Here is a 288358-nt window from a genome sequence, read left to right on the forward strand (position 1 = left end):
GGCATGTACTTATTTTCTGCAGTTTTACTGTGTCAAGGACAGAACAGTAAGTGGCTGTGTGGTTCCACACTTCTCAAGTCTCAACTAAAATGAGTTAAGGTAAATGAAGGTCAAATGTGCTTCCCTGACCCCCCAGGCACTGTGTAGCTTTAGAACCTGTCCTGGAACTCAGAGATAGAGATCCTCCAGCCTCTGCCTCCTGAGTGCTGGGATTAAAGGAGTGTGCCACCACTGCCTTGGCTCAAGGTTGCTTTTTCAGGTACTCTCAGGAGCTGGCAAAGTCTTGGGGCATTTTTTGTGGAACAACTTCCCAATTTTTTGGAAGCTCAGAGATCAGAATTTCCTGAGGCAACATGCCCATCATCACTGCAGAAGGATAGCTCCTGTGAGTTCTAGGATGCAAAGCTGACATCCTGGGAAACAGCAGATACAGGTGGACTATCAGATGGTGCAGATCTGAGCTGGAGTCTACTCCAACACCCAGATGATGGTGTCATCCCTACAAGCTGTTGTGAGGGCCCCAGTTAGATGACACTAAATGTCATAAATGGTGCTGGAGCAGAACCCCTAACATGCAGATATATTTCTAGCTGTCACCCTTGTTTGTTGCCTAGGAGATACTGGCACTAAACACACTGTATAGTTATTAATGTGGGATGCCAGGTGCTGACCAATGGAGTCACAGGCGGAGGTCCATATAGTGGATTCATGGTCATCAGGGAGACACAGTTTGTCCTTTTCCTGGTAGAACTTTACTGTGTTATCAAAGCTGGAAGAGGTTGAACCTCCTCACGTGGATGCCTTACTATCATGTGGATGGGGCTGAGGACACTGACACATTTTATACACATCCTCTTCATTAATTTCCAGATCCAAATGCTCTTAGCTGCGGCTGGCCAAGAGCTGCCAGTACAGCCCAAGCCACTTGACCTCATTCACACGACCATCAGCTGTTTAGAACACTTGTTGCTCTTGCGGAGGACCCAGGTTTGGTGCTCAGAACCTGCATAATGTACAACCATACATAAATCCAGTTCTGGGGTACCCAACACTCCCTTATGACTTCTTTGGATACTAGGTAAGCATATATACACAGATATATGCAGGCAAAATATTCAGACATATAAATAAATCTTTTAAAAAAATGGTTACACAATGTCATCCTGCTCTGCCAAATGCAAGCTGTAGAATGAGAGCCAGCAGGCCCAGTTCACCACAGGGGCCAGACTCCTTCCACATAAGCCTGCAAGAAGGGACAGACTTGCAGACCTTGTCACCCTTGGTGATTCAGGTACGATTCCATAGTGCTATTGTGTGGCCCTAGCTGCCCAGTTACAGATGTGCTGGGCTGTAGCTCAGATGCTCCAAGGAACTCCTTGTCACTTGGCAAATGCAGGGTGAGGAGGTGGCTGTGCAGTTTTCTGTCAGAGCTGGAGGTGAAGGGACTAAACAACTAACCAAGGGCCCCTGTAAACTAGAGCCTCAGCTTAGGGTTGCCAGCCCTTCCTGGTACCATGGATACAGGCTGCCAATTCATAAAAATGGCGAATTCCTGAAAGTTCTTACCCTTTCACTCACTGCCAAGGTTTGGAGAAGGTAACGTCCTTTATTGTTGTCCTGGTTATTGGGGAGGGAGAAACATGTGTTTATTTTTGGTTCATATCCACTTTATGATTTCTTTTTTTTTTTGAAAGAAGGTGTCATTATACAGTCCTAGAGAACTCACTATGTAGACCAGGTTGGCCTTTAATTCAGAGATCTGAGCACTGCTGAGATTAAAGGCAAGTGCATTTATGTACATTTATTTTATGTTGAATTTATTTCTGCAACTTAGTTTTTATTTCATGTTTTCTGTGCAACCACTTCTGCTGGCTCAGCAATAACTAGCTTTCTCCATGTAAGCTTTGTGGCATAGGGACCTCCATAAGTCTAGTGGTACATCCATCTCCAGTGTTCTGCTCCACAGATATGTTCAATGATCAAAGAATTAACATTGAAATGCTTAACTTTGGCATTGTTCTCAAGTATATGCAGTAAAAATGTGGATTCCTTTTGTACCCTGAGTCCAGTACCAATTATCTGGTCTGAGTAATCTACCAATTCTACCACTGTTATTTGAGAATGGCACACATTACTTCCTTTCTTTTTCTTCCTTCCTTCCTTTTTTTTTTTTTTTTTTTTTTTTTTTTTAAGTTTTCAAAACAGGGTTTCTCTGTGTAGCTTTGGAGGCTGTCCTGGAACTCACTCTGTAGACCAGGCTGGCCTCGAACTCACAGAGATCTGCCTGCCTCTGCCTCCTGAGTGTTGGGATTAAAGGCATGTGCCACTAATGCCTGGCCATTACTTCCTTTCTTATTTGAGCTGGGCTCACACTGTTGTCCAAGGTGGCCTTCAACTCCTGAAATGAAACAACCCACCTGTCTTAGCTTCCAGAGAAGGACGAACTATAAGCATGTGCCACAATACTTGGCTGACACTTGGTTTCTCTAAAGCAGTAACTTGAAAATGTATTAATTTTTTAATTTGTATATGCATTTCTGTTCAAATGTATATGTACAAAACACATGTAGGAGCCTGAGGAGGTCAGAAGGGGCATCAAACCCCTGAAATTAGAGTTACAGATGGTTGTGAGCCACTGTATTGGCGGGTGCTGGGAACAGAACTTGGGTCCTCTGCAAGAGCACTGCTGAGCCATGTCACCAGCCCCAATAAACAGAGACACACATTATATGTAATCATTCAACCACATTTGTGTTTTCAATCTTGCTATATAAATTTACCTAATAAGTCACTAGAATGAGAATTATTGCATCATAAAGCATTTCCCTTTTGTTTCTTTTTTTTTTTTTTTTCCGAGACAGGGTTTCTTTGTGTAGTTTTAGAGCCTCTCCTGGCACTCACTCTGTAGGCCAGGCTGGCCTCAAACTCACAGAGATACACCTGCTTCTGCCTCCCAAGTGGTGGGATTAAAGGCTTGTGCCACCACAGCCCAGCCTTATTTATTTTTATTTAATGTGTAAGAGTGTTTTGCCTGAATATATGTATGGGTACAATGTGTGTGAGCAAGTGCTTACAAAGGCCACAAAAAGCACTAGAGCTCCTGGAACTGGAGTCATATAGATGGTTGTGAGCTACAATGTTGGTGCTGGGAACCAAACCTGGGTCCTCTGCAAGTGCTTTTCACCAATGCCACCTCTCCAGCCTCAGTTTTGCATCTACCTCCTAAGTGCCAGGGTTACAGATGTGTACTACCAGGTTTGGCTCTAGAACTTCTTTATTTTTATGCAGTATATTTTTCAGCTGTGGTGATATATTATGATTTATTAAAGCTTGCCCGAGGATTCAGAAAGCAAAGTCAGTCACAATCCAAAGAAGCCAGGCACACACCTTTAATCCTAGGACTCGGGATTAAGAAATAGATGGATTTCTCTGAGATCAAGGCCACCCAGGGATACAAGAGATTGAATCAGTCTAAAAGAGTAACAGATCACATGTCTTTAATCCCAGCACTAGAGGGGTATAAAAGATAGAAGCAGGGCCTTCAGTATTCAGTAGGAGGCATTCATTTTCCAGTCACACTGAAGATGAGGCATTGATTCTCCAGCCATACTGAAGATAGGAAGGCTCAGTATCAACTAGGATAGTAAGACATTCAGTCTCAGGATTCTCCAGTCACACTGAGGAGAGACAGCAGGATCAGCGCATTCAGCTTGAAGTAGTATTAAGAGCTGGTGGTCCACTATATTGCTTTTCTGACCTTAGCTTGAAGTTTGAACCCCAGTATCAGTCTCTAGGCTTTTATTTATCATGTTTTGTTTTATGACTTACAAATTTCTATTATAGTTAACCCATTCTAACCTGAAATTTCCCAAGGTTTCTTCAGATGTTTTTAGGTTATTTTGTTTACACTGAAATCTGATTAGTAGGGAATATGTTTAAGATAAAGACATACAGATACAACTTTATTATTCTTAAAATGGCTACCATCCCAAGAGCAATTAAGAGCACAGCTTTCCATCACCGCTCTGAGAAGATATCTTAAATCTCCCTATGTATTGGTATTCGTTTTCAGATGTTCTATTGTTTCAGCAATTTACGATCTATGTTCTAGCTAAATTTCTAAGACTTAACATTTTAAATCTCTGAGGCTAGTATTCTTATTTCATTCCTTTTAAATTTTCCTCTTAGCTGGATGTGGTGGTGAGTATCTTTGATAGGAGGCAGAGGCAGGTGAATCTCTGTGAGTTCGAGGCCAGCCTGGTCTACATAGTGAGTTCCAGGACAGTCAGGGCTACACAGAGACCCTTTCTCAAAACACAAAACAAACTTCTTTCTTGGTTATTACTATTTTGTCTTTTATACAAGCATTGTATCAGAACATTTTCATTTATTCAAATCTTTTTGATAATTTTGTTTTAAAGATTATTTACTTTATGAGTATTTTGCCTGCATTAATGTATGTGCACCACATGGTGCCTAGTGCCTAGGGAAGTCAAGAAAGTGTCAGGTCCCTTGGAAGAGGAGTTAAAATTTTAGGACCTGAACTTGATCCTATGGAAGAACAGCCTGTGCTCTTCACTTTTGGGTCATTTCTCCAGTCTTCTTCAAATCTCATATATATATATGTCTTTTCAAATCTCATTATATATATAAAATTACTTTTAAAAAGGTTTTTTGTTTTGTTTTGTTTTTTTTTCGAGACACGGTTATTGCTTTGGAGCCTGTCCTGGAACTAGCTCTTGTAGACCAGGCTGGCCTTGAACTCACAGAGATCGGCCTGCCTCTGCCTCCCCAGTGCTGGGATTAAAGGTGTTGTGCCACCAATGCCCAGCTCAAAAGATTTATTTTTTATTTGTGTGTGTGTGTGTGTGTGTGTGTGTGTGTGTGTACCTGTTTATGAGTGTAGGTATCCACAAAAGCCAGAAAAGGGTGTCAGGTTACCTGGAGCTGGAGCCACAAGTGGTTGTGACTCACCTCACATGGGCGCTGAGAACTAAACTTGGGATCTTGGCAAGATCAGTAATATAACTAACCTCTGAGACATAGCAAACCCATTGAAAACATATCTTTTCGGTAAGAAAATGTGTCAATGCTTTGCTATTGCCTGAAATGTGCTCCTTGTCAAAATATTTTTTTAAAGATTTTATTTATTTATTATGTATACAACATTCTGCTTCCATGTATATCTGTACACCAGATCTCATAACAGATGGTTGTGAGCCACCATGTGGTTGCTGGGAACTGAACTCAGGACCTCTGGAAGAGCAGCCACTGCTCTTAACCTCTGGGCTGTCTCTCCAGCCCCAAGATTTATTTATTTATTATGTGTACAGTGTTCGGCACCAGATGTCATTACAGATGATTGTGAGCCACCATGTGGTTGCTGGGAATTGAACTCAGGACCTTTTGAAGAGCAGGCAGTTCTCTTAACCTCTGAGCCATTTCTCCAGCCCCTGTCAAAATATTTTGAATTAGTTCAAAATGTGAGTGTGAGGATCTGCTTTATGGTACTGGACTCCTGGGCTGCTTAAGCATTTCTTCTATACACCAATACAAAGCTCAGATTAGTTATAAGGTGCTAGAAGAACAGTTCAGGATGAGAGTGCTGCTCCTCTGTGTTCTGCCATGAACCCATTAGTGACACATATACACAGGAGTGTTTGGAAATCATCTAAAAGGCCTATACCTATGCTATGTGGCCAGAGCAAAAAGTCCTTTGGTAACATAATAGCCCTGGCCTGCAGAGAAGGTCCTCTAGGTCTCAGAGGCACCCTGTCCATGGTTTTGTGTGTTCCTTTTGTAATAAACATCACAGACTGCAGATCTTGTATTGCAGCTACAGCCTAACTCCTTCTGTGGGTTGCCTGTCAGCACTTATTTTATGTGCTCCAAAATGTGGTTCTTTCCTACTTGACTGCTATGGCCTCTGTGATTCAGCCACCCAATGGGCTGCAGCCACAGCTTCTTCAACAGTCTCAACATCAACTGTGGGGATTGGTGACCCTCCCCAGTATGTCCTTCTTCTGTTCCTCTTCCTCAGTCTGAGCACGCCCTTCAGAATCCACGTTACATTTACTATCCTGCTACAGTTTGAAATTCCACATTAAATTAAAATACGGGGTGGTTTCTATAGTCTTATCGTACCCAAACCAATACTTGATACTAAGGCAAAAACCCAAGAGCTAAATCAAGCTTCGGCCTAACACTTACAGTGTGAGCTTTACACCCTCATCCAGGGACTTTCCACATGTATAGAAGGCGATAGCTTTGAGGCAATCAATGTCTCAATCTTTAATTTATACAATTGACATATATGAGAAATTTCCACAAGGTCATTTAAAACACACCATTGATTTGTCTTTCTACCTTTTACCCAGAGGACCAAGAAAATAATGATGATCTTACAAAACAATCATGAGGAAAAAAGAACAAAACTGGAGGGGCTGGTGAGACCCTTAATCATGAGGAGCAGAGTACGGGCCCTACCAGCCAGGTAAGGGACTAAGCTCTGACCCTGAAGGCAGGTGGGGGTGGGGCTGACTTCACCAGTGTAGGTTCAAGAAGAAACCCTGTCCCAAATGAAAAAAGCAAAGAATGACAGGACATACCGTGGCCTCATCTGGTCTCCATCCTCACCTCTCAGGTGTTCATACACTTACAAAGACACATGCACGCACGCACACGAACACACACAGAGACAGAAAGACAGACAAGACACACACACAAATAGATAAAATGAACGTAAAAAACAAAGCTGGAGGTTTTGCTTTGTGGTATAATACTTGCCTAGCATATGTAAGTCCCTGGCCTCCATCCCCAGCATGGCAAAAGAAAGAAACAAAACAAAAACACAGCTGAAGGCATTACAATATCTAACTTTTAAATTTTATTTAATTTCTGTTTTTTTCTTTATTTCTCTTGTTTTGGTTTGGTTTTTGGTTTTTCAAGACAAGGTGTCATTTTGTAATTATGGCTGGTCTAGAAGTCTAGAATTCAACTATGCAGGCCTTGCTAGCCTCAAACCCACAGACATCCACCTGCCTCTGCCAGGATTAAATGGATGTACCCCAACATGCCCGGTTACAACACTCAACTTTACAACACACTGCACCAAGTCCAAGCATGACGGTGATTGTCTCAATCACCTCTGCAACAGGCTTGCCCCAAGATTGAGGCTTGGCTGGGATAGGAGTTTCAGACCAACTAGTACTACATGGCAAGACACTGCCTCAAAAAACAAACAACCCTAGGAAATACCACACATCTGTAATAACCAAAACAGCATGGTATTGGTATAAAAATCAATAAAACAGAGTGGAGAATATAGAAATAAATTCACACACCTATTATAGTCAAATGATTTTCAACACAGCTGACAAGGGCACACAGTATAGAAGGGAAAGTATCTGTAAGTACTACTGGGAAAACTGGCTCCATGCATAAAAAAATAAAACTAGTCTTTCATCATATGTAAGAGTCAACTCAAAATGAATTGAGACTCTAAATAGGGACAAAGGTCAGTACTAGAACACTTTTCCTGGAATATGAAAGGCTCTGGGTTTGTTTCCTGGAACCACAACAGGAAAGGCAAAACAACACCAGAAAAAAAAAACAAAAACCAAACAAAAAACAAAAGACAAGTGGAACAAGGAAACTATCAGAAGAAAGCCTTAGAGAAATGTTGTCTCATGACACTGAACCAGCCAACTCTTTTTTTGTTTGTTTTTTGAGACCGGGTTTCTCTGTGGCTTTGAAGCCTGTCTTGGAACTTGCTCTGTAGACCAGGCTGGTCTCAAACTCACAGAGATCCGCCTGCCTCTGCCTCCCAAGGGCTGAGATTAAAGGCGTGCACCACCAACGCCTGCCTCCAAGTCTTTTTTTAAATATATGATTCTAGACATGCAGGTAACGAAAGTACAACCGAACAATATGATCACACAAAACTCAACAGCTCTGTGCAACAAAGCACCAACAGAACAAAGAGACAATCTGAACAGAAGAGTATCTGTAAATAACACACCTGCTAAAAGGGATAATTTCCAGAAGATACAGAGATCCCAACGAGTAGCAAAAAACAAACAAACAAAACTGAAAAATAAACCTAAAACTCCACAAACTTGGCACAGGAATGTTTGCAGTCTCAATTTCCTAGAAAGCTGAGTAGAAAGTCAATAATGTGAAAAAAACATTAATACCAATCCAGAAAATGGAAATCCAGCAACTCCAATACCACCTCATTTGAGTCTGAGGACAGGTGATTGCTGTGGTGCAGACACAGAGGAGACCTTGGAGGAGGGACAGTTGGGCATATGGATTGCTATAGGCATTATACACTTTCTTTGCTAAGCTCTTAAGACATTTTTACTTGTGTATGTGTGTCTGTGTGTGTGCATCTCTGTGCGTGTGTGCAATAAGGCACCTGATCCTCTGGGGAGGGAGCTGGAGGCCACTTGACATGGGTGCTGGAACAAAATTAGGGTCTCTTAGAAGAACATCAAGGGCTCTTAATTGTTCTCTCCAGCCTCCTCAAAAATAACTTGGAGATTCCTCAAAAAATTAAAAATGGGGGCTGAAGAGACAGCTCAACAGTTAAAAGCACTGACTGCTCTTGCAGAGAACTTGGTTTCCATTCCCAGCACCACTGGCAATTCACAATTGTCTGTAACTCCAGATTCAGGGGATCTGATGCCCTCTTCTGGCCTCCCCAGGCACCAGGCACAAAGGGCTGTGAGCTGCCATGTGGATGCTGGGAACTGGACCCTACTGTGGTCCTCTCTAAGTGCTCTTAACTACTGAGCCATCTCTCCAGTACCCTCATGGTCTCTCACAACCATCCTTAATTTCAATTCTAAGGACTGATGCCCTCTTCTGATCTCCATGAATCCAGGCATGCATGTGGTACAGACATGTAGATAAAGTATTCATATACATTTAAAAAAAATCTAGAAAAATTGTTTAAAAAAATTTAAAACCAGCTGGGAAGTTTGCACGCCTTCCTTTAATCCCAGCCCTCGGGAGCTAGAGGCAGGCCGATCTCTGTGAGTTCGAGGCTAGCCTGGTCTCCAGAGCGAGTTCCAGGACAGCCTCCAAAGCAATACAGAGAAACCTTGTCTCGAAAAACCAAAATAAATAAATAAAAATAAAATAAAACCAGCCAGGTGGTGGTGGCGCATACATCTAATGTCAACACTAGGAAGGCAGAGGTAGACGAATGTCTAAGTTTGAGGCCAGCCTGGTCTACATAGTGAGATTATCCCCCAAAAAACCCAAATAAAGTAATGTAAGATACTGTATGGCTTGATATACATGTGAGCCCATGTATACTACTTAGGTCATGACCAAACTACCTCCAAATAGAAGTCTATCTAGTTTCTAGTTCAGGAAGGACACTATGGTGACATGGGCCAGTGTTGAATGTATATAGCTACTTTGAGGGCAAGGGGTTCCACAAGACATCCCATCTCAGGGATGGAAAAATGGCTCAGTGGTTAAGAGCACTGGCTGCTCTTCTTGAGTTCAATTTCCAGCAACCACATGGTGGCTCACAACTGCCTCTAAATGAGATCTGATGCCCTCTTCTGTCATAAAGTTGAATATGCAGACCAAGCACTCATATACATAAAATTAAAAAATAAATCTTAAAAAAAAGAGATTCCCATCTCAAAACCCAAAAGAATCTTTTTTCCCCTCAAACATTTTATTTGATTTTTTCATATTACTGTTTGTGTATTTTGCCCGAATATGTATATTTGCACATATGTGCCTGCTTGTGGTCACAGAGGTTAGACAAGGGCACCAGAACCTCTGGAACTGGAGAATGAACCACCATGGGAAATAAGCCTGATCCATCTGCAAGAGCAGCAAGTGCTCTCACCTATACCATCTCTCCAGCCCCAGCCACAAGAATCTTAAGATAAAAATTTACTAACAACTCTATCTTTCAGCAGGAAGGTGGTGGTGTTTGACTTTAATCCCAGAACTCAGGAGGCAGGTGGAGCTCTGTGATTTCGAGACCAGCCTGGTTTATAGAGCAACTTACAGGACAGGCTCCAAAGCTACACAGAGAAACCCTGTCTTGAAAAACCAACCAACCAAAACAAAACAAAAACAAACACAAACAAACAAACTCTGTACCTTTCAGCTAGGCTACAGAATGAGTTTAAGGCACTAAGTGAGATCCTGCCTTAAGGGGAAAAAAAAAAAAAGACCAGAAATGGGTGATAAGAAACCTTACGAGCAGTTGAGCCGGAGAGTTCAAGAAACTCCCAAAACAATATAGGTATTGCCCTGCCCTTGTCTGCTTCCCAGTGTTTGAACTTAGGTGTCTATTACTGAAGATACCATGCACTTTAGACATAGAACTCAGAGGACCTAAGCTGGATCTGACCTAAAAGGGCCCCAAGGACTAGCTTTCCTAGTACCACAAGGTGCTGCTATGCAAGCTTCCAAGGGAGAAATGTAACCAACAGTCCTAGTCAACTGCCTATTGTCTACAACAACTTCCAGCCTGGCAAGATAGACCTAAGGGTGCAATAGTGGCACCCACATCTTGGTGGTAACCAACAGCTTAAAACCGGCTCAAGAAGAGAAAAATCATGCTTGGTATTTGAAACCTTCCTAACTTCCCAGTCTAGTAAGGCACAGGTCTTAAGAGGAGAATCTTCTGCCACTTTATTAAACCAGTATGATTCTTAACAGCATTCTAAATACTTACCCTTATACCCACAGTTAAATATAGCTCTTACGCCTCATCAAAGAAACTTCTGTTTGCAACAGACAGACCATTACAGAAAATCGTATCTGGTTAAAATGCATAAAACTTGATAGTGGAGTGCCAGAACCCATCTACAACACAACTCCTGCACTTACCAGGGAACATTGTGAAAGAGGGGGCAGAAATATTTTGAGAGCGAATTCGTGAGTTTGCTGTTAACACAGGTATACAGAGGCTCATTAAAGAAAACAGCATGATTTTTCCAAGTTTAGAGAGACATTCAAATGCAAGAGGTACTTAGAACCCCAAATAAACACAACCAGAGAAGAGCCTCTCTGCAATGTATTATCATATTAAGAAATTGTAGTCAAGGTGTCAAAAATATAAAGCCAAGGCGCTGGAGAGATTGCTTAGTGGTTCAGAGCACTGGTTGCTTGTGGAGAAGACCCAAGTTTGATTCCCAGCATCAACATGATATCTTGAAATCATCTGTAACTCCCAAGAGATCTTACATCCTCTTCTGGTATCCATGAGCAACAGGTATACACACAGTCCAGAAACACAGATGAAGACAAAACATCCATACAAATAAAACAAAATTAAGTGTTTTTTTGTTTTTTTTTAAAGGGCAGAAATATGCCTGGCTATAGTGGCACATTCCTTTAATCCCAGAGCATGGGAGGTGGAGGCATGCATCTATTGGTGTTCAAGGCCAGCCTGGTCTATAGAGTGAGCTTGAAGACAGCCAAGGCTACACAGAGAAACCCTGTCTTGAAAAACTTAAAAAACAAAACAAAACAAAACAAAACAAAACAAAACCAAGTTGGTATAATTATTTTAATATCTGACAAAGTGGACCTCTAACCAAAATGAATAAGAAGAGATAAAGAATACTACAAATAAAAAGAGCAATTCCTCAGAAAGATATAAGGAATCCCAGTCCACCTGCTGTTCATGCAGTTACTCACCAATCCCAAGCTCCAGAAAGCAATGAGAGCCACTCCACAGATCAGTCTACTGGACATGAAGAGATGAGGAAAGCAAAGAACTCAAAGCCATTCTTGCCCCCAACAAAGAAACTCCTGCCTAACATTCAAGAGCTACTGGGATTCTACCTGGCTCACAGCAGCCAAATATCTTTTCATTCTAGACTGCCAAGGAGAGATTTGTAGAAAATGGAGCACCACCATATGGAGACCAATAACTGTCTTGAATGTCCAGGACATGTCTAATAGACTTGGGTGCCTTGCTGACTGCCTATACCTCTCCTGAGTGGCATTAGTGGTTGCCCAGTGTCCTTGTTCGACTTGGCTAGGGGACACAGAGTCAGCCAGCTGAAACCGCAAAATTCAAACTATAAAAGAACTCAGAATCAGATGTACCTGGATTCCACCATCTTCCAAGGAAAGGTATGAGAAGAAAGGCTTTCTCAAAGACACAGATAAGAAGTGTGATAATGGTAGATAGAGGGCAAGAGAGTAGCATTATTGTTGTAAAAGTGTGAGTGCAGACAAGCAAGGAGAGAACACTAAGATCACATCTCCTGGGGCATCCACATGAGAAAATACTCTATGCTAATACAAAATATGCTACCATGAATGCAGGCTACAGAGCCTGGTTTCATTGCCCACTACAGAAAAAACAAACGGAAAAAAAAAAAAAATCACCCACAGGAGACAGAGACATGGGGAGGTAGGTGGATAGGGCAGAAAGTGAGGAATGAAGATAAACATAATAGGGGCTAGAGAGATTATAGCAGACTAAACTTCAGTTCCTAGTACCCATGCCTGTAACTATAGCTCCAGTGGGATCAGAACCCTCTGGTTTTTGTAGGCACTTGCAATCATGTGCACACACACACACATACAAACACATTTAAAAATAATAAATCTTTAAAAATCTTTATGCACTGCTGGTCAAAGTGCCAACTTCTGTAGCCAACATGGAAATCAGTGTGAAGCTTTTCCAAAACACTGAAATAGAAATTCCATATGTCAAGGCTGGAAAGATGGCTCAGCAGTTAAGAGCACTGGCTGCGCCAGGCAGTGGTGGCGCACGCCTTTAATCCCAGCACTTAGGAGGCAGAGGCAGGCGGATCTCTGTGAGTTCGAGACCAGCCTGTTCTACAAGAGCTAGTTCCAGGACAGCCTCCAAAGCCACAGAGAAACCCTGTCTCGAAAAAACAAAAAACAAAAAACAAAAACAAAACAAAAAAAAAAAGCACTGGCTGCTCTTCCAGAGGAACCAGGTTTAATTTCCAGTTCCCATATGGAAGCTCAAAACTGTAACTCCAGTTCTAGGGGATCTGGCACCCACACACATTTATACACATAGGCAAAACACCAATGCACATAAAAAATAAATCTTAAGAAAAAAAGATGCCAGGCGTTGGTGGCACACGCCTTTAATCCCAGCACTCGGGAAGCAGAGGCAGGCATATCTCTGTGAGTTTGAGGCCAGCCTGGTCTCCAGAGTGAGTGCCAGGATAGGCTCCAAAGCTATACAGAGAAACCCTGTCTCGAAAAACAAAAAGAAAAAAGAAAATAAATAAGAAATACAACCATGCTATATATCCATTAATGTAATAAAGAAAACATGCTGTATATATACATACATGAAATGGAATTTTATTTGTATGTAAAGAAAAATGAAATTATACATTTATAGGAAATACGTTGCAGAATATACCTTTACACAGTGTGAAGATTTGTCACTGTGATTGGTTTGATAAAGACCTAAATGGTTATTAGCTAGGCAGGAAGAGGTTAGGTGGGACTTCTGGGGACAGAGAAGACTTGGGAGAGGAAGAGATATGGAGTCACCAGCCAGATGCAGAGGAAGCAAGATGGGCAGTACATAGTAAAGATAACCGAGCCATGTAAAAGAACATACATTAAAAAATATGAGTTAATTTAAGTTACAAGAACTAGTTAAGAACAAGCCTAAAATATAGGCCAAGGTTTTATAATTAATATTAACTCTCCATGTTATTTTTTGTGAGTTGGCAACCCAAAGAAAAATCTGGCTACAGAAAAAAAATTATATTTAACTGGGATTCATTATGCAAAAATTCTAAAATGTCCAAGACAAATACCAGGCTTTCCCTCATAAGCAGAACACACACTTAAAATTATGTGCGCACAAGAGGGTAGTTAATAAAGGATGTAATAGCTCAGTACAACTCAAAGGTAGTCACAGACTTCCATTCACAATACCTTCTGATACATCTGCAGTACAGTAAGAGCATGTAGGGAGAAAGAATTGTAAAATATGACATATATTTGTAATCTTAGCACTTGGAGGCTAAGACAGGAAGACTGTGGGTTCAAGACTATAAAAGGAGACCAGTTGGCAGATCCATGGCCCAAAGATAAGTCTCTTAGAAGTTAGGAGGTTACTTAATTTAAGTTACTTAAGGGAACCAATGAAACATATACTGGAACTCAGTACACGAGAACAGTGGTTGGAGAACTTTGAGGATGACCTTGAACTCTTTTTCCTCCTTTTCCACCTCCCAATTGTTGGGATCACAGGAGGGCACACATCTTTAATCCCAGCACTCAGGAGGCAAAGGCAGAGGGCTCTCTGAGTTTGAACCAGCCTGGTCTACAAAGTGAGTTCCGGGACAGCCAAGGCTACACAGAGAAACCCTGTTTCAAAAGACAAAACAAAACAAAAAAGTATATTGGGGAACTGGAGCTATGGCTCTAGTTAAAAACACTTGTTACTCTTACACAGGGCCTGGGGTGGTTCCCAGCAGCCATATGGGAACTATTTCTAGCTCATAAACTATATCTACTTCCAGTCCCAGGAGATCAATACCATCTTTTGGCCTTAGAGTGCTCCAGGCACACATGTGGTTCATATACATACATGCAGGGAAATACACATACAAATAAAATCAATAAACCTAAAATTTTTTTCTTTTTAAGTAAATTGTTTTTTCTGGTTTATGTGTGGGTTTGTTTTTGTTGTTCTATTTTGAGACAGGGTGTCATCATGGAACTCCGGCACCTTTCTTTTTCTTGAGTGGGGACCTCACACTGTAGTACAGGCTGGCTTTGTACTCACTAAGTATCCAAAGGTCTTAACTTGAGCAACTCTTCCTGCCTTGGCCTCTCAAGGGCTAGATTCCTACTTGAGTTTAAACTATGATTTATGTACACATAATACCTAGCACAGGAAGAACAATAAAAATGGTTAATGTAGTAAAATATCTTGCATATAAACATTTAACCTTACAATCAATGAATTCGTATTATATGACCACTTCAAGGACAATTATGCTTTGCCTAGCAATTTTCCAAGAAAGTGAACCCACTTTGCATTAGAGAAGCTCACCTTTTGGGCCGAGGCAGGCCCATTGGGGTAAGGTTGGGATCTGGTTTAGGAATGGTTTTCCGGATTCGGATCTGTGAGACTTTCTTTGGTCTCTTCTCTGGCTCAGCCTGTTTTTAAGGGTTAAAAATAAAGAGAGGCAAAATGTAATTCCTTTTAAATAAAGCCCTTATACTCAAAACATTGTTCCCTTGGTTTATAGAAAAACCTGGAAAGTAGCTAATGACAGCTACTCTAGCTGTGTTTTCAGTTACTGCTCCTTCATATATTAAAACAGAGCCGAACAGTTCCATAATCAACTCCAAGTCTTTGATCAGTGGAGACAGGTGATGCTATAAACAGAAGGACACGATCATTTATTCATCTTTCAATGCAAAGGGACTCTTAGGGCCTCTAATTGGGCTGCTGAGAAAAATGGATCTGGAAAACAATATGACTTAAGATACCTAAGCCACAATATGTAAAAAATAAAAAAAAAATACCTGAAAATACCTGAAACTGAATAATAATAATAATAAAAAGATACCTAAGCCCCGCCTGATGGAACAGGAGGACAATTGAATCCAGGAGTTGGAAGCGAGGAAGGCGAAACAGTAAGACCCTACCTCTGAAAACAGACCGAAATGAAGGGAACAACCCCATAAAACCCCCACCATATCCTTTCCTGGCCAAGGCCCTGGCCAAGCAGGAAAATTGCTACCTTAGTAGTCCCAGCTACTGAGTCAAGCTGGAGTTAAGTCTGCACCTACCATGTGATGAGTCAACAATGGAAACCCCAATGCCACCTCCACCTGACACCTTGGTACTTTGCACTTACCTCTTTCTGTTCTGCAGAGTTGCTCTGTGGTCGGGGGCATGCCACTGACACATCACCCAGCTCATCAAACCCAGGGACCTGGAACTCGGAGGCTGAAAGCAGGAGCTTGCTGACAGCAGGTTCTGTTACCAAGCAAGACTTTGGCACCAAGGCAGGGAACACAGGCTCTAGCCTAGCATCATGGAGAGAGAATGAAGATAAACCTGTAGGAGGTTTGCTTTCTACTTCCAGTAAGCATACATTTTTATTTAGTTTTTCTGTACACATGTGCATTCTTGTGTGTGTATGGAGGCCAGAAGACAACCTTAAGACAGTGTCCTTCCTCAGCTCTCCCATCCCATTTTGTGTTTGAGATGGAGTCTCTCACTGGCCTAAAGCTCACCAAGTAGCCTACAGTGGCTGGCCAGTGAGCCTCAGGACCTGTTTGTCTCTGCCTGCTTGCATACTAGAATTACAAATGTGTGCTACCCTACAGGCTTTTGATGTGGGTTCTGGGGGATGGAACTCAGGTCCTCATGCTTGCAAGGCAGTCAATTTACCGACTGAGCTGTCTATCATCCCAGCCTATATTATTTCTGAGCATATAGATTAGAATCAATGATGTTTCTTCATTCCAGGAATGACATCTACATCAATCTGTTTTCTAGTTTCTTCTAGACACAACCTGGGTCTACGCATGTGAAAAGTTACAAGAATGTGGTTAATTCTTTCCAGTAGTTAGAGCAGTTTTATAAAGAAATGTGTAAATGAGTGGAGACTGGTGAGAAGAAATTTAGTTAATGGGCAAATGAATACTGCTCAAATGAGACCAATACCATTTAGGGACTAGGACTTAGGCTGATGAAGCAGCAGGACCCGAAACAGCCCGGGGAGATACTAATAAGCTGGCTAATGACTTTTTTGTTAAGCAAATGGTGCTAATTATACAACTCCACATATAAAGCACAACCAAATCTCAGAGATGTTTATCTGAGACCTGTAAATAGTAAGATTAATGAGACAAGAAGTTAGAGTTGTGCCATGCCTGACCCATGCTAAGAACACTATATATATATACTCCCCTGCCCTTGCTCACACACCCATCCACATTTCAAGGCCATGTGCCAAGGCTCACCTCATGTGACTGCTGTTGGTGTTATGGATAGCTTCCATGCCTGGAAGAGGCACATTTGGTATGGTGGTGTGGCTGAAGTAAAGACAAGCACAAAACAGCAGGTTATGAGGGTGGGGCAACAGCAAAGGTGTTACTGGAGGTACTGACTGGCACATGATGGAGGCCAAGAAACAAGAACCTCCCAACCGTGAAACTATGCTCATGTGCTCATCCCTGGGAGGAAGTAGGCTAACAGGAAGAGTGCTTCCTGTTTTGTTTTTTTTTTTAATTTATTTAAGTTTATTTTCTGTGCATTGGTGTCAGATCCCCAGAAACTGGAATTACAGGCAGTTGTGAGATGCCTTGTGGGTGCTGGGAATTGAACCTGGGTCCTCTGGAAGAACAGCCAAGCGCTCTTGATCACTGAGCCATTTCTCCAGCCCCCGTGTGCTTCCTAATTTAACTGGGAAAACTGTCAAGAAAGTAGAGGACAGCAAAAGAAATGAGGGGAACAAGAATGATTTGGGGACTTATACCTTTTAAGTTGGTATTTACACATGTTAAGATTCCTTTAAAATTTAAACATAAGGAATAGTAAGCTGGCTCCAAATGCAGAGGAGCTTACTGCCAAGCCTGATCACCTGAGTTGTGGAAGAAAAGAATGAACTCCCCAAAACACTGCTGACCTCTACATGCACATCATGACACATGTGCACTCAACATAATGCACACATACAACAAACAAATGTTTGTAAAAATTAGATATAAAAGTATCTTTTACATATAAAAGAACCAAATACAACAACAAAGTATCTATACAAGCAACCCCAGCACTAGGGAGTATACAGATGATAATGAGTTCAAGGTCATGCTAAGATACTGAGTCTGAACCGGTTCTAAACATGAGACCCTGTCTCAACAAAATAGAAAAATGGGACAGGCAGGATGGCTGAGCAGTAAAAGCACTTACTGCCTGACAATGAAAGGTGACAGCCTGAGCTTGATTCCTGAAACACACACAAAGATGGAAAGAGAGACCAACTCCAAAACTGTTCTCTCCTCTCTCCCTCCCCCCCTACACACACACACACACACACACACACACACACACACACACACACACACACACACACACACACACACACAGTGGTGGGAGAAACACCTTATGGAAACTAAGTTGATTTAGGTATTGTTTTCAAAGCTACTCAATTATTTTGCTGGCAGTAAGTGAAGTGTTTTGTTGTTTTGCTTTTTCAGGAAGGGAAAGGGGTCCACCTATCACCTTCTCTTTTTTGTTGTTGTTTTGATTTTTTTTTTTTTTCCTTTTTGAGACAAGGTGTCTCTGTGTAGCCCTGACTGTCCTCAAACTCAAAGATCTGACTGCCTCTGCCTCCCAAGCGCTGGGATTAAAGGCTTCTACCACCACACCCAGCTCATCAGTAAATTTTAATAAAGGAATAAAAAATTAAGTGAGCTTAGGCATATGATTTTAAGTCACTTTTAGAGTCAATGAGTAAAGCACAGAGCAACACTACCCATTTGCCTTCCATTTGAAATAAAACAAAATCCTGAATTCTAGGCTACATATGTATAAGATCCTACCTCCAAGAATGGAAAAGAAGAAATTATATAAAATAGAAAGCTTTATATAGAATGTAGGAAGTAAAAATATTTTAGAAGTAGAAAAAACAGATGACAAAGGGTTCTGAAAGAGAAAAGGAGCCAAGGCTGACACCCTGAATACCAGTGCAGTGTATAAGGCATTAACAGTGAAATGATCATGCCTATAAGCCTAGCACTTGGGAGGTGGAGGATCAGGAATCAGGGGCCACTATAGTGAGTGGGGATGGAGGGGATACAACACAGTTTAAAGCTGTGTTTCACAGACTTGTAGCACAGAACAATTATGACAATTTACATACTAGAGGCAGACCAAAATATTAAACAATACAAGCAGTATGCTATCGTTTGAAATAATCTGATTCTTTTTATTTATTTATTTTGGTTTTTCAGGACAAAGTCCCTCTGTGTAGCCTTGGCTGTCCTGGAACTCATTTGTAGACCAGGCTGGCTTGGAACTCACAGAGATCCACCTGCCTCTGCCTCCCAGGTGCTGGGATTAAAGGTGTGAGCCACCATTAACCAGCATCATTTAAAAATTTTTGAAGTATATTTTCTTATTTTCTACATATTTGTGAGCTCACTATGTGTATATCATGGTATGTGTATGAATGCCAAAGGACAATTTGTCATTTTTCTCCTTCCACTGTGTGGGTTTCAGGAATCCAACTCAGGTTGTCAGGTTTGGTGGCTTACTCACTGAACCATTTGCCAGCAGACACGCCATTTATTTATTTATGAATTCAATAATTTTACATAGCTGGTGTGATGGCACACACCTTTAGTCTCAGCACTTGCCTTTGTGGTTGTTTTCCTATATGGATGTATGTTCCCACAGAAGCCAGAAAAGGGCACTGTATCCTTGGGAACTGGAGTTACAGGACTAGAGTTGAGAGAAACTAAACCGGAGTCCTTGTAACTGCTGAGCAATTTTCCAAGCCCCTTTAATGTGCTTTTCAGACAACAGCTGACTACTTAGCCCAAACAGGTCTTGTAATCCTGCCTTAGTAGCTTACTTTGAAATATTAGGTTTTGGGTAGGTTTGATTTGATTTGAAGTATTACTACTAAAATTTCAACAGTAGCTGGGCAGTGGTGGCACACACCTTCAATCCCAGCACTCGGGAGGCAGAGGCAATCTGATCTCTGTGAGTTTGAGGCCAGTCTGGTCTACAAATGAGTTCCAGGACAGCCAAGGCTACACAAAGAAACCCCCGTCTAGAAAAACCGAAAGTAAGTAAATAAATAAAATTCATCTGTAGCAGTTATATTAAAAGCAAATTAAAAATAAGAGTTATCGGCTGGGCATTGGTGGCACACGCCTTTAATCCCAGCACTCGGGAAGCAGAGGCAGGCAGATCTCTGTGAGTTCAAGACCAACCTGGTCTACAAGAGCTAGTTCCAGGACAGCCTCCAAAGCCACAGAGAAACGCTGTTTTGAAAAACAGGAAAAAAAAAAAAAGTTATCTAACACAATTCTTTGATGACTGTTTTCGTGTGTGTGTGTGGGGGGAGGGGTTGATCCCAAATAAGCACACACTCTACACAAGCTATATTCTCACAGGAAACTTTAAATCTTAAGTTCCTCCCTCCTTCTGTCTCTGAGCTGGACTGAACTTAGGGTCTTATACTAACCAAGCAAACATTCTACCACTAACCTATACCCCAGTCCAGTCCTCTTCTATTTTCCTTTAGAAGATACAATAATAGTGATCAAATAATTCTCCCCTACCCCCAATAGTGAAACCATAAGAACTTCTGTCCAGTTCACTACAAATTTTACAAAGTCCCCAAACCAAGGTATTCTAATGGAGCATATAACCTCTGAAGCATATACTACAAAAGAAATGTAGAGACAGGCGAAGCATAATGCTCATACTTGCAATCCCGTTACTCACCAGCAAGATGTTCTTGAGTTCCAGGCTAGCCTGAGATACAGTGTCACAAACAAACAACAATGAAAGATGGTGGCATACACTGGGCACTGTGGTACATAAATTTAACTCCAGCACTTAGGGGCAGGGTAGGCCAGACTGGTCTATATAGTGAGTTCTACAACAGCAGAGCTATGTAGAAACACTGTGTGTGTGTGGTATGTGTGTGTGTGTGTGTGTGGGGGGTGATTATGACATGAAGAGTAAAATGGAAAGGATGGTGCAAGGTATAAGAGAAGATGCTGTGGGCATATTAAGGGCCTCTAAAGCCAAGAATTACCACTGCACTCTCTCAACAGAGGCTTTACAAGGTACACAATGCAGACACAGGAAACCTCCAGCAGACAGTCCTGCATTCCCAGCACCGCACCGGCTCTTTTTCCCCATACACTGAAAAAAAGAGAAGACAAGCTCTTACCTGCTCAGGGTGCTCAGGCTCCCCTGTGGCTTGCTGTGAGTAGAATGAAGAGCTGGCAATTGGAAGGTACAGGAAGGCCCATGCTGGCTCCAAATGGACAACACTCGGCCCACTGAGTAGGGCAGAGAGCAGAAGACCTTGTCTGCTAGAGAGGCTGGAGATCTTAACCCTTTTAAGCCCTGTGTAAACTGGGTCAAGAAGAGCCTCTGCATGGTAGGCATGTGATTGGAGAAGCTCCGCTTTTTTGTCCAGATTCGGTAACATCCTGGTGAACAAAGTGCTAGAAGTGTGTGAAGGCCAAGGACAGAGCAGTCTGCTCTGGTCTGGACTATGGCAGTGCCTCCATAGTCTCGGAGAGGAGCTGTAGTCTGTGGAGGAGCCTGAGTGCGTGTCTGACTACAGAAGCCAGTGTCTTCCCTGAATGTGGCCATCCCAGGGCATCCATGGGACATGAAAAAAGAAAAGGTCCACTTGGGAGGTGGAGATGAGCACTGGGAGGTCTCTGCTAAGGCAAGCCTTGATGGAGCACAGTGCTCAGGAAAAGTCCTGGAGGACTCAACCATGCAACTGGGTGATTTCACATGAAAGGAAAATGGGAAGATTTCAGTACCAAACAGCAGTGATGGCATCTTGTTGCTCAAATCTATGAAGCTCATTTTGACAGATTCAAGAGAATAAAGTGCCAAGGGCTTACTGTTAGACCTCCTATCCCATCCAGTAGCTGCCAAATATGGGTCCAGCTGCATTGCATTATATGAAAATCCATCTAGGAGCTTTTTATATCTGAAGCGCTTATAGCTTTTAGCCAATGGAACAAGGGAAGAGGAATACCGCCGATATCTTAGTTTTTGGGGCTTTGTGGCCAGAACCAGTTTGGAGGCAAGGATAGACAGCTTGTTTAGTAAGGCTGATTCTTTGGTAGGCTTCCTACAACTCAGGCTCCTCAAGGGATGGCACAGAGTAGCCTTCAGCTTTGGTATGTGGCTACACAAGCTCTTGCTAGGTACTGCTTCAGGTTCCAGTGGTGCAGCAGGCACAGCACATGGGCTGAGAAGTCTGTGTGCTTTTGTAGGGATGGGGTTAGAGGAACTCTTTCCACAATTAGAATTTCTCACTTTACTTATTTTTCTCCGCACAGTAACTGGCTCCAGGCAGGAAATTCTCTTACACGTTCGATGAGGCTGCTTCTTTACAGGAAGCAATCTTTGCTGATATGACAGCGTCACAAAGGCACCGTGTATTTGATCACCCCCAGCAGAGCTGGGATCATGTTCTTTCCAGGAGGTACCAAGAAGCCGAGGACCTGTGCATAATTCAATATCTTTCATTAACAGATGACATAAGCTTTCTTCTTTTGGGTCTTCTAACCTCTGAAGCTGTCTAGCCATTTTTTTCTTGGTTGGCTTTCTTAGGGTGACTTCTTCCATTATGATGGACTCATCATGGTCAGCCACAGGTTGCTTCTTATTCTGCATCTCATCTGACAACATGTTCAATGACATGTGTTGTTCTAGCAGTGCATGCATACCCTTTTCTCTATCCATTTTAATTGCTGTTTCCATTATCAAAGGCAAATACTTATCTGTGGAATTCTCACGAGAATGACAAGCTTTGCAAACATTTTTGTCCACACTGACATATGTGGTATCTCCTTCACTAGGATTGCTTATATGGGCTGGTATTCCTTCCTTCATGTCAGACTGGACTGTGCAATCCTTGACATTTTCATGAAGCATTTTACCATCTTTGGGTTTAAAGAGATGTTCCAATTTAGGTGCTTTGCCACTAATACCAGCTGGTAAATGTTCTTCAGAAGACATACGGGAATGCCTGTCAACAGAGCCTCGGCATCTAGAAGACAAGTCTTTTGAGGATAATTCAAAGATTTTCTTCTCATCAAACTCAGAATTTGCTCCTAGTCCTTCTGTCACAGATCCTCCTTTATCTTGATGCTTACAATGAATATGATTTAAAGACACACCTCCTCTATCTAGTGCTCTTATATGTGGCTCATGATCGGCAACAGATTCTACTTCATGATCAATGGCAGAGTCTGGACACTCTTCCATTTCACAGTCTTTTAGAGATCTGCATACTTTTATTTCACGTGATTTTAGTATTTCAGGAGAGTCTACTGTAGAAGCAGCAGCATTTGAGATTTCTGAGTTCTGGTCAGTTGTACCTATAAATACAACATTCAGCTCTCGAAGAGATGAAGTACTCCTTAAGGTCTCATGGTATGCTAATTTATCTCGCCTTGTAGAATGACCAGCTGGACTAGATGCTTCCATGTCTAGCACACCCTCTGTAGGCTCACCTATGCAGTCTGGACACACCACATCTAGCACACTGTGTGTCAACTCTTTAGAGCCAGGACTATTTTCAAAGGCTCCTTTGGAATCTTTTTTCTCTAAACTACCACAAAACACAGGGTTTTTACTGCCTGAACCAACTATCAAATCCTTTTCCTTGAGGCTTCCCTCAGGGCTAGTCTCTCGGTGGTCACTGTTTATTCCTTCCAGAGCTGGCTTACCTTCACTTCTGCATTTGTCTGGACTATTTTGGTTACCCTGACAGTCAGAAACTTCATCTGCTTTCTGGTCAAGACTTCCAGCTGCTTGGAACACGGTTTTAAAATGAGATGAAATAACAGTCAGAGACTGGTCCACTAGTGTGTCAGGACTTGGAATGTTTGTAGATTGGTTCAGTTCTTGTGTGTCACAAGCAGAGGTGCTGAGTGTATAAACTGCAGTGTCTTTGTGTTTACCCCGTTTCTTTCCACCCAGTCCTTCCTCACTGGTTTCCATATGACTGCTAGCGTGAGTGGTTGTGGTTAAAGCTCCACTATCCGACACTCCTGCTGTCAGTTCATTTCTAAGCTTGCCTCCTAGAATGCTGCTTTGAGTCTCCCTCCCAGCAGGTTCACTCTCCAAAAAGGTGCTATTTTCCACAAAGTCTTCAGGTCTTTGGAAGCAGTGACTGCTAGACTGACATGCATTCCCACAGTTTATTTTACAGTTGCTGACTTTCAGGATATCTTTTTTGGGTCCAAGGGCAGCACAAACAGAACACATATTCTTTTCTGATGCATTTCTCATTACACATCGACAGCTGGAGATATCCTGAGACTGAACATTTTGGCATTCTGTGTCAAAGGAATAGCCAGCTGCTTTTTTCTCACTTGTGAGAAACGTGGAATGTAAATCTTTGATACCTGAATCAACCATTTCTTTTTGCCCTTCTGGGCTTCTTATTTTGATATTTAAGGTATGTATGTATGAAGAGGCACCACAGGTTTTGTCACCTTGTGGAGACATGGCTTCCAATTTTGTCTCAGCAGGAATGGTTTGAGTATTGGTGGTAACATTTGTTTCATTCTTTAGAGAATGATGGCTCTGTTGAGCATCTCTGCATGTTGCTGAAGGCATCTCTCTGTTTAGATTTAGTAGAGAGTCAGTTGATAATGTCACATGCTCTTTAGAATTAAGGGACACTTGTTGATTTAAAACACATTCATGTTCTATTTTGTGCGAAACCAGTTCACTGTTATAAGAAAGTTCACTCATCTCACAGGCAATGATCGGCTCATCTAAATGTGAAATGTTGTCATGTGAGGTCTGTACATGCTTTTCTGAAGCAGGTCCACAATCAAACTCTGGACATGGTGCTAATTTTGCAGTATCCTTCTTGGGTTTTGACATTTCATTATATTCAGAACTTACTGGATCTGCAGGTATCAAATTCTGAAGGGATTTTCTTCCAGACAGAAAATCACTGCATGATGCTTTATTTGGCAGAGAATCATCCAGATTTCTCTGGATGCTGACTATAGACTTAGAGTCTGTACTGTAAATCTTTTCATTTAATGCACTGGACTTTATTCTTGTTTGTTCTGGCTCTTCAGTATTCATCAACAAGGGAAAACTACTTTCCTCAAAGTGTACCTCAGGATGGTTCACATCAGTGACGGTTTTTCTATGGTCCTTGGAATATACCAAATTACCTTGAATGTTTAAAGTAATTTTCAGATCATTTTTTTTAAACATTGTTTCTGTTGCTTCAGAAAAAGAATTAGGCACAGAATTATAGTTCTCTGTACAGGAACTAGCCTGAATGGTACAGATACTGTGGTTACTGGACTCCACAACCTGTTTTTCATTAGAACCATCCTGCTCTTGTTGTCTGACATTGGAAGGAAAGAGACCTCTTCTTTCACTCCTGGGCCTCCAATACTGTTCTTTACTTTCTTTTCCACAAGTGAAGTTCTTGCTTTGCTCAACTCTGTGTATTTTTTCAGCATATTCCTTTATTAAATCATTGTCTTCAAAATGACATTTTTCTAAGGATTTTGGGCCAGATAAATATGATGTGAGATATAAAATTTTAGAATTTTCTTCTGAGGGTTTTATAGAGTCTTTGCTCGCTGCAGTGGTGGAATGATCATGTGCAGAACTGGGTTTTTCCTTATCATAGTTGAGAATCTGTTGGTGACCATCTTCTACTTCACAGACAAGGTTTAAGTCACACAATTCTTCCTTCACTTTGTTCATTTTGGAAATGGCACAGTTCCCTGGTAATGACAACCAAAAAGGACAATTAGTAATTCTCCACATGGCTTTCTTTAAGAGCTGCTTTTTAAATTCAGGGTCCACAAGACTGAAGGTTTTAGGGTAACAAAAGCTCAATGAGGGTCATGAGTTTGTCTACTCCTGGTGGTCCCTGCCTCCAACTGACAGATGTTGACTGACAGTGCCACCCTGTGTCCTTCATTATTACCCCTTAGTCCCACTGGCATTCATACCTTCTATGTCTTCAATGGGTTCTGGCAGAGTTCCAGTTGTATTGTGTACATTTCCTTTTACAGAAGAGAAAGAAACTCAAATCAGTATGTAATCTAAAAACTAAAATTAAAAAAGCTGCTCTCCCTAAATGAATTTCATCATGAATCTAACAACAGAAGACTCAGTTCAAAAAGACAATCAAAAAGCTTAGTAAGCCATACCAGCATTTTGTTTCTTTGCAAACTATGATAAAGAGACAAAAAAAGCAGCCAATTTTGAAAAAAATAAAATAAAACAAAGCACCTTCTCAATATGTTACTTGGCATTCCCAAATGATACTAGATAACTGAGCAGCACAGAAAATGTGAGCTTGACTCAGTCTTAAGAAATTACCATTTTCAGGCAGATCTTTGGTCTGCAGAATTAGTTTTGAGACAGACAGAGAAATCCTGTCTTGAAAACAATAAAAAAAAAAAAAAAAAAAAAAGAAAATTGCCATTTTAAAATACCACTAGGAGGCCCTAGTGGTTCCAGTTTGTAACACCAGCTACTCAGGGGCTGAGGCACGACAGCAAGATCACAGAATGTCAGAGCTACAAAGTGTGTCCCAGGTCAGAACAGGCACCTCAAAATAAAAGTTGAAAAGAGGGCTAGAGAGATGGCTTAGCCATTAAGAACACTGCATGCTCTTACAGAGGACCCAGGTTCAATTTCCAGCACCCACATGGCAGCTCCTAACTGTCTGTAACTCCAGTGCCAGGTGATCCAACACCCTCACATAGACATACATGCAGGCAAAATACCTATGCACATAAATAAGTTTACAGCCAGGTGGTGGTAGTGAATGCCTTTAATTCCAGCACTTGGGAGGCAGAAGATCTCTGTAAGTTCAAGGCCAGCCTGGTTTAGAGCAAGTTCCAGGACAGTCTAGGATATGCATAGAAATCCTGTCTCAAAAAACTGGAGAAAAAAAAAAAAAAACTGAAAAGAGGGCTAGTACTAAAGCTCAATGGTAGAGCACTTACCTAGCATATACAAGGTCCTGGGATCAATGCTAGGTAGTGTAAAACTAATCCATCCATCCATCCAATCTAACACTAGTAAACTGTCATTACAACATTCTTATTCAATGATCATTTTATTACCTGAAATTAGATATATTATAGATAAAATAGCTCTTTGAAAAGTAACAGTCAGAGCTGGGACTGCAGCTCAATAGTAGAACCCATTCCTAGCATTAGTGAAATCACAGGTTCAATCCCCAGCACTGCCAAAAACAAGTAAGAAAAAAGAAAAAGAACAATTATGTGTAGAACTTTATGTAAGATTAATTTGCAAGCTGAATGGTCCTAAATCCAATGACTTGTAATAATTGCCTTTCTGAGCCAGGTGGTAGTGACGCATGCCTCAAATATCAGCACTGAAGCAGAGGCAGGTGGATCTCGTGCATTCCAGGACAGCCAGGGCTACATAGAGAAACCCTGTCTCAAAAAATCAAACCAAACCAACCAACCAAACCCAGCTGCCTTTCTGTAAGACTAGACTGATCATTACTAAAGCTGAATAACAGGAACATGGAAGTTTAGTTAATTCCTTTCAGTTCTGAGTTAGTATTAATACCACTGTCATAAAACTAATAAAGCCCAAAGCTACACAGGGAAACCATCTCGAAAAAACCAAAAAAAAAAAAAAAAAAGAAAGAAAGAAAGAAAGAAAGAGGAAAAAAAAGAAACTAATAAAGCAAGCAAATAAACAACAACAACAAAAACCTACCTTTTGTGTGAATGTAAACACAACTACAGACACACCTGTAAAGCCCGAAGGAGGGAGACAGGTGGCCCACCACAAATTCAAGGCCAGCCAGAACTCTGAAGCTCCTCAATTTTATGGTACTTGCTTCTCTGAGTCTCAGTTTCTTTTTTTGTAGAAAGCATGTAAGTACACTTACCTCAGTTCTGTATAGAGGATTAACTATCATGTGTAAACACTACCTGCAAAAGTGCTTGCAATATTAGGAGAGCTGCCTGTCTTTTCTCTTTGATTCTTAATTGGACATGAAAATAGTTAAAACAGTATCTAGGTTAGAACACCATTTGAAAATATTTGGTGCACAGGCTGCAGGTAAAACTTAGTGATACAAGGCTTGCCTGGCAGGCACAAAGCTAGCATCACCTCACAGAGAAGTTGGGGAAGTAATAAGTTTGTTACTTTAATACTAACAATTGAACCCAGAACCGAACACACAATTAGCTCTGCCACTGAACTACACTCCCAGACATCTACAATAGGTAGAGGCAGCAAGCACTGGATGGATAAACGTGTGCTGGATGTCAACAGTTAGTATAAATATCAATTACTAACTAAAGGCCACCTCCAATTCCCCACACAGTACTGAGCACTGTGAAATAATCTAATTTTCTATCATCCCAAACAGCAATCTACCCATGAACTTCTTAGCCTGAGCATGCCTCATAATTTTATCTAATCTTTCTATGGGATGCTATACAATTCATTGTCATATGTTTAGTATCAAGGTAGCTGAACCCTCATTACATCTGTCCAGGAACAATGAGAAATTCTTCATCTACCCTAATTGATGACGGTGGCTTTCTTCTGTGCAAGGCTGTGAAGTTCAGATTTGCTGCAGCACATCCATACTCCACTTAATCTAGAATCTTAGGGAGGTGGCAGGGGAGCAGATACTTTCAAGTAGTTATGACAGAAGGTAGGTGGGAAAAGGTTTGTACATAGCTGAAAAGCAAAATGATACTCTGACCCCTAAAGGTTTTTATGTGCATACATTCTGAAAGTTCACAAGACTTCAAAGCACCTTTTTTTTTTTTAAGTATTTAGTTATTTGCTTATTTTGTATATATGAGTGTTTTGCCTGAATGTATGTATGCACACCTTGATGACTGAGAAGGCCAGAAGCAAGCATGGAATCCTCTATAGAACTAAACTTGCAGATGGTTATATGCCACTGTGTAGGTGCCGGGAACTAAACCTGGGTCCTCTGCAAGAGTAGTCAATGCTCCTAATCACTCAGCCATCTTTATTTATTTATTTTTTTAAATAAAGCCCCCAACTTTATTTTTTGAAGAGTTTAAAGTATGAAAAGGGAGGAGAGTAACTTTGCAGTGAGGTAAAATCAACCAACACTAATGTATGTTGATTGCATGAGTCTTTCCTTGATATAATGTATTAAAAATTACACTTCTTTAAAGATATGTTCTCACCCAGGCTAAAATTGAGCTCAGAATCCTCCTGCCTCAATCTCCAAGGGCTGAGACTATAAGTAAATAACACAGTGGCCTTCTGAAAACTTATTGATGAGATCTTTCACTACTAAACCCACAGTCTGTATCAGCTGTGCCTGTAGCCCCACTGAGTCCCAGTTCATACTATGAAAAGACTGGATGGAAAGTTACAGGTCCAGAAGCTTAGCTTGGGCTAGCTTCTGCCCTCAGAGATCAACCACATTCTCTGATTGTCATTCTCTGATGATCTCTCAGAACCAAGGGATTAAAGTGAAGAAAGATCACAGCCGCGCAATGCATGATTCAAGCTTCCACCACAGCCTCAGCAGGCCTGGGTAAGCAGAGAGCTGCACTCTATCCCCACCACTCCTGTGCCCTCACATCTGCTCAGATAAGCTTCCAGACCAGTTTCTATCCTTATTCTTCTATTTCTTTCTCTATTCACCCCTCCCCATCTGGACTACAACAAACAACAAAACAAAACCCAACCTGGTAAAAATGATAACTAAAAAAACAGTACCACCCAGAAGACAACTAAACCCTTTCTTTTTGTTGTTATTGTTTTGTTTTGTCTTTGTTTTTGTTTTTGAGACAGTTTCCCTACGTAGCTTTGGAGCCTATCCTGGAACTAGTTCTTGTAGACCAGGCTGGTCTGGAACTCACAGAGATCTGCCTACCTCTGCCTTTCGAGTGTTGGCTTTGAACTCACAGAGATTCACCTGTCTCTGTCTCCCGAGTGCTGGGATTAAAGGCTCACGCCACCGACTGGCTAGCCCTTTTTTTCATTTTTTCTTTTTTTAAAGATTTTATTTATTATGTATACAGTCTTCTGCCAACATGCCAGCAGAGGGCACCAGATCTTGTTCAAGGTGGTTGTGAGCCACCATGTGGTTGCCGGGAATTGAACTTAGGATCTCTGGAAGAACAGTCAGTGCTCTTAACCACTGAGCCATCTCTCCAGCCCCCCCCCCCTTTTTTTTAAGATTTATTTATTTTATGTATATGGTGCCCTATCGACATGTATACACCTGCAGGCCAGAAGAGGGCATCAGATTCCATTATAGATGGTTGTGAGCTACCATGTGGTTGCTGGGAATTGAACTCAGGACCTCTGGAAGAAAAGTCAGTGCTCTTAATCTCTGAGCCATCTCTCCAGTCCCTAACCCTTTCTTAATAAACCCCAATTTGGCAAGGTGGTCGTGGCACACACCTTTAATCCCAGCACTCGGGAGGCAGACAGGTGAATCTCTGTGAGTTCAAAGCCAGCCTGGTCTACAGAGCCAGTTCCAGGACTGGCTCCAAATCTACAGAGAAACGCTGTCTCAAAAAAACCAACAAATAAATAAATAAACCCCAATTTGGGGGCTGGAAACATGGCTCAGAGATTAAGAGTAGTTACTGTTCTTCCAATAGTCCCTGATTGGGTATCCAGCACCCACATGGTGGCTCACAACTGCCTTTAACTCAAGTTCCAGTGGATCTGACACCCTCTTCTGGCCTTCAATGGCTTCTGCACATGTGGTGTATACTTACTTAAGCAAGCTGAAACATACACATAAATAAGTGAATCTTAAAAAAATATTCCCAGGTGTAATGGCATCTGCTTTTAATCCAAGCACTCAGGAGGCAGAGGCAGGTGGATACATATGAGTTCCAGGCCAGCTAGGACTGACTACATAGGGAGACCTTACCTAAGAAAACAAAACAAAACACAACAAAAAGAAGTATCATACCTTTGTTCTTTAGCAGATCTCCAGAGAGGTCTGCGAATACAGGCTTTTTGCTGGATTGTATCAGGAGGACATCCTGTAACAAGAAAACCCAACAGTCAATAGATGATGCAGAAGTACCTGAGCTCACAAACATCAGTTATTACTTCAGACCTCAGTGCAACTTCAGGAAATCTGCTACTAGCCACAAAAATTGAGATATGAAGGAAAGCTCAAGTTTAAGTTAGCAAATAAAAAATATTACTTCTCTGGAATATGAGTTTGAAGCAAATGCAAACACAGCTCTAATTTTTTTTTTTTTTTTTTTTTAATTTTGGAGGTAGGGGTCACCATGTAAATCAGGTGGGACTCAGACTGCTACAATCCTCCTGCCTCGGCTTCTTGAATGGTGGGACTGCCCAGCTCCTCAGTGCCTTCTGAAAACAAGAAATAAGCTGGGGGTACAGGCGCACTTAGAGCTGTGCCAATTTAAGCAGGTACAGGACAAGCCATGGGTGGCAGAGGTGAAGCCAGTGAGTGCCCCTTTCTTCCTTCCAAGGTTTCCCTGTGCTCCCTTGCTCAGGCATGCAGCTCATACAACAGCTATGCAAAGTTTAATGAGGGGTTGGAGAGAACAAGGTCAGGAAGAGGAGGAGCCAGCTAGATCTCAGGAACTGTAGCTGCTGGAAAACTCTTACAACACTTGCAAACTAATCTGAAAACTGGGAGTTAATTGCTGAATTGTGACTTTTAATGCCAGCTCTGCAGAGACAGATAAACCTCTATAAGTTCAAAGCCAGTCCAGTCTATATAGCAAGTTCCAGCCCAATAAGATGAAATAATCAAACATTGCCAAAGAAACCAAAAAAAAAAAAGTTCTAATAAAAAGTTCTAATAAATTGAGGCTTGATTTTAGTTTCAAACTTTTGTTCTACCTTTTTATTTTTATGTAAATCACAAATTACTTAAAAAAAAACTTTTTGAAGTTTTTTTTTTTTTAATTTAAAAAAACATACTGTTTCTTACACATGGGTGCTTTGCCTGTTTGCCCTCATGCAGTGAGTGCCCTTGGGTGCCAGAAGCAGTCATCATCTCCAAAGATTGAAGTTATAACCAGTTACAAGCTGCCATGTGGGTGCTGAAAATTGAACTAGGGACCTCTGGAAGAACAGTCAGTATTCTTAATCACTGAGCCATTTCTTCAGCCCCCAGTTTCCGTTTGTGTGTTTAATTTATTTTATGTGTATGAATGTTTTGCCTGTACAAAGTTACAACACAAGTGTTCCTGGTACCTGCAGAGGTCAGAAGAAGGTGTCAGGTTCCCTGGAATGCAGGTATAGATGGTTGTGACCACATGCGTGCTAAGAATCAAACCCAGATCCAAGGTTAAGAAAGCATACTTGTTGTGACACACACCTTTAAACCTAGCACTCAGGATGCAGAGGCAGGTGAATCTCTGTGAATTAGAGGCCAGCCTGGTCTACAAGGAGAAACCCTGCCCTGAAAAAACAAGGAAGGATAGGAGAAGGAGGGGAGGGGAGAGGAGGAGAGGAGAGGAGGGGAGACAGGTGGGCAGACAGGCAGACTGACTCCTGGAAGTGGCTCTGGTGGCCCACATTTTTAATCCCAGCACTTAGAGGCTGAGATGGAAGACAAATAGATGTAAGAGGCCAGCCTCTGGGCTACTGAGTTGAGACTTCTGAAAAAGACAAACAGTGCTGAAATTCAGCTTGGTTGGTACAGTGCCTAACCAGCAGGCACAAAGCCCAGGATTCAACTGCCACCACTCTAATGAATGAAAAGCTTTATCACCAGATCAATCTTCCAGTTTCTTACACCTTTATATGTAGAGAGGAACTTTTACAGAATGTTCCTCTGAATCTCAATCAGAAAAACTGCAGCTTTAAGTAAAGCACTGATTGTGAAGTCACAGAAAACTTTTACACCTCAGCAACATGCTTTAGATGCTTATCTGTTGCATGAGATCAGAACCACATCAAACTAGGGGACAACAGTGCCCTGTAGACCCAAGAACAGCCTATCAACATCAATTCTGCCTTGAGACCTTTATAAAAAACATTTTTTTCCATTGTGTTTAAGCACACCTGTGGATATGCATGCGTATAGGTGAAGGCCAGATGTTGACCTTTGGTGGTGTTCCTCATGGGCCATCCACCCCCATTTTTTTTCTTTCCTCTATTATTATTATTATGTGTGTAATGGTGGGGAGAACATGTGTCTCTGTGCACATGTGGAAGTCAGAGAACAATTTTGTGGAATTGGTTCTCTCCTATCTTTCCATGGGTTCTGGATATCAAACTCAGGTCTTCTGGCTTATACTTTTAAATACCTTTACCTTCAGAGTCTTCTCAACCAACTCTCAGCTTGTTTTTGAGAAAGGGTCTCTCAGTGTGAAGGATAGGTTAGACTGGTCAGTGCCAGTCCCAGAGACTCTCCAGATTACAAGTGTGCCATCACTCTGACATGGGTGCTATGGATCAAACTCGGGTCCTCGTGCTTGCATAGCAAGCAAGCATTTACTGATGGAGATGTCTCTTCAGCTGCCAAGAGTTCTCACTTCTAAGTCACTGAAATTCTATTTATTTTCAATACGAAATCCTTTTCTATGCTGGGCGGTAGTGGCACATGTCTTTAATCCCAGCACTCTGAAGGTAGAGGCAGGCAGATCTCTGAGTTTGAGGTCAGGTTGGTCTACACACAGGACAGCCAGGGCTACACAGGGAAACAATGTCTCCAAAAACCCCAAATAAATAAGTAAATAAAGCAACAATTAAAAGAAAAGAAAAAGAAAAATCATGGTACTGGACAGATAGTTCAGCAGAGAACCTGGGTTTGGCTCCCAGCACTCAAACGATGGCTCACAACTATCAGTAACTCCATTTCCAAGATCTGAAGCCCTCTTCTGCCCTCCACAGGTACCAGGCACACACATAGTGTACATACATACATGTAGGCAAAATATTCAGACACATAAATTTAAAAATAAATATTAAGAATTTTTTGTGTATGGGGTTTAGGCCTTATAGACTTTTCCTTATCTACTACACAAAAACGAGGTAACTGAGGGAAGCTGGGAACAGGAAAGATGATAGTCATCAGGGAAGAGGACACCAACTGGTTGTCCATCGTCAAATAGTCAGCCCTGAAAACACACATACAAAGAACATCATATAGACTTAGCAGGTATATTTAGGAACATAAATGTACATATACATATATGCATGCAATAACAATCCCAAGTACTGGGATTAAAGTTGTGTGCCGCCACCACTAACCAGTGCAACCTTCCTTTTTGAACAGGGTCTCCCACTGAGCCTGGAGCTCATAGATTTGGCTCAGCTGGCTAGCCAACAAACTCCAAGGATCTGCCCTATCTGCTACTGAGGTGCTGCTATGCCTGGCTTTTTTATGTGGGTGTTGGGGATCTGAACTTTTCATGGCAGATGCTTCACCAATTAAGCCATGTCCCCAGCCCTTACACATAATTATCTAACATCATATGTAGAAATACATTATTTTGAGGGGCTAGAGAGACGGCTCAGCAGTTAAGAGCACTGACTGCTCTTCCAGAGGAACTGTGTTCAATTTCCAGCACCCACATGGCAGCTAACAACTGTAACTCCAAGAGCTGACATCCTCACACAGACACACATGCAGGCAAAACACCAATGCACATAAAATAAAAATAAATTTAAAAAACATTATCTTTAGAGACTCAATAATTCATACAATAGTAAAAGCACAGCAGTGACTTACATAAAAAAATATCAAAATCAATATTTTTTAAAAATGTTTCAAGATTAAACCACAGGCCATCTGTCAGCATCTATAGTTTCTCATGAGAAGCGTTGCTCTGCAGCATCATCACTCACATTCAACTTACCTCCATCAAGCCTCATTTCTTACCTGACTGGGGTAGATCTTTTCTTTAGAAGCTGTGGAATGTTCACATGGGTCCTCCTTTGCTGCCTCACAGGGGCCAATGACAACTTCGGCCTGGTCTCCTTGATCTCTGAAGACCTTTGGCTCCATGCTCTTGGTTCTTTCTTCCCTATCCAATATCTCAAAAGCCACAGGTCCTCTTGCTGTAGGGTTCACTAGTCCGCACCACCCAGGCTTGCTTCCATAATCCAAGGTTTCAAAGGTTTCTTCACAACAGCCTTCTGCATGAGTCCTCTGCAGCTCCAGGGGTGATGCCCTACTCTGACTTCTAGGAGAGCTTGAGGCTCCAGGTTTTACATCTGGAATCATACTTGGCTCCTTCTCAGCATGAAGCTCTTTGGAGACACTTACTGAGAGTTCAGAGTATAATTCATGTACCACAGCAGGCATGAGGGAGTCAAGTGGAGCTGGCTGAGTCTCTACTCCAGATGACAGCATTAGGGCAGATGGAGATTATGGAGTCAAGTCTTTTACATCAAAGGTTTACCCTGACACAAATCAAAGCAAGGGATACAAGTTTAAAACCTGGCGGGATAAAAGAAATGTTTCAGTTCACATGAGTTAAAATATGGAAAACAGTCAGGCAATGGTAGTTCACGCCTTTAATCCCAGCACTTGGGAGGCAGAAGCAGGCAAATGGAACCAGTTTACAGAGTAAGTTTCAGAACAGCCAGAGCTGTTACAGAGAAACCCTTTCTCAAAACAAAACAAAACAAAACAAAACAAAAAAAAAAAAAAAAAAAAAAAAAAAAAGGAAATCAGATTCAACTTCAAATGCCAGCATTCTTGGATACCAAAATGTCTACTGAATTGGTGGAAAAATACATATCTTATCTATATCTTATCTTCAATAGGCATGTCATTGACCTTAATTAAAATACTGCCTTGTGAATATTCTGTTTAAATGTGAAGCACGAAATGTATCTTAGTGGTAGAGCACTTACTAAGGGTATACAAAGCCTGAGTTTAAGCCCCAACACCACCAAAATTAAGTGTTGGGACTCATACTTGAATAATAGGAGACTAAGACAGGAGGATTGACACAAATGCAAAAACAACCTCAACTACAGAGTGAGTTCAATCCTGGGCTAAGATTGAGCTCCTATCTCAAGAATATGGGGAAAAGGGAGGTTAGCAAAATGGCTAAGTGGTTAAAAGTGTATATATACTGTTCTTGTAGATGACATGAGTTTGCTTCCCACATGAGTCTGCACCCATGCTGAACAGTTCAAAACTATCAGTACCTCAAGCTCCAGGGGGATCTGGGGCCTCCAGCATCTTTAGGAAGCTACACTCATCTGCATAGAAAAATATAAATACACATACTACTAAACAGCCAGGTCTGGTGGCACATGCCTTTAATTACACTGTTCATGAGGCTGAGGCAGGCAGATTTCTGTGAGTTTGAGACCAGCCTGATCTCAAGTGAGTTACATGCCAGACAAGGCTCCACATAGAGACTGTATCTCAAAATAAATAAACAAAACTTTTAAAGCAATTTTTTAGCTCTGAAAAAAAAATTGAGCAAACCCAGGTGAGGATAAAACCAGTTGTATCCAAAACCAGATCTGACATCAACTAGAAAATAAATAGATCAGCTTCTCCATCTGATTTCAAGGCATGAGTCTTAGATACCTTGTTCACTGATATATCCCAGAGTAGGCACTTGACATGTAGCAGTTCCTCCGGAAGGTTTTGTTTTTGTTTTACATATTTGTGTGTGCACAGGTGCACATGGAGGGCACAGGACAATATTCGGTGTCATTCTCAGGAATACTATCCACCTCCTTTGAGACAGCCTCTCATTGGCCTAGAGTTCAACAATTAAGCTAGACTGGATAGCCAGTAAACCCAAGAATCCTCACCTTTGCCTGCCCTATGCAGGGATGACACCTAGCTGTTTTTCTTTTTTTGGGGGGGAGGGGGGACACACATGTTTCAAAACAGGGTTTCTCTGTGGCTTTGGAGGCTGTCCTGGAACTAGCTCTTGTAAACCAGGCTGGTCTCAAACTCACAGAGATCCTCTTGCCTCTGCCTCCCGAGTGCTGGGATTAAAGGAAGGTGTGCGCCACCAACGCCCAGTTATTTTTTTTCTTTTTTGACAATGTTTCTCTGTGTAGTACTAGCTATCCTGGAACTCATTCTGTAAACCAGGCTGGCTTCAAACTTAGAAAACCACCACTACCTGGCTACACGCTAATCCTTTTTAAAATTTTTGTTTGTTTGTTCGAGACAGAGTTTCTCTGTGTAGCTTTGGAACCTATCCTGGCACTTGCTCTGTAGACCAGGCTGGCCTCAACTCACAGAGATCCGCCTGCCTCTGCCTCCTGAGTGTTGGGATTAAAGGAAGGCATGCTCCACCAACGCCTGGCTTAAAATTATTTATGTCTATTTTATATGCATTGGTGTTTTGCCTGCATGTATGTCTGTATAAAGGGCATTGGATCCCCTGGAACTGGAGTTACAGACAGTTGTGAGTTGCCATGTGGGTGCTGGAAATGGAACCTGGGTCCTTTGGAAGAGCAGCTAGTGCTCTTAACTACTGAGCCATTTTTCCAGCCCCCTGCATGATAATGCTTGATACTTCTCCTACCCTAAATAACAGAAGAGAAATATAAGAAATTGTCTCCAATTTAAAGACTAGAAACTATGGAAAGCAGCTTACCTACCTAAAAGTCTATGCTGACCTAAAAGTAGAGACCCTATGTAAGCCTCTTTTTTTTTTTTTTTTCTGTCTTGCAACAAATTTATTTTAATAAGCTTCCAGCACAAGTTTGTGATGAATTCAGCTGTGTGGATGGGCAGACTTCACTGGGTGATGTGTCTTAGTGCCCCCCACCCCCGACCCGTTGTGGTGGTAAACTACTCCAACGAGAAGCAATTTAAGAGAGAAAAAGCTTATTTCAGCTCATAGCTCAAGGTTGTAGTCTATCACAGTGGGGAAGTCGAGGGCACCGGGAACAGAAGGAGGAATCTGGGGTACTGCATCTTAGTCAAAAGCAAAGAAGGACACCGTAGGCTCCACTTCTCTGTCCTTTTCATCTAGTCCAGGGCACAGCCCATGGACTGCTGTCACCCATATTTAGGGTTGGTCTTCTCCCATGTAAGTCTATTGAATGTTGGGTTTACAGGCATGAACTCATACCTGGTTTAAGATAAAAAATTTTAAATGAAAAATTAAAAAGGTTTTCCAGAAGCAGAGGCAGGAGGATCTCTGTGAGCTCAAGGCCACCCTGGTCTACAAAGAGAGTTCTAGGACAGCCAGAACTGAAACACAGAGAAACCCTGACTTGGGGATGGGGGAAGAGTGGGGGAGTGGGGGAGTGGGGTGTGTTCTGAAATTCTTGGGCCAGGGACTGGAGCTATGGCTCAATGCTTAAGAGCACTAGCTACCTCTTCAGAGGCCCTGGATTCAGTTCCTACCACTCCTCACAAGGTGGCTTACTATCATCCAGAACACCAGTTCCAGGAGACAAAACCCCCTCTTCTGGATTCCCATGGACACTGCACATATGTGGTACAAGACAAACACCTATACACATAAAAATTAAACACTTAAGCAAATGTAGAAATAAAGTTTAGGGAATATTTGCTTTGGATGGGTGTGCTAGCACACACCTTTAGTACCAACACTTAGGAGGCAGAAATGCAGAATTCTGAGATCAGCCAGCTCTACCTAACAGGTTCCAGGCCAGTCAGAGCTGTATAGTGAAACCCTGTCTCAAAAACTTGCCTAAATTGAGGGTTGGATAAATGGCTCTGGTTATGAGAACTTGATGTTTTTGCAGAGAACCTGGATTCCAGCACCTACATCAGGTGGCTCACAGCCATCACTAACTCTAGCTCCAGAGTATCTGAAACCCTCTGGTCTCTGAGGGCACCTGAATGCTTGTGGTGACATAAAAGAATGCTGGGACACACACATATACATTAACTTTTAAAAAAATGAATACAAATTGCCTAAATCATTGAGCTCATAGTAGTAATCCTAGCAATGGCCCAGCATTGACAGTGCTTGCTGCTCTTGCAGAGGGCCTGGGTTCAGGTCCCAGCACCCATGTGCTTCATCATAACCACATATAACTCAGTTCCAAGGGATATGACACTATGTCTTCTGGCCTCTGTGGTCACCTGCACACAGATGGTACATGTAAATACACTCAGCACACACATATATAAAATAAAAATATAAGCAACTAAAAATAAAAATATTTTTTAAAAAGTGTTGAGATTAGCCGGGCGTTGGTGGCGCACACCTTTAATCCCAGCACTCGGGAGGCAGAGGCAGGCATATCTCTGTGAGTTCGAGGCCAGCCTGGTCTCCAAAGTAAGTGCCAGGATAGGCTCCAAAGCTACACAGGGAAACCCTGTCTCGAAGAAAAAAAAAAAAAAAGTGTTGAGATTAATTTATCCCTTTTAGAGTTAGAATCTTCCTTTTTGCCTCTAGCTACTGGCTGTTTCTGAAAGCATTTGCCTATGTATGTGGGAGTTAGCAGAAATAAATTGCAATTGCTATTTGATGCCAAAAAAAAGTAGGAAATATTCAATTTTAACTATGTTTGGATTCTTCTTCCTAGTTATCACAATGTACACAAAGTGGAGTAAGTACAGGAAAAAGTACTGTAAGGATGGGTCATTAAGATGGCTCAGCAGATAAACTGTTTGCTTTTCAAGCCTGTGACCTGAACACAATCCCTGAAACTTATAAGGTGAAGGAGAGACCTGCCAAAGTTGTCCTCTGGCCTCTACATACCCACTGTGGCGAACACGGGCCCACATTCATTTACATCATATACACACACAAATATAAATAAAAGACATTATAAAAAGCAAGTGTTGCTGGGCGGTGGTGGTGCACGCCTTTAATCCCAGCACTCGGGAGGCAGAGGCAGGAGGATCTCTGTGAGTTCGAGACCAGCCTAGTCTACAAGAGCTGGTTCTAGGACAGCCGCCAAAGCCACAGAGAAACCCTGTCTCGAAAAACAAAAAACAAACAAACAAACAAAAAGCAAGTGTTATTTCTCTGTGGGAAGGAGCACACCTGCAGCTGCAACACCTGAGCAAGCAGGACTGTGAGTTCATGGCCAACCTGGTATACAGTCACTCTCCATCTAAAGAAAACCAAGTTTACAAATACACACAGACTTCAGACTTCTTGGGTCTCCACCACCTTGTGTGAAGATCTCTTTCTCCCCTGCCTGCAGGGGAGATATGGGTGTTCTCAAAAGCTAATCCATAACTTTCTTCTAAGTTTCAATTCCTAGATGACTTCACCTTTCCTTGAAGCTTCTCTGCTGAGGGAAACCCAATTCTGTCTCCTTGGGCTGGTGATGTAGCTCAGTGAAAGTGTTTGCCTAACATGTAAAATCCTGGGTCATGGACGAAAACATGTCTCTACAGTTCAGAGTGAGCAGTGCTCCTCCACAGGGCCAGTTAGGTTCCCAGCAACCATATGGAGCACATTATAACCTCCTGGAACTCCAGCTCCAGGGAATCCAATTCCTCTTCTGGCCTCTAAGGGCACCACATGCATGTACGCAGACACACACATACATAAATAAATAATTTTAAAAAATAAGGGGGAAAAATGACGGGTCCAATCCCTAGCACTGAGGAAAAAACAAAAAGACCAACAATCGGTTCTTTTGATCATAGTCACCATTATGATTCAAAAAGTCCACTGTTAGGTACACACATAGGAAACATGTTCACAAAAACCTAGACACAAACATTCTTAGCAGAACTATTCACAGTGGACAAAAATAGAAACAAATACAAATGACCACTGGTAAGTAGACAAACAAAATACCGTCAGGTTATACAAAGGAATATTAAGCCATAAAAGGAACAAAGTACCAAAAGATTACAAAATGGACAGACTTTGAAAACACTATGCTAAGTGTAAGAGCCTTGTCAGAGAAACCACAAATTTTAAGACCCTATTTATACAAAATTTTAAGCATAGGCTTAAATCTACAACGTGGATAGTTACTTAGGGATAAGAGTTCTGCCATCACAAAATGACAGGGACTGCACAATTTCTTTCTGGAATAATAAAATCTGGAAAGATGATCAGTGGTTAAGAGCACTTGCTATTCTTACAAAGAACCTGAGTTCAGTTCCCAGCACCCATATGGTAGATTACAACCACCTCTAACATCAGCTCCAGAGGACCCAACAATCTTCCAAGGGAACCAACACACATATAGAGAGACAGAGACAAATGGATGAGTTTGAGGCCAGTGTGATCTACGCAGAGAGTTCCAAGATATCCAATGATACACAATGAGACTTGGTCTCCATTATAAATAAATAAGCAAGCAAGTAAAAGAAAAAGTTCTAAAATTAGGGCTGGAGAGATGGCTCAGTGGTTCAAAGTACTGGCTGCTGTTGCAAAGGACCTGGGTTTGGTTCTCAGCACCTATATAGTTCCAGGGTATCCAATGCTCTCTTCTGATGCCTATGGACACTGTAAGCAAAACACTCAAGCACACAAAATCGGTTTTAAAAGTTCTGAGCCAGGGCTGGAGAGATGACTCAGCGGTTAAAAGCACTGGCTGCTCTTCCAGGTCATGGGTTCAATTCCCAGCAACCACAGGGTGGCTCACAACCTGTAATGAGATCTGCTGCCCTCTTCTGGCAATGCAGGCATGCAAGCAGACAGAGCACCCATACCCAAAAGTTCTGAGCCAGATGTGGTGGAGTCCCAGCACTTGGGAGGTAGAGGCAAGCAGATCTCCATGAGTTCCAGGATAGTCTGGTCTACATAGTGAGTTCCTGTACAGTCAGGAGTATATAGAGAGACCTAGTCTCAAAGACAAAGAAAACAAAACACCAGGTCATTATCTAGTTTAAGGTTTAAGTGAAAATTAACCCACTGACTTAAGAATGACTCTTACCAGGCAGGAGAGATTGCTCAGTGGTTAAGAGTACTTGCTGCTCTTCCAGGGGATCTGGGTTTGATTCCCAGCACCCACACGGCAAGTCACAACTGTCTATAATTCTGGCTCTGGTATTGTGATGCCTTCTTCAGGTCTTTGCAGGTATCAGGCACACACATGTCATACATACATACATACATACATACATACATACATCATATATATAAAATAAAATTTAAAGCTAGGTAGTGGTATAGCACACACCTTTAATCCCAGCATTTGGGAAGTAGGATCTCTGAGTTCAAGGCCAACCTGGTCTACAGAGGGTCTTCCAGGACAGCCAAAGCTACACAGAGAAGCCGGGCGTTGGTGGCGCACGCCTTTAATCCCAGCAGGCGGATCTCTGAGTTCGAGCCTCCAAAGCCACAGAGAAACCTTGTCTCAAAAAAAAAAAAAAAAAAAAAAAGCTACATAGAGAAACCCGTCTTGAAAAATAACCAACTAACTAGATAGAATAGAATTTAAAAAGAAATCTTAAAAAAAAAAAATTACTCTTGTCATCTGTACAAATAAGCACTAAATTGTTAAGGGAACAGATTTATTGCAGACTTTGTAAAATGCCTAATATTTGTACTAAGTCTAAAGTAAAATTACTTTAATAAAAGATGAAGTTCATAACACAAGACTACCACCCCAAGACCAGGGAAAATACAAAGCTCCAGGTCAGCTAGGGCTACATAGCAGACTACACAGGGAAGCCCTGTCTCAAACAAAACAAGTTTGTTAAAGAAAAAAAGGAAGGAAGGATGGGAGTGAGGAAAAGGCCGGGCACACACTTAATTCTAGCATTCGGGAGGCAGAGGCAGGTGAATCTATGAGTTCAAGGCCAGCCTGGTCTACAAAGTGAGTTCCAAGACAGCTAGAGTTACACAGAGACACCCTGTCTCAAAAAATAAAACAGAAAATAAAAAAGAAGAGGAGGAAGGGGGAAGAGATAAAAGACCTCTGTTTAAAATGCAAAGCTCTGTAGGGAATAGTTCAAAATCACTGGGCAAGAGTCAGTCCCTCTTCAGACTCCACTCACTAGATTCACAGCCTGGAATGTCTTCAGTTTAAAGGAACTTTCCTGGGTTTGTTTTTTCCCATAAGAAATGACCAAGTCAAAATAATCACAAGACAAACCCACTATAAAAATGATAACTTTCTTTTTTGTTTCAGCACACACCCTACAGACAGATATCAATGCCTTCAATAGGTACTCATAGGCATTTGAGGCAACTTAAGAACAATTTACATACCAAAAAAAAAAAAAAAAGCTTTTCTTCAGTGTGCCTTCAGGTAACACACTTTGGAAGTGGGTACCCTACCAAAAATAAAAAGTATTACAAAACAGAAACCTACTACTAAAGAATTAATTAACATCAAAACTCTGTCATTAGAATATTTTACAATGCCAAAAATCCTACAGTGGCAAAATTTTTAATCATTCAACTTTCCCCAAAATAATAGTTTTGAAAGTAAAACTTTACAGCAATAAAGCAAAAAAATCAGGAAAAAAATTAAACAAAGAAAGTAGAACTGAAAACTATGTGCCCCAATAATCCCTTCTCTTTAGTTCAAATGTAAAAGAAGCTGTTAAGAACATTGGGCACATAGCTGGGCATGGTGGTGAATACCTATAATCCCAGCACTCTGGAGGCCAGCCTGGTCTACAGCAGGAGTTCCAGGACTTTACAGAGAAAACGATCTTGAACCCCACTCTCCCCCTGCCCCCCCCAAAAAAAAAGAAAGAAAAGAACACTGGGCACAGCCATCCTTGTGGCACGGAACAATATTCACAAAAATGAACAGGCCCTCAGAAGTTCGCAAAAACCCCTTTCATCTTGAGAAAGGGGCTTTCTTTTCCAAAGATTCTGATTCTTCAGCCATCCCTCCAAAAGGAACACTCAAACATAGTCAATTCTTCCCTGAGGGAATTTGAAGAGAGGTCTCTTCTTGAGGGACAGAAAAAGAATCTTTTAATATGATCTCCCTAAACAAGGAGTAGTGACTGACACCTGTGATCCCAACACTTAGAAAGAGGCTGATGCAAGAGAACTGCTGAGAGTTCGAGGTCAGACTTGGAAAAAAACAGTGAGTATCAGGTCAGCTAGAGCTACCTAGCAAGATCCTGTGTCTAAAGAAAAAAAAAGCCTGGAGGTGGTGGTGCATGCCTTTGATTCCAACACTCAGGAGGCAGAGGCAGGTGGATCTCTGTGAATTTGAGGCCAGCCTGGTCTACAGAGTGAGTTCCAGGACAGCCAGGGCTACACAGTGAAACCCTGCCTCGAAAAACCAAAAAGAAAAAAAGAAACGACTAAAGAAGATCTCCGCACAAACTGAAAGCAAGACCAGGAGAACACACACTACATGAGACCCAGTTCTTAAACCTCAACTGTGCATGGGAGTCTCCAAGGCATCAGGCACTTTCCCCTTCCCTTTTTATTAACATTAGAAAGAAAGATCAATTTTTCAACAGAGGGGATGAAACTGAAAATGCTCTTGATGTCTACTGACAAGCGATCATGTGTGGAAGATTTTCATATATTTATCAATGGGAAAGGGGAAAAGAAACCATCTGCACCACTTTACATACTAGGAAAGGACAGTTTTATTTTTCTTAGGATAGCTGGAGGCTGAAGAGGATATGTAGATAAGAAGCTATTTTTTAATCGTCACAAAAGCAGACCTAGATAAACTTGGTAGACAAAAAAAGTCTGGCTTCTGGCATTGTTTCCTCTTAAGAATCTTATAGGGAGATAGATGCAGGAGGATCAGGGGCTTGGCTATACAGCAAATTGGGGCCAGTCTGGGCTACATGAGGTACATGTCTGAAATAGCAGCATTCTGTAGGATGAAAAAGGATTACCAGGGGTCAGGGGTTGGAGGACAGCCTAGGCTACATACTGCATTTGAGGAAAGCCTGGGTGGGCTGTATTGAGACCTTATCTCAAAAACAAACAAACAAACAAAAACCACAAGAAAACAAAAAACTTGTTTCCAAAATTTTTATTTTTTTTTCCACACAGGATTTCTGTGTGTAGCCTTAGCTGTTCTTAGCTGTCCTGGAACTTACTCTGTAGACCAGGCTGGCCTCGAACACACAGAGATCAGACTGCCTCTGCCTCCCAGGTGCTGGGACTAAAGGTATGCACCACCACCACCCGGCTGTTTCCAAATATTAATCACACATTTAATCCCAGCATTCGGGAGGCAGAGGCAGGTAGGTCTCTGTGAGTTTAAGGGCAGCTTGGGCTCTTACACAGAGAAACCCGGTCTTGAAAAACAGCAACAAAAATTAATCTTTTTTTTTTTTGTCTGATTTTTACTAAGGCTCTCTTTCTTAACTTAGGGAGTAGAGTACAGTAAGATTCCAAAGGAGAGGAGGTGTCCTTTATTATAAGACTGTGGGAAAAGCCTTTCTGGTAGAAAGAATGGGTTGAACATTTGTGATGGAAGATACATTCATGCAAATACCTGATTCTTTGAGCAGGACAAGGCTTTTCTTTAACAAATCAATAGTAATAACTGACCAAAAGTCCACTGTGCACTCAGCATTTTCACAAAACTTCACTTTAGCCCTCATGACAATTCATAGAAGAAGAAAAGCACCAGGTTACAGATGGGCTGCACTGACATGGGAAGGATGAGTCAAGGTCACAAAGATGTTAAGTGGGAGATACAAACTTGCAAATATCAAACTCCAAAAGAGGAAGAGAAGATCACTAAACACTAAAAGACCTAATAAAAACACAAAAAGCAAAGCTCCCTTGGTGGACATGACTGGGTAAGGGAAGAAGGCTTACTTGCAATAACATAAATTCTGGGCCTTCCTCTCTTTATCTTGAGGTGAATGTAAAAAAATGAAGGGAAGACAAATGTTTGAGGTGGAGGGTTGTTTGTTTGTAGAAAAGAAAGATACTTCTGTCGCGTTTTTGGGAAGTTGAGAATCTCCTTCACTCGGAAGACGCTGACCAAAGTGGGGTCGTTTGGGGATTACCCCTTAAATCCTTAGGATAAAGAATTCCCTTTGGCACCATAAACGGGCCTTCCTTCGCTGACAAATGGACTAGAGCCGAGGAAAGGCGAATGCCGACAAGGGGCGTCGTCCTCTCCAAGGAGAGAAGTTAGGGGTCCCCTGCAGGTGGAGGTTGAAAAGGGAACCTCTTTTCCCTGGAGCCAGGACTCTGAAGCTGTTTTCTCCCAGTGACGTGGCGCCTGATCTCCTTGATGTCTGTGGGTGTTTCTGTCACTAACAACGCAGCTTTGGTGCCCTTCAGCGCCCCGAAAGGCTGGGGGCCCGGACCCCCTTTAGTCAGCACCGTCCAGCGGAGGACCCCCAGGGCGTTGTGGGGCCGCCCGGGCCTCTTACCCTGTGGCCTGCTCCGCGGCCCGTGCTCATCCCGCCACCTTGGCCTCGGCTGCCTCGGTCCCCGCTGTCCCCGCGGCCGCCAACTCTACCAGATCTTCTGGAGCCGAGGCCCGAGGGCGCTCCGGCCTCCACCGCTTCTACAGTCTGTTCCCCCCTCCCACCGCACTTCCTCATCCGGGGCCAAAGCCAGCCATGCGGACTGGCCTTGATCCCGCCCCCGCACGGCGCGCGCGCACTCCGGAGGGCGGCTCTTCCCAGCCGGTACCTCCGCCCTCTGCTAGCCCCGCACACACTCAGCCCCGCCCCCGTCGCACTGGCTCTTAAAGAGAAACACACCCTTTGGCTCAGTTCCTGCCTCCAACTGTTACCAGTGCTATGGTCCAATCCATTTCTGTGACATGGACAGCTGCCACCATCCTGGCAGATCGTGAGACCTTTAATAACTACAATCAATAACTTAGGTCACACCATTCTCCTGATGCTTCCAATCACACTGGCTACTAAATCTAAACGATACACCAGGAAGGTAGTTGGTTACACTTTGTTTTTATTTCTTCGCTGCTTCAGCGTTGAAAGCACTGCATTTCATCTTATTTGTTGCCCGTCCCTTCCCATCCTCACCTGTTTTCTTCAGCACTATATCACAGCACCTAAAGAAGTGTCTGGCAGAGATTAGACTGCAAAAAGGGTTGGGGAGGGAGAGTATTAAATACGTCCATAGAATAATCAACTTGCCCCGAATCACAGTCATGATTTAGAAATAGACACCTATAGTTTCCTGAACCTCACCAGCATAGCAGGCGACGAAGGCTTTGGAGAAAATTGTAATTTCCTTTTCTCTGATTAGGATGTATGGAGGGAGCTAGGCTTGGCGATGCACTCCTTTAACCCCAGCAGAGGCTAGTGTATATCTGTGAGTTCCAGGGAGTTTGTTGACTGAACAAACAAATAAACAAAAATATCGTTAGAGGCCGGATAGAAAGTTCTGTGTTAAACAGGACACTCCTGCTTTCTCAGTAGGTTTGAGGACAGTTTCTAGCAACCTTACTGGGCGGCTCACAACAGCGTGTAACTTCAGCTCCGCCAGGAGCCCGGGCATCTGGCCTACATACCCACACTCAAATTTCCCATACACAAACACATAATTAGAAAATATTTTTTTAAAAGATAGCTTTGAGCCAGTGAGTATGCATTTTGCCTGAGATAGTGGTTTTTCTCAGCGTTAGGATTGAAAATACACAAACTTACATGCCAACTCTACTATCTCTGGGCTGAATGATATCATAAACAGTTCATATATGTGTTTAGTTTGCATACAAATTACTGATTTTCTAATCTATACTTAGGTAAAGATTAATTAACTAGCCAGGTGGCGCTGGTAAGTGTCTTTAATCCCAGAACTCCAGGAGTCAGAGCAGTAGTAGCAGGCAGATCTCTGAGTTACAGGCCAGCCTGGTCTACAAATAAGAGTTCCAGGATAGCCCGGTCTGTTACACACACACAAAAACTCTGTCTCGAAAACCAAACCAAAGTGAAAGCAAACCCCTCCATCCAAAGCAAACAAAAAGATTAACTAAAAATTCACTTGGAAACATTTCAAGTGACTGGAGAGATAGATGACTCAGCAGTTAAGACCCGAACTCTAGCAGAGGACAGAGTTTGCTTTGCAGAATGCAGTTTGCAACCGCTTATAGCTCCAAATGTAGAGGATCTGATGCCCTTTTCTAGACTTTGTGGGCATGCCCACCCCCAGATACACAGAGATAAAAACACATACATATAAATAAAAAAATAACAAAAATTTTCTTAAAGTAAATTAAATTTTGGGTCTGGGGGGCATGTTTTGAGACAGGGTTTCTCTGTGTCGCCTTGGTTGTCCTGGAACTCTCTCTGTAGACCAGGCTGGCCTCAGACTCACAGAGATCCACCTGCCTCTGTCTCCTAAGTGCTGGAATTAAAGGTGTGTGCCACCACCAACCTTTGGAAAATTTTTAAAATTTCACAGTATCCTATTAAATATATTCACAGGCAATTGCACAACTTTATAATGGAGTCTGAGAAAGTCAAAACTACTGGCTTTTCCTTTTGTCTCAAGATGCAGTATGGATCCATTTTTCATCTTGCTTTCATTTTTAAATGTGGTATTTTCTCTTCATGAAATCTTTGTATTAATTATGGTTTGTTTATTTAGTTTTTGAAGAAGACTCTATGTAGCAGAGGATGACAGTGGTGGTTTGAATGAGAATGACCCCATAGGCTCATATAATTGAATGCTTGCTCTGAAGTTAGTAGAACTGTTACCTACCTGCTGCCATTCTCCTTGCCAGGGCATTCATGGACTCACATTCTGAAACTGTAAACAAGCCCTCAATAAAGTCATGTGTCAACATGCTCAGCTCTGCTTTTTTTTTACTTATTGGTTAGTTTTACTTTTAATTGTTTTGAGACAGGATCTCACTTTCTAGTTCAGGCAAGTCTGAAACTTTCTCTGTAGACCAGGCTGGCTTCAAATTCTCCCAGCCTCAGCCGTTTTGAACAGTAGGATAATGGACATGTACAACCGTGCCTGGCTTACTCACTCTCTTAAATCACGTGAAAATATTATTCATCTTACTAAATTTTTATTTTTAATTCTCTCTCTTCCTCTTTCTCTCTTAGGGGTGGGGAATAGGGAGTATTATAATACAATTCTCCCTATGTAGCCCGGGCTGGCCTGAAACTCACTATATTGAGATAACTAGCTATCTTTTTTTCTTTTCTTTCTTTTTTGTAAAGCAGTCTCTTAAATTCCATTAATTGTTGTTGGTGTTGTTTTTGTCTTTTTATTTGTTTGTTTATCGAGACACGGTTTCTCTGTGGCTTTAGAGGCTGTCCTGTCATTTTTGTCTTTTGAGACAGGGTTTCTCTGTGTAGCCCTGGCTGTCTTGGAACTCTCTCTCTCTCTCTCTGTAGACCAGACTGGCCTCTAACTCAGAGATCTGACTCCCAAGTGCTAGGATTAAAGATGTGTGCTACCTGGCTTTTTTCCTCCTAACATCTTTCTTTTTTCCTTTTACACAATCTCTCACTATATAGGTTAGACTGCTCTCAAACTCTTCCAGTGATGGCATTATAGGTATATACCACCATGAGAACCTTTCCCAACTGTGCTATGGGAGGCCCTTTGGCCAAGTCCCAAGTCCTCTACTGTGTTACAGTGCTTTTGCTCTATCTATCTATCTATCTATCTATCTATCTATCTATCTATCTATCTATCTAAACATTGGAATCTTGGAATCCTGTAGCTTATGTTAAAGCTGAAAAAAAAAGTTTAAAAAGTGCTGCAATTAACTAGAGGCAAAGATGCCATTTAGATTGGTAATCATGATCAGAAGACACATGGCAGTGTTATGCCCTAAGATACTAGTTCAGATATACATGGAAGCAGAATGCTGTATACGTAATAAATAAATAAAATCTTTTAAAAAAGAAAATGGTTACCAGAACAAAGTAGGAGGCTGGTAGAGTGGCACAGGTCAGAGACCAGGCTGAGGTTGCATGCAGATAGATAGCTTTGCCTAGTGGGTATGAGGTCCCAGCCCTAGCAGTAAGAGAAAGAAAGAAAAAAGAAAGTGAGGAAGCAAGAGGCTAGTGCTCTGGGGAGGGTGGCTCATTCCTCAGACAGAATTAGGAAGGAGGCTGAGGCAGGAGGATTGTCATGAGTTCAACGCCAGTCTGTCTAGTCACCTAACTCTCCTTAAAGAGAGAGATGTCCCAGTAAATAGGGGCTTAGGCCAGTCCTGGGTTTAATATACTAAGTTGGCTTGAAAGAGGTTGGCATCCATCCCTTCTGAGTTTTCCTCAGCATTTCACTGACCACCTGTGAAGTACCCTAGTGTCTACTGTCTAGCCATGTTACAATAGAAAGTTTAGAAAGATGTCTTGGAAGTCACAGCAGCTATTTATTTATTTAGGTATATATGTTTAGTATGTGAATAGCTTCATTAGTCATGCAATACTGAGCATACATCCCCCAGTGCACTTCATTTTTGAGGCATGGTTTCCCTTCTGGTTTCTGCAGCATAGAGATCTCCAGGCTCGTCTAGCTAGCCCCTAAGCTTTTTTTTTTTTCCGGGTGGGGGGGGTGGTCTCAACTAGTAGTAGGGCTTGGATTACAACAGATGCATGCCCCTAGTCTCTTGGTTCCCAGTGATGGAAGTCAGGCTGTCAGGCAACACCCGGTTAAATTAAAATTCTTAACATTAAAAACTATAGCTATTGTCTCTGGGCATTGGTGGCACACACATTTAATCACAACACTGGGGAGGCAGAGACAGGCAGATCTCTGTGAGTTCGAGACCAGCCTGGTCAACAGAGTGAGTTCCAAGACAGGCTCTAAAACAATACAGAGAAACCCTGTCTCAAAAAACCAAACCAACCAACCAAACAAACAAACATCAACAACAAAACCTATAGCTATTGTGGAGTTGGGATTGTTTCAATGGCATTTGAGTAACATTGATTTAGCTTTTCAATCCCCAGTTCTGTGGGATGGGTGCTGGTTTTGCATACCCCAGGTCCTGGGTTCAGTCCTCAGAACAACCAACAACCAAAGGATCATAGAAGCCTAGGAATATCTTAGGGTTTGGATTTGTGGAGACCTGCACAGTGGACACTTCCAAGAAGCAGGAGCTATTCCATTGTTTTAAGTATATAACACTGCCCCCATACACACACCATACACACACTGGTAGATTTCTGAGAGTGGCTTAAAGGAGACGAAAAGGAGAAAGAAAGAGGAAAGTCTGACTCTAGGTAGGATCATGTTTATTGGTGGACATACTGTGAGGGGACAAAATGTCACTTACGTGGAGGGATGAGCCTATGTCCCATGTCATGTGTGTGTGTGGGCGGGAGGCATGAGAGAACACCTCATAAGAGAATAAGATAAGAAAATGGCCCACTACATGCAGACAGATGAGAGAATACCCCGGGAAGAAGGCTACAACCTTTATAGGGGCATAAATGGCTACATTACCTATTATACATTCCCTCCTGCAGTTTCTCAGTTCCAGAGTTCATATGCCTGGCTGCAAGGGAACCTGGGAGGTGTAGTCTTTTTTTTTTTTTTGAGACAGGGTTTCTCTAACAGTCCTAGCTATCCTGGAACCAGCTCTATAGACCAGGCTGGCCTTGAATTTACAGAAATCTGCCTGCCTCTGCTTCCCGAGTGCTGGAATTAAAGACATGCACCAACACTGCTTGGTAGAAGAAAATTTCTTTTTTCTTTTTTTTTTTTTTTTTGGTTTTTCGAGACAGGGTTTCTCTGTGTAGCTTTGGAGCCTATCCTGGCACTCACTCTGGAGACAGGCTGGCCTTGAACTCACAGAGATCCGCCTGCCTCTGCCTCCCGAGTGCTGGGATTAAAGGCATGCGCCACCAACGCCCGGCCCAGAAGAAAATTTTTTAACATCATTTTATTTAAAAATCGATTGGTTTAGAGGCATAATTTGTAAAGGGAGATAACTAAATTTAAATGAGCTTTGGCTTTTGGAATTTACTGGAAAGCATCCAACAAGTACCACTTCCATAGCCTGTATACTCCTTATAGGCACTGGCCCTGGAGCTCTCTATTTCTATACAGATTAGGTTATAGTATCAAAGATCAATGGGTGATCCCAGGTTGGAGAGAATCTCCTTCATCTAAGTCATCTTTTCCTGGAGAATCTAAAGGCTTGGGATATCATTGAATAGAAACTTTGACTCTACAGATATAAAACTAACTGTCAAAGACATGGCTTGGATGTTCTGAATAGTTTTCTAAAGCTATGAGTTTGATGACAGAGTATGTGGCATCTTCCTTTAATGAGAGAACATGGGTGGTTAGGGTGAGGACCCTGGAATTAGCTTTTGCCAGGAAGAATTAAATGCCAGGGTAGAGGGCATGGCCAATTAAACTATTATGCAGGTCTCATACAAGCCACAAGGTTCCCCTGTTCACTGAATCTTCATTTGTCTATTTGGGAGACACTGAGGGCAGAGTGTAATTGTTCTTTGCCTCTGTTGTTTTAGACATCTAGGATGTAGGTGCAGACTCTGAAGTCCTCCAATGGGCAAGAGAATTCATCCCCCTGTCACATGAGACATAAGGAGGAATTCACCTTTAGATAAGGAGGAAGGTCTTTTCTTTTCTTTTCTCTTTTTTTTTTCTGGTTTGGCCTACAAAGGCCAAAGCTAGTCAATCCTATACACCCAGAGACAGAAGCAGCAGACTTCTAGCAGGTCTCATTTCCCATGCATTCTTGTTCCATAATGGAGCATGCAACTTACTGTAATTGGATGATCTGTGTCCCATGTGCCCCATCCAAGGGAACTTCTTGGGCCTGGGAACTCCTGCCATTCAAGCTGATTAACCCATTTTACTCAAGTGTTCAATATTTCATAACCAGTTTTTTTATACACCTGATTCTGAATATTCTTTTATATTAAACAAACTTTAAGTTTACTTTAATCTTGTTCTGAGTTGTCATGTTAGGCTTAATTTTGACAACAGAAGACTATATAATGAGAAATGCATATTGGTCTTTCCCTCCAGGCTTGTCTCTGTAAATGTGACATTTGTACTTCGCATGACTGACCATTGACTTGTATTTCTTTTTTTAAAAAAATAATTTATTTAACTTTATTTTATGTGTATTGGTGTGAAAGGTGTCAGATCCCCTGAAACTGGAGTAACAGACAGTTTTGAGCTGCCATGTGGGTGCCGGGAATTGAACCCGGGTCCTCTAAAAGAGCAGCCAGTGCTCTTAACCGCTGAGCCATCTCTCCAGCCCCTGACTTGTATTTCTTAATTATACTTAACAGTTTACAATAAATCAGTTAACTCTCTCATAAGTTATACACAGAGTCCCGTTTTCTTCCTACATAGCCCATTCTGGCCTTGAAGTACAGGGAATTGTCAGTTCTCTGTTTCCAGAATACCTGAATTACTAGGGTGCATCATCATATTTAGTTTCTCTCTGAGACTTTGGTGCTTTTCTACAGCCCTCTGGACCCAGATTGAGTTACTAACATTGTGAAAAATAAAACACCGCTCAGCGAGATAGGAGTCGACTCTAACAAGTTTCTCCTATTCTGAGATCACTGTCTGAAACGAAGGTCCGGCTGCGGCTTTATTTTCAAATTTCCTTTCAAAACGGCAGCACTCTAGCTGGAGGCGGGAAACGCCAGCAGGAACTCAAGAGCATGAAGTCAGACTCGACGCCACGCCCCCGCCCCCCCAGCCCCGGAGGAGGAAGTGGCGAGGCCACCGAGACGTGGCGGAGTCTGGGCTAGAGCGGTCAGGGCCGGCTGAGCGGAGACCGGCAAGGGGCGGGGACTCGGGGCGGGGCCTCCGGAGCGGCGCGGGCTCAGGTGAGCGCTCCTCGGCGGTCCTGGCTGGCTGGCTACTAGAGCTATGGTGCGGAAGCTGCGCGAGCTGTGGGGGCTCAGGTGGGATAGCCTGAGGAGGTCCGGGATGTATGGCCAGGAATCTGGCCTCGGGCCCGGCCTGAGGAGGGGAGGGGCTCTGGAGCTGGGGGCGAGTCGAGCGCCCGCCTCGGGCTGAGACTTGAGGGGTTTGAAGGAGGGGGCTATGAGCCGGGTTCGAGGCCCGACTCTTCTCTCAGCTCCGGTGTGACCTTGGATAAGTCTTTCTCCTCCCGAGCTTCTGCTGCCACAAAGATGAAATGGAGGCAGGACGGTCCGCTGAGAGTTGGTACACACAGAGGTTCGGCAAAGAAACCCCAGCCTTCCTCTCTCTTCTCTTCCCCAGGAAGAGAAATGTGAAATGTGAATCATGGGAATGCCTAAGAGTTTGAGTGACCTTGGGCGAGTCCCTTGTTTTGACGTTTCTCTACAGATGTGATGGACTAGCCTAATATCTGGGTACTATTTTGGTGTTACTAATGCAGACAGAAACAAGGCACTGTCCCTCACAAGTCTCTCTCTTAGGTGTGCGGTAGAGAGATCTTTGCAGAGGACTGACTAGATACCAGCCCCAATTCCCATTAATTCCTAAAGCACACTTCTGTTTGTTTTCCTCCCTTGGTAATTGGAGGAGTGATTTAATGCAAGGGTTGGCACGCCTCTCAGCTGAACAACCAGTATCTTCAAGGCCTAAAATTTAGAGAGCAATTTTAGGAAGCCTGACATTCTGGCTGTTTTGTTTGTGTTTCAATGGCAGGAAGGCAAGATGACTTCCCTACTTCAAGACTGGAACAGCTGAAGAAACCAAAAGACAAAATGAAAACTACAAAGGTCTACAAACTTGTCATCCACAAGAAGGGCTTTGGGGGCAGTGGTCAGTATTGATTGGTCTTTGGGGATTGTGTAAATTGGCCTAAGTTATGATGTGCCCAATACAAAGCCTTAAAAATTACGAGTATCACAGTTGAGGCTAGGCAGGTAAATGAGTGAAGCAATAGCAGCTATCAGGAGAATGGTTGAATCCAAGTGCACAGATCTTTTTGAAAAGCATTCACGTTCAGATTTTGTTTGGTTGTATTTTGAATCTAGGTCACCCCAGGCTCATTTGGAACTCCCCTTGGAGCTCAAACTTTATCACCCATTATCATCTTGTCTGTATCTGGAAATGCTCTACCATACCTGACTTAATTTCTCCTTTTTTTTTTTTTCTGCCTCTTGCCTGTGCAGTGCCAGGAAATTAACCCAAGCCCACATAGGTTAAGCTCTCTGCCACAGGACTGCATCCAAGCTCTCCCTAATGCTTAAAAAATAAATGCTGTTTACTTCAGCAATCAGAATTACTGATACAGCGAGAAAGTTTTGTTTTCGAGACAGTCTTGTAGCCCATACTGGCTTTGAAATCAATATGTACTAGAAGATGATCTCAAATTTCTGACCTTCCTTCCTCTATAACCAAGTGCTGGGATCTCACATGTGCTCCTACCTGGTTTTATGTGATTCTGGGCAAAGAACCCATATATTGTGCATTCTAGCAAGCACTCTACCAAGGAGCAACAGCCCCAGCCCTCAGTGAGTCTTTTTTTTTACTTTAATGTAGTATTTGTTTATTTATGCACATGTGTACACCTGTGTGTATGTGGACACTTTTGCACATGTATTGTTCCTCAGGAGCCATTAGCCTTTTTTTGGGGAGGCGGGTGATATAGCTTCTCACTATGTAGCTTTCATTGGTTTACAATGCTGATCCTTCTGGCCTTGAAGTTACAGAGATTCTCTGTGTTACAGAGATATCTTTGCCTACTTACTATTGGGATTAAAGGCATGTGCCATTATGCCTGGCCACCTTGTATTTTTGTTCATTTATTATTTTTCTTTACCTTGTTTTTTGAGATGGCTTCTCTTTGGGACCTGGGGCTTGCCAATTAGGCTAGACTGGCTGGCCAGTGAAATTGAGTGATTGACATGTGAAAGCTCTGCCTGATACCTTGGATTCATTAGGTGTTGATTTGGAATTAATTCAGTACTTGCATGTTTAGAAACCTTTAGTTGTCAAATTACTGCAGTCCTCATATTTAGTTGTATCAGTCCCATATGGATTGCAACACACTGTTTATGAAACTGAACTAAGCATTTATGAAGAATAGCTATTGAGTAAGCAACAGAGATACCTTTAGCAGAGGAAATAACAAGAATACAGTATATATGATATATATACATATATACATATATACATAATGTGTATAGGTCTGTGGGGTCTTTTGTTTTTGGGGTGTGTGTGTGTGTATGTGTGTACAAGACAGATGTAGCTTGGTGATATACCTAGGAATACAAATAAAATTCTTCCAGGTGGTGGTGATGCACCTTTAATCCCAGTATTTGTGAGGCAAAGGCAGTCAGATCTTTTTGTGAGTTCAAGGCTGCCGTGGTCTACATGGTGAGCTCTAGGCTAGCTAAAGTTACCCAATAAGACTGTCTCAAAACAAACAAACAAACAAACACAGAAAAGAAAAAGAAGAAGAGATGGCAACATGGAAGAAAAAGAGAAAAGAAACGAAACAAACAAACAAAAATGTTCTCAGGGAATTTAGACAATGGATGCTCATAATAGGGACTTCACAGAGCTTAGCCTTAAAATTGTCAATGGAACATTCCAAATAAAAGCTGAGATCAACCCAGTAAGTCCTTTACTAGGCTGAACTTTATAAAGTATAATTAATTATACTTGAAGTCTACCTTTATTTTGGGATGGATTTTCCTGTCTATCTTCTATTGGTTCTGATAATTGGGATTGCAGCCAGGGTCTTATGCTAAGTGTGTACTCTATTGAGCTATGCCCTTACCTCAACCCCTGTAATTTAAAGGTTGTTTTGAACCCTAGTGTGAAATAACATTGAAGTCTAGACTATTTGGCTCTAGTTTTATAACGAATAAGAGGGGACAAGCCTAATTTAGACAGAAGGAAATCAGTACTAGTAATGAGGTCTGGCTGTAGTCTACCTTGAGACAAGTCAGTTTTTCCTGCAGGGTTATCCTTGCTCTTGTTCTAAAGTTTTATTGTGAGGGTTTAATTAAGACAATGCTTTTAAGGAAATTCTTTGAATATTACATAAATATAAGAGTGCTATATTTGGTACTTAGGCTGTTTCCATCATGTGTATGCCAGATTCACAAGTATTTTAGAGAGTAAAGTGATATACCAGAGGTGTAATTTCCCGAACCATGGGCTGCTTTTTCCATAGGAGCAGTAAGACAGTAGAAAGAGCATGTGTTTGGAGACAGATCCCTGAGTCCTGTGTGACTCAGCCATTTACTATTGTGGCCCTAGATACCTTTGCAAATTTTTTTTAACTTTTTTTTTCTTTTGAGCTGAGGATGGAAACCAGGCTCTCAAGCATGCTAAGTACTTTACTTCTGAGTTACATCCCCAGCCCTATGTAAATCCTTTAGTTGTTCTAAAATTGGATTCAAAGTGGACACTCAGGGAAAAGGCAGAACACTTGCTTATCTATGTGTGAGCCTTAGGTTAAGTTGTATCCTTAGTACCTTATAAAATAGGAAAACAAACAATCCAAACAAATGGGGGCTCAGTGGGTAAGGCTCAAACCCATTGAGCTGAGTTCAATCCTGGGCCTCATATGATGAAGGGAAAGGACTAACATCTGCAAGAGTTGTCCTCTGACCTACATACACACACACTTAAAAAAACAACAACAAAAAAAACCCAGAAAACAAAAACCTGAATGGAACTTCAATATAACAACAAAAAGAAAAAGAAATGTTGAGCATGGTACAGCCTGCCCTATGGTCTCAGCAGTCTGGAACGTGGAAGAGTTCAAAACCACCTTATATGATAAGTTTGATGCCATCCTGAGACTCTTGTGTCAATCAAAAACATAAAAATAGTGCCTGAGTTCATCTGTGAGATCCAGTAGTAATACCAACATGATGGGGGTGCCCTTTGTTTTCTCTCTGATGTGTTTATCTTTTAGAGGGTGTGTGCTAGAGATTCAACCCAATACCTTATACATGCTAAGTCTATGGTCAGATACTAAGGCCTGTTTGCTTTTTAAAAATCACTGAATTGTCTTTCAGATGATGAGCTAGTTGTGAACCCTAAAGTGTTTCCTCACATCAAACTTGGAGATATTGTGGAGATTGCTCACCCCAATGATGAATACAGGTGAGCAATTCAAAGATTAAGGGAACTAGGCACCCAGCTGTTTTCAAATGCTGTTTCTGGCTAGTCAGACTATCTCAAAAACAAAACAAAACAAAACAAATGTTCATGTTGCCTAGTGGTGGTGTCATATACTTTTAATCCTAGTACTTGGAGGCGGAGGCAGGCAGATCTCTGTGAGTTTAAGGACAAAAAGGGCTGTTACACAGGGAAACCCTGTCTTGAAAAAACAAAAAACAAACAAAAAGCTCATGTTTAGGGCTGAAGAAATGTCTTAGGGGTTAAGAGCACTGGCTGCTCTTCTAGAGGACCTGAGTTTGATTTCCAGCATGTGGCACATCACAGCCATGTGTCATTCTAATCCTAGAACATCTTATACCCTCTTCTGGCCTCCTAGGACACCAGGCATGCATGTGGTACACAGACATACATGCACGGTAAAACACTTATATACATAGAAAATTAAAAAAAATTTTTTAAAGAGTTTTTGAAATTATGGTCAGGTGTGATGGTGCATGCCTTTAATTCCAGCATTCTGGAGGTAGAGGCAAGTGGATCTCTCGAGTTCATGGCCAGTCTGGTCTACAAAGTGAGTTCACATCAGAGAAACCTTGTCTCGAAAAGATTAATTAAAAAATTTTAAAAAAATTATGTATATGTCTGTGCGTATGAGTGCAAGTGCCCTCAGATGGAGAGTCCCGGAATCTGGGGTTATAGACAGTTGTAAGTAACTTGAGGTGGGAGTTGGAAACCGAGCTGGGGTCCTCTGGAGGAGCAGTAAGTCCTCTTAACCAATGAGCCCTGACTTCAGCCCCAACAACAGGGGTTTTTCGAGACAGGGTTTCTCTGTGGCATTGGAGGCTGTCCTGGAACTAGCTCTTGTAGACCAGGATGGTCTCGAACTCACAGAGATCCACCTGCCTCTGCCTCCCTCCCCCACAACAACAGGTTTTTTAAGTGGCTCATTTTTGTTTTTAGAGTTGAGGTAACAACTCTGGAAAGTTTTGTTGCTTTTGTTCATGTCCTTTCAGGCCAAGTGCAGTCTCTTTGTTTCTAAGTAAGTTTTCTCTGGTTGTGACCCAAGTTACAATGTGTATTACATTATTTGTTTGTATTTTGACCAGAGGTAGAGGAAGTTTACCTCCTGAAGTCTTGCTCATCTTTGTTGCTTTCTTTTCCAGTCCTCTGCTTTTGCAAGTCAAGTCTCTTAAGGAAGATTTACAGAAAGGTAAATATTACCTCTCTCTTTGAGATTTTTATAGTTATTATCTGAGAAACTTAAGAAACCTCTCTTGGGAATCTTAGGGAATAAGTACCTGATAGGTTGAGTTTCCTCTAGCAAAAAAGATGACAGCTAAAGCTTTTGGAGGGTGGTGACTACATTTGCCGACACTGCCCTGCCCTAGGAACAATAGTTGGTATGTTTGCTGTCTTCATTTACCTTTTTATCTAGCTAAGCTGTAACCTTTCCCAGACACCAAATCAGGTGTGAAAATTGCCACAGAATCTCATTTGTTAGCGTGTTGCAGGCATTGAAGAAATTAAATTTAGACCCAGAGGAAAAGGTAATTTGAACATGGGAAGTTTTATATTTAACTCAAAAAAAAATTGATGGTGAATTTTCTAAGTAAGTTTTTCACAAAATATTTAGGTGTTTTCCTGGATGAATGTGTTGCCAGTGTTCTCTGTTTTGACTAGGTGTTTCTAGATTCTTCCTGTCTTTTTTTCAAAGAATCAAAGAGTTACATGCAAATTAAAAAGTATCAAGGAATATTATTCAAAAAGAAAGGATTGTAGAGAGTAGATAAGTTGCAAAAGCCTGAGCAAGCATGGGTCCCTGAGTACCTGGTTTCTAACCAGGGCTTGCTTTTGTAGGTCTAGGAGAAAGTCTGGGTAGTTTTCTGTATTGAGTGTTAGACTTGGGTTGTGTAAAACTGATCATGTCTTTTTGCATGATGAGTTTGATTTTAATCATATGTATGCCTACTCATTCATAGGCATAGGGTGATAAATAGGGTATTTTCCCTAAATGTTTACTCATAAAACAGTTTGCCCACTATGCCTGCACTTTAGGGTATCAGACCTTACCTCATAAAAGGGGAGGGGCTAGCTGGGTGGTGGTGGCACATGCCTTTAATCCCAGCACTTGGGAGGCAGAGTCAGGGGGATTCTCTGTGAGTTCCAGGACTACACAGAGAAACCTTGTCTTGAAAAACTAAAAAAAAAAAAGGGGGGGGTGCAAGGGATGTGGCTCAGTCTGTCTGCCTGCCCAATATACACTGAGCCCTGGGTTCCTTCCATATCTCAAACTGTATAAAACAGGTGTAGTGGTGCAGGCCTTCAATCGATATCCCCGCCCCCCCCCCAAAAAAAAAAGAAAGGAAGGAAGAAAGAAAGAAAAACCATGTCTGGTGTCAAAAGCCTTTAATCCCAGCACTCTGGAGGCAGAGAGGCAGGTGGATCTCTGTTAGTTCAAGGCCATCATGATCTGCAAAGTGGTTTCCAGGACTTCTAGGGCTGTTACACAGAGAAATCCTGTCTCAAAAACAAACAAAACAAAACAAAATAAAAACCCACTTACAAATAAATAATATCACACAACAAAATGAATGAGATCCAAAATCTGCATAACTCAATGAACTTTTCTATACAGTTAGAATAGGCATTTGGAAGGAAAGTTGGGAAATGTCACATTAAGTTTTACACGTTTATTATCAAATATATTTTATGCACTTAGCCATCACAAAAAAATGAAACAAAAAGATCTGTGGCCAAACTAAACCCAGAAAAACAAATAGCTTTCTATCCTCTTTGTAATTGTGTTTGTCACCTGCATCTAATCCTTCATCTCCTGATATTCAGACTTTCTTACTGTCTCCCTGGTATGTGTGTGTGTGTGTGTGTGTGTGTGTGTGTGTGTATATATATATATATATATATATATTATATTATATATTTCTTCCTAAGTCTTTCTTTTTTTTTTTTAGAAACAGACATTTTACATATCAACCCTTCCTTCCCTCTCCCTCCCATCCTTCCATGCCCCCTACCAAACCCTCAACCTGCCCCCTAACTGCTCCCCAAGGACGGTGAGGCCTTCCATGGGGGATCATCAAAAAAAAAAATCTGTCACATCATTTGTGGGAGGGCCTAGGCCCTTCTCTGTGTATCTGGGCTGAAATAGAATCCCTCCATAGGGAATGGGCTCCCAAAGTCCATTTGTGCACTAGGAATAAATAGTGGTTCCACTGTTAGAGGTCCCATAGACTGCCCAGGCCTCCCTTCCTGAGTCTTTATTGTTATTGTATACATACATACACATTCTGAAATACTTAAAAAATACAACCTGCTCAGTCTGTAAGTTACCTTTGTGTTCTTGATCTCAGGGATGAACACTTGATATTGGATATGCAAATAGGGGCTCTTCCCTATGGCAGACCGTTTCTCCTGCTCTTAGCCTGTACTTTTTGTCTATGGTTGAGGTCTCATAAACTTTCTGCTTTCCATATTAGCATGTTCATTGGTGTGTCATTGTTAAGGTCTTGTTTAGGCATCCATGTTGTTGAAACTTCATAGGAGAACCTTTCTGACATCTCTAGGACACATAATATAACAGCTAACTTCCTGTTCTTAATATCTCTTTCAGTCACTCTTCCACAGTGATCCCAGAGTACAGGAATTGTGATGTAGGTGAATCAGTTGGGACTGGGCACCGCCCGACCTCTTGTTCTCTGCATTTTGATCAATTATGTGTTTCTGGAATGCTGTCTTTATCTGAAGACATAGTGAGACCCTGTCTGAGAAATTTCTTCCTATGCTTATTTATATAAGTATGTGTGTGGCAGAATGCATGGGTGGAAGTCATGATACAACTTCAGAGAATTTATTCTACTGTGTGGCTCCCAAGGATTGAACTCAGATTGTCAGGTATGGTGGCAAGTGACTTTACCATCAAACCACCTTGCCAGCCCAAATAATGGGTCTTATGACCTTTCTATATATGTACATAATGAATTTCTACCAGATATATTCCTTATTACCTTCTCTTGTCTCTCACGTTTGATAATCCTGTCCTCTTCCAGAGTACCTCCCCTGCTTTCAGGGCTTTGTATGTGACCCAGTGAGTTTTATTGGTGTTGTTTACAAGAACATGGGGAGGATTTGTGTACAGGAGCATACGTACCTTACCCGTGGCTACACCACTGGGAAAAATGTGTTTTCTTCCCTCATCAACCACTAGCTGTGTATAAATCTGCAGAGATGGCTGTGTCCTCATGAGCCCCTCCTTTCATGACCGGGTATTGACAGGTCCGGTCTTAGGTAATCATAGCTACCTACACAAGATTTATAGAGTGATTTATTTTCATGTCATATTTCTAGAAGTTAGCATCCCACACTCTTCTTCCTACTTCTTTGGCTCCTATATTCTTTCTGCTCCTTCTTCTGTGTTGATGTTCCCTGAGCCTTGTGGCCGGACATGTAAGAATAATTTATTCTCGGTACTTTGACCAGTTATGAATCTCTGCGGTAATTGCCGATCAATGCAGAAAGAAGCTTCTCTGGTCAAAGCTAATAGCAACACTAATCTGTGGGCGATACATAGTTATTAAGCCAGTTTCAGTGCTGTATGCCTTAATTCCAATGGAGGCAGGCAGATCCTTGTGAGTTAAGACCAACCTGTGCTACAGAGTAAAGTTCTAAGGCAGTTTAGGACTACATTGTGAGACTCTTTCTCCAAAATCAAAATAATAATAAATAAAATAAAATAAAAACATAGTAATTTAGAAAGCAATTTGAGTTTGTGGCCTTTCTACAAATATACTCAGCCTTATCAAATCTTAGAAGCTAAGCAGGATTAGGCCGGGTTAATACTTGGATGGGAGAAGTCAATTTGAAAGGCACATTGTATCCATTTAGTAAAACTACAGTAGTAGTTTCCACACTACTGTCTATGATCACTTTAACCCCAAGCTTTTGCCCAGTTTTTTGGTTTGTTGTCGTGAACCTCCTCCTCCTCCCCAAGACAAGGTTTCTCTGTGTAACAGCCCTGGCTGTCTTGGAACTGGCTCTGTAGACCATGCTGGCCTCAGACTCAGAGATCCACCTGTCACTGCCTCTCAAGTGCTGGGATCAAAGGTGTGCATTTGGCATGCTCAGGTTTACAGTAGTAGAAATGAATTTCCTGTTACTGTATTGTGTCAGATTGAGTTCATAACAGACTTGTATTGCACCATTGGACTCATTCTCTTTTTTTTTAATTTTTATTAAATTTTATTAATTTTTTTATATTCTTTTTTTCATTTTCAATTCTTTTTTCTTTTCTTTTTTTTATTAGAAAGAAAATTATTTCACATGTCAATCCCAGGTCCCTCTCCCTCCCCTCCTCCCCTGCTGCCCTAACTAACGCCCTACCCATCCCATACCCTTTCTGCTCCCCAGGAAGGGTGAAGCCTTCATAGAGGGTCTTCAAAGTCTGTCATATTCTTTGGGAAAGGGCTTTGTGTCTAGACTCAGGGAATATTCCTCTATGTGGGATGGGCTCCTAAAGTCCATTCCTATGGTAGCCATAAGTACTGATCCACTACAAGAGGCCCCATAGATTTCCAAGGTCTCCTCACTGACACCCACATTCAGGGGGTCTGGATCAGTCCCATGCTGATTTCCCAGCCATTGGACTCATTCTGCCTGATTGGTTTGTGTTGTTGCTATAGGATCTATAGCTGAGTAAGACGACTGGTTATATATGCCTTTTACCCCCATGAGGGCTAGTTAGTAAGGAGAAAGCTTTCAGCCCAGTTCTAGCTGGATTTCTCTCTGTTCCTTGACCAAGGCCTGAGGTGCCTTCAAAAATAAAGTCTTATCATCTAGTTTTAGGGAACAACCAACAGCAATGGCAGTTACTTGTGTTTTGAGAATCTGTGGAGTCTTCCATGACTAACAACTTGTAGTGAGATAGCTCACTCCTGCCACTGGGATTTGAAGTTTTCTTATGTTGTTCCTCCTACTCCCATCCAGGGCCCTGTGCATACTAAACAGTTTCTGTGGCACTGAGTTATATTCCCAGCCTCCAGATACTTCCCCACTCCCTCCTCTCCTCTCTTCCCTCCTCTCCCCTCCCTCCCTCCCTCTCCCCCTCCCTCCCTCCCTCTCTCTCTCTCTTTCTTGAATCACTATGTAGGCCAGGCTGAGCTACACCTGGCTCAGATCTTTTTTTCTAATGATTTTCATTTTTAAGGTTTTTTGTTCGTTTGTTTGTTTTTTGTTTATGGTGGTAAGGTCTCTTGGTCCAGGCTGAACTTGCTGTGTAGCTAGGATGACTTTGAATTTCTGATCCTCCATCTTCCATCTCCAGAGTGCTGGAAAAAGACACTTACTATTCCATTTTTTTTTTTTTTAAACTGTACAATGCCCAGCCTGTTCTCAAACTCACTGTGTAGCCCAGCTTGTCCTCAAACTCACTGTGTAATCCAGCCTGGCTTCCAACTCAGGACAATCTTCATGTCTCAGTGTCCTAAGTACTAAAATCTTTCTCTCTCTGTGTGTATGTGTGTTATATGTGTTGGTATGGTGTATGTACATGTACCCATGCCTACATATATGGAGACTAGAGGTTGATGTCAGGTGTCTTCTATCTCCACCCTATTATTTTTTGATGGTCTTTTTTGTTTGGTTTGTTTTTGATACTGGGTCTTACTGTGTGACATTTGCTGTTGTGGAACTCACTATGTATACCAGACTGGCCTTGAACTCACAGAGATCCGCTTGCCTCTGCCTCCCGAGTGCTGGGATTTAAGGTGTGTGCCATCACTGCCCAGCAAGATAGAGTCTTTTGATGAGCCTAAGCTCTGTTTTGGCTAGGCTAACTGGCCACAGTACTAGGAATCCATTTGTTTCTGAACCCCCAGTTGCTAGAGTGCAAGTGTGTGCTGCCATGCTTGGATTTTACATGGATGCTGAAGATCAGGATTCATGTTCTCATGCTCATGAAGCATACACTTTACTGACAGCCACCCCTCTAGTCCCCCAAGTGCAAGATCTTAAATGTTTGCCTCTTTATCTCCTATCTTTCTCATTTCTCCACTCTACCAGCAAACTCAGGTACTCATACGTGCTGAACATATTTGCAATTACTGAGTTACTTTTTTCTCTTTTAGTTTTTAGATTGATTTATTTTACTTTGTGTATGGATGTTCTTCCTGTATACTTGTATATGTACCATGTGCATGCTTGTTGGATCCCTTGAAACTGGGGTTACAGATGGTTGTGAGCCACCATAGCCATTTCTCCAGCTCCTTCTCTCTTTTTTTGAGTTAAGGGCTGGTTAAGTACCCTAGTCAGGCTTTTCAGTCCTCCTGCCTCCGCCTCCAAATGCTGGAATTATGGGGGCAAGGGGTAAGCCATGGCACCAGCTGCTTTTCATTGCTTTATTTAAATCAGGTGTTAGTTCTTGGGATTGTTTCATTGTAGAAAACTTTAAAACTTAATCTCCTGGATGGCAGAAGCCATAGCAAATGATCAAAATGTGTTAACTGAGCCAGAATTTTTTTTTTTTTTTCCTATTTCAGAAACTGTCAGTGTGGACCAGACTGTGACTCAAGTATTCCGGCTAAGACCTTATCAGGATGTCTATGTGAATGTTGTAGACCCCAAGGCAAGTCTTTATTTTTGACTTTAATATCTTTTTATAATGATTAGTACCTATCCTCAAAGGTTAGGCCACTATGGAAATTAGGTTCTTAAGTGTAGTGCTATATTGCTAAGTGGTCATAGCTAGGTGGTCACTGTGTGTAGGCTGCATTTAAATCCTCACTTTTTAAAGCTTGTCTTAGTTCATATAAAAGGATGTATTTATAATTTCCTATTTTGTTCCTAATTTTTTTGTATATTCTATCTATTCTTTTTCCTTTTTAAATTGTTTTATTATTTAGAAAAATTGTTTATTTTTATGTGAGTGTTTGCTTGCATGTATATCTGTATTCCACATATGTGCCTGGCCAGAAGTGGATGTTGGATTCCCCTGAAACTGGAGTTATAGATAGTTGTGAGCTACCATGTAGGTGCTGGGATTTGAACCTGGGTCTTCTAGAAGAGCAGTCAGTGCTCTTATCTCTGAGCCATCTCTTCAGCCTGTCATATTTATTTTCTTTAAATGATTTATTCTTTTTTTTTTTTTTGGCAGAGTCAGTTGTTTAGCTCAGCTGACATGGAATGTACCATATAGCCCAGTCTGGCCTGGAAATGGCAGCAGTCCTCCCTCAGCTTCTTGGGAGTATGTGGCACACTGCTGTACCTGGCTTTGTATTTGTTTTTCTTTTGTTTTGTTTTTTTGAGACAGGGTCTCACTATGTAGTATTGGCTGTCTTGGAATTCACAATGTAGACCAGGCTTATCTCAAGCTTCCAGAGCTCTGCCTGCCTTTGCCTCCACAGTGCTGGGATTAAAGGCATTTACCCCCACATCCAGATTTGCAGTTTCTTTATTAGTTGATGCTTCATAGGCAAAATAATTGTTTGTAGGGTGTTACGTGTATTCTGTAGTGAAACAAATTAGACAGATCAATGGTATCTTTCAAGACTAAAACAAAAGGGCATGATTGCATGTATCTATAGTTACAGCTACCTATGCTAAGGCAGAGAAGATTGTTGGAGCTCAGTACTGGGAGGGCAGCCTGGACAGCAAAGTAAAATACCCTTTGTCAAACAACAAAGGACTGAAGCATAGTAAACAGTTCTCTGGGCTCCTTTTTCCTGGGATAGCTGCCATAGCATATGCTGTAGCATTGTCATGGGCATGGTTGAGTTGCTTTTGCTATGGAGAATTGTCAGGTTCTGTGGTTGAGTGGTCTTCCAAAGGTTTCTTTTTTGCACTTTTTTTCATGGTGTGTAGACATCATATTTTGACAATAAAGTGTGGCAAAACAATGTAAAGTGTGATTATCCTCTTTTAGGATGTGACTCTTGACCTAGTAGAATTGACTTTTAAGGATCAATACATTGGCCGTGGGGATATGTGGCGATTAAAGAAAAGTTTGGTAAGATACGATTTTTTCTTTTTAATTGTTACATTTGTTTTTGAGACAGGGTTTCTCTGTATAGCCTTGGCTGTTCTGGAACTCGCTCTGTAGACCAGGTTGGCCTTGAACTCATAGAATCCCCCTGCCTCTGCCTCCAGAGTACTGGGATTAAATTTGTGTACCACCACCACCACCCAGCTAACATTGCCTTTCCTATGACAGGAATCGTCCTTGTTTATCACATAAATTTAGAGCCATCAAAATAACTTCTGATTCTAGCATCCACAAATAGTTACTGTAAATATTTGGCTTTATCCTTTCCTAATTTCTTTTTTGTTTGTTTATTTTATGTGTGTGGCTGTGGCATGTGTGCATTTATACTGTGTGCATGTTAGTACTTTCACCAGTCAGAAGAAGATATTGGAGTTACAGACTGAGCTGCCATGTGAGTGCTGGGAACCAAACCTGGTTCCTCTCTAAGAGCAACAAGTGCTGAGCCATCTCTCAACCCCATCCCTACTCCTCATCCCATTTTAGAAAAGGGTCTAGGTATGTGGTCTTGGCTGGCCTGGAACTCACAGAAAGACATCTGCCTCTGCCTCCTGAGTGTTGGGATTAAAGGCATCAGACATACTTATTTATTTATTTTAATAAGGCTTTTCCTTTTAAAATGTCTACTTCATCAGAGTTGTGACCCTGTACTGAAAACTCTTTAGTTTTTACATATTATGAAGGAACAAATTCTTTGTAGAATTTTTGGGCGTTGGTGGCACATGCCTTTAATCCCTCCACTCTGGAGGCAGAGGCAGAGGATCTCTGTGAGTTCGAGGCCAGCCTGGTCTACAGAGTAAATGCCAGGCTACACAGAGAAACCCTGTCTTGAAACCCCCCCCCCAAAAAAAATAGGTAAAAAATTATATGTAGATTTTTAATACAAAATATATTTCCAGGGGAAAAAATCAAACCACTAAAACCTTATTGGGCTGTGAACGTATTTCAGTGATAGTCTTTGCCTAGTATATATAAGGCACTAGGTTCAATTTCCAGCACCAAAATAAAAATAAACAAGTAAATGAATAAAAATTAAGCATTTTTAAAATTGGGTGTAAAGAGTTTCTGTTCTTCCAGCTCCCTCAGTTGTAAAGTACTCACTTTGAAGCCCTAGGTTTGACCTCTGGCACTGACAAAAAAAATCCAGGTGGAAAGATAATCTGTAGTACATTTATTATATGAGTGTAGAGACCTGTGTAAATATTTATGAAGATTAGTGTATTTCTCAGGCTGCACTTACTGTCTTCCTGACTTTACTATTTGTACTTGCTGAAGTCTAAAGCATACAGCCCAGGCAGCTTCCCTGTGAATGAGGCTGTTGCTCCCTTGCTGACTGGACTTTGTGTTGGAGGAGATTGACCAGGCTAGCCTCAAACTCACAGAGATCTGCCTTCCTCTGCCTCTCTGGTGCTGGAATTAAAGGTGTATGCCACCATGCCCAGCCTTTTATTGTTGTTGGAGGAGGAGATTTTAAAGTCAGGAGCCTTTTTGTGTGACTTTCCATGGCCTGATGGGTTGAGTCCTTTCTTTTTCTCCTTCCCTTAGGTGAGCACCTGTGCCTATATCACTCAGAAGGTGGAATTTGCTGGCATCAGGTAGGTATTATGGCATTCTGGACTTACTGGATGGTAAACAGAAGTAGAATCTAGTGTAGGAAATGAGCAGAATAAGATGCGTGAGGCATGTGGATCTCCATATAGGAAAGTGCACACATGTTTCAAATGTTAGACTGCTGTGATAAGAGTAAAGACGTACCAAAGTACATGATGGGGTTTTAGGATTGTTTTATGAATTTGCCGATTATAATTTTGGGACCTAGTCTCACATAGCCAGGCTTTTAATCCTTGAGTCTTTTTTTTTTCTCCTCCTCTTCTTCTTCTTCTTCTTCTTCTTCTTCTTCTTCTTCTTCTTCTTCTTATTATTATTATTATTAATTCAAGTTAGGGAACAGGCTTGTTTCACATGTAAGTCCCCTCTCTCTCTCCCTCCCCTCACTCCCATTCCTTTTCCCCCACCTCCAACCTACCCCCCACCCCATCCACCCACCACTCCCCAGGCAGGGTAGGGCCCCCAACAGGGGCTCCACCAAGTCCACCAAATCTTCCTGTGCTGGGCCTAGGCCCCTCCCCATGTGTCCAGAGACAGAGCGCATCCCTTCAAGTGGGATGGGCTCTCAAAGTCCCCCCCACACACCAGGGCAAAACGCCAGTCCACCTCCGGAGGCTCCAAGGAGTACAGGGGCCTCCCCATTGGCATCCATGATCAGGGGGCTGGATCAGTCCCGTACTGGCCTCCCAAAGAGCGTCTGGGGTCGATATGCTTTCCCTTTTTCAGGCCAACTGTTTCTGTGGGTTTCTCCAACCTGGTACAGACCCCTTCGTTCTTCATTCCTCCCTCTCTTCAACTAGGTTCCAGATTTCAGCTCAGTGTATTTCTGTGGATGTCTGTCTCTGCTTCCATCAGCCACTGGATGAGGACTCTCACTCAGGATGGTTTCTTCTAGTTCCATCCATTTGCCTGCGAATTTCAAGATTCCATTGCATTTTTCTGCTGAGTAGTACTCCATTGTATAAATGTACCACATTTTCTCTTTCCATTCTTCAGTTGAGGGGCATCTAGGTTGCTTTCAGGTTCTGGCTATTACAAACAATGCTGCTCTGAACATGGTTGAACATATGTCCTTGTTGTATGAACATGCAGTATTTGGGTATATACCCATGAGTCTTTTGCCCTGACTTCTGCAGTGCCAGGATGACAGGTGCATGCCTCCACACCTGGCTGCTTTCAGAATTATCGTAAGAAGTGGCTGAAGCTACTATAACCAGAGGCACAAATTACACATTTTAGGCTGGAACTATTTTATATCAACATGTTATCATGTCTTCAGTTTTACAGATTAGGACACTTGTTTACAGGTATGAAATAACCAGCGTAGTAGTTCTGATGTGTTGCTGTACTACCTGGACTGCTTCACTATCACTGTATCTAAAATGGTTTCTGTATTTTAGTAGAAGAGACTTTTCAAAATCTCCCCTTTTTTTTTAGTGCTAGAGATGGGACACCCCCTCTCCTGAGCCACAGCTTCAGCCCTGAAACACCCCCACTCCACCCTGCCTACCACCACCATTTTCTTTACGGCCTTATTTGTTTTGTACTGGGAATGGCCTCACACATGCTGGGAAAGTACTCTGCCACAAATGTACATCCCTATTTTTAAAAATTTAATACAGTGTCAAAGTAGCTTTGGTTAGCTTGCAACTCACTACAGCCTATGCTGGCTACATATATTCTTTGTGAATTTATAGCTCACTGTAAGCGTTATCGTAATGATTCTATGACATTCTGCTATATGGATACACCATAGTTTATTTTAATTAGTTGGCTATTTTTTAATTGTTTTTAAATTTATTTTATCTGCATGAGTGTTTTTCCTGCATGTGTGTATGTGTACCACACCAGAAGTCAGAAGAGAGTGTCAGATTTCTAGAACTGGGGTTATGAATGGTTGTGAGCTACTATATGGGTACTGGGACCTGAGCCCAGGTTCTCTGTAAGACCAACAAGTGCTCTTAACTGCTGAGCTGTCTTTCCAACCTCTGTCGTCTCCCCCCTCCCCCCAGTTTTTCAAGATAGGGTTTCTCTGTGTAGCAGCCCTGGCTATTCTGGAACTCACTTTGTAGACCAGGCTGGCCTGGAACTCACAAGATCTGCCTGCCTCTGCCTCCTGAGTGCTGGGATTAAAGGTGTGCTACCATTGCCCTGCTGTCTGAAGGACTCTTAATCCTATTGCAGATATACTTGCACATTCATGTGTATTGTTGCTGTAGTCACAGTAGCTAAGAAATGGGCATCAGCTTGTATGTCCATTAACAGATGAGTGGATAAAAAAAATGGCATACATACCTACTGGGATTTTAATGAAACCACTAAAAATAAATTCGCCAAGTGGTGGTGGCAATGCTATTAATTGAAGCACTTGGGAGGCAGAGGCAGGCAGATCTCTGTGAGTTCCGAAACCAGTCTGGTCTACAAAGCAAGACCCAGAACATGTAGGGCTGTTACACAGAAAACCCTGTCATGACTTTAGTTCAGAAGACAGACAGTGAGTGAGTGAGCCACCTGAAGAGAACAGTAATAATAACTTGTATGTGGGCTCCTTTCAGGGCACAGGCTGGTGAGCTGTGGGTCAAGAATGAGAAGGTCATGTGTGGGTACATCAGTGAAGAGACAAGGGTAAGATTTACAAAGTGACTTTTTGGTTTTGTTTCCTTATACCATGTCTGAATCCCAAATTCAAAGTAAAGGAATAAGCAAATCTCGTGATTGGTACCATCTATCTGGCCAGCTAGAGCTGGTCCTCTACTGTTCTGATATTTTATAGTTGGATCTTGGCAGGTTGGAATTGATCATTTTCTTCTTCTTCCAAATGAGTCTGTTCAATATATTAAATACAGGACTGGTTGTGATAGCTCTTGCTTATAATAGCAGCCCTTAGAAGGCTGAGGCAGGAAGATTACTGTGAGTTAGAAGCCATCATGGGTTATATAATCAGTTCCAGTCTGGAAACCCATGTGAAAGCCATGTGCTGTAGTGCCAGCATCAGTTTCCTTGTATACTCCTACAGGGGAGGTGGGAGCTGGAGAGGAGACTCTTTAGAAGCTCCTGGGCCAGTTCACCTGGCTTATGCAGCACTGAAGAGACCCTAACTCAGTGTGGAAAGGTGAGAACTGTATTCAGAGGTTGGCCTCTGACTGCTACCTGAGCACCATGGCTTCTTCGGTGCTTAGACAAGACTTTTAAGGAGGGCGTTTGCGTTTTAGTGTGGAATTATGACAAGCATGGCACTGAAGGAAGCATCGCATGGGACTTTAGTTTTTTGAGCTATCTTTGTGTCCTCTCAAAGTAGGCAGAGAGGCCGCTTTTCTTCTCCCCTCTTCTTTTTCCTTTCTTTCTGCCGCGGGTATTGAACCTAAGGACTCGCTTTCACTGGGTTACCTGAAGAAGAGATTTCAAATGCTCAAATGCTGGAAAGGAGAAAAGTGTGTCTGCACCCATTTAAACTTGACTACACTCATAATCTCCTCCTCGCCTACCTTTTACACACACACACACACACACACACACACACACACACACACACACACACAGAATTTAAGTTTAAGGCTCTCTTACCTTACATTGATATATATTGCTTTGTTTTATTTTTATTTTTTTAAGTGCTGGAATCAAGCCTATAGTAGCATATTATTCACACCACCAACCTGCCCTCTTACTTTAGGTAACTTTATAACCAGATCATTTGCCTGTTTTTTCCATCTCATAAAATGTTGTAAGTGGTAAATTTGTTTTTCAATTAATTACTTTTTTTTGTTGTTGTTGTTTGTTTTTTTCTTTTTCAAGACAGGGTTTCTCTGTGTAGTCCTGGCTGTCCTGGAATTTGTTACCTAGACTGGATTGATCACACACTGAGATCTTCCTGCCTCTGCCTCCCAAGTTCTGGGATTAAAGGCACGTGCCACCATGCCTGTCATGTAAGTGGTAATTCTTTTTTTTTTTTTTCCCCGAGACAGGGTTTCCTTGTATTGCTTTGGAGGCTGTCCTGGAACTCGCTCTGTAGACCAGGCTGGCCTTAAACTCACAGAGATCCGCCTGCCTCTACCTCCTGAGTGCAGGGATTAAAGACGTGTGCCACCAAAGCCTGGCTTCAACACTCAGTCACACACACACCAAACTTGCTGTGTACAAAATCTTTCATACCAGTACCTAGAAGTCACCAGATGATCAAATCTAACACTTTCAAAAGTATATTTCTTTCTAGACTTTATATTTCTGTGTGTTAGAACAGGAGAATGCATTTATCAGTACTTGTTATGTATGCCTCAGCATCCAGTGTGAATAGTCTTTAAGTAGTAAGTCTAATGAACTAAGAAATATAAAAACTAAAAATGATAAGAGATTTGCATTGTTTTTTACCAAACTTCTTCAGAGCTAGGGAGAATGACTGAATAGCATTAGTGGTAAAGCACATGTAACCAAAACGGCACTTATACTTTTGCTTGGGGCAATCTGGTTAAGGGGATGTGTGATATCAGTTATAATTTATTAAGCTCGCCTGGGCAGTGGTGGTGCATGCCTTAAATCCCAGCACTGGGGAGGAAGAGGCAGGTGAATCTCTGATTTCAAGCCAGCCTGGTCTACAGAGTGGGTTCCAAGACAGTCAGGGCTATACAGAGAAACCCTGTGTAGAAAAACCAAAATTAAAAAAAAAAAAAAAAATATTAGGCTCATTTGGCAAGTCTTGGTTAAAGTTCTGTGAGGCTTTTTTACTTTCATGGGTAGCACTGCTGTTTTTTTACTACTATACTTGTTTTGTGAATCTTCATGAAACATGACAAGATTTAAGGATAGTTGTGAGCCTCAGTGTGTGTGCTGAGAGCTTGACCTGCATATCTGTGTAACATTCCTGGCTGTCCTGGAACTCTCTTTGTAGATCAGGCTGCCCTTGAAATCAGACATCTGCCTGCCTCTGTCCCTGGAGGGGTGGGATTAAAGTTGTGTACCACTGCTACATGGCATGTACACTATTCTTAAGTGTATACTTAAGTATGTTGAGCTGGTGCAGTGACTTAGTGAGTAAAGGTGCTTACCACCAAGCCTGAAAACCTGAGCTTGGGTCCCTGGGACTCATAAAGTGGAAGGAAAAAACCAACTGCAGGGTGTTCTCTGACCTCCATATGTGTTTGCACACATGCACATATACATACATACATATAAATGTAGATAAATATGTTAGGTATATTACTATTGTGACAGACTTTGAGACCCTATTCATTCTGTAGAACTGAAATTCTATACAAATCTTTTGCTTTTTAATGCAATTATGTTTTTATTTGTTACAGGTGGTGTTCCGTTCTACGTCGGCTATGGTTTACATATTTATTCAGATGAGCTGTGAAATGTGGGATTTTGATATTTATGGTACTGTTCCCTAAGTACTGCTTGTAACTGCCTCTGGAGAGAATTTTCTATTGGGTGGGGGCCCACCCCCTGTTTGTATCATTTTATAGTAAGCGCTTGCTACTCTCTAAAGATGTGTCCTGCTTTCTTGCCAAACATCATCAGTTCTCTCTCTTTTACTATTATTCTTATGTGTATTGGTATGAAGGTGTCAGATCCCCTGGAACCAGAGTTCCAGATAGTTGTGAGCTGCCTTGTGGGTGCTGGGAATGAACCTCTTCCTCTGGAAGAGCAGCCAGTGCTCTTAACCACTGAGCCATCTCTCTACCACCGTTTTTTGGGTTTTTTATTTGTTTGTTTTGTTTTTCGAGACAGGGTTTCTCTATAGTTTTGGAGCCTGTCCTGGAACTCTTTGTAGACCAGGCTGGTCTTGAACTCACAATGATCACCTGTCTCTGCCTCTCAAGTGCTGGGATTAAAGGTGAGTGCCACCACCACCTGGCTCATTGTTCTTTTTGTTGCTGTTTGTTTTTTGAGATAAGTTTTCACATAGCTGATGATGGCCTTGGACTTTCCATTCTCCTCCTACTGTCTACCAAGTGCTGCGATTAAAGGCATTCATCTTTATGCTCAGTTTATGCTGTTCTGGAGATCGAACCCTGGGCTCTGTTATGCTAAGCAAGCACTGTACCAAGCAGAGGTACAGGTCAGGAACAGTGTTGATGTACACCTTTAATCCTGAAGCACTCAGAGGCATATTGATTTCTGTGAGTTCAAGGCCAGCCTAGTCTACATAGCAATTCCTGTCAGAGCTAGAGTGAGACCCTATAGCCAAGGATGATCTTGAACTTATTCTCCTGCCTCTACCTTCCAGGTGCTGTGATTTCAAGCATGCATTACCATGCACAATTCTTCTCTATTGTATTTATTTTTAGACTTTTTCATTTATTAATATTTTGCAAGTATGTCCATGCATGCCCACATGCCCATATGAAAGTCAGAGGACAACTTTATAGAGAGTCTGTTCTTTTTTGATGTTATGTGTGGATTCCCGGGATCAAACTGCCATCAGGCCTAAGCAGCAAATGCTTTTACCCACTGAACCATCTTTCCAGTTCCTCTACTTTATTTTTATAAACTGCATAGCTATATGAAAAGACAAATGCAGAAACAAAATATGAGTTCCAGAAACTGCAGTAAAGTATTAATGAAAAGCCTGAATTCTCAGATCTTAAATTCTAATATGATTAGGTACTACCAATTTCTTTCTTTACTTTCTGTCATCTATAACCCAGACTGTCCTCAAATTCACAATCTTCCTGCCCCAGCCTCCTGTGTACAGACATGTGCTATTACCTTCAACTTGATGTCTTTATCATTTAGTTTCCTATCAATCATGGAAAAAACAAGTTTGCTTCAGCGTCATCGCATTTGAATTATGAAATAATGAGCAAGGAAGGCCAAAAACTGCTATGTGGTACAGATACTGTGACTACCCCATCAGTTTCATGATTTGTTCAGATTATTATTGTTGCAAATTCATTCTTGTTGTGTATCAACAAGGAAATTATGGCTAGGAGGAACTACAAACAATAAGTAATGGATACCTAGGGCCTACAAAATCATTTTTTTTTTATCTTCCATTACTTTGAGAGAGAAGGGGGGGGAGAGAGAGAGAGAGAGAGAGAGAGAGAGAGAGAGAGAGAGAGAGAGAGATGTAAGTACAATTTCAAGAGTCAGTTTTCTTTCTCCTATGGGGGGGGTTCTGGGGAATCAAACACCCCCATAGGAGATTAAATTTGTCAGTAAGTGCCCTTACCCACTGAGCCATCTCACTGCACCCCCCCCAAATTCCAAATTTTCTTCTTCTTCTTCTTCTTCTTCTTCTTCTTCTTCTTCTTCTTCTTCTTCTTCTTCTTCTTCTTCTTCTCCTCCTCCTCCTCCTCCTCCTCCTCCTCCTCCTCCTCCTCCTCTCCTCCTCCTCCTCTTCTCTCTCTCTCTCTCTCCCTCTCTCTCTCTCTCTTTGGTTTTTTGAGACAGGGTTTCTCTGTGTAGCTTTGGTGGCTGTCCTGGAACTGGTTCTTGTAGACCAGGCTGGCCTTGAACTCACAGAGATCTGCTTGCCTCTGCTTCCCGAGTGCAGGGATTAAAGGCATGTGCCACCACTGCCCCGCCCCCACTGTTTTCTATTTGGTCCGATTTCTTGATTGTATTTAGAGGAGACATTTCAAGTAAAAAGAGAGGGGGGAGAGAAAGAATGAAAGAAAAGAAAAAATAGTTAGTTCTCATTCTCTTCTCTCTGTTTCTTTCCAGGGGATCTGTATTTCGAGAAAGCTGTGAATGGTTTCCTTGCTGATCTGTTTACTAAGTGGAAGGTATGTTTTTGGGGTTTTTGTTTGTTTGTTTGTTTTTCATCCTTATCTAGATAAATACCACTCACTAGAGCTTTAATTTTTCATGTTTTTTATTTTATTTTTTTAAATTTTTTTTATTTCTCCATACATGGTTTCCCTGTGTACCTCAGGCTGTTCTAGAACTTGCTTTGTGGACCAGTCTGTCTTTGAATTTGTAGACATCCACCTGTCTCTGCCTCCCAAGTGATACAGACTACGGTGTGCATCACTACCACTCAGCTAATTTTTAGTTTTTGAGATAGAGTTCTCATGTAGCCAAGACTGGTTTCTGCCTCCCTGTGTAGCCAGTGATAACCCTGAACTTTCTGATCCTCCTGCCTTTATTTAACAAGTACTGGGATTATAGGCAGCTCTTCTATTTTTGTTTTTTCTTTTTTCACATTTTGTGTCTTTAAACAGGGCAACCTTGGGTATTGTTTCTCAGGTATTACCTACCTGGATTTTGGATCTTCTTAAGAATGCTAGGTTTGCTGTCCAGGGAGCCTCAGGGAGCTCCTGTCTCAGGTGCCCCAGCATTGGGGTTACAAACATGTGCCATTGTACACAGTTTTTTTTTTTTTTTTTCTTTCTTAGAAAGGGTCTCCTTATGTAGCTATCTAGCCTGAAATTCACTACATATAGACCAGGTTGGTCTTGAACTCACAGAGATCTGCCTTCTACCTTCTGAGTGCTGGGATTTAATGTGTATGCCACAACTACAAGACACCACTCTATCTTTTCGTGTAGACTGAAGTCAGGTCCTCGTGCTTATGTGGCAAGCACTTTACAAATGGAGTTTTCTTCTAAGCCCCCGAATGTGGGTTTTCTCAATGCAATTTTCTATTAATTTGCCTCATCTTGAGCTACTTTCGCTGAAATGTGGACTCGAAATTTAAATTATGTTAATCACCTCAACACGATGAACAGCATTCATGAGAAACACAGGGCTAGCCTTACAGCTCACACTCAGTGGTGAAAGACTGAAAACTTTCTCTAAGATTAGGACTAGGAACGTTTCCTTTGCCACTGTAGGTACCCACATATAAATAAAAGTAAAAAAATTAAAAAAAAAAAAAAGAAAATAGGGCAGGAGGCTAGAGACACGGCTAGGTGGTTAAAAGTATTGGCTGCTCTTCGAAGTCCTGAATTTGAGTCTCAGCCACTATAAGGGCTTACAGCTGTCTGTATTTCCAGTTCCAGGGGATCTGACACTGTTTTGGCCTCTGCAGAGATCCAGCACACACATAGTGCATAGGCATACATACAGGCAAAATACCCATACCAGTAAAAATAAAAGTAAAGGCAAAAATTTTACAAAGGAAACAGTGGCTGGAGAGATATCTCAATGCTTAGGAGCACTTGCTGTGTTTACATAGGACCTGGGTTTGGTTCTCGGGACCCACATATATGGTGGCTCACAACCATCTTTAGCTTCAGTTCCAGGGAATCCAGTTTCTTCTAATCTCCATGGCCATCAGATACATGTATGGTGCACATATATGCATGCAGACAAAGCACTCATACACATTAGATAGACAGAGAAATAAAATTCCTGATGCTTTTGGATTGGGATCTTGGTAAAGCTGTACTGGAGCCACCAATCCTCCCGCCCCAGCTTCCCAAATGGTTGGAATTACAGGCATAGACCACCATGCTTGTATTAACAGGGTTAAAATGACAATGCTGACTGGGTGCATTGGCACATGCCTATAATATCAGGATTTGGGAGGCAGAAGTAGAAAGATCCCATCCTGGGCTGTTTAGTCATACCTAGTCTCAAAATGACAAAAACAAAATAAAGATAGAATACAGAGCAGTCTGCAGCACAGTGTGTTTGTGTCAGAATTCCTTTACCCATTTTTTTTTTTGTAGAAATAGAAATCTGATCCTCAAATTTCTATGTAATTGCAAGAATTGGAATAGTTTAAACAGCCTTGTAAAAGAATAAAGAATTTGATTTCTCACTATAGACAGCAAAATAGTGCTAGTATGATAATGGTGTTAGGATAGACATATAGATCAATATAATTGAAATAAAAGTCCATATATTAACCATACCTCTGTGGTCTGGTGCTTTTAGACAAGGATAATGAAGTCCATTTAGAGGGGAAGGAATACTCTATGCAGCAGACATTCTGAGACAACTGAATATTTATATGCAAAAGAATGAATTTGGGCTGGACATCAGTGGCACATGCCTTTAATCCCAGCACTCAGGCAGGCAGATCTCTGAGTTTGAGGCCAGTGTGGTCTACAGAGTGAGTTCCAGGACAGCCAGGGCTACACAGAGAGACCCTGTCTTGAAAGACAACAAAAAGCTAGGATGTGGCGCAGTTGGTAGAATGCTTACCATGCACAAAGTCCTGAGTTCAGTGTCTAACACTTGATAAAACTAGCTGTATTGCACACCTGTAATCCTAGCACTAGGACTGTGGAGGCAAGGAGAGCATGAGTTCAAGGTCATCCTTAGTTACATAGTAAGTTCAAGACCAGCCCAGGATACATGATACTCTGTCTCAAAAACAAAATGAAACAAAAAAGATAAATTGAAGTTTTTAAAATTAAAGTCTTTTGACGCTAGGACTATAGCTCAGTTGACCTTCCTAGCAGTGAAAACAACATCCTGATATACACAGTTTTGTAGATCACAGAGTTCAGAGTAAAACATGATGAGTTTAAAATTGGGGTTCTCCTCCAGTTAGCTTTTTGGTTATGGAGAACCTTGTTTTTCTTTTCTGCAAAATGGAGAAAAGAGTTGAGAGACTCTCCTGCTCTGTGCAGTACAGTATGTGACATTTTTTCTGTCCATTGAAATTAGATAAGGATGGTGGATTTGGAGCATATGAAGTCCAGTAACTAGTTGGTAACTAAGGAGGTTACGTTAGTTACCCAGCAGTGTGCTTTGTGCGCTGCGACTTGTATTCAGGAATTTCTATCCACTTTCGATATATCCATGGAAGAATGTAAGGTGACATATGTACATTAAGTTGTATTCTTTTATGTCAAATGCTGAATTGTGTTAGTATGGTTAGGAGAGATGAGCTTGAGTCTGGCAGGAACAAGCTTGTTGGCTCGGTAAACAAGCTACATGTCATGTCCACCAATAAGCACCCTGCTCCCAGGATTTTGATCTCAAGACTTCATGGAAATGTTTATTCTTACTAGCTCCCATCTGCATCCAAAAGGTAATTCATGATTTTGGCTTATATCCCTTCCTGTCCCAAAAGCTTCTGGGTCTTATTCTGTGACATAGGAATGTCTTTGGTTCTTAAAACCACCACTGTGGGCACTATAGTTCTAATGAATTAATTGTGATATAATCAAGTTCTAACACTCAGTTGGTCAAGTTTATGTCAAATTGAGAATTGGGTGACAGGGACACTTTCTTATTTGTAGCTTTCCAGGCATTTTTGCACATCCTTGGAACTTTAAGTAACCTATCTGAAATCACACAGTGGTAAGCTTAAGAGCCAGAATTGAGAACAAGTCTTTTGACAGCAAGTGTTTTGTCCTCTTCACAGTGCTCCCTACAATCATGTGAAGCTCTCTAATACTGTGCACAGCCATTGAGCCCAAGAGGATTGCATATATTAGTATGCATAGGTTGCTTCATAGTGAAATAAATGAAATAAACTTGTACCTACTTTTTCTGTGTTCATGCCTAGGAGAAGAACTGTAGTCATGAAGTGACTGTGGTCCTGTTTTCCAGAACTTTTTATGATGCAAAATCTATTGGTGAGTAAATTTTTCTCATTTTGTGTGTGTGTGTGTGTATGTATTGAGAATTTAAAAAATTTTGATAGATTTTTAATATGATATATTCTGATTGCACTTTTAAATTTTTATTTGTATTTATTCATTTGGTTTTTGCTCTGTTTTGTTTTGTTTTTTTCCCCAGAGACAGGGTTTCACTATATTTTGGCTTTTCTGGGACTTACTGTGTAACCAGGCTGGCCTCGAACTCACAGAGATCTTCCTGCCTCTGTCTCAAGTGCTGGAAGGTATGCACCATTAACCCAGATAAATTTTTAATAGACAGGGTCTTGTACATTTTTCAGGCTGTCCTTGACCTCCCGCCTGAGGTCGTGAGTGACTGGAGTGCCAGCTCATGCGACTATACTCAGCTTCTTTCAGTTATTTCTATGGGGTCCCTCACCTTCATCTCCAGCAGTTCGTTTTCCTCTTCTTTGCTTTTATATTTTTTGTCTTTCCCATCTTTGCTAGGGGGACTATGTAAAATGGAAACGAGCACATCTTAATGTATGTAAGATGGCTGGGCTGTGACACCACTTAAAACTCAAATAACAGACACACAACTTTGTTTCTTTTGAGACGGGGTCTCATTATATAGCCTGGCTGTTCTGGCACTCACTCTGGAGACCAAGCTGGCCTCTAACTCACAGAGATCCACCTGTCTCTGGCTCCCGAGTGCTGGGATTAAAGGCGTGTGCCGCCACTGCCTGGCTTACTTTTTGATGATACAGATCTTCAACCCAAAAGATAGAGAAACCCAGCAACACTTTAATAATCTTTTTAATATGATCTGTATACTGAATTTTCTGTATTTCAGATGAATTTCCTGAAATAAACCGAGCTTCAATTCAACAGGATCACAAAGGGAGATTCTATGAGGACTTTTACAAGTATGTTTTGGTGCCTTGCTGTGTCTTTAACTTATTATCAGTTGTTTCTTCCTAACTTTAACTTTTAGATTTCATCAATTTTCCATTCTTATATTTTTAAATTCTAGGATCTAAAATAACACATTGTATTTAGAATTTTTTTGTTTTTGCTCTTTTGAACAGAGTTTCACTATTCAGCTGTAGTTAGTTGGGAACTCACTGTAGAGACCAGGCTAGCTTTGAACATTCCTTGTTTCTGCTTACAAGATTCTGGGGTTGTAGGTGTGACCCATCACAGCTTCCAGATTTTTTTTTTATTGTAAAGTATTTTAGCCTTGAAAAGTAATACTAGGCGAGTAGGTAACATAAAAGCCCTGGATGTTCAGTGTTTGAATTGTGGTTAATAACTTGCCATATTTGCTTTCTCTGCTTTTGGCTACATTTTACTTAAAGTATACCTCTTATTATTATTATTCCTATGCAAAATAAGATCATTTATACAAAATCATAATGTCATTTAACAAAATTAACAGTGACTGACATTATTCGGTTATCTGGTGCTTTTCAGAGTTTCTTAATTATGTGCTAAAATAGCTATCTGTGGCCAGAACAGCGGTGGCGAACACCTTTAATCTCAGCACTTGGGAGGCAGAGGCAGGTGGATCTCTCTGAGTTTGAGGCCAGCCTGGTCTACAAAACAAGTTCCAGGACAGCCTCCAAAGCAAAAAAAAAAAAAAAAAAAAAGATGTTGGAGGCAATATCTATAATGAGATCTGGTGCCCTCTTCTGGCCTGCATGCATACATGCAGGCAGAACATTGTGTACATATTAAATAAACAAACAAACAAATAAATGGAAAAGCCAAACAACAGCAAACTCTCTGTGTATATGAGGGTGTATGTGCATCTGTGTGAGTGGGTGTTCATTTGCATTTTGTGGCCAGAGGTCAACACTGGGAATCTTCCTTGATTTTTTTCCACCTTATTCTTTGAGACAGGGTCTTTCATTGAACTTGGAGCTTGCTGAATGGGTTAGACTGGCTGGCCAGTTAGCTCAGGGATCTACCTATCTGTTGTTCCCCCACCACTGGGGTTACAGATAGACGCAGCTATTGTCTGGCTTTTCCATCAGTGCTGGGGATCCAGAGTTAGGTTCTCATGCTTGGTTGTTGGCTCTTTGCCTTTTGTGTTGAATGGTGGGTATACAGAGGCTTTATTGTCCTATTATGTTCTATAGTGTCATTCTGTGTGGGGAGTGTCTGCATTGTGTTCACATTTGTGCATGGCATTTCTGAACATGCTCCTGAAGAGGTTAGAAGTCAAGCGTTTTCCCTCTTATTTATTATATTATTATTATTATTATTATTTTATAATTTATTTAACTTTATTTTATATGCATTGGTGTAAAGGTGTTAGATCCCCTGGAACTGGAGTTGTAGATAGTTTCTGTGAGCTGCCATGTGGGTGCTGGGAATTGAACCCTAGTCCTCTGGAAGAGCACCCAGTGCTTTTAACCGCTGAGCCATCTCTCTAGCCCCTGTTATTATTATTACTACTACTATTGTTTTTTTAAAATTTCAGATAGAGTTTATATTTAATTTTGGTTGCCCTGGAACTCACTCTATAGACCAGGCTGGCTTCAAACAGAGATCTACCTGCCTTTGCCTCCTGAGTGCTAGGATTAAAGGCATATACCAGTCATGCCTGGCCTAATTTTTAATTCTAAGATAATGAATACTTACTTCTTTTATGTGCATTGGTGTTTTGCTTGCATGTTTGTTTGTATGAGGGTGTCAGATCCCCTGGAATTGGAGTTATAGGCAATTGTGCACTGCCATGTGAGTGCTGGGGATTGAACCTCAGTCCTCAGGAAGATTAGTCAGTGTTCTTAACCACCAAGCCGTCTCTCCAGCCCTGATATACTTAATTATTTATAGCATATATGCATGTACTCACGGGAATACGGCTTGTGGAGGACAGAGGACAACTTCTGTCTTTCCACTTTGTGGGTCCCTGAGATGAACTCATGCATCAGGGTCTGTGGCAGGTGCCTTTACCTGATAAGCCATCTTTGTTTATTTGTTTTTTGTTTTGAAACTGGGTCTTTCTCTGTATCCCTGGCTTGCCTGGAATTCTCTATATAGACCAGGCTGGAGTATAATTCAGAGATCCTTCTACCTCTGCCGTACTGGGATCAAAGGCTTGTGACACCACACCTAGCTTGTTAGGTTTTTTTGTTTGTTTGTTTGTTTTGGGTTTTGGTTTTTTGAGGCAGGGTTTCACTGTGTAGCTCTGGCTGTCCTGGAACTCACTTTGTAGACCAGGCTGGCCTCAAACTCACAGACTCCCAAGTGCTGGGATTAAAGGCATGTGCCACCATCGCCAGGTGTTGTTTTGTTTTTGATCAACTAACCCTGGCTTGTCTAAAACTCACTATGAACTTGTAGGTTTACCTTAGTCCTCAGTCCTTGAATCATAGACATGTTCATCCCTTCATCCCCTCCTTATTAACCAAATTTTCCTCCTTCCTTGAAACTTTGTAATGAACATGATAACATGTATGTAATAGGTGCTTGGTTTCTCTTTCATGATAATATTCCTTTCAGAGTGGTGGCTCAGAATGAGAGAAGGGAAGAGTGGACTTCACTCCTTGTGACCATTAAAAAGCTCTTCATCCAATATCCAGTGTTGGTGCGACTGGAACAGGCAGGTACTGCATCCATGTGTCAGAGGTGCAGTGGGGGAATGACGTGTGGAATGGAGCTGGAGACAGAGAAGCAGCTTGTGTGCCACTCCTTTGTGTTGCTGTAGCTAGTTTCTGCTTCTGGTCAGGCCTTTATTTTCTGTTGGATCAAGTTGTTCCTTACATACACTGTCACTTCCCACAATATCCCTAACACAGTGTCAGGGCATAGGATTGAGCCAGATGCCTTCCTGGTTTTTCTTTTCTTTCTTTTTTTTTGGGGGGGAGAACGGGTAGGCTGGGAGGGGGGTTTCTAGACAGGGTTTCTTTCTTTCTTTCTTTTTTTTTAAAGATTTTATTTATTTATTATGTATACAGCATTCTGCTTCCATGTATATCTGCACAACCAGAAGAGGGCACCAGATCTCATTACAGATGGTTGTGAGCCACCATGTGGTTGCTGGGAATTGAACTCAGGACCTCTGGAAGAGCAGTCAGTGCTCTTAACCTTTGAGCCACCTCGCCAGCCACCTAGACAGGGTTTCTCTGTGTAGTCCTGGCTGTCTTTGTAGACTAGGAGGCCTGAAACACAGATATCCCACACTGCCTCCTGAGTCCTGGTATTAAAGGTGTATATTACCAAACCATCTGCTACCTTCCCGTTTTATTTTTTTTTAAGAGTTCATCTTTCATGAAATGTTTTTCCTTGTATTATATCTTTTGCTTCAGGGGGCTTTCCTCAAGGAGACAATTCTACCTCAGCACAAGGAAACTACCTAGAGGCCATCAACTTGTCTTTTAACGGTGAGTAAGAACACACTAAGCTGACCTCTTGCTTCCCATGTGGCCATAGACAGCCCGTTGCTGATGCCCAAAGCCCCAGACCTGGAGGCCTTTTTTCCCTTCTACATTTCAAATTAACTCAAAGTAGTGCGTTCCAATTGGATGGTGGTAGTGACTGCTCTTTGGCTTGTGGGCCTTCTGTTGGGTTATCCACTTAGTGTTCTAGTCTGCCTCTTTCAGTACAGAGCTGGCAGGACTCCAGTCTGGCTGCTTGTTTTACTACAGACTATCTTTATTTTTCACATCATTCTTCAGCTGATTTTAGATATGTTTTTTAGTTTAAATTCTGCTTTTTAAAAGAAAACATTTATACTCTTGAGTGCCTTTGGTAGGAGAATCAAAAGCATGGGGATATAGAGAAAGTGAACTACTTAGAGAGACCCTGTCTATCAAAAACAAAAGCACAGGGGTCAGTCAGGTGACTTAGTGGGTAAAGGTGCCTAATAACCAAGTTGAGGACCTGCGTTTGATCCCTGAGATATTAGAAGGAGAAAAACAATTTCTGCAAGTTGTCCTCTGTCCTCTACATACACACAGTGACACACACACATACACACACACTGTAATAAAAAATTAAACAAAACCACAAAAGATACTGTATTCTTAGAATTCAAGTAGAGAAGGGTATGCTAAGTAAAAACAAGGCACCTATCATCAGTCCTGTTATAAGAAGAGCCAATTACTGACTGTGGTTCTGCTAAGGTTTTTGGAAATTTAACATTAAAGATTCAGGCAGCCCTTTTCAGGGAATGTGGAGACCTTGATGGCTTTGAGAAACACAGTAGTAGGAATTCCTGGAGCCACATTCCATCCTCACTGACCCTGTCTCTGCTGTATTTGGAATTCTACTTTCTAGTGTGAAGACTATGATAAGCCCAGCTCCAGGTGGCCATTAGCAGCACTTGCTGGTGGTGGAAGCGCTGACGTGTTTTCACTAGACTGCATCACCTTCCCATGAGTCTGTATCTAGCTGCTAGGGAATTCTAGAATACAGAATTACTACTCCTTTTGTCATATTTAAATTTCAAGGATTTTTCATAGCAATGATTAATTAGTTCAGGAATAAAAATTAAATTTATATCTTGTAAAGCTCTTGATCTATTTTCTTAAATATTGTCTTACATAGATATTTGAGGGCTGGTAAGAGGACTCAGTGGACAAAGGTGCCTGTCTCTCAACCTGATGCGCTGAGTTCAGTCCCTTGGACTCCACATGGTGGAAGGAGAGAGCAAACTCCCACAAGTCCCCTGACTTTTCTACATGTGCATTTTGGCACTTGAGTGTACACACAATAAATTCATAAGCATGAAGTGCCCCATTTGATTCTTGGAGCTTTCAGTATAGACTCGTTGATGGATAATGTAAGTTTATGACACAGAAATTAAGCACTTAAAGACTGTATGCGCAAGTACTGGGCACCAGTGAGGGTGACTTATAAAGGGTAAAGTGAATGTCTTGTTTTTAAGACATTGCTAAAGTAGAAGGGGAAGGTAAATGTGGGTATGACTTGGTAAAATTCAGGCCAATTGGTATGATTGGAATGTGTGCAACATGTTCTGAAAGCACAGAGATATTTACCTGTGGCTGGTTCCTGAAAACCGGTGACATCATCACTGGAGGGATTTTTGTTTTCTTTAAAGTGTTTGACAAGCACTACATCAACCGAAACTTTGACCGTACTGGGCAGATGTCTGTGGTGATCACACCCGGGGTGGGTGTCTTTGAAGTGGATCGACTACTCATGATCTTGACCAAGCAGCGTATGATTGATAATGGTAACAGTCCTTGGTTTCTACTGTCTCCCTGTGTTAATGTCATCCCTTGTCCTAAAACTGTGGAGTTTTCATTGTCTTCTTAGATTATGAAGGGCTTTGCAAGGTGATCAGGCAGTGTCACTAGAATTGAATAGTGAAGGCCTTGCCTCTCTTTTTATAGGTCTTTTGGGTAATCAATGTCTATCTTAAAGCACAATAGAGGAAACAGGAAATGCATGTATTTCCTTCCTGTGTGGGGAGCAATGATGAGTTTATAAATTGCAGCACAGCAAGTCAGCTTTGCCTCAGATCGTGTTTAGTAATATCATTAACAGACTGGAATACATACCTCTGCTGTTGTCCTCCTCACCCGCCTCTCTTCATCCTTCCCTTTTTAGGAATTGGTGTAGACTTAGTCTGCATGGGAGAGCAGCCTTTACACGCTGTGCCATTATTCAAGGTAATGGAATTTAGATTTCCTTCTGAAAGACCAGTTGAGGAGTAATTAAAAGTAGAAAAATTGGAGAAGTTCATAGCCATCTTGCTTTTTAACTTACCTGTGCCCTCACTTTTTTCCTGGCAGCTGCACAACCGGAGTGTTCCGAGGGATTCTCGGCTAGGCGATGATTATAATATTCCTCACTGGATAAACCACAGGTGGGTGTCATCTCCAGTGGAAGATGAATGTTCTGAATAGTTTCCTTGGTATTGGCTCTTTAAATCTGTTGCTTTGTTTTGTTTTTTTGAGATGGCTTCTCCTTATGGCCCAGCCTCAAACTCATGGCAGACCTGCCTCAGCCTTCTGATTGCTGGGATCATATTGTGAACCACCCAAACCTGCCTTATTTATTTACTTGTTTATTTATCTGTTTATTTATTTTATTCGTTAGTTGTCTATACTAGGAATTGTTAGGTTTTTAAAAATATTTTTTAATATTTACTTTTATTTCTAAATGTGCATATATCATATATGCACACAAATAAGGGTGCACAGAAAGGCCAGACCATCTGGAACTAGAGTTATAGGTGGTTGGGAGCTGCCTGTTATGGGTGATGGGAACCAAACTCAAGTCCTCTTAACCATTGAACTATCTCTCCAGCAGGCACCTAGGGCTTTATGCACAATAGGCAATTGTTCTCTGCACAGCTTTGTCCTAAACCTGAGGATCATTTCTTTAGATCATTATTTTCTTTCTTTTCATTTTATTCCTGGGTAGCAAGATAGTTTTAATATTCTTAATTTGACTCTTAAGAAGTAAAAACAGTATTAGTGTTCTTCTCTATATGTGTTTGATCCAATTCTCCAAGATAGCTTGACTCCTGCGGCCTCCTCTCCTGCCACCATTTCCCTTCCTGGCTAAGGCTGGCAGACACTCTCAGGTCTGGGCTTTCTTTCTTTCTTTCTTTCTTTCTTTCTTTCTTTCTTTCTTTCTTTCTTTCTTTCTTTTTTTTTTTTCATGCTAGGGGGCCTCTGCCTGTCATTTCCTTACAGGTGCTTTCCTTCAAGGCCCAGTGCCCCTCTCCTCTGTGACTCCTTCCCACTGGCCAGTAAACACTTTTTCTTTGGTACTTTCTGTTCTTTGTGTTGTTTGTCATGGGCTGGGCTCTGTGAGGGTCAGACTTGGCTTATGCTTCTAGCTCAACAGAACCTTCTATAGCATATTTAAAAAAAATTATTATCCCATTTATTATTTATGTGTCTGTGTGCATGTGTATATGTCTGCACATGCCATGGCACACTGGTGGAGGTCAGAGGACAATTTAGTGCTTTCCTTCCTTCCACCTTGTATTTCCTGGGGGTCAAACTCAGGTCATCGGGCTTGTTAGCAAGCACCTCTACCTAACACTGAGCAGAGGACAATTTGGTGCTTTCCTTCCTTCTACCTTGTATTTCCTGGGGGGTCAAACTCAGGTCATCAGGCTTGTTAGCAAGCACCTCTACCTAACACTGAGCAAATGCTGGTCCTGGCTTCTACAGTATTTACGTTGCAAATATATTACCAGAGACCAGCTTGGAAACTCATTATAAATACAGATGTTAGCCTTGTGTGTGTGTGTTTTATCTTTGTCACAAGCTGTGTTCCTATTGATACTGTGATTGTTGGTGGTTACCAATAATTATTCATAGGTGAAGAACCAGAAATGAGCAAGGCTTACTTGATTAGCCATCTCTGTAAGGATATGTGTTCCCATTACAATTATCCTATTCAGTGAATACCTCTTCTCTCAGATACCATAAAATAATGTATGGCTGGTTTTTATGAAAAATTGTAAGCTGGGCAGTGGGGCATCCCTTTAATCTTAGCACTTGGGAGGCAGAGACAGGCAGATCTGTGTGAGTTTGAGGCCTGCCTAGTCTGTAGAACCAACTTCCAGGACAGCCAGGGCTACACAGAGACCTGTCTCAAAAAACAAAACAAAACAAAAACCCCAAAAACAAATAAAAGAAAGAAAGAGAAAGAAGAAAAAACAGAAAGAAAAATTGTGCTTTTTTTTTTTTTCTTGAGACAAGGTGTTGCTATGTAGACAAGCTAGTCTCAAACTGTTGATTGTTCTGTCTCAGCAATGCTAGTATTAAAGCTACAAACCATCACATCTAGCACTGATATCATACTTAAAAAAAAGATTTATTTTTGTCTTGGTCTTTTGCCTGCATGTATGTGCATACATGCTTGCCTTGCATTCCTAGAGGTCCCCTGAAACTGGAGTTACAGATTGTGAGCCCTCATGTAGGAGCTAGGAATCAAACCTGGGTTATCTGGAAAAGTAGCTGATTCTCTTAATCCCTGATCCATCTGTCCAGCCCCTGTCTTGGTCTTTAGCTCTGAGGGGGGAAAAGTAGAAAGCAAAAAAGATTGATTCAGTGTAACAACATTGGGAAGAGACAGAGTCCTGAGGTGAGATCAAAATTTAAATATAGGACCAAGGATATACTAGTGCTAATCCAGGTGTGGTCCTGCTCACCACTGACCATCATCATCTGGGTTTTAGTCTCATCCTGGAAGATGGTTTGACAGATTGTTAGAATTGTTTGAGATTTCTTTCCAGGAGACAAGTTCCACACTGGTTGGCAGTCTTTCCTTTTCCATCATCAGGAAATATAAAAAGTAACTATAGAATATATAGAAATACATGAATTCCAATTAAAGTTCTGCAGTTTTTCCTCATATATTACCTTATAGTAATTTAGAAGATTGCCAAATTACCACTTTATTTTTTCAATCCTCCATTGGTTTCCATTATGATGTATGATAGGACCATACGTAAGGACTTTTAAATCTGAGAATTTGGAGGGACTGAGACCTGTTTCTCACAATTCATTGTGAGCCTTGCAAAAAAAAAAAAAAAAAAAACCAGCAAAAAACAAAACAAAACCTGAAACCCCAATGAAAATTATATTAGATTGCTTGTGACCCTGAAAAATAGCAATTTCATGATTCAACTTAATGGAAATCCATTTTTCTGTCTCACATTACTTTATAACTCATTTCTGTGGTGTGTTTGCATGTGTGGGTGTTTATATGAGTGCATGTGTGTTAGTTTGGACACATTAATAAATAGCCTTAGAATACCCCAAATATATCAGTGTTTCATTAAAAAAAAAAGAAATTAGCCAGGCATTGGTGGCGCACACCTTTAATCCCAGTACTCGGGAGGCAGAGGTAGGTGGATCTCTGTGAGTTCGAGGCCAGCCTGGTCTCCAGAGCAAGTGCCAGGATAGGCTCCAAAGCTACACAGAGAAACCCTGTCTCGAAAAACAAACAAAAAAACCAAAAAAACAAAAAACAAAAAAAACAAACAAAAAAAAGAAATTAAAAGCACTTCCACTTGGTGTAATTTAACTGAGATTGAGCCCAGATTCGAATTCTCTACTTCTCTCCCTGTGTTTTTTGTATTTTTCTCTTAGTCTGTTGTATCAGCCTGAATGAATCTCTGCCTGCCTGAATGTCATCTTGTGAATCTCCATGTGTGTGTGTGTGTCTCTTTGTGTCCCTAACAAAGGGCTTGTCTTTCTCTTTTATTGAATAGCACAGAACACATCACATGGGGAAGGAATGAGGGATACTTTACAGAAATCTTTAACAGAATTTTATAAGGGATTGTGTCACTGAGTCCCACTGACACAGATAACAAGCAATCAGAAGCTATCAAGCAATATTGGTATGTTGTCTTCAACATTTATGGTGGATTTTCATTTGTTTTGTATTTGCTATTTCCAGCATTTATTACTATAACACATACATGTGCATTATTTATGGGTCAAGGACAAGGAAGAGTACATAGTTTACAGTGTAGCTTATAAAGGTTGATTACATGGAAAATATAAGGCAAGTAAGTAAGTTTGTTTGACCCATTGTGCTCGTGAGTGCTCTCTCTCGCTCTCTGTCTCTCCCCCTCCCTCCTTCTCTCCCTCCTTTCCTCCCTCCCTCCCTGACTGACCTAAACTTCCTCTGTTCCTAGTGCTGAGGTTAAAGACATACACCACCATGCCCTGTGATACATTGTTCTCTTAAAGTCAGTCTTAAGTGTCTTCAAGGTGAACTGTTAACTATGGCTGGGAGGTCCAGCAGAAGTTCCAGTCATTTAGAATGTAAGAGATATTTTCATTATATTGCTACACATGTGTATGAGGGTGTGTATGCATGTGTATGTACATATTTGTGGAGGGCAGATATCAACCTAGTGTGTCTTTCCTAAGGAGCCATTCACTTTGTTTTTTGAGACAGGTTCTCTGATTGTCCTAGAGCTTTTCCAATTAAACTAGGCTGGGTAGACAGTGAGCCAGAGGGATCTATCTACCTATCTGTCTCACCTGTGCTGGTATTGCAAGTGTGTAGTACTGAGCCTGGCTTTTTTATTTGCATTGTGGAAATTGAACCCAGGTCCTCATGCTTGCATGACAAGCGCTTTACTGACTAAGCCATCTCCTTAGCAATTTCTTTTTCCTGAGACATGGTCTTGCTGTGTGCCCTAGGCTGGCCTAAAACTCAAGCACTCCTTCTGCCTCAGCCTTCCAAGTGCTATAATAATGGATGTCTGCCATCATGCCAGGTTTTCACTCATATCCTTTACTCCTGATGTCCGGGAAGAAAATAGCAACATCTACTTAGTTCTGTCCTTTCTACCACTGGGAGAAGCCAAATCAGGGGTCAGCTGGGCTCCAGGTCTCATGGCGGGTACAGGTGACACTCTTATGTTCTTATGTATTTTTAGTTTACCATAAAATTGTTCCCATAGCCTGTCACTTACTGCAGATGCTGCTGCTTTTATTTTTTTTGTTTTTGTGAGGCAGGCTTTCATTTTGTAGCTGTGGCTGACCTAGAACTCACCAAAACTAGACTGGCCTTGAACTCCACATTCCTCTGCTTCAAAAGTGTTGAAAAAGTGTGTCCCACCACATCTGGCTTTGTTTTTAATTTTTATTTGTTTATAGTCAGAGATTTTCTAGAAGGTAGACTTAGGGCAATGCCCAAACATTATTGTAAGTTTATGACTGAGAAAAGAGAATATACTGCATGGAAAGGCAGTATAACTTCTGTGTGTTCATTCAGCACTCGGGTGTGAGGCTGGTCCCCAGTTAATATAGGTTTATGACATGGACGTATTAAGATTACTTTTAGAGGGATTGGGATTTAATGGTTTCTGATATCTTTTCTGGAGCACTAACTTTTGTCCTTTATTTTTTTAAAAAAAAAAAAAACCTTATTTTGTTTTGTTTAACTAAGTCCAGACCAGTGAGTGAATATTAAGAACTTCCTGTGGCTCTAACATTATACTAAACACATTTGATATAGCCAGGCATTGGTGTTTCACGCCTTTACTCTCAGTACTAGGGGGGCAGAGGCAGGTGGATCTCTATGAGTTCGAGCCCAACCTGGTCTAAAAAGCGAGTTCCAGGATAGAAACCTTGTCTCAGAAAAAAAAAAAAAAGTAAAGAGATTTGTCCCTGAAATAGAACACTCTGATCTAGTTAGCAGTTAGGACTAGTGCAGGCTAAACACTGAACATATGATATATGAGGAGAAAAGGCCAGAGCAGCAGTTGAAATCATTGTTAATATTGAAATTGGAATTTAAATTTTTACTATTATTATATTATTATTATTACCATTATTATTTGAGAAAAAGTCTTACTGTGTAGCCTAGGCTGGCTGAGAACTTTCTATGTAGATCGGCTGGCCTCTTAATTCATAGAGGTCCACTTACCTCTGCCTCCAGAGTACTGTGTTAAAAGCATTTACAACTGTGCTTGGCTTTCTAATAATAAATTACTTTTATGTATGTGTGTAAATGGTGTGTGTGTGTGTGTGTGTGTGTGTGTGTGTGTGTGTGTGTGTAGGTCAGAGAACAGCTTTTGAAAATTCATTCTCTCCTTCCACCAGAGGTTGCTGAAGATTACACTGTCAGGTTTTCACAGTGCTTTACCCACTGAGCCATCTCACTGGCTAGAATTGGGAAGATTTGTAAACCTAAAACAAAGTCAGGCACAGGCAAGCTGATCTTACTTGGGATTGCAGTTTTGTTTTAAGGTTTAGATTAAAGAAGCTGGGCATAGTCTAGCACACCTTTTATTTTAGCACTTAGGAGGCAGAGGTAGGCAGATCTGAGTTTGAAGACAGCCAGGGCTACACTGAGAAGCCCTGTATTGAAAAACAAAAAACAAAAACAAAAAAACCAAAACAACAACAACAAAAAATTGTTCCTGGTGAGATGCCTCAGCAGTTAGGAATATCATTTGCTCTTCCCAGAGAACCTGGGTTCAGTTCTCAGCACCCACGTGGCAACTCACAACTATCTGTAACTCCAGTTTCAGGAGATCGACTCCCTCACACAGACATATATGTAGGCCAAATGCCAAATGCATGCAAAAATAAAAAAATAAGTTACAGATTTATGACTCTTTTTTTTTTAAAACAGTTTCTACACATCCAAAAGCCAGCTCTTTTGTAACAGTTTTACTCCACGGATAAAACTGGCAGGAAAGAAGGTATGTTTTCCCAGTTTGAACAACTTTCGGGGGCTACATACAACTGTGTGTTTATTCTGATCTAAAGTACTGTCATCTCCCTTCTTCCCTGCCTAGGGTCATAAATAGGGCTTAAACATTTTTGTGTTGAAACTTTATGGAGAAGCTGGGGCTGTAGCTTTGCTAAGGATGCACAAGGTCCTGCGGATTGAATCCGCAGGAAGGAAGTGGGGTCTGTGCCCTACCTGGATAAGGTTGTGAGCATAAGATACAAGGTGGGAACTAAAAGACTTCCCAGGGCTTGTCAAGTGTTCACACCCATTTTTCATAAGTTACCTGATAGCTAGAACATGGTCTTTGCTCTGGGGAGTAGTACGTAACATACTGTGTTGTGTTAAGTTTGGTTCTATCAGAGGAGTGATAAAATATTTATTTAATTTTTCAGCCTGCTTCTGAGAAAACCAAAAATGGCCGTGATACATGTGAGTATTTTTGAGATGTTTTTCATCACTTTTAGAAATAATTAGCTAATTTATGGCAACAAAATAATGGGAAGTGTCATAAGAAGGTTCATATAAAAGTCAGTACATCCACATTCCAGTGTCACCTTTGGAAGGGTCTTTAGCCACTTTTTAGTTGTACCTTGTCGGCTGCAGTGAATGGGTCAGGTGAAAAATAGTGAAGCACGGAGGATGCTCAGGTGGTATTTCAGCAGGACTATGTATAGGACTAACGTGCTGAACATTGCCTTTCTTTAACTGCTATACTTTTTTGTTTGTTTGTTTTTTTGAAACAGGTCTTTGTGTGTAACAGCCCTGGCTGTCCTGGAACTCACTTTGTAGACCAGGATGTCCTCGAACTCACAGAGATTCACCTGCCTCTACTTCCTGAACGCTGGGATTAAAGGCGTGTGCCACCATGCCAAGCTACTGCTGTACTATTTTAATGTCACTTTGACATTTATATCATCCAGTCTTTTTTTTTTTTTTTTTTTTTGGTTTTTCGAGACAGGGTTTTTCTGTGTAGCTTCGGAGCCTATCTTGGCACTCGCTCTGGAGACCAGGCTGGCCTCCAACTCACAGAGATCCGCCTTCCTCTGCCTCCTGAGTGCTGGGATTAAAGGCGTGCACCACCAACACCCGGCTATATCATCCAGTCTTAACCTGATAGTTGGGTTATTATTCCATCTTTTCCTTGGTAGATGATCACCTGTGCCTTGCAGATTTTGATGACCCTCTATAGGTCATCTCTGTAGATATCTATTGGATACTTATAGATATTTCTATAGATATCTGTTGAAATTGTGTTTTAATTGTATTATTTGTGTTTTACAGCTCTTGGGACGCCGAAGGAATCTGAAAATACCCTTCCCATCCAAGTAGATTATGATGCCTACGATGCTCAAGTATTCAGGCTGCCCGGTCCATCTCGGGCTCAGCGCCTCGCCACATGCAGGTTTTCTGTCAGATTCCTTTGAGGGTGCATATACAATTATTTAGGGGCCAGACATGTGGCACAGGTCTGTACCCTAACATTCAATAGGCAAAGGTGGAGGGATTCCAAATTCAAAGCCAGCCCCAATTATATAGTGAGGCTGTATTTCAGGGAAAATAGATTGTTTAAGAAAACCTGAGAGGTGCGTGCTTCGGCAGCACATATACTAAATTGGAACAATACAGAGAAGATTAATTAGCATAGCCTCTGTGTAAGGATAACATACAAATTCGTGAAGTATTCCATGATTTTTTAGTATTTATTTATTTATTTTTGTTTTTTTGAGACAGGGTTTCTCTGTGGCTTTAGAGACTGTCCTGGAACTAGCTCTTGTAGACCAGGCTGGTCTCGATCCATGTTTTTTTTTTTTTAAATTCCAACATTTGTTTATATTAAAACAGACTAGTATAAAGCAAAAAAAAAACTGAGGGACCTTTATGAAAGCAGCCTTAAAAATGTTTAAATTGGGTCTGGAGGGATTGCTCAGTGGTTAAGAGCACTTGTTACTCTTTCAGAGGACCCAGGTTCAGTTCCTAGCGTCCTACATAACCATCTGGAACTCCAGGAAAACATGTGCACCTACATATATGCAGGCAGAATATTTACATGCATTAAAAAATGATTTAAAAAATTTTAAAGGAAGCCGGGCAGTGGTGGTGCATGCCTTTAATCTCAGCACTCGGGAGGCAGAGGCAGGTGGATCTCTGTGAGTTCGAGACTAGCCTGGTCTACAAGAGCTAGTTCCAGGACAGCCTCCAAAGCCACAGAGAAACCCTGTCTTGAAAAACAAAAAAACAACAAAAAAAAAAATTTTAAAGGAGTTTTAAATTAAAATTAGCCTCAGGAAAGCTGTGTTGTAGAGATCACTGGGGATTCCATTTTCAGGCTCTTAAGTTTGTTTTGTCTGTAGTGACATTTTGTCTCAAGATACAGGATGATTCTCAGACACATTTTAGCCAGGAAATGAAATTCACAAAGCACAGGCTCTTTCTCAGCCAGCACTAATATTGATCTTTTAAATTTATTTTTCCAAGAACAGAGTTTTTCTTTCTTTAACTCCCACTTTTTAAATTTGCTCTCTGCCATTTTGGCCAATTAGCAGTTTATAATTGTGATAGATTTAACAACCTGTTCATTTTTGGATCTTGTGTAGTTTTCTTAAGATGCACTTGGAGCAGGCCAGGTGGTGGTGGCACACACTTTTAATCCCAGCACTTGGGAGGCAGAGGCAGGTGGATCTCTGTGAGTTAGAGCCAGCCTGGTTCTAGGACAGCCAAGGCTACACAGAGAAACCCTGTCTCAAAAAACAAAAAAAAAAAAAAAAAAAATTTTTAATGCACTTCGAGTTAGAGAGATGCTTCAGAAATTGAGTGCTTATTGTTCTTGTTGAATACCCAGGTTCAGTTTCCAGCACCCATGCCAGGAAACTCACAACTACCCCCTGCAAAGGCACTTGGCAGTCACATACACACAACCACATACAGAAACACACCCGTACTCATAATTAAAAACAAAATAGCCAATGTGGTGGCACACATCTTTAACCCCAGGACTTGGGAGGCAGATCTCTGAGTTCTAGGCCAGTCTACATAGTGAGTTCCAGAATAGCCAGGACTACATAATAGAGTGAGACTGTCGCAAAAAATAAAAAAATAATAAAATAATAATTAAAAAAAGAGCTACTCCAAGTTAAATATTTTTAAAATTTTAAAACATTTAAAAAAATTTGTATGTGTATGAATGTTTTACCTGCATGCATGCTTATATACCAGGTATGTGCCTGTGCTCAGGAACCCAGGAGGCATCACATCCCTTAGGACTGGTGTTATAGACAATTATGAGCCAGCATGTGGATGCTGGAATTGAACCCAGATCCTCTGGAAAAACCACTGAGCTATTTTTCTAGTCCCTATATTTTATTTTCATAGTAGTCTTGTATTTTTTTCTTAGTTTAGATTTTGTTTTACTTTCCTCATATTAGAATTGAATTTAGGGCTTCAAGCTGGCTAAGCTTGCATTAGATCCCTTTTGCTTTTAGATGGCGTCTCAATGAATTAGTTGCCCAGGTTGACTTTGAACTTACTGTAGCTCAGATTAGCCTTGAACTTACAATTTTCAAGATTCAGCCTTTGGAGTAGGTGAGATTATAAGCCTGTACTAACAAGCTTGGCTTTTGTTTTCCTGAGACAGGATCTTGCTCCGTAGCTCACACTGCCCTAGACTGACATCTGGTGCTACTTAGGAGACTCAGTCATAGCTATTCTGGGGCTTTTCTTAGGGCTTTTTATTTGTTTCTGTTTCTTCTTTTAGATTTATTTTAATTTTTTATTTATGTGTATTGTGTTGACATGTGTGTTTGTTTGCCACAGTGTGAGCAGGTACCCACAGTGGCCAGAACTCTGGATTGGATTTCCAGGATCTGAGTTACAACAGGTGGTTGTAAGCAGCCTGATTGATGCTGAGAAGCAAATTCGGGTCCTCTGCAACAGTAGCAAGTGCCATATTACTTAGGATACATTTAAAAAATAATTTATTTAACTTTTATGTATGGGTGTATTGCCTCCATCTATGTCTGTCTGCACATGCAATGCTTGATGAGGCCAGAAGAGGGGGTTAGGTCTCCCGGAACTCAACAGACTGTTGTGAGCCAACTGATATGGGTGATGAGAATGGAACCTTGGTCCTCTGCAAGAGAAGCAAGTGTTCTTAACCATTGGTCCATCTCTTCAGCTCAACTTCTGTATACATTTTTGTATGGCCTGGAGAGATGGTTCATTAGTTGAGAGCACATGCTTCTCTTCCGAGGACCTGAGTTCAAGTCCCAGCCCCAACATTGGCCCTATCACAGTTTCCTGTAACTCCAGATCTAGGAGAATCCAGTCTGGGCATCTACAATCACAAGCACATACCCTTCAACCACACTGACACATACACATAGTTAAAATAATAAAACGCTTTTTTTCAAAAAGATTTTTTCTTGTTTTGATACAGGGTCTCATGCTATAGCCCAAGGATTCACTGTGTAGCCTAGGATGATCCTCCTGCCTCAGCCTCTCAATTTTTAGGATTACATATAAGTCACCATGCCTTTTTTTTCCCTTTTGAGATGAAATCTGACTTTGTTTAAGCTAGCATTATTTCCCACATTAAGCATTTCAATGTTGGTTTTCTGAGTATATATAGCTGATGATCATCGTTGATTTTGTTTGTTTGTTTGGTTTTTTGAGACAGGGTTTCTCTGTGTGGCTTTGGAGCCTGTCCTGGAACTCGCTTTGTAGACCAGGCTGGACTTGAACTCACGGAGACCTGCCTGCCTCTGCATCCTTGAGTGCTGGGATTAAAGGCGTGTGCCACCACCACCTGGCCATCGTTGATATTTTAACTCAGAGTTGAAGTGTCTTTGTCGTCTCTTGGATGTCAGGTCTGTAAGAGAGCAGGAGAATCATAATCGCAAAAGTGCCAGCTCCTGTGATGTCTCATCCAGCCCTTCCCTACCAAGCCGTGCACTTCCCACTGAGGAAGTGAGGAGCCAGGCTTCTGATGACAGCTCCCTGGGCAAGAGCACCAACATCCTGATGATCCCTAACCCCCACCTGCACCAGTATGAAGTCAGCAGCTCGTTGGGCTACACCAGCACCCGAGGTCAGAGTGCTGAAGCACAGACAGAACTGGGGAGGTCTGGGCACAGTTTCTTTTCAGTCTGTGGCATGGGAGTAACAGGGAATATTGGAATGGGGTATAAGTCTCATATTTTAGTTATTTCCATGCCAACAAATGGGTACAGATCATATTAGGTATTGCATATGTTTTATACTATTTTTGTCTCTAATCTTTTGTACATCATCTACAGAGTCTTTTTAGGCCTGGTGTTAAAAGGGTTTGTTATTTTCTCATCTCAGTTTGTGCCATACATAAAATAACTTTGTACTCTGTAATTGGCTTTGCATATTTATGCCTTTTTTTTGCAGTAATGGAGACTAAACTCAAGGCAAGTGCCATACTGCTGAGTTATATCCCAGCTCTTCTTGCATTTTTTAATTTTGAGACAGGATTTCACTAAGTTGCCCAGGTTGGACTTGAACTCTCCCTATAGCCTAGATAGTCCTTGAGCCTGCCATCCTCCTGCCTTAGTCTTCAGAGTTAGTTGCAGTTATAGTCCTTGTCACCAGGCCCAGTTCATATTTAAATCCATGTATTTTTGTGTTTGTACATTAAATTAAAAGTGCTGAGATTACAGATTATAGGTTAAAACATTCTTTGATGCCATTAAAAAATGTTTATTTATCCCATGCACATTGGTGTTTTTCCTGTATGCATATCTATGTGAGGGTGTCAGATCCTCTGGAACTGGAGTTACACTTTGAGAGCTGCCATTTGGGTGCTGGGAATTGAATCCTGGTCCCCTGGCAGAGTAGACAGTGTTCTTAACTGCTAAGCCATCTCTCCAGCCCTCCTTGATGCCATTTTCTAATCAGCATAGTTGTTTCCCAAACATGGGATGCACAAAAAGGGACTTGGTTCCCATGGGTTTTAATTCTTAGATCCTTAGATCAAGTTATATAGCTTGTTGCCTCCATTTCTATTACAGGCCATTGCACAGGGCAGATTGAATCTAAATACAATATTTCCTTGCCTGGCCAAGCATGAACACATTCTTTATTCTTTTTCCTTAAGAACATTTCTTCAATTTCACACAATGACATGTGATTGCTTATAACTCTCTCAGTACACAGGCTCAATGGGGGGAGCCTCTCAATCATTGAGGAACTCATATTCCTTTTATCCTATGATACCATCATCTTCAATGTTGATTTCCAAAGTTGACATGGAAGAGGAAAAGATAATGGAGATGATGCTTGTAGATAGCTGTTGTCTAGTCCTTGAATGGGCTAAATAAGCATGTTCTTTTGGCTAGAACTTGTGCCATTTGGTTAATGGAAAGGGATTCTAGCTTTGTGTGTTCAAAATCAAATGGGTCTAGTGACCTAGTCTGTTCATCAAACATAGCTTTCTTCTATTTATCTGTCTGTCTGTCTGCCTGCCTGCCTGCCTATTTAGGCAAGTCTTGCTATGCAGCCTTGGCTAGACTGTAACTCAATATGTAGATCAGGCTGGCCTTGAGCTCAGATTTGTCTGTCTCTGTCTCCCAAGTACTGTGACTAAAGGAGTTTGCTATAACAGCTGGCTCAAACATTTATTATTATTGTTTTACCCACATAGAGAACATATTCACTCCAAATAACTCAAGACCTATTGTTACTCACTGCATCCAGCTCAGTGTTCACAGTTGTGTATCACCATCCCCCCATTACCCTCCTCAGACCCCCCCAAATATGAAATCCATTAGGTTTATGTATGTCTTCACTGGGTCAGGTCTCCAAAATATTTGAAAAAATAAGCAAATCTAAGCATGCTTTATTTCTTTATAGTTTCAAATTTTAATCATTTCCTGATATTTATGATGTCCTAGATTTTTGCTAGTCTTGACTCATACTTAATTCTGATTTCTTTGTGGGTTTGAGCTTTGTCTTTCTGTTCAACTCCATGATTGCCAGCAGATGTCCTGGAGAACATGATAGAGCCACCACAGCGGGACTCTAGTGCACCAGGAAGGTTCCATGTGGGCAGTGCAGAGTCCATGCTGCATGTCCGACCTGGTGGATACACACCTCAGAGAGCACTGATTAACCCTTTTGCACCCTCAAGAATGCCCATGAAGCTGACATCCAACAGAAGGCGCTGGATGCACACTTTTCCTGTAGGTAAGTTGGCTGCTCAGCAAAGAGCCTTGGACTGTGAGTTCCTGGTTCTGGTCCTTAACACTAATAAACCATGTGCCAAGTGCCTCAATATCCGTGAACCTCTTGACCCCACCAGTGAGGTGGGCATGCCTGCTGGGCTTTTCACAGGGTCCTCAGGAGGATCTTTGAAGACACACTTGAGAACAAGTTTTGTAGCTGACCAGCTTAAGGGCTTTGATTGGTTGTTTGTTTGAAAGGGACTATGTTTTACATCAGCTTTCCTGTCCCTCATTGTCACTCATTGCTCTCCATGCTGCATTTATGCTACTTTGTCATTTCCCAGGGATCTCTGAGGGGTGAAGAAAAAAGAAGTTATTTTTACTTCACTATTTTTTTCTAGCCCATCTTTTTACTCTGTTCTGGCCTCAAGAAGATGGCAGTAAGGGTTTATAATGCTGCACTTAAAATTAAACTTCAGCTTAATGGTTCTTGCTGGGTTAGGAAGGAACAGATTTTGTGTATGTGTGTGTGTTCTTTTGTTTGTTTTATTTTGCTTTTTTAAAATAGGAACAATCTTACTCAATGATTAGAAATGTCTAGTTATTTTCTTTTACATTTGATTTTACTGTTTAAAGTTAAATAAAAAATGTGGAATATATCTGATTTATTTGGCTATAATTGGAGGCCATTCCAAACCTCTTTTGTCCCTTATCTCTGCTAGAATCACACAGGTTGTTTCTTTCTGGTTTTGCTCTCTTTTTTGTTGTTTCTACCAGATTTATTTTGAGGTATCTCCATTTCTCTCTTTTGTACTTGCTCTTGCTTTTTATTTATTTTTGAGACAAGATCTCAGATAGCCCAGACTAGCATTGAGCTTGCCATATAAGGAGGATGACCTTGAATTTATGACCACCACAAGCACAGCCTGTTCACATGATGGTGGGGATCAAACCCAGAGCTTCCTGCTTTGTGCAGACTAGGCAAGAAATGTCTCAATTGAGTTACATCTCCAGCCCCAGGCTGAAATCTTTCTCTTTGTGTGTGTATATGTTTGTGTGTGTTTGTGTGCGCGCATGCATGCATGCTCATGCTCATGCTGTCTCTCTTGCACACTCATGCTCATGCATGTGTGTGTATGTGGAGGCCAGAGTGTCTTCTTCTGCTCCTAGTTTTGAAAACAGGTGCCCTTACTGAACCGGAGCTCACTGATGGGCTAGACTAGCTCCCAGCAAGTCCCAAGAATTCTCCTGCTCTATCTCCCCTGCATTGGAGTTATAAGTACATAATGTTATGCCTACCTCATGGATGCTGGGGATCTGAACCCAGGTTCTCATGCTTGCTCAATTTACTGATTGAGCCATCTCCCCAGCCCCTAGGTTAAAAACTCTGAAGAGATTTTTCTGCCACGACCCTCAGGTCTTTGTCCTTTTCCAACCCTACCTTCATGCCTACATTACTAAAAAACAAAATAGCAACTAGTCACTGTTCACTTTGTTTATCCTCTTGAGCACTTGACCCTCTGATAACGAAGGCCCTTCTTCACCAGTCAGCCCAACCTCCTGGGTCCTCATTCCCATCCTCAGAGGGTCTTTCCCTTCTTACCCAATCTCGTGATCTTTACACACTTTTACTTCTTTCACCTTTGGGGTTCATAGATGTTTCCTTTACCCAGATTAATTTTTATTAACCCTTGGGAACCTTACTTAGCCCTCTAACTTGTATATTTCCAGGAAATGACTTTTTAGTAGGCATGATTCCTATCTTTTCTACTCTGTCATTTTTGTGCTTAAGTACCCTAGATTCCTAAAGTCACACAGTTATTTTCTGATTTTTTTTTTCTAGACAAGGTTTTTCTGTGTAGTTTTTTTTTTTCTCTTTGGGGGCCTACCACCTAGCTCCTAAATAAATACACAGAGACTTACTCTTACCTATGAATGCCCAGCCTTAGCTTGGCTTGTTTCTAGCCAGCCTTTCTAACTTAAATTAGCCTCTCTTTAATTATGTTTTGTCTCTGGGCTTTTTACCTTTCTTTATTCTCTATATCTTTCTTTCCTTCTCACTCTGTGGCTAGCTGTGTGGTTAGCCCCTGGCATCTTGTCCTTTCTTGCTCCTTGCTTTCCTCTCCAGCCTAGATTTCTCCTCCTTATTTATTCTTTCTGCCTGCCAGCCCCACATATTTGTCTCTCCTGCCAAGCTGTTGGCCATTCAGCTCTTTATTAGACCAGCCAAGTGTTTTAGGCAGACAAAGTAACACAGCTTTACAGAGTTAAACAAATGCAACATAAAAGAATGCAACGTATCTTTCCACAGCATAAACAAATGTAACACATCTTTTTTTTTAATAATTTATTTAACTTTATTTTTATGTGCATAGGTGTAAAGGTCAGATCCCCTGAAACTAGAGTTACAGACAGTTGTGAGCTGCCATGTGGGTATTGGGAATTGAACCTGGGTCCTCTGGAAGAGCAACTGGTGCTCTTAACTGCTGAGCCATCTCTTCAGCCCTAAATGTAACACATCTTAAACTAATATTTCGCAACATCTTTGGGTAGCCCTGACCTGGAGCTCACTCTGTAGCCTTTAACTCAGAGATCTGTCTGCCTCTGCCTCCCAAGTGCTGGGACTAAAGGTGTGCACCACCATGCCCATCTTGTTATTTCCTTTTTTTTTCTCCCTTTGTGTAGCCTTAGCTGTTCTGGAACTAGCGCTGTAGACCAGGCTGGCCTCGAACCCACAGAGATCCACCTGCCTCTGCTTCCTGAGTGCTGGGATTAAATACATGCATCACCACCAACAAGCTTGTTATTTCATTTTAATTTTCCTTCTCATCTTCTTATCCTCTTACACTTGTCTGTTTCTGTATGGCATCTCCATAGTATTCATGAAACTGAGAGTCCAGCTTATAGTCCCAGACATAAAATGGGCAGAAGAGTCCTCTGTGGGAGCCTACAGGTCCCTTGTATAATGTTCTTCTTGCTGTGCGCTTTGTCAGATCTCTCCAGTGTCCCAACAGTTGGAGAGAAGGAAGAGTATGTTTTAATGTGCATTGTGAGCAGTCAGGTCAGAATAACAGGTTCTTTGTCTGGGTAGGACCATCTGGAGAAGCCATCCAAATCCATCATCAAACCCGGCAGAACATGGCAGAGCTGCAGGGCAGCAGACAGAGGGACCCCACCCACTCCTCTGCAGAGCTGTTGGAGTTGGCATATCATGAAGCTGCCGGAAGGTGAGGATTTGCACAATGCTCTGGAAGGTAGCCCAGAGCAGTGCTGAACAGACCTGCTGATGAAATGACACATTTGTGACTTAGAACTCATTTGGTCAGGCCCCTCCTTTGTCAGCCAGCATCATTACCATCCTTGGGCAAAGGGTAAACACAAGCAGCCTGATATTTTTCTTGTAATATTAACAAGGCCCTGCTCTATGTTTGTTTTGAACTTACATTTTGTAAACTTCTTTTCTTCCAAATCTTGGTCAAGGATGAAAATAAGATATCTCTTTTATCTTAGGGTTTGCCTCTGGAATGCAGGGACAGGTGACACATACTATTGTCTTAGATAACTTCCTGGTGGATTGAGATACTGGTTTTTGAATGAAAGCTCTGAATGTCTTATGAGGTATCTGAAGAGTCAGTATAGGAAGAAAGTCATTTAAGCCTTGATGAGCATGACCCTGGTTTAAATCTGGACTCACTGGTCCTAAATTGCTTTAGGAAGCACTTTATAAAAAGCAGCCTTGTATGGTGATATTTTGTTTGTGATCTAATAAATAAAGCTTGCCTGAAGATCAGAGTGCAAAGCTAGCCACACCAGTTAGCCATAGAGGCCAGGCAGTGGTGGCAGACACCTTTAATCCTAGCACTCAGGAGGCAGAGTTAGTTCAAAGCCACCCTGAGCTACCCGAAATTGATCCAGTCTAAGAGAAACAGAGCTCATACAAAGGTGATCCCAGCACTTGGAGTGACATACTTTTAATCCCAGCACTAAGGAGGCAGGAATGATATGGCTGGGTGGAGAGGAGTATAAGATGGGAGGAGACGGGGGGCTGGAGAGATGGCTCAGAGGTTAAGAGTACTGACTGCTCTTCCAGAGGTCCTGAGTTCAATTCCCAGCAACCACATGGTGGCTCACAACCATCTGTTATGAGGTCTGGTGCCCTCTTCTGGTGTGCAGATATACATGGAAGCAGAATGTTGTATACATAATAAATAAATAAAATCTTTAAAAAAAAAGATGGGAGGAGACAGAAGCTTATTGTAGTCTGAAGATGCAGTCTGAGGCAGGCAGTCTGAGGTTTCATAGAGATGAATGCAGTCTGAGGAGTAGAGCAGTCTAGGCAGTCAGTCTGAGGATTCATGTAATGGATAGCTCCTTTGGTCTGTGGTAGAGGTAAGAGCTAGTGGCTGGCTGCTTTGCTTGTCTGATCTTTCTGCTTCCCCCCCCTAATATCTGATTCTGGGTTTTTATTAAGACAAAAGAGAATTTGTGCAATAGCCTTGGTTCCTTCTTTGGACAGTGGACATCCTCTTTGCTGGAGGGTTTTCATGTGGAAGTCTGGACAATCTGTGGCCCTCTTTACTAGGCTAACTCTGGTATATCCAGTCAAGCATTCTATATCATTTCTTTGTTATTAAGAGGAAGAAAAGGGAAGTGGTATAGCATGGTGGTAGGTGAGCAGCCAGGGTGTCTGGGGCTGGCACACAAATAAAACACAATGGTTTGAGGTATGGATCCAAGGATTGCCAGCCTATGCTACTGAATATTCAGGCCTGTTTTTCATGGGTCCTCCCTTCTCCAGTTATCCTCTCCCCTACACACTAATGTACAGGGTGAGCAGGAAAAAACCATGATGATCAACATTAATTAAGCCAGGTGGCTGACTTTGTTCTCTGCAGGCACAGCACTTCCCGCCAGCCTGGTGACAGCATGTCCTTGAACTTCAGTGGAATGGAAGAGCTTTCTGTCAGCCTGCTTAGCAACAGTGGTGCAGGTAACTCATCCAAAAAGTCATAGAGTTGGGATGTTCAGAACAGGCTCACATCTAGAAGTGACGCAAAGGCCAGAAAAGCAGACCATATCTATTTTGGGATCATTTCAGCCACAATTTGGGGTGACCTATTTAGAAGCAATACTGTATAATGCATGGAATTATAAATGGGCTGCACAGTACATTTTTAGCTGAGAACATGTTGGTCAAGACATATTTTTCATTGTTTCGTAAGGGAGTCCTGTCTGAGAGCTGTGAGATGTTGAGAGTAGCACCAGAGACCAAGTAGGAATAGTCTATTTTACAGGTGTTGGAACTGCTAGGCCTGGGGAACAAATGCACCCTCATATAGAAACAGTCCATAGGGGAACATTGTGATTTCTGTCACAATATCACAAAAGAGAAAGATGTCTGTGGGTAGTGGTATACACCTTTAATCCCAGCACTCCAGAGGCAGAGGCCTGTGAGTTTGAGGCCAGCCTTGTCTACCTAGTGAGTTTTTAGGCCAGCCAAAGCTATATAATAAGCAACTATCCAAAAAGAGGGAGGATGGAGGGAGGTGATGTAGTTACTTTGAGAAGTATCTCAGGCTTAAAGGGATATAGAAATTGGTTGGATGGAAACTTAGAAGGTACAGATTTCAAGGCAAATGATGGGAGGAGTACAAGCTTGATCTTTACTCTTTCAGGAAACACTTTTATTATCTAATAATCACAGTAAGGCATATATTACTAGGTGCAGATCACATTGTCCAATTGAATGCCTAGAGGTACAGAGATACTAGTCTCACAGCAGTGCAGCCATCTTCATTTGAGCAATCTGTTTGAGTGCTTTTTAAGGGGAACATGCCTTTAGATAGGTATAATATTTTGTTTGTGCTTTAACTAATAAAGCTTGTCTGAATATCAAAGTGCAGAGCGAGGCACTAGTTAGCCATAGAAGCCAGGAAGTGGTGGCATACACCTTTAATCCCAACACTGGGGAGGTGGAAGCAGGCAGATCTGAGTTCAAGACCACCCTGGACTACACAGATTGAATCAGTCTAAATGAGAAACAGAGCCAAGTGGTGGTGCTCATAACTTTAATCCTAGTACTTGGGAGTCACACTAGGACTTAATTAATCTCAGCACTAGGAAGGTGGAGACAGAAGTAATATGGCTGGGCAGAGAGAGGAATATAAGGGGGGAGGAGACAGCATTGCATTCAGTCTGAGGATTCCTAGAGACAGGGTGGCCCATTTGGTCTGAGAATTTGATAGAGGTAAGAACTAGTGCCTGGCTGTTCTGCTTCTCTGATTCAGGGTTAATAAAAGTTTGGGGCTGTGGAGGTATTTTTATGTCATATATTTAGGGTCCTTAAATGTTCCATGGCTGCAAGATTTCCTAAAGTGCTTACAGAATATTACAAAAGCAACATTTCTATTACTTTGCCAAAATAGGAAGCTTAGTTTTAGGAACCAAATTTTGAATTTTCCTGGCTTTGAGGGATAGGTTACTAAGGAGGGCTGCTCTGGTTTCCTTGGACTGTTCCTTGAGCTAGCTTGACTAATGACCAGAAGCAGGAAGACTTAATTGAACCAGATGGTAACAGCCAGCCCCAGGATCTACCCAGAAGAGCCCAGTGACCTGGAGAATCCCAGAGATATCACATGACTCCCTGTATGTAGGTTTTAGGATTTTAATTTGTAGTTGAGAAAGGAGTGAGCTGTCAAAGAGTCTGGATTTGAGGATGTGTGTGGAAGATCTGTAGGTGACCTTGTCATATCCTCTTAGCTGAGAGTTTCCTGGTGCACTTGTGCACACAGATAGGCAGGCGTTGGGAAAGCATTTGCTTGTAGCCTGGCTCTCTGTCCCACCCTTTTCCTTCCTGGGCTCCTACGTTGTCAGTCTGCCTAACTACTCTGCTTGGGTGACTGGCAGAGACCTCATTGTGGATGTGATACCATCTGGACTTGTGGTTTGCAATTCTTCTGCCCAGCTTTCCTTCTCTTCTGCCCTTTTGTTCTGATGCTGTCTCCTCAGCTCCCTACTTCCGGCTTTTGTTCAGGCCTTTGTTGTCTCTGTTCAGGAACATCACAGTAGCTCTTCCTGCTCTGTTACTTTCTCCTTCAGGGAACTACCATGCTGTCACCAATGAGTTATTTCAAAATTCAGATCTAACCAGCCTCTTCCCAAATGCACAGCCTTCAGTCGCTCTTCTTGACTTTTGACACCAGTCATTGCCCGTTTCCTCTGTCCCTTCATGTCTTCACCTGACTCCACTTTAACAAGATGTTGAATTTGGAAAGAGTACAAGCTGTAGAATCTTAGGACACGAGACTCACTCCACCTCTAATGGGTAGTGAGTCCTTTGGGCTAGTTACTAACTTCTCTTACCTCAGGTTCTTCATTGTGAAGGGGATATTTTGAAAATGTAAACAAAAACTAAAAATAAATGTGACAACCCATATGAATCTTACATGGGCAGTCATGGGTCGTCAACAGATTGGGAGTGGTGTTAATAGGACATGGGTTTTTCTTAAATCCCAGCTATGGTCTTCCTATTTCTCTGTGTTGTCTCGTCATCCCTGTGTAGAATATGCTCCTTTCTTGTCTGCAAGCCTATTCTGCCTGAAAACACCCACTTCCTCTGATGGTTCAGCTCCAAGTGTGCCTCCTTGTTTGAAGCTTTCCCTTAAGGTTTCCTTTCCATCTCGTGCTTCTACACAGCTCCTGATCCTATCCCAACTGCACAACTTGGTACATCGTGACCCCACTGCTCCCATATCTATATCTCCACTAGGCTTAAAGTGTTTATTGTTACTTGTCTTTCCATAGTGTTTGTCTTGTTTATTGACAAATGAAGTTTTATTTCAAAGACTATGCTGTTATGTGAGAAGCTTTAGAATGACTTACAAAATTACTGTTTAATTTGTACTTCTGTGTGTGTGTGTGTGTGTGTGTGTGTGTGTGTGTGTGTGTGTGTGTATTCTACAGTGTTTATCTTCTTAGAAACTGTAGAGTCCTTAGGTTGCTTTTCTCGATGGGGTGATATAGTTATATGGGGTTACCCTTTTCTTGTCTATCCCCTTATGACCTATAACATAAGTTTTGAGAAGGGCCAGAGGTCACCAGGAAATAGTCTATAACTACATGGGAATTGAGTTTCATTTTTGGACCTAGGCTACCAGATAAATCATATTAATGAACACAGAGGAAATTAGATTAAATCTTCATAATTTTTATTCCCATATACAATAACCAATTAGTGTTCAGTCTCTCTTAGGGTATATCTAGAATCTTACCCTTGTTGTCTTAGTCTAGTCTAAGGTGTTGTTGCCTTTTACTTGCATGTAGTAGTCTGTTTACTGGTCTTAGCTCTCTCTTTTGCTCTTTCTTATTTATTTATGTCTCTCTCTCTCTCTCTCTCTCTCTCTCTCTCTCTCTGTGTGTGTGTGTGTGTGTGTGTGTGTGTGTGTGTATGTGGGCATATGTTGGGGGAGATGCACACAAGTGTGCACATACAGGGGCAGGAAAGGCCATCAGGTATCCTCTTCTATTACTCTTCATCTATATCTTTGTGGCTAGATCTGTCCTTGAACCTGGACTCATACCTTCTCACCTTGGTTAGAAGCCTGGGGTCCTTCTTCTTCACCCCTCTTGGAGCTGGGGTTACAGGAGTTTGCAGGGAGGAGTGCCTGGCTTGATGTGGGTGCTGGAATCTGAACTCCAGCACTCATGATTAACAGTGTTCTTAAGCACTGAGGCATCTCTGCAGCCCATTGTGTTGTTTATATAACCATAACAGATTGATTCAGAGTAAATATTCTAAAGTAGAAGTCAGAGCATGAAACTTATACAAAGCCCTCTAAGGGCTTCTCAACTAACATTTAATAGCGAAGGCATTGCAGTCACTAACAGACACCGTAGGGTCATATTTCCCTGATTAGCTTCAGATCTCATCTGCTTTCTCTTATGTTTCTCTCTAGTGGTTCCTCTGATAGCTCAGGCACAGTTAGTGTCTCAGCCCTTTCTCTTGCTCTCCCCTCTGCTGTGTTCTTGCCCCAGTGAGCCTTAGGGCTAACATCTATATGTCTAAATTTGCCAGACAGTCTTGTTTGAACTTGTTAACTTGTGTAACTAATACAATGTCCTCTTTCGCTCTCAAAAGTGCCCTGGATTGGATGATCAATTATGTGATTAGCCTCCTACCCTACCTTCTTTCATGATCAGTTTGTCATTACTTTGGTTTCGGGATCAAACTCAGGGCTTTGCACTTCTAGCCAGGTATTCTGTCACTAAGCTGTGCCCAGCTCTCTTTCATGTCTTCACAGAATTACGCTCTGCCCCAGCACTGCGCACACACGTTCCTGATGTTCTCTATAGCACCACCTGACATCTAAGTCTTTTACTTCTTGTGTTTGTTTTAAGCACTGTTAGAACAAACACTTTTATTTTGCTCATTTTGTATTCCCAGAGCGTAAGATAGTTCTAGCCCAGAGTACATACTTGAAAAATATGTGTTAGATGGGTGTACTTTGTTTTCATTTGAAGTGCTGGGGATCAAAGCCATGGTGTCGGGTATGCTACATGCTAAGGCAGTGTTGTCCCAGTGAGCTCCACCCCCAACATAATACTGTAATTGGGAATTTCACACCATGCACCTCGATCACACTCACTTCACAGTCCTTCCATCCCAACAATCCATCAGAGGCAGGCAGATCTCTGAGTTCAAGGCCAGCCTGGTCTACAAATCAAGTTCCAGGACAGCCAGGAGAAGCCCTGTCTCAAAAAAACAAAAACAATATCTCTGTCTTGGTACAACATAGAGTTGAAATAGATAGCCAATAAACATTTCACTTATTAAAGACAACAGAAAAGGCAAGAAAACCACTTCTGTGACCCAACCTCTACCTCCCTTGGTTTGAAGCTTCTGCCACCTGTAGGTACCCAAGTATGACTCAGACTTCCTGCATTTGGGCCTGATTCATACATGAGTCATGCTTCTCAGGAATAATGTCTCTGTGGGTTTCCCTTTGGCTCTGCAGGATTTCATTGTAAGCACAGTTGTAAGACCTTGTAACTATATTGTTTACTTCTTTCTGTGCAGTGTAGCAGTGCCAAGGCTATTAAGGGGTCTTGGCAGATCACTGTTTTATCTTTCTGCCTTTTTACTTTTTGGTACTGGAGACTGAAGCTAGAACTTTGTGTATACTAAGCACATATCTACCTGAATTACATATCGATAACCTATTTAAACAATGAACAGGACTGCAATGTAGCTCAGTTGGTGTAGTGCTGGATCCTGTGTCCCATCCCTAACACTGCATGGAAGACTAGACTTGACAGTAGTAGATGGCCAACAGTTAGATGGAAAACTAACTTAGTGGCATCTTTGGAAATTCCTTATCTTACAATGTCACGTCAGGGCTTTTAAAATTTTTTTCTCTTATTTTTAATATAATTGTATTATATAGGTGTGTATATAAATATTACATACATACGTATATATTTCTCTTTTTACCCTGTAGGTTCTTTGCATTTATATTATTACTTCTAGTTTAGTGTTTTCATGAGATTCCTGATTGTGTGAATGAGTGGGTCTCTGCATCTGTATCTGTTTCTTATGCCTTTTTGGGACTCTTTTCCTCTGTTTGTTTTTTCCTAATCTGATGAGTTAGTTTTTATTTTATTTTATTGTTATTCTTTGGAAGCATGCTTGTTTTCTAATGAGAGGAAAGGGGATATATCTAGATGGGATGAAAGTGAGAAGGAACTGGAGGATTGGAGGGAAGGAAAACCATAATCAAGGTATATTATGTGAGAAAAAATTTTTTTTTTCTTTTGGAGACAGGTTTTCTCTTTCTGTCTCTGTTGATCACCTGCCTCTGATCCCCAAGTGCTAGGTTTGAAGACATGTACTACCATGCCCAGTTTTTATTTTCAATAAAAGGGAAAAAATTCCAAGGAGGAGAAAAAAAAAGAAAGAAAGAAGAAAAACTGGGCTTAGAGGTTAGAGTTGGCTCAGCAGTTAGGAGCACTTGTTGTTTTTACAGAGGACTGGGGTACCTGTAACCAACTGTAACTCAAGTTCCAGGGAGTCTGATGCCCTCTTCTGACTTCTGTGGGTGCCAGGCATGAATGTGCTGCACAGTACAGACATGCACATAGGCAAAACATTTATAAAATTAGTAAGTGAACAAGCAAACAGACAAACTGGGCTTGATGGTACAGGCCTATAATTTTGGCACTGGGATAGAGGAAGAAGGATTTTAAGTTCAAGGTCATCCTCAGCTACATAGCAAGTTACATGAGACTATGTCTTGAAATATCAAACAAAAACCAGTATAGAGTCATTTCACTATTTAATTCTCTGTTTCCTTAAATGAACACTCCTGTGGAATCTATTTTTATGTCCTTACTTGCCTTCTGTACATGGAGTTTAAAGTATCAATTCAAATATTTTGTTCACTTATTTTTTGGGTTGTTAATTTTCTTCCTCTTGAGTTTTGAGAGAACTCTCCATATTCCATGTTACATGATTTTCAAGTGTTTTTTTCCCAGGTCATTGCTCCCCACCCCCCAAGGTGTTTCACAAGGAATTTATAAGTGTTTGTTATCGTTAAAAGAGATCCAAGTGACACAGAAATATATGGAGTAAAATACAAGTTCTGGGGCTGGAGAGATGCCTCAGCAGTCCGGAGCATGTGATTCTCGTGCAGAGGACCTGGGTTCCATTCCCTGGACCCACATGGCAGCTCACAGGTGTTGTGAGGATCTGATGTCCTTTTCTGGCCTCCATGTGCATCAGGTGCACAGAAAATACACATAAATATGAGTAGGCACTTATACACATACATAAAATAAATCTTCTAAAAAGACAGCAAAGTTATGTTTTTCACCTACATTTTCCCTTAGCTTTCTATTTGGAGACAGTTAATGTTGGTTGTTTTTAAGGCTTTTTTCAATCCTTTTTTATGGTATGATTTTCTGAAAATGGATATGTTTTCTAAGTGATGTTTAATTAATTATATGTGTTTTTCAATTAGTTCCATTATTTCATATTCAAGTTTCATTTTAAATCTTCTTTCAGACTCTTTCAGACTAATTTTATCTGGGCAGATTATTTGTTATTCAGTTAAATGTAGTAAATTACCAATTGTCACCTGTATTAAGGGAGTCTAGTTTGGTCTTATGCAGGTTCCCCATTTGTCAGACCTGAGTCAGTGATCTCTCACTATCTCTGGTTAGCTAATTCTGTGGGTTTCCCCATCATGGTCTTGACTCCTTTGTTCATATTGCTGCTCCTCCCTCACTTCGATTGTACTCCAGGAGCTTGGCCCATTGGTTAGTCGTGGATTTCTGCATCTGCTTCCATCTGTTTCTGGAAGAAGGTTCTAGCTTCTCTGGGGTTGTGGATTGTAGGTGGGTATCTTTTGCTTTGTATCTGATATCCACTTATGAATGAGTACATACTGTATTTGTCTTTGTGGTTCTGGGTTACCTCACTCAGGATGGTTTTTTCTAGTTCTGTCCATTTGCCTGCAAATTTTAGGTTGTCATTGTTTCTTACCTCTGAGTAGTACTCCATTGTGTAAATATACCACATTTTCTTTATTCATTCTTCAGTTGAGGGGCATCTAGGTTGTTTCCAAGATCTAGCTGTTACGAATAACGTTGCTGTGAACATAGCTGAGCAAATGTCTTTGTGGTGTGAATGTGCCTCCTTTGGGTATATGCCCAAAAGTGGTATTGCAGGGTCTTGAGGTAGGTTGATCCCTAATATTCTGAGAAATTGCCATACTGATTTCCACAGTGGCTGTACAAATTTATACTCCCACCAGCAATGGAGGAGTGTTCCCCCTTCTCCACATCTTCTCCAGCATAAGCTGTCATTGGTGTTTTTGATCTTAGTCATTCTGATTATTATAAGATGGAATCTTAGAGTTGTTTTGATTTGCATTTCCCTGATGACTAAGGATGTTGAGCATGTTATGTCTTTTTTTTTTTTTATGTGCATTGGTGTTTTGTCTGCATGTATGTCTCTGTGAGAATGTCAGATGTCAGATTGTGGAATTACAGACAGTTGTGAGCTGCCATGTGCATGCTGGGAATTGAACCCAGTTCCACTAAAAGAGCAGTCAGTGCTCTTAACCACAGCCATCTCTCCAGCCCCTTTATGTTATATACTTAAAAGCTATGTTTGGGAAAGAATTCCAGAAGGTAAGGTTAAACAGTAACTATACAAAATGTAATTAGGTTATTTTATGTTTTCTAAAAATTAGTTGGTGTGACTTTAAAATGTGTCAGTTTTCTTTAAGAAAAAGAAAAACCCTATCAGGCAAAAAGAATGGTGTTGATGACATTGAAGTTCTGGTTCATTCCCAGATTTTAGGTTGTTCATATTTTCCTTTGATTATTTTGTGATGTTTGAAATACCCAGTTTAGAATTGGTACTTGGTGTATGTTTTTATTTTAGCTTTATTTTTGAGCTTTTCCAATCATAGCTGTCAGAACTGTTTTGTAGAGTAACTTTTGATTCAGACAAGTGCCTTTTTCTTCCCCTAGGTATGAATCCTAGGACCCAGAATAAGGATTCTCCAGAGGATGGTGTTTCTACCTCTCCAGACCCAAGTAAGGGGACAGCTGATGAGAAGGAGGCAGACCATAGAGGGTATAGGATATTGAGAGTTGAGGAAGCCCTGTGGGAAGAGAGCAGTTCAGAAATCCACATGTTACGGTATAGAAAGGTGACATGTTAAGGGACTTTTGAGAGAAATATGGCTGAATGACCTGCTCTAGAACATGTGATTCAGGACCTGGGGGTAGAGTAGACTTCCCACAAAGACCCTCATGCCAGGCAGAAGCCAGTGTTAGCTCTTAGACCTAATACTGGCTCTGGAAAAAAATCAGAAAGAAATAATGGACTGTTACTAGAGCCTTTCAGATACACCCATAGTGAAAATATTTGTCTATTCAAATAGCTGAGGTAGAGAACATCTCTATTAGCACAGTAGCAGGGGAGCAGTCCTACCACTGCACACACTTTATTTTATGTGGCTGTGGCTGTGTGTCACTGATGGTTAACTTAACCCTCTTACTATTTTTCATGTCCCTATTACTCTTTTTTAAAAGTTTTTAAAAAATAATTTATTTATTTTAATTTTATGTGCATTGGCATGAGGGTGTCAGATCCCCTGGAACTGGAGTTACAGACAGTTGTGAGCTGCAGTGTGGGTCCTGGGAATTGAACCTGTGTCTTCTGGAAGAGCAATCAGTGCTCTTAACTGCTGAGCCATCTCTCTAGCCCCTCTATTACTCTTAAAAGTTACAAAAGAAACATGTGTTTGTGTGATGGTGCACATTAGCCATAGCACAGGGGCACGGAGGCAGAGGACAGCCAGCGGGAGTTGGCTCTGTCCTGCTACTGGGTAAATCCATGAATCCAACTCAAGTTGTCTGGCTTGGTAGCAAGTGCCCTTTACCTATTGAGTCATCATGCCAGCCCAAACAGTTTGTTTTTCTTCTTCTTTTTTAAGTTTCCTTAAGATGAGTATGTTAGCTTTAATCCCAACACTTGGGAAGCCTGGTATAAGTAGGAGTATCAGGCCAGCCAGAGCTACATAGTGAGACACTGTTTACAAACAAACAAACAAACAAAAACAGAATGAAAATATCTGAAGTTCTTTTTAATCATATCATCAAACATATGATTATATCTGGGGTTTTAGTAGTCATTTTTATTAATGACCATTTGGATAGTTTCCAGGGATTTTTTTTTTGGGGGTGGTGGTGGTTTAAGACAGTGTTTCTCTATGTAACCTGGCTAATTGTGAACTTTATCAACCCTCTGTCTCTGCTTCCCTAATGCTGGGACAACACACATGCTATCATGCCCAGCAGAAATCATTGATATAAGAGTCAGAAAGGTAGTGAGAGGGCTAGCATGATCTAAGACAACACAGAGAGGTAGCTGACTTCCATTTCTGACTTCCTCATGGTGGCTTTGATTAAGTCTCTTCTACTTCTGGTTTTATCCAGGAAGTGGGGACAAGCACAGCTTCTTATCTACCATATGGGAAGTTGGGGTGCAGCTCCAGCTGTTTGGGGATATATTTTGAATTCCTGAGATATTAACAACTCTATGAGACCTGCATAGAGATGGAGTTAGGCCTGTGTCCATTTATAGTCTTCCCCAAGTCAGTGATGCTTCATGAAGCACTCTGTCCCTGTACTTAGCACACAAGACTTTGTCACCCATTTGAGAGTGATGTGAGGCTAACAAAGCTACAGTGTATTTTAAACTCATTACTGCTCATACACATGCATTTACAATATAGAGAGTATATGTATTCCACTCAGTACTCAAAAGGCAAAGGTATGGAGTCTTTTTGTTGTTGTTTCCTCCTACAGAGATTTTTTTTTAAAAAAAAAGGTCTTCACTTAAAAGGTCTTACAGATTAGAGTAAGTTTTACTTAGCAAGATTGCTATTGGTTTAAATTTAATACTTGAAGGGGAATAATAAGATTATAAAGAAAAGTCGTTTAAAGCCCGGTGTAGGGCACATTGTAATCCCAGCCTTTTGGAAGGTAAGGAAGATGGATTACAAATTCAAGCCTAACCTGGGATTCATAACAAAACTGTGAGAGAGGAGGAGGAGAGAGGGAGGCATTATTGGGTACTGGCTCTGGCAAGAGCTTACTAACTGTATCACATGGTAGTGGGTGGCATTATGATTAGAGAGGGAATCAGAAATCACAGGCAGAAAAATGAAAGCTAGAGCTCAGGCTGGGACAAGAACTGCCTCAAGTTCCAGAATGACCCTGACCTTCCTGAGGACACACCTCCAGGGACCTCCCTCTAGGCTCTATATTCCTCATATTTCCACACTGGAGACCAAGCCCCTGTGCATGAACCTAGTGAAACAAAGCGTCCATACAATAGTGCTGCCTCAGCACTTCAACTTAGTGGGAAGGGACATATACCCAAGTGGATATGGCAATATCTGTAGCCATTTCTGGTTTTCACAGTGGAGTGCACCATTGGCATCTTGTGAGCAGAGTCCAGTGTTGCTCCTCAGCATCTCTCAATGCCCAGCACAGCTCTCTATAACATCTGTGTAGTCCAAAATGTCAGGAGTTAGTTACCAGTATTGAAAACCTGCTTTATCAAAGGAGCAGACATCAAACTCAAGTTTCCAAATCCCAGACTTGTAACTGTCCCAGACATCCTCTTTTGGTTTTCCTCCTACCCTTTTGAATCTATTACTTGTGATTCTGAAACTGTTCCTGTTTCTGCTGCTATATGCTGTTTTGCTCCCAATTAGGCTGAGCTTTCTTCCTTTCCTACCCAAACACTCTGCAGTCCTTGAAAGGAGAAGCTCTGGCCTGAGCCTCTCTTCTGCCCGCAGAATAATAATTTGCTTTGATATGTAACCCTGCCTGCCCTGCAGTAACCTCACTGGCATTTCAGCTGTAGCTCATGATCAGCAGAAAATGAAAAATAGCGGCTGTGAATCCCATTTGCATGATGGGATGGAATAAGCATGTGTTGCATTATCTAACAAACTCTGTTTCTTTCTCTCTCTCTCTTTCTCCCTCCCCCATCCCCTTCCCTCTGCTCCTTCTCTATCCTGGCAATTTCTATCACCTTTACCATCAACTCCCCTGGCTCCATATCCCAAACCTGCCATGGTGACCACATGCACCTTTTCCCCGTTATTCGAGGCAGTTCTGACACTGTCTGCTCCCCCTGTAGTGCCAGGCTTCTGTTGCACAGTTGGAGTGGATTGGAAGTCTCTTACTACTCCTGCATGCCTTCCCCTCACCACTGACTACTTCCCGGACCGCCAGGGCCTGCAGAATGACTACACAGAGGGCTGCTATGATCTCCTCCCAGAAGCAGACATGGACAGGTCAGTGGCCAAGAAAACAGGTCAGTTTTGTTTGTGAGGGTTATGGGTATATTGAAACACGTGTATAGAAGAACAATGAACTTTTAAACCTTTCATGTCCTCCTTAAGTATTTGAGAAATTCTATGATTTCTGTTACTTTCAAGTTTGGTTGACCTTAACAGCTTGTTAACACATTGATAACATATTTACTAATGCAGTTGCTTTGGCACACTACACCTGATTTTCTAAGGTTATTCCTTTTTTTCTGCCTTGTTGAATTGATCATTTCTTCTAAAGCTGGTGTACAGATTATTGATTTTCTGAGCTGCTATAGAATGAATCTAGGATGAATCAATAATACAATAACTAATAAGTGTCACTGCCCAAGGTCAAGCATATCCACATGTTCAGTCATTTCTTTTCCAGGAGGGATGAGGAGGGTGTTCAAATGACAGCCCAGCAAGTGTTTGAAGAGTTCATTTGCCAGCGCCTCATGCAGGGCTACCAAATCATAGTACAGCCGAAGGCCCAGAAACCCAACACCACGGTCCCACCCCCACTGAGCAGTAGCCCACTCTATAGCAGAGGTAAGTTATTCTTCTTAAAATTATGTTTCTTCTTTTCTAAAAAATCTGAGAGAGTAGGTTTTCTTTTGTTATGTTATTGTCTTAGAGTTACTGTTGCTGTGATGAAACACTATGACCAAAGCAACTTGGGGAAAAAAGAGTTTATTTGGCTAACACTTCCACATCACTGTTTGTAACTGTAGGAAATCAGGACAGGAATTCACAGAGAATGGGAACCTGGAGGTAGGAGCTAATGAGGCCATAGAAGAGTGCTGTTTGCTGGCTTGCTTGCTCTTCATGGCTTGCTCAGCCTGCTTCTTTAGCACCCAGGACCACCAACCCAAAGGTAGTACACCCAAAATGGGCTGGGCCCTCTCCCATCAAATTACTAGTTAAGAAAATGCTTAATAGGCTTTCTTACAGCCAGGTCTTATAGAGGCATTTTCTCACTTGAGGCTCTTCCTCTCTAACAACTGTAGCTTTGTCAAGTTGACATAAAAACCAGCTGGTGGGGCTGGAGAGATAGCTCAGAGGTTAAGAGCGCTGACTGCTCTTCCAGAGGTCCTGAGTTCAATTCCCAGCAACCACAAGGTGGCTCACAACCATCCATTATGAGATCTGGTGCCCTCTTCTGATGTGCAGATATACATGGAAGCAGAATGTTGTATACACAATAAATAAGTAAAATCTTAAAAAAAAAAAAAAAAAAAAAAAAAAACAGCTGGCACAGGTACAAATTTATCTCCAGCCCTTTTGAGAGTGGTGTAGCTCAATGGCAGAGTGCTTATCAGCATGCATTAGGTCCTGGTTCCATCACTAGCACATAAACACAAAGAAACAACAATGGTAAAGAAAACTATATAAATCAGCCTCGGTGGCCCAAACCTATAATCCAGTACTTAGTAGCTTGAGATAGGAGGATTATAATGGTTTTTTAGGCCAGCCTGGGCTACATGGTGAGTTCAGCTACAAAGTAATACTCTTAAAATAAAAAGAAAACAACCTTACTCTAAGTCGTTATGGGCAGTGGTTACTCTTGCATGGGTTCCTCGCCCTTAGATGGTGGCTCACTCCCAGTGGTACACATACTGTTGATCCCACAGAACAAGAGTAAAGACCATTATCCAAATTCTTTGGTCAAATTAAGCAACCTTTATTTTCTGTCAGACAGGCCTATCTTCAGAAAGCAGAGTCTGAAAAAAAAATAGCATCACAGAATGAGGTAGGGTTTATATGGTCCAAAAATCTGCAAGACTAGTGGGGTTTTAAGGGTTGGGGAATTTGCAGAGTAATTTTAGTTGCATAGGAACTTGGTTGAGCCTTTCAAAGTTATTTGGCAGAACATATTATCAGGGTATATTCAAGGTGTGAGTCAAACTCCATAGGGTAGGAGCATGTCAAATTCCAGAAACAGGTTAAAGCATTGTCAACTTGAATTTTGCAGCAAACAGAAATGAACTTGTTCTGACCTTATAACAAAATGGCTTCCATCCTTAAGATGGATTCAGGCTGGTCTATCAATACATTCAAGCAACACTCATACAAGTAAAAATAAAATAATTTTTTAAAAAACCTTACTCTTTTTTGTTGTTGTTTTTTGTTTTGTTTTGTTTTTCAAGACAGGGTTTCTCTGTGTAGCTCTGGCTCTTCTAGAATTCACTCTGTAGACCAGGCTGTTCTTGAACTCACAGGGAGGGCTCTGCCTGTCTCTGCCTCCTGAGTGCTGGGATTAAAAGCATAATACACCACTGCCCAGCCAAAATGTTACTCTTCTTAATCAGTCAACCAATCTCTCTCTCTCTCTCTCTCTCTCTCTCTCTCTCTCTCTCTCTCTCTCTCTCTCTCTCTCTCTCTCTCTCTCCTTTTTGAGACAGGGTCCTGTAACTCACTATATAGACCAGACTTACTTCAAACTCAAAGATCCACTTACCTCTCCCTGTGAAGTGCTGGGGTTTAAGGTATACACTTGCATTCCTGGCTGTACAATTCTCTTTTTAAGGAAGAGAATATTGCCAGGCAGTGGTGACACACACCGTCAATCCCAGCACTTGGGAGCAGAGGCAGGTGGACCTCTGTGAGTGTGAGGATAGCGTTGTCTACAAAGTGAGTTCCAGGACTGCACAGAGAAACTGTCTTGAAAAACAAAACAAAAGACAAAAAAAAAGGGAAGAGGATATGATTAATTTTAGAAATGATATAGTTTGATTTAGACAACTAGGAGTAGCAGGCAGCCAATACTGAGTTGTCAAGAGTATAGTGAATGTTCTAAACCTGAAAGTGGGTATTTAATTGTTTCTAGTGTTATACCTACCTGTTACTCAACAGGCTGTCAGATGGTGCATCTAAGTTTACAGTTTGTTTGTTTTTTAATGTGTATGGGGAGTGACAGTCCACAAGAGCCAGAGAGGGGCATAAAAAGTCCCCCAGAACTAGAGTTACAAACAGTTGTGAGAGGTCCAGCATAACTGCTAAAAACCAAATCCTGGTCTTTTAGAAGAGCAATATGTGTTGTTTTGTTTTGTTTGTTTTTTTGAGTCAGGGTTTCTCTGTGTAGCCCCGGCTGTCCTGGAACTTGCTCTGTAGACCAGGCTGACCCTGAACTCAGAGAGTCACCTGCCTCAGCTTCCCAAGTGCTGGGAGTAAAGGCCTTGCCACTGCTGCCCAGCCAAGCTTACATTTTGTTTGTTTGTTTGTTTGTTTGTTTTTTCGGCTGGTCTCGAACTCAAAGAGATCCACCTGCCTCTGCCTCCCGAGTGCTGGGATTAAAGGTGTGGGCCACCAACGCCCGGCCATTTTTTTTTTTTTTTTTTTTTATGTGTGTCTTTTTTCTGTTTTGGCACTGGGAATCAAGCCCAGGACCTTATTCATGGTAGACAAGTTCTTTACCACTGAGCTACACCTCAGTCCCTCCCTACATTTGTACATTTGTTCTTTTTCCCTTAGTCTGTGTTCATCTTTCTCCTTAATCACTGAAGTTTAGTGACCTAATTCAAGAATGAGTCACCCATTAGTGGCAGGGACTAATAAGTGACACTAATTGAGGAAGAGCCAAGTTGTAGAGAACTCTTCTAAAATAAGAATGACAGAGGGAATTAAGTGTGGGTGCCTGGAATTGGAAAGCAATAATCATTTCCCAAAATAATCAGTGAGCTGTCTTGATATCTTTGCTTCTTCATTGTTGCTAATGAAGCCTCCACTTCACTATTTCGGCCACTGTACAACTTCAGGTCATTGTTGGTTCTAGTAAACTCCTTCTGGTCAGAGAATTTAAAGACATGTTATGTGGGCTTAGCTGTCAGCCCACCCAGGTTTTGTAGATGAAGCTGTGGGTCTCTTCTGTGTTTTCTTAGAAAGCTCCTTGTGATGTTTGTTGCATGGTGCCTTCTGTTTATGTTATACATTCTACTTTTGGTCTTGTTTTTTTTTTTTTTGAGACAGGGTCTTATTTAGCCCAAGTTGGCCTTAAACTCTTGATCTTACTGTTTCACCTCCTAACACCTGCCTTAGTCTGTATTAACCTTTTGGAGTGCCAAGACTATTTTGGAAAAGTGCTGTGGTCACCACTGTACCACCAAAGCACTTACTTTAACCAGGACTGTTTTGGATTCATCTTTTCTATCTCCACAGTGCAAACTACACTGTGCCTGGGAATATAACAATATATTAAATAAATATATGTGCTCATTCATTCATTCATTCATTCATTCATTCTTTTATTCATTCAGCATTTTAGACTCCTAGTCTAAAGAAGGAATTTATAGCTTAGTAGAAAAGAGCTTTTGTCAAACTATGAAAAATGGATCTGCTGTGATAAAGATTTGGAGGGAAAAGTTAGTCAAAGACCCATGACACCTCTTTAATTTGGAGCTTGATCTGGTTTGGAGGATCAGGTATAGATAGCTTCCTTGAGGAGGTGATGTTTGCCCTTAGACTTGAAATAAATAGAAATCATTAGGAAAAATGGAGGGGGCAGGTTGAAGGGAAGAGCATGCAGGCAGAGGGATTGGTATGTGTAAAAGTCTTTAGTAGGAGACATTGTGATAATTTTTGCACACCAAAAAGAAAGCTAGAGTTATAGAGCACAGAATGAGCTGGGGGTGTGGCCAGAGACATTAGGTCTCGAAAGGCTGCAGGAAGAGTTTAGTTCTTTAATCCAAGGAACAGTAATGAATTTACCCTTAGATGGCACTGGCCACATCTGGCTTGCCCAGTCTTTGCTCCTGAATGGATGGTGAGTGTCCCATGTGAGTCTGTAATTCTAGTATCAAGTTCTGTTCCTGATTGATTCATGAGCCTTATTCTTCATGGCTAGTTGTCAGAGGGACACTCTTATTTCCTTGGTAATAAAACCTACTGGTATCCTGTTACTATCATTATTGGGAAAGTTGCTTTTTATAGCCAAGCTCATGCTGTTTCCTTGTTTCAGATTTATTCATTGCAAAGGTAAGGTAGGACTTGTTCCAACAAACTCTTGGAGTTTACTGTCTGCTGGGAAAGGCATGCATTAACTTAACCACAGATGCATGTTTGATCACTGAGATACACCTAGTTTAGAATGATGTGTTGGGGCACTGAGCTGGATGATCATGAGCCTTGACCCCTGACACTTTTTCTGAGAGCCAGCAGGGTGCTTATAGCAAAGTGAAGGAGCAACTCATGGGGCACACACCTCTCCAGTTGCAGAAAGCAAGACCTGAAGAGACATGCCCTGACAGGTAAAAAGGTTGAGATTGAATTCAGGGTCCCAAGCTGAAGCCTCTTTGTATATGCTGCGGGCCTGCCTTGGAAGTTTATCACATTCACAATAAAGATCCTCTCAGACTCTACTGTCCTCTCTTCTGAGCATTTCCAGGCCACCTGCCACCATGTGAGCTGAACAAGAGAGAACAGCACACTTTTGTTTGTTTTGTCATGAGGATCTAGGCTTTGTTGTTTTTTATGGCATGACTTTTAGTCTTTAGAGAATCTTTCCCATTCTTGTTATCTGCCTTCGCTGTACTTAATTCAATTAAACTAAGTTTTTGAACACCTACTCTGGGCATGGCACTTTCATCAGGAGCTAATTGAAAATATTAAAATAAACAATATTTATCTCTGGCCTTTTAGAATTTTATTTTAAATTTTAATTTAATATAGTCTTGAGACAAGGATCCACTATTTTCCCAGTCTGACATCAAACCTAAAGACTCAATCAATCTACCTATTTTAGTGTTTCCTGTGGCTGGAGCCATAGATACACACTGCTGTGCCTGAGTCTTTGAAACATGTTGTAAGAGTTTATATTTGGAAAGACACATACCAAAGGAGAGCTCCATATAAGATTTTCACATGACTAATGGTGTCTGATAGCTTTCCTGAGGAATTTACCTTTGGAGGTGATATTAAGTCATCTATAAATTGGCTGTGGCTCAGCCAATAAGGGCACTTACTACCATGCCTGTGACCTGAGTTTGATCCCTAGAACCCACATGTAGAAGAGACCTGATCCTGCAAATTGAATTTTTTTTTCAACTTTTTAAATTTTAATTAGAAACAGGATTGATTTACGTGACAATCCTAGTTCACTTCTCCTACCCGTCCTCCCCTACAACTACCCCCCCAACTAAAACCCTATCTATCACATATCCTTTCTGCTCCCCCTGGATGGTGAGGCCTTCCATAGGGTGTCATTAGAGTCTATTGTATCCTTTGGGATAGGGCGTAGGCCCACCCCTGTGTGTCTAGGCTCAGGGAGTATTCCTCTATATGGAATGGGCTCCCAAAGTCCACACCTATGCTAGGGACAAGTACTGAACTTCTACAGGAGGTCCCGTAGATTTCAGAGGTTTCCTCACAGAAACCCATGTTCCTGGGTTATTCTGGATCATTCCCATGCTGGTATTCTGGCTATCAGTCTGGGGAGCAAGAGTTCCCTGATGTTCGGGTCAGCTGTTTCTGTGGTTTTCACCAGCCTGGTCTTGACCCCTGTGCTCTTCACTCGTCCTTCTCTGAATCTGGGTTCCAGTTCAGTTGGGTGATTAGTTGTGGGTGTCTACTTCTACTTCCACCAGCTGCTGGATGAATGCTATAGGATGGCATATAAGTTAGTCATCAATCTCATTATCAGGGGAGGGCATTCAAGGTAGCCTCTCCTCTGTTGCTTAGATTGTTAGCTGGTGTCATCTTTGTAGATCTCCAGACATTTCCTTAGTGCCTGATTTCTCTGTAAACCAAAAATGTCTCCCTCTATTATGATATCTCCATTCTTGTTATCAACTACTCTTCCCCTGACTCAACCTTTCTGCTCCCTCATGTCCTCTGCATCCCTCCTCTTCTCCCCTTCTCATTTTCCTAGCTCCCTCCCCCCTCTTCCTGTGCTACCAATTTGCTCACCAAATCTTGACCCTTTCCCCTTCTCCAGGGGACCATGTATATCTCTCTTGGTTTTTCAAGACAGGGTTTCTCTGTGGCTTTGGAGGCTGTCCTGGAACTAGCTCTTGTAAACCAGATTGGTCTTGAACTCACAGAGATCCACCTGCCTTTGCCTCCTGAGTACTGGGATTAGCAAATTGTCATTTGACTTCCACATATGCACTGTAATATGCACAATTTGTGCTTTTGCACATTTGCACACATACAAAGTAAATATATGTAAACATTTTTTAATCTGTAAGATTTCAGTTAGTGGCTCAGGCAGAGAAGGCAGAAACAGTGTCACAAACAGGTATGTGGGGGCAAAAATTGCATAAAACCAATCAGTGGTCCTTTCAGATTGCAGTTGGAAGGAGCAGTGGGGAGGGAGGGGTTGGAGCACAGGCCAGGAGGTTGTGCTGGCTACCAGCCCAGGGTGAGTACTGGCAGCCCAGGGTGAGTACCGAGATGGGCTTGGGTAGAGTGGAGTTTCATTTCAATCTCACGTATTCCTGGACTTGTTGATGTTTACTACAGAGGTCTGGGTACCAGGGTTGGAGTGTGGCGTCTAGGTGCTGCTAGTACCTACTTTCTCATTTGCTACTAGTTGGTTTAATAAGAGAAAAATCTGAGTTTCTGGAATTTTATTTTATTTTATCTTTTGATCAAGAATACTGCTTCTGTGAGCAGCCTCTCAAAACATTGTTTCTTCTTTTTCATTTTTTTTCCCTCTTTATCTGTGTGGATGAAAAGCAAGACTGTGGTAAAAATGAGCCTTTACCAGATGAGTGAAATCATTATTTTTTCTACTAGGCCTTGTGTCCAGAAACCGCCCTGAGGAGGAGGGCCAGTATTGGCTGAGTATGGGCAGAACTTTCCATAAGGTGACACTCAAGGACAAGATGATCACAGTAACACGATACCTTCCCAAGTGAGTCCTTGGATGTTTACAGTCTTGGTGGTCATATTGAATTTTGTCTCTACCCTAAACTATGTGTATAATACAATACATGTATATAAGAAGTTGAATGATTCCTTTAGACTCTTGGCTTTGCTTTAAAATAAGTTTAGGTTTATAGTTTATGGTTTATAGTATATTGGGATGTACTGGGACTCAGTCTGTAGACCAAGCTGGCCCCAAACTCAAAGAGATCTACCTGCCTCTACCTCAGATTGCTTTTAAATATCCAAGCATCTCCTTTGTTTTTCAGGTACCCTTATGAATCTGCCCAGATCCATTACACCTACAGCCTCTGCCCCTCCCACTCTGACTCAGAGTTTGTCTCCTGTTGGGTGGAATTCTGCCATGAACGGCTAGAGGAATACAAGTGGAATTACTTAGATCAGTATATTTGCTCAGCTGGCTCTGAAGATTTCAGGTTAGAGAGAGGCTTTAACTTCCCATCTGTGCTGCCTTGGATACATGTATCTTTTAACATGTCTCTCTTTTTGTCTGGTATTTGTTTTGTTGTCCCTAAAATTGGAAGAACAGAGCACACCTGCATGGGTTAAAACTGTGGCTAGAGATGATGGTTATGTAATAGTGTGAATGTACTCAATTCCATTGACATACACACTTAAAATGGGTTAAAGTGATATATTTTATCATGTGTATTTTATTAAAGTTGGAAAAAAAGCAGAGCTCAGTCACAATGTGCCTTTTGGTGTCAGTCCAGAAAATGAACTTAGTGGAGGAACTTAGGCTCATAGAGGTTGTGCAGAGTTCACATTGTGCCAGAGGCCACCAGCTAATGTGGAGCACATCCACGATTCAGTATTATCTTATTTAAATTAACAAATAGTAGAATTACCTTTCTTTGTGTGTGTGTTCACATGTATGGTTATATTCAGGTCTATATGTTTTTAGCAAATACAGGGATTCATGTTTCCACCTGCTTTCAGCATTTTTATCCTCTTGTTGTCGGGTAGTTGTGGTTGTATTGTCACATTTATAATATTTTAACTTTTCTGTCTGCTTTATGATTGATGGTAGACAGCTGCTTCACTGGGTCTGGGTTTACAGAAGTATTGTCATGGCAGAAGCCATCTTGTGGTCTTGCAGTTTTTTGTTGTATCTTAAGCAAAGCCATTTGGGCAGCAAAACAGGACCATTTCACATCAGCTTCAGAGAGAGCTCTCCAGGAAGGCTTTTATTATCTTTTTCTCACCACCACTCTGATTTCCTTGACTCTCTCTGTAGTTTAATTGAGTCTTTGAAGTTCTGGAGAACCCGATTCCTACTACTGCCAGCCTGTGTCACTGCCACCAAGCGCATCACAGAAGGGGAGGTGCACTGTGACATATATGGGGACAGACCCCGTGCAGATGAAGATGAGTGGCAGCTCTTAGATGGCTTCATCCGCTTTGTAGAGGGCTTAAACCGCATCCGCAGGCGCCATCGCTCAGACCGAATGATTCGGGTGAGGCATTGGTTCTCAACCTGTGGGTTGAGACCATCAGAAAACATATTTCTAAAAGTCTTAAGAACTGAGACACTGCTCCTCTATAAAATTACAGTTATGAAGTAACAACGAAAATAATTTTATGGTCACCACATAAAATTATTTGGGGGTCACCACAACCTGAGGAAGTGTATTAAAGGGTTGCAGCATTAGGAATGTTGAGAATCACTGGAGTAAGGGTCTTAGAGCTCCTGGGGACTGCACCTGGCCTGAGATGCAGGCTTTACCTCCTGATCTCTCAGGGCTTCTCATTAGCCAGATGATTTATCCCATAACTACCCAACATGTGCCTGAAATTCCAATCAGTATGTTCTTGCCTATTGTAGAATGAAGGCAAGGGGATTGGTGCCAGCCATGACTGGACTCTGCCATATGGCTTGAGCTGTCCCTTCTAGCTGAGGACATAGCACCTATTTCATACTCTCCAAGTGGGATTCAGTATTGGACATAGCTGTTGTGTTTTGTGGCACTGAATTGCTAAGTAAAAGCTCTTAAGAGGTTGACAGCAGCAGAGCTTCCTTTTAGAGTTTCTAACACTTTCATTTGGGTCATATACTGCCACTCAGAGGAGAAACCGAGGCTTATGAAGGTTATTGGATATATCTGAGGCTACCTTGGCAATAAAGGGTAGATATGTGATTCAGCATTGTTTTGCTTAAATTAACATTACATCATCATTGACTCTCTCTTTCTCTCTGTGTATTCTGTATATACAAGTGTATACAGAATACAGGGATTTGTGTTGCCAACCACCACAATCAAATGGTTCCCCAGACGTAGAGAACCTGAGTTTGATCCCCAGAGCTAAAAGGAAAAACACAAAAGCATCATGCTACTCTTGGCAGTGACAGTTTTCCCATCTCCATCTTTTAGCAACCGCTAGTCTTTTCCAGGTGTTTTAAAATTCTGTCATATGATATAAAATCACTTGAGGCTTGCTTCTTCCACATAGCATTATGCTTTAGGATTCATTCAAGTTTGTGTATTAGTAGTTCATTATTTTTAATCTCCTGATAGTGTTCCTTCATCAGCCCTGTTTTTAACCTTAGGCTCCTTTTTCCACACCAGCTACCTTATGTACACAAGATCACTTGTGATTAGAATATTTAGAATGTTTATGGGAAAAGAGCTTTAAGCTTTGAGAAGAAACAACTTTAGTTTGAGTTCCAGCTCCAGGGGATTTGGAGTTACTTGGTTAACCAGACTCTCTGAGTTTTAGTTTCTTCTGTTGTTTGCTAAGCACAGAGAACCTGTATTCCTCTGCTGGGTTAATTGGGTTCCCAGGGTCCAAAGATGCGGTGGCCATGTGAGCTGAGATGTGACTAATGAACCGTCTCCTCTTCCATGCTTTAGAAAGGGACTGCCATGAAAGGCTTGCAGATGACTGGGCCCATCTCTGCGCACTCCCTCGAGTCAACAGGCCCCCCAGTTGGGAAGAAAGGAACCTCAGCTCTGTCTGCCCTGCTGGAGATGGAGGCTAGTCAAAAGTAAGTGCCTGGTTAAAGAGACCTCGCCCCACCCATTAGGCTTTAGGGAGTTTCAGTTTCACCAGAGCAAGGTGAAATATAATTTCCATATGAAATTAAGAAGATATTACAGGGCTGGAGAGATGTCTTAGCAGTTTTGAGCAGCACCCGTAACTGTGGCACCCAGCTGCCTGTAACTTCAGTTCCAAGGGTTCCTGCTCCCGCTTTCGGCACTGTGGACACTGTGCACACATGGTGTACAGACTTTCATGCAGGCCTATAGGCATACACATGAAATAAAACTAAATCTGTTTTTTTTTTTTTAGAAGACATTTACATGATAAGGAAGTAAAGCTAACACCTGGTGTGACTGTCACATAACAAAATAGGCCTGAAATTAGAAACTTGCTGTCCAGCCTGGTGATAGTGGTGAGTGCCTTTAATCCCAGCACTGGACAGACAGGCAGGTGTATCGTTGTAATGGAGTCCGAGGCCAGCCTGGTCTGCAGAGCTAGTTACAGGACTTCCAGGGCTACACAGAGAAATCCTGTCTCAAAATATGGGAAAAAAGAAGAAAAAAGTAAAGTTGAGTGGGCAAGAAAACATGAGGTACGGGGGTAAATGCATTTGGAGACAGCGTGGAAAGCTGGAAACCAGGCCACTTTTCATGGTCTCATGGGGTGGGGATGGGAGGATCACTTGGTAGTCATTTGATTTGGTTTTGTTATAGTGAGAAGTTTTTTATTTTTATTTTATTTTATTTTATTTTTTTTGGTTTTTCAAGACAGGGTTTCTCTGTAGCTTTGGATGCTGTCCTGGAACTAGCTCTTGTAGACCAGTCTGGTCTCAAACTCACAGAGATCCACCTGCCTCTGCCTCCCGTGTGCTGGGATTAAAGGTGTGTGCCACCAACGCCCAGTTTATAGTGAGAAGTTTTAAGCAGATGACAAAATGTTAATTGACTAGTATAATAAAGATCCTCTCTATAGTCATCTAATTTTCAGTGATCATCTGTTCTTAGCCACTTGTGTTTATCTTTTATTTCTTAAAACCCAGACATTATACTCTTTTTATCTATAATACTTCGTAATGTGTCTGAAAAATTAGTCTTCTTTTTTTATTTTTTTTAAATTTTAGAAGCACTCTTATTTGCATATCAATCCCCACATTCCCTCGAGCTCCCATCCTCCCATGCTCCACACCGACCCTCCCAACCCACCCCCACCCACTCCCTAGGGATAGTGAGGCCCTCCATGGGGAACCATCAAAGTCCATCACATAATTTGGGGGAGGGCCTGGGCCCTCCTTCCTGTATCTGAGCTGCAATAATATCCTTCCATAGGGAATGGGCTCCCAAAGTCCATTTGTGCTCTAGGATAAACACTAGCTCTACTGTTAGAGGTCCCATAGACTGCCCTGGCCTCCCAGCTGGCACCCACATTCAGAGGACTTGGTTTGGTCCAATGCTGGTTCCCCAGCTTTATGACTAGGGTCTCTGTGCTCTCACTAGGTCAGGTCAACTGTTTCTGGGGGTTTCTCCAGCACAGTCTTGTCTCCTTTGCTCATCCCTCCTCTCTCTACGCAACTGGATTCCAGTAGCTCAGTGTTTACCTGTGGGTGCCTGTTTCTGCTTCAGTCAGCTACTAGATGAAGGCTCTAGGAATGGTAACCAAGGTAGTCATCAATCTCATTATAGGGGAAGGGCATCAAAGGCAGCCTCTCCACCATTGCCTAGATTCTTAGTTGGGGTCATCCCTGTGGATCCCCTAACATTTCCCCTGTGTCAGACCTCTCTCCAAACCTATACTGACTCCCTCTATCAAGGTGTCTCCTTTCTTGCCCTCCTCTATCCCTCCTCTGTCTCAGTCCTCCTATTCTTCTCCCCCTACTCCTCCTCCCCCTCTCTCCTCCTCACCCCCTCCTAATTTGCTCAAGGGTTCTTGTCTCCCTCCCCTTCTTTGGGGGATCATGCGTTCTTCTTTTGGGGGTCCTCCTTGTTTCTAGTTTCTCTGGTGGTGTGGATCGTAGGCTGGTAGTCTTTTGCTCTATATCTAATATCCATATATGAGTGAGTATATACCCTGCTTGACTTTCTGTGACTGGGTTACCTCACTCAGGATGTTTTCTTCCAGTTCCATCCATTTGCCTGCAGATTTCAAGATTTCATTGTTTTTTTCCACCAATACTCCATTGTGTAAATGTACCATATTTTCTTCATCCATTCTTCAGTTGAGGGGCATTTAGGTTGCTTCCAAGTACTGGCTATTACAAACAACGCTGCTATGAACATTGTTGAACATGTGTCCTTGTTGTATGAATGTGCATTCTTTGGATATATGCCCAAGAGAGGAATTGCTGGATCTTGAGGTAGACTGATTCCCATTTTCCTGAGAAACCTCCATACTGATTTCCAAAGTGGTGGTACAATTTGCACTCCCACCAGCAATGGAGGAGTGTTTGCCTTTCTCCACATCCTCTCCAGCATAGACTGTCATTGGTGTTTTTTATTTTAGCCATTCTGGCCTGTGTAAGATGGTATCTCAGAGTTGTTTTGAGTTGCATTTCCCTGATGCTTAAGGATCTTAAGTGTCTTTCATCCATTTTAGATTCTTCTGTTGAGAATTCTCTATTTAGTTCTGCACCCCACTTTTTAATTGGATTGTTTGGTGTTTTGGTGGCTAGCTTCTTGAGTTCATAGTATATTTTGGAAATCAGCCCTCTATCAGATGTGGGGTTGGTGAAGATCTTTTCCCATTCTGTGGGTTGCCGTTTTGTCTTGCTGTGTACTTTGCCTTGCAGAAGCTTCTCGGTTTCAGGAGGTCCCATATATCAATTGTTGATCTCAATGTCTTTGCTACTGGTGTTATGTTCAGGAAGCGGTCTACTGTACCAATTTGCTCAAGGGTTACCTCCCACTTTTTCTTCTAAGAGTTCAGTGTTGCTGGATTTATGTTGAGGTCTTTGATCCATTTGGATTTAAGTTTTGTGCATGGTGATAGATATGGATTTATCTGCAATCTTCTATATGTCTGAATCCAGTTATGCCAGCACCATTTGTTGAAGATGCTTTGTTTTTTTCATTGTATAACTTTAGCTTCTTTGTTAAAAATCAGGTGTTCGTGGTGTGTGGGTTAATATCAGGGTTTTCAATTTGATTCCATTGGTCTACCTGTCTCCTTTTGTGCCAATACCAAGCTGTTTTCAGGACTATGGCTCTGTAATAGAGCTTGAAGTCAGGGATGGTAATTAGTCTTGTTTTTTAAAAAATACATACCAACACTGGACATTGGTGGCACATGCCTTTAAATCCCAGCACTCGGGAATCAGAGGCAGGCAGATCTTTGTGAGGTGGAAGCCAGTCTGGTCTACAGAGCAAGTTCCAGGACAGCCTCCAAAGCAATACAGAGAAACCCTGTCTCGAAACCACCTCCATCCTCACTACCCACTACCCTCCTCCCACCCCCCATCCACCCCCTGCCCTGCAAAAAAAAAATAATAATAATAATACATACATACCATCCAGGCTGGCAAGATGATTCAATGTATAAAAGTATTTGCCATGATGGCTGACAACCTGAGCTTGAGCCCCAGGATCCACACTATGGAAGAAGAGAATTTACCCATGGAAGTTGTCCTCTGACTTTTACACTTGCACTGTGGCATGTGTGCTCCCCATTAAAATGTATAACTTCAAAAAATATAATCATAATATTGTAATTGTAATTACCATAAAATTATAATTCCTAAATATCATGGAATATATTTTTACTGTCTTTGGAGAAAATGTGTATCTTAGTTAGTGTTACTGTTGCTGTGATAAAACACCATGATCAAAAACAACTTGGGGAAAAGATTCATTTGGCTTATGCTTCCACATCACTGTTCATCATTAAAGAAAGTCAGGACAGGAACTCAAGCTGGTCAAGAGCTGATGCAGAGACCATGGAGGGTTGCTGCTTTCTCATCATGGCTTGCTCAGCCTGTTTTCTTATAGAACCCAAGATCACCAGCCAAGGGATGGTACCACCCATAATGTGTTGGGCCCTCCCCATCAATTACTAATTAGGAAAATGCCCTACAGACTTGCCTATAGCACCATCTTAGGGAGGCATTTTCTCAATTTTGGTTCCTTCTTCTCAGATGACTCTAGCCTGTGTCGTTGGCATAAAACTATCCAGTGTGTTTTCAGAAATGAGGTCTATGCTTAGAATGGCTTGGTGGGTGGGTACCAGGAAGTAGAGTTTGAGTGGAAAGGAAGGACTACAGACAAAGTTGCAAACAAACAGTAGGTACCTGCAGGTCTGCAAATGGGAAGAGGAAAGGGAAGTTGAGCTCTCCTGAGAGTGCTGGTTTCTTGTAGCAAAGGCCTCAGGATTCTGCCAGCAGGTTCTTCCTGAATGCCGAAAAGAATGAGGAACATATGTTTCTGGAGTGTTGTGAAGATGGGGGTAAAAAGATCTTATTTTAATTTGCCAGTGAGTCACTGTTTAGTATGCACCAATGAGCCTCTTTCTGCTCAGACTGGGAAGAGCAAGCCATCTTGTGCTTATAGCATTCCCTAGTATGAATGACAAGACTTTCAGTTAAGTCTGTGACAAGAGGCCTTTCTTTCCTTGCCCCAGATGAGTGCTCCTGGCTAATGTGCTAAGTTTTTGGGAGGCTGAAGGTAGGTTTTAAGAGATTACAGGAGCTAGACTTTTATATAGTGTTTATTTACAGAGTGCTTTTTGTTTGCTTTTCTTTTTCACCTTGGAGACCTGCTGCGGATATGGGTACGGCCTGGTTGCTTTTCTTTTTCTTGTGTTGTTGTTTGTTTTTTGAGATCGGATTTGTTTGTGTAGCCTTAGCTATCTTGGAACTAGCTCTGTAGATCATTCTGGTCTTGAATTCTCAGAGATCCACCTGCCTCTGCTTCCTGAGTGCTGGGATTAAAAGTGAGTACACCACTGCCCAGCTGTTTGGATTATTTTTTTCTTCCTACTACACTAAGTTGAATTTGTTGTGAAAACCAGTGTTATACAGCAACATGAGAAAGAGCTTTAAGTTTTTAGAGTCCTGTCATCTCACTATAACTATTTCCTCCAGTTCCCTGTTAGTCTTTTTATCTATAGGCACATACCCTTGTTCAGGCTCTATGCTGTCTAACAGCAGTGGGTTGGCCTGGATAGCAGATATGGGCCTACAGGCTTTTCTGCTTTTATTAGATGAGGATAACCCAATGTATCCAAATTGGGGTAAAAGTCAACAGATAGATGTTCTCATGTCCTATGAAAGATGACTTCCATGCTAAAAGCAGGTTAACAGTGTGATAGTGCCCCATCCACCTACAAACCTGTGAAAGATGTTTGCCTACTTTTGTGTCTTGCTGTTAGTGTAAGCTAACTTCCTCCTGCCCTCCCTTTTATGCTCACCCATCACATATTTCACAGCTTTTGTGTAGGACTGACTGCTTCCCTCCTTCCTCAGAATACAGTGTGCCCTGCATATGTTCTCGTATCTACATGTATTTGCTGTAGAAAGCTCTGAGCTATCAGACAGGAACAGTCTCACCCAGATGTGAATGCCTGTTCCTGATGTGGGGATTAGCACCTAGAAGGCAGTTCAGTAAGTGTGCATGGTTATGTGCATATGAGGTAACTGAGGCTTTCTGTGTCCCATTGCCATCCCAGTCATGGCCCTTTGCTGCAGCCGTCAAGACATGCCAAAAAAAAGTCATAACGTGTTTGTGGCTGTAACTCAGAAGAAAACTGAATGTAGAATGTATTGCAGTGTGGTAAGAGAAAGACAGTTTGGCATTGGTGAACAAAGAAGAAAAGCAAGTGTGTCTTCTGCTTTTCCTCTATAAATTAGACCTCAGAATAACCAAGTAGTTGGAGATTTTTTTCTTTCTAAAATACTCTTGTTAATAAACAACAGAAGGAATGATAGAATATCACTGTGTGTAGTCACTAAGAATTAAAGGAGCGAGGAGTCATCAGCTGCAGCTAATGTCAGCATAGGCAGCCTGCCACGGACTCTCAAGTACCAGTACACAGCACCACAGAAGAAGAATCCTTGCCCCCAGATGAACCTAAATCCAATTAGACTTTTAGGTATAACTTATAGTTCTCAGTACAGGGCACAGAGAAAAAAACATGGAGTAATAAAGGAATGGGCTCAGCACATCTAGATTATATACATTTAGGGGATAGGTGAGCTTCAAGAATAAGGAGAGAGGAGTTTAGACCTTACAAGAGACTTAAGAGATTACTTAATGCAAAACAGAGGCCTTCAGAGTAACTTGTTTTGAATGCACTAATATTTTTTAAACATTTGGGGAAATACTTGATCGTGGTTATGTTTCTTTAAAATTTATTTTCAGTAGGGCGTTGGTGGCGCACGCCTTTAATCCCAGCACTTGGGAGGCAGAGACAGGTGGATCTCTGTGAGTTTTGAGGCCAGCCTGGTCAACAGTGTGAGTTTCAGGATAGCTAGAGAAACCTGTCTCAAAAAAAACTCAAAAGGTCTCAAAAATAAATAAATAATTTTCTTTTAGAGATGCTGCTGTATGTTCTAGATAAAGTGATATGTAGGTTTTGTTTCAAGGAAATTGGTGTGAGTATACAGGGAGATAGAGGGAATAAAATTGTCTTCAAGTGTGTGATTTTAATGGCCGGATATGCAGGGGTCTCTGCACAGTAATATAAATTATCCTTTGTTTTGTTTATTTTATCTTTTATTTATATTTTCTTATCTAACAGTAAGGTAATAAAAGTGGTAGAGCACTTGCTATAGTGGACATGAGAACATGGGTTTGATCTCTGCAACACACATGCTTGCACACACACACAGTCAGAATATAAGAAATGTTACAGATTAGGTTGCCAGGGAAACAGACCAAGATAGAATTTCATATGTAAACAGTTTATTAAGGAGAATTCTTGGACTCAACATTTGTGGAAGGGAGTGTTATCACATACCCAGTGACAGCCTCAGGGGCCTTACATGAGCACTGAAGCTGAATGGGACAGCTTTCAGAGGTAATCTGGGTTTTGACAGCACACACACCATTCATTCATTGACTGTGGCTATTCAGTTTAGACCAACCTGCTCTGCAGTTGGAGCTGTCCCTCCCCCTTAAATAATGCTCCCAGCTGCTTGAAGAAAATAGGCCATTGCTAAGGATTTGGCTTTGAAGTATCCAGCAGCAGCAATATAATTGGTCCGCTTTGTCTGTGGGTGATATATTTGTGGATTTACCACCCACTGATCTAAAATTGAGTCTCAGGCTGGCAAGAAGGATCAGTGGGTAAAGGCTCTTGCTGCCAAGCCTGATGACCTGCATTTCCCAGCACCAACAAGGTAGAAGGACAGACCCAACTCTTGTAACTTGTCCTCTGACTTTGATTTCCATGAGTGTTGTAGCAGGAGCCACACCCTGACCCAATAAATAAATGTAAAAAAATTTTTCTTTTAAATAAAGTCTGTACTAAATGTATACACTTTTCTTATCTCCTAAACAGTGCTATGTAATATAGTATTTACATTATATTGGATATCATATATAATATAATATAATATAATGGTGGTTTAATATATATGGAAGATTTAAAAATCCTGGTCATGGTAGCACACACCTATAATCCCAGCACTGGGGAAGTGGAAGCAGGACAATCAGGACTTTTTGGTCACCCTTAGCTACCAAGCAAGTTCAAGGCTAGCCTGAGCTGCACCAGACCCTGTCTTAAAAGAATAATTAAAGGGGCTAGAGCAATGGCTCAGTAGTTAAGAGCCCTGGCTGTCCTTGCAGAAGACTCGGTTTTCTGGGAATATGTGTGTCCACAAGAGGATGTGAGTGAGCACCTCACAGATAACTGGGGAAGATCCTATCCACATTACTTACCAAGTAATACAAATGAGATCTGAACAACGTACAAGAGTTTACAGTTAATTTTTAGGGGATTGGCTACATGTCATTGCACATACTCAGCAAGAATTTTACTACTGAACTATACCTCTAGCCCTTTTTGTTTTTGATATGTATCTTAGGTTGGACTTGAACTCCTGATCCTCCTGGCCCAACCTCCCTATCTCTGAGATTATAGGTGTGTGCTATGGTGATGGGGGTTTTATCTTCCATATACTTTAAGCCATCTTTATAATACTTATGACACACTTCATTCAGTTAATTTTAGTTGGGGGAAAATTGGAAAATGAACACATAGCTGTGCATTAATATACATCAGAGCTGAGATAAGATGACATATCATAAGGAAATCTTATTTGTTATGCTTTATGACTTGGGGAAGGAGGGAATATAATTATGTCAGAAAAACTAACATAAAACCCTTTAAAGTATGTAAAACTAATACATATCCCCCTAGTTAGTGGACACTGCATGTAACTGCAGTGCTACTTTTCAGAATGTGTTTTTGTTGGATGAGTGAGGCCTTACTCTGTTACCTAGACTGCCCTGAGACTCCTAGGCTCAAATGATCCTCTTGGTCAGCCTTGCAAAGAGCGTGGACTTCAGGCACAACCCAGTCCACAATGATTTTTTTTTTTTTAATGTGTATGGGTGTTTTGCCTGCATATATGTCTGAGTACCTCATGCTTGCCTGGTGTTCAAGGAGGCCAGAACAAGGCTTTGGATCCCCTGGAACTGAAGTTAAGTCACCCTGTGAGTGCTAGGAATCAAACCCACATCTTCTGGAAGAGCAGCCAGTGCTCTTAATCACTAAGCCATCTTTCCAGCTGCACAATGATTTTCTTAAACTAAAATTTTAGTATTCAAAAACATGGTCTAAAAAATCATGGGTTTTCTTATGAAATACTCATCTGTGTATCGTACCTTGCCCTATTTCCACTTCCTGCCCTTCCCTTCTTCCTCTTCCTCCCTCAATTGTGCTTTCTCTTTCTATGCCCTACTGTAGAATATATATATATATATATATATATATATATATATATATACATTCTACATATGAGTGGAAACATGGTATTTTGTCTTTGTTGGAATGCTTGTTTTTATCTTTTGGTCTTTCTTGAGACAGGGTTTTTACTAGGCAGCTCTGACTGTTCTGGAATTCTCTGTGTAGACCAGGTTGTCCTCAACCTCACAGAGATCCACCTGGGATTAAAGTATGTGACACTACACCCTGCTTCTTGGAATGCTTTTTATTTTTTATCACATTTTGTGTGTTGGGGGAGGACAACTTAAGCAAGTTAGTTATTTTCTTCCACTATGCGCATTCAGTAGTCAAACTCAGGTTGGTAGATGGTGGCAAACACCTTTACCCAATGAGCCTTAGGATGTTTTTTTGATTGGGCTGTTTTCTGATATACTGTGGAGGACAAATGGCTGTTTAAGACAATTTAATGGTATTAAGAGTGCTCTGTAGGGCCTGAAGGAAAAGCAAGGCAGAAGCATGTTTCAAAGATGGAAACAGCTGTGCTGTCTTCATGTAGCCTCACTTGGATCTTCTCTAGAGATCTTCCAGCAAGCTGCAGTCATGTATTTTCCTTCTTTCAGGTGCCTAGGAGAACAGCAGGCAGCTGTGCATGGAAAAAGTTCCACTCAGGCAGCTGAGAACAGCAGTGTTGCTATGACTCCCACCTATGTGGACAGCCCACGAAAGGTAAGCGTGGCTCACCAGTAGGAGCCCAAAAGAAAGCATGACATAGTCATGAATGCAGAATCAATTGTGCTGAAGCTGTAGATACATTCTACCACAAACTCTCTTAAAGTTCTCTTATCCCTCATCAAGGAACCTTCCTGCAGATGATCGTTAAGTGATTTCTAGTCAGGTGCAGCACGTGAATCAACCACACACAACTGTATTGGTCCAGGCTTGAGATCTGACTTGAGCTGTGGAATTTGCCATCTAGTTTCCCTTCAGGGTGACCATCACAATTTTGACCATGTTTTATATCTAACTTCGTATCTATTAATTTTACTCATAAAAGTTTTCCATGTCATGTTTTTAAAAGTTGTGGGTTTTTTTTTTTTCTGTTTTAAGTTTTAGAGATTCAACCAAGGCCTTTTACATGCTAAACAAGTACTCTATAACTGAACTAAACTCTCTAAAGATCCCTAAAACACTATATTTAAAGTAGCTTTGGACTGGGATTATGGCTGAGAGGTAGAATGTTCAGTTTACATACTCAAGGCCCTAGGTTTGCTTCCCAATACTATATACACACAGAATGCTTATTTAAAATGTCAATAGTTTCTCATTTTCAAGGTAAATTTTAACTGAGTGTTATAGAGCATGCCTTTATTCCCAGCACTCGGGAAGCAGAGGCAGGTAGATCTCTGTGAGTTAGAGGCCAACATGGTCTATAGAACGAGTACCAGGATAGCCAGGGCTACATAGAAACAACTTACTTAGAAGGAAAACATTGCCAATTATATAGAATTTAATCTATAGCATCTAAAATTATAAATGATACTAATGAATTTTCTTATGGCAGTCATTTAACTACAGTTCTGATTAATTACCTTAGTATAAATTACCTAGAATTACACTAGGGATTAAAATATGAGAAAAGTATTAACCAAAGCTGTAGGCAGCTTGGAGTCTGTGGACTAGAGATCAGCAACCCTGTGTGTGGATTTCAGCCTTCATGGGCAAAATAGGAGTACTGCATAAGTACTACTAAACCATTTGAAATTATAAAACCTATTTTTGCTCACAGCCTGTGAAGATCAGATGAGTGGCCAGATTTACTCTACAAGCTGTAGTTTGCTGACCCCTGCTCAAGGAATAGCTTTAGGTCCCAAGGAGAGTCTATGTACAAAGACTGTACACACAAAATAGTTCTGTTGGCAAAAAAAAAAAAGAAAAAAAAAAGAAAGAAAGAAAAGAAAAAAGTTTCATTTCTGTGGCATAGATCTCTCAGTACCACCAGTGCCTCAGCAGTCGTATTCTGGGATGGACTAATACCAACCAGCCTTTTCCTGACCTTTATGCATTGTCGATTCTCAGGATTAGAGATGGTGCCAAAGACAAGATGGACAAGTAAAGAATTATAGGAAGGTTGAAATGCACTGGAGACCACAAACTAGATTGCTGTTTGGGATGGTCACTGTACTCATCTGACTTCTGAAAGCTGTGGTGCTGGACCTGTACTCCAGGTTTAGGGAATTGGAAGCAAAAATGCTGTGAGATAACCCACTGGCATGTCTGGAGGCAGTGCCTCTTAAGGAGTGCATGATGCATCTGCATCTTCAGTCAGGCTTTTCCAGGGTGTGCTGCTTGAGTTTGCAGTGACTGTTAGGAGATACCGGCAATGGTGATAAAATGAACACCCAAATATTTCCAATGTTTAACTTTTAGAACTGAAGCAGAGCAGAGACCTTGGTCCATTGCCACTCCTGCATTGCAGTGATAATCAAATGTGCTGAGTAAAAAGACTCTGAAGGATCAGAAGCTCTTTGAAATGTCTTATTTGTCATTTAGTCTTCAAATACACGGGCATTTATACCCAGCCGAGAGTAGAGCAGGGTGATGGCTTCAGGAATCCCACTTTAGTTTCTTGACTTTGTTACTCAAACAGTAGAGGAGCAGGTACAGCAGCCTCTGCACCCCCTATATGCACAGAAGATTAAGCAAGGCATTTCTCTTTGGTTCTTTGCTGCCACATTTAGAAACTAGCAGGCAGAAGAAATCTTAATCTTCAGTGTCTCTCTCCCAGAGGGCTGTTTGTTATCCAGCCAGACTGAAAGGCAAGATGTCACTGCTGCCTTTACCCCGCTGTTCCCTCTTCCTTGCCATAGGTCTGAAGGAAGTTAAAAGCATCCAAGCCATAGTACACACAAGGAGCTTGGCTGTACCTTTCGCCCACATAGATGGTATTCTGCTAATTGAAGTGTGACTTCTTGCTCGTGCTTTGCATTTGGATATTATCTTTTTGGGCTCCCTATTCCACTCCCACCCCATTCCCTCATGTCCTGATTTTCACTTTGCCTCCTTGTTTTCATTTTATTTATTTACTTATTTTTCATCCCCCTCTCCTCCTATTCTCATACACAATCCATTTCTTGGCTACCTTATACCTGCTGCTGCTGCTGCTGCTGCTGCTTCCTCCTCCTCTGACTTCAGGACGGGGCCTTCTTTATGGAGTTTGTTCGCAGCCCACGCACAGCATCCTCTGCCTTCTACCCTCAGGTTAGTCTAAACTCCAGCCTGTGCAAGCCCATCCCGTTGGTACAAACTGGCTTTCTGTTTACCTCTGAGCCGATGAAATTGGACTGAATCTGCGTTTGAGAGACAGCTGAGGTGTCTCAGTATTCAGAGCAGCAAAGGGACGTGGCAGAGATGGGTGTAAGAGCACAGCCTTGCACACCAGTGCTGAACAAGATGCTTCCCATTGCTGCTTGTGTGGCTCACCTGATTGCCATGAATCTCATTGTCGCTACATTGCAGCTTCTGCCCTTTTCAATTTTATAAGCATCATGAAATGTATATATTTAAGGATTGAACACTTACTTTTCTCCTGGAACAGCCAAGATAAATTTATAACAGTATGGCAGTGAGTGGTGGGGGCGAAAAACAACTAGGATTTATAAATAGGCCTGAGCTATGTCATAGGCTAATGGTGTGTGGCCCTGGGCAGCCTCACTTGCATTCTGGGCTTCATTTATTTGTCAAATAAAAGGTTTGGATGAGGTCATCGAGGGCCTTCCAAGCCTTAGAATTCCTCACTTACCACACGCCTAACATATGTATGTATTATTATCTCATACCTTCTAGCATGTCCTATCAGTTAAATAAAAGTTTTATTCCAGTTTTATAAGTAGAGAAATAAAGGACAAAGAAGTTGCTTTCTACCATACAGAGTAGACTGGGATTTACATTCATGACCTACAAGGCTTGACTCAAAACCCACTCTGTAATTAACTTTAGTAATTACTGTTTTGACTGGTCTTTGAAGGCAGATAGGGCTCTCTGTTTATTGAGGCTTCTCAGTATTATATGAATTGGCTTAGCTGTAGAGACCTAGTTACAGAGATGTGAGAAAATAAGGGTTATACAGAGTTGATACAGCTAAGGAGGACGGGACGTGTGAAGTGGGAGAAGTGAAAGAGTCCTTATTGAGTGGAAGTCAGAAAAGCAGCTCATCGAGCTCCCACTTTGCCAGTGTTTCATGAACATAATCTTTCTAACAACCTGTGAAGTCTTATTCCCATCTTCCAGATGAGAAAAATGAGACTTAAAGACATTGGTGGCAAAAGGACACTACTCTAGTAGGTGGCTGAGCCCCTGTAATGTCCTATGTACAGTACTGGGAGACTAAGGTTTCGTTAACATTGGAGTCTTGGTTTTCTAAGAGTGGACATTGCCACACCTATCTGCAAACCTTACCTGTGAATTGAAAGTAGCCATGTTCAATTCCTGTTGGGTCCTGAGTTCTTGACCAAGCATCTCTCATCTGAGTATAGGAGGCATACTGTATTTTGAATTAAAGCAGACTCAGGCTGACTTCTTTAGTCTTGTACTTTCTTTTTTCTTTAAAAATATTTTTAAGTTTATTTTATTTTATATGTGTGAGTGTTTTGCCTGAGTGTATGTCTGTGCACCACATGCATACCTGGAAGAGGGCATTGGGTCCCCTGGAATTAGAATTATAGATGGTTGTGAGCCACCTTGTAAATGCTAGGATTTGAACTTGGGTCCTCTGTAAGAGCAATAATTGCTCTTAACCACTGAGCCAAATCTCCAGCCCATATTTCTTTTTTAACTTTTAATTTTATTTTATTTTTGTGGGTGTTTTACCTGAGTGTATCTCTGTGTACCACATGTGTGCTCAATGACCTCGGAGGACAGAAGAAGGCATCGGATCACCTAGAACTGGAGTTACAGACAGTTGTGAACTGCATGTGGGTGATGGGAATAGAACCCAGATCCTTAAGAAGAAATTAGGTGCTCTTACCCACTAAGCCATCTCTCTAGCCTCCAGGTCTTCTACTTTGGAATAAGAGACTATTGATGATTTAGACTTAGAATTTAATTTAAATAAGTCAACAGAATTGAAACAGAGATCAATGGTCTATTTTGTGTGGTGGTATTTACCTATAAAACAAAGGTGGACAAGTTCCTACAACTGGAAATAGTAAGAAGAGTGCAATTCCATAGAGAGTTGCATATAAATGAATGTTTATCTCTCCTGGTGTTGTAAAAATACATGTGAATTAAGCCAGGTATGGTGGCTTACACTTGAGGTAGAGGCAGGTGGATCTTCTGTGAGTTTGAGGCAGCCTGGTCTATAAAGTAAGTTTAGAGCAGCCAAAGTTATAGAGAGAGACTCTGTCTCAAAATACAAGCAACAACAAAAAAGATGTATAAATTAAAAATTCAACTCTTGAGCTAGAAATATGGCTCAGTAGTTAACAGCACTAACTGCTCTTCCAAAGGACCCAGGCTTAATTCCCAGCACCCACATGGCAGCTCACACCTGTCTGTAACTTCAGTTTCAGAGGATCCAACACCCTCACACAGCCACCAATGAATATAAAATAAAAATAAATTATATATTTTTTAAAAATTCAACTCTTACTGGAGGCACTAAGGGATCTGTCTCTATGTACACACAATTAAATTGTATACTTTTGTTATTTTTATTATAAAGCATACAAATACATTTTATGTTAATTTTCTAGCATATAGTGGAGAGAGGCCTACTTTCAAATCTTGGTTTCAGTGTTAGACCAAGGAGGTGCTTTAGTACTGACTATGCTTCTGAACTAATGTGCTTTAGAACCTAATGTCAACAAACTATAAGGGAAAGAAATCATAATGAACACATTTCTGATTATAGCACAAGCAAGTTTTTTGTCAATTATTAAAAACAATAAAAATACCTATATGTTTAGAAATCAGCACACTTCCAATCTTGTATATGTAAATTGCAGCATGATGCTGGGTAGGTGATGAGTACACAGTCATCACCAGCCATTATTAGAATTAGTGTAAGCTGGGCCGTATTGGCGCACGCTTTTAATTCCAGCACTCAGGAGGCAGAGGCAGGCTGAGCTCTGTGAGTTCAATGCCAGCCTGGTCTACAAAGCAAGTTCCAGAATAGACTCCAAAAACCATACAGAGAAACCCTGTCTCGAAAAACCAAACCAAACCAAAAAAAAAAAAAAAAAAAAAAAAAAAGAGTATAATTGGCCCTCTCCATCCACCCACAATCAATCAACTATGTATCAGAAATATTGGGAAGAAAAAAATTATGTCTACTCTGAACATGTACAGACCTTTTTCCTTTAGTTTATTCCTCAAATGGTGTAGTGTAACAGTTGCTTTCATAGCTGTTCTATGTATGTATTAGGTATTATAAGTCATTTAGAGATGATTAAACTCATACAAGTTGTGTCCAACCTGCAGCCTATGGGCTGCATCTGCAGCAGAACAGCTGTGAATACGTTCAAACACAAAATCATAAACTATTAGGAGATTTTTAATTTTTTAAAAGTCTGTGTTTTGTTTTGTAACTGGACTCTGTGATTCTAGAGTGTGACCTTGAGTATGACAGTGTTGTGTTGAAATGTCAGAAGGTTTAGCGTGTGAACTGTGCAGGATGATTTGCATAGCTTATATGCAAATACTATGTCATTTAAAAGACTTGATCATCCATGGGATTTTTTGTTTGATTTGCTTTTGGTTTTGTGTTTTTCAGACAGGGTTTCTCTGTGTAGCCCTAGCCAACCTGGAACTCACGCTGCTGACCAGGCTGAGTTCAAGCTCAGAGATTGATCTGCCTCTGCCTCTGCCTCTGCCTCCCAAGTGCTGGTATGAAAAGTGTGCGCACCACCGCAGGGCGTTGGTGTGCACGCCTTTAATTGATTAAATTAAATAAATTAATTGATTAAATTAATGAGTGCCAGGATAGGCTCCAAAGCTACACAGAGAAACCCTGTCTCGAAAAACCAAAAAAAAAAACCAACATCAACAACAACAACAAAGTATGCACACCACCACCCAGCCATCCATGGGATTTTATTTCCTGAAGGTAACAGTGTCTTGGCACCAAAGAGTGACAATTAGTAATGAAGCTGAATTATGTCAATTTAATGCATATTTGTTTATTACTCTTTGGTAATTTCTTGTATGAATATAGTATATTTAGATCATAGACACTTACCCTCCCCTTTACCCTACATCCCCCTTACAACTTCATGTCAAAATCTTTTTTTTAATAACCCACCAAGTCCAATTAGTGCATCCTCCCTCTCCACATAAAAATGTGCCTAGATGAAAGAAATTCAAGAAAAGAAAAAGCAATATTGGGTAAGACCTCATAAAGCAGCTAGAACTTTGTACTAAATTCAGCTCTAAGCTTCTGATAGCCCAAGAAGTATGGGAAACATCTTTCTAACACTCAGAGTGGTTAGACAAAAATGACAGATAAAGGTTTCAGGATAACATAACTTTTTCTGTTATTACTATCTGACTAAAATGTGCATCCATGAAAGATGGACTACGTGTAATACGGAGTAGGAGTTGGCAATCACAGGGCAAACCTGACCCACCATTTTGCTTTTGTAAATAAAGTTTTATTGGGAAAGAGCCACATGCCTCCTCCTCTCACCCTGCCCTCTTTTGACATGGTCTGACATAGTCCACCCAGTCTGGCCGGGAACTCACCATGTAGCTGAGGATGGTATTGATCTGTTGATCCTATCTCTGCCTCTTGAGAGATGGGATTACATGTGTTCACCCCCATGCCCAGCTCTTTATGTTTGTTTTCTAAGGTTGGTTGGTTGGTTTTGGGTTTTCATTCAGATATGGCTGCTTCAGTATTTTTGTGAAGAGTTGAATAATTGCAACAGAGATGTCATTCACAAAACCCAATATGCTTATTATATGGAAGATGTTTGCCAACTCCTTATTTAGCCACACCTCTGCTCCCCAAATTATATGAATTTGTAGCAGCATCCCTCACGCTGAGGAATGATTTTTCAGGGTGCTGGGGTAAGAAACAACTCTACTAAAGGGACCTAGAAAGCAGGCCCTGTGTGCTACTCTTGTGAGTTAAGTGCTGGGCCTGGTCTCCCTTAATTAGCTGTTTGATTTAATGTTAGAGCTTGGCACCTGTTCCTAAACCTTAGTGGTTCTGTACAGGTGGTGATTGGTTATTGCTGGCTGCCTCTTGCTGTATCTCTGGGTGTTGATGGTGCCCGTGGTAACCTACATGGCTGGCTTTTCTTGTGTTTTTTGTTTTGTTTTGCTTTGCTTTTTAAATCATTGAGCCTTGCTGTGGGAAAGTTGTGGTTTGTTTGTTTGTTTTTGTTAATCTCCTGGGATATCTAGAAACTTTTTTTTTTCTTTTTCTTTCTTTTCGAGACAGGGTTTCTCTGTGGCTTTGGAAGTTGTCCTGGAACTAGCTCTTGTAGACCAGGCTGGTCTTGAACTCATGGAGATCCACCTGCCTCTGCCTCCTGAGAGTTGGGATTAAAGGCGTGTGCCACCACTACCCGGCTAGAAACATTTTAAAAAAAGATTTATTTCTTTAATGTGCTTTGGGGTTTTGTCAGCATGTATGTCTGTATGAGGGTGTCAGATTGCCTGTAACTGGAGTTACAAACAATTGTGAGTTGCTGTGTGGTTGCTGGGAATTGAACTGGGGTCCTCTGGAAGAGCAGCCAGTGCTCTTAACCTCTAGGCATCTCTCCAGCCCTCTAGAAACATTTTTGATACATCTATGGCTGGTATTACTGGCATCTAACCTGTGGGAGGGGGACTGCTGGTTAACATCCTGCAGTGAACAGTCCACCCCATGACAAAGACTCATTTGATCCCGTGACAGTAATGCTGAGATGGCAAGCCTGCTTTAGAAATAGCAATATTTACATCATCTGTAACAAAGTATCTGATAAGAGAAGGCTCTGTCTAAGGAATATATTCAAGAACTGTAAGTTAAGGCTTTTATTCTTTTTTAGAAGTGCTCTGAAAGGTGGAGTCAGTTCTTTGTAAACGTTTGGTCTGGGATGTAACCTTTAGTGGCTGCTGCAGGGATTTTAGGTAAAGCGGGGCATAGTCCTGCACTTTAGGACCCTTAGAGGAAGTGAGACAGATAGACTACTTTCCAGGGCAGCTCTCTCAGCAGCCTCAGTGAAGTCTGCCACTTGGGGGCTGGTGTGGGACTCAGCATTTGATGGTGAAACAGCGATTGAGGTGGCTTTTTAGGATAAGGAGATAAGGAACCACAGAACAACAGAACTGATGGTGGTATACAAATAAGGTTATTTAATTGGACGGGTGGACTTGTGAATGGTTGGTATTATCAAGAGATCATAAGTCAGATATGTTCTGTAGAGCTCACAGTGTGGTGGTACACAGAGATATGCAAGATTTCAGAGTAACAGGCAGCAATATCGGTACTGTTTTTTAGGAAGATGCAAATGGGAATGGCTCATAGTGGTTTTCAGGAGAAGGGCTACAGTTCTAGGGCCACGTAGGATCCTGTGCAGTCCTCTGAGATGGAGGGGAACATGACCTAGTGCATGTGAATTTCCTGAGGGGAGGCCAGAGGACTATGCCTCACTCCTTCTAGAGCGAGAACTTCTTCTAGCTAGAGAACTTAGAGATGCCTCTGAGGTTTGAACCTGGGCTGTTAGAAAGCTGAACATATCACCGACAGATACAGGAAGAGGACTGGGGTGGGAATGCTGAGTCATTGTAGATGGCAGATCCCTCCTGTGATGCCATTTGTCTTCCCCAAATTTCTTTTTCCTCCTCTTGGTCTCTTTAGGGATGATTTTGACTTCTGTGGTTGACTTTTCTTTTCTTTTTTGAGATAGGGTCTTGCTATGTAGTTCTGGCTGACCTGGAATTCTGTATGTAGACCAGGCAGACCTCAAACTCAAAAGATCCACCTGCCTCCAAATTCTGGGATTAAAGAGGTACACTGTTTTACCCAGCTTTCTGTGTTCTTTTTATGGGGAATATCCTTTGGTGTCATTCTTGTGGTTTGAGTCTGGTACTGAAGAGATTGCTTTGGTTTTAGGATTATTTTGATTGCCTGGCCTCTGTCTGCCTTGGTTTAGAGAATGTAAGTCCTTTTTTCTCTGACAAGGTAGTACACCCAGGGCTGGGTGTGGTCTCTAGACTCCTTTGGCTCTTCCAGCAGGGACTAAGAATGGGAGGAATGGAACAAACCATACGTGTAAGTAGCTTTCATGTATGTGCATGAACATCTATATTATGCCTGTTGACTTAATAAACCAGGAAAGTTTATTTACTGTTTCCTTTGGTTAATTTTTGATCCATGTAGTAATTTTTTACCTTTTTGCAGGCATCTATGGACCAAACAGCTGCTCTGGTATTGGATGGTGCCAGTTTGGGGGTCAGCACATGCCAGTCCATGGATAGAGGTAGCAACCAGACCTTTGGGAGCTCCCAGAACGTAGGAGAACAGGCCTTTCCTGCTGCAAACTCTGACTGCAGGTGAGCTTCAGAATGACTAAATGGATGTTCCCATTGGATGGGGAGAGTTTAACCAAGGGCATAGTAGTTGGGAGTCCAAAGCTCTCGCTCATGTTCTAACTGGTACAGATCATACGTGGGACCCTGAAGGAGTCAGTCCTCACAGCCAAGTAGCAAAGCAGAGGATCTGTGTTTTCTCAGAGATGCAAAAAGTATCAGTTAAGATGTCAGTTCTCCAGAGAGCAGAATTGTGGCTATTAGGCTTCAATGTGGGTCTTTTAACAATGGGGAAACGATTGATTTAAGGATATAAAACTGCAGTTGGACAAGAGGCATGGACTCTGTGAAGTCTTGAGGTCTACTGAGAGCATGATAAATATGGTTGATAACAATATGCTATATTTTAAAAGTTGTGAGATAGTATACTTTAAGTGTTCTCAAAACAAAAATGATGAATATGTGTGATATAACATGTTAATTGGTTTAATTTAGCCATGCCATTGTGAACATACTGTATTGTGTATCATAATTGTGCATGACTTTATTTATGAGGTAAATAAATGAATGGAAAAAAAAAAAGATGTCAGTTCTGGTCATGGTGGTGCCCATGGCATGACGCTTTGCACAAAATGGCATACAATCAGTCAGTAAGGAGCAGCACTAACAGTGGATGAGTCACACATTGTAGATACAAAAGGCCTTTCTTTTCTTGTTCCTAAGAATCCAAAGGAGAAGGGCACTACTGCCTCATTTGCTTAGTAAATGTTCCAACTTGTTTGTTTTAAGTCAGGTTCTCTTTAATATGTAGCTCTGCTTATCCTGTCCTAGAACTCACTATGCAGACCAGGCTGGCCTCAAATTCAAAAGATCCATCTGCCTCTGTCTCCCAAGTGCTTCTGGGACTAACGGCATGTGCCACAGTGCCTAGCTGTGTCCCAGCTTTTTAAAAACTGGGTTGAACGGTCAGTGGTGGCACAGATCCTTAATCCCAGCACTAGGGAGGTAGAGGCAGGCAGTTCTCTGTGAGTTCAAGGCCAGCCTGGTCTACAAAGATACACAGAGAAACCTTGTCTCGAAAGACAAAAAGAAAGACAAAAAACTGTGCTGAGAGTTGATGATATGGCCCAGTGTGTATAGACACTTGCCATGCAAGCCTGATGACTTAAATTTGATTCTGGAATCCATGCAAATGGAGAAGGAAAGAGCCAACTCCACAAAGTTGTCCTTCTGACCTACGCACACACACTGATTTTTTAAGTTTTTAATCAGGATCCAAGCATGGTGGTGTACATCTTTAGTCTCAGCACTTAGAAGGCAGAGACAGGTATATCTCTTGAGTTCAAAGCCCAGCCTAGTCTACAGAGTGAGTTTCAGGCCAGCCTGGGCTATATAAAGAAACTCTGTCTTGGGGGCTGGAGAGATGATCAGAGGTTAACAGCACTGACTGCTCTTCCAGAGGTCCTTAGTTCAATTCCCAGCAACCACGTGGTGGCTCACAACCATCTATAATGAGATCTGGTGCCCTCTTCCAGCCTTCAGGCATACATGTAGGCAGAACATAGTACACATAATAAATACAAACAAATCTTTAAAAAATTTAAAAAAAAAAAAGAAAGAAAGAAACTCTGTCTCAAAATACTCCCCCACCTCCCATTTTTTTCAATCAGGGTCTGAGGATATACCTCATTTGGTAGAGTGCTTGCCTAGTACACATGAAGCTCTGAGTTCCAACCCTTATGCTTTCTTAAACTAGACATGGTGGCACATAACTGTAATCCCTGCACTTGTCAAATAAAAGAAGAAGAAGAAGTTCAAGATCATTCTTGGCTACATAGTACATTTGAGGTCAGCATGGGATGTATGAGACTTGTCTCAAGGAAACAAACAAACAAAAAAACACCCACATGGTAATTGTACATGTTTATAGGGTGATGTGCCCTAGGTTTTGATGCCATTGTCAGTTTTGAGAAACTTTCTTTCATGGCTATGGATGGCAATTCTACTTAATCTGTTCTTCATGCCACACTGTACTGGCTGAGCAGACTTAGCCAAATGATCCGAGAAACTTGACTTTTACACCCCTCTCCCTGAGAGCAGCTGGTGTTCTTGGATACTCCCTAGCTGGTCCCTGTCAGCAGTCACTGAATTTCTTATACCATAAGTCACTGAATTCCTTATACCATACTAATTTTGCCTCCACTGCACCCACCATTGAGTGTTCATTTTGGCTAGTAGAGGCGATGCTTGTTCAGTCCTAACTTTTCTACTCTACTCCTCTCAGGCTCCAGTCCTCACCATATCTGGCTGGCTTTTGGTCCTAGCTGTGGAGGAGATTGGAGAGGCTGCTCAGTGTACAAGAGGAGAGTACTTCCATGTGCTTCCATGTGCTTGAGAGGATAGAGAGGCAGGTTTTTGGTTTTTTGTTTGTTTTTTTTTTCTGCTTTTGGAAGAAAGAGGAACTGGAGTGTAGGCTAGAGGTGAGCAGACCAAAAATGATGTAGTAGGCAAATGCAGGACCCCTGACTCAAAATGACACAGTGTACATTCCATTTCATGATAAGGAACTTAGTAGCAGTTGCCACAGCTATATTTGGAAAGCTGAGTTCTCTGCCTTTGAAGGTGTTTGCAAATAGAAGGCCTTCTCATGACTACAACTTGAACTCAGATTCAGAATTAAAAGGAAATTCTCTTCAAAGATTTTTGAAGGCTTTTTCTAGCTCAGATTCTGACTTTAGGTTTTTATTGTGCTGGGGATTAGCACAGGGCTTGAGACTCTGAAATGTTACATTGAGTCCTGAACCCCTCCCTCCCAAAGTGAGCACTCAGAATAGTTTGAGGACTTCCTTCCTTCCTTCCTTCCTTCCTTCCTTCCTTCCTTCCTTCCTTCCTTCCTTCCTTCCTTCCTTCCTTCCTTCCTTACTTACAGGGTTTCTCTGTGGTGTAGCTTTGGAACTCACTCTACAGATCAGGCTGGCTTTGAACTCACAGAGATCTGCCCGCTTCTGCTTCTCAAATTCTGGGATTACAAGCGTGTGCCACCATTGCCTGAAAAGGAGTCCCTGATTGAGACCCAAAACTAATGAATTTTGTGTGGTAGGGCCACTCAGCCACTGAGTATTCTTCATTTTTTTCTTCTAGATCTCCCCATCTCCATCTATGTAATAGGCCTTTCCATGTAGCCTAAGTTGATCTCAAACTCATGATCCTCCCGACTCAACCTCTGGAGTGCTGGGATTATAGGCAAGTGCCACCACAGCTGGCTTAAACATATTTTAAACAGTCACACCTTCAAGGCAGAACTTGGGCAGCAGATGGTAGAAAGAGCAAGACTTTGGAATGTGACTCACTTGAATGAAATTTTGTTTCTGATGCTTCCCAACTCTTGGACCTTCACCAGTTCATTTAGCTAGTCTGACTTGCTTTAGTGTTGGCTACCATTTTAGGCACCACGTGTATCAGTCTTGTGCCTTGTTTTACATGTGTTAGCCCCACACTATCCTTAATGACATAAACAACACTGTCCCTGTTTTCAGATATAAAGAAATAAAGACCAAGAAACTCCAGGGGTCCTACAGTTGGTTAGTGATAATTCCAAGGTTTTTTCCTGTAAGATGTCACCTAAATTATCACATGACATTCTTTGGTTGGCCAAGGTTAAAGTAAGTGACATGTGAGAGGCCATCTATCAGGCAAAATCAGAGTAGCATAAGTCTTCTAGGAAACATAATTATTAATGGAGCTAGAGATGTGTCTCTACTTAAGAGCTGTCATGCTCCTCAGAGGACATGAGCTAAGTCCCAGCACTAACATTAGGTGGCTCACAACTGCCTGTAACTCTAGTTTCAGGGGATCCAAAGCCCTCCTCTGCCTTCCACAGGCAATCATATAAATGAAGGAGAAACATGACTGAGAGTGATGCTTTTTAAGGTGTTGTGTTTAGATACAAAATCACTTTGCCTTTTAAAATGTATACGTATTGTGGAAATAGGAATACATTGTAAACTAGCCCCAGGATATAACTGTCCAGAATTTTCTTGACCATAATCAGTTTCAATATTTCCTGGTGTTTGGCTCCAGAAGAAGCAGAGATGATGTGGGCTGGTGTCACTTAGAGGAAGAAAACTTGTTCATCACATGTGAGGTCTTAGGTTCAGCCCACAACATTGAAGCAGAAACCCATTCTTGGCATATGTGCCATGTTGCTTTATTATACTCTGTTACAGCTCTCAGCAACATGTAGCAAGTTCTCTGACATCATCCTCTACCCTGGTGGAGATTCTGGAAGCAATGAAGCATCCCTCGTAAGTGACCAGACACATTTATGAAGCAAGGGCAAAAGGTACCTGAGGGAAGGCTTGCCATGGTAGTGTGGGTGGGTAGATTCATTTGCTTTGCCACTTACCAGCTGTGAAATGTGGGCAAGTTATCTGACCTCCCTGAGCCTCTGCTACTTTGTTTAATAATGAGAATTTTAAAAATTACATTTTATGTACCTACTTTCGGGAAACTAGAGAGCATACACATGTCTGGGCCATATATGCCACAGTTATATATGGAAGTCAGAGGACAACTTGAAGGAGTTGATCCCCTCCTCCAGATGTGGCTACTGGAAATTTTAAGTAGTCAGGTTTGGTTGGCAGGCACTTTTATGTAGAGTGTCTTGCCAGTCCTTACCATGAGTTTTTACACATATGGTTAATGAAATGATTAAATTCTTATATGAAGTACCTAGTATAATGCCTGGCAGATAAAGTATTTTCTAAATGTCCCTTCTTCTCTCAGTTCTTTTATCCTGTCATGGGGATTTCCCTCAGCCTAGTAATTATATGAAGAACCCTCACTTCTCATCTTTTCTTTTAACTTCTTGCCACTGGGCATACATCTCCTGCTCACTCATCGGAATTCAGGACAGGAGTCCAGCTGCTCTCTGAACAGAAGGGCCTCTCACCATGCTGTTTCATCAGTGCTGAGGTGGTGCACTGGCTGATGAACAACGTGGAGGGGGTGCAGACACAGGCGATGGCTATTGACATTATGCAGGTGAGACAGCAGCAGCAGGGAGGGCTCGTCTGCCCAGATCATTGTACTCAGGGTCTGTCACAATGGTCACCCATGACAGTAAAGAGATTTGCAAGTTGGGCTGAGCATCTGTTTTCAACTGATGTGAGGTCCATCTGGGACTGATGAAAGGACAGGTCTTCCTTTGAAAGAGACTTTGAAGACCTTAGAGTTAGAAGTGGTAGCACAAGTCCCCAACAACACTGAGAAAGTGGAGGCAGGAGGATCGTAAGTTAGAAGCCATCCTGTTCTGCACAGTGAGACCCTGTCTTAGAAATACATAAATAAGGTAGGTAGGTAGGTAGGTAGGTAGGTAGGTAGGTAGGTAGGTGAGTGTGTGTGTGTGTGTGTGTGTGTGTGTGTGTGTGTGTGTGTGTGGTGCGCGCGCGCGCGCGCGCACGCGCACTTTGACTTTAAAGTCTGCCAGCATTTATTGTCTGAACTGAAATATTTTGGACAGAGTCTGTATGTTCTTGTCCCTCAGATAAATATCTGTGAAGGATTTTTCAGGGAATGCTTCCTGGTCCAAAGCCCAGTTTTACCCTGATAATTCCTATGTATCCAAGTCTTAAGGCTGAATTCTAAGCTCTACATCAGAGACTTCTTCACATAGTAGTACAAGGCACCAGACTGAGGAGTCACTACATCTCATGTGTCTTGAGCCTGGATGGAGCCACCTCTTAGAGCTCATTTTTCATATACACATAGTAGGCGCTTGGGATACTATTGCCAAGTTCAACTCAGTGTTTAGTGAACTAAGCAGAAGAATGAATAGATCAGTTTGACTGAGATGGTTCAAGCTGTCCTGTCTATACTGAGGTCTATAGTAGAAAACGGGATAATTTGTTGACCAGTTGTCTGTCATCACTGCATTGTAAATTTAATAACTAATTTGAATAAGAATATTATTGATATTTTTTACTCTTTGGAGGGCTTGACATGCTATTTTGCATAGCTTTTCCCTGGCAAACCCTATCTCCCTGAGAATATTACTTTCTTGTTGGTAAAATGAAATGCTACTCTGCCAATTTAGATGAAATGAGCTGGAGGTACACATACCAACATGGATAAATGTCAGAAGCATAATATCAATAACAAGTTGGTAAAATAGTACAATGCCCTTTATTTAAACTTAAAATACTATTTAAAAAAAACACCATTCTCATGTCAGCACATGTCTACATAAAACCACTTTAAAAATATGCTTGAGACATGTACTTAGACATACATACATAAACATAAAATAAACAAATCTTGGGGCTGAAGAGAGATGGCTCATCGGTTAAGAGTTCTTGTTGCTCTTCCAGAGGACCAAAGTTTGGTACCCAGCATCCACATCAGGTGGCTTGCACCCACCTGTAACTCAGAGGATCCAATACATATAAATAAATCTCTAAAACAAATAAAACAAAAAATTTTAAATATTAAAGAAACATGCTTGAGAATATTACTTGTATTAGTTCCGTTGTGTACACATACCACATTTCTCTGTTGATGGACACATCAGTTGTCCGTAACTCAGCTCTGTGAATGGTGCTGTAGTAATCATTGCTGTGCAAGTGCTGTGATATGCTCACTAAGAGTCCTTTGGGTAAATATCCAGGAGTGGTATAGCTGGGTCATATGGTGGATATATTTTCAGATCTTTTTGAGGACCCTCCATATTGACTTCCACAGTGGCTAGAATAGTTTACATTCTCACCAGCAGTGTATAGGGTCCCTTTTGATCTCATCTTTACCAGCATTTGTTACTTGTTTTATCTTACCAATTTTTATGCTGCGCGCGCACGTGTGTGTGTGTGTGTGTGTGTGTGTGTGTGTGCCCACGAGTACACACATGCATGAATGAATATGTATATGTGTGCCACATGTGTACAGATGCCAGAAGAGGGTGTCACATCACCTGGAATTGGGGTTACAGGTGGTTGTAAATTGCCATGTGGGTACTGAGATTAGAACCTAGGTGTTGCCCAAGAGCATCCTTAACCACTGAGTCATCTCTCCACAACCGTTATCTGTATTTTTTCTTAAGATTTCTTTGTGTGTGTGTGTGTGTGTGTGTGTGTGTCTGTCTGTCTGTCTGTCTGTCTGTCTGTCTGTCTGTCTGTCTGTAGGCAGATGTATGCAGGTACTCACAGAGGCCAGAAGAGGGTGACAGATCACCTGGAGCTAGAGTTACAGGTGGTTGTGAGCTACCTGACATAGGTGTTGGGGCTGAACATGGGTCCTCAGCAAGGCTCTTAAGCACTGAGCCTTCTCTTCAGCCCATTACCTCTAGCCTCTGCCTCCCCAAACACTGGATTGCAGGTATGTGCACCACTCCTGGTCATAAAGACTGCCTTCTGACTGGGACAAGGCAAACTCTGTGTAGTTTTTGTTGTTTTATATGGGTCTTTTCCTTACCTGTATGTCTGAGCACCTCTTGTGCACCTAGTGTCTGTAGAGGCTGGAAGAGGAAGTCATATCTCCCTGCAACTGGAGATACAGGTGGTTGTGAACTGCCATGTGGGTGCTGGGAATTGAACCCTAGTCCTGAAAAAGCAGCCACTTAACCATTCTTAACCACAGAGCCATCTCTCCAGTCCCTCCCTATGTGGTTTTAATTCATATTTTCTAAACATTTTTTGACATTGGCCATTTTGTATTTCATCTTTTGAGAATTCTCTGTTCATTTCATTAGACCATTTATTGTTTTTAGTTCTTTTCAAATTTTAGACATTAATTCTCAGTTGTGTAAGTAGCAAAGGCTTTCTTCCATCTGTAGGCTGTCTTCACTGACTGTGCCTTTGCTATGCAGAGGCTTTCTAGTTTAGTTTGTAGTTTCATGAAGTCCTAGTTGTCAGTTGTTGGCATTACTTACTGAGTCTTATTCAGGAAGTCCTCACTTATGCCTAGATATTAGGTATTGCCCAGTCTTTTCTTCTAAGAGTTTCAGAATTCCAAGTCTTGAATTAAAGTTCTTGATCCATTGGGAGTCGAGTTTTGTGAAGAGTGAGATAGGGATCTAGTTTCATTCTTCTATATGAGGTGGAATAGTTTTCCCACCACTATTTGTTGAAGACTGTTTTCTGCCTTCGGTGAGTATTTTTTTTTCCATCTTTGCAAAAATCAGGTGGCTATAGCTGCATGAGTTTATATCTGGCTCCCTTATGTAGTCCACTGATCTGTATGTTTTTGTGCTGGTGAGGTATTGTAGTATAACTTTAAGTCAGGTATGGTGATCCCTCCAGCATATTCTTTTTGCTCAGAATTACATTGGCTGTCTATGCTTCCATATAAGCTTCTAAGGATTCCCCCCCCATTTCTGTGAAAAATGGCATTGAAATTTAATGGATTGCATTGAATCTGTAGATTGCTTTTGGTAAGGTAGGCACTTTTCCTATTAATTCTTATAATCCATGAGCATAGGATTAAAATCCGTAAAAAGAATTTGGTGACTTCTTTCCTTTTCTGTTTTATGGAATAGTTTAAGAAGCACTGGTGAGAAAAAAAGAAAAAAAAAAAAAAGCAGCAGCACTGGTATTAGTTCTCTAAAGGTCTGGTAGTTAAGATGATCTTGAAGCCCTCATCCTCCTGCCTCCACCTTCCCAGTGGGATTACAGGGGTGTATGCCACACAACTAGTTTTCCTTTAGGTATTTTGGGAGACATTCCCTCAGATGAAGAGGAACACACTGCTTAGCAGAATGTTGAATTCATTGATGTTAGATGGTTATCTACTTGGAGGAGTTTTTCTCTACTTTCTGTATGTTTGAAATGTTTGATGAAATACATGCACTTTATAACTTAGAACAGGTTCTTTTCACTAGCACATTCTCAGTGTCTAATGAGGACCAGAGGTATGATCTCAGTTCTCCTGTCACTTACTACCTTGACTGCTGTGCACAAGCAAGGGCTGCCTCTTTGAGATGTCACCTGCAGAAATTTCAGGTTTTCCTTGTCTCTCCTAGAAAATGCTGGAAGAGCAGCTCATAACACATGCATCTGGTGAAGCCTGGCGGACCTTCATCTATGGCTTCTATTTCTACAAGATAGTAATGGACAAAGAGCCCGATCGAGGTCAGAGCCAAAGCACATGCAGTTACCACAGGGGCGAGTACTTTTCCTGATCTTTTACATCACAGTGCATCTTGAGCTCCATGTGTGGCTTTGTGTTTTAAGTTGACACTGTGTTAACTTCTTTCAGCATTTGCACATATTTTCAAGCATAACTGAATGACAGTGTTGATTTTTTTTTTTAAAGATTTATTTAGTTGTTTTTAAGAGTGTGCATGCATGTGTGTGTGTGTGTGTGTGTGTGTGTGTGTGAATTCAGGTGCCCTCAGAGGCCAGAAGTGTTGGATCTTCCTGGAGCTGGAGCTACAGACAGTGCAAACCACCTGATTTAGATGCTGGGAACCAAACTGGAGTCCTCTGCAGGAGCAGCATGCATTCTTACCACACAATCATCTCTCTAGCCCAGACAATGGGTTATTTTTTCAACTATGTTTTTCTTGAGGACAGTGTTGGTGGAAGATAAACCTAAAAGAGGCCAAGGCACCTGGTTCAAAATTTTCTATGGGTCATATTTTGGTGTCTTAACTCCCACCCTGCCTCCATCTTGCTTAGTTGGTTCTGATGATAACATGATGGGCTCCAATTGTACTTTATACTTACTGGGCTTCCAGGTTCCAAATACTCCTTCAAGAAGACCACCAAGTTCTACCAGATTTTCCAAGACATGTTTTGAATTAAGTTATTCTTTGGTATCAGAGGAGGATTACCTCAAGGAACCCATCTCCTCTGAGATAAAAAAAGAAAAGATAAAAAATCACAATGTTTAAGGCCTACACATAAAATGGCATGGTTTCACATATAACCTGTTTGTACTCTCTTGTATTACTTTTAATGATTTATTTTCTCTCTCTCTCTCTCTCTCTCTCTCTCTCTCTCTCTCTGTGTGTGTGTGTGTGTGTGTATGTGTGTGTGTGTGTGTGTGTACCCTATGTATGTACAGGTGTCAGCAGAGGCCAAAAGATGGTGTTGGATATCCTAGAGCTAGAGTTTCAGGCAGTCGTGAGCTACCATGTAGATGATGGGAACTGAACCCAGTCCTCTTCAAGAATATCCAGTGCTCTTAACCACTAAACCATCTCTCTAGCTCCTTCTCTTATATTCTTTAAATCATCCCCAAATTATTTATAGTAAAACTGATAAAAAAAAAAGTACTGCTGTATTGTACTATATTGTTTAGGAAACGAGAAAAAATTTGGTCATATTCAATATAAATACTCTCTTCCCCCCCCAAAAAAAATTTCCCATGTAGGTGATCAAATCTGTAGATGTAGATATAGCTCGTGAGTCCAGGGGGCTGCATGTGTTTGCCTGTTTATTGTGGCTCTAGGATTGAACCCAAGGCCTATGCACATTAGGCAGATACTCTGCTACTTAGCAACCCTCACCCCTTTTTAATGAAAAAAAGGAATTCTCCAATGGGGAACAATTTCTAACATAATTTCTGGCTTGCATAGCTCTGAAGACTCCAAGGATTCAGATCAGCCTCCATAGTGTATGAATTTCAAATGCATGGGGACTAGTTGGAAGTGACTCCCACATTGTGGTAAATCACTTCTTCAACTTTGGGTCCACACATGATATGGTATAGTTGGTGCCATTCACTGTGTATTCTTGTACATTTAGTATCTATTTTTACCTTCTAATAGAAAAAAAGAAAAAGAAAAACCTACAACATTTTATGTCCTGAAATTATTATAAAACTGATGAGATTTTAAAAATTGAATTAAAGCTTATTAACTTAAAATTAGTGTACATAACAAAAGCCATTCACAGTATTGTGCAACCACTATCTCTTTCTTGTTAGCTGTTACTGCTCAAGTCCTCCCTTTCCAAACATTCCCTATATAAGCACTTGTAGGCTTTGTGTTTCTGAAAATGTCCTATGTGTGGAGACATACAATACGTAGGCTTCTACACCAGGTTCCTTTCACTTAGCATAATGTGGTTTATCTGTATTGTACCATGTATCAGTCAGAAAAGCAGCATTGTGATAAGAGATCCTTTACTTCTCCCTGCTTCTTCCCAGTGGCTATGCAGCAGCCCACTGCCCCCTGGCACACAGCAGGAGTGGATGACTTTGCCAGCTTCCAGCGCAAATGGTTTGAGGTGGCCTTTGTGGCAGAAGAACTTGTACACTCTGAGATTCCTGCCTTCCTCCTGCCCTGGTTACCCAGCCGGCCAGCCTCTTATGCAAGCAGGCACAGCTCCTTCAGCCGAAGTTTTGGAGGACGGAGCCAGGCCGCTGCACTGTTAGGTAAGTTCTTGACCTAGTTAGATTCTGGGAATAGCAGGTGGCTGGGGAAGGGTGGTCGCTAGCCTTCTAGCATGTACAAGGCCCTACTTAGAACCATAAGAAAATTGTTTGTTTGAGAGAGGGTCTTTTTGTGTGGTCCTGGCTGGCCTGCAGTGAACAAAGATCCACCTGCCTCTGCTAGATTTAAAGCAGAGGCTCTTTTTTTAAAAAATGTATTTATTTTTATTTCCTTTGCACTGGTGTTTTGCCTGTGTGTGTGTGTGTGTGTGTGTGTGTGTGTGTGTGTGTGTGTGTGTGTGTGTGTGTGTGTGTGTGTGATCAAATCCCCTGGAACTGGACTTACAGTTATGAGCTGCTATGTGGGTGCTGGGAATTGAACTGAGGTCCTCAGGAAGAGCAGCCAGAGCTCTTCGCCACTGAGTAATCTCTCCAGCCCCCAAGAAGAGACTCTTAACCTGTAGGTCTCGATCCCTTTGTGGGTCAAACAACCCTTTCATAGGGGTCACCTAAGACCACTGGAAAACACAGATATTTACATTGCAAATTGTGACAGTAGCAAAATTACAGTTATGAAGTAGCAACAAAAATAATTTATGGTTGGAGGTTACTACAACATGAGGAATTGTATATATGAGAATTGTATAAGGATCACAGCATTAGGAAGGTTGAGAACCACTGGTTAAATGCATTCACCATCATGCCTAACAAGAAAAAAAATGTTTCTAAGTAAAAACAAGAGTTAATTAAGATATCTTATGACTGGGTGTAGTAGGCTTGCTTTTAATCCTAGCACTTGGCAAGCAGAAGCAGGAAGAGCTCTGTGAGCTCAAGGACAGCTAGGACCCTGTCTCAAAACACAAAAAAGGAAGGTAGACAGACAGACAATCTCTTTCTGGACAGATGTAGTTGGTGGTACAGATCAGGAATTCTAGCACTTGAGAGAAGCAAGGCAGGGACTGTGAGTTTGCGGCCAGCCCAGGCTGCATAGTTATGGCCCTGTCCCAAAAAAATAACCAGTTTATTTATTTGCTAAAGAAATAAGCAGGGCATAACCTCAACATTTGAATTCTTCCTCGGAAAAAAATCTAAGATGACTTGCAGAAGAGAAAGACCTGAGTTTCACTATTGCCTGTGATTCGGTTGGGTGGATGTTTGTTTATTTAATGTTATTTGGGGTTGCCTTTTTGTTTGCTTGTTCCTTTTTAAAAGCCTGTGATTCTCATTTGGAGGTAGCAGCAGAAAGCTGTTTTGAAATGCCTACCTAATGTTGATACATAGACCTTTGGCTTGGCCTGTGGTGGCTCCCACTTCCCCATCCTTTGTCACCGAGCATGGATGCTGCAGAGGCATCTGAGAGTCTTGCAGAAACAAGTACCACATGCCTTCCGTTCATGTTCATGCATAGGTCTTCTCATGTTTGCCACACAGTGTGTTAGATCTTGGAGTCATAAGGGACTGTTGCATGCTTCTATGCAAACTGACCCCTGAACTTTTCCCAAAGCAATGCTGATGACTATGGAGCTAGCTTCTTTTGAAAAATTCCTTCAACCTGGCACTCACTGTTGAGACTTGCTCCATTTTGAGACAGCTCTGGTTGTGAGGGCTGAGCTTCAGTATTCTTTCTCCTGTAGTGATACTGATGGGCTCTCCAGGTCATTAATAGCCCCCTAGAATGCTGTGCTTGTTTCTCTTCTGGGCTTATGCATATTGATTAATTTCCATGTAGCTGGCTGTACCTTTGTCCACACTGAAAGCCTGCTAGAAGCATTTGCATTGTCAAATCTTACCCTGGAAGCACAAAGCCAGTGATAGAGTAATTACCACCTGGGTGCCCCCTAGACTCACTTATTCTGCACTTAACAGACCTGATAATAGAAGAGAGATGTCCCAAGTCATTGATGATGTTTACCACTTGCCTTTGGTTTTGTGACTGGGGCTTTTTTACCTGGAGGAATATATACATAGTGTGCAAGCCCAGAGAATGCAGCTCTCTTTGACTGTTGAGTAAAGGGCTCCTGAGAGTGTCATAAATCAGGTCCATGAAGCCCAGACAGAATCTAGCTTTAATGAACATTTTAGTATCAGAGTAACCAAGTAAGGGTACCAAATGTGCCTCAGGTGTTCATCAAGCCACAAATAGGCCTCACTTTGAGCATTAGTGTCATAAACTGGAAGGAAGGCTTAATGGAAGTAGAGAAGAGGAGACACATAGAAGGCAAGTAAGGGAGTCTGTAAACCTTTCTTAGCCACATGCTTTTTGGCTGGGCTGCCATATCAGTTTGCAGACAAGGAAACAAGGTTTTCAGAGACATGCGTATGTGGCTGGAATTGCAGCAGGTTGGCTCTCCCAGCTCCAAATCAAGAGCTTTGCCCATTTTGCATGTTCTAGTATTGGGAGAGTGTCATTCAGTGCCCGAGGTAGTGCTCTCCTACCTACCAACAGAAGCTCATTAAATTTGTTGACTTAGGAGCCACTCAGAGCTTCTACCTACAGAACCCAGAACAAACTGACTCTTTCAGAGAAAGAAAAACTGAGGAGTAAGGATGTGAGAGCGGATCCTGACTTAGAGAAAACCTAGGTGTGCTGAATGTGGTTAATGTCCATGGAGTCAAAGCCCTGAGTTACATGTCTGCAATAGGATAGGCTTTCATTTCCTCAGAAAATATTATAGAACTAATTAATACCTTCCTGGGAGGAAACCAGAAAGGTAATATTTCTCACTGTGGTTGGTCTAGGCTGTTTTTCCTTTTATCTGTTTGTGGGTCATTGAATCCTGAAGATCTTAGGTACAGTCTAGTTGAGTTTCTGACTTCGTGATCCTGGTTAAGATAATCTCTCTCCCTCGTAAAAGAAGAAAATGGATGGGCTAAGGAGTCAAACTGCTGCATAATTGGCTAAATCTAGCTTATGGCTTTATTTTATAACTGTCCCTCCTACACTTTTTTACATTTACATGTATTTGTATTTGGACACACATGGAGGCCACAAAAGGACATTAGGTATCCTTCTGTAACATGTTGTTACACTCAAAGGACTTCGGTCCTTAGAGGCAGGATCTCTCCCTGTGTCTTTGTGTTTTCTCAGCTAGGCTGAAAGCCAGCAAGCCCCGTGATCCTCCTGTCTCTGCCTCCTTTGAAGCTGGTTGCAGGTGTGTGGGGGACATCTGGCTTTTTATGTGGGTACTGGGGTCTGAATTCTGGGCTTCATTGATTGTGCAACAAGCCCTTTTAAGTGCTAAGTCATTTCTCTAGCCCCCAGATTTTCTTTTTCTTTCTTTCTTTTCTTTTCTTTTTTTTTTCTTTTTTTTTTTGAGACAGGGCCTAACTATATAGTAAAGATGTCCTCTAACTTATATTTCTTCTGCCCAACCTTCTGAATGCTAGAATTAGGGGGTTAAGCTATCATGTGTGGCTGTGATCGCTAATTTTCTTAAAATGAATTTTAGCTCTCCAGCACAGTTGAGCAAAGGCTTCCCATAGATCCGCTGCTCTTTTTATACCCAGCCTCCTTCACTGTCAACCCCCACCACAATGACATTTGTTCTGATCCACAAACATGGATGCACTGTCATCACCCAAAATCCGAAATTTATATTAGGTATTGTACATCCTGTGGGTTTGTATAAATTCACGGTGGTGTAACATACAGAGTAACTTATTCTAAAATTTCATCTGTTTTTATAAAGTTTTATTGGAACATAACTGAACACACCAGTCTCTTATGTAATATCTATGGTGCTTGTGCCCTACAGTAGCACAGCTGCTTAGAGAGAGCTCATAAAACATAAAATAATTATTATCTAAGACAAGCAGAACAAGTTTTTGCAGACCCCTGGCCTGGTGACTAGTGATTTTCAGAAATAGGAACCTTTGTTGGGCACTTCTGCAGTTTCATGCTTATGATACTTAGTTGTTCATTCTTCTACATCATCCCACTCCTGTGCCTCTCTTTGTGTGTCCCCACCCCCCTCTGTGTGCTGACACAGCTGCCACTGTCCCAGAGCAGAGGACTGTGACCCTGGATGTCGATGTGAACAACCGAACGGACCGGCTAGAGTGGTGCAGCTGTTACTACCACGGAAACTTCTCTCTCAATGCAGCCTTTGAGATCAAGCTACACTGGATGGCAGTGACTGCCACAGTACTCTTCGAGATGGTGAGACTATCACCTTCCTTTAAGGCAAGGGGGTGCTTTGTAGAGGTTCCTGTCACTTTCATATAACCTTTAACCTGTTAGGATAACCTTAAAACATAAAACATAGGAGTTTAGAGTATAGACTAGTGTTTCTTCGCCTAGGCATTACTGTATGGGCACCAGATGACTGTCTGTTGTGAGTGACTGTCTGTTGTGAGTGACTGCCCATCGTAGGTTGTTGAACATTCTGGCCTCTTCTTCCTATTGAATACCAGTAGCATATCACTAGCCGTGCTAACCAGACATTTTCCAAAACTTGTAACTACTGGTCCAGAGTGAAAAGAAAACCCCAACTCTCCTTTGTGTCCTGGGACTTCCATCTAAAAGCAGCCATCACTATACCCATGTTTAGAACACTCTGGGGACTCTTTGTCTATACAAAGTGGTGGTAGGCTAGCTGGCCATGGTGGCTCATACCCAAAAACAAATCTCAGCACTTGAGGTGTTGATATAAAAGAATCACTACAAGTTCAAGGCCACTTAGCTATATACATAATGTTCTAGATCAGCCTAGAATTCAGAGTGAGAACACACTAATGTACACATGCTGAATATATATTTACATTGTGTTTTTTTTTCTGTTACCTGTGTATCTTCTATACCAGCACAAATAAATCTGCCTTGTTTTTTATTTGTTGGGTTTAATTTTTTTTGCTCCATTATTTTTAAAGATTTACTTATTATGTATACAGTATTCGCTCTGCATGTATGCCTCCAGGCCAGAAGAGAGCACCAGATCTCATTATGGATGGTTGTGAGCCACCATGTGGGTGCTGGGGATTGACTCAGGACCTCTGGAAGAGCACTCAGTGCTCTTAACCTCTGAGCCATCTCTCAAGTCCCTGCTTCATTATTTTTAATGGCTACAGAATATTATAGTATTTATTCATTCCATAGTTTACCTCACCAATTCCCAGTTGGTGAATATCATTGGTTTTAACTTCTGTTCCTCAAACAAGAGTGAGTTTGTCTTCTGGGGCATTTGGCAGTGTCTACAGATACCTTTGTCAACCCCACAACAGGGGGAAGATTGGATATATTATTAATATTTAATGGACAGCTACTGGAGTTCTCTGTTAATGATCAGGTCCCTCAAAGAAGCAACTGGCCCACAGTGTCACAAGTGTTAGCTGGTCTACTTATATATACTGTGCTGTGAAGCCAACTCAAACCACTGCCCATCCCCAGCTAAGGCACTATAAAATAAGCACTCCTTAGCTGTCAGTGTCTTCTCAGAGCCCTCCTTAGCCATCACCACAGTCTGCTCCTCCTTTTATGCTCACAAATTCAGCTCCCCCAAAATATTTTCATGTGTCACTTGATTCCCACTCCCCTCTAACACCAGCCCAAGCATTTTATCACATAGCTGAGCACAGCTGGAAAGCAAAAATAATTATTTAGTGAATGCTAGCAGATCTCTTGAGAGAAGTAAGTGCAGCACAGGACAGCAAGTTAATTTTCAAGAGTTTGTATGCCTAATTTTGTCTCACAAAGCATGGGATATTGGGGATATTTCTCCTGGTCTGTTTCTGTTAGGCATAGTCTGTGTGGCATTAGTATCTTCAAGGACTCTTCGCTTGGAAAGGTACTTATCCAAGGAGCATCTATAAGATCTGAGTTAAGGGGAGGTGGTATCTAGGGAGTTGGGTTGGTGGTCAGAGTCCTTAATTGTACAATATTGAGAATCTATGTTCTGATCCCAGCACCTACATAAAAGCCAAACCTTTCCAAGCGAGGGTCCTGGGGATTCAAACTCAGGTCCTCATAATTGTGCTCTATCCATTGAGCCATCTCCCCAGTTGCTCCACCTTATTTTAAAAATCATATTTATTTGTGAGAGAAAGAGAGGTAGGGTGTGTGTAGGACTTATGAGTCAGTCAATTTTCTCTTCACCATGTAGGGCCCAGGTTGCCAGATTTGGTAGCAAGCAAATATTCTGAGATAGGGTCTCTCACTGAACTTGAAGTTTGTCATTTTGGCTAAGCTATCTTGGCCATTGAGCCCTTGTCTTTGCCACCCCAGCCCTACTGTTTTGTTTCGTTTTATATATATATATATATATATATATATATATATATATATAATATGTTTGTTATTGTTTTTTAAAGCATTTGCTTATGTTTATTTCATTTGCATTGGTGGTTTGCCTGCATGTATGTCTGTATGAAGGCGTTGGATCCTCTAGAACTGGACTTACAGACAGTTATGAGCTGCCATGTGGGTTCTGGGAATTGAACCCAAGTCCTCAGTGCTCTTAACCACTGAGCCATCTCTCCAGCACTTCTCCAGCCCTCTGTCCCAGCCCTAGTATTATTGGTAGCGTGGCACACACAGCTGTGAACAAGAGACCTTGTCTCAGGCAAGGTGGAAAGTGAAGAGCAGCATCCAGGGTTGTGCCCTGACCTGCACACATGCATTGTGTGGTGTGTGCGCACACATGCAAACACTTGTATCATGTACACACAAAATATAGTGAGAGTGAGTGGTAGAGGAAAATACCTGGCCTTGACCTCGACCTGTCTCACATACATGCACCAAAGGTCCAAGTCAAAAGGAATACCAGCTGCTAGACACGTTGGCATGAATCTGTAATCCCAGATGTGAGGTGACAGCAGAAGGTTCCAATCCTAAACCAGCATGGGCTACACAGCAAGACCATGGTTCAAAAACACAAAACAAAGCAGGAAAGAAAGACTATTTCAGGTGTTCATCCAGCTCTGTTCACCTTGTGGAGGACACCAGCTCTTCTCCAACAGGTTGACAGTGGGGTGACTGTATCTCAAAACAGCATGCAGCATGACCACAGCACTCACTCACACCTATATAGTTACAGTCAGGAAAAGGAGTGTTGTTCCTACCAAGGAATTTAGCAACTGTCTTTAAAAAGTTCAGTTTTCACATCTATTCATGTAAAATCCACTGAAAGCAGCTAATGTATTTATCATAGTGGTTTTTTGATGTTTTTTATTTGTTTGTTTGGGGGAGTTTTGGTTTGTTTTTAGTTTTTCACAACAGGGTTTCTCTCTGCTCTCTGTATAGCCCTGGCTGTCCTGAAACTCATTGTGTAGACCAGTCTGTCCTGGACCTTAGAGATCCACCTGCCTTTGCCTCCTGAGTGCTGGGATTAAAGGTGTGTGCCAGCACCACCCAGCAGGCTTTTTTTTTTGGTTTTTTGGTTTTTTGGTTTTTTTTTTTGAGACAGGGTTTCTCTTTGGAGCTTTGGAGCCTATCCTGGCACTCGCTCTGGAGACCAGGCTGGCCTTGAACTCACAGATCCGTCTGCCTCTGCCTCCCAAGTGCTGGGATTAAAGGCTTGTGCCACCAACGCCGGCAACAGATGACTTCTTTTAAGGCATTGCCCATGTTTGTTACAAATCAGATCTCCTCCCTGAATCCCCTCCACCCTAAGACAGGGTCCCTTTGTGTAGCCCTTGCTGTCCTGGAACTCGCTCTGTAGGTCAGGCCGGCCTTGAATGCACAGAGATCCACCTGCCTCTACCTCCCAAATTCTGGGATTAAAGGACTGTGCTACCTGGCTTACAAAGATTTTATGAGGATAAATATTACCTCTGATAAAAAGATTTTTGACAAAGCTTTAGAAATAAGTCAGTCAAACTAGAGATTTTGGCTTTACTTTTGTGTTTTTATTTATTTTTAAAATTTTACTTTGTTATTTTGCGTGTATGGGTGTTTTGCCTGTATGTATGTCTCTGCACAATGTAGTGCTCCCAGAGGCCAGAAGAGGATGTTGGATTCCCTGCAACTGGGGTGCTGGGAATCGAATGCAGGTCCTCTGGAAGATCAGCTAGTATGTTTAGCCACTGAGCCATCTCTCCAGCTGCTGACTATTGCGTTTGTGTTTGTCTCTCTGATGGAACTAAGAATAGTTGTCTTCTGTTATTGTTTTTGTATATATGTAACATTTACATATGATGTATGTCTGGGTGTTTTTGGGTACATGCATGCATGTGCACAGGGTTACAGACCCATGATCCCATGCCAGACTTTGTAAAAGTGGGTTCCAGGGCCTGGAGAGATGGCTCAGAGGTTAGCACTGGCTGATCTTCAAGAGGATCCGGGCTCCATTTCTAGCACTCATGTGGCAGATCAGAATTGCCTGTAACTCCAGATCTACACATACACATAAAAATAAAAATAGTCTTTGATGAGTGCTCTGGGTATTTGAAACAAGATACTTTACCTACTGAGCCATCGACACAGCACCTTCAAGTGTAGTTTTTAAAGAATCATTTGTTTAAGTCAAGCTATGGGTAAACTGTATTTTTTTTCAATATATAAAAGAAAGATTTATTTGGGATTATGGTTCCAGAAGGTTAGAATCCAGGACAGTAGAGTAAAGGAACATCAGCAAGAGCCAGAAACAAGGGCTCACATTCTGAACTGATGTGAGCTAGAAATTCCCAAAGCCCACCCCTACTGACACACTTCCTTCAACACGTCTATACTTCCTTCCTCTCCCCAAAGAGTGCCACCAACTGAGGACCAAACATTGAAATGCCCAAGACTATGAGGGACACTTCTCATTCAAATAACGATACTGGGTTATATAACGAGGCTTTGCCAAAGAAAAGAAACAAAGAAGCTAGAGAGACAGCTCAGCAATTAAGAGCTCTTACTAGCTGCATGCAGGACATGGTGGCACACACCTTTAATCCCAGTGCTCAGGAGGCAGAGGCAGGCAGATCTCTGTGAGTTCAAGATCAGCCCGGTCATCATAGTGAGGTCCAGAACAGATAGGTGTGTTACACAGAGAAACTCTGCCATGAAAAAACGGGGAGGGGGGGGAGCATTGACTGCTCTTCCAGAGGACATAGGTTTGATTTCCAGCACCCACATGGCAGCTCACAACCATTTGTAACTTTGTAACTCTAGTGCGAGAAGATCCAACACTCTCTTCTGGCCTCCTCAGCTACTGTATTTTTTTTTTTTTAAAGGATGGGAGCCTTGATATACTGCCCACACTGGCCTAGAACCCCTGGCACAAGTGGTCGTCCTGCTTTAGCCACCCAAGGACTTGGGACTATGAATATGTGCCACCACCCTCAGCTTGTATCTTTTAATGCTTGACAGAAGTAGAGGAGCCCAGAGTTCAGACAAGCCTGGGCAACATTCTGACACCCTATCAGAAAAAAAAGAAAAAAGAAGAAGAAAAGAAAAATAGATGCATCAGATCTCCCCTCTGTACTAGAGTCACATCCATGAGCTTCTTGTTTCTTTTGTTTGTGGGGGGGGATGTGAATTCTCAGAAGGGGAATCGGGACCGCATGCTGGACAAGCACTCATCACTAACATACACCTTTAGCCTGGGGTTTTTGACTTTAGGTTGGGATTGTTTTGTTCTTTGTTTTTGTTTTTTAAATTTACCTGTATGTGTGTGGACCATAATCTATATGTGGAGGCCAGGGAGCAAGTCGAGGGAGTTAGTTCTTGCCTTCCACTGTGTAGTTTCAGGGAGATAAAACTTAGGTCATCAATGTTGATGGCAGGTGCCTTTACCAAGGAGCCATCTCAGCAGCCCACCAGTTTGGTTTTTTGTGTGTTTGTTTTAAATACCCATTTTATGTTTTTTTTTTAAACGTATTAAAAGAAAAAAAATTACATAGTCCCCTGAGGAAACATTGATTGTTGGAGTTACTTACAAGAACTCTGGCTTTCAGGAAGATAGTTTTAGGAGTTCCCTGGAGTGTACTCTCCTGTATGCAAAAGCTGGTCACTTTGGCTAGAAGCCACTACAGTCATCTCCCCCCCTACATCAAGTAACAGTGGGTTATTTCCTTATTTGATACACTGGACTTGGTCCACAACAAAACTAGAAAGATTCAGCCTTTGTCTTGTGTCCTTGCTTCTGACATTTCACAGAATAAGAACGGTTTCAGCTCTCACAAGTTAGTTCCTTGCAAAAGAAACTGAAGGTCAGAAGCTTGAGCCATGAAGAGAAGCTGTGTGCTGAACTCAGTTTTTCTAGCATTCATCGAGAAGCAAAATTGCTAGAGCCAGAGAACTTGAATAAGTGAATATGCCTATTGATATGTATGCTGCCACTCTGGCAGGTCTGCTCTTTGGAAGCAGAGGTATTTTCTTTGATTGAAAAGAACCTGGAGATGATGCTGTTTGTGCTTTCATTCAGGTCCAAGGTTGGCATCGAAAAGCTACCTCCTGCGGCTTCTTGTTAGTTCCAGTTTTGGAGGGTCCTTTTGCACTGCCCAGTTACCTGTATGGCGATCCTCTGCGAGCCCAGCTCTTCATTCCACTCAACCTCAGCTGCTTGCTCAAGGACGGCAGCGAACACCTGTTCGACAGTAAGAGCTACTCCCTTCTAAAGGGTCTGTCACTGCATCAGTCCCCCATCCCTGGAACAGTCCCCTATGTTCTCTCATAAGTAGAAACAAAGACATGAGTAAGAAACAGAAAGCAGGAGGTTGACCATTCAGAAGGAGGAAAGGATAAGTGGGAAGTGGGTTGAGAGAAGGGAATGAGGATACTTGTCTGAAATGTCATAATGAAGCCCATTGCTGTCCAGTGAACATAGCCTAAGAAAAACAAGCTACAAAAACTACAGGCTAGTTAAGAGAGTCTTTCTTTCTTTCTTTCTTTCTTTCTTTCTTTCTTTCTTTTCTTTTCTTTTCTTTTTCTTTAAAGATTTATTTATTTATTATGTATACAGTGCTCTGCCTTCATGCCAGAAGAGGGCATCAGATCTCATTACAGATGATTGTGAGCCACCATGTGGGTGCTGGGAATTGAACTCAGGTCCTCTGGAAGAGCAGCCATTGTTCTTAACCATTGAGCCATTTTTCTAACCCCTAAGAGAGCCATTTTACAAGAGGTGGAATAATCTGGATTTTACCCTGGATTTTTTTTTTAATTTTCAATTTTATTTTATACATATGAATGTTTTGTCTGCATTTATGTCTGTACACCTCATGTGTACCTGGTGCTTACAGAGGGAGTTGGATCTCCTGGAACTGGAGTTCTGGATAGTTGTGAGCCACCCCAAGGGTGCTGGGAACCAAATTTAAGTCTTACGCAAGAGCAATCAAGACTCTTATCCTCTGAGGCTGCTTCTCCAGCCTCTGCTGGACATCTGATCAGTGACTGGTTAATCTGGGACAGCTCACTTAATGCTTTTGAGCTTTGGGTTTTTCTTGTGTTGGTGGCTAGAGCCAATCTGCCAGCTCTGCCATGCCCTGTGTACTCTCAGCCACCTGATCACTGCAATGATTGTTTGAAATTGAGGAGAGGTTTTTGCATGCTATTCCATGCAAAAAGCCCCTAGAGAGACCATCAAAAACAAAACAGGAAACATTGTCCTGCAAAGCTGGGAAAGGCTTTGTAAATCCCAGGCTCCCTGTGTGTATCTCCAATGCTGCATATTAGAACCCTTCCTTCTGTCAGGAAGGGAGGCAGCACAGGGGACCACCCTGATATGCCTTTTACCCCTATCCATACCTCCCATTGCTATCACCAAGCACTTACGCATAAATACCTCTCAAAAAGCTTTCCATGAGTTCAAGATGACATTGTCAAAAGCAAAAGGCTGGAGTTGATGCTGATGTGTCAGGAGCTATCTGATAGAAAGATTATAAACATGAAAGAGACAGCTTTGGTGTCAGAGAAATATTTTCTTCCCACTCCATGTAAGTTTTTGTTCTGCTAAATGGCGAGGAGGGTGAGGAGGGCTTGCCAGGTAGGGCAGGCTAAACTTAGTAATCCTGTGGTTTTAGGACAGGCTGCCCTACTAGTTCCAACAGTCTGTACTCTCCGCTTATAGGGTACAAGACATTTTTGTACCTGAGCCCGGCAGAGTCCCTCTGCATCAGTAGCCAGAGATTCTGAGCTGCACAGAGCTTACAAAGTCCCTTTGCACACATAGGTATTTCTGCCTACCTCACAGCATGGTTTATGCAGTCCTAAATGTGAATGGTTTTTGTTCCTTCCAGAGTTGTAAGCCAGGCAACTCATTGTAGTATTGTCAGTATCTTGAGGGACTACAGTTACCTTTCCACATTTAGGGATGCTCTCCTCACTGTAACAGGATTGCTCGCAGGGCTGGTGATGGTTCTGACCTGGTCTTCTAAACCATCAACTTCAGTTGGTTACCATGGTTACAGAGAAAAGTCCTAGTTAAAGGAATAAGGACCCAAGTCTAAAATTCAATATTCTAGATTCTGTGCCTCTTGTTTTCTTATCTCCGCTTCTTATAACAGTGAGTCTGAGTCTTCAGACTGACACAGATGTGGTAGGTATGTGGGTATGGGTGTATCTGCTGCATATGTATTTGTGTCTGTGTGTCTGTCTGATTGTGTATGTGGGGTGTGTGTGTGTGTGTGTTTCCAATTTATTTTAAAGAAAGTTCTAATTATGGACAGAGTATCAAAGCCACTGCATCCCTAGTCTCTGGGTTGTCTATGCTGTTGTAGCCGGACCCTCAAAACCTCCATCCTGTTGCTATGTGACAGAGTACTCAACCTTCCCTTCTCCATTCTGCTTTTGGTCCTCTGCAGCTGCCTTGTGGAAGAGGGAGCTGGAGTAATTCAGTCAGTGATGGAGGACAGATTCTCCTGCTCTGCCCTCCTCCCCTCTGCTGCTGCTGACTTCTCAAGAATTCATTTTATATTCCTTGCCCTTAAAATGGAGCTAGTCATATTCTTTCTTTACAGGGAATTGGAAAATTAGTGGTGTTAGAAACATGGGTGGGTGTTGTTTTCAGAAGCAGCTAATGTACACTTCAGGTTTGTGTTTTAATAGACTTTGAGAACCAGGTCTGCTGGGCAGTGGTGGCTCACGCCTTTAATTCCAGCACTCGGGAGGCAGAGGCAGCCAGATCTCTGTGAGTTCGAGACCAGCCTGGTCTACAAAGAGCTAGTTCCAGGACAACCTCCAAAGCCACAGAGAAACCCTGCCCCAAAGAAAAGAAAAGAAAAGAAAAGAAAAGAAAAGAAAAGAAAAGAAAAGAAAAGAAAACCAGGTCTAGTGGTGCATACCAGTAAATAGCCCTAGGAGGATAAGGAGTTTGAAGTCATCTCTGGCTACCTGGAGTTTGAGACCAACCTGGGCTATGTGAGACCCTGTCTCAGAAACAAATGAACAAACATTACTGAACTCTTTTCAGCTTTAGGTTTTTTGTTTGTTTGTTTTTTCAAGACAGGGTTTTTCTGTGTTGTTCTGGCTGTCCTGGAACTTACTCTGCAGATCAGGCTGGCCTCAAACTCACAGAGACCTACCTGTCTTTGCCTTCCAAGTGCTAGGATTAAAGGTGTGTACCACCACTGACTGGCTTCTTTTCATCTTTTGAATAAAACATTACATAAGCCTCATTCTGATGTTCACACTGGCTCCTAAGGACTACACCTTTCTTAACTGTGTGGAACTTGGGGAGGGATTATGGGATACACAGCTGTCCTTCCTGTAACTTTGGGTGGGAACTAAAAGTTCAGATACAAAAGACAAGAATTGTCAAGAGCAATGAAGAGAACAGTGTGAGTTTATTACAAACCTTGTGATCACAGCTCAGCATGTATTCCTTATTCCTTTCAGGCTTTGAACCAGAAACATATTGGGATCGAATGCACCTTTTCCAGGAAGCCATTGCACACAGGTTTGTCCATTAGCAAGAAGGAACAGTGACAAATCAGTATTTTTCTCCAGTATCAGTTAGCAAAATGAAACCCAGTTCATTCTGTTTCTGAGGAGAAACTAGTTCCTAGTGACAAACTCACTGCTTACATCCACTCAGACTCAGAGATAAGCGCTCCCTTGCCAATCCTATGGCTATTGCCTTGCAGACCTCATCTCTTTGTTACTCTGTGAAGGAGGAGAGCCTAGAGCTTTGTAAGTAGCCTGCAAGAGTCCAGTTATGCTATGGAGGAGACAGGTGAAATGAAACATGGTAAAATTTGTCAGTGAGCCTTCCCACGTGTTAGAAAGACAAGGGATTGTTTAAAAGTGATGGAGGAGAGTAGATATTTCTTGACACTGGGTTTGTGCACCAGGAGAAGTCTTTCTGGCTCCTCTGATTAGCATCTCCTACACCAGTGCAACAAACCACGTTGTTTCCAAGCATCACTCAGCTGGTGTCCACTTGCTACTTCATGTTTCTCATGGTGAAACTAAGCCTCCGTTATTGTCTCAGTGACATTCTGCCTTCTTTGCTGTTCCTACATCTTCAGCTGCTACCACTTGCTCCCTGAATATACCCCCAACACCCACCATTTATTCCCAAGGCCTTAGGTCTCTAACCTCTCCCACCTTAGACCCTACCCTACGACCTGGACCTTCTTTATGTGCTCAGTAAAGGGAATGAAATGGATGCAGTGGTAACTCACTTCCTCCTACTACTAAATGGGTGTGGATTTGAGCAGAGGGAAGGAAGGGAGGGAAAGGCCTTGCACAGGAAGTAGACGGGTCTGATCCATACCACCTCCACACTGCTGAGGAACAGTGGAAGTCCCATGGCAACTCTTAGAGCTTGGTCTTGCTTTTCTCACCCCTCTGGGGTTTCTGGGCTCAGCTGGTAAATCTGTAAGAGATAGTAGTTATTAGGTTGCCCCAGCTAACCACAGCTGGTGAGCAGCTCCTTGGCCAGTCACTAGGTGTCTCCTAGATATGACCCTTAGTTGTCAAATATGCTTTTTTCTTCACAGTGTCTTGTTCTAATTGTCCTCAACCCAAGTCCTGGACATATGTTCTCTAAACTGTTGTCCTTTTTTTTCATCCTCTTTTCTAGCATCTGACTCCCTTTCAGCAGACTCTTGCCTAAGCCCCACCTCCTCTGCCCCTGGCAATGTCTGTCTCCACCAGGAGCTCTCAGCTCCCTCTATTTTGAATTCCTTTTTTTTTTTTTTTATCCTCAGAGGATTTTACTGTGTAGCCCTGGCTGGCCTTGAACTCACAATCTACCTCTTGAGTGTTGAGATTACAGGCTACACCAGCATAACAGGCTTTAAATTCCTCTTTTCTTTTTAAAAACTGTAGACTAGACTGGTTTGTAGGCCCTTGGAGGACAGAAGTTTAATTTCCCCATCCTTGTTCCCATTTCATAGTGCCAGTAGAGTGAGTTTTCCAGAGTAGTTATTCTACTCCTAGCTTCTTATACTATGCTGGGGACTGAACCTAGAGCCTTTTGAGGGTGCTTAGGCAAGCAACCAGCCACTAAGCCTCATCCCCAGTCCTACTGTGGTTTTGCATAGAGTGGAATTCCGAGTGGAGATGTAACTCTGAAATGGCAATCTACCCAAAAGGTCCATCTCAAGGAAATCTAGAAATGCTCTCATTGCCCTCATAGTGTCCTTTGTAGTTACTCCTAGCTCTTCTTTCTACTTCTTCTGGATAGTTGGAGTGAGATAGTACAACATCTCTAGGGCATATGCTCCTTGCCTTCCCTGCAGTTGGCCTGAGTAGAAAATCACTTGGCTGAATTGTAGGTTTTCTGAGGATTTTTAGGGGGTTCAGGTTTGTTTTATTTAGTTTTTTATTATTGTTTGTTTTAGGTTTTGAGGGGACAGGATCTCACTATGTAGCTCTGGCTGGCCTGTAAACCATCCTAGCCTTGAGATCTGCCTTCTAAGTGCTGGAGTTAAAGGCGTGACCCACCATGCCTGGCTAAATTGTGTGTTTAAAAATTAAATATCTTGGGGCTGGAGAAATGGCCCAGCAGCTGAGAGTGATTGCTGTTTCTTGTAGAGGACTCAGATTTGGTTTCCAGACCCACATTGGGCAGCTCAGAACTGCCCATAACTCCAGCTCCAGAGGATCCAACACCCTCTTCTGGCTGCCAAAGGCACTCGTACTCAAGTACATACACATACATAGAATAAAAATTTTTAATTAAAAAAATTTGTTGGCCGGGCATTGGTGGCACACGCCTTTAATCCAAGCACTCAGGAGGCAGAAGCAGGCCGATCTCTGTGAGTTCGAGGCCAGCCTGGTCTCCAGAGCGAGTGCCAGGATAGGCTCCAAAACTACACAGAGAAACCCTGTCTCGAAAAAAACCAAAAAAAAAAAAAAAAAAAGAATTTGTTTAGGCTGAGTATATGGTGAGTATATGGATCAGTTGGTTGAATGCTTTAGCTAGTGGGCCCCAGTCACCACGTGAATCAAGGCACAGTGGTGCACAACTGTGATCTAGCACTCAAGAGGTGGAGACAGGAAGATCAGTGGTTGAAGCTCATCCTCAGCTAAATTATGATTTTGAGGCCAGCCTTGAATGCATGAGACCCTGTCTCAAAAGTTAATAATATATGAATAAGAAGGATCTTTACTGGTTATCTAAGGAAGAAATGAGGCAAGAAGCCTCTGGTCCAGATGTGTCCTGTGGACACTATTTGTTGAGTTTGCACACTTTATGAGTATATAGGGGATGTTGTCAGCATAGAGCTGGCAGCTTGGAGGATCCAGAACAGCATGTCCCCAGCAAGCTCAGTCCAGGAAAGAAGACACATTTTACCTCCTACATCACTGCCTTCATTACATAAACCCCTCAGACACAGAGGGCAGAATCTGGGCACATCTGTTAGCACGTCCTTTACAGCTCTTAGCAGGTGGGGCTAGAATAAATGTGCTTTGTGGAAATAGAAAAACCAGGAATAGAACAAGCTATAGATAAGAAGTGGAACAGGACAAGTCACAGATGAGAAATGGCTTCTGCCCATTTCCCATTTCTAGAGCACAGCACAGCACAGCAAAGAGCCTTGATTGGCTGATCCTCACCTTAAGAATTTTAATTAAGATGCTTCATTCCATTTATGTGAAGGCCCTTTTTGAGAACCTTTCCAATGCTTAGCGTAACAACATAGAGACAGATGTGGCTGGGAAAACAGAAGACAAGGGGCAGGTGTGGATGTTTAAGCTGCCTGCCAAGACAGATGCCACAAGAGGCAAAGGGAAGGTTTAGAGTGAGGAGCACATGCTGGGAAAGCATGTGGAAAAGGAAGGCACGAAGTGGGGATGGAGGCTGTGTGAAGTGCTGCTGTCAGGCAGTGACACAGTGGGCCCTGAGCAGGAGAGCTGGGGAGCCTCAGAGTTGGAATGCAGCAGGTGCTGGCAAGTACTGAGGGAAAGAGTAAGTAGCCTGCGTGTTCCCCATGGGGGGCCTTTCCATACTCTCCATATTCCAGCATCGTGGGCTGTCAGCATTCTAGCTACACACTGCCGCCTGTTTCTCTAGCTAATGAGACCATGCCTGTGTGTGTTTCTATCCATACCATAGGTTTGGATTTGTACAAGATAAATATTCTGCCTCTGCTTTTAACTTCCCTGCTGAGAACAAGCCACAGTATATCCATGTTACAGGTGAGGAACTGTGGGCAAAATCCGGGTGGGAACACAAGAGCCAGCTGTAGGTGCTCACCAGTGGCTTCCACTCAGGCCTGCTCTCTCCCTTCAGGGACAGTGTTTCTTCAGCTGCCTTACTCCAAACGCAAGTTTTCTGGGCAGCAGCGCCGGCGACGGAACTCCACCAGCTCTACCAACCAAAACATGTTCTGTGAAGAGCGGGTTGGCTACAACTGGGCCTATAACACCATGCTGACCAAAACATGGCGCTCTAGTGCCACAGGGGATGAGAAGTTTGCCGATCGGCTGCTGAAGGACTTCACAGACTTCTGTGTCAACCGTGACAACCGACTGGTCATGTTCTGGACAAACTGCCTGGAGAAGATGCATGCCAGTGCCCCATGAAACCAAACTGTTCGACTTAAGAAAGGCTGTGGGCATTCTAGGGTTGGCTTTCCAGTTAGGCTCTGGGCATCAGGTTGCTACTGTCAGTGAGTGGGGCCACTGCTGCTTTTTGGCCTTTGCACAAGTATGAGTTGGGAGAAAGACTGGAAGCAGCTGCTGCTGCTACCACCACCCAGATCTCGCCATCATGTGCGCATGGCAGGGGGAAGCACAGATTGTCCGTGGGAGGGAGTCTGTGTCTGGGAATGGGGTAGGCAGCTTCCATTAGGTCCTTTTCCTTTACCAGCAGTGGGATATTCAGAACAGAACCTCCTGATTCCTGCCCAGGAGCACGTGTGTATAACATAATTCTGTGACATTGTGTACCATTGGCTCACACCAGGTGTACATATGTGTACATAGCAGAAGCAAATAAAGCCCCCCCACACACACACAGCCTTGTTCCTAGTAGCAGTCCCTGGCTAGAAGGCCAGGCCAGTGAAGTCACCTCAGGTGGTAAGAGAACACACTGGTCTTGAGTCTGGCTATGAGTCAACTTGGACAGGAGCAAGGATCCTGCTGAACAAGACTGGTGAGCAGGCAGCACAATATAATAGGAAGCTCTAGGCTGATTCTATTGGAAATGTGCCTTGCTAAGTGGCTGCACCGGCAGCCATCTTGGTGTCTCTGACGTGTAGAGGAAAGCTGCTGGCTCTAGCCTCAGGGAGGGCAAAGACTGCAGAGGGATCTGCAAGTCGTGGCTACTGCTTCCTCATTACCCAGACACCCTGGTGACTTATGTTCTTACCAGCTTTTGAACCCTTCACCTCTCCTGGGCCCTGTGCTGCAACTCCAGATCCTGTCTTTCTTACATCCCTAGGAAACCTAACTTGTCTGTGGTCCATCCTACTGTTCTCTCCTGAGAAGCTGTGTAAGCTTTTGTTATTTGTTTTTTAAAAGTACTCCAAGCAGGTATTCAAGACTGAAGCAAGAAGATTGTGAAGTTCTAGGCCAAATTGGCCTCCATGGTATATTCTCAGCAGAGCTGGGCCGTGTAGTGATACTGTCTCAAAAATCACATGGGGCTGGGATGATGGTTCAGTAAGGCGCACTTAACTGATCTTACAAAGAACCTAAGTTCTGTGCACCCATGTGGCCACTCACAACCATCCATAATTCAAGTTCCAAGGGGTCCCACACCCTCTTCTAACCTCTTGTGGCAGCAGGTATACATTGTAGACCCTCCCCCTGAGGACCTCCAACTGCCAGGTTCCACCCTCAGAACATTCTTAACTGCCCTAATGGCTGGACCAGCCCCCACCCTACAGAGTAAAACAGTCTAGGACTTGAAATCCCACCAATCCCCACCCTGAAAATCTCCACCCTGAAAAGCTCCTTCCCCACCAAGAAATGCTATATAGACCCTGACTTCTGTTCAGTTCTCTGCTACTTCTCACCTGAGCAGAGGCAGCCACCCTTCTGGGCTCTTCCCTCCCAATAAATCTCTTGTATGAGGTTTGTTGTGTGGTGTGACTTTGTGGTATTCCTTGGCTTCCAACTGCCAGGATACCTTTTCCCTCAGAGCTGTAACACTTATACACATATGTACATGCAAGCAAAACACTCATACACATAGAATAAAAATGAGTACCTTAAAAATAAACAAGCAATTTCACTCCATTGTACTTGCCACTTAGAATTCTCTTGACTAGACTCCAGAAATCTTAGGTGTGGTGCTGGAGATATAGCTCAAGAGAGTACATGTAGTAGGCACCAGGCTCTGGGTTCGAGTCACAGTACCACAAAGGCAAGACATTGTCTTACCCGGTGGGTTGTCTCCACAGCTACCCCTGGAACCAGACTCTTAACCAACTCAGCTCTTCTGCAAAACAAAACAAAAACAAACAAAACTGGGTGATAGTGGTGCACACCTTTAATCTCAGCACTTGGGAGGCAGAGGCAGGCAGATCTCTGTGAGTTCGAGGCCAGCCTGGTCTACAGAGCCAGTTCCCGGACAGCCAAAACTGTTACACAAAGATGACTTGGAAGACCCAGAGAAGGAATTGGCAGAAGGACAACTGATGAATTAGAATACTGGGTCACTTGGCTATTAGCTGGTCCTGAGACACTCCTGCCTTTGAGACTCAGTTCCTGCAGCCTCTAGCTTTCAAGATTCTAATGCAGTGCTCTCCTCTGTCAACATCTGGTTAGCAGCCCACCAATCTCCCTGAGATCTGGCTCCCTCACTCCATCCCTGGTGCCAACTGCAGAGCTTTGCCTTGGGAGTTAAGGTCTGGAGTGTGTCCTCACTAAAATTTCATGTATTAGAAATTTAACCCTAAGCCGGATGTGGTAGCATATGACTTTGAATCCCAGCACTCGGGAGGCAGACAGGCGATCTCTGAATTTGAGGCCAGCCTAGTCTAGAGTCAGTTCCAGGACAGTAGAAGAGCACATGCCGAATGCGTGTGGATTCCATCCACAGCTTTGATTATATACATATATATATATATATTAGGCATTAAAAGGAATGAGGGGCTAGCAAGACAGCTCAGTAACTAAAGGTGCTTGCCATTGAACATGACATTGTAAACCCATATTTTGAAAGAATCAGCTCCAGAAAGTTCTCTGACTGCCACACAAGTTGTACTGTGTGTGTGTGTATATGTATGTATGTATTATATGTATATATATATATATATATATATATATATATATACAAATAAATTTAAAATTTTAAAAGTAAAATATATTGAAATCTGTGAGGGATTGCTAAAGTGGATAGAAAATAGTGGGAGAGAAGTGGAAAACAAACCAATTTACAGCTCTCTTCAGTTATCCAGTCATCCACTTCCTGAGTGCTTGCTGTGTGCTAGGCTTGACTGGTGCCTGACAACAGGTGAAAGGCCTCTGGATGTGGAGGCCAGGCCACACAGCTGAAAGGAATCTAAGCTGGGCTGCTTTGGAGATAGTGTGACCCGATCTTGCTCTGTGTCACTCCTTTCACATTGTCCTGCAGGGACAGCAACGTGCCACATGCTGCTGTGTGCAGGGGTCAGGCTGGAGTCCCCCCACAGGTGACGATTTCCTGTGTGTGGTGCAGCCCTGCAGACACACGGGCATCCTGTAACGGGTATAGCTTTCCATGCAGAATCTGACAGGGAGTGGACAGTGACTGCTCTGCCCCATGCCTGGTTTTCCCCCTGGGCCTGCAGCTGCTGGTTTCAGTCTGCAGGTGCTTTAGGCAGCTCCTGGCCTTCACACTTGCTTTTGTAGCCACATACTTGGTTTTGCTTGTTGAAGAGCATGTGCCAAGAGCCAGGTCCTACAGCCTTCAGATTTGACCTCCATCCACTAATCTGGTGGTGACTAATCATTTGTTAACGGTGAATCAGCTCACATTTCTTCCAAGAAGAAAATCTCAACCCATGAGAGCAGGATATAGGGAGAGTCTGTGTGATTCCTTCCAAACCTTTTTCCTCTGAGACCTGGAATTCTCCTGGGACCTCGCCTGTCGGTGAATCTGGAAGAAATCGAGGGGACCATGAGACTGCAGACTGCCCCCTTCTCAGCTAACTATGTTGTCTGTAGAGTTAACCCTAACCCTTTGGCTCCCCAGGACCCAGTAGCAGTTGCCACTGGAACCTCGACTCAGCACTGTGCTTTTTGAATTACAACAAATTGCTGACCCAAGCTCAGTTCCTCGCATTCAGTATTCCTCAAATGTCTCCAATGAGACAAAACAATTTATTTTTAAATCCGTGCCATCCTGAGAGAAAAAGTTTCCTCCTAACACCTTTTGATGTTTGTCCAACCCTACTGGCTCCTATTCTACACCCTTTCCCTCCCTGTGGTCTAGAATTGGATAATGGGGTGCTGTCTTGAAAAAACAGTTTCTTTTCAAAACAAAATGTCCTATCCCTTCCTAATCTGTGTGTCCTCAGTCCCCAAGGACAGACAAGTGTAGCAAAGTGGCAGAATCTCTGCCACGGGCAGGCCAGAAAGACTAGAGTGAGCTGGGCACAGTGGGATGTGGGTATAGTCCCAGCTACTTAGGAGGATGACTTTGAACCCAAGAATTCAAGGCCAGCCTGGGCTACATATAGGGGCCCTTGTCAGAGAAGAGGGTATGTGAGTGGAGAGAGAGGGAAGAGGAGAAAGAATCAAGTATCTTGGTCTGATTTTAAAAAATGGAAAAAAAAGTCCACATGGGTGGGCCTTCCCCCTAGAAGAGAAGCCTGCTTCCTTGATGGCAGCCCTAACCCCAAACCTCCTTATAATGATCACTCTTGCTAGGTTACAAGGCCAGAGTGACTGAGATCATCCTAGCCACAAAGCAAATTGCAGGCAGGCCTGGTGTAGACTCCTGGTGGTGTTCACTGTTCACATTCGGAGGCCTGGAGCCTGTGTTTTTCTTGCATATTCCTGATTCTTGAAGCTTGTGTTTCCAGAGCTACTGGAGGCCAAAGAACACACCTTGTTCATCCTTGTATCCTCCACTGGAAGGACTTGACAAATTAGGACTCATCGTTCAGCCAACACTGGGAAGCTGAAGACACAGCAGGCAGCCACGGGGGCACTGTGAAAGAGGTCTGTCTGTACTGGGTAAAGTGCCACAGGAACAGGAGGGGAAATGAGAAATGGGCATTTGGGTGATGTAAGAGTTTTCCAAAAGAAGCTCTTTTAGTAGGAAAAGGGGAAGGTAAGGGGAGTCAGGGTAGAACACTCTGGCACCAAATTAGTAAACTAAAAAATTGAAGTCAGAAAAAAGGTATATGGGGGGAGGGTTCCTAGCCTGCCCCGCCCAGCCTGCTCTTTCAATGGAGTTTTTAAGTTCCAGGCTGCACCCTGGGATGACAAGTAGCCCATTGTCTGGGAACCCTGAGCCAACCTGTCTCTGGAGTTACACCAGGCTGAACTTCACTCATCTCTCAGGTTTTGCTGTTCCTAGCCTCAGATGGGATGATCTCAGCCACTCTCCGGGGTAATAGCCAGGACTGGCAGGGGGATTGCCTCTCCCATTTCTCCTCAGGTAGCCAGAAACCCTGCTCCCAGGTTCAGTGTGACCTGTATTTGCTTTCCTCCCTCACCCCATCCATTTGATCTAATTCTGTTTCCATGGTGACAAAATGGGAATAATCAAATCTTCACTGTATCACTCAGGGAGAATTGTTGTGAGAACCTAGGAGACAAGGGCTGTGAGGATTGAACACAGGCTGTTTTATTTTTTGATTGAATCAGGGTCCTTCCATAGCCCAGGATTGCCTCAAACCTAAAATCGTCTTGCCTCTGTCTCTAGAGTGCTAAAATTCCAGGTGTGTGGCACCACACCCTGCTCATGTCACTACTGCTCTCCCCTAGTCTTCCTGCAAGCTACCTGTACTATCCTGAGCAGTCTGTTCACACAAGGGACGGGTCAAATCTGGAACTGGGATCATGAGTCTCTGGCCTCCTTCAAAGAGGCCTTGGAGGTCTTAGTGAGGATCCTTGAAGTTAGTCTTGTCTAGTTGCTGGATGGTGCAGAGTGCTTGGGGAATTTTATTTTTTACAGTGTTGAGGTTTTGAACCTAGGGCCTCACACATGTTAAGCAAACACCCTACTACTGAGTTGCATCACTGACCCAAGCCCATAAATTTAAATTTTAAGGAGATGCTAAGCGTATGACCTTCATGGAAGTCAAATGTTCCATATTTAATGTGCCTGGCAAGGGCACAAAGAAACTCAAATGCCACTAACCAGCCTGAAGCTTGGGAAAGGACAGAAGAAAAAGAAAAAAAAAAAAGAAGGCAGAAGAAAGAGAACAGCAAGAGCTGGCTGTGTATTGAACCCCAGAGATGTGCAGGCCTGAGGCCTGCTAGAGCCAAAAGACAATACTTATGGGAGGCAGCAGGCGATAGGACCCTTACCCCTCAGAAGAAACTGAGTCTCAGCAAATGAAATAAATTTCCTGGCAACTGAGCACACACAGCAGAAAAGAACAATCTTCAGCCCCAGGATTCTTCTCACTAGAGAGGATGAGAGACAGGTGAAGGAGAAGGAAAAGCCCTGGGGAGGCTCTCTTGGCTAACAGCCACCTGGGGAGAACAGGACAGGGATTGGGGCCTGGGCCTTTTGCACTGTGGTCAGAGCCAAGTCTCCAGTCTCTCCTATTCTTGGGTACCACACAGACTGTTGTGGGCGGTTGGTGCTGAGAGAACAGAGGCACTCTTGCAGGGCTTGGCGCACAGGATGTGTAGCACCTCAAAGCAGAAGTGAAAGAGGGAACCATTCTTATGACACAAGAGGCAAGTCTGTTCACCTCTTCAATATCTGTCTTGTTCATGGACCAGGAGGGTGGCTGCCACCACTGGGAGCTAGCCTGCTGAGACAAGTTTGGGGAATCATGACTGCTGAGGGCTGGCTGTGTGCATTCCTCTACACATACCTTGGGCTCTCCCTGAGTCTGCATCCTTCTGAAGCACCCCAATAACTGATTACTTAAATCAGTTTTTATGATTTAGACTCTGAGAGAAATGACTCTCACTACAAGCCTGTCTCTTGCAGATTCAAAGCCAACCTCTCTCTGCAGAGGTTTATTGGTTTATTGTTTCGTTTAGTGGCTGGCTCAGCCACTGTCCATACTTTGATGGCCATCCTCTCATCAATACATACATCTCAACAGCTTTCTGTAGTACACACAGAGAGGGGTCCCCGTAGCATTGTCCTGGATTCCTAGTGTGACTGGGAGAGATGTCTTCACAGTGTCGTCATTGCCGTCTTCAAGTGAAAGAGGAAGGGGGCTAGCTTTACCATCCTTGCAGTGGCTTCTGTGATAAAATGGTGGTGAGCATTGTGAGCCAGAAGAGGACCTGGGCAAGATTCTGCTGGCAGCTTGGTCTACTGATGCTGCTGAGAACCCTGTGGGTACATCTTATGTCCTACAGGAATCCTGCCGTGACTGTGCACAAGTTTTCCCCTGCTATAGGAGCCTCTCCTGTTGACTGTTTCTCTCCTGAGACCTTCACGAACCAGATCCAGGCAACTTCCTGGGAGCCCTGTCTCCTGGTGGTGACTGATCCTAGGGCTGACCACTAGCCTCTTTGAGGGTATCTAGTGTCACCCTGCTTCCCATTGCTCTCCACAAAAGCAAGGGGACACAGAGCTTATCAGTGGTTCCCAGAAAAGAGTTACTTGTGAACATCTATAGAGGCAATGTCTGACCTCCACTTTACCAAGAAGCTGAGGGATTGAAATGGGTACTGAATGGGCTGTGAGTGAGGAAGAATTTCAGGACCAATGGACTCTACTGGCTCCTAAGTTTACTGCTGCTCAGCCTGAGCAGCAACTGGTCTGCCGGTGAGCCGGCGCTCTCTCTGCTGACCCAAAAGTTCCCTGCTGAAGCCTGGGATGCTCACTCAGCTACTGCAGCTGGACCCTGGCTCCCATGGAAAGGCCACTAAATGGATGGGAGCGACCACTTGGCAGTCTTAAAGTGTTCTTTTGCACACTCAGGCAAAATGAGAAGATTGGTTAAAACAAAACAAAACAAAAAAGGGCCATTTTCTAATGTGTGTGTGTATATGCACACAACACCATTTGTGCACAGCATTGTATAGATACAGGAGCGAGAAGGGTATTAGACAACAACACAATACACAGTAACTATTGTTATAGTTGTGAAGTATAGATGGGGAAAGTGTCCCAAAGGCTAGAGAGGCTGTGAGGCTGGATAGAACCTCAAGCTATGCTGGGGCTAAAGGGTGACTTCTGGACATTTTCCTGGGAACCTGGTGGCTGGCAGAGCTGGTTCAAAGCAGAAGTGGAGAGGGCAGAAAAGTTCTGGTTGTGAAGACTCAGATCCTGAGGTGGAGAGAAGCTTAGTGGGTCCTGACAAGAGGAAGGGAAGGGAAAGGCTGGAGAGGGTGAGACCTCATCACCCATGAGCATACACAGATGTGTATCTTTAAGAGACAGAACTCAGGTGAACTCAGGCAAGCCTCCTCTGCCCTGTTTTGTCCTTTTTGTCAATAGGAATGTCTTCACCCCCTCTCTCCCCCCCCCCATGCTGGGCTACTGAAAACTTGTGTTGGGTAAAGACAGAAGGAAAGTACCTAGCCTAGGGTTGCCATGCTAAAAGGGACCTAATAACAGAACCTTTAGTTTGATAGTAGGCAGGGGCACAGGCTGACGGCTTAGCAGCCTCCTGTGATTCCAGGATACACAGAGACAAGGACTACCTGTAGGTTCAAACACCTTGGTCCAATTTGCTGTATGCGGAAGCATTTCCCTCTGTCACATCACTACCCCAGCTAAGTCAATGCAGCCTGGAAAAGGGCTCAAGACTCAGCCATGGTCCACCTTAGAAGTTGGTAGGTGGACCCCTTTCCCTTCTCCCAGGACACCCCTCCCTTTGCCATGACTCAGGCTTTAATTCATGACCTAGTCAGTCTGTGCAGACTCCTCGCCTCAGGGGCAGCCATGTGGTGTGCAGATGGCATAGTACTGAAGCCTTGAGGTCTGACCAGCAGCAAGACCACATTTCTCTGTAAGCGTAGAGCCACCTTGGCCTTCCTCTCCTGATTCAGGGAAGCAATATCCATAAAGCTGGATCACAGGCACTCCTGGAGCTGAACTGTGCAGAGTGTTGCTTGCTGCCCTATTTAACAGTATTAGCAATCCTCACAGTCTCTCTCTCTCTCTCTCTCGCTCTGCTCACGCGCGCATGCTCTTGTGGTATTTGGTTGTTTATTTTTGTTTTGTCATACTTTGAGACATCTTTCTCTAGCTGAGAATGGCCTCCACCTTACAATCCTCCTGGCTCAGCCTCCCATTGCTGGGATTATGGGTATGCTGCACCATGCCTGGGTCACAGTGGGTGTTACCAGCTGCCCTTTACAGGTAAGCAACCAAGAATCATGCCAGGAGGTGGTGGCACAGGCCTTTAGTCCCAGCACTCGGGAGGAAGAGGCAGGCGGATCTCTGTGAGTTTGAGACCAGTCTGGTCTATAGAGCTAGTTCTAGGACAGTCTCCCAAGCCACAGAGAAACCCCGTCTCGGCGGGAAAAAAAAAAAAAAGTAACCAAGAATCATGGGCACCTCACTGGCAAGTGTTAAGAGTTTGGATTCTATTCTATTCCAGGTCCCCATGGCCTTGCCCACACAACCCTTCACCCTGGAAGGAGGACTTGGGATGTGTTCTGTGTATTTTGGGTTTCACTTGTTGGTAGTAGCCCTGTGCTTTGGTCTCTTCCTCTGCTTGGCCAGTGGCTGTCAGTCCTCAGAAGCATCGCAGAATGACCTCGCTGGCCATTGTGTTATCTATAGAGGGAAAACTGAGGGTCCTGAGCAGGGGACCAGCTTGTCTGAGGTTTGGGCTGGTCAGTGGAGCTGGGCCAGGCTGGGTCTCTAGTCTTCCTCCTCCGTTCTTTTGCCCTGACTATGTTCTGCGTCTCTGCACAGTCAGCACATTGCAGGACCCAAACTTCCATCCCCTGGGTACCATGAACGCCTTTCCCACCTACCTTCTATGCTCAGTGCTTCCCTGGCCCTTCACTAGATCTCAGAGTAGCAGCAAACTCGGTGTGTGCTACAGAACAACTCTTGATTTAGCTGTGCACCCCGCCCCCAGCTCCCCTGAAGCCTGCTCCTCCCACAGTCTTCCTCGATTTAGTAACCATACCATCATCTACCCAGTTATTCAGGCAGAAAGCCTTGGAATTATCCTACATTTCCCTTTCCCTCAACTCCCTCATCTGATCCATTAGCAAAAACATATTGTAATCTTCAGCATCCTTACCTTCATCCATGCAAGCCAACCAAACTGGTCCTTCCACATTGCTAGTTGCAAAGGCATGCATCTGGAATCCTAGCATTCCTACAGCGAGATGACGAGATGATGGGAGGTGAAGGATGGGGAACCACCTGGAAGCTTGCAGACCATTGATCTGGATTACACAACGCAGCAGAAACTAGAAGAGACCTTCCCTCAACAAGGCCGGGGGTGAACGCCAACTCCTAACAGTTGTCCTCAGACCACCACATGCATGCCATGACTGACTTTCTCATACACAGATAACAATAGATAAATAAATATTTTTAAAAGAGCCTAAGTTAGCCAGGCAGTGGTGATGCATGCCTTTAGTCCCAGCACTTGAGAGGCAGAGGCAGGCGGATCTCTGTGAGTTCGAGACCAGCCTGGTCTACAAGAGCTAGTTCCAGGACAGCCTCCAAAGCCACAAAGAAACCCTGTCTCAAAACAAAACAAAACAAAACAAAACAAAACAAAAAACAAAAACAAACAAACAAAAAAACCAAAACAGGGTTGTGGTGGCATTTGCCCAGCAGGGGAATCTCTGTAAATTCAAAGCCAGCCTGGTCTACACAGTGAGTTCACAGAAAAACCCAGTATCAAAAAACAAAAAACAAAAACAAAACAAAACAAAAAAGCCTTAAGTTACAAGTTAAGTATACCCTAGACCAAAGTCTATAGAAGGACAGACTGCCCTGTCCTTAAGTGGGCGCTCTCTTGGACTGGGACTGTAGAGGACTTGCCAACAGTATGAGGACCTGAGTATGTTTTAACTTACTCTTTGAACTGTTTTTAGACTTATTTGTGTATATGAATGTTTTGCCTGCATGTATGCCTGGTGCCTTTGGAGGTCAGAAGAGGGCATCAGATCTTCTGGAACTAGAGTTACAGATGGTTGTGAGCCACCATGTGGGTGCTGGGAATCAAATCCAGGTCGTCTTAACCACTGAGCCATCTCTCCAGCACTCCATTTTTCTTAAAAAGACAACTATATTTTCTCTCTGTCTTGGAGTAATAATAACATGTACATTTTACCATTTTTCATGGTCCAGACCCCAATCCACTTAACAAAAGGATCAAACTCTTTCTTTAACTAGCAAGTAAACCTTGAGTCTCCTCCTTAGCCTCAGAGTAAGTGTCATCCCCTGTGGCTCATCCTAGGCAGTCACACTGCTCATCGCGGCTCTGTGTGATCCAGGCTGGGTCTCCCTAAACCTGGAAGGTGTTTTTCCTTCTTCACCTATTTAATGCCCCTCCTTCCTTCCATATCAACTTGCTCATTATCATTTCAACCTTCCAATCCGGCAACTAGGGGAAGTTCTCTCATTTTATACTCTAAGAATATAAATCTTATCGCTGTGACAAATACCTCACAGAGCAACTTCCTTCCTTATGGAAGGAAGTGTTTTCTCAGCTCCTGGCAGGGCAGCCATGGCAGCAGGGGCTTGGTGCAGGTGGTCACACTGAGGTCACAGTCAGGAAGTAGAGAGCGGAAAAGGCTGGTGCTCGGCTTGGTTTCTCTTGTTTGTCTAGACTGAGATCCCAACCCATGGAATGACACTGTTCATATATAGCATAGTCTTCCTACCTCAGTTAACCTAAATTAGATAATCCTCATCCATATGCCCAGAGAGAGGCCTTTCTCTCAAATGATTCTGAACCTTGTAACTTGACAATCCATGTTAACCATCACTCTAGATGTGCTCTGTGCTCTGCTGTAGCACTTACCAGCCATACATCATACTCTTCCCTCCATTTGAATTGACTGTACCTCTGTGATGGACTGAACTCCATGGGAACAGAGGCCAAATCCTTCTTTCCCTTTGCTGACACAGTGTTTTTGCACTATGCTAAATGTTAAATAACAAATGAATATGTGAATGAGTAGAATGGTGAGCAAGCTCAAGGCCAAAAATCCTTCCTGGGAATAATTTATTGTCCTTGCATAAGTAACTCAATGGCATCAGGTTATGAGGCTGGAAGAGCTAGCCTGACCTCCAGTAGGCTCCGATTGCTGGAATTTGGACTTGGGTGCTCACAGGGCATCCATGACATTATAAAGGAGAGAAAGGCTTTGACGCATTAAGCAGAGCTCAAAGGTAGCTGCAGGGTGATGAAGTCTGTCTGGCCTCCTGTCTGTGTGCCAGACACACTTGCCTTCCCTTCCTTCTTGAATCAGGGTGAGGGTGAACCCTCCTGGAGCTCTGTGTTCTGGTTTTTGGCTGATGACACATTCTTTACTAGGTTAGAGCAGAGGTTCTGTAGACCTAGGCCAGTCTCCGACAGAGTCCACACTGGGACACGGCGAAATGAGAACAACGGGGACAAAATGGGGACCTTTTACAAAGCTAAATTAATTCTGAGATTGTCTGTCCTACATTTTTTTCTGTGTCAGCCTGCCCTTTCTTTTATGAAACCAGGGTGACAGGAATTGATGATTTTGTGTCCTTGTTTGTCAAAATCACCTACTTAGTTCTCTTTTGAAATTTGCTGGCTGTGGAAAATGGCTGAGCTGGGATGAGAATACATATTTGCTAGTTTGCCAGATACCTAACTACCTCTGCTCTACAGGCCCCTGGAGAGGATTCTACACAAGGGAAATGAAAGAACTGGTTGTAAATTATTGATGGACTGCCATGAAGAAGAGAGACATACATGCTCTTGTTATAACCAGTGAGGCAGTCTCAGACAGGAACATTTCAGTGGTGACAGCTGAACATGGTGGCTCTAATCACCTGGTGAGGCTGAAGTAGGTGAATCTCTGAGTTCCAGGCCAGTCTGGCCTACATAGTGAAACCTTGTCTCGAAAGAAACAAACACAAACTTACAAAACAACAAACAACTGCTTTACAGTAAGGTTCTGACAAATGAGTGGTCAGCAGTTGAATGGGCTACCCTAACACCATCAGTGCTTAGGCACTACTCAGACTTATGGGGACTGATTAAGGGTCTTGGCCTCATATTCAGACAGACCTGTATTTTAACACCAATTTCACCACTTATTATTTGTGTGAACTAGAGCAAATAGATTTTTTTTCTACTTAAAATAGGAGGTAGAATCCAGGCAGTGGTGGCACATGCCTTTAATCCCAGCACTTGAGAGACAGAGGCAGGTAGATCTCTGTGAGCCTGGTCTACAGAGCCAGTCCCAAAACAGCAAAGGTTGTCACACAGAGAAACCCTGTCTCAAAAAGCGGAGGGCAGATAAAAAACCAGGAAGTGGTGGCAAACATCTTTAATTCCAGCACTTCCTAGACAGAAGCAGGCAGATCTCTTATGAGTTTGAGACCAACCTGGTCTACAGAGCTAGTTCCAAGACAGCCAAAGCTGCACAGAGAAACCCTGTCTCAAAAAACTAATAATAATAATAATAATAATAATAATAATAATATAATTTAAAAAATGGGAGGTAGAGACTAGAGAAATGGATCAGCAATTAAGTGCAGCAGCTGCTCTTCCAGAGGACAGGGGTTTCATTTCCAGCACCCACATGGCAGCTCACAACTGTTTGTTTGTTACTCCAGTCCTAGGGGATCTGAAGCCCTTTTCTGGGCTCTCCAGGATCCAGTCATGCATATTATACACAGATATACATGCAGGCAAAATACCCACCCACATAAAAAAAATAAGTAACTTATTTTTAAAAAAAAAAAGAAAAGAAAGGGAGACATTGTAGCATGAATAATAAAAACCCAGAGACAGATTTTGGGGTTCAAGCTGAAGATCAGAGAAGCAAAGCGGCCAGCCTCTAGAGAGTTCTCACCTTTACCAATGCTCAGACCAAAGGAGCAATCCACAGAACCTCAGATTGCATTTTCAAACTGCACTGCTCCTCAGACTGCCTAGACTTCAGTGTGGCTGGAGACTAATTCCAAAGACTGAATGCTGAATGCCCTGCTCCTATTTTATATACCTCTCTGGTGCTGGAATTAAAGGCATGAGCTCTGTTACTCTTTTAGACTGATCACTTTTATGTAGCCCTGGGTGGCCTTGAACTCACAGAGATCCTCTGTCTCCTGAGTTCTGGGATTAAAGGTAATTGCTACCACTGCCCAGCTTCTACAGCTGTGGTTGGCTTTGCATTCTGATCTTCAGTAGCTTTATTAGATCATAAACAATATATCACCACAAGACATGATGCCAGGAGAACCTATCATAGGACAAATTAACCTGGCTATAGAGGTCAGGAAAACACCTTAAAGAAGTAACTAACCATTGAACTGAGGGCTGAAGGGCAAGTAGGATTAATTAGAGTGATAGAGGTTGTGGTGGAGAAGATTCTAGGCAGAGAAGACCATGCACCAGGGCAGGATGAGGTTGGGGGAGCAGGACTGGAGGAGAAATGCATCTCAGATAGGCTAAAGATTTCCACTTTTATCCTCAGGCATAAGCAACAGAGGGCATGATCAGATTTGCAATTTTAAGATTTTTCTGTGGTTATGGGAGATGCAGTTGAAGATAGGATGTGCCAGCATAAAAGGCTGAAGCCTGAAGGAAGTCAATGTCTAGTTGTTTATGAAATACAGAATGGAACCCTGGACTAGGGAAGCAGTGGGGGAAAAGATGAGTGCATGGTCCCAAGTAAAGGACCACTTAGGAGAAAAAATGGTCATGACTGAGCAAATGTATTCCAGGAAGACTGAGGGTGAGAGAGTTGCCGAGGATGACACCCAGGTTTCTGGATAGAACTGTTGCCAGGCAACAGAGTAGAAGCCAGAAGGGAGCGGGCAAAGCCTGAGACATGCTTTCTCCTTCAGTTGTTACTAGTTCATGTTTGAAAAATGAAAGGTGTTAGGATGTGTAGCACCCTGACTGCTTACCAAGGGAGAAAGGCCTCCTTACAAAGGTTGTGTGATGCAGGCAAACAGGACCATGCAGGCTTAGGTCATGACTTGGGTCATTCAAGTAAGTTGTGTGATGTTTAAAAGGCAGCTTCACCACCCTGGGCATGCGCTCTAGGATGAATGGCCCACTTAGCCTGGAAACTTAACAGGCATAATAGACCCTCCAGCCTTGTTTGTGTCCACTGTCACTATTTATGGAACTGTTCCTTGGGAAGCTGTTTCTTATAGATTCATTTCGACTAGAGCATAAAGGTGAAAAAGCATTAAGTCTAGAATGCGAACACAGGAGCCCATTTGCTCTCTATACTAATCTTACAGCGTGAGATGACATCTGGATTGGATCCTTGTCTCTGTCCTCCTGCACCCCCTGACCATAGGAAGAGAGGCTGAGCAGTTTGCTCAAAGACACAAAGCTAGAGGACAAAAGAGCAGCCTTTGGGAGTGAGTCCAATGTTCCTTTTCTTACTTGGGGCTGGGGATCTTTCTGTAGCCCACACAGCCTCTTCCTAGGACAGATGGAGCTGGGCAGAACTGTGGGGACAAGCTAAGGTCATAGACACAGGTGGTGCTGAGCATCTGGGGTGAGGGGATGTGACAAGGGGATATCTAGAGCATTGTATGCTAAGCTGGGGTAATTTCTGACTCTTGGAAGATACCATGTGCCCTGTGACACTCTTGAATGTCTTTCTGGAAATACGAGCTGAACCTTGGGGAAAAGGGGGCAGGTGGATGCTTAAAACCCAGCCTGTTTCCCTTCCCCACCCCTGCAAATGAGACATGAAAACATGGTTTGAACCTGCTGCTGAGGTTTCCATGGTGGCTCCACTCTGCTGCCCTTCCCATTGGCTAAGACATCCTGCTCTGGCTTTAACACAGGCTCAGATATGGGTCTCTTTCCTGATTGGCCAGCTTGTGCTGCAGCACCATGGCAACAGAGACAGAGGGACCAGTCTCTGCTGCAACTTGAGTCACCATCTACCTGGGGTGGGCTAAGATCCATGGGGCTGCTTGTAGGGTGTGGAAAGGGGGACAGGTACCCAAGCCAGTTCATAGTCAAGCTCAGGGATTTAGGGGGCTGGTGGGCTTCTCCTTCTCATATTGTCTGTATTGTATCTTTCAGCATCCTCTTAGCCCCTCCTTCTCTCCAGGACTTTTATGTCCTGTAGAAGAAAAAGCAAACCTCTGGCAGCACCAGAAGTTAATTCATGTGCTCAAATTCATAGAAACTACAAGCCGGGACTTGAGTTTATGTTGTATTGCTTGACTTAATGCTTTAAAGGACTATTGTGAAAGAATCCAGGGGTCTTTTTATTAAAAAAAATAATAACCCTCTTTTTATTTGTCAAACACTGAATGCTTTTCAAAATACTCTTCCGTCTAAAATATCCAACCATCTCAACAGACGAGAGGTTGTATAGGTTGGGACTGAATGGCTCACAGTGTACATAAAGTCACCAGAGCTCAGAGAAGGTGGGTGATTTGTTTAGTGTCACATAGTGCCAGAGTTGCAATGTCCACTCTTATGAACTCTTCTCAAGGCCACATATCCAAATGGCTTCCTTCTCTGTGTTAAGTGTTCCAGGAGGCTGACGGGGGGGCTCTTCTAGGGAAGCCAGTAGAATTGGGCCACCTTAGCTGGGCTTAGTTATACCTGTAACCTCAGTGCTCAGGAAGCTGAGGCAGGAAAATTGCCACGTGTTTGAGGCCAACCTGGGCTCCAAAGTGAATTCCTTTTTTTGAGCGCGGTGGTGGTGGTGGGGGATTCAAGACAAGGTTCCTTTTTGTAGCCCTGGCTGTTTTGGAACTCACTATGTAGACCAGGCTGGCCTTGAACTCAGAAATCCACATGCCTCTGCCTCCCAAGTGCTGACATTAAAGTTGTGAACCACCACTGCCTAGCTACAAAGAGAATTATAGGCTTATCTGGGGCCTGTCTCAAAAATAAATAAATAAATAAAACCAAAAGGTATAATTAAGTACTCTGGAACAAGGACTTTCACTTGGTCTTAGAGCCATGTTTACCACGTGTAAGTCCCTAGATTTGTTCCTGGTGTAATTTTTTTAAGACAGGGTTTCTCTGTATCGTCCTGGCTGACCTAGAACTCACTCTGTACACCAGGCTGGCTTCAAACTTGGATTTCCACACTGTCTCAGGGATACACCTGTCTCTGCCTGGGATGAACGGCATTAGCCACCATACCTAGTGTATCATATTTTTAAAAAGAGTGAATTAGGCACCAGGACCTAGAATCCTATACCATAACTTTAGTCCCTCCCAGCCAACTCCTAAATGTGGCTCTGGTGCCCCAAAAGGTTCATGTTTAACTGCAAACCCTAATTGTTCCTCCAGTCAGTTTAACTGTGTAGCTGAAGTGATGTGTGCTGAGTGGGTCTGACCTCACTGAATACTCATCCATAATCGCAGGGCTTCAGGGTCTGTCTGGTCCTAGCTGCAGACACTGGAGCCTGGGAAGGTTTAAGCAGCAAGCCCAAGGTCACAGAGTCTTGAGATTTATTTTATGTTGTGAGTGTATTCTGTCTACTTGTATATATGTATACTGTGTGTGTTTACTGCCTTCAGAGGACAGAGAGAGGGCATTACAGTCCCTGGAAATGGAGTTCCATTCCACTCCATGCCTCCATATATGTGTTGGGAACTGACCCCCGGGTCTTCTGAAAGAGCAATAAGTGCTCTTAACTGCTGAGCCATCTGCCCAGCCCTCACACCATCTTAAACCAGGATTCCAAAAAACAAGGGCACTAGACATGGGTCTGGGCATGCTCTCCCTGCTCCCACATAGAGCAGACAGTGGTCCGTGCCTGCTCTGAGAGCTGACTTTCCTGTTCTTATGTGTGCACTTCTCCTTTACCTGAAGCTGCAGTTATGGATTGATTTCTTGGCACAGACTGAGGACTGGATTTGTGTGAAGGAATCTGAAGTAGTTGTTCCCTGAGGAGTGACTTAGCATCCCCAGCAAGAGGGCGTGGGCAGCAAGAGGGCGTAGAAATAGAGGAAAGAAACCCTCAGTGGCTTTCTTAGTTCAAATGTAAGCTGAAAATAAATATTCTGGAAGTTGTCTTTCTTTCTCATTCAGCTTGGGCTTCCTGAGATTCTTGCCTTGGAACAGAGCCCAGTTACAAGGCCCACCCTTTGAAGATGACCTTGTAAAAAGTTCACATCTGCCACTCCACTCTCCTACATGGCACACCAGCAAGGAGCAGGCACAGTTTCTCTACAACAACAGTTAGAGGTATCTTTCCTGACCCAGATGCCAAGACACCAACTGAGACCATGGGGAGATGTGGGGAACAGTCTGTGATGGCTCTGCTGTCATGAAAACTGCAGCCTAGTGGGAGAGAGGGACAGTGAGTTCCAAAGTGACTCCCTCGAGATCTCAGATGGTAATGGAACACTTGGATTGGATGGAATAGGGTAATGGGGCAGTCATAGACTAGTGGCAGTGGCAGATAGGGGTTGGAGAGATGATGAGGGTGATACAAAATGGCCAGGAAAAGGTTCTTTGAGGAGGTGGCAACTGAACAGATACCTGGGTGACAAGCAACTGTATCGGCTCTCTTTGACCGTGCCTGATCAGATCCTAGGTGGATCTTCCTGTTTCTCTTGGTTATGCATGCAGATATATTCAGCTGGAAATGCAGGGGGCTTGGAAGGATCAAGAAGGCCACTTAAACTGTCTTGAGGCTAGCATTGGCTATTGGCTATAATGCAGCCTTTCATCCCCCGGTGGCCTGCATCAGCTTTGTGTGGCAGTCCAGGAATGGCATTACAAGAGGATGTCAGCCAAAGATTGTGAGACCTGTGGAAGCCTGGGGTCGTAATGGGTAGCTTCTGCTATAATCAAGTGTCAAAGTGAGTCACCAGAGCAGCCTGCAGGCTTCCAGCAGTGCCCTGGAGGCTAGAACAGGGTGTCATATTTCCTGGAGCTGAAGTTCTCAGTGGCTGTGAGTCAGACAGGAGTGCTAGGAACTGAACTCTAGTCTTCTGCAAAAACACTCTTAACCACTGAGAATCTCCAGCCCTGAGATGCCTGTTCTTGGTACTGGGTACGAAACTCCACCGGAAATATTTCAGCCAGAGATATCACAAGTGCAAAGACCCTGGAGTAGGATGAGCCTTGAGCAACAAAATTTCTCCACTTTCCCAGTCTCCTAGTTTGTGAAGTGGGAACTACAGATGATTCACTTGTAGGTGTACAGAGTGCAAAGGGCTCCAAAAGCACACCAGACTTTAAAGGGGAAGGGCTCTCTGGCTCCTCAAAGGTCTATAGAAAGCCTTTGGAAAGGCTTAGGATTTTGGTTGCTGGCTCTTGGTGGGCATCCTCTACACTTACCAGCTACTGAGCAGCCATGCTCAGAGCCTAGGGTCACAGAAGGAGAGTCTGGGGGAGGAAAGTCTTGCTAAGCTTATGGCATGAAAAGATGGCTTGCTGCCCTGGATGGTGGCTGAGGAGAAAAAAGCTGGGAAAATTCTGGGGCCCAAGGAAGGCCTGGAGGAGATGAGATTCCAAGTGGGCCAGGGAGGGGCTTGTAGACACACAGATTTGGCTGAAGTAAGACAAGCTGTTATCAGGTAAAGTGCCAGGGGCTGTTTGTAGACTTCCTACTTTTTACCAAGTAAACAAGACAGACATAGGAAAACTCTTGGGCACCATGGGACCCAAAGGAGGTGCCAGGGCAGGAGAAGCCTGGAGGCTTCCATGAGGAAGCAAGGATAATGCTTCAGGGGCCTAAAGGATGAGTCAGGCCAAGCACCAGTGGCAGAGGGAGAAATAGGAGAAGCAAGAGGTTTGCTATGGAAAGGACAATGTCTTCCTAGAGGCCAGAGGGGAAGAACAGTTTGGGATTTTCAAGTTGTCTAAAGCAGAGAGTCCAGATGAAGGCTGGAATGATCTTGGAGCCAACTCAAGACCCCAGTTTTTGTTTTTGTGTTTTTTTTTTTTTTTCTCTGAAGGCACTAGACACAGGGCTGCCCAGTTTAGAAAATACAGACTGTATTGTTCAATTTTCAGGCAAATAACAATGGTTTTTAGTATGTGTGTGCACACAACTATTTGGGTCATCCCTCACTGAGGTCCCTGTATCTGAGATCAGCTGCCCTTCACCTTCTGCATCCTCTTTGGTGTCCCCATGTCCCTGTGTAGGATCACAGAATGGCTTTAGGCTTCGAGAGGATATGGCCACAGACTTCAGCTAGGGAAGCTGCCTGGGTTTGTGGGAAAATACACCAGAAGGAGACCAGGAGGAGGTGGGGGTGGCCGGTAGTTTTCTGCTATTGTCCTGGCCCCCAAAGGGAATGAAGACCATTGAGCCTTGAAGTCATCTGCAGGCAGATGGCCCTGAATAAACCTCTCAGCTTGCAAAGTCCTGGGAGATTGCTGATCTGCATGTTAACATCTGGACCACGTGGCTTCCTTGACCCTCTGCATCCTCATCTGTTAAACAGATGATGGGGGTACATCCATTATGGGCTCTGCCATCGCTTATACCTCTCCTAGTGTGGGACGTGATGACAAAGACATTTGGATCCCCACTAATTTCCCTGGTCACTGGATCCAGGAAGAGCCCTTCACATTTTGCTTGGAAGAAGAGGTTCCACATTTGTGGAGGGCCTACTATGTGCTAGCAGATCCTCTTCATTCCTTGCCTCAACTGGTGCAGCAGCCCTGAATGTATGTATTTGCTCCATTCTTCAGATAGCAAACCAAGGCTCTTGTTCACACAGCTGTGCAGGGTGGTCTGGCTGGCGCCAGTTCTCTACTCTCCCACTATCTCCAGGAAACTTCCCCCAGGAGCCCCTAATCCCCCGTTTATTTAGGACTTGGGCTCAGTCAGCAGTCTTGTTGTCCCACTGCAGGCCACATGCTGCCCTGGCTCTTTCAGAGTTAAGCCAGGGACTAAAGAGGGCTGGCACAATGCTCATTTGCCAGGCTGTATGGCTTAGGAAGCCCTTTCCTATCTGTAACCTCCCCATGGCTCCACAGAGCCGAGACGTGGCCCCTTCCAGCTCTTCTAGCCTGTAGCTCTGCTGCAGTAAAGCCGCATTAAATATTAACGGGGCAGCTCCTGGCACCACCGTGACGTCAATTACTGCTGGGTGAGGGCTGCGGATGCCTTCCCAAGGTGAAGCAGTGACCGGAATTCAGAGAGCTTCAGTGGTGTCCCAGGGGGGCTGGCTGTCGGGACTTGAAGAAGATACTGCTAATGTAAGGCATGGCAGAAGTCCAAAGCTTTCTCTTCTGCCCCTCCCATAGCATTCTGCTTCAGGGCATGATGAATTCCATCATCTGGCAAGTATTTGCTGAGCACCTGCTATCTGCCTAACATTGCGCATGCTCCAGGGATGCATCTGTAGCATGACAATGGCTTTGCATCATGGAGCTACCCTTGTGATAGAGAAAAGAGAGAAAGCCCCATTGTAGGACAAGACAGATACCCACTCTGGCCTGACACCAAAAGATCCGTCCAGAGGGACCTAGTTTTTGCTGAAACCAGAGAAAGGAAAGGGTCTGAGTTAGGTAGGAAACGAGGAGGGGTAAGGTGGAGGGAACCTGACTGGAGCAGAGCCTGGTTCCAACCCTTTCTAGCCATTTATCTGTAAATTGGATTTTCACCTCAGGGCTGCTGTGAGGGATAAACAGAAGCCACTGCTGGTGATAACACAGGCCTGCATGCAGGAAAGGCAGGAAGCAGGAGCACAGCAGCTGCTAGAGTAGCTCCCAGGCCTGACCTGTTTAGGCACAGGCTGAGAAAGGGGAGTGGGGGGGGGGGGACGACCAATTTCTGCTGCACCGTGAGATCCTATCTCAAAAAAAAAAAAAAAAAAAAAAAAAAAAAAAAGCTTCCACACCTAAAAGAAAACAGCTCCTGGCCTTTGTCTAATCTCATCACCCTCCCAGGAATTCTTACCCCCATTTTCTGAGCAGACAAACAGGTTCAGAGAGGAGCCCTGACAGGACCACGGCCACAGTGGGCATTCACTGGACACATGACTTCAGGCTGTAACTTACACTTTTACCCACACTTCAATCACAGCAACCTGGTAAAGAGTTGTGTGTCAAACCTGAAGTCCCAACAACTAGTGATAGTGAAAAGCAGAGAAAACAAAGTAATTCAGTGTGGCCACTTTGGGAAAAGGAACAAATAATGAGATCTAGAGACACCCTAGTAAAGTCCTTGGGGCCCTGACATGAGGTTTAGGTTTAAATAGCAGTCCTGGGTGGAGTGTGGCCCTGTCATCCTTGTCTGTGCTCCAGTCTCATTTGGATGGTGGTCTGAGGAGCTGGGGAGACTCTGGATGGTAGTCTCAGGAGTGGAGGAGATTCCAGATGGTCTGAGGAGTTGAGAAGGCTGTGAGAGTGCTTCCTGGAGACGCTCTTCCTCTGGTTGGCACCAGGCATTACTAGGCTTCCTCCACCTTTTCTTTTTTTCTGAGAGATTCTCCTGAGAATCTTGGGCAAAGTTTAATATCTTGGAGATCATTGATTTTAATAATCTGATAGCCAAAGAGAGAAGCTGCCATATTAAGAATATTCTTTAAGAATATCTTAACTTTGAGGCTGGAGAGATGGTTCAGTGTTAAGAGGGCTTGCTGCTCCTGCAGAGGACCAAAGAGTGTACGGTTTCTAGTACCCACATTGGGAAGCTCAAGACTGCCTGCAACCCTAGCTCCAGGAGATCCGATGCCTCTGGCCTCTTTGCACACCTGAATTCTTGTGTGTGTTTATGTGAATGAAAACACACACCTACAAAATTAAAAATAAAATGCATCTTTTTTATTTTTTGCATCTTAGTTGGGTATAATGGTATACTTTTTTGTTGTTTGTTTTTGTTTTTTGTTTTTGTTTTTTTTTTTTTGGGACAGGGTTTCTGTCCTAGAACTAGCTCTCTAGACCAGGCTGGTCTCGAACTCACAGAGATCCATCTGCCTTTGCCTCCCAAGTGCTGGGATTAAAGGTGTGTGCCACCACCCCTTGGCTTTCAATATCTTTTTTTAAAGATTTATTTATTTATTATGTATACAGTGTTCTCTCTGCAGGCCAGAAGAGGACACCAGATCTCATTACAGGTGGTTGTGAGCAACCATGTGGTTGCTGGGAATTGGGAATTGAACTCAGGTCCTCTGGAAGAGCAGCCAGTGCTCTTAACCTCCGAGCCATCTCTCCAGCCCCATCAATATCTTTTTTTGTTTGTTTGTTTTTTTTTTTTTGTTTTTTTTTTTGGTTTTTCGAGACAGAGTTTCTCTGTGGCTTTGGAGGCTGTCCTGGAACTAGCTCTTGTAGACCAGACTGGTCTCCAACTCACAGAGATCCACCTGCCTCTGCCTCCTGAGTGCTGGGATTAAAGGTGTGTGCCACCAACGCCCGGCCAATATCATTTTTAATGACCACGATTTTATAAATTCTCTGCTGTCCCAAGACCTCTCTGGCTCAGTCATTTCATAACATGTCAGGTACTAATAGTACTGTCACACTGTCACGATGTCCTGTAGGAATCACCCACTTCTTCCCTCAGTCAGTCATAGCTTCATTCCTCCTGGTAACAGCCCAAGGTCTAGCAAGGACAGTGCCGTCACAGCGTGTCCATTTCCCACGAGAGGAGACTGAAGTAGGAAGAGGTGGAGGGACTTGTCTAGGTTTTCTTAACTGCTGGGGAAGACTGAGATTGGAAGTGAGGCCCAGTAACTATCTGACGTTGATGAGCTCAGCCTGGAAGCATTGGTCCCACCCTCAGCTCCCTCCTAGCTCATTTAGTCTTGTCTTCTCCCTCCTTTCTCACTCTCTTTTATCTTCTACTCAACTGCCAACTGGTCAGGTAGCTGTCAAAGAAATGACTTCATTATTTCTCCACTGGGGTGTGTGTGGCAGGCAGTGAACTTGGCCTTTTATAAAGATGACCCTAGTGTGGGATTCTGTAACAAAGAGAAGGTAGAAATTGCATTCAATTCTGTATTCATAGAGCAATCCCCGAGTCCAGGACTCCCTCCCTACCCAGCATTTGAGGGGCTCTGAGGACAGATGGAAACCAAGCTGTATTCTCAGGTGTTTTCATCCTACCAGGGAAATGGCAACTTGCTAAAGAAGTAGGACACAGGGGCTTGAAATGACAAAGAACATGAATTCTATGGTCAGAAAGATGGAGGCTCAAATGCTAACTCCTCTACTAACTGCAGGCCTGGGGTAACTTCTCTGAGTTTCAGTTTCTTTATCTGTTCAATGGGTATAAAAGAAATAGATTAGATTGAGAATGCTACATTAAGTGTTGTAACACAATGCCTGATGCCTGCTAATTGGCTGGTAAACATCAACCTTATCTATGACACTTTACACAGAGAGCAGATTAGAGTCATGTGGAAATGGTGGAAATTGAAAGAATTATTTTTGTAAAAGTGTCTGTCATACAAGCTTGTCGACCTGAGTTTGATCCTAGACTAACAGTAAAAGTGGAGAATTTACACATGAAAATGTCCTATAACTTCCACACACATGTATGTAATTAAAAGATGAAAGGAGGCAAAGGAGGAATTTAAAAAAAGGGGGGGGGACAGGCCTTACAATGTACCACAGGTTGACCTCAAATCTGTCTCAAGTGCTGTGATTACAGCAGTTTATGGTCTGTGCTGCCTGCCTGCTATGAGAGTATTTCTTTAAAAGATTTATTTTGACTAATTTAAATCATGTATATGTGCATATGTCTGAATGTGGGTACGCCCACTTGAGCTCAGGTGTCTGTGTCTGAGATGGCGTCAGACAGCCTGGACCTGGAGTTACAGATGAGCTACCTGATGTTGGGGCTGGGACCAAACTCAGGTCCTCTCCAAGTGTTCTTAACCGCTGAGCCATCTCTCCAGCTTCCTGTAGATTATCTCTTGTTGGAGAAACAGGTCAGGGTCTTTGAAGAAGGTAGGATTTGATGGATATGTATCATGGGGCATGCCTTTAAACCTTATACACCTGAGAGGCAACGGCAGGCTGATCACAGGTTTTAAAGTTTGAGGTCAGCCTGGGCTAAAAAAAAAGGGGGGGGTAACTAAAACAGAAAATCTTGGAGGGATAGATAAGGACATTTTAGTGGGTAGAAATTTGTGGGCAGAGTCTGGGAACATGGTGTGCCCAAGATGTCCAGGGAGTGAGTAATGAGTTTTAAAAGCAGCTTCAGGCTCATGTTGTAAAGAACTAGGCAGAAACACTGGTATCTTAGTAGACAAGGAGCCTTCCCATAAGCTCTATGCTACAGAGCAACCTCCTACCCCCCCCACCCCTGTTCGAGGCCTTCTCCTGTGGCCTTGGCCCTCCCAGATTGCTTTGTTTCCTGAGTCAGGGCCAGTCCACTGCCATCGTCTGGAAGAAGCCAGAAGGCTGTAACAATCTGTTTGCCTCCTACTAACATCCTGGGGAGGAAAAGATGTTTTTTTAGCACAGTTGCCTGGCAGGGAACCTTGGCAAAAACTCAGTGACCCTCTCCTTTACTTCCCAGGGAACCATTTAAGGAGCACTTGACAGTTAAAATCTCAGCCTGATGCTCAGAGGACTCACAGGGCAGGAGCAGCAGTGCAAACAGTGGTGAAGTCTGGAGCTAGGCTATTGCGCTGTGCTGGAGCGGACAGGACAAGCCGACATCTTGCTTGGCCTCCTTTCCCTTACTTTAGAATGGGAAGAAAACTGACCCCACTGTAGCTAAATGGGAATGTACTGGCAAGCTGCTACCCCAAGGCCTGCTAAGGAACAGGAATTTATTTCTTTGTCTGATTGATCTGGTCTCACCTCTTTATTATTTAGCTGTTTGTTCATTTATTTTTGAGACAGGATATCCCTTAGTATTTATAGCCGTGACTGTTCTGGAGCTTGATTTGTACTCGAAAGAGATCTACCTGCTTCTTCCTCAAGAGCTCTGGGATTAAAGGTGTATATCACTATGCTCCAGCTTTATTTATTTATTTATTTACTTATTTGGAGTGCTGGGAGAGTCTTGCACATGCTTGGCAGGTGTTCTGCCACTAAATTACAATTCAGCTCCACACCTGTCATTAGGAGCAGCCTGAGTTTTACCTCTTGAACTGTCATGCTGTTTGGTTTTTCCAATGCCCTAGACTCTCAGAGCTAGGAAACCAAAGAACATTGCCATCTACCAGTAAGGTCTTGGTGTCACAGATAAGACATCTTAGGGTCAAAGGCAAAGCAACAGCCTTCTCAGACCCTGTCCCAGCTCTTTTCTTAGCTGGAGACAGCCTCTCCTACCTGGGCAGATCCCATAGGAACCATGCAGAAGGGGGAGGCAATTATCAAGGATTTTCCAATGAAAGGATCTAGAAAATTCTGACCAAGAAACCGAAGTTTGATGAGGGTAGTAATACCTGCTTATAATCCTAATATTTGGGTAGAGATAGGAAGATCAGATATTTGAAGCTATCTGGAACCTGTCTCAAAAGATTGAAATAAAATAAATGAAAGTTCAAGGTGTACAAGATCTGTAATGTCAGCCAGCACATGGGAGGCTGAGCCAGAAAACTCAGGAATTTGAGGCCAGCTTAGGCTACATAGTGACTTTGAGGCTAACCTAGACTGCTGCATAGCAAGACCCTACCTCAAAACAAAAGACAAGTCTCCTGAACTTGTACAGAACTGAAGCAAAAGCCCTTTCCCCCGCCTCCCATCACCAGAGCCCTGCTCTGAGCATGAGCCTGAGGGAGATGGGGCCTGTGAACTGAGTCCTAGTGCCAGCAGTTTGAAGCAGCAGCTTACAGGCTGCAGCTCCCAGGATGTTTTAGCACCTGCTGTAGGTGCCACACTGCTTCCAAGTCAGGTTCTGAAAGGGGCAGGATAGCTGTGAATCCTGTGGCTTGACCCCAGGTTGGTGGCAGAAAGCTGGTGGGGAAGCTTAGATGAATGTCTAACCCTTCTGTGTCTCAGGTCCCTTCTATATGAGGGTGACATGCTATCTCTAAGCAGAGACTTTAAGACATCTCAAGCCCAGAAAAGAGTAAGGGATTGATAAGCACGAGCTGTGGTTGATGCCAGTACTGACAGTGGTAATCATCATTGGCTGAGGAGTCACTTTGGAAGCAAGCTGACTGCATCAGGGTGTGGCAAGGAGTCCTGTCTTGGAGACACTAAGCTCAAGATGGTAACCATGGTAACAGTGTGACTGCCACCTCTCTGGTCTTTTTTGTAGTATGTCCCTCTGTGTCCAGACATCTCAGACAGTTCAGAGTGTACCAGAGTATCTGCTATAGGGAGGAGATGACCAAACAAACAGGGCCATGCCTTTTGTGGTCACTCTTCGCTGGACTCTGGATGGAAGGTTCTGGGAATGCTTTGGGAATCCAGCCATGCAGAGGAGCAGTCACTAGCACTGTGCTCGGAGCTGGACACACCAAGGGACCAGCCACAGAGCTGATAGGGCTGGTGCTTATCCTATGGTGTTGCCATAGAGATACTACATAAGTGCCTGGTGATCTCTGTGAGGGCTCTAAGAAACACTTTATGGAGTCAAATATGGTGGCACATGCCTATAATCCCAGTATTTGGGAGACTGAGACAGGATGATTGTCATGAGTTTGAGAATTGCCTGGCCTATAGATCAAGACCCTATGTTTATTTTATTCTGTTTTTAGAGACAGGGCTTCTCTGTGTAGCCATGGCTGTCCTGGAACTCACTGTTAGACCAAGCTGGCCTCAAGCTCACAGAGATTCCCCTGCCTCTGCCTCATGAGTGCTGAGATTAAAGGCCTTCACCATCGACTGGTTGGTTTTGCTTTGTTTTTTTAAGCTGGAGTGTGGTGGTGCTTACCTTTAAATCCAGCACTTAGGAGGCAGAAGTTAAGGACCTGAATTTGAGGCCAGCCTGGTTTACACAGCAAGTTCCAGGATAGCCAGGGTTACACGGTGAGACCCTGTTTAAGAAAAATGAGAAGGCACATGCCTTTAATCCTAGACTTTGGAGTCAGAGGCAGGTGGATCTCTGTAAATTTGAGGCCAGCCTGGCCCACAGAGCAAGTTCCAGGATGGCCAGTGAAATGCTGTCTCAAAAAGACAAAACAAAAAGGTTATTAGGCCCATTTTCCATGTGGCTTGCTCAAGAGAACTCAGAGGATAAACCGGTAGATCAGGATTTGAACCCAAGTCTAGAATCATGTTGGGCCCCCACAGGGTACCATGCAGATTCTGAGAAGTCAGGTGAGCCTTCCCTATTTCTAGAGTGATACCTTGTAGCAGGGGAAGACACAGATTTGGCTCCTGTGCTGGGGACAGTTCTGAGCCCTAGCAACATGATGTGTTTATCACCAATCTTACTCAGGGCATCTCTCTGGAGTGGTTCCAGAGCCAACCTATTGATAGGGTGATGTGTTCCAGGGTCTCCTAAGAGTCGGCATCTGTCTAAGAGGGGTCAAAGAGAAAAGGCCCTCATAAGAGTTTACAGAGAGCAGTTGGGGGGGCTTGTGTATACTTCTTACAGTTCGACCCTGAGGGTCACAGGGCAGTGTGGTTCCATCTGGGGGAACCGAGTCTGAGCATTGGCTCTGTTAGCTTCTATGTGACTTTCAGGCCACACACATTTCTGAGCCAGTTTCCTCAACTATAAAATGGAAATTGGAATTGTACATGCCTTTCAGAGTTATCACAAAACAAAAACATTATATAGCACATCACCCAGTGCTGGGAACATGCTATTGAGTCATTTTCCCGTAAGAGTGAACATGGATGGGGCAAAGATGAAGCAGAGTGAGAAGAGGGGCTGGGGTGGTCCTGAGGCACACCAATACTTCAGGGAAGGCTAGAGGGTGAGCCCACTCTGCAGCAGAAGGGTGCTTAGAGAGTGTAGGACCACAGAAGCCAAGAGGAGAACCCACATGGAGGGACAAGCGGCAACTGAGCCCAGTGCACCCAAGAGAGCCAGGGAGGTGAGGACTATGAAGCATCTCTGGTGGCCATGAAGAGTCTAGATGAAGCGAGGCAGATAGAGAAGGCAAAACTCTTCGAGGGAGAAGCAAGGAGTCACCAATGTCATTTCCTTTCTGTTGTCTGCTATAGCTAGCAGAAAGCCACAGACTGGGTAACTAATAAAAATTATAATCTGCCCCCCTCACTGCCCCAGGTTTAGGGCCTCAGAAATCTAAGAATATGATACTCCTTGGCAGAAGATAGAACAGTTTTGGTTTTTGTTTGTTTTGAACCTGGGATAGTTCTCTCCAGGCCTTTTCTAGCTGGTATTAATCCATTTATGGAGGAGGAGCCACCATGATCTCAGCACTTCCCATCAGGCTCTTCCTCTGAAGCACTGTGGATGCATGCTTTTTTCAGGAGACGATGTTCAAACTGTAGTACTGTCAAAATCAATTATCCAGAACACACAGCTCAGCTTCATTTTCACTGTCAACCAATTTCAGGCTGAGAATGCCAGAAATGCTTAAGGGCGGTATGCTCTGAGAGCAGGAAGCAACCCAGGAAGGCAGTGCTACACCTGCCCTCACAGAAGGCAATTAGACTATGTTGACTGACCACAAAGTTCCAGGAATCCATTTGCCTCTACTTCCCCAGCACTGGGGTTCAAGCAGGTTTCACTATCACTCAGTGGTGAGATTCCCATCACCTGACCCCATCACCCAGTAGTGAGATTCCCATCAGCTGACCCCATCACCCAGTGGTGAGATTCCCATCACCTGACCCCATCACCCAGTGATAAGAAGCCAGGCATAGTAGAGCATGCTTGAACCCCAGTGCAGAGGAGGTGAAGGCTAGTGGATTCTTGAGGTTTTAAGGTCAGCAGGCATAGCCCAGTTAGTGAGTTCCAGGCCAAATGAAAGATCTGTATAAAACAAAAACACACAAAAAATGAGTGGCCAGTGAGATGGTTCAGATGTAAGTAAAGTCACTTGTAGTTAAACCAGATGACCTGAATTCCTCTCAGGAACCCACAGGGGAGAGAGACAACAGCAAGATGAGCAAGATGCCATCTGGGGCTAGAGAGATGGCTTAGAGTATAAGAGCACCGGCTGTTCTTCCAGAGGTCCTGGGTTCTATCTCCAGCACCCACATGGCAGCTCACAACTGCCCCAGTTCTAGGGGACGCGCGAGCGCGTGCACACACACACACACACACACACCTCTGACCTCTACACACGCATCCCTCACCCCACTTGCCTTCCACCCAAATATGTTTAAAAAAGTTAGAAACAGTCTGGCGGTGGTGGCGCATGCCTTTAGTCCCAGCACTTGGAAGGCAGAGGCAGCTGGATCTCAGTGAGTTCGAGGCTAGCCTGGTCTACAAAGCAATTTCCAGGATAGCGAGGACTGTTACACGGAGAAACTCTGTCTCAAAATACAAAAAGTTTAAAACGTCCTCTCTATATATTTAAAAATGAAAATGATAGCTCTGAAGAGCAATGTCTGGGGTTCATCTCTGCCCCCTTGCCTTCAATACGCACAGTTCTCAGTCAACCTAAGGCCCCTTCTCCTGTGATTCTCTGGGGATGTTTTGTTTTTTGCTTTGTTTCTAGACAGGGTTTCTCTGTGTAGCCCTGACTGTCCTGGAACTTGCTTTCTAGACCAGGCTGTCCTGGAACTCAGAGAGCCACCTGTGACTGGCTAGAGTGCTTGTTTTAATTTTTTTTTTTTTTCCTAGCTTGGTCTTAAGGCCCAACCCAGGATCCCTTAGCATGGAATTGCAGGCCTGGGAGGGGCTTAGTGACCAGTCAGTCCATTGCCATAGAAGTCCAAGAAGATACTGAAATCAGATTTTGGTCACTCCACACACAGGAAGTGTGTGTGCCCTTGCTTTGCATTTTTGCTGCTTCTTCCACTGAGGGGTCCACCTCAGGCCCTCGCTCACACCAGGCAAACATGGTACCTCTGTGTTGTAACCCCAAACTTCCTTTCAAATCTTTGAAACAGACAGGGTAAGTCGACCAGGTTGGTCGCCAACTTTTTTTTAACCGGGGTCGCGGCATGCACTTGGGCTTTGAAAAATGGGGGCCTGCTGTGATTTTCGTGGAGTCGGTTGTATGAAATAGGTTAGTGCCAGTTAAGGCCCAGCAGTGGGCCAGCTCCTCGTAGGCCTGTCGTGACCGTTAAACTCTGCCAAGCTACCTGCCAGCCCTGTGAAAGCCAGAGCTGGCCGAAGGTCACTTCTCAGGGTGCGGTATGGTGGGTTCCAGTGTCTCTGAGGAGCTGTCCCTAAGGGAAGGAGCCACCACCAGAGCTGACCCAAGCGCTGGGTGTGGCCTCAGGGAGCAGAGACGTCCCTCGGTGGGGGGCGGCGGCTTCTCCACACAGGGTTATTTGCTGGGAGGGCCCTTCTCAAACCTGAGCTCTAACATGGGTTTTGTGACGCTTTCCTGGCCTGGGCGGCGACAACGCCAGCCTGAGGAGCCACCATCGCCGCGCCCTGGCCGCTCCCTACCCTCCAACACTGCGGCGGTAAAATGCAGCACTCCTAGGGCGCCTGCGCCGCTCTCCAGCGCTGGGCCTAGCCGCAGCTATTTATAGTAGATGACGTCACCTTAAAAAAGACCGTTAGGGCTGGGCCGCCCCGCTCCCCCTCCCGCGGCTCGCCGCTCCGAGTGCGCAGGCGTGGTCGCGTCCTCCCTCCCGCCGCCCGCGGCGCCCCCCTGTCCTCTCTCCGCGGCTCCGCGGCCCTCGCCACTGCGCGTGCAGCCAGCCAGCGAGAGGGCGCGAGCCGCGGCGCAGCCTGCAGCCTCCCGCCAGCCGGCGAGCCAGTGCGCGTGCGCGGCGGCGGCCTCGGCGGAGACCGGGAAGCGGACGGGCAGGCGGGCGAGCGAGCGAGCAAGCAGGCGGTGCGGGCGCGCGAGGCGAGGCCGAGTCGCGAGAGACATGGGGGACCGAGAGCAGCTGCTGCAGCGGGCGCGACTGGCGGAGCAGGCGGAGCGCTACGACGACATGGCCTCCGCCATGAAGGCGGTGAGCGCACCGGGAGCCGGGCGGCCGGGGGCTGTGGGGCGGGTCGGGCCTGGGCGGCGGCTCCCTCCCAGCGCACAGCCACCTTTTGGGCGCGGCGGCCGCCGAGCTCTCCATTTCCTGAGGCCCTGCCGCGGCGGGGTCTCCCCTCGGAGGTTGGCGGGCAGGGGTCGCCGCAGCCTCGCTCGGAGCCCTGGTGGGGGAGGGGGTACACGAGGAAATCGCGTTCCTGCTTCTAGACCCTTCTTCCGACCTGAGGCGAAACGTGCTTCCCTTCCACCATTCACCCACTTGTAATAAAGAATCCTCAGCCACTGGAGACCCGTCTCCTGGTTTTCTCCGCCACGACCTGTTTGCTTTGCTTGCCTGAAGTTGGTTCTTTCCCATTTTCCACACCTCGGGTCTGGCTTTGTGTGCGAAGACCTCATTCCAGAAGTCATAGGCGTGAGGAGGGCGTGGGTCCCTACATAATATCCCAACATTCAGTGCAGCGTGTCTGCCTGCGGAGGAAATGAAAATGAAGCAAACCTGGGTGCCTTTGCATTCCTGAGACCCTCATAGATGGATTCTGCAACTTGATTTCCGGTAAAGGAGACATGCCCAGCCACACCCTAGCAAGTATCGTAGATTAGAGCCTACCTGCCTATTCGAGGGTTTGAATTCTGGTTACCACCCCACTATAGACGACTCTTCACATGGTCCTGGGTTTTCTCTTGTCAAGAATATTTCTTGTCAAGGTCACAGTGATAGAGGTGCAACCGTGGCTACTAAGTGTCTTGGTGTAAACCTCCTAAGCTTGGGGAGAATTTCCTTGGACTCCACCATAGACAAGCATTTTGGGAGTGAGACTCAGAAATCTGCCTTTTAAGCAGCCCTTAGGGCAGTTTTTAGCTGACTTAAATGAGTAAGTATTAACTGCCCTAGATTGTAGCTCATATGTCCTATAGCTGGCCTTTGAAATGATTCTTAAATAAAAAATTATAAACCTAGAGACTCCTGTTAATATAATTTGGAAACTTTATTTTGATACTACATGAGATATAAAATTGAGGTGAACATTTAGGATTTCCCAGGTAAGAACAGATAATCAAGTTACTATCTTCTCTAGTGCCCTGTTACACATTCAGCAAAATGTCTCTGGAAACCCTGTTTGTTGATTCATTGGTGAGACTGACTTCACTATTATGCTATGCTGTGCTGATTATATACAAGCTTTTCATTTATACCAGGGGATGTTCTGGGTTTGGGGTCTGGACTTTGAAGAAATTGTGAATTCTTCCTTTAAGAAAACAAAGTTAAAATATGGTTTTGCAAATTTTTGGAAACAAGACTGTAATCACTAATGTACATCTTGAAAGCCACCACTGTTCACACACCAAGTCACCAAATAGCTCTGGGATTCTGCAAGTTGAGGCCTCTCCCTGGACCCTGAGTGAGGCCTGTGCTCATGGTGTGAGTGGTACTTGAAGGCTGCAGTTTTGGGAGATAAAAATGTTGAAGAGAAAGATGGATGGGGCTTATATGAAGATGAATTAAAACTAAGGAAAAACGGCTGTCATGTATGTGGAGCTGCCAATTTCCTGAGGTGGGAAATTAGGAAAGACTAGAGAGATGTTACCAGAACAAAATATAGTTTCATCAGGGAAAAAAAGGCCCTCTGGTCTCTCTAAATGGGCTTGAAAATGAAGTTGCCTATTTTATTCACAGATGTTCCCTGGGGCATTAAGATAACATTTTACAAGCTAATGAACCTTTGAGTGTGTTAGAAATTCATGATTCATGGTTTGGAAAAGACACCAGGAACAGAGAATTTAATATTTGCACCATCAAATTTGTGATAAAACATTCCCTCAAGTTAACTACTAAAAAAATAAGGGGAGTTGTTTCCTACCAGAATTAATGTTTGCCACCTATATTAGTGGGATATATTTTTAGGTAGGTGTAGAAAAAAATCTTATTTTGCCTGTTGGTGTAATTTTTAGATGAAATTCTTAATAAATGCTAATAGGCCATCTATTCAAAAGCTTTTGGGAAGAATGAACTCTAGTATACTCACATTGGGTTTTTTCCTTTTTTTCTTTTAGATAGGTTTTCAGGTATCCCAGGCTGTCCTCAAATACATTAAATAGCTGAGGCTGGCCTTGAACTCCAGGTGATTTTGCCTTTACCCATCAAATCCTGGGATCACTGGTGTGCACCGTCCTGCCTGGCTTCCCCCTGGGTTTATGTGGGCTTTTTTTCAGGCAGTTTAAAGGCAGGTAAGTACACTGTTTAGAGAGAGTGGAACAGGCTTGACAGAATGGGGGAGTAGGGTGTCACTACTCTGACCTTGAAACTTACATCTCCTGGCTGCAGGATCTCTGAAGTATAAAATTAGGAAAATTGAAAAAAAATTAGGAATATTGGTATTAGTAACAAGTCAGTTTTTTTCTTTAATCTTCAAGATGGTTTTTATTAATTTAAGTGGTTTAGTCATAGTGCCTATAATGATGTTTCTTTTTTTTTTTTTTTGGTTTTTCGAGACAGGGTTTCTCTGTGGCTTTGGAGGCTGTCCTGGAACTAGCTCTTGTAGACCAGGCTGGTCTCGAACTCACAGAGATCCGCCTGCCTCTGCCTCCCGAGTGCTGGGATTAAAGGCATGCGCCACCACCGCCCGGCATAATGATGTTTCTTAATCTAGCAGCGTCACCTGGAGGACAGTAGTGGTAAACTTTAAGAATGACTGAAGGTGGAGCTTGGGTGGTACAGCCATTGCCTAGCATTTTGAGGGTCCCTGTTTTGATTCCTCAGCCCACCCCCCACCCCATTAGGAATAGTGGTATTGCTTCAAATCGGTTGAAGACCATAACTTCTCCCCCTACTCATGAAGAGTCATCACATGTTACAGAAGCTTAATTAAATAACTCTTCAAGCCCTTCCTGATGTTGCCTAGTCACTTCCATGGAGTATGAAGTAAGTTTATTAAATGAGAATAAAATGCTCCTGTAGAAGGACTGAGTTGTCAGGAGATAAGGGAACTATAGGCTTCTGTATTGATGGGTAGATAATTCAGTCATATCTTCTTCTTCCCCTGAGTCATTTAGAGGTGGTAACTGAAATTACAAAATGCAAATATACAGTGCTGTACAAAGTTATTAGGGTCTTACTGACTTCAAACCCTACGCCTCGTGAGTGCTTGGATTACAGGCATGTGCCACCACACCCAGCTGCTACAGTCTTACAGTGTTGGTAGAATATAGAGCAAAATGTTGGATTTGATGAATATCTAAGTGCAAGAAACAAAACTGCATTCAAAGCAACATGAGTTGGGCAGGAAGAGGCAAAAGGCCCTTACACTTGCTGGCTATGAGAGTGTGAGAAATGGGAGAAGCAGCAGGTGGTGTGTAAAAGGAGAATCCCACTGAATGACTGGAGGAGACATTGGACTTTTAAGATCCATCAAAAATTGTGTCAATATGGAAATTTTTTTGAGATAGGTTCTCATTGTGTGTGTCATCACCAACACACATACGTGAATCTGGCTTGGAACTCCCTACATGGACCAGGTTGGCCTCTGCCCCCTGAGTGCTGGGATTGATCCACCACGAATGTGAAAGCCACTTTAGTGCTGTTTGGAATAAATGAAAACTAGGAGAGTCCCATTTTCCACTGGCTGGGCATTGAAATGTGATTCTCTCTTTACCAATATCCAAACTGAGGAAGGAAGAAGACATTTAATATTTATGTAATAGATTCAGTTGGAGGCTACTGCTCTAGGGTTGGGGTTGGGTGGGAGAGCACTTAGCATACTTAGGGCTTTGGCTTTGTCCCTTGTACGGGAAAGAAGTATTTCAGGTAACAGATATATAGTCTTCCTTCCCTGAAAGCAGGATTTCTGATTTCTGTCTGCATCTGGGTTCCTGAATTGTCTTCTGAAAAGCTTTCAGTAGTATGGGAGCCATACTGCTCACTTGGGAAAAGAAAAAGTGCTTTATTATTATTATTATTATTATTATTATTATTATTATTATTAGGAGTTAACTATAGAGGTTACACTTTTTTTTTTTTTTAGAAATATAGTGTAGGCTAAGTTTGATAGCTTATGCCTGTAATCCCAGAACTTGGGAAGTTAAGGTTGGAGGATTATTGTGAGTTTAAGACTAGCCTTCGTTAAAATAAAAAATTAAAAATTCATAGGAAAATTCTAAGACAAACAAAGACCAGTCTGAGTTATGCAGTAAGATCCTGTCTGAAAAAAACCAAAAGTTTTGAAGGGTTACCTCATTGTTTTCCATATTACATTCAGCAAGTTTGAGGAATTTTACTTACTAGGTACTCACTAGATAGTAGCTTTTAGTCCATGTACCAATTGTTTTTATTTATACTAATTGCCTGGTACTAGGAATCAAAAACCCCAGGGTCTTGTATGTGCTAAGCATATATTCTACCACTGGTTGACTCCTTCAGCTTTCATACAATGTTAAAACAGGAGTTTACAAGTATTGTTTGTAATAGTACCATTTTACAGATGGGATTTGCATTGGTTAATAGTGTCTTGGTTAGTAGGTTGTGAAGCTAGAATTTGAATTCTCTAACATTATACAATCCCCCAGGAAGTTACAGGATAGTTTCTGATACATGTCTGCTATACTAACCATTGTTCCAATTACTTTATGTAGGTGGACTTACTAAGCAGTTACACTTACTGGGTGTATCTGCCAAGTTTGATTAAAAATAGAATCTACTCCTTGTGGCTTAGCTGCAGTGGACAAGTGTAAAAGGGAAGTATGTAGGTCTGAACATTGCCTGTTCTGAAAACTGGGGAGCTTTTCAGTGCCATAGCTAAGAATTGGTTAAATTTCAGTTCTGACTGTTAGTTGTTGGGTTGGGAAGATGGCTTAGTTGGTAAGGTGCTTGTTGTACAAACATGAGGACCTGAGATGGGTCCCAGAACCCACATTAAAAACAGTAGCAAAACATGGTGAACAATGGCTTGTAATTCCAGAGCTGGGGGTGGGGGTGGGGCAGAGAGACAGGCTCACTGGTCGTCTAGACTACTTGTTAGTTCAAACCATCAGAGAGACTGTCTCACAGGAGCTCAAAGATGGGTGATGCATAAGGAATTGGCACCTAAAGTTGTCCTCTGGCCACTACGCACTTGTCAACTGATGTCACCTCCTGTCCCTGTGGAGGCAACATAATGCTAGCATTTTAGTGTTCCTCACACTTCCTTCCTTCATTGATGTTCTGTTCTGCTGTGGGTGTTGATGCTTCAGTAATCAGAACTGGGCAGGACTTCTGAAGCCACTAGTCTGTGCCTTTAGAGACAGTAACATACAGTAATGCCAGTCATTTGAGTTATATGATCTCAAAAGCAAGGCAAAGACAAGTCAGTCTCTAATGATAACGAGAGTCACCGTTTCATCTGACATTAAACTTAGAATAACGTTAGTTATTTCTGCTGGTCTTTAGCTTATTATATAGCCCAAGATGGTGAGCATACAATCCTCCTGCCTCAGCTTCCTGAGTAGCTGTAATTATGGGCCTTCATTACCATGCTCAACTCCTGTGTCAGTTTTGTTTGCTCAGTAATGTTTTTGGTAATGGATATCTTCCCAGATTAAGAACTTCTAAGTTTTTCTAGTCATTGTTCTGTTTTTGGCACTAGGTCTATTTTTATCCACAATTTATTGCCTTAAGAGTAGTGGGAGGAGGTCCCTAGAGATTTCTGAGTAAGCAAATAGTGCCATAGGAAGATAAATGAATTAGCAGCAAACTGTGTTATTTGTGACTTTCAATAATGCTGTGTAATCTTAGAGCAGAAAATGGGTGAAAAGAGTACCATGGAGTTGAGAGTTGGTACAGCCAAAGGCTTGTGTGGTAAAGACAACAGTTAAATTGTTGACATGGAGACTATTTTTGTTGTTTGTTGATTTGTGTCCCCCCGCCACCTCGGGATTTCTTTGTGTGTCTTTGGAGCCTGTCCTGGAACTTGCTCTGTAGACCAGGCTGGCCTTGAACTCACAGAGATCCACCTACCTGGGATTAAAGGTGCTCACTACCACTACCACTGACCCAAGATTTATCTTGTTTTTTAAGAAATGGAGATATGCCTTTATTCCCAGCCCTTAGGAGGCAGAGGCAGGTGGATCTGTGTGCAGTTCAACGCCAGCTAGGACTATACAGGGAAACCCTGTCTTGAAAAAACAAAAAAGACTTGGCTTCCACATAAAATCACATTAGCAAGTACTGGAGGGAGATTAGGATTTCAATATAAGTTTTCAGGGAACACCATTCAGCCCACAGCAAAATCTAGCTCTTTCTACTAACTGTATATCTGGTTAGTTTGGGAAGAAAGCTAAGTAGCATTGCTTCCTTTCAGCAGATTTGGGCGTTTACGAATATACTTTTCATTTTGGCTTGGGTGAAGCCAGGAAGTATGTGTGGGGAGTAACACAGAGCAAAGTCTATAGCATTGTGTAATGCCTTCCATGATACCCATTCAGCCATTCTTCTATCAAAATGAGAACGGCATTTAAAATAATTTTTCTTCTTGCTGGGTGGTGATGGTGTATGCCTTTAATCTCAGCATCTGGGAGATAGGAACAGGTGGGTCTGTGTTTGAGGCCATCTTGGTCTGCAAAGTGAGTTCCAAGACAGCCAGGGCCACACAGATAAACCCTGTCTTAATAAAAACAATCTTTATTTGTGTATGTGGGGGGAGCAGGGAGTCAGATCTTCCTGGAACTGGAGTTATAGACAGTTGTGAACCACCCAGCATGAGTACTGGGAACCAAACACTGGTCCTCTGCAGGAGCAGCAAGCTCTCTCAGACTGGGATTATGAATTACCCTAGGCCCTATCATGTCCTGAGTACTGAGATCACAGGCATGTGCCACTGTGCCTGGCTCCATTATGAACGGGATTGTTAATTACATTACAGGGATGATTTTCAGGATACTCAGACTTTGTGCTCTTATGTTTACCTCTGGTATTTTGCAGGTGACAGAGCTGAATGAACCTCTATCTAATGAAGATAGAAATCTCCTCTCCGTGGCCTACAAGAATGTAGTTGGTGCCAGGCGATCCTCTTGGAGGGTCATTAGTAGCATCGAGCAGAAAACCATGGCAGATGGAAATGAAAAGAAGTTGGAGAAAGTTAAAGCTTACCGGGAGAAGATTGAGAAGGAGCTGGAGACAGTTTGCAACGATGTCTTGGCTCTGCTTGACAAGTTCCTCATCAAGAACTGCAATGATTTCCAGTATGAGAGCAAGGTGTTCTATCTGAAAATGAAGGGTGATTACTACCGCTACTTGGCAGAGGTGGCTTCTGGGGAGAAGAAAAACAGTGTGGTTGAAGCTTCTGAGGCCGCATACAAGGAAGCTTTCGAAATCAGCAAAGAGCACATGCAGCCAACACACCCCATCCGGCTTGGCCTGGCCCTCAATTTTTCTGTGTTCTACTATGAGATCCAGAATGCCCCAGAGCAGGCCTGCCTCTTAGCCAAACAAGCCTTTGATGATGCCATAGCTGAGCTGGACACATTAAATGAGGATTCCTATAAGGACTCCACCCTCATCATGCAGTTGCTTCGAGACAACCTCACCCTCTGGACGAGCGACCAGCAGGATGAAGAAGCAGGAGAAGGCAACTGAAGTCCCTTCAAGTCCCTGACCCTTCCTTCACCCACCACCCCCATCATCACTGATTCTTCCTCGCCACAATCACTATATCTAGTGCTAAACCTATCTGTATTGGCAGCACAGCTATTCAGATCTGCCCTCCTGTCCCTTGGGAAGCAGTTTCAGATAAACCTTCATGGACATTTGCTGGACTGATGGTTGCTTTGAGCCACAGGGCATTCCCTTTTGAATTGTGCAGAGAAGTGTGTTGTGAATGAGGCATTTATTATGTCTGTTGATCTATGGCAATCCAGGTGATGATAATTGAGTGTAGAAAGGAGAATTAGCCAACACAGGCTATGGCTGCTATTTAAAACAAGCTGACAGTGTTCTGTTAAGCAGTACATCTTGTGCATGCAAAAATGAATCCGACCCTCGCACCCCTTCCTTCAGCTAATGGAAACTGACACAGCGACAGCTTGTTCCTTCACCATCAGCTTTATAAACTGTTTAACGCCAGCTTTCAGCAGCCCTTGCTGTGCCTCTTTAAATTATGGCGTGTGCACACTTTCTTTTCAATGCAATGCATCAGAAGTTTTGGTATGTGTAACTTTTTTTTTCTTTTTTTGGTTGTGATTAAGAATCATGGATTTATTTTTTTGTAACTCTTTGGCTATTGTTCTTGTGTATCCTGACAGCATCATGTGTGTCAACCTGTGTCAATCATGATGGGTGGTTATGAAATGCCAGACTGCTAAAATAAATGTTTTGGACTTAAAAGAGTAAATAAATGCTGCTTTGGGGATATTATCTGTGCCTGGCCTTGATTTCCACCCTCCCTCCCCTTTCCTACAAAGCGGTTTCAGTCCTGGTTTGAGATTCTCAAACATTGTAGCTTTGCTAGTACATATTCAGACTTCCTGTCCTTTGATTTCATTACACATTTTGTAGCACAGAGTAGTTCTCTGAAATAACACTATGCACTCTCCTTGTTAACTGATGCTTATAAATGAGCCAAGCAAAGTGCTATCTTCTGTGGCAGGGAACCTCTAAGGGATAGTCTATGTCTGTGTTGGGAGGGTTGTGGTTGATCTGCTTGAGGATTGACTGGCGTTTAATACTGACAGTAAACCCTGAGCTTGTATGTGGCTTGTTCTCCAAATTAGATATTATAAAATGCTAATTAAGGGGGCCCTAAAGTAGGTTTCAGTGATTAAAAAGTTTTTGCCAAGTGTAGTGGTGCATGCCTTTAATCCCAGCACTGGGGAGGCAGAGGCAGTCAAGATATCTCAATTTGAGGCCAGCCTGGTCTATACAGCAGTCCCAGGCCTGTCAGTGCTACAGAGTGAGAACCTGTCTTTAAGAAAAAAATGGGGATTTGTGTGTGGATAGATGTGTGGTGGTAAAAAGACAAGTGTGGGAGTTGATTTCTTTGACCGTGTGGGTTTCAGGAACTGAATTCAGGAGCATGAAGTCTGCCTGAGCTATCTTACAAGTAGTTTGTTTTTATTTTATTTTAAAGAATACTTAAAACTCTTTCCTTTTTTTTTTTTTTTTGTTTGTTTTACTCAAAAACTTTTATTTATCTTTTTTGAGACAAGGTCTCTATTGTAGCCCTTGAGCTCACTAAATAAACCAGGCTGGCCTTAACTCAGATCCATCTGCTTAAATGGGGTTTCCTGAGGAGCCAAGAGGGAGCTATAAGCTGCTGTAGCTTGTTTTACTGCCTGTCTGGTAGACTGATTTGCTGCCTGTTTAAGGTCTTCTATTTCTTTTATACAAAAGGAACTTAAGTGCTTATTATTTTTTAGTAGATTTCAGACATTGGGCTGTTTGGTAAAAACCATTTCAAAAAACCTGTATGTTGTAATTTATGCATATAGTCACTGAATCTACAGTGATCCTGAATGATAAGCATGTTAATATTTTTGACATGCGCAAACTAAGTATCAGCCATGTCATTTAAAGGACCTGTCTTCAAAGAGGTAAAGCTGAGGTCAAAACAGACTGTTGGCCAGGATGCAGCTCTTTGGATGAGTGAAACCTCAGGATGGATCTCAACACCACATAAATACGAGCTATTCCAGGACTGAGGTATGGAGGATTGGAAATTCAAAGTCAATCTCTGCTACATAGTGAGAGCTCCAGGCCAGTCTTGGAATACGTGGGAGCTTTCCTCAAAACAAAACAACAAAAAATCCAAAACTAGGCTGTTAAGCTGGGTATGGCAACATGTTCCTACAGTCCAGCTAGTTGTGGGGGAGAGGGCATGGCAGAAAGGTCACTCAGGTTCAGGTGTTTAGGGCTGACAAACATTTTAAATATGGAGCTACCTTACATCGTGGCTCCTAAGCTATGTAAGACCCCTGAAAGATGACGCCAGTGGCCCCCCTCTGCTGCTTCCCCCCCAAGCTGACATACTATACACACATGAATGTTTCCCCTCAAGATCTGACAAAATACTCTGAAATCCTCTGACCTGACTGGAAGCCTCCCCTTCTCTGAACTACTAGGTAACTTTGGGTCAGTCTTCATGGTTCTAAGTTGTTTCTCCACTTCTACTGGACTGTAGACCTTGATGGTGTCTAGACAAGCTGAAGATCCACAAGCTGAAGATCACAAGCTGAGTGAGGTGAAAGGGATAGTGTCAAGTTAATTTCCCAAGGTGTAAGTGCCTAGGCTATTGTGGAGGACAGAAGCTATCCTGAAGGGAAGGGGAGGTGGTGACACTTGCTGACTTACTTCTGTGAGCTAGCCACCTTGGTAAGTGAGGCTTTAGTTCAGGCTAGAGAGATGGTTCAGTAGTTAGAAATAGGTATGTTTGATTTCCAGCGCCCATGTAGAGCTCTTCACAGTTGGTTGTAACTCCAGCTCAAGGGGATCTGATGCCCTCTTCTGGCCTCTGTGGGTACCTGCATTCAAGTGGACACACCCCCACACAGACAGATACAGAATAAGAATTAAATCTTTAAAAAACAAACTTTAAAGTTCAAGGCTGAAGCCAGGCATGGTGACACACACCATTAATCCCAGTGCTTGGGAGGCAGAGGCGGGCAGGTCTCTGAGTTGAGGACAGCCTGGTCTAAAGAGCAAGTTGCAGGACTGCCAGGGCTGCACAAAGAAACCCTATCTCGGAAAAAACCCCCCCCCCCGCAAAAACAAAACAAAACAAAACAAAAACCAAAAAGTTCAAGGGCTGAGGACGTAATTTAGTGGTAGAGGGCTGGTCTAGCGTTAACAAGGTTCTGGGTTCTATCCCCAGCACCGAAAAAAAGAAAAGTGACTTTCCTAAGGTTAAAAAGGCAGAAGGCAGCCTCCATGCTGTTTTGCAGGGCTTCAAGGTCCTTGCTTTCCCAGCCACCATGTTGCCTTTGCACAGAAACAATTTTAAAATTCAAAAGGATCCAGAGCTGTTAAAGAGGAGACATCTTTGATCAGACCCTTTGCTTGCCAGTCTTTTGTCACTCCAGGTCACATTTGCCTTTTCAACTAGTTGGCTTCTCAGTGTCCCACCAACCCCCTGGGCATGCCCTGAAATCAGGGCCTTCATGCTTTTCCTTTTAAGCCTTCCACGGAGAAAGGATACTTTGTAGGCAATGCAGTGACAGATGGGAAAGGTAGCACCAGATGAAGCCCAGCTACCCCAAACTTGTTCAGCCTGCTCACTTAGTTTTGTATGTCTAACATGTTCATGTATGGGGTGCACATGTTTGCGTGTTGATATCAGGTGCTTTCCTCTGTCACTCTTCACCATATTCTTTTGATAGAGTCTGACGGGAGTACTCTGATTCAGCTAGAGTGACTAACTAGTATAACCTGGGGTTCTTTCTGTCTCTGTCTGCCTCCCCAGTGCTGGGATTAAAGACATGGGGTGTCACTGCTGGCTTTTTTACATGGGTTTTGAGTGATCAAACAGGCCCTTGTGCTTGTGGAACAGTTACTTTATTGACTGAGCCACCTCCCTAACCCTGCTCTCTTACTTTTATACATCTTTAGCAGTCCTGGAATAACATTTCAAATTCTATGATCTCCTCCCTTCTCCTTGACAGCTACTCTGAGCCCATTTTTGGGGGTCAGGACTATGGCTCTGTACTACACAATGACATTTATCAGTCTCCTCCACCTAATAATCCCATTGGATTGCTACTACATGGTAAAACATTGGGTGGGTGGCTTGAGATGCCTCTGTTATTTGACTTAGACATGAGCCTTGTTCTTACAGGGCTAATTATGTGATCATATGTGTATATGCATATCTGCACACACCTGTGAGTAGGTAGATACAATAAAAAGAAGATGAAAGTATCATTTAGCCCCCCCTCCACTGGAACACAATTTACAATTTATTGTATTTATGTATGAGGTTGGAATTTTAGGAAGATGACCCAAGAACCATTAAAATGGCTCAGTCACCAAGCCTGATGACCTGAGTCTTATTCCCGGAACCCACATAATAGGGAAGAACTGAATCCTGCTAGTTGGCCTCTGACCATGTGTGGACTGTGGCATGAGCCTCCCCCAAATATAAATACTTTAAAAAGTGGCTGAAAAAGAATCTTTCATTTCTCCAAGTGTCTACTATATGCAAATCTTAGAGTTGGCATGTCTTCTAAACCGGTGGTGTGATTGTACATCCTAGCCTCTTAGCTTGTCGCCTTTGGCAGTCTCTGGAGACTTTTCCATTCCTGAGATCTGTATTACTGTCAGCTGCTCTGGGATGGTCCCCGTCTTCTTCCTGGCCTTTCCCCTGTACTTCCCCCTCCCCATGTCCTTCTGTTCTTTGCTTTTGTCTTTTCTGCAGCTGACCTCCTCCCACTTCACTTTCATGGCCACCCCCTGAATTCCACCAAGATGGTTACTATGGAAATCATCTCCTGGAAGTGACATCACTCATTTCCTAGGCAACTGTTTCTAGGGTAGTGAATCATTAGCTCACCATGGCAACCCTTCAGGAATATACTTCTGCAGTGAAATTGGAAAACAGAATGCTCATGTGTTTGGGTGGGGATGCAGGGAGAATATATAAGAAGAAGAAAGGTTTGAGAAGCAAGAGAATGCTTTGGCTGCTTTGGAGAAAAACAGGAATGAATGTGTTGAGAAAGAATGGAATCTTCGGGGTCAACCCTTTCTCCTCCCTAACAGCTGGGCTGGTCATATAGCATGTCACCAAGATGGGGTATTTGAGAGTTACCAGGGACACCGTTATTACTATGCAGGAGTGGCAGGTCTCCCCAAGCAAATCAGGGTATGTGATCCCCCACCCATAACCAGGCAGGGTGGTTCCTCACCTGTGGTTTACTCCAATAAGCACCGACTCAGCGATTTTTGTGTGCGGTTATTTAGAATACCACAGTAAGCAAAACCAGCTCAGATCTCTGTTATAGTGGGGTTCATAGTCATGTGTGGTGGGGGAGAGGAATCCCACAGTTACCGCAAAACATGCTGTGGTATGGATTGAGTGCAGTGTCCAAAAGTGAAGATAGGTGGCTTCAGGGAAAGCCTATCAGCAGGTGTTGGAAGCAGTTTGGGGAGGAGGTGGACAACTAAGGGACGAGGCAGAGGGTGTGAGAGGAAGATTGGCCTAGGAGTTAGCAGGGACAAAGGGAACGCAGGAGGAATGCATCCGGGCACAGCGGCTCACGTAATTCCCGTATCTGGGAGGATGACGTGGGACGATTGTCGTGTGTCTGAGGGCAGCCTAGGCTGTAGGTTTCTTCCATTGCCCTCGCACTGCCAAGCCCCTGGGAAGATTTTTTAGCTTGGGTGATATGATTGCAATGGAGAAACATTATAGACATAGTTAGAGGGTAGAGCCGGCAGGACTTCCTGAAGGCCTGGGTAAGGATGAAGGCAAAGAAGAACTTGGGCTGATACCCAACTTCCCCGTGTATCCAAAGATGCGGGTCAGTGATGCCAGCCTCTCAGATGAGGAAGGTATGTGGGCAGGGCAAGGACAAAGAGGAAGTGAGGGAGGAGCCTGGAGGCAGCATTCAAGGAGATTTATACCTTCAAGAGCAGCCTTGAAAGGGAGTGGCTACCAAGATGCTGTGCCCTTAGAGTGGGTTTTTGTTTCTTTTAGGGGTTGGAGGTGGTACCAAAGGTTCATTCAGCAATAACAGCAATCTCTTGTGTTTGTGGCAAAACCTCTGCTTTAACCAGTACCATAGGGAAGGAGGAAGGAGGGGAGAGTGGCATTTGCAACAGTTGCTGAGTGGCCTCACAGCCCTGTGAGGTGAGCTTTTTTGTTTGGTTGTGAGCTCTTTACTGACCCATGTCATAGGTGAGAGAACCAAGCATAGTGAGGTCCCAGAACTCGCTGAAGCTTGGTTTACGATAATGAGTTCACCATTTCCCCTTGACCTTTCTAATGCTGTTACCCTTTACTAGAGTTCCTCATGTTGTGACCCCAACCATAAAATAATTTTTGTTGCTACTTCATAACTAGTTTTCTACTTTTACGAATTGTAATGTAAATATCTGATACCTGCAAGATACCTGATATGAGACTCCCTCCCCCCAAGGGGTCTCAACAAGTTGAGAAACACTGCTCTAGATGGTATTTTCCCAGTGTCCTTACTTTCCTGTAGAAGGAAGGAAGGGAAGCCAAGTGCCCCCTAAGCCCCAGGTGTTCCTAGGCTAGCCACCATTTTTCTCCATAATTATCATGTGGAGGTGAAGATCCAACAGAGGGTCTGAAAAATGATGATTCTCTCAGTGGGGCAGTGTCACCATCAAAGCCCATTTCTCTCCATTGCAGGCGTCCTTACTTTGCCTCGAAGGAGTAACTCACTCCCCAGGAGGAGGAGCAGGTGTGGAAGGCTAAGGCATGGCTTGCTGTCTCAGCTTCCTTGTCTGTGAAAAACTCGATGATACCCGTCCCATAGCTTGTGGTGAGGCTATGTGATGAGTTTAGGACTTGGCATGGCCTTCCACTGTAGAACAGAGCTGAGAAGTGTGCATGATTATTAGAATTAGGGCAGGAGGGCAGGAGGGCAGGAGGTATGGATTGTGTACAACAGGCTTGTGGGATGGAGGTGGGAGAGGCGTGATACAAGGACATGGGGCCCAGCTGAGTGCTGAGAGAGATGACTCCTCCTCACCAGCTGGCTCCCGGGGAGACAGTGTGATTTGGAACCTTCATTCTCATTCCTGCCTGCAATAGAGAGACAGAGAGACGGAGATTCACACTCCTTTAGCACAAAAGGCTGGACGTCTTTCATTTAAATCTCCAGGCTTTCGCCTGATACATTAGACTCACTCGTGGCGCAGGCACCACAAAAACCTACAAACCACTTAAAAGGGACTCAAAAGGAGTGAATAAATATGAATATTAGTTTCTGTGACCCCACCACACCTCATCATACACCGGGCTACCTCAGTCAGGGTTCAGCCCGAGGAAACAGTGTCATCACAGAACAACCAGGAAATGAGTGTGGGGCTGGTGGGAAATCATTAAACGGAGGGAGGAACTCTGGAAGAACTGAAGATAATTATTCACAGGCAGAGTTTTTTCCTCTTCCAAAGGGAAAACTCAGTTTTGATTTTAAGGCCTTTCAATTAATTGCATCAAGCCCATTCTGATATGCAGCTATCCTCCCTTATTTAAAGTTAACTGATGATGGGCATGTGTCATCTACAAAACACCCTCACAGAATAATTTGGGCTAAGCCAAGCATGGTCTTGGTGGCTTGTGGAACTTATAATGTGATTGCTGATTCCTTACTATGTGCTCAGAGAGTTCCATGCAAATTCCAGGTAACACTCAAAAACGTTGTCTACAGTAGATAACCTCCTTGTCTCTAACAGGAGGTCACATAGTCTGCGGGCGGTAATCGGGCTGCGACCATTCACAGTCTACGGTCCCTCCCAGTCAGCTTCCCCAGTCTCTGCAATTTCTCCTCCTCTTCTTCTCCCCCCCCCCATTTTTTAATTTAAATTAGAAACAAGATTGTTTACACGTCAATCCCAGTTCCTTCTCCCTCCCTTCCTCCCCGCTCCCTCCCCCACTAACACCCTACCTATCCCTTACCCTTTCTGTTCACCAGGGAGAGTGAGGCCTTTCATAGGGGGTCTTCAAAGCCTGTCATATCCTCCAGGACAAGGCCTAGGCCCTCCCCCGTGTGTCTTGGCTCAGGGAGTATCCCTCTATGTGGAATGGGCTCCCAAAGTCCATTCCTATGCTAGGGATAAGTACTGATCTACTACAAGAGGCCCCATAGATTTCCAAGGTTTCCTCACTGACTCCACATTCATGGGGCCTGGATCAGTTCCATGCTGGTTTCCCAGTCTGGGACCAAGTCTGGGTCCCAGTCTGGGACCAAGAACTCTCCCTTGTTCAGGTCAGCTGTTTCTGTGGATTTCACCAGCCTGGTCTTGACCTCTTGGCTCATCACTCCTCTTCTGCAACTGAATTCCTGTTCAGTTCAGTGTTTAGCTGTGGGTGTCTGCTTCTACTTCCATCAGCTGCTGGATGAAGGCTATCGGATGGCATATAAGTCAGTCATCAATCTCACTATCAGGGGAGGGCATTGTTGTTTAGATTGTTAGTTGGTGTCATCCTTGTAGATCTCCAGACTTTTCCCTAGTGCCCGATTTCTCTTTAAACCTATAATGACTCCCTGTATTATGGTATCGCTTATCTTGTTCCCTTCTATTCATCCCCCAACTCAATCTTCCTGCTCCCTCATGTCCTCTTCATACTTCCTCTTCTCCCCTTCTCATTCTCCTAGCTCCAAGTGCTCAACATCCTTAGCCATAAGGGAAATGCAAATCAAAACAACTCTGAGATACCATCTTACTCCTGTCAGAATGGCTAAAATCAAAAAACGCCAGTTGGTAGAGAGGATGTGGAGAAAGGGAACACTCCTCCACTGCTATTGGGAGTGCCAACTTTTACAGCCACTTTGGAAATCAGTATGGTGATTCCTTAGGAAAATGGGAATCACAGCAATTCCACTCTTAGGTAGATACCCAAAAGATGCACAACAAGGACATCTGTCCAACGATGTTCAGAGCAGCACTATTTGTAGTAGCCAGAACCTGGAAGCAACTAGATGCCCCTCAACCGAAGAATGGATAGAGAAAATGTGGTACATTTACACAATGTAGTACTACTCAGCAGGGAAAAAAAAAAAAAAAAAACAATGGCATTTTGAAATTCGCAGGCAAATGGATGGAACTAGAAGAAACCATTCTGAGTGAGGTAACCCAGTCACAAAAAGACAAACATGGTATGTACTCACTCATATATAGATTTTAGACATACAGCAAAGGATTACCAGCCTACAATCCACACCTCCAGAGAAGCTAGTAAACAAGGAGGACTCTAAGAGAGACATATATGGTCCCCCGGAGAAGGGGAAAGGGACAAGATCTCCTGAGCAAATTGGGAGTATGAGGGAGGGGAGAGGGAGCTAGGAGAATGTCTCTTCATCTGATGTGAGGGCTTTCCTGCCACTGAGCCATGGCTCTATCAGTCTGGTCTTCCTGGCTTTAGGAAGTAGCTGCTCCAGCCTGGTACCACTTCCATAGGCATTTTCTGCCACCTAGCGGGCTTGCTGTTGTTCACTACGCTCCACTAGAAGGCAGGCTACTGAGTTTGCAGGAGAGCAATTGAGGAGCAGCTGTGCACATCCCATGGGGTTTTCCTGACTCCAGACTTGTGTAGAGTCCTGGGAGAGAGGATCTGGAAGATTTCTGTGAATCTCGAAACAAAATTTTGACATGCCTTGGGGCCCAAAGGGTCTTTGTGCACAGGAGACTCACTTGAGGTGTATCCAACCTTTTATTTTACTCTTGAGAGCCTCCTAAACTGGTCATTAAAAACCCTTATATTTGGAAAGATAGAGAGATGGCCCAGCCGTTAAAAGCACTGACTGCTCTTCCAGAAGACTGGGGTTCAATTCCCAGAACTCGCAAGAAAGCTAACTAACATTGTCTGTAACTCCAAGATCCGACAACTCACACAGACATACCCCTCATATTTAAACTGGGCATTGGTGGCACACAACTTTAATCCCAGCATTCGGGAGGCAGAGGCAGGCAGATCTCTGTGAGTTTAAGGTCAGCTGGTCTACAGAGTAAGTTCCAGGATAGCCACCTGTCTCAAAAAAACACAAACAAATCTCATATTTTAAATAAGTGTACAATTTTTGTTGGGCCACATTCCTAAGTATTTTCCACAGCCACATGTGACCCCAGGGTTAGACATGCCTGCAGAAGTGAGGGTTAAGAACTGCTCTTGGGTAGGGTTGGAAGGGGAGGGGAGAGAGAGGGAGAAGGGATTGACATGTGAAGCAAGCTTGTTCCTAATTTGAACTAAAAAACAAACAAACAAACAAACAAAAACCGCTCTTGGATAGTAGGTCAGCGACAGTCTGCAGGGAGATTCGGGTTCTGGATCCACCGGCCCACTAAGGGGAAGAAGAAAAGGGAGCGAGCTCAGGAGGCAGAAGGGGGCTCCTGGAGCACTCCTCCTCTCCCCCACAAGAATGCTACCGGGTGTGGCCATGAGGTGGCAGCTTCCAGATGCTCAGTGGTAGGAGCAAACTCTGGGAGGAGATGCTGTTGCTAAGCTCAGTGCTCATTCACAACTGCATGGTGGGAAGTGGCTTGAAGTGAGTTGCCCCACAGGCTGCAGGCCAAGGCTGCCAGGCACTGCAACACCCAGAGCAGTCAAATTGCCAGCCAATTATTCCTGTAGTTATTTTAGCCAACCTGGTCGGCCAGTCTACTTAGACTGTAGTTAGTCCCTAGTCTAGTCAGCTTCTCAGCCAATCCTGTTGATCAACGGTCTGAGAGGTCCTATCAGAGTATCAGTCTGTCATTAGTTCAGTCAAGTCACCATGGGTCACATATTTTCTCCATTGGGCCTGTATACATTATCATGTATACAGTGCGTGCCAGAAGAGGGCACCAGTTCGCATTAATGTGGTTTCTGGGAATTGAACTCAGAACCTCTGGAAGAACAGTGAGTCATCTCTCCAGCTCCCTTCAAGTGGTATTTTGTTAGGTGGTCAGCAGGTGTCTTAGTCACTGTCCTATTTTGGTGAAGAAACCATGACCAAGACAACTCATAAAAGAAAGCAGTTAGTTGGGGGCTTGCTCACAGTGTCAGAGGTTTAGTCCATTGTCCATTGTCTTCATGGCGGGGAGCATGGAGGCTTCAGGCAGTCGCTGGAGCAGTAGCTGAGAGCTACATCTTGATCCTGATGGTAAGAGAGAGGGAGAGAGACACTGGGCCTGGCTTGGGCTTTAGAATACTCAAGGCCCACCCCCAGTTATGCCCGTCCTCCAACAAGGCCGCACCTCCTACTACCTCCTCCTCTTTCTCCACCCCCCCCCCACTGGGTTTCTTGGTGGCTTTGGAGGCTGTCCTGGAACTAGCTTTATAAAACAGGGTCACATTGTAACCTAGGCTGGCCTCAACCTCATGATCCTTCTGCCTCAGCCTACCTTGTACTCCTTCTAATCCCATCAAAGACTTTCACTCCCTGGTGACTAAGCTTTCAAATATATGAGCCTGGGGTGGGGGTTTTCTTATTCAAACCACTATAGGTAGCCATCAAGACCTTTGTAATGCACCCCCTCCCCCGCCCCCCATAAGATGGCCCAGCAGGTAAAGACACCTGCTGCCAGGCCTGGTAGCCTGAGTTTGATTTCCCAATCCATGAGGTGGAAGGAAGGACTAATTCACATACAAGCTGTCCCCTGATCCCTACAAAGTGTGTTATGGGCACACACACACACACACACACACACACACACACACACACACACCTGTACATAAGACACATGCACACAGAACAAATAAAAATGTAAAAAGAAGAAAGGTATTTGTTATATGTAGCTTGGTGTGCTGGCAATCCATGAGGGAGAGGAGTGTCCAGGGGCTGCTGACAGGAAGAAAATATGAAACCGAGATCATGGCTTTTCTGGATCAGAATCTTCTAGTCCCTTAGGGAGTGGTGGATGGTGATGCTAACATGATCTCAAGGTGACACTTGGAACAGCTGAGATGCTATGGAAAGGGTGAGACCTACAGTGTCCCCATCTGGACTGGGTGGTGTTTCCAAGCTTAGCCTTTTACTCTGCAGATGGGAATCTGTTCCATAAGAGGCTATGGATTTGGACTAAGATGTCACCCTTTTTATCATGCATTTGAGTATAATGATGTCTCAGAGCCTGGCCTTCCAGGGAAGCAGTAGCGCCTGGTCTAACGTGAAGATAGAATTAGAAGGGTTTTTTTTGGGGGGGGAATTTTATTGTTTTAATTTTGTGTATGGGTATTTTGTCTGCATGTATGCATGTGTACCATGTACATGCAATACATGTGGAGGCCTGTAACAATAAATCTTTCTGCCAGCTGCCTGAGCCCTGTTGCCAAGTGGGCGCCCAAAATAACACACAGAGTCTTATATTAATTACAATGCTGCTGGCCAATGACTAGGATTTCTTATCTGCTAGATCAGTCTTAATTATCAACCATAATTACTAATCTATATATTTTATTAAGACTTAGCTAATTGAGGATGCTGGCAGCATGTGTCCTCTCTTGTCAGGCTCACATGGTGGCTCCACAGAGAAGAGAGGAGGAGGAAGAGGAAGAGAAAGAGAAAGAGAGTGATTTCCTGCTTGTCCCTGCTTATATTCTGAGTCTGCCTGCTATGTTACTTCCTGCCTGGATCACAAGACTTCTTTTTACTACATTTCCCAGAATCCTCCTTGACTCTTAGTTCCACCTATCTTGTTTCTCTATTGGCCAACAGTACTTTATTTTATCAACCATTAAGACAAACATATACACAGAAGGACTAACCTCATCAGAGGCCAGAAGAGAATGCTCTGGAACTGGAGTTAGTCCTTTGTGAGCTGCCATGAGGGTGCTAGGAACTGAACCTTGGTCCTCTGAAGGAGCAGCCAGTGCCCTTAACTGTGGAGCCATCCCTCCAGCCCTGAAGACAATCTCCTTACACCTTTTCTTTGCACTGATTCACTTCACTGAGTTTCTCTGTGCAAGTCCCTCAACTGATTTGGACCCTGACGTTACCATGAATGTCCCTACTGTGGTATTTACTATGAGTTTTCCCAAACTTTTTGTGTATTTCCGGAGGTGGAGGGGTGGTCTGCACTGAAACCATAGTTGATTCCCACAGCCTGTAGGAGCAGCCAAGGGTGTGTGCTCTTGAGTACACCCTTGCTCTTCCCGGGCTTCTGTAGTAGTGAGAGGCTTATACTCCACTTTCTAAGGCCCGCTTCTTATATGGGAGGGAAAAATTCCTAAGGGATGCATCTAAAGGACACTGTGGGACTCTGTCCAGGTATAGTGTAGAAAACATGAAACAGAATCCTTTTTTAAAAAATTGAAAGGGGAAAAGAGGAGGGATGCAGAGGACATGAGGGAGCAGAAAGGTTGAGTCGGGAGAAGAATAGAAGAAAACAAGAAAGGAGATACCATAATAGAAGGAGACATTTTAGGTTTACAGAGAAATCAGGCACTAAGGAAAGGTCTGGAGATCTACAAAGATGACAATAACAATCTAAGCAACAGAGGAGAGGCTACCTTAAATGCCCTCCCCTGATAATGAGATTGATAACTGTCTTATATGCCATCCTATAGCCTTCAACCAACAGCTGGTGAAAGTAGAAGCAGACACCCACAGCTAATCACTGACCTGAATTGGAATTCAGTTGCAGAGAAGGACGAGTGAAAAACAAAGGGGCCCAGACCTGGCTGGTGAAACCCACAGAAACAGCTGACCTGAACATCGGGGAACTCGTGCTCCCCAGACTGATAGGTGGGATACCAGCATGGGACTGATCCAGCCCCCAGGAACATGGGTTTCTTTGTGAGGAAACCTCAGAAATCTATGGGACCTTCTGTATTAGTTCAGTACTTATCCCTAGCATAGGTGTGGACTTTGGGAGCCCATTCCACATAGAGGAATACTCCCTGAGCCAAGACACACGGGGGTGGGCCTAGGCCCTATCCCAAAGGCTATGATAGAATCTGATGACCCCTATGGAAGACCTCACCATCCAGGGGGAGCAGAAAGGAAATGTGATAGGTAGGGTTTTAGTTGGGGGGGGGTAGGGGAGGACGGGAGGGAGAAGGGAACTGGGATTGTCATGTAAAACAATCCTGTTTCTAATTCAAATAAAAAAAGTTGAAAAAAATTGAAAATAGATTCTTCTTTCATACTGACCAGAGTTTACTCTCCCCCACTCCTCTCACCCCCCCCCCCATATCCCATCAAAAAGATCAGGTCTTCAGAGACAATAGTCAAACACTGCAAAACAAAATACAACAGGACAAGGCAAAAACCCCTCACACCACAGCTGAGCAAGGAAACCCAACAAAGAGAAAGTTCCAAGAGTATTCAAAAGAGTCAGAGACATAACTCATTTCCACAAAAAATACCAAGTACATAAAAACACCAGAGGACCTGGTGCAGACCCCCCCAGGCCCTGTGAGCCCCAATGTGCCCTGCTTAGTTGAGAACCCTGCTTTGTGAGCGGGTGAGTGGGAGGGCTGGAGTGCCAAGCTGTGAACGCACAGCCCAGTGGGGCTGGGATGGGCACCAGGAAGGTTTGTCAATGTACCCTAGGGACTGGGGACCCTCATCTTAGCCTGGTAGGCTCTTGCTACTCTTGTGGGGAAGAGAATTCTGATGACCGGAGGAAGAGGGAGGAGGATGGACGAGTTTCAGGTGTATGTTGGGACATTTCCTCTTTCTGCCCTAGTCCTGCTGCTGCTGCTTTTTTTTTTTTTTCTTTTTAAAGCCAGGCACCCAAATCACTACGCACAGGCCATCTCAATGGTCTAGTGAGGATATAGCTCTTGGAAATCAGAGGCAACTAGGGCAGGGACAGATAACTTTCTTGGGCAGGGAATAGTAGTGGGAATAGTTGGGTATTCATTCAACAGTGTTTATTGGCTGTCTTCCACATGCCAAGTTTTATATGCATAGTTGATGACTGTGTATGGAGTGTAGAGTGCAGAGTCTAGAAATAGTGACCCCTGTGTATGGAGTGCAGAGTCTAGAAATAGTGATAAGGCGCAGGAAAAGAATGGGATCGGTCAAAGCCAGGACTGTGGCATGTGCTTCGAGGGTAGCAAAGAGGTTGCGGAGATGACAGAGAATAAAGCAGGGCAACTGGGAAAGGAGAAGGTGACACCACCTAAGACCTGAAGGAGATGGAAACAGTCCTAGAAGGAATGTTTCTGAATTCATTCATTTATTCACTAATTCATGCATTACTATGAGCCTGCTAGATAAAATTCTAGCTTCTAGAAGACCAGAGAGCAGCAGCCTGAGGGAAACTCTTCCTGTCCTGGGGTCTATGTTCTAGTAGAATCAGACTGTTTCAGAGACTGGTGAATCCTTTAAAACTAAGAACAAGGTTATGTATCAGAAAACGCCTATGGATGAGGGACGGTTTTGGATGAGATACCAAAGATCCTAGCGCTCACAGTGCACTGGGTTCTATCTGCAGCACCACAAAGAAAATACGATGGATTAGAGAATTAAAAAACGACAACTGCGGCTTGCTTTAGATTTCTGCCGTGTTGACCGTCGACCAGGTGCAGTATAAGAGTCAGAGCACCAGGGGGCAGTAGTGGTCAGGAAACTGAAGTCGATCTCTGAAAAGGACACAGGGGTTGGGTGTTACTGACTGGAATCTTCGTGGCTCCCTCCCCACCCTTGTAAGAGTGCCCCCCGCCCCCAGCCAGAGCGATGCTGTGACACATTCCCTGGATTCCCCAACTCTTGGCTGACACAGGTGAAATTGAGAAAAAGGTAGGAAAGGTTCCAATGAATTGAGAGCATTGAGTGACCCAGGAAGAAGCTGGGTGCTAAACTGCTGAACTTCCTCACTCTGTTTCTTATCACTTCTGGCTGACATCCTTCTGCCAGGGGAACAGTTCCACCCCCTGGGCTGAGCGGGTACCAAACAACAGGTGGTAGTCAAGACAAACAAGGCAATAAAGTTCATCAAGGTTAATTTATGTGAAGTAAATGCACCAGTACCCCATTTTCATCCATTAACATTCTAAACACCTTGTTAAAAAAGCCCTGGAGTGTTTCTAGCTGCCAGGAAAACTGTCATTAGGGGGTGTGGCTGCATTCAACACACACACACACACACACACACACACACACACACACACACACACACACACACACACACACGAGACAGGAGTTCTCTGTGCAGCCTTGGCTTTGTAGAATAGGCTGCCCTTGAATTTACAGAGATCCACCTGCCTCTGCCTCCAAAATGCTGGGATTAAAGGCATGTGCTACTACCTGGCAAGTTTCTCTACATATCCCTGGCTGTTCTGGAACTCACTACATACACTGAGTTGACCCCAAAGCCAGAGATCCACCTCCTTCTGCCTTCTGAGTGCTGGAATTAAAAGTGTATGCCACCATGCCCAGGTCAGGCTGAATTATCATCTGTGCCCCATTGGGTGGTTTATGGTACTATCCTCAAGTAATATCTTCTCAAAGACTTTTATATAAGAAGATATTTGTTGGGTATGGAGACCCATGTGAGCCCAGATAAGCATGTGGGTGTGTGTGTGACTTAGATCTTAGATACAGGTGACATCAAAGCAGAGGGGCTGACTATGGTAAGCGCACAATCTACCATGGAACTGTGCCACCACACCAGTTTTCACTTTCAATGATTGTCTCTTTTGAAGTGGGAAACTTTGTTTGCTTGTTTAATCAGCTAAGTGGTTTATTTTTGTGGTACTGGGGAATGCTTTGTGCATTCCAGGCAAGCACTATACTGCATCCCACAAAAGTTTCTAAAAGTATTTCTTTTTTAAAGTCCAATTTATCTATATTTTCTTTGGCTGTGTCTTAGTTTCTTTCCTATTGTTGTGATAAAGTACCATAGCCATCGAATCTTATAGAAGAAAGTTTTTTGGGTTATGGTTCCAGAGAGAAGAGTCCATCACAGCGGGGAGACACAGCAGCAAGCCGCTGGCATGGCTGCTGGAGCAGAGGCTAAGGGCTCACATCTTGAGCTACAAGTTGGAAACAGAGAGCAAACTTGAAATGGCACAAGTCTTTAAACTCTCAAAGGCCACCTTTGATCTACTTAGTTAATTTTTGCAAAAGATGTAGGTAGGAGTCTAACTTCATTCTTTTGTGTGTGGCTATCTAGCTGCCCAATAGTGTTTGTTAAGTTGTCTTGGAATCCTTTTTAAAATCTACATTCTGCTGTACTTACAGATCAACCATCATTGGAGAAGCTTCCTGCAGCAGATGGGAACACAGAGACCCACACTAGGACAGTGTGCGGAGAGTGAGAGACCATGGACCACTCAACCCTAAATGGGATGTCTTCATCAAATCCCTCCTCTCAGGGCCCAGGGAACGTTTTGTAAGAGGAGCAGTGGGAATGGAGGCCTTCTAGACACTAGGACTGCTGCACATATGAACTCACAGAAACTGTGGCAGCATGCATAGGGTTTGCATAGGTCCCAGTGCTGAGAGGGAAGTGGACATCATCCCTACCCAGAAGCTGTCTCCAATTGACAACCACTCACCAAAGAAAAATTAGTTTTTTCCAATGGAGTCTCCCTGGGTATACAAACCACATTTAAAGTCAGACCCTGTGCCTGGCAATAGATGGTCAACTCTAATGAACTCAATAAACCCAATGGTAGTTTTGTAGGGTTTTTGTCTAATAATGCTTTGTCTGGGCATTTTTTAACCTTATTGTGCTTTTGCTTGTATGTTATGGTGTCTAGTTTTGTGCTTTTATGGGTTCTCTCTCTTTCTCTGTCTCTATGTGCACTCTCAGGTCTGTGTATGTGCTTTTCATACCCCTTTTGTTTTTGTTGTTCTTTCCTGTTTTTTTTTTTTTTAATTTGCCCATTTTTCCCCTCTAAAGTTAGAGAGAAAGACGACATGGGGTTGGATGGTTGGGAAGGTGGAGAGGATCTGGGAGGAGACGAGATTAGTGACTACCCTAATTGTCACCACAGACATCCAACTACTGATGGAAGCAGATGCAGAGATCCACAGCCAAGCACTGGGCTGAGCTCTGGGAGTCCTGATGAAGAGAGGGAGGAGGGATTATATGCGACTGGGATGGGTGGTGTGTCAAGATCATGATGGGGAAACCCACAGAGACCTGACTGTGGGAGCTCACAGACTGGACCAACAGCTAGGGAGCCTGCATGGGACTGATCTAGGCCGTCTGTATGTGTGTGACATTTGTGTAGCTTGGTCATATGAAGTACCATGTACTGTGCTGGCCCACAGTAGGCCAGCAGTGTTTAGGGGACATTAGTCAGAGGCCTTCTCTTTTTTTATTCTACTGGTATTAAATTTTATCTGAATTTTACACCTAACATACATCTTTTTATAGTTTAAATTTTATAATTGATTTTAGAGGTGTTTTCTGCTGTAACTGTGCCTGGTCAGCTGGTGAATAATTGACTTCACACACTCACAAAGGAGTCATTTAGTGAGGTCACAGGGAGGTCAGGACTAAGGAGCCCATTTCCCGCTCTGACACCTCTGAAGCCTGTGGATTCACGACACACACACACACACACACACACACACACACACACACACAGAGAGAGAGAGAGAGAGAGAGAGAGAGAGAGACAGAGAGACAGAGAGACAGAGAGAGACAGAGAGAGGAAGAAAGAAAGGAAGAAAGAAAGAAAGAGAAAGAGAGAGAGAGGCCACCATTATATATGGCTGTGAGCCACCATGTGGGTGCTGGGAATTGAACTCAGGACCTCTGGAAGAGCAGCCATCTCTCCAGCCCCAGGTGACAGTGCTCTTGCTGAGTCATCTCTCTGGCTTGGTATGGGATGTTTTTCCCATGCTAGGAATTGAATCCAAGGCCTTCCTTTCCCTATGCTAGACAGGTGTTCTACCACTGAACCACATCTTCAGGTCTCTCCTTTTTTGGTTTTGCAAGACAGGGTTTCTCTGTGTAGCCCTGGCTGTCCTGAACTCACTTTGTAGACCAGGCTGGCCTCAGACTTAGAGATCTGCCTGCCTCTGCCTCTTGAGTGCTGGAATTAAAGGTGTGTGCCAACATCTCCTGTCTAGTTCTCTCCTTTCGAAAGCAATGTTTTACACATTTAGTTGGTTTACATGTGTGGGTAAGCTCATGCCACAACGTATGTGTAGGTCAGAGGACAACTTTCAGGCATTTTCTTTCTTTGCACCATGTGAATTCTGGGGATTAAACTTGTCATTAGGCTTGGTGGCTAGTGCCATTTAGCTGTTGCACTATTTCACTGGCCCTTTAAACATTTGTTTTAAATCAACCTCTGGCAAGTTTTATTTGAATGAATTTTGTATCGTTTATTTATCTAATTTTCCTTCCTTTTTAAACCTACAGCACCTAGTATTCCCAGGTGGTCTCCCATCCAAGTGTAACCTCTTGACCCTGCTTAGCTTCTGAGATGAGAAGAGATTGGGTATGCTCAGGGAAGTATGCTTGTTAGACTATTTATCTATTTCCTTAAACATACGTTTATTATTTTCATATGTCTGTGTGCATCTGCATTGGTTTATTTACGCCATGTGTATTTAAGCCAGAAGAAGATATTAGATCCCCTGGAACTGGAATTTCAAGTGGCTGTGAGCCACTGTGTGGGCCCTAGAAACTGAACCTGGTTTCTCTGCTAGAGTAACAAGTGCTCATAACTGCTGAGCACTAATGGCTTATTTTTCATGGCATGCTTCTAGGATATCCAACTCATCTACATCAGTGAATCCAGACATTGTGCTTTCTTCACTTTGTGTCTAACTGAGTCTTACAGCCATTGCCTTAGTTGCTTTCTACTTCTGGGATAAAACACCGAGGCCACAGACAACTTGGGGAAGAAAGGGTTTATTTTATCTTACAATTCTCAGGTCACACTCCATTGCTGACAGAAGACAGGACAGGAACTCAAACAGGTTAAACAGGGCAGTAACCTGGAGGCTGAAGCTGATACAGAGGTCATGGAGGGATAACACCACTTAGGGGCTTGTTCAGTTTACATTCTTGTATTAGCACCAGCCTAAGGGTGGTGCTGTTCACAGTGAACTGGGCCCTCCCACATCAATCATGGACCAAGAAAATGCCCTACAGTTTTGCCCCCAAGTCGATCCAGTGGGGGCATCTTCTCAGTTGAGGTTCTCTTTTCCAAAATGACTTGTGTCAAGTTGACATAAACCAGCCAGCACATTCACTGTGGAGCTAGACATCAATTTTAGCCAACCTGGGGAGGAAATCTTTTTAAAGTGTTCTTTTTTTCTCTATCCCTCCACCCATTTTTGAGACAATCTCACTTGTAACACAAGCCATCCTTAAATAAAATTATCCAACTATCCCCAAACCCCAAAGTTCTGGAGTTTCAGGTGCGTGTCGCTACATCTAGCTATTTTAGACTTCTTCAGAGCTGGACAGTGTGAGGGTGACTGACTTCGCCTTGCTTTGTCTGGTTGCCTTGTGCTTCAGCATGTATGCTTCACAAGCTGAAGCCTAGAGTTGATTAGCTATAGTGATTTGCCATTTTCTTATGGTTATCATATACCTGCCGGAGACAAAGGATGGTCTTCAAACATGAATGACCCCTAAGATGGCTGCAGAGCAAGAGGAACCCTGGGGCCTCACTGTGTATCCCTGGCTGGCCTGGGACTCACTACATAGGGCAGGCTGGGTCTTTTGATCTATGCCTATAGCTTCTACATGACAACCTTGCTCTGAAGGACTTCTCCAAGGACTCTGGGGAGCAGTTAGACTTTGAGTTAAGTATGCAGTCTAAATGCTCTATTATATGCCTTAGGTGTCTCAGGAAGCCCTTTCTACTTGGCTTCATTCTGAATGGAGACACCCTACTAGACACACTGTTCCCAAGGGTGACAAGTGGGAGTGCTCCCCATGAAGACCAGGTGCTGCCGGGACAGAGTCTCTATTGCCTGCTTGTCTAGAGCTTATCCTTTGCAGCCCCAGTCTACACTGGCAACACTGGATTCTCTCTGCCTCCTAATCAGTTTCAAATATCTTAGATTCCTTGGCCTCCAAGATTTCTAGACTCTCCCTCTTGGTTCTTTATTGATGGGGTCGGGGGACTCTCCAGAATGTGTGTCCCTCCTGTCTGGCACAGCTGGAGACATGGGCAGGAGACACGCTACCTGGTTTTTGCTATACTGTGGGCATTAGGGTGGCAGATAATGTCTATTTCAGTTCCCACCGGGAATGGTGGGACAGTCTCTGGGACCCTGCAACCAGAGGAGGAGAGGGTTTTTCTGCCGACCTGTGGGGCAAAAGTGTAACAGTGGTAACAGTCTCTTTGTTACTTACGAGGTGCCAACCTTTCCTCCTGTTTGTGCTTGGGAGAGGGTTCTCTTTTCTCCAGCCTCACACTCACTCACTTAGTACCTCATAGCGCATGTTTAAGAGTGTTGACTCTGCAAGGCACTCTGCAAGGCCCAAAGACTGAAAAGCCCTGCATGGCGGACATCACAGCACAGGGAGCTGGCCAAGTGTATAAATGCAATGGGATGGGCTGTGTACCTTAATCAAGGCTAAGTGAAGGGTGATGGGAATGCTGTTGAAGGGGAAACAGTATTTCCTAGAGAGAAAGACGGAGAACTTGAACTGCAGGGGCTAGGATACATATGAGCAGATCATATGTGAGAAATGGTCAAGGATGCAGCTTCTTCAAGAAGTCAAGAATAGTTTTTTAGGGGCTGGAGAGATGATGGCTCAGCAGATTAAAGCACTGATTGCTCTTTGAGAGGACTCAGGTTCAATTTTCAGCACCCACATGGTGGCTCACCACTCTCTGCAATTCTAGTCCCAGGGGATCCCAGGGTATCTTCTAGCCTCTGTGAGTGCTGTGTACACACAATAAACAATGCACAGGCAAAACACCCGTATACATAAAAACAACTAAGTCACAAAAAAGAGTGGTTTTGGGGGAAGCTCAGAAGCCAGTGATGTCCCCTGTTTGTCTCCCTCCAGAGCTACTCTGAGAATGCCTTGGAGTTCAAGAACCTTATTTTTCAGGGCAGTGATCCAGGCCCCACCCTCTTTCTGGTCTCCCATGTACTTTACCTGCTCTGTGTCCCTCCTGCTCCACCTGCAGCTGGTAGATGTGACAAATCACCCATGCTGTGTGTTATTGGAAACGGATGCATCAATTACTAACAATAAATCACTCAGAATAATAAATCACTTTTTAGCCAATGTACTTGCTATGTAGTCCAAGCTGACCCTGAACTCACTATGTAGTTCAGGTTGACTACAAACTCGAGATCCTACTGCCTCAGTCTCCTGAACTCAGACATTACAGGTGTGAACTGCTGTGCTTGGCTTCTGCTATTATTTAGGCTTACAATATGCATGCCAGGCCTGTGAAGATAGACTTACACAAAACAAGTTTTAACCAATGTAAAAGAAAAACCAACAGAATTTCTAATGTCAGATCACAGTGGGATAAAACAAGAAACCAAGCCAGAGAAACTACAGTAATTATTATGATGCGGTTAATACCTAGAATATATACAAACTATAAAATGGATGCCCAAATCATCTAGTCAACAAATTGGCAAATGAATTAACAGACAGTTCTTTTTTTTTTGTAGTCCTGGCTGTCCTGGAACTCACTTTATAGATCAAGCTGGCCTTGAACTCACAGAGATCCCCCTGCCTCTGTGTCCCAAGTGCTTTTTTCCCCCCAAAGGAGAGTAGAAACAGTAAAGGAAGGATGTAGGATGATGGAGACATTTAACTTTTTTTCTTGTAAGAATCTCTCTGTACTGTCCAGTCTGGTCTCAAACTCTTGGGCTTAAGTGATGCTCCTGCCTCAGCCTCCCAACTGATGGAAGTACAGGTGCATTCCACCGTATCCTGGTAAAAGAAACACCCCCTCTCTTTTTAATTTTCTTTTGAGACAGGGTTTCCCTATGAAGTGTTGGCTGGTGCAGAACTCACTATGTAGGCCAAACTGGCCTGGAACTCAGAGATCTGCCTGCCTTTGCCTCCTGAGTGCTGGGACTAAAGGTGTGCGTCACCATGTTACCGTGCCTGGTCCAAAGGAGACACTATTAAGAGGGCATTTTTGTTGTTGGTTTTGTTTTGTTTTTTGAGACAGGGTTTCTCTGTGAAGCCCTGGTTGTCCTGGAACTACATCTGTAGACCAGGCTGGCTTTGAATTTACAGAGATCTGGCTGCCTCTGCCTCCACAGTCCTGGGATTAAAGTCGTGAGCCACCGCCTGGTTTAAGAGGTAGCAGAAGGGCAGCAGGATTACTGGGGAGCATTTTACAAAGGTCTGTCCTTTTCTCTTATGTTCCCAGAGAGGTCATTGCTCTCTTCCCGGTCAGGAATTTCCTTCCTTTGGCGAGACCTGGAGCTTGGCAAGTATTGTGGTGCCACAGGTGCTGCCAGGCAGGTGCCTCCTGCAGGTGGCCTGGCACCTTATCTCCCCTACCTCAGCTCCTTCCTGCCCTTCCTGGCTAACCTCCCACAGCAGAAACAACCCAAGGCCAAACATTAACAGTGAAATCATAAAACCACGTGAAGCTCAGATGGCTTCCAGGGGTCTGGACTCTCTGTGCCCTGTTATCGGAGAAATGTTGCCTCACCTCCGTATGGGTGGAGAAGCTGGAGTGGCTGTGATGACAAGCTACCCAGTACTTCAGCCTCCAGGCTGCCACCCTAAGACTTGGCTGACGATGCCACTATCATCTAATAGATAGGGTTTGGAGAGCCCATAGCAATTTTTTTTTTTTTTGTATTGAAAGAGATGTTCTGACGTATGTGAGCAGGAACTCTCCCAGCTTGTTATGGTCTCTATTGTACATATAGTTTCAGAGCTTATAGAGACCTGCCTTGTGTTGAAAAACATGCTTGCCTCTCAAGTACCCTGGTGTATGTACACCCATCTGTTGTGTCTCTTTTTGTTCTTAGAGCCTTGTACAGTGCCTACAACAGTAGCACATCTTTGTGGAACTGAGAGAATACTAAATAAGAAACATTTATGCCCCCACACACAGCGATCTTCACACACGCACCTTTTCAGGGAGGGGGACCTGCAGATATGCATGCCTGTGTGCACCTTTTCTATACCACACCCACACACAGACAAAACAACAGCACACATGTCTGTCTGCCTATACTTGCACCTCATAGTCATGTGCATATGAACAAGCACATCAACACGTCTGTGATGAGAGAATGTTGTTTCATGCATGACGGACAGGTTGACAGCGTCTCAGAAAGACCACTTTTCACCTGTGTCCTGGGACGCTTGCATTCACTTTCGGTTATGGACTGACTATATTTCCTCCATGATGTTCCTTTATGTTTTATATGTGTGAGGGCTTTGCCTGTGTGTATGATGCTTACCATGTGCTTGCCTGGTGCCAGAGGAGGTCAGAAGAGGACATCAGATCCCCTGGGAATGGAGTTGTGGGTGGTCATGAGTTGCCATGTGGATGTTGGGAATTGAACCCAGATCCTTTGGAGAGTAGCTGGTGCTCTTAACTTTTGAGCCATCTCTCCAGTCCCTCACTGATGTCCTTATTAAAAAAAAACAAATAAACAAAAAAAACAGTGGAAAGCACATAAAGGCAGTACGATTTCATACAGGCAGATAATGAGGATGAATGAAAAGGTGGCTGCTGCAAGACCAGGAAGGAAGTTGAAGGAGAAACTGAACCTGACGACACATTCATCTCGGACTTTGAACTTCTAGAACTGTGAGAAAAAAATATTTGTGTTGCCTAAGCCATCTCACCTGTGGCATTTTGTTTTGTTTTGTTTTGTTTTTTGAGACAGGGTTTCTCTGTGTAGTCCTGGCTGTCCTGAACTCACTCTGTAGACCAGGTTGGCCTCAAACTCACGGATATCCACCTGCCTCTGCCTCCCAAGTGTTGGTATTAAAGGTGTGTGCCACCACCTAAATTCAATGTCTTACTAAGAAGACTATGCTCTGTGAGTTCCAGGCAAGACTGGTCTATAGAACAAGTTCCAGGACAGCAAGGGCTACGCAGAAAAACCCTTTCTTGAAAAACAAACAAACAAACAAAACCCAAACAAACAAAATAGAAGACTATGATGGTCTTTCCAGGAAGTTGTCAACCTGTCTATCATGCATGGAGTCACATTCTCTCATCACAAATACCACCTCTGCCGTTTAAGTAGGGTCTTTGAGTTCAGAATTTCCGGGGCCCTTTGAGGAAATTCATTGTGGGTTGCCCAGGAACTGCCCTGGGTTATTATTTCCTTCAAGGGCAATGATGATGATAACAGCAAGAAGAAACAGTCTTAGATTCTATAGGGATGACACTTCAAGCAGGCTGGAGCATGAAGACATTTCCCAGTGTGTGTTTACATGTTGGGGCAGCTTCAGGCTATGGTTTCTTTCCTCTTTCTTTCCTCCTCTTCTCCTCCCTCCTTCCTCTTCTTTTTCTTTCCTTCATTCCTCCTCCTTCCCCCCCTTCACTCCTCCTCTCCCACCTTCTTCCCTCCCCTCCCTCCCTCCTCCTCATTTCACGTAGCTCAGGCACTGGCTTTAAACATGCTTTGCATCCAAAGGTGACCTCGAACCCCGTTTCTTCCTGCTTCTACTTCCCAAGTGTTGGGATTACAGTTATGTACCACCATGCTCAATTCCCGTGGTCCTGAGACTTGAACCCAGGGCCTTATGTATCCCAGGAAGACAATCACTCTGTCAACTAAACCATCTCACAGTCTCCAAGCTATGTTTTCTCACAATGTAACAGCAGCTATATTCTCCAATGACATGGCTGGCGTAAAGAACTCTGGTATCTCCTTTGGGTTCTACCATAAACCTGCTCTCTGGCATCACTTTCATGTGACCTGGGGTTTATTTGTCAGGTGATCAGCCTGTCTCATGGGGTTCCTAGGAAGACCCAAGGAGCAAAGAGAGATGAAGCTGCTCTGAAGAGTTAAGAATGTATTTCCTAGTGGCTAGGGCTTTGAAAAGTTTTAGAAACAAACAAAACAAATATTAAATGTTTGGGCATCTCAATAACGAGTTTGTGTCAGGCACAGGATCATAGAATAAAGGATCAAACACAGCAGGGTTCTACTTCCAAAGGAAGTAGCCAAGCAAGAAGAAAGCCCAGTAGCTTTATACTGAGATACAGTGGACTGTGGCAAGGTGTCTGGAGGAGGCTATGTTATAGGAGGAGTCAGAAGAGGTTTGATGGAGGAACTAGGGATTGGTAGAATTTAAAAGGGAGAATAAAAATTGGAGGGAATGAGTACTGTGAGTTGGAGGGTCAGAGAATGGCACCTGGACCATGGAGGCAGGACTAAATCAGAGTTATGCCTGGTAAAGATTAAAAGAGAAAACACAAAACTAGGTTAATTTTTGAATTAACTGGAACTGACCCAGACCAATGGTTAATCCGTTTGACCCCTCTAGGAATTGCTTGGACCCTGTCCCAGGCATACCTGAGGATCTGGAGCAGCCCGGAGCAGAGCTGAGAGGGGACCCTGGAGGTCACACTGTCAAAGCCTCCAATCTTTTCTAGAGGCAAAATGAGGACAGGAAAGAACAAATGAGAGAGGCTGAGGTTTCACAGGGAGTTAATGGTCAAAGCAGGGATTAGACTCAGGTCTCTGGGGTGAGTGCTAAGTGCTTTCCTAGACCGTCGCTGAGAAGGGAACTTGGCCTCAAAGGCTTTTACCCAGTGTTGGGTGAGGTTAAAAATCGAGGTCCAGCCTTGACTATGCAGCTGTGTAACTGTCCAGCCTTGTCTATACAGTTGTGTAACTGTCCAGCCCTGTCTATGCAGCTGTGTAACTGTCCAGTCCTGCCTATGCAGCTGTGTAACTGTCCAGCCCCATCCTTGTCTATGCAGCTGTGTAACTGTCCAGACCTGTCTATGCAGCTGTGCAACTGTCCAGCCCTGCCAATGCAGCCGTGTAACTGCCCAGCTCTGTCTATGCAGCTGTGCAACTGTCCAGCCTTGTCTATGCAGTTATGTAACTGGTTGATTATTTCTGGGTGTAGAACCAGCTGAGTTCCCTGTGAGTAACCAAGACTAGCAGTTTCTGGGTCCAGGGACTTTAACAATGACCAGAAGTCCCTGTAACTTCTACCAGGCTAATTGATAGTTGCTATTGCACTAGAAGGACTTTGGGCTCACAGCTGTAGGCTTTGGCTTTGACTTTTTCAATTCTTGTTCTGCTCTGAAAGAAACTGAATTAGCTGAAGATAAATTCTTTTAAAATGTGTGTGTGTGTGTGTGTGTGTGTGTGTGTGTGTGTGTGTGTGTGTACCTGTGTGCAGGTGCCCATGGAGGCCAGAAGAGGGCACTGGATCCCTGGGCCTGGAGTTATTGTAAGAACAAAACACCTGGATGCCCCAACCCCGCCCCCTAACAACGGGGCACTCACTCACCCGCCATGCCTTGCGACCTCTGAGGGGCAAAGCCCCACTGCGCATATGCAACCTTCCCTTTAAAAGGTTCTGCCACCCACCCCTCGCTCTCTTCCTTTTGGCTCCTCTTGGGTTGGCTGACTGCCCATCCCCCCTTTCCTCTCTTCTGGTAAATAAACTCCACGTGGGTTGTTTATCTGTTGTTCCTTTCTTTATATAGCAGCTGCAGCTTAAACAAAAGAATAACAGTTATGACATCTGTGAATTATTATATGGGTGCTGGGAATTTAACTTGGGTCTTCTGCAAGAGCATATGTGAGGGGAGCTGGCCCAGAAGTTAAGTGCAGTTGCTGCTCTCCCAGAGGATCAGGGTTTTATTCCTAACACCCACATGGTGGCTCACAACCACGTGTAACTCCTGTTTCAAGGAGTCTGAGACTCCCTTCTGGCCTCTGTGGGAAGCAAACAGCATGTGGTACACAGACATACATAAAAGAGAAACACTCATACACAAAATAAAATAAATTACACTCATACACAAAATAAAATAAAGAAATTATTAACAAAAGAGCAGTGTGTGTTCTTAACTGCTGGATCACCTCTCCAGCCTTGTTCTGTCATTTCTTTAAAAAAATGTATCAGACTGGAGAGATGGCTCAGAGGTTGGGAATACTGGCTACTCTTCCAGAGGTCCTGAATTCAATTCCCAGCAAACACATGGTAGCTCACAACCATCTATAATGAGATCTGGTGCCCTCTTCTGGCCTGGAGGCATGCATGCAGACACAACACTGTATACATAATAAATAAATAAATCTTTTTAAAAAAGTATCATTTCTCTAGATATTCTAGAAGTATCTTTCTTGGCTGTTTCTATGGACTCTGTTGTTTCTGGACTCCAAGGCTGCCCTTCAACTACTATGTAGTAGAAGATGACTTTGAACTCCTGATCCTCCACTCCCTATCCCCATCTTTGGAGTGTTGGAATTACATGCATCTACCACTATGCCCAGTCTTTTGTGCTGCTGGGGACTGAATGCAGGCTTTTGTGGCTGTTAGCAAGTACTCTACGCCCCCAGCCCACCACTGTATTTTTGTTTTTGTTTTTTTATAAAGATTTACTTATTTTTATTTTATGTGCAGGTATGTCTGTGTGAGGGTGCCAGATCACCTGGAGTGGGAGTTACAGACAGTCGTGATCTGTCATGTGAGTACTGGGAATTGAACCAGGTCCTCTGGAAGAGCAGCCAGTGCTCTTAACTTCTGAGCTATCTCTCCAGACCCGTAATTTCTTCTTTCTTCCTTTCCTTCTCCCTCCCTCCCTCCCTCTCTTCCTTTTTCCTTCCTTCCTTCTTCTTCTTCTTCTTCTTCTTCTTCTTCTTCTTCTTCTTCTTCTTCTTCTTCTTCTTCTTCTTCTTCTTCTTCTTCTTCTTCTTAATTCAAGTTAGGGAACAGACTTGTTTCACATGTAAGTCCCCTCTCCCTCTCACCCCCATTCCTTCTCCCCCATCTTTTTTTTTTTTTGAGACAACTTTCCTCCATGTCCTCAGGTTTCTCTGGAGAAATGAACTTGGAATGCCGGTCTAGAACTCACAGAGATCCGCTGCCTCCTGCCTCCTGAGTGCTGGGATTAAAGGCCTGCACCACTACTTTGACTATGTTTCCTGAGTCCTGTGATTACAAGGTGTATGCCATCATACTTGGCTGGACTGTCTTGTGGAGATCCTGATATACACATAAAATTAACAAAACATTTGGCTGGAGAGATAGATCAGTGGTTAAGAGCACTGGCTGCTCTTCAAGAGACCCTGGATTTGATTCCTAGCACCAACCATGGTGAATCACAACCATTTGTAACTCCAGTTCCAGGAGCTCTGATACCCTCTTTTGACTTCTGTGGGACCATTCACACAAGTGGTGCATAGAGATACATGTAGGCAAAACACCCATACACTTAAAAAAATTGAAAATAACAGATTGATAAACTTCTATGGGTTAGTGCACTGTGGGTTAATTTGGCTCCCAGGTCCATCTAAAAAATTCCCCTTCAAAATAAAAGGGAGACATTAAAGAGTGTTCTCCATTTCCTACTTATGTAGGCATGCACATAAAAATGTAATCACTTTGAGTTCACTATGATATTGGAACTACAATGGATCCATAGACCTGGCAGCTCATGGACCCTCTTGGTGAGTTTGTTTTAATTCTTCACCATGTCATTTTCATTACCAATGAGGTCAGCCATTGACTTTGTTTTCCTGTAGTAGGGCCAGTTAGTATGTATTCTGCTTCAAATGCACTCTATCAAAGACTTGAGCCTGTTATTCAGCAGAAAACATAAGTAATATGTAAATAAATGGGGGCCGGGCATGTTCTGGTAAGAATTTCCTTAGATATACTGCAATGAAAATTTTTAATATGATTTTCACATTGTTCATTATTATATTAAGATTTTTATTTTAAATTTCATTTTAAATTGTGTGTGTGTGTGTGTGTGTGTGTGTGCGCGCGCGCGCGTGCGTGCGCGCACTACAGGAGGGCAGTAACCTTGGAGTCTGTTGGATTCCTTAGAGATGGAATTACAGGCGTTGTGAGCTGTGTGATGTGGATGCTGGGGACTGAATTTAGATCCTCTACAAGAACAGCACTCTTGAGCTACCTCAACTGCCTTAAAATTCATTATTTTTAAGCCTGGGTTTCATTTTCGTAGCCATGACTGGCATGGAATTCATTATATAGATTAGGATGGCCTCAAATTCACAGAAATCCACAGGTCTCTGCCTCTTGGATACTGACGTGTAGCATGAGAAATAAAAAAACCCAGAGACAGATATTGTGGTTCAAACTTCAAGCTCAAGTTCAGAAAAGCAAAGCAGCCGGCTACCAGATCTCACGTCAGGCTGAAAGGGCTGACCCACAAGCTCTTCACCAAAGACTCAAACTGCTGCCTCTCCTCAGAGTGGCTGGAGAGAAATCTGAGACTGAACCCTTCCTATCCTCAATGTGGCTGGAGAATGGATGCCAGCTCTAAGACCCTGTTCCTGTCTTAAATACCTCTCATGAATCCTGGGATTAAAGGTGTGAGTTCTAATTCTCTTTTAGACTGATTCACTCTAATGTATCCCTGGGTGGTCTTGAATTAACAGAGGTCTGTTGGTCTTTATCAGGTTCTGGGATTAAAGGTGTGTGCCACCACCTCTTGACCTCTATAGCTTGTGGCTGACTTTGCTTTCTGAATCCTCAGGAAAGCTTTAATAAATCATAAATAATATATCACCACAGGCTCAACAAAATTTAACTTTTTTTTTTTTTTTTTTTTGGTTTTTCGAGACAGGGTTTCTCTGTGTAGCTTTGGAGCCTATCCTGGCACTTGCTCTGGAGACCAGGCTGGCCTGGAACTCACATAGATCCACTTGCCTCTGCCTCCCGAGTGCTGGGATTAAAGGCATGCGCCACCAATGCCCGGCTAATTTCTTTTTTTTTTTAAATGAAACACTGACACATTTGGGGTATTCTAAGGCTATTTATTAATTGCTTCTAGGCGATGCAACTGGCTTTGAGTTGCTTATGCTCCTGTAAAAAACCTTCCACCTCGGTCCTGTGAGTAACCCTAATAAACTCTCCAGTTTACTAAGATGGATTTGGGTGGGGTTGTTTCTTTGGTCTGTCCCTTAGGGTCTATCTGGAGTGAATATACTTTGTTCATATTTCCCAGAAAAGGCCATACAGCAGAGTATCTTCTTGGAGTGTGTGCAATGGACTTAATTCCCTTATCTCTGAACTTTGAGTGGCTGCTGGTCTTGATAACTTTCCAGGACCAAGAGGCAGGACTTGACTTCCAGTTCTGCTCTGTTGACATATGACGAAGTTGGAAGTGGGTGGGGGTGCTTGCATAAGAACCCTTATATTGAGATTTTAATATCTCCCTGGACTTTGTTAAATGCTGAATTCTGTCAATCTTAGATGGTAAGTAAGACAAGTTTTTGGTTAGTCCTTGGCCTCCATGTTGTTTTGTGAACTCTAAGTGTATGTTCATGAGACTAAGGCCAGGAATTTGGTCCTTGTTGAATTCATTGATTTCTCTCTTGCATTTTCTTTACTAAATTCCCATGCATCTATCCATCCATCCACCCATTCTTGAATTCCTCCATGCATGTGTGCTTGTATGCACCCATCCACCAATCCACTCACTAAACACTCAGCATCTGCTTAGGCATTGCGCTCACTAGGACACATCTGGGCTATTCAGAGCCTGGTCTTGCACGAAGTCAGACACATAACCAAATAAGCAGAAACATGATTGAGGAATCTACAGCTCTGGCTTAAATATTTTTAACTTGCTGGCCATAAGACAGAAACAACTTTATACTGCAGGTTCCCATGTCAGCAATGGATAATTTTCTTAGTTGGAATTTTACTGCTGTGATGAAACACCATGACAAAAAGTGATTTGGGGAGAATGGACTTACTTCAGTTTACAACTCAGAGGTCACACTCCATCCGTCTCTGAGGGAAGTTAGGGAGGAACTCAAGGCAGGAACATGGAGACAGGGACTGAAGCAGAGGCCATGGAAGAGTGTTAACGGCTTACTCCTCCTCATGGCTTGTTCAGCCTGTTTTCCTTCTTTCCTTCTTTCCTTCCTTCCTTCCTTCCTTCCTTCCTTCCTTCCTTCCTTCCTTCCTTCCTTTCTTTCTTTCTTCCATCCTTCCATCCTTCTTTCCTTCCTTCCTTCTTTTCATCTTTCTTTCTTTCTTTTTTTGAGACAAGGTGAAATTTGGAGGATTTAGGGTGCTATGGTATAGACTTTGAACATTGTATCTTCTTGTCTTGGTTTCCTGAGTTCTGGGACTAAAGCTGTGCGTGTCCATTTTAGTGTGCACAGTATCTGTGAGAGGAGCTCTTGGGCAGCCAGTGAAGCAGCTGGGGACAGGGAGAACAGTTAGGGCATCAACGGATGGCTGGCCATGGGTTTCAAATAGAGGCCAGCACCGTAGCCACACAGGATAAATTCAAGAAGATGTCTGGCTGATGTAGCGAAGTCCCACCTTCTTGGGAGGCTGAGGATCTCAAGTTCAAGGCTATCTTAGACTACATAGTGGTTTTGAAGTCAATTAGGCATTTAGCATGATCCTGCCTCCTATAGGGTTGGCGGGTGGGCATGTGTAATTCTGTGGCAAAGGGCTTTCTCAGCATAGATGAGGCACTGGAGATGTTTTTAAGTCTTTAGTTTGGGCAACTGGGTGTTTGGTTGTGCAGTGGAAGAAGAGGGGATGTATTTTTTGTTTTGGGTATGGCACCTGCAATAGGACTGCACACCATGTGGGGAGGTACAGCTTGAGTTCCAGGGGGGCATGCCAGGCCATCTGTTTCCTGCTCTTTATGCTAGCCACACTCTCTGTCCCTTAGATTATGTCAGCCAAGTTCATTCCCACTGTAGGGACACTTTTGTCCCTTTTCCTGTGGTTTCTGTGTGCCTGGCTCCTTTCTCTTCTCAGCGACGTGAAGACAGAGACCTTAACTGTTATGTTCAGGATTGTATAGTCCAGGCCAACCACAGTGCTTGGCACATAGGGAATGTTCAACGAACATCAAATGAATAAGGAAGTGGTGGCTGAAACCCAGCATCAAGGCTGAGAAAGGAGGCATGTTCCCAATACAGTGATTACTCAGAGGCAGAGAAACTCCCTCCACAGCTGGAGCAAGGCTCTAGAATCCTCTCTTTGTGAGATTTTTGTTGATAATAAAAGTATTAAAAAACAGTAATAGAAATGCCTGGGCACAGATTGCCTTCTTCCTGGCTGTGCGACCTTGGGTAAGAGTCTCCTATCTGTACAGTGGGACTAATAATTGTGTCTACAAGTCTATGTTGTGAATGTTTAAATGAGATGATGACTGCATAGGCAGGTATGGGTAAGGATTCAAAAATATTAGCTATGTTTTTATTAAATATGATTTTATGCCAAGAAATAAGCAAAGAGTCTTTTTCCCTCCCTCCCTCTCCCTCCCTCCCTCCTTCCCTCCCTCCCTTTCTTTCTTCCTCCCTTTCTTCTTCTCTTCCTTCCCCTCTCCATCTCCTCTTCCTGTCAGGGTCTCATTATATACCCCTGGCTGGCCTAGATCCAGGGTGCCCTCAAATTTGCCTCTGCCTTCTGATTGCTGAGATTACAGGCATGTACCACCTTGCCAGGCTATGTAAAACCAATGTACATTTTTTTTGTGGGGGCCAGGTCTTATGTATACCAGCCTTGAACTTCCTGTATAGCCAAGGATAACCTTGAACTTTGGAGCCTTCTGTTTTCCCCCTCCCAACACAAAATGACAGGACTACAAGTATGCGATATCACACCTGGTTTACAGGTGTGCAGGGACTTGAACCTAGGGCTTTGTGCACACTAAGCAATCAATCAGCTTGCTAAAGGAGCCACATCTCCAGCCCTCAATGTTTTCTCTTGAGGCTGTCTCATTTTATCTCAGGCTAGCCTCAAATTTGTGATCCTGTTGCCTCAGTAGTATTATAGGCAAATATCACTACAGCTGGCTTTCTGTGTAAATGCCTCATTTTCACAATAATTTAGAGAGGTAAGAATTTTATTTAAAACCAAACCAAAATAAAATAAAAACTGACGAGGGAACAGAGGGTCAGAAAGCAGGGACTGAACCACATTTACCTGTTGGGAGGCAGAGGCCCTGGGAACTAAGCTTGGCTTTGCCTGGTGTTGATGCTCACATCTTAACTCACCATACCGCATCCCATGCCATGCCATGAATTCTAGTGCAATAAGGGAAGTAGCTGCAGATACTGGTAGTAATTCTGGGGTCCCGCCCCTTAGAATCCAGGACGTCACCTTCAGAAGCCATAGAGGTCCTCTCTGGAAGGGCAGTAGGAAACGTGTCTGAAGACAAAGGGCACCTCAAGACCAGTGTTTCCCCTCTGCTGGGAAGACTGAGCACCAGGAGACCCTTTGACAGGTATAGCCTGTTGATCCACACCAAACCCATAAACCAAAGCATTTCTGGCCACTCATCACATTATCTACAACCTTTGGGTCAGATAAGAGACTTCAACTAAAGCAAATTTTTTTCTCTTTGAGCACTTAATTATCTAACCACTTATTAACTTGTTTAGTACTATGATAAATAATAAGAAATAACCTTTGAACTCATTCATTGGAAGTGTTCTGAGGAAAAGCATTTTCTATGCACACAGATGCACGTGCATACATTCACTCAGCGGCAAACATATGCCTACCAAGACATCTACGAATATTGACCTCTGTACTCTTGGGCACTCAACAATTTTGCAAGGATCAGGCTGTACATTCAAAGGCAGTTATTATTCAACCTGAATACACACACACACACACACACACACACACACACACACACACACACAGAGAACCAAAAAAACCAAATAAACTCCCAAACCAAAAAGACCACAAAACAAAACAAAAAATTCCTAACAACTACACACACAGAAAAACAGAACCAAAAATGAAAAAAACAAAAACAAAAACAAAAAACAAAACCCACTAGTCACCCTCAAATGATCTAAATTTGGGAGAACAGAAACTAAGACCAGACCAAGAATTTTAGCTTTTGTTCATCAACTATGCTCACTAGATGTCTGGGATTGTATTAAACACTGCATTCTCCCCATACCCATGGAAGACTGGGACTGTGATAAAATCCTGGTGGCTTAAGGCAGTGTACACACACCGGAATTTGAAAGCTTTCTGACATAGCTTGTTCAAGGGCACACAACCAGTGAGTGGTAGAACTCAACATCCCCAAACCAAACAAAAATGAAAATCAAAACAAAGACAAAAAAAAAAAAACCTAAATGAAACAAAGAGACCCCCCAAACATGGAATCTGTTTTGTGTTGCCTGATTCCTCCTGGACATATGGGGTCAGTGATACTCCATAGGAGAAAACGTTTTTTTTTTTTTTCCTTTCCAGCAGGTATCAGTTGGTAACAGCTCCTTGGTTAGGGGTGGGACTCTGTGTCCACCTCCCCTTATCAGTGCTAAAATTTCCTCTGGTTTGAACCTGTGCAGATCCTGTGTGTGCTGTCATAGTATCTGTGAGTTCATATGTGTATCACCTCTGGTGTGTCTGGATGGCTCTGTCTACCACTTCTGGCTCTTGCAACCTTTCTGTCTTATCTTCTGCATAGATCCCTGGGCCTTGAGCAGAGGGGTTTGATAAAGGCATCCCATTTAGGGTTGAGTGCTGTGAAGTCTCTCACTCTCTGCACACTCTTCAGTTGTGGGTCTCTCTGTTAATTCCCATATATTACAAGAAGAAGCTTCTCTGGTGAGGGTTGAGTGAGGCTCAGGTCTATGGATATAGCAGTATGTTACTAGGAGTCATTTTATTGCTATTTTGATATTTTATTTTAGCAGAATAATAGTATCAAGTTTTTGTCCCGCGCGATAGTCTCGCCAGCAAGAATGACACAGGACATTCGGATCCTTCTGCAGTAAAGCTTTTAATGCGTCTTGAGAGGAGAGCATAAGCTTACCAGAGCGAAGACCCCGAGCCAAGAATCCCGTCCCCTAATAAAGGCTGGCAGCCGCCGCCTGGGACGTGTCACCCTATGATTGGCTGCAGCTCATCAGGCCATATGACGCCACGGAATAGGCAGAGATCAAGGAATGGAAAATTACCCAGCGCCTGCGCACATTAACTTGTTTACATTCAGTGCCTGCCGGATGCAGGCGCCATCATTGTAATGGAGAATGCAGGGACGGCTCCCTACATCTCCCCCTTTTTTTATTAATTAATGATAAGGCTTTATATTTTTACAAGCAAATAGGTCACCCATATGTTGAGGGATAGAGGCAGAGGTTGTACCTTCCCAATCAAACATTAAGACTGTGTACAAGAGTCGCCATCAGGCTGTTAGCTTGACCTGAAGCGCTCTCGACCTGTCCTCTGCCGTTTTTCTGGGAAAGGGAGACTAGGGCAGGCAACCCTTATGCAGGACAACATGCCTCCCAGAGAAGCCTGCATACTGGGCAACTCTCTGTGCGATGCCTTGCTCAACATCCCTCATGGGCTGCTCAAACCAGACACTCTACCCTGTGCAATGAGCCTAGGCTCCGGGTGTGCAAGAGCTGTCTGGCCGGCGGCCTATTGCTTAAGCATAGTTAGCCAAATATCAGTGGAAGCCCCTTGTTCCAAAGCTACAAGCGCTTGGGCGATAACCACCTTGTCTCTCTTAGTTTGAGCCCTGAGCCTACAGACCAGCCAGAGAAGCAACACCAATCCGCAGCAAACGGCTGCACCAAACAATCCCATCCCCACCCATTCCTTAAAATAGGAGACAGCTGAAGCGATCTATGATGACAATCTCTCCGTCAAGGACAGGAGTTAATCTGGATAATAGCGGCTCTCAACTCCCGGGGAGAGGGTGGAGTTCCGACTTTTGAGGGTCCGAAGGGGCTCTTCGGGTGAGTCTTTCCGGGATCCACAGGGGATTCTCTTCATCCTGTGGAAAAACACATATAGCTCCCCTGGATCTTATGAGAATAGGATCCGGGCCTCTCCAAAGACCAGTTAAGATATCTTTCCATTTTACCATTTCCTTTGGCCTTTCAGGTTCTGAGGTGTGGCGCTTGGCCACAGTATGGCCCCAAGCGTCAATGTTTATGAGGCTTTCCCCAGGCATTCCAGGCCTCTAAGCAGGGTTGAATTATATGCGCAGCCTTTTCCCCTATCAAAGACTGGGAAAGCCATTTGGAATTTTCTCTGCTCCTCTAATGGTAAAAAGGAGTCGGTACCAAATAATGGGGGTGCTGATGGAAGTACACCCGCTGGATTAACAGGTCTCTTAAATTTACCGGGTTGTGACCGGTTATCCCCTATTTTCTCTCCCTCCTTTTTTGTTTCTTTTTCACCTAGCTGAGCTGTTTCCTCTAAAACTTCATCTCTTGAGCTTTCAGAGTCATCAGAACTATTAAGATTTAAAGCTTTAAACTTATTTATAGAATCATCTAACAAATTACTCACTCCCTTGTCATTAGACACCCCGGGAGGTCCTTTTTCCTTATATTTTATTGTTGGGCGCGCCCCATCTCTCACTACATTCGGTTTCTGACATGTAATTCTGGACTTCTTCAAGATTGCTACAACAGTGAAAAAGATCAACAATCCCAAGCCAAAGTCCAGAAAAGACATACCTCTCCGAATTTACCACCCTGCAGTTCTGAATCCGCCCCGTCCGAGGGGTCTCCACAGTGCCGGCGATGTTAACAAGTTCCCGGGTTTCGGCACCAGATGTCCAGCTCGATAGTCTCGCCAGCAAGAACGACACAGGACATTCGGATCCTTCTGCAGTAAAGCTTTTAATGCGTCTTGAGAGGAGAGCATAAGCTTACCAGAGTGGAGACCCCGAGCCAAGAATCCCGTCCCCTAATAAAGGCTGGCAGCCGCCGCCTGGGACGTGTCACCCTATGATTGGCTGCAGCTCATCAGGCCATATGACGCCACGGAATAGACAGAGATCAAGGAATGGAAAATTACCCAGCGCCTGCACACATTAACTTGTTTACATTCAGTGCCTGCCGGATGCAGGCGCCATCATTGTAATGGAGAATGCAGGGACGGCTCCCTACAAGTTTTCTCCTAGGACCCATGGCTTGTCTATTCTCAGGTTCTTGGCCACTTTATCAGTGTCAGGCATGTGCTCCATCTCATGGCAGGGGCCTTCTGTCCAACTGTAAAACAGCAGTTAGTTACTCCATAGCTCTTGCTCCACTGTTGCACCAGTGTGCTTTGACAGCAGGTAGCTGTTGCAGGCCGCAGGATGGTACTGTTTATTATCTAGGGGTGAAGCTTCTACATCAATTTCAGATCAATTTCTCCATGTTTGATGGCATAAGTAAAATGGTGTTTTAGCAATGGAGCCTTACTATCAGGTTGGAAAAAAGTATGTCTAAAAAACTACCTACCTTGCTTCCAGTTTTTTTTTTTTTTTTTTAAAGAGAAAACACTTTGCTGTCATCACTGACAGTGGAAAGGTCAGTGACTGCCAAGGGTTGAAGGTGACAAGGTGAATAACCATAACAGAGGAGATTTTGGGGGGACAGTGCTATCGTGATTAGGTTAGTTGGCTGGAACCCACTTTTCTCCACCTTCCCAGTACTGGGATTACAAGCATCACCAGGTTTTTATGTGGGTGCTAGGCATTGAAATCCTTACATCATGCTTGTGCAACAAGGCTCTACTGATGGACCAGTGTCTTTCCAGCCCCCATCCTACCCCCAGATGATTCTTCCTAGGTGTGATTTGTTTTTCATCAGACAATTCAAGTCTACATTCACTGAAAAAAAAATGCGCTCATTGACATGACTTATGCTTTGAATTCAGTGGATTTCCCTGTTTGATGCAAAGTGTTCTGTGGGGAGAATTCGAGGCCAGGTAAGTCATCAGAGTCCTCTGGACCAAACCCACACAAAGTTATAAAAAGGAACCGAGTCTTCAGTTCCCAGGGAGAGGGTGTGACAATGCTGGTAAGGCGATTAGTGTTTCTTGCTTCAGAGGCAGGTGTGACTTGAAGAGGGTGAGGCCAACCTCTGTAGGCCAAACTCTTGAATTGAGCAGGTGGAAACATGTCTCTCTGATTGAGCTGGAGGAATGAAGAGCAATCCAAAAGCTCAGTATTGTTTTCCATGTGTCAGAATCCTGGCACTGGGACCAATCTCAGATTACAGGAGGACACAGCCTGGGCGGGGCTTACTTAGATCTCTTCCAGGTCGCAGTCATGGTTCTGCTCTCCATCCACCCTGACTGCCTCTCTCCTGGTGAATACCTATTGAGCACCCTCTTTTTGTGGGATGCCATGATGTTTCAACCTGCTTCTCTGGCCATCTTGTGCTGTGCCTTCTGTCTGTCCCAATTTTCCCTTCTCTTAGGTCGTCATCACTGGTCTTTTCAAATGCTGCTCACATTATACTTTTATGGATCCCCTTCTCTGTTCTCCTAAGAGCCTCTATCTGATGCAACATCTGGGGGCTCCAGGACCTTTCTGTCTGTCTCCTGCTAATCTCTGAGTCTTTAGAGGCATGAGCTTATTATTATTATTATTATTATTATTATTATTATTATTATTATTTTATATCCCAAATATTCTTCACAGGCCCAGGCATGTAGTATGAGCTTCATTTATTAATATTGCCCTCCTAATTTCATACACTGAACATCAGCCATTTCGCTCTGTGTATACCATGGTATCTCCAGTCACACCAGTGTGTTAGTAAGATAGGCATTGTTATTCCTATTTTGCAGAGGAGAAACACTGAATATTAGAATGGTTAATGATTTGCTTAAGACAAGGGAGAGAGCTTGGACACAGACTTAGGTCTGTTGGACTCTAAAACTGTGTTCAATAACTTACCGATGAATGAAAGAATGAATGAATCAGTGAAAAAAGGCCTGTAGGAAAGAAACACCGATCTATTATGTATGCTTTGAGAAGGTGTATATTCCACAGGAGAGAAAGCAAGTATAGACACTTAGGCTCAACTTAGGTCTGTGCATTATAGGGCCACAGGAAAATGATGGGAGGGAGAGAGTCCAGTGTTGTGAGTGGAGAATAAGGAAGTTTCCCAGATGAAAGAGCCTTGTAGGATGGTAGATCAGGTTGAACTGGTAGATAGGGCAGTAGGCAGAGTTGACTGAGGAAATAGCTCTGGCCAGCCGTGTAAGCAAAGAGAGATACTAGGTCTGCTTGACCTAGACTTAAAGTATATGAGGGTTGAAAGGAGGCAGATGTTGCCAGATACTTGATCACATTGTGAATCTCGACTTTACATTAAATAAACCTTGGATCAAGAGGCAGAGCCAGCAACTAGTCGACAGGAAGTAGCAATAGAGAGTGAGAAGAAGTCCAGAAAATGGATAGAGATGCGCACAGGAAGGAGTAGGGAGGGATTTGGAGTTTGGCCGTGTTCTTTTTGGTTTGGGGATCTTGGAAGAGACTCTCTCTTGCTGGGTCGCTAGCTAAGGAGGAAGGTCAGCTGGTTGCTTCTCGGCCTCTCTGAGCCAGCAGCTTTTCACTCCAGTATCTGACTCCTGAGTCTTTATTGGTAAAACAGGACGATAGAGACTTAGTTAACAACTACATTGGCAGCAGAGGCAGAGGCAGTTCTGGTGGGACGCTGAAGTCCCACCAAGCCTTGGCCTGAGCAGCGGGCCAGTGATTGTGGAGTCGCTTGCTGTCAGTAGGTCAAATAGCAGCCGCTGTGCTGACAATAAAACAACAGGCAGAGGGCAATGTCAGGCTGGGAACAAGTTGGCAGATGACAGAGAAATATGGCAGGAGTCTTTGGCTTTTTTTTTTTTTTTTTTTGGTAGGTGTGGAGAGTGAAAGGTTTCTGAACCCAAGTGTTGGGTCTCTCCAACGATGCAATTAAATCAGATCAGGCCGAATTAGTAAATTCAGGTTTAATCTGAGCAAAGCATTCCCGGGTGGTCCCAGAGGAAGAAGAGAAAACCACCACAAGGGGAACCACGAGGAGGGGGCTTTTAATGCTCTCTGGGGGTGGAGCCCCTGACGGACAGCTTTCTTAGGGGTGGGGTCGGGAATGGGAGGAGCTTCCCAACATGGAGCAGTTTTGGGTCAGAGTGATGTGCCACAGTAAGCAAGATGGATTTGAGAAAGGAAAGACTAAGAAGAGGGGTACCACAGACCTGTTGCAATAGTTCAGGGGAAGATGTGGTGGCCTGGCGCAGGGTAGGGAGTATCTGAGGTGGGGGTGCAATGAGGGGAACCTAAAAGACACATTTCTACGGTGGGGAGGGGTGAGGCAGGAGCAAGAATCAAGATGTGGATTAAGGGCAGAGCCTTACATTCTGGCCCCAGGTGAGTTTTGTGTCTCCATTTGGCCTCAGCATTCCATTTACAAACTATGGGGAGTGAGTTGTGATGTCTCTAGTGGCTTTTTCAGGGTTCACATTCAAGCAACTCTCTAATTTCTAGTTGAGCAGACCCGGAAAGAGAGACTAATTACTTCCTCTGGGTAGAAGCTGACTTTGGAAAGGCCTGTCTCTGGGATCCTCTGAAGTAGCCTGGGTGCTGTGATTACTGTAACAGGATGATCTGGGAATCAGATAACAGGCCACTCCCTGCTTCCTTAATAAGGCTTTGTTCCCAGAGGAAGTATCCTGGAGTGACTTAGGTTATCTCCTGAATTATGAGCCTTCTGAGGAATGAGAGTGTGGTTTCTTGGCCTCGGATAGTACCGAAGTCGGCATGTAATAAGGCTCATATTATGGGCCAAGAAGCCTGAACAGAGTTCTCTAGAATCTCTTGTTGGCCACTCTACCTGTAGCTGTCAAGACTTTGGCTCCTATCAGCTCTTAAATCTGGCACAAGTGGAAGTGTGAGCAGAGGGACTAGCTGTGTGCTCTGGGACTCTGGGCGGATGAAAGAGGCTCATAGGCCAAAGGATAAGGGTGGCAATGGTAGAGATGGGTCAAGAAGAGCGCAGAGGGGGCAGGACTTCTCAGGGTGACTCTGAGTCAGGGTGGAACAGGGACTGGAAGCTAAGGTTTTGAATTTCTTCCCAAGGGACAGTTTTTGCTTTCCTTCTTTGCCCTGTAGGACACACTCTCTGGACACATGTTTCCAATACACTGTTAAGAGCAATGGTTCCAATTCTAGTTCTGGCTTCATTAGTTGCATGACCTGGACTGACACTTGCTTTCCTTATCTAAGATCTGGCATATCATGGAGTGGTTTAGGTTATCTCCTGAATTATGAGCCTTCTGATGAGTGAGCACCTGGTTTCTGGGCCCTTGTTCAGAGTCATTATGTAATAAGGCTCATCCCTTCGTCCCAGGGGTGCTGGGGACTATATGAGATAGTGTTTATCAAGCACTTACTGATGTGCTCAATAAATAGTAGATAGCAAATGACAGATTAGTGATAGCCCTTTCACGATTTCTCTAGCACCCATCTCAGGCAACCATTTGGTATAAGGGAGAGTCCTGAAAATTTGCTCTCCTCCCTGCACCTGCAGCATTACTGGGTATACTTTCTTTCCTCCATCACACTCTGGCCTTTCCCTGGTGCTACCAACTCTAATATCCCTCCACCCAACTTTCATACTGTCAAAAATCCATAGAGCTTCATGCCACCTCCAGGTCAAGTATTTGTGAGGGATTTCCAAAGACAATTCCTCCCTCATACAGATTGGTTTCTAATATCTGGCCTTGTGAAGGAGCTCCACAGTGATTTTCAGGATGCCCAAGCTACCCTTTCTTCTTACTTTTAGGACAATTGATTTTCTTGTTTAATACCTTCCTTTTTGAGTGTTTCTTTCCAGACTGCCTTTTTAGACGCATTAAACAATTAGGGCTCATGTAATTGGCCTTGTGTTCTAGGGCCCTCATCTCCATCCCACCACCAGTCACCATGGAGGAAAGTCCCTGCCCCTCTGAGCCATAGTATGTCTGTCTGACAAATGAAGTGTGGACTTCAGGTTTTCCAAATCCAGGAGGAGCTCCAGATTCCTGCCATAGGTGGCTGAGGCATCCATCTCTCTCATTTCTGCAAACTGGAGACATTATCATGAGGGCTGGACTGTAGCTCACTGGTGGAGCGATTGCCTAGGATACACATGGTCTTGGGTTCTAACCCTGGCATTGCAAAAACAAGAGCAGAAAGATGATTGTGATATGTGAAGGAAGCTGGGGTTGTGTCAACTCAGTATGTGCCCATGGGGTATACTGATTCTTTCAAAAAGAAGAAACGATAGTGGCAGAAGGATCATTTGTCCTGTCTCTTTCTGCAAGTAGCTGGCCATAATGGTATCTTTGGGAGGGTTACTGCCATCCCCATTTCCCAAGACAAGAGAACAGACCTTACCATCGAGGCTGGGAATTGGTGCTGTAATGGACCTTAACAAATTCACTGAAGTAACTTTGATCTTCTGGTTAATTTATATGCCCCACCCCCAGCCATGAATCTCCTAGTGACTGCCCCAGAATTTATTGCTCCTAGACTAAATATTTCTTCACAAATGTGTAGTTCTTTATGCAAAAGCACAAAAGCATCCTGCCCTCATGTTTCCTCACATCTTCACAGCCTCATGAGAGTCCCTGGGCACATGTAAAGTTAAAATCTGTGTGCTTTGTTCTTGCTATCAACCTGTCCAGTTTTTCTTTGGTCCCTAGAACCAGTCGAAGAGCCCATGTACCAGCTAGGGCGAGGGACTGCTGAGATGACACATAGAGGATTCAGGTTTGATTTTCAGCCACATTGGGTGGTTCACAACCACCTGTACCACCAGCTCCAGGGCTTCTTATACCTCTCGCTTCCATGGGCACTGCACTCGTGTGTGCCCTGATGTATCACAAGCACAGGGTTAAAAATAAATCTTACAAAACAGGAAGTAGGATGAGGAGGGATGATTTTCCCCTCTCCCTAACTGATGAAAGGTGAGAAAATGTCTTATAACACTGAGAACAGTGCAAATACAAGCATTGGTTTCCTCAAAAAGAAGTCTTGATAAGATGTAAAGGCATGCAGGAAGGTGAACAGATTTTGTGCGTACAGTTTTGTTGACTTCTGATGAATGTGTATCTATAGGGTACCATCTCAGGCTGGGAATAGGGCTTGGCGACAGAGTGCTTGTTGTTGTGTGACCTTCCTCATCAGGTATGAACAAAAGTCATACCATCCTTGAAGGGGCTCTGACTGCAGACCAAAGAAATGTTCACAATGAGCCTAACTTGGAGAACCAATAAGCTGACTGGGGTCACTTCCATGGGCAGGGTGACTGAGGGCTGCTCCACCAGCCCAGCCCAGCCCAGCCCAGCCTGTCTTCATTAGGGTTTCTAGTGCCATGAAGAGACACCATGACCAATGCAACTCGTATAAAGGAAAACATTTAATCAGGGTTGGCTTACAGTTCAGAGGCTTACTCCATTACCATCATGGAGGGCTGCAGGCAGGCAGACATGGTGCTGGAGGAGGAGTTGAGAGTCCTACATCTTGATGTGCAGGCAGCAGAAATAATCTGTGTCTACACTGGGTGTGGCTTGAGCATAGGAGACCTCAAAGCCCTCCCCCACAGTGACACACTTCCTCTAACAAGGCCGCATCTCCTCCAACAAGGTCACTCTTCTTACTGGCGCCCCTCCCTATGGGAGCCACTTTCTTTCAGACCACCACAGGTGAGGAACACAGAAGCTGCATTTTCAGAGCTCTCTGAGAAACTGGCAGGCAGCTCCAAAAGGATTCTCCCTGCCCTGTCCCCACAATTGTCACTACTCCTATAACCGTAAAGGACACGGGGGTGGGGGTGGAGGTGGGGGTGAGGGGCTTGTGAATCTTGTGACTTTCTGACCTTCTTGAGCCTGGTACATTTTTTATTCTATTTTTTTCCTTTATTGAAAATAGACATTTTCCCCACACAATATAACCTGACTACAGTTTCCTCTCCCTATTCCTCCTAGTTCTTCCCTGCCTCCCACTCACCCAGCTCCAAATCCTTTCTGTCTTTCCTTAGGAAACTAGCAAGTATTTGAGGAATGATGATAAAATACAGTAAGATAAAACAAAACAAGACAACAACAAATTGGATAGGACAAAACAACCAAATAAGAGAAAGAGCCAAAGAAAAAGCACAAGAAACTCATATGCATTCAGAGGCACTTATGTTTGCACACACAGGAATCCCATAAAACACAAAACCAGAAGCCATAATATATAAGCAAAGGACCTGTAAAGTTTTTTTTTTTGGTATCTTTTTTTTTCCCCTGGCTTAACATTTTGAGACAAAGAGCCTCCAAAAATGCCACTGAGTTCATTTTGTGTTGCTCATCTACTGCTGTTCATGGGGCCTGCCCTTAAGAGTGGTTTGTTTGACCAGTGAGAATCCCTTGGAGGAAACTAAAATTTCAATTTGCAAGTGGTTATCAGTTTGAGAAAGTTCCTGGGCTAGGGATGGGGCCTTATGTCCACTTTTCCTTTCAGCTCTAGGACTCCATCTGGTGCAGGTCCTGTGCATGCTGCCTCAGTCTTGTGAGCTCATATATGGGCCAAACTTGTTGTGTCTAGAAGGCCTTGGTTCCTTGTTTCTTTCATCCCCTCTGGTTCTTACACCTCTTAAATTGAGTTCCCTGAGCCCTGAGAGGAATGGTTTGATGGAGACATCCCTTTTAGGGATGAGTGCTCCAAGGTCTCTCCCTCTCTGTATATTGTCTGGCTGTGGGTTGGTATTTGTTCCTATCTGCTGTAGGAGGAGGGAGCTTCTCTGAGGATGCCAAGGCACTGATCTATGAGTATAGCAGAGTGTCGTTAGGAGTCATTTTATTGCTGTCTTCCTTTAGCAGAACAGTAGTATTTGGCTTTCCCCTCATCTCTGGCCTATCTAGTCTTAGGCTCTCGACCACCTGGCATTGCTGGGTAGGAAGGAGTTCCATTTCATGGAGTCAGCTTGTGCCACCATTGCATCCTGTATGAAGGCCATCATTGTCTATCAAAAGGTTTGTAGCTGGGTTGGTGTTCACCTTTCTCTTTTGATAGAGTGCAGAGTACTCTCAGTACCATTGCACTATGTGGAGGCTCTAGGTAGGCTCCAGATAGACTTCTCCATGCTCAATGAGTTGTGTAAGTATTGTTTTCAGCAATAGGGCCTTATGGTCAGTTTGCTGAGAGCCACCAACAAACTTGGCAATAGTCTGGGTTGTTTAGGGGTTCCTATGGGATCTCTTTGGCCAAGAACTCGATTAGACATAACCCATTCTTGGTGATGAGAGACATCCAGTTGGGGCTCTGCCTCCCCTATTATTTGGTGATTTCATTTAGATTGCCTTCATATATGTATATATTATAGGAAGTATCTATGATTCCACAAATGGCTTTTAATTTTAAATGTTTCTCCCCATATTCCTTCCCTAGTCCCTCTTTTCCCTCCTCCTCCCGTTGATCCTTCCATTTCAGTACTCCCCCTCATCCACCCATAACTATTTACTTTAATTCCCCTTTCTAGGGAGATACATCACTCCCTGCTGGTCCCTTACTCTATACCTAACCTCTGTGATTGTATAGATTGTAGCTTGCTTGCCAATGATTTAATAGCTAACATTCACATAGAAGCAAATATATACCGTATTTGTCTTTCTGGGTCTGAGTTACCTCATTTGGGTTGATTTTTTTTCAAATTCTATCCATTTACCTGCGAATTTTATGATTTCACTTTCTTTTTAAAGAGCTCAGTAGTATTACACTCTGTAAATGGATCACATTTTCTTTATCCATTCATATGTTCATTTATGGACATCTGGGCTGTTTCCAGTTTCTGGTTATTATGAATAGAGCAGCAACAAGCACAGTTGAGCAAGTGTCTCTGTAGTAGGATGAAGCATCCTTTGGATATGTGCCTAAGAATGGTACAGCTGGATCTTGAGGTAGATTTTGATTCTCTTTTTTGTCATGAACACTGCTTTCCATAGTGGCTTGTACAAATTTACACTTCCACAAGTAATGGATGAGTGTTCCCCTTAGTTTACATTCTTGCCAGGATGAACTGTCATTTGTGTATTTATTTTGGACATTCTGATCAGTGTAAGATAAAATAAATTTCCAAGTAGTTTTGATTTGCATTTCCCTGATGACTAAGGATCTTGAACAGTTCTTTAAAGAACTCAAACTCAGCCATATGAGTTTCTTTCTTTCTTTCTTTTTGAGAATTCTATTTAGATTTGTACCACATTTTAAAATGTTTTTTCTTTGGTTTTTTGAGACAGGATTTCTCTGTGTAGCTTTAAAATGTTTTTTTTTCTTGATTCCAGTTTCTTTGAGTTCTTTACATATTTTGGATATTGGATATTATCCCTCTATTGGGTACATACTTGTTAAAAGTCTTTTCTCATTCTGTAGTCTGTCGCTTTGTCTGAATGATGATGTCCTTTGCCATACAGAAGCTTTTCTGTTTTATGAGGTCCCATTTATTAATTGTCTTTGATCTCTCTGGAGTAGAGTTTTGTACAGGGTGATAGGTATGGATCTATTTGCATTCTTCTACATGCAGCTGTCCACTTTGAACTATCATTTGTTGAAGATTCTGTCTTCTTTTTCAGTATGTATTCCTGCTTCCTCATCAAAAAACAAGGTTTTCATAGGTTTAAGAACCCTTTTCTGGGTGTTTGATTCTATTTAATTGGCCAACTTGTCTGTTTTTGCGCTAATACCATGATGTAATTAAAATTGCTATTGCTCTTTAGTGCAATTTGGGATCAGGGGTGATGCTACCTCCAGTAGATCTTTTATCATTTTAGAGTGCTTTAGTTAGCCTGGATTTTTTGTTTCCATATGAAGCTGAATATTGCCCTTTCAATTTCTATGAGGAATTGTGTTGGAATTTGAAGGAAATTGCATTGTATCTGTAGATTGCTTTTGATAGGACAGCATTTTTTACTGTGTTAATCCTGCTGATCCATGAACATGGAAAGCTGGACATAGATTAAGCTTTACATTTTAAGAGCTGCTCAAAGCAATGTTTTTGGTGGTGGGAGAACATAGGATTACTGCTCAGAGGCCAGGCAATGATCTTAGACAAGCCGTCCTTACTCTTTGGACCTACATTTTCTGAGTGTAGAATGAGTGGTGGGCTAAATGCTCTTAGTCCTTTTCTGTGTGAAGAGCCTGTTATTGTTAAAAGTCACGTGAATGTAAAACCTGCCGTGTGCTTTCTTTAGGCATGGAAGGACCCGGCCCTCAAGGTCACTGACAGCAGCTTCTATAGTCCAGAAGGTCCAGTGCTGTGTGGAGACAATCACAGCATTAATGACAATTGTAGTTTAAAGAGGCCTTTGCCCCATGTCAGCCACATCTCTTTCACATGAACAGTTGACTTCACAGTATACTTTGCACCCAGGGAAACTCTCCAGCCTCTGATTCTTTCAAGAAGTGGAAGGCAGGCACAACGTGACTCAGGATGAATGGAGACAGGGTTTAATCTGAAAGCCGGGACACTGCTGGGTAGAGAGCAGAGAGAGATGCCTTATGGAGTCTTCCAGGAACAATGAGGCCTTCGCTTGTGGTTGGATCCACAGCCCATATTAAAGCCCATATTAAATTGTTTTCTCTGTTCTTTCTGAGCACAGTCTTGACCCATCTCCTTTCTTCTATTAACATTTCTGAAAAGTTGCCAGTTGTGGTGGTAGCGCACACCTTTAATCCCAACACTCAGGAAGCAGAGGCAAGCGGATCTCTGTGAGTTTGAGACAGCCTGGTCTACAGAGCAAGTTGCAGGACAGCCAGGGCTGTTACACAGAGAAACCCTGTCTCAAACAAACAAACAAACAAACAAACAATCAAAAAACCAAAAAACAAACAAACAAACAAAAAACCCCAAACCCCAAACCAAACAACATTTCTGAAAAGTTCCCTGTTCCATGTATCCATCCAAACTAAACTGAAGCCGGATGGCTGAGCAGCAGATCCTCTCTTCTTCAACAATAGAATTGCTCCAAAGTCAGAGATTTTAGCATCTCCACTTTGGATCATTGTGGGGTTCACCATTCACTGGATGAATCCAGTCTAGAGGTAGTGACTCTTCAATTCAGACTTAGATCTTGAATTTTATGTTGTTATGTATATGCTTATATGGGCATACATTTATGAGGGTTTTAAAATATTTCCTTGTATATAGTTTCATTTGTGTTGCTATTTGTGTATTATTAACTTAAATATGAGGCTAATTCTCAGGCTCTTGGTTGCTGTACCTATCACATGAGAGGTTTTTTTTCCCTTCGTTCCTTCATTCCTTCCTTTGTTTGTTCCTTCCTTTATTTCTTTTTTGGTTCTGTCTGTTCTGGAACTAACTCTGTAGACCAGGCCAGCCTTGAACTCACAGAGATTCACCTGCCTCTGCCTTCCCAGTGCTGAGATTAAAGGCATGCACCACCACTACCTGGTTGACCGACATTTTTTTAATAGCTATGTAGTAATATTCCATTGAGTGGACATGCCATATATGCAAATATATCTGTGTATTTGTACCAGTGCTTTATGGATGGACATTTATGCCATTTCATATCATTTTCAGTTCAGAATAGTGCCATAATAAATTAATTTAAGTATAGATAATTTTGCCCTCATATTAGCCTATATGTTATGCTAATATACCTATAGCACAACTTTTTAGAGAAAAATTGTTAGATCAAAGGGTCTATGCACAATTATTTCATTAAGAGTAGTTTTAGGCTCATAGTAAAATAGAGTAGAAAGTACAGAGTGTTCCTATAAAACTCTGACCCAAACACACCCAACGTCACATGTTGGGTTGGAACACTTGTCATGGATGATAACCTCAGTATTGACCAAAGTCCATAGTTTCTATTGGGGTTCACTCTGTGAAGTTCATCCTAAAGGTTTTGACAAGTGTATGATAATATATATTTATTATTATAGTATCATACAGTCTAATTTCCTCTATTGTATGAATACACTGTAGTTTGCTTATTTATTCACCTACTGAAGAACAAGAACTTGGTAACTTCAAATTTTTGGCAGTTATGAATAAAGCTGCTATAAACCTCTATATGCAGCTCTTCCCTTTTTTTCCTCATGCACTCTTGGCAAGAGCTCTACCACTGCACAAGACTGTGATATGACTCAGTGGTAGATTTATTTATTAATTTTTAATTTATGTGTGTCTGTGTGAGTTTATGTGTGCCATATGCATTTAGGAGCCTGCAAAGGCCAGAGAGTGCAGAACTAGAGTTGCAGGTAGTTGTCAATCACCATGTGGCTGGGAATTGAATCCAGGCTTTATTAGCAGGAAGTGATCTAATTGCTGAGCCATTTCTCCAGCTCCAGGATCTTTTTTTTTTTTTTTTTTTTTGGACTTTTTTTTTCAACTTGTTTGGTTAACTACCAGGAGGCTGACTGCTGTGTTTTATGGTAAGATTGTGTTTAACTGCTTAAGACACAGTCACAATTTTGTTTGAAGTAATTGTACCATTTTGCATTTATTTTTTAAAAAGATTTCTTTAGTTTATGTGCGCGGGTATTTTGCATGCATGTATGTCTGTGGACCATGTGCATAACTGGTACACCCAGAGCTCAGGAGAGGCTATCAGGTCCCCTGGAGCTGGAGTCAGGATCATTTTGAGTCACCAAGTGGGAATTGGGTACTGAACCCTGGTCCTCTGCAAGAGCAACAAGTACTCTTAACCATTGAACCATCTCTCTGTGCTGGGAGCCTTTATCATTACAGAAATGGCATTTAATATTCTAGGTATCAACCCACCAGATTTCTGATGAAGAAAACTTGCTTTGCAAAGTCTGCAAAGAATACAGACTCCAGAATATTTGTTACTATGAATTTGGCTGTATATAGAATATATACTGGGTGACTTGTATTCTCAAATAGGCCCAGAGAAAGAAATTCCTTCTCACTGGGACATCAGTGGTAAGAGCACCCCACTGCTTACTGAGGCTGTAGGCAGAAGCCTCTGGATCTTACACTACATAGCCTTAGTTTTTCATTTTTATATAGCCCTTTAATCACTTAACAACACATTTTACAAGTCATGTACCCCCTGAGATGTGAGGTGCCTGCTTTTCTCAAGATTTTATCTGCCTTCCTGGCTCTGAGAGATATGCATGCCCTATTGTCAGAGAGCTGTTAATTATCTGTGGATATATAAAAACTGGAAGTCTTGTAGGATGAAAAGGGACTTTTAGAGAATTTTTAGAAGGAACTTTTGGAGAATTTTTAGAAAGAACTTTTTTTACAGAATTTTTTAAAGAGAATATCTAAAGAGAGCTTTTAGACAAAGAACTTTTGAGCAGAGAACTTTTGAGGAGAAATCTTAAAGAGAGCTTTTGAGAGAGAACTTTTGGGAAGTACATTATTTGAAGAATAAAGAGCTATGAGAAGAACGTGTATGAACTGATTTATTGGCCCTCAGAATTTTTTAACCAACCCCAACCCACCTGCTGTAAGCCTCCTGCCTGAAACCTCTATATCTCTAGCCCCCATTTTGTATTTCTACTAGCAATTAATGAACCCTGTTTACCCACAGCCTTACTAGCATCTAATATTTTCAATGTGATCACCTACTGGCTATCCTAAAAGGTGCGAAGCAGTATTCCATTGTTGTTTTAAATTTATTTATTTATTTATTGGGACAGGGTTTCTCTGTGTAGCCCTGGCTGTTCTGGAACTTGCTCTACAGATCAGGCTGGCCTCAGACTCTCAGAGATCCACCGGCCTCTGCCTTCTCAGTGCTGGGATTAAAGGTGTGTGCCATCACTACCTGGCATGAATGAAATTCTTAACTTTTGTTCCTTTTACTATTGGCATTGGGCCTTACAGTTGCTATGAATGGGAAGACAGTAGGTGGACAAATCCAGTAGCTGGTGCCTCTCTCTCTCTCTCTCTCTCTCTCTCTCTCTCTCTCTCTCTCTCTCTCTCTCTGTGTGTGTGTGTGTGTATCTCTTTCTCAGTGCTAGGAATCAAACCCAGGACCTTGTACATGTTAGCTGGGCTCAAAATCTCTCTGTGTACATGCTTCAATTTGTATCCATTTATGGCCAGTCCCCTCTGTGACTCAAGTTCTTGCATTTTAATTAATCCTGCTTCAGTCCTTGGTTGATATTCTGGTTCTTCTGTATTTGACACTGAACATAGTTTCACTCAACTTGAATCATTTCCTTCTTTGCCAAGGTTCCTGTTTTGGGAAACCCCTTTCTCCTTAGTCATCAGCATTTTAAACTCTGGTAAACAGTTCTTTACCTGCCCTAATGGGACTGTGAGCTAACACAGGTTACTTATTTGTAAGTATTTTGAAAGTGTAATTCAATTGCACTGTCGTTGCTACAATAGTATCGGATGCATGTGGAAACTGTCACAGAATAGGGAGTGGCCTTCCTCACTCTCAGGTTAGAGGCTTTCATTTTTTTCTGCTCATTCATCTAACCATCCATCCTTTCACGCCCCCATCCATCATCCATATCCCATCACTACATCTGCCTACCCTTTCCATCTGTTGTCTATCATTTACAGTTCACTCACACATCTATTCATTTCCCCAGCATTTTGTAACTACTCTTTTTCTCCTCTTTTGGTGTCAAGGACTGAACCCAGTGTCTCACATGTACTAAGTGTGTCCTTTTCCACCAAGTCCCCGTGACTATTCTAAAAAAAAAAAGATTAGAATGCTTATGTAGCCATGCTCATAGCAGAGTCAATCACAACAAGTCAAAAGGTAGACAACTAACCAAGTGTGCATAAATGAAGGGATAAACAAATGTGGCATAGACATACAATACATGCCATTCAGCCTAAAAAAGGAAGGATATTGTCTTGAGATATTGTACTGTGACTGAACCTGGAGGACACTGTTAAATAAAAACAAACCAAACACAAAATAAAAAGTACTAGCGTCTCTTTATATGAGGTATCTAGAGCACTCAAATCCATACCGTCAGAACGGAGGATGGCGGTGCTGGGGTGGGAGGTGCAGCAGAGGCAGATGAGGCAGGGGGGGGGGGCAGCGTATCACTTTAATGTTATTGTAGCGATGGCAGCTGCATTGAGTTGAAGGGAATTTCAAAATATTTACAGAGATGAGTAATTCCACGTTAGTTCATGGTCACAACTGACATGAGTCAGTAAGAGGACTGTGTGCACTTGGACTTGGGGTGCTGCTGATTAGGAAGGAGAGCTTTCCCCCAATGACACTGCTGGTAAAGAAGGGAGTGACTCTAGCTGAATGAAACCACATTCAGTATCAAACGTGGGAGAGCCAGAACATTAGCCAAAGAGTAAAAATTGGCTCAATGAAAATTCAGGAACCTGAGCCACAGGGGATTCTGCGTCCATATGGTAGAGAGGACTGTACCCAGGAAAAATGGAGAGAAAGGAAATGCAAGGGTGTAGAGATCTGAATCAGCCCCAGGGTTGAAGAGTTTGAACTGTAAAACAAAAGGGTTTCTGACCCATTTGATGCAGTTGAAGACTACATCCAAAAATTGTTAAGATGCCAAACCTAATGCTACCTTTATTTCTAGTGAAAGGAAAACTGTAATAAGATTTATGTAGTTATTAAGTATCTGTTGAGTCTTAAGCCCTGTGTATTAGACACTGGAGACAGACCTTGAGTAAGCAAGGCAAAACCCGCCCTGGCAGAGCTGCCCTTTGAACAGAGAAAGGCAGTAAACCAAGAAACAGAAACTCACATTTTTGTTGTGAATACCGTGAAAGGTGATGATTGGGTGGTCAGAATGGTGGTGGTTCTTTTTTTTATATTTTTTAAAAAATGGTTCATGGTGTATTGTGCTGCTTTCATCATCAGTAGTATGTAGACATTTATTTATTTATTTATTTATTTATTTATTTTTGTTTTCTGTGCATGCATGCAGGTGTTTTGTCTGCATGCATGTCTGTGCACCATCTGAGTGCCTGGTGTCTGCAGAGGCCAGAAGAGGGTGTCAGATCCCCTGTGACTGGGTTATAGATGGTTGTAAAAAGCCATGGGAGTGCTGGGACTAAAATTTGGGTCCTCTGGAAGAGCAGTCAGTGCTTTTTATCACTGAGTCATCTCTCCAGCCCCAGTGGTCCTTAACTTACTTTGCCAACTTGAGAATCTGATGAAGGTCATGGGCCCTTCCTCCTAGAAAACACAGTCCTGGCCACAATGTGCATGTGGTTTTAGGGAGTTAGTGGATATTTGAAGCCCACCTAAGGGGACTATGGGCGAAGGTTAGGGACCTGGCTTTATTGGTTTCCTATACTTCTACGGAACAGATTCCAGCATGCTTTACATATCACACAAAGTCTTCTGTGATCCCTTGCCTGCCCATGTCTCTGTCCTATCTCCAGCTGTTATGTCCAGCCACACAAACCACAGGTGCTTCCAGTTCTCAAACATGTGTTCTGTGTTCTCATGCTACCCTCCAACCATGTAACTTTAGAAACTCCTACTTACCCTCATTTGTTGTCCCCTTTGCCCTTCTTACTAACTTCTTTAAAGGAAGGGACCAAGTCAGATTTGCTTTATGTCACAGCCAGAGCATCCATCACACTGTAACTGTTTACATCATTTGTATCATTCATCCACTCAGGTAGTATTTACTGAGGATCTACTATGTGTCAACCCCAGTCCAGGGCACAGTGAGAGTCAAGAGACATTAGCATTATTCTCATAAAGCTTATACACTAGGGGGGATTATGGGTATTAAATATATAGTTATATAAACAAATTAAAAAGTGATACATATGTAGGAAGGATGAAAATAGGGATGTCTTGGATAGCATTTAGGCTAGGGATGGAAGCAAATCAGGAAGCTCCTTGGAAGAAATTTAAACTGGGACTAGAAGTTGATGAGAGTGGCTGGTGAAGAGGAAGGGCCCTGCACAGCGACCAGCATGCAGGTTTCACGCACACCCTTTCCTTCCTGAAGCAGAGCTGGCATGCCATTCAAGTTTGTATTTCTAGATACAGGGAATGAATAAGATATTGAATGAGAGAGTGTTTCCACGCATGATTACTGGGATGAGATACTAGGTAGGGTAGAGTGCTCTTTTGATGGTGAAATGAATTCTGTTTCATTCAACTCAAGTGGTGTGCTGAGGAACTGAATGAAATGCAAGAAACATTAAAGTGAGTCAAGTTGGGGAGAAATGGTCTGGGTAGGAAGGTTTTTAAAAATTATCTTCGGGCTATATGCATTGTGCATTATTTATCGGGATGAAGTGAAATTCACACAGCTTAAAACTATCCATTATAAAATGAACAGTTTAGTGGTAGTTAGAATACCCAAATGTTGTATAACTCCCACCTCTAATTCCAAAATATTTTGTCATTCCAAGATACCCACTGGATACTGCGTGGATTTTAAGATACCCACTGAGTGTTGCGTGGAGGCTGTAAATCTGTCCTCCTTGCACCGCACAGCTTACAACAATGCTTATCTGGCATTTGCTGAATACACAAACAAGTTCCCAACTCCACACTCACCTTAAAAGATTTTTCAGTTGCCTAAAGATTTTTCCTTAATTGTATTAATATATTTAGATGTCATTAAAATTTATTCTCTCTCTCTCTCTCTCTCTCTCTCTCTCTCTCTCTCTCTCTCTCTTTTGGTTTTTCGAGACAGGATTACTCTGTGTAGCTTTGGAGCCTATGCTGGCACTCGCTCTGGAGGCTAGGCTGGCCTCGAACTCACAGAGATCCGCCTGCCTCTAAAATGTATTCTCTTAATGTGGTACAATAATATAAAATAAAATGTATCATCTTGGTCATTTAAATCTATAGTTGAGAAAAATTAGTTATATTCATAGTGTTGTACAGCTACCACCATCATACAGGTCCATGTTTTGCTTTGTAAAATGGAAACTCAGTGTCCATTAAATAGTGACTCTTGGGTTAGTCATAGGGTGTTCATCTACTGTGTACCAGGCCCTGGGTTTGACCTTCTGAAACATAAAAAGCCCCAATAATACCTCCCTAGCCCCTGAAACTCTTGTCCTATGTAAGTGAAAATTTATATATATTTATATATTTTAATATTTAATTATATTTTTATTTAACTTATATATATATATATTTTAATTATTTTTGTGATATGTGTGTTTTGTGTGTGTGTGTGTGTGTGTGTTGTGTGTGAGAGGAGAGAGAGAGAGAGAGAAGAGAGAGAGAGAGAGAGAGAGACAGGAAGGGAGAGAGATAGGAATGGAGGGAAGGAGGGAGGGAGGGAGGGAGGGAGAGAAGGCTGAGCACTCTAGTCACTTTCTCTGAGCATTTTGACAAGTTGTAAGTCTCTGCATTAACTGTCATCTGTGGAATAAAGAAGCTTCTGTGGTGAGGATGAGAGTTGCACTACTCAGTGGGTATAAGGGTTAGTATTTAGAAGGCAGTGTGATACTATATCCCTTTAGCAAATGGTAGCAGCACCTATGACCTCCAGCCAATGGATTCTTGGCCAGGTTTATAGTACCAGGTATGAGTTCCCTCCTGCAGAATACACCTTAATTCCAATTAGAATGCTTTTGGTTATCCCAATAACATTCATGCCATTACTGCACCAGTGGGCATATCTTTCCAGGCTTGTCATTATTGTATCTTACAGGGTTCACATCTGGGTGAGACTCTTCATGACTTTTCTCCCCCATCAGCCTGCACAGCACCTTCTGGCTCTACGCCATCTAGCCATTAGGAAGGATGCTTCCAAATCATTCCCAGCTTGCTTTCTCCATGTCCTGTGATCAATCAAAGTGTGTGGTGTCTTGGGTAACCAAGAGGAATGACAACTCCCTGCATTGTTTTTGGGGTCTCTGGGACCCCATCCAATAATTTGACAGGGGATGTCTTGTACTTGTCACTGTACCTTTTGTTTGACAGCCTATAGCTTCTGGGGGGAGCCCTACACCTCCGTGCAGGGGAATTCCAATTAAACATTCTTTTAAAAATACATTTTAGGAAGCTTGTAAACAGGTTTCCATGTGGCTTTCCCAAACATCCTTTAGTGCTGGTTATCCCTTCCCTTCCTGCCCCTCTAGACTAATCTCCTCACTCAAACTTTCTTTTTGTATTCCTGGTTCCCAGTCTCATGGCCAGTTGTCTGATGGGTGTTGAATTGGCAGTGTGTCCAGGCTCCCAGGTGACAGCTGTGGTGACTTTCTGAGCCAAGGCCTACAGGTGTCTGGGGATTTGCTTCTCTGTTTTGTCTCACAGAGGGAGCAGAGACCAGTTGAGTGCCAGTCACATTGGTGTGCAGTGTCCAGACAGTTGATGTCTCCAGGATCAGAGTGTCAATGAACTCTTTATTCTTCTCACCTCAAACTCCGAGTTTGCAGCAAACCAACATATTTGCCAGAAGATGGTGACTAGAAAGAACTATCCTAATTTTTACTTGTAAGTCTCATAATTAATGGCTCATTTAGATGCCTGAGACCTATAGACAACTGGGACCAACTGTGAGATGGGAGTAACACTGGAGAGGAATGGAGGGATCCTGGCCTGGAGGTGGCCTGAATATCAGGACTAAGGCATCACTTACTGACTTGCCACCTCCTGTCCCCTCTCTCTATAGTAATGGTTAAAGTATATGCAGGTGCATTGATTGAATATCAGGTTGGCCATTTTTATCTGAAGGTGCTTGGGGCAATTTACTCAACCTTTTGAGTCCCAGTGCCCATGAAATGAGAAAACAAGGATGGTCACTGTGAAATAGTTATACTGTTTGTGCTCAGGCTGTTTCTGTCTCCAGTTCTGTGGGGGCAATGGCATCCCTTTGCCATTGAATGAATGAGAACCATTCATCTTTGAGTTCAGATGAGATGACCTTGATGAAGAAGATAAAGTTGAGCACTGCATATATATTTTATGGTGTGCTGAAATGCCTCCGGTACATGGAATCATCTGCCTTAGACATCATTAACTCCATTTTGTCAGTGAGGAAAATGAGTCCCTGCAAAGTTAGGTAGTATGTTCTGAGGCTCATTCTCTTGTTCGAGGAGAGGACAGAATTCTGACTTGATATGTCTGATTGCTAGGCACAGGTGGGCTCATGGGGGTTGGGGAGCAGGGCTGGGAGCAGCATCCAGGGAGGAACCTGATCCTTTATAACAACGGTTGTGTTTCTCTTGGTTTTAGAAATAACTGTCCAGCAGTAGAAAATCCCATCCCTTGGAGATGTATAGAGGGTAAAATTGAGGCTAAAGTGAGGTTGACAGGCTTTTGATATACAAGTGCCTAGGCTTGTCTCCAGTGCATAGGGATGAGACTGAGAGCCAGGGAGCCAATGAGCGGGGCTGGAGTCAGAATTGATACCAGGCTCTTTTTAGAGATCAGCTGGTGAGTGTCTGCCAATTTGACTAAAGAGGAAACAGGCTGAGAGAGAGGAGTGACTAAGGCCCTTTGGTAGAGGAACCAGCTTGAACTCAGGCTTTTGTCTTCCAGTTGTGAATTCCTGCATTTTTTTCCTGCTACCCCATGCTAAGAGGCTGAGGTTGTGTAGCTCTGAGGACAGTAAGCTAGGATGTTGCAGGTGTGCTACCCCATGCTTCTCCAAAGCTAGCCTGGGGCTTGCTTTCCAGAAGTCCTTCCTCTGGGCTCTGGGCCGGCTTGGGCAGCAGGTCCAGTGTTGCTGTTGGCTCACAGTGTGACTTTAGATAAATCATGCTTTCTTTTTTAGCCATTTTTGTTTTTTAGCCTGGACTTGTGGTTCAGATACCTATTCCAATGCTCGGGGTTTGATGAGCTCCTTAGAGGAGATTCTCTGGTATCTTCTTGTCTATGTGCCTTACTCTTGTGATTCCGGATCTTACCATATACGTAGCCTAGCCTCCAATCACAATCTCTTCGTCTCTGTCTCCTGAGTGCTGGGATCACAGAGATTTGCTACCACACCCAGACATCTCTCACACTTTAAAAGGGTTTCAAAGTACATTACAAATTGTCCCTTGCTATCCAAGAAGGCCTGATTCCAGGATCCCTTTAACATTGAAATTCAAGTCTCTTACATACAATGGCACAAATATATATATATATATATATATATATATATGCATAAAACCCACGCATATCCTCACATGTGCTTCAAATTGTATCTGGATTACTTGTAACACCGACTACCTTGTGCAAACTATGAACAGTTTTTATATAGTATTGTTTAGGGAATCACAAAGAAAATAGCCTGTACAAATTTAGTACAAAAATATTTCCATCTATGGTGGGTTGAATCATTTAGGTGAAAAGGAAATGACTCTAGTGGGACCTCTTCTTCCAGTCTCCTCCTCCTCCTCCTCTTCTTCCTCCTTCTCCTCTTTCTCTTCCTCCTCCTCCATTGGGGATTGCACTTTCTTGGGGATTGCAGGCTGTGGAGAAGTCAGGAATGGGTGAGTGTGATGCTGGTGGCCAAGATTTGTATTGGGTTTTCCCCAGCAATCTCATCCTCCTGGGAATGTTCTCCAGGAAACCAAAAACTTGATTGAGTTCTCTGAAAAGTCCTGCACTCATTTTTCACACGGAGAAGCCTCGCTCACAGAAATGCCTGGTGTGCTTCAACTGCACCTGTCACAGGTGAGTCACAGCCGGTAGACTCCTGGCTCCAGGTGCTTCGGTCCCTCTGTGCAGCTACTCCTCTTCTGCCCCACGTAGGACCGGGCAGTCCAGGTGTGGCACCTGTGCGAGGTGCCCACTGCGGGAGCACAGAGAACTTTTGTGCCAGAAGGGCACCACCCCTTAACAGGCCCCTCCCTGCTCACTCAACAGCCTTTACCTGTGGGCAGGCGCCTGCCCCGCACCGCAGTCTCTCTTGCAGCTTTCCTGACTCCTCTTTCAACGGGGCACACCAGGAGCTGCTTCCCGACAGTGCGGTGCAGAGGTGCAGCGCAGCGCGCAGCCCCTCTGTCCCGGGTCCCCTCCCTTGGGGCTGATCATTAACTCAAAGACATTATAAGGAGTGAGTGGCCCCGGTGAGCCAGTGAGCCAGAGGGATTCGTCGCCACCGCCATGGACAGTAGCACCTTGAGCCCCGCGGTCACCGCCACAGATTCACCCATCCCGTCCCATGAACGCATTCGCAATGCGGCTGACATCTCAGTCATTGTCATCTACTTCGTGGTGGTGATGGCTGTCGGGCTGTGGGTATGTGCGGGTTCTGGGACACGGACTGCAAAGGCCAGGGCTAATATGTGGTATGAGCGGGTGCACAGAGATGCCATGGTTTCGCTGAACCACAAAGGGGCAAGATGGGCTTACAGGCCTATAGAGGGGAGTGGGGATGTCCTGGGAATGCTGGAGAGGAGTTCAGAGCACAGGGAGCCTGTGTGTAGAAAGGTGGAATGTGCCAAAGGGAGCCTGTCAGGAAGGCCCGGGGAAGATCCTGAGCTGAGGGAGAAACTGGAGGATCACAGAGACTAGGAAAGAATGTTAGGGAGAGGAAAGGCACAGCTTGGAGCTTCAGGAAGGGGACCAGTGCAGGTGGCTACGGTCCTACCTCCAAATTATTCAGTTTCTATTGAATAATTCTATTGAATAATAAAGAAATAATTTAGAGCCAGAAGGTTGTGGCCTCTGCAGATCTCAGGTGCCTGAGGCGGCCTATAGCTAACCAACGCCCCCTCCTGGGGAAGGGTTAGCCTTGAATGGTGGGATTCAAGAGGACATCTGGGGTTAGCGATGAGGAAGGGAGCCGGTGAGCAGAGAGTGGCCTGGTCCTGGGGAGAGGAAGTACATGTGTCTCCCCTTGGGACTCTGGGGACATACCAAACCAGAGAAACTTGTTTTACACAGTCTGGAACTCGGAAAGTTCTTTTATGTTGCTGGCATACCTTACAGCTAGACAAAGTGTGTGAGCATTTCAGCCACCTCTAAAGGTTGAATTGAGGTGGAAGCCGCTGTGGCAGCAGGTGTTGTGTTGGGCTCTTGAGTTAGGAAAGGATGGTGGGCATTAGCCTTTTCATTGACATAGCTGTTCAGGGGGAAAAGGAAGGAAGCATGGGCTTTTTTTTTTTTTTTTTTTTAAATAAAGGAATTGTAGAAACCACATATAACAGACTCAAGTGTCACACATGTGGTGTCAGTGTGGCCAACTCTTCATCAATATACCTAGCTTCCTTGACAGTGACAAGTATCTAGACTACTCACCTCTAGCATTTGCTCTCTTGCAGCTGAACTAAATGATGTAGGACGAACTTCCCACAGCCTCAGTTTACCCAAGTATAACATAGGCATGCTCTTATGACCCCCTCCCCCAATATTGTGCTGTGAATCCGAATGGTCTTTATGATTCTAGGAAGTTTTTTCTTATGCTGTCATTAACCTTACAGGGTATGTGGTCCATGCCCTGGATAAGTTTTGTATTTTCAAGTAAAATGGGCACAAATATTAAGCTGGGTAATACACCTTCACACAAAAGGCCACAGGACAGGGAGGACAGGAATGACAATTATAATTTTACAAAAGAGAAACTTGAAGTGATAGGTGGTTGTGAATTGCCTGAGATTTTGCAATCCCTGGGACTGTTCCGGGAACGTAGGTGTCTTAATTCTTGCCTTGATACCAGGCCCTCAAGCATGGTGCTTGCTTTCTGCCTTACCCTCCAATTCAGATTGGTAGGTGTTGGAGCCAAGGTGTGATTCCATCATTTGCTAGTCACACGATGGCACCTTTCCCGGCATGCACTGAACATCTTGGTGCTCTTAACCTGACTTATTTTAGTCCCCCACCCCAGTCCAGCAAGTGTTTACATTTTTATGGTGTTTGCACTTTTGAAATATCTGTGAATCAGTCCTGTTAATGCTACTTAATGAGCCTGTTAGTATCTGTCTGTTTAATCTTCTCCCATTAGCCAGTGCCTCTGGACCTTGTTCATTTAACACTCCTCTTTCCCCTGAAGTGTTTAAGGTGGTTTGCTTTAGGGATGGGCATTCTGGCTTCTGAATGAATTCTTTCTGGACTGCACAGAGACTCACCCAAGCCCATTGTGCTCCTTGGCTTAGGAAGTCACTGGCAGCTAATATTCCTTCATCCCCATGCCCAGCCATGCCAATATTACTTATTTGGGTTCTAAATTCTTTCAACTTTACTTCTTCATTGATTATCTTTTGATCCTTGTTCTATTAGTTGTTTGGTATTTATTTCCCTTTTCTTTACTATTTTTTGATGCTTCTTCAGGGGTTTTTATATCCATTTATATCACTGACCTTATTCTTGTTGAGTTGCTACCAACCCAAACCAGAGTTTTTAAAAACTATTGCCAAATCTTGACTCACAGTCCACTTTTGTATGGCTCATAAATTATTAATTTTTACACTTTTAGAGGGTTGTCAACATATTAGGATAAGGCAAAACAAAATAAGGCAGAGAACCCATAAAATCGGAAGTACTCACTATCAGACCTATTTTCTTCTCTTTTTAAAATTTTATTATTATTATTATTATTAATTTATTATTTTATGGATATAGGTGTGTTGCTTGCATGTATGTCTATATACCACATGTATATAGTGTCTTAAAAATCCAGAAGAGGGCGCCAAGTTATAGACAGTTGTGAGCTGCATGTGGGTGCTGGGAATTGAACCTGAGTCCTCTGGAAGAAGTCGGTGTTCTTAACCTCTGAGCGATTTCCCAAGCTCACAAACCTATTTTATTTTGGACTAATCAAATGATTGCTTGTCATTAAAACCCTTGTTTTTGAACCAATAAGATCGTTGCTACCTGAGTTGGAATGGCCTTTGAGTTAATAACATCATTGAATGCTTGATAGGAATGGCCTCAGGGAGCCCAACCTTTCCATTTTATTAATGAGGGTAAGAATGGGTAGCCAGAAGTCATCCAGACAAATTGACACCGGAGTGGGGACAATTAGAACTCAGACATTATGACACAAAACCAATGCTATTCTTCCTTTCTGCTCCTCAAGATACTGCCCTTCCGGTAGAGCCCTCTTTGTCACTTCTCCATCACTGAAGAGACAGTGTTCAAATGCACTCAATTCCTTCTTTCCTAACATATTTGCACAAGGATGGGCCTAAAGTTTACTGACTTCAGTCCTCTACATTCCATACCCAATGCATCTTTTCATCGCATTATTTGACAAAATAGTTTTCACAAGTTACCAACAGGTTTACCTTGAATATTCCAGCAGAAACGCTCCCCTGGAGGTCTAGTTTCAATCTCTGAACAGTCCTGGAAGAGAAGAAATCCTTCCTGGTATCGAGTTCAAACCACATGTCCTCAATTTCTTACATTTTATCTGGTTGTGACCTATGTAGGTTGCTCTGAACTTGATGGCCTCATTTTGCATATCAGGAAACAGCATGCCACACCTGGGTCTTCCACTCTGAGGACCCAACACCCTAGTTTCCTTCCTTCCTTCCTTCCTTCCTTCCTTCCTTCCTTCCTTCCTTTTTTGAAGGGGGTATAAGGTCTCTCTACATAACTCTGGCTGTCTTGGAACTCACTTTGTAGATCAGGCTGGCCTCAAACTCTCAGAGATTCACTGCCTCTGTTGCTATGCACAACCTACTTTAAGGCTTAATGGGTCAGATAACACCCAGCTCATGATGAGAAGCTCAGGCTGAATGGTGATTTGGTGGACCACTGTCAAATGTTCAGTTTCTATTAAGGCCCAATAGCCGGCCAAGAGATGTCTCTCAAAGGGACAATAGTTGTCTGCAGATTACCACAGAGCCTTTCTTCAAAATCCCAAGGGGCTCCTCTGTGATTCACCTATAAGGGCCTTCCAAAGGCTACAAACAGCATCTCTATCTGTCACTGACATTTTAAGTGCCAGTGGGGCTGCTGGATCATGTGGTCCAAGTGGCAGGGCAGCCTGCCCAGTAGCCTGGACCTGCTGGAGAGCCTTCTCCTTCTTCCAGGCCCCACCCAAAGCTAGCAGTTTTCAAAGCTACAGTCACTTGGTATGTGGGCTGGAGTAACACACCCAAGGGATGAATGTGCTGTTTCCAGAATCTAAATAGGTCCACTACCCATTGTGCTTCTTTCTTGGTGGTGGGTGGGGCCAGGTACAATAACTTAATCTTTCACCTTAGAAAAGGATTATCTACACATGCCCCATACCACTGGACTCCTGGAAATTTCATTGAGATAGAGGCTTCTTGAATTTTGGTTGGATATTCTTCATTCTCTGATGTACATATATGCCTTTGCAGCAAGTCCAAAGTGGTTGCCTGCTACTTTTACGCAGGTCTACATTGAAAAAGAGTAAGCAGGGCAAACAGAAATACAAAATGTATAGTTTAAAGAGTAAAAGAGCAGGGGGCTGGAGAGATGGCTCAGAGGTTAAGAGCCCTGGCTGTTCTTCCAGAGGTCCTGAGTTCAATTCCCAGCAACCATATGGTGGCTCACAACCATCTGTAATGAGATCTGGTGCCCACTTCTGGCCTGCAGGCATATATGCAGGTAGAACACTGTGTACATAATAAATAAATTGAGAGAGAGAGAGAGAGAGAGAGAGAGAGAGAGAGAGAGAGAGAGAGAGAGAACCAGGAATTTAATGTTGGAGCCAAGGCTTGTTCTGAACGAGATAAGTAGAGGCTAATAAAATAGTGATAAAATAAAATACAATAAGATAAAGCAAAACAAAGGACAGAACAACCAAACAAGAAAAAGAGCCAAAGAAAGAGCACAACAAACACATAAACATGAAAACACACAGGAATCCCGTTAAAAACACAAAACTGGAAGACACAATATATAAGCAAAGGACCTATGAGGTAGAAAGAAAAATGCCCTGACTTAACATTTTGAGACACCATCTTCAATTTCCCTTTTCAATGTCTTAAAATTTTTTATCATACAAGTCTTTCGCTTGCTTGGTTAGAGTTACTCCAAGATATTTTATATTATTTGAGGCTATTGTGATATGTGTTATATCATTGATTTCTTTCTCAGTCCTTTTGTCATTTGTATATAGGAAGGATACTGATTTTGTCATTTGTATATAGGAAGGATAACATCAGTGTGTTGATTTTATATTCTGCTACTTTTTTCTGAAAGTGTTTATCAGATGTAGGAGTTTCCAGGTGGAATGTTTAGGGTCACTTATATATACTATCATATCATTTGCAATTAAAGATACTTTGACTTCTACCTTTCCAATTTGTATCCCCTTGATCTCCTTTAGTTTCTCTAGCTAAGATTTCAAGAACTATATTGAATAGATATGGAGAGAGTGGACAACCTTGTCTTATTCCTGATTTTAGTGAAATTGATTTGAGTTTCTCTTCATTTGAGTTGATGTTGGCTATGGCCTTGCTGTGTGCTTTTATCATGTAAGAACTATTTCCCTTGTATCTTTAATCTCTTTAGGACTTTTATCGTGAAGAGTTGTTGGATTTTTTTTTCAAAGACCTTTTCTGCATCTAATGTAATGATCATGTGGTTTTTGTCTTTCAGTCTCTTTATATGGTGGATTACATTTGTAGATTTTCATATGTTGAACCATCCCTGCGTCTCTGAGATGAACCCTATTTGAACATGGTGGATGATTTTTTTTATGTATTCTTGGATTTAGTTTACAAGTATTTTATTGAGAATCTTTGCATCTATGTTCATGAGGGAATTAGTTTGTAATTATCTTTCTTTGGTCGGTCATTATATGGTTTGGGTATCAGAGTAACTGTGACCTCATAAAATGAATTGGGTGATGTTTCCTTTGTTCCTATTTCATAGAATTATTTGAGGAGTACTGACATCAACTCTTCTTTGAAAGTCTGGTAAATTTATGCACCAACAACACCATCTGTCCCTGGACTTTTCTTTCTTTATTATTAATTATTTAATTTGGTGGGAGACTTTTAATTTTGACTTCCATTTCATTAGAGGTTATATATGTTTAAATTTTTTATTTGATCTTGATTTAACATTGGTAGATGGTATATATCAAGAAAATTATCCATTTCTTTTAGATTTTTCCAATTTGTTGGAGTACATGCTTTTAAAGTATGCCCTTATAATTCTCTGGATTTCCTTGATGTCTATTGTTACATTGCCCTTTTTGCCTCTAATTTCGTTAATTTGGGTTTTCTTTCTCCACCTTTAGTTAATTTGGTTTAGAATTTGCTAACTATATTGGTTTTCTTAAAGAATCAACTCTTGATTTTATTGATTCTTCATATTTTTCTGTTTTACTGATTTCAATCATGATGATTATTTTTGCCTTCTACTTCTTTTGGGTGTGGTCTATTCTGTTGTGGAGTTTTCAGGTGTGCTGTTAAGTTACTAATATAAGAACTCTTCAATTTTTTTAAATGTAGGCCCTTAGTGCTATGACCTTGCTTCTTAGAACTGTTTCATTGATTCCCATAAGTTTGGGCATGTTGTGTTTTCATTTTCATTCAATTCTAGAAAGTCTTTAATTAATTTAATTTTTTTCATTCACTAGTGAGATCTTCAGTTTCCACGAGTTTGTAAGATTTCTGTTGTTGTTGATATCCAGCTTTAATCTGTGATGGTCAGATAAGATGTAGGGAGTTATTTTAATTTTCTTGTATCTTTTGTGTCTTCCTTTGTGTCCAAGTATGTGGTCAATTTTGGAGAAAGTTCCCTGGAGCTGTTGAGAAGAAGGTATGTTCTTTTATGTTTTGGTGAAATTTGTAAATATCTTCTAGGTCCCTTTGGTTTATGATGTCAGTTAGATCCAGAATTTCTCTGTTTAGTTTTTGTCTGGATGACCTATCTGTTGGTAAGAATGGGGTATTGACATCTCCCACCATCAGTGTGGGAGGGACAATATGTGATTTAAGCTGTAGTAGTATTTCTTTTATGAACTTGGGTACCCTTGTGTTTGGGGGACCAGCTGTTAAGAATTGCAATTTTCCTTTGATGAGTATGTAGTGTTATTCCCTGTCTCTTCTGTTTAGCTGTGGTTTGAAGTCTGCTTTGTCAGATATTAAAATGGTTACATTAGCTTGTTTCTAGGTCCATTTGCTTGAAATATGTTTTTCCATCATTTTACTATGAGATGATGTCTATCCTTGATGTTAAGGTGTATTTATTTGATACAGCAGAAGGATAGATCCTGTTTTTGCATCCATTTTGTTATTCTGTGTCCTTTAGTGGAGAATTGAGACCATCGATGTTGAGAGATATCCATGAGCAGTGTTTGTTGGTTCCCGTTATTTTGTTGTTGTGGGATTTTTCCTTGTGTTTTCTTGTGTGTGGTTAGCCTCTTCAGGTTGAATTTTTCTTTCTAGCTCTTTCTGTAGTGCTGGATTTGTAGATAGATATGCTTAAATATGGCTTTACCATGGAACATGGAACATCTTTCTTTCTCCATCTATTGTGATTTAGTGTTTTGCTAGCTATAATAGTCGGCTAGCATTTATGTTCTCTTCAAGTTTGCTTAACACCATCCAGGCCTTTCTGGCTTTTAGAGTCTCCATCAAGAAGTCAAATGTAATTCTAATAGGTCTGCCTTTATATGCTATGTGGTCTTTTCCATTGCAGCTTTTTTTTTTTTTTTTTTTTTCCGAGACAGGGTTTCTCTGTGTAGCTTTGGAGCCTATCCTGGCACTTGCTCTGGAGACCAGGCTGGCCTCGAACTCACAGAGATCCGCTTGTCTCTGCCTCCTGAGTGCTGGGATTAAAGGTGTGCACCACCAACACCCGGCTTCCATTGCAGCTTTTAATATTCTTTCTTTGTTTTGTATGCTTAGTGTTTTGATTATTAAGAGCCAAGGGGAATTTATTTTTCTGGCCTAGTCTATTTGGTGTTCTGTATTATTCTTGTACCTTGACAGGCATCTCCTTCTTTAGGTTAGGGAAACTGTCTTCTATGATTTTGTTGAAAATATTTTCTGGGCTTTGACCTGGGCCTTTTTTCCTTCTTCTATTCCTATTGTTTATAGATTTGGTCTTTTCCTAGTGTCCCAGATTTCCTGGATGCTTTGAACCTGGATTTTTAAGGCTTTAACATTTTCTTTAACCCAGGTGTCCATTTCTTCTATCTTGTCTTCAATGCCTGAGATTCTCTCTCCCATCTTTTGTGGTCTGTTGGTGAGGCTTGCCTCTGTGTTTCCTATTTGAGTTCCTATATTTTTCATTTTCAGTTTTCCCTTAGTTTGGATCTTCTTTATTATTTCTATTTCCACTTGTGAGTCTTGAACTATTTTCTTCCACTTTTCACTCCACTTTTTGTGTTTTCATTAATGGATTTATTCATTTTTTCTTCAAGTGCCTCTCACATATCCCTAACAGCTATTTTGAGATCCTTGTCTTGTGCTTCAGTTACATTGACTTCTCAGGCCTCCTGTGGTAGCATTGCTGGGCTGCAGTGGAGACAGGTTAGCCTGGTTGCTATTATTGTGTTTTTACATCCGTGTGTTGGCATTGGGTTTGGCATGATTGTAATTCTAGGTGATGATGTCTGGTCTCATTGTTGGGTTGGTGTTCCTTTCTTTGGTTTCTAACTTCAGAATTATCTCCACAGTGATCTTTCCCAGTTAATTTCTAGAGCCTAAATCTTTAGTATTTGTTTCTGTTTCAGTGTCAGCTAACTTTTCTGCTCCTTGGGTCTGTTTGCCACCTTGCTATTCCCAGAAAGACCACCACCAAGTCTTCAGAGTATGACTGGTGGAAGAAAGGAAACTGGCAGGAGTCAAGAAAGACTTGAGTGCTCTCGCTGGTACTCCTGACACACAGAGGTGCTTAACACATCTTTGCCGATTGACTGAATGCATAACACCTTCCTTCCCAAAAGACTCCAGCTACCCCTCCACCCCCACCCCCATGCAGTCTGCACACCTAGAAGGGTGTACCTGTTGCAGACATGTTTGTACAGGAATGACATCAGAGGTTAATTCCTTTGGACCACTGATAAGAGCAAAGCCACTATCAGTCATTAGTGAGTGTCTGGACAAAGGAGGCAGGGGTTGAGAAAGAGAGAGAGGAGGAAGAGACCTAGAAGCCAAGCCAATGGCACTAAGCCAAAGGCTGTGCCAGGAATGACTGCAGGTTCAGAGGTGGCAATTCCAGAGGAGCTGTGAGAGAGGCTGCTCATCCTGTATTGGGGATATAGGTCATTTGCCAACTCCCAAATCTTCAGTGGCTCCCCGGGTCTGTGAATAAAGCCTGTGATCTTTGGCCTGGCTTTCAAGAGTCTTAATTCTGTCTCACTTTCATCCTGTCCACACTCATGTGCCTCAGCCAGGCTCAACAGCTAGCATCATTTGCCACCCCTTTCTCCACAAACTGGGTACCACGCCACCTCAACTTTGATCTGCTGTTTCTGAAGTCTGAAATCTCCCCCTCTCTTCCATGTCCCCCCGCCCAGATTAACAAAACCCCACCTTTCCTTCAAGACTCAGGAAACACACCTCTATGTAAAGTATTTCTTGCCATCAGAAGGCCTTTCCTCATGCCGTCTGAACTTAGTCACAATATATTGTAAATTAATGACCTTAGCGAGCTCCTATGTATATTCATAGAGAAAAGAGCTGAATTGAGCTGGGATATCTTTTCTTTTAAGTAAGACTAAGTGTTAACACTTTGGATTCTTACATTTTAATTTTTTTCTTAACAGCTTTATTGAGATAATTTATATACTCTTTAGTACTTTTTTTTTTTTTTTTTTTTTTTTTTTTTTTTCCGAGACAGGATTTCTCTGTAGCTTTGGAGCCTATCCTGGCACTCGCTCTGGAGACCAGGCTGGTCTCAAACTCACAGAGATCCGTCTGCCTCTGCTTCCTGAGTGCTGGGATTAAAGGTGTGCGCCACCAACGCCCAGCCTCCCTTTAGTACTTTTTAAAGATATGATACTTCATTACATCTTGGTATGCATGTAAGAAACAAAAAATATCCCATTCCCCTTGTTTAACTTGCAAACAAAACAAGCGAACAGGTCCAGGGGGTGACTTGCTCAGAAGCCGTGTGGTAAGATAGCTGCAGAGCTAGTTCTAGGGCCTCAGTTTCCCTGTCTGTCAAATATAAATGAGTATTTATGAGTGTCTTCATGTGAGCATGCTGAGGCTGGGGTGGGAGGGGCAGATAAGGAATGAAAAGTGCTTCACAAAGTGGAATGGATACAAGAAAGTGCTCATTAGCGGGGTATGGTCTTTCATCGTCGAAGTCACTCTTCTAGTTTCCTGTTAAATTTTGATTCTCTCTCCCTCAGGCTATGTTTTCCACTAATCGTGGGACTGTTGGAGGCTTCTTCCTGGCAGGCCGAAGTATGACGTGGTGGCCGGTAAGTTTTCTCTGAAAAAAACTTTTCTTTTTTTTATTATTTACTTTTTGAGATTATAATGCAATCACATCATTTCCTCCTCCCCCTTTCTGCCTCTAAACACTTCCTCTTTGCTCTTTTTCAAATTTATGGCCTCTCTTTTCATTAATTGTTGTTACAAGCATATATGTATATACATATATATGTTCCTAAATATAGTCTGCTCCGTCTGTATAATGTCACTTGCTTGTATGTTTTCAAGGCTGAGTATTCGGCATTGGATAGCCAACTGGTGTGTCCTATCCTGGGGAAAATGATTTCTCTTGCTCTCTGCATCCCTTAGTTGTCTGTAGTTATTTGTGTAGGATTAAGGCCTTGTGGTCATTGTTATGGTTCATAGGTGTGGCTGGGTAGGACTGTTGTTTGCTTTCCTCCTTTGGAAGCTTTCATGAATCCTTCTGGAGCCATGAGAGCTAGTCCCCAGGGAGGGGCATCCAGGTCAGTTTCAGCTCAGGGGTCTTGGGGCACTGTGTCTGAAGTACAACTTCCCTTCTACCTCTGGGGGCAACCAAGGGCAATAGGAATAGTCTATAATGTTCTGGGAGTCTCTTAGACAACCTTGCCCAACATCTCAAAAGAGGGCTTCTCACCCTCTTGACTGGTGCTGGGGTCATGGTCAGGTGGCCTTTGGCTCTCAGAGGGAACATTTTTCTTTATATATTCTGGGTAATAATCCTCTGTCAGATGGATGATTGACAAAGGTTCTATGCCACTCTGTGGACTTCCTCCTGACTGGGTTGATTATCCTTTAGCTGGGCAGAAGCTGTTTAATTTTATGAAATCCTACATTTTTTAAAAAGTCCTGACTCTGACACTCCTAGAAAGGAAATATCATCAAGCCTCATTTATAAGAAAAGAAACCGAAGCTATGGTGTTTCTAAAATTACTTTGGTCTGTGCAGGGTTTGGTTCTGTTGGGGATAATATGGATTGGGTTGGGTTTTGAACTTTTTTTTACCATTATGAAATTATATCTCTTTATATAAAAAGTCTTAGGGCTGATTTACTTGGGATTAGATCTCAGTTTCTTCCCCCCCCCCTTTTTTTTTGAGACAAGGTTACTGTGTAGCCCTGGCTGTCTTGGAACTCTCCCTATAGACCAGGTTAGCCTCAAATTCACAGAGGTCCACCTGCCTCTGCCTCTGCCTCCCAAGTGCTGGTAGTGCCACAACACCTGACAGATCTCGGTTTCTGATCTCTGGATCTTGAAGAAACTGAGGGTGGAGGCCAGGGATGCACTCCTTTAGGAGATTTGTGTGTTAAGGCAGGTCTAGAGCAGCTTGGCTTTGGGCCCAGGGTTGGCTGATGGGAGAGATTAGCCATGCCCCCAGCAGGGAGGGGTCCATGTTTTTGTGAGGTTTCCTTATGCACCCCACAGGACTGGATTGTTCTGACAGAGAAGTATGGCATTGTTCTTTTGTGCAGAATCGTTACCTTCCTTGGTGACACTGACATTTGACTCTTCTTTCTCCAACCACGGTTTCCATCTAAGGTTTCCTAAGACTATAAAATGGTTCCAGGTGGCTGGACCTTATGAAAATGAGAAATGGCTCAGCAGTTAAGAGCGCTTTCCTTTCTCGAGGAGGACTTGAATTCAGTTCTCATCACTCACAAGGTGGCTCACAAATGCCTATGACTTCAGTTCCAGGGTATCTGATGCCCAGGTATGCATGGGGTACACTTACATGAATAAAAAAATTTAAAAAATGTTTTTTTTCTGTGTATCTGAATCACCTCTGACAGCACTATACAGCACCCCATACTGTGCCTGGCCAGCAGTTCATGAATGGGACTGTGAAGACATGGAAGGAAGGCCAAGAGTGTCCAGATAAATCTCTCAATTGCCATTATACTCAGTAGTGTGCAGTGAATACCAGAAACTGTTGCTAACTTTTTTTTAAGTTAACTTTCATGTAGATCATGTAAATCAAACCTGGTTTGTACTCACATTTACTTATGTTATCACAAATCACCAATTCCAGTTATATAGGAGTTGTATTCTAAAATGAATTGATAATGAGTTATATAGTAAAAATAAATACACATAGAAATCATGATTACTGTATTCACTTTGGTTGTGTCTTGTAACAGTGGGATGCTATAGGTTTAGTGCAGGGTGTTTTCTTTCCTTCAGTATGTCTTTTTGAATTTTTACTTTTAATTGCATGTATATGTGTAAGTCTGTGTGTGGGTATGTGCACATGTGTTTGGGTGCTCAAGGAGGTCAGAGGCAGCAGGACCTCTGAAGCTGCCCGATGCAGGTTCTGGGAACTGAACCCTGTCCTCTAGAAAAGCAGTATGTGTCTCAACTTCTGAGTCAACTCCCCAGCCCTCATGTTTTGTCTTGATGATAGTTGGTATCTTAGATGTGACAAAATGTAGTTTGATTGTAAGTATCCATGTTTGCTACCACACATAGGCACTGTAGAAATGTTTTGGGGTTACTTACTCCCCCAAAACTCAACTTTTTAAAAAGGGGGAACTGTTAAAATTTTGTTTAATGACAAGGTTCTGTTGACTTAACAGAATTCAAAAACTGCTAGTTTAGAGGAAGAATGATCCTGGTGGTTTACTTTCTAAAATTTAAAATGGTTTATAAACACTGTCACAAC

The 288358-nt window shown here is 43.0% G+C and overlaps 4 protein-coding genes and 1 non-coding gene across 22 annotated transcripts in view; 4 read left to right on the top strand and 1 right to left on the bottom strand.

Annotated features, from left to right (window-relative positions):
- The window catches only part of Prr14l (proline rich 14 like), a 55705-nt gene extending 9576 nt beyond the window's left edge, over nt 1-46129 (bottom strand). Inside the window, exons 1-9 of one of the 5 annotated variants that reach the window (XM_035452084.1) lie at nt 45936-46129; nt 34608-35131; nt 30705-30777; nt 25735-25788; nt 20934-25503; nt 16984-17055; nt 15870-16041; nt 15056-15162; nt 1560-1617 (exon numbers count right to left, since the gene is read on the bottom strand). In XM_035452084.1, coding sequence (XP_035307975.1) covers nt 1575-1617; nt 15056-15162; nt 15870-16041; nt 16984-17055; nt 20934-25503; nt 25735-25788; nt 30705-30777; nt 34608-35081 — 5565 coding nt within the window. In that variant the 5' untranslated portion in view covers nt 35082-35131; nt 45936-46129 and the 3' untranslated portion in view covers nt 1560-1574. The other 4 variants (XM_027387240.2, XM_027387241.2, XM_027387242.2 and 1 more) reach the window with 4 other exon arrangements.
- Nucleotides 46130-53292: 7163 nt separating this feature from the next.
- On the top strand, nt 53293-177981 carry Depdc5 (DEP domain containing 5, GATOR1 subcomplex subunit). 13 transcript variants are annotated; one of them, XM_027387230.2, is made up of 43 exons: nt 53293-53373; nt 54139-54255; nt 57474-57561; nt 58740-58786; nt 65124-65209; nt 66506-66589; nt 68168-68217; nt 70786-70855; nt 73522-73600; nt 75893-75954; nt 79638-79707; nt 80543-80615; nt 83200-83303; nt 84006-84080; nt 85760-85894; nt 86272-86333; nt 86457-86530; nt 92791-92860; nt 93285-93321; nt 94174-94294; nt 97755-97975; nt 99892-100095; nt 103165-103300; nt 104969-105063; nt 113607-113672; nt 116797-116953; nt 117360-117520; nt 124703-124820; nt 125101-125268; nt 126090-126309; nt 127705-127838; nt 137329-137434; nt 139901-139966; nt 147096-147247; nt 151450-151527; nt 152134-152266; nt 156234-156375; nt 158366-158593; nt 162580-162749; nt 168937-169108; nt 172347-172407; nt 176017-176099; nt 176194-177981. In XM_027387230.2, exons 2-43 carry the CDS (start codon nt 54198-54200, stop codon nt 176484-176486), a joined length of 4809 nt encoding a protein of 1602 aa, XP_027243031.1. In that variant the 5' UTR covers nt 53293-53373; nt 54139-54197; the 3' UTR covers nt 176487-177981. The 13 variants fall into 13 exon arrangements, with proteins under 13 accessions (XP_027243031.1, XP_027243030.1, XP_027243029.1 ...); XM_027387229.1 differs by having other exon boundaries at nt 53295-53327; XM_027387228.2 differs by having other exon boundaries at nt 53308-53405.
- On the top strand, nt 94480-94585 carry LOC113832298. Its single transcript, XR_003479513.1, has one exon. It is a non-coding gene; the product is annotated as a U6 spliceosomal RNA (small nuclear RNA).
- Nucleotides 177982-207741: 29760 nt separating the features above from the next.
- Ywhah (tyrosine 3-monooxygenase/tryptophan 5-monooxygenase activation protein eta) lies at nt 207742-216440 on the top strand. The gene is made up of 2 exons (XM_027387227.2): nt 207742-208031; nt 215010-216440. The coding sequence occupies exons 1-2, from the start codon at nt 207945-207947 to the stop codon at nt 215661-215663; spliced, it is 741 nt and encodes a 246-aa protein (XP_027243028.1). The 5' UTR covers nt 207742-207944; the 3' UTR covers nt 215664-216440.
- A 59067-nt stretch (nt 216441-275507) lies between these two features.
- The window catches only part of Slc5a1 (solute carrier family 5 member 1), a 64392-nt gene continuing 51541 nt past the window's right edge, over nt 275508-288358 (top strand). For both annotated transcript variants that reach the window (XM_027387226.2, XM_035452728.1), the window contains exons 1-2: nt 275508-275642; nt 285637-285708. In XM_027387226.2, coding sequence (XP_027243027.1) covers nt 275508-275642; nt 285637-285708 — 207 coding nt within the window. The remainder of the gene's footprint in view (nt 275643-285636; nt 285709-288358) is intronic.

This window comes from Cricetulus griseus, assembly GCF_003668045.3.
Source record: "Cricetulus griseus strain 17A/GY chromosome 1 unlocalized genomic scaffold, alternate assembly CriGri-PICRH-1.0 chr1_1, whole genome shotgun sequence".
Taxonomy (NCBI): domain Eukaryota; kingdom Metazoa; phylum Chordata; class Mammalia; order Rodentia; family Cricetidae; genus Cricetulus; species Cricetulus griseus.

Coding starts and splice junctions, on each gene's coding strand:
- Depdc5 (XM_027387230.2), top strand. CDS start 54,198: ATGAAAACTACAAAGGTCTACAAACTTGTCATCCACAAGAAGGGCTTT. Junction 124,821..125,100: donor GTAACACGATACCTTCCCAA/GTGAGTCCTTGG, acceptor TTTGTTTTTCAG/GTACCCTTATGAATCTGCCC. Junction 126,310..127,704: donor GCTCAGACCGAATGATTCGG/GTGAGGCATTGG, acceptor TCCATGCTTTAG/AAAGGGACTGCCATGAAAGG.
- Ywhah (XM_027387227.2), top strand. CDS start 207,945: ATGGGGGACCGAGAGCAGCTGCTGCAGCGGGCGCGACTGGCGGAGCAG. Junction 208,032..215,009: donor TGGCCTCCGCCATGAAGGCG/GTGAGCGCACCG, acceptor GGTATTTTGCAG/GTGACAGAGCTGAATGAACC.